The sequence below is a fragment of the Leptosomus discolor genome, chromosome 5 (assembly GCF_034619465.1).
Source record: "Leptosomus discolor isolate bLepDis1 chromosome 5, bLepDis1.hap2, whole genome shotgun sequence".
In the NCBI taxonomy this organism is placed as follows: Eukaryota; Metazoa; Chordata; class Aves; order Leptosomiformes; family Leptosomidae; genus Leptosomus; species Leptosomus discolor.
Window position 1 is genome coordinate 36937230 of NC_141395.1, and position 288358 is coordinate 37225587.

The 288358-nt window shown below is 37.9% G+C and overlaps 1 protein-coding gene across 1 annotated transcript; it reads right to left on the reverse strand.

Moving 5' to 3' along the window:
• Nucleotides 1-2175: 2175 nt before the first annotated feature.
• ZNF804A (zinc finger protein 804A) lies at nucleotides 2176-162223 on the reverse strand. Its single transcript, XM_086466119.1, has 4 exons — nucleotides 162113-162223; nucleotides 37050-37193; nucleotides 7885-8015; nucleotides 2176-5473 (listed from the first exon to the last, which is right to left on the reverse strand). The coding sequence occupies exons 1-4, from the start codon at nucleotides 162221-162223 to the stop codon at nucleotides 2176-2178; spliced, it is 3684 nt and encodes a 1227-aa protein (XP_086322245.1).
• Nucleotides 162224-288358: the final 126135 nt, after the last annotated feature.

Below are 288358 nucleotides of genomic sequence, written 5' to 3' on the forward strand. Positions count from 1 at the left end.
GATTTTGTCTTTGATAAGGCGTCAGAACCCAGGTGACCAGCCGTGCTGACAAAGCAGAGGGCAGAAATACAAAAGCCAGCACAAGTCAGATAAAATGGGAGATGAAGCGGCTAGCATGCATCTTCCACCTTCAAACAGTGCTTAGAGCCTGCTTTGCACCTGCATTTTACAGGAGGTACTGGAGACATATAGACTATGAAATGAAGGAGGAGTATAAAATCACTTATATGCTATATTTTTCAGGTACTAGATAAATAGAAACGGACATTCACCTGAAATTACAAATAGAGAAAATATACCTTCTTTATGGCATTACAGGGATAGATGCTCAGCAATATCCTGCTCCATGCCACAGCCTCAGGCAGGGGATCCAAGCCGTTCTCCAGATCCTGACCACTCATTCGCTCCTTCTTATCAACTTTTTGCTTATTAATGTAATTTAGCCCTTTGTAACTGCACAACACAGAAAACTCACATCTCTTGAGTAGCTGACACTGTAATCGTAGTGGAAAGATTCTATTTGCTACAGTTTTAATGTAATACTATAGTAAAATTTGCACTATTGATATAGGTAAGTTCTAATGCTATAGATGCAGAAAATAATCCCCAGATATATATGTTTTAGGATATAGTACTACTTTTCAAATGGATAATGTCTTTAACTATTAATATGCAATGCAGAATTACTATTCTTTCAGTTCCAACTGTATATACTTTTGTTCTACTATATAAAAAGGTGAAAAGAAGTAATTGATGAGCAGCACCTACCTTCAATTATGGAGGGCCTACTTCTAGCACTAACGGTCATGCTGCAAATCCTTAGCTTCACTCACATGATTAAGACTTCATTTTAACTCAAAGAGATGGCTCTATATCAGAATCACTTCTGGTTTTATTCTGGACCATCGCAGGTGAGGGCCTGATATATCTTATACTACAGCAAATGGGAAGATATACTTGGCTAAAGCCAGGTGAGGTTCGACAGCATTAAAAAAGGTTGCAGAGGTAGGGAGAATTCTCTGAAACACAGTTAGAAATAATGGCAGTACATGAGTATTATTACTAATTTCTATTCTATGTTATTCTATTTCTTTACCAAAATGCTGCAGGAAAGAGGAGGGGTGAAGTGAGGTAAGAATTTGGATCTGGTGGGTTCCCCATGTGAAGCTGTTCCTGACCTCCCCTTCATGCTCACATATTCTTGCTATCTTCACACATTGCACAGGCAGCGAGGGCCTTCGCTCTGACAGATCCGTCCCCCACCAAGGGCTGTGTGCAATCAGAGAAAGTATGCTTGGTGGAACCAAGACCTTCCCTATGTTCTACCTATTTGCTACAAGCAATATTCCCTTGAAGTCAAACTGCCATTGATATTTTCCTCCCCCCCCCAAGCACTGACGTTATTTTTGTTACATCAACTTTTTGTGGTTTAGTACAAAAGGGATTAGCTCCAATAGTCAGCAGTTTGTGCACATATTACAAGTAGGCAAAATTTGTCATGGTGACATCAAACCCGCTAACACAAACAGATCTATTACCCCTTCTCTCTTGCTCAGTAAGACAGCTGCCCTCAAGGTATTAGCCTCTCAGCCTCCCTGATAAATCACTGATGTATAGGAAACCTGATTATCCCAACATAGCAGGGGTAGAGGATGCTATTCAGCTGCAGAAGAACATGGAAGAACAACATCCATGAGGCTTATAATGAAAGATTTTTGATATACTTAAGTAGTTAACAAAAATTTATTGCAAGAGATAGTTTGTCACTAGATTTACAGTTTCAGAGAACATAGTACAAAACATAGTGCATCAGCTTTCTCTAAACATTAAATAGGTGCAAATACACAAAGATAAAAAACAAAAAGTGAATACTTTACAACATAAGTTATAGAACTATAAATATATTTTATATACATTATACATATTCTAAGACATAATTTTCACTTATATATAGAGAGAGTTCATATTGGTATCAGACTATTCAGTGCTTTAGTTATAGTATAGGTCTGAATTTTACATGAATGCTTGCATCATTATACTTACAGTAAATGCTTCCCAAGGACGCAGAATTTTAACCAGTTTATTTCACAAAACCATTTCGCAAAGCCAAGGGATCTGTAGAAACAGCAGCACTGCTTAGCTGAAGGCTCCTTCCCCCATCCCCGAGAACCTGTCCTAAAAGAGGGGCTGCAGGGGGATGACAGCCGGGTGAGGGGACAGCAGGGATGGGAAGACTGTGTGCGGCAGTGGGGGAAACGCCAGCTGGGTCGGGTGCAGCACTGAGGGTGGCAGCAGTGGCAAATGTGGTGGGGCGACGAAAGCTGCGTGGCCCCCTGGGCAAAGCCTTGGTCCTACTGGTACATGAGGTAAAGGTGCTCTGGAAAGAGCTGGGATCTGCGAGAGGAACTGCTGGTGGGGCTGGAGAACCTTCAATGTACTGGCAGCAGCGGCAGCATGCTGCTGTAGGATGGTGTGATGGATGGTGGTAACGGAGGTAGAACACAGCGGTGGCTGCAAGGGTAAGGGCTGCAGTGGGGAATTTGGGGGCTGGATCGCAGCAGGAGGGAAGATGAACTTCACTTTGTTGGCCAGCATGTTTTGTGGCACGAGCTGCTGATACGCCTCGGATGGGAGATCTTTGAATTTTTCGTGGTTATCTGGAGGGAGTATCAATGTCTGATCAGGCAGGGCAAAAGGGGCCATTAACTGCTCAGTAGTTAAAAAGGTATGACTGTTTACATGTGCTTCTTTGAACGGTAAAGGTGCTGGGCTGCTAAATATGCCAGGATTACACTGCACCCATTCTCTGGTCACCTCATTTATTTTCTCATGTGGCAGAGACTCAGCCAATTCATAATGACAAAGATAGGATTTAGGAGGAGCTTGTTCCAAATGTCTGTTGGGGAGGGGAACTTTGTAACGAGCTTGATTTTCATGACTGTTGACATTTTCTTTTTTCTTTTTATCTTGCAGAATGTCCTGTGTGCCAGCAGCTGCTGGAGCACCGTGCTCGGGAACAGAAGCAGAAGAATCTGCGACAACGTTAGAAAATGTACTCGGAGCACTCTCCATCACTGTGCATGCTGTCAGTTTGTCATTTTCTGCCACATGAGAACTATCAATTTCTAGAGATGACTTGATTTCTTCCAGCTGCATTGTTTCATCCATATCTTTTGCATGATCAGCTTTGGGATCCATATTAGTTTCCTCTAGGCTGTCTTGATTCAAGAAGTCCCCCAAAATATTAAACACAGAATTTGAAGAATTTTCTTTGGAAGGTCTGGAGGTCTCACCTCTTGCATTCCTGTCAAGGAATACGTGACGGATTCTAGTTTTCCTTCTCCTGTGTTTCCCCTTTGCCTTGTGATTTGTACCTAAAGTACTTGCTTGCCTTAGATATGCCTCTGCTGATAATGTCTGTTCGTATGAGCTTTCATCTGATGACGAGGAATAGGTATGCTGTCTCCGCTTGCGGCAGGATTTTTCAGGTTCCTCTGTCAGAATGTTGTAACCTCTTTTTATGGACTGGTTTTGACTTGGACTCTTCTCCTCACTGCAGTGTCCTAAACATTTATGCTCTGGGCTACAGCTTGATCTCCTAACTTTCCACCTACAACATGTTTTAGTGTACCTTAGGCTGTGCCTCCTGGAACTCGGAGCCAGCTGCTTTGCCTGTCTCTGAGATCTTGCTTTGCTCTTTCTGTGTGGTTGCTTATAACCATGGTGTTGGTCGCTATTTTTTGCCCTCCAAACGTCACACCCACCTCTGTCCCCATGTACATGATCTGATGCAGACATGACTCTCTTATGACCATTTTCAATGCCAAGTTTTTGATGTGAGTGCTGTATCTCACCTGTAGCTGACCAGATATTCCCTGCATCATGTTTGCGCTTCTCTGGATTATTTCGGAGGTGCTGATATTTATTTTCATCTCTGTAACTAATAATTTCTTTTTCAGTCACTGAGGACATCTCCATTTCTGCCACTGTTGTGTCCCCATAGTGATGATGATGACAATGACATAACTTTCTTCTCCTTTTCCGCTTTCTACTTTTGTGAAGCCATTTTTCATGGCTTTCTTTGATCCAGACTTTGTTATATTTCTCATCCATCACAGTGTTTTGTCGTAAGTGATTTTTAGGAATGTGATACTTTTCTATTTTTCTAATCCTGAATGATTCATCCAAGGACACTTTTTTTTGATTTTTTGCAAGATCACAATTTCTGATGAGGGATACATCACTTGTAAGGGGTATTGTATAGTTGCACACATTTTTATTCATTTCTGTTTCGTAATTGCCACGCTCTGAAGTAGGTTTATTTGTAAAATCCGAGACTAAGATACGGTTGGATTCAGTTTTATGGTTTAAATGAGGTATGTTTGGCTGATGCTTGGACTTTTCTTGGCTGTCAGTTGCTCTTGTTGTTGACTTGAAATCAAAATATAAAGGATTACAGCTATAAGAAATTGATGGGCCTGTACTTGTGTAAATTAACATTTCTGATGGCCACTGAAGAATATTTGATCCATGTTTGCTAAGAACAGGAACGAAGGGTTCGCAAGGTCTCTTGCGCATGTCTGGTTTGCTTTGTGGGGCTCCACTACTACCTTCTTCAGATGGAGAGAGAACTAAAGCATCTGCCCCCAGCTTTTTTATTTCAGTTTCAGTTGTGGATGAATCACTGTTCCTTTCTCTATCATCTTCTTCTGCAACATCCTGCAGAGATAAAGAATCCTCCACAACCGCCTGCGTAAGAGCCCTGTTTGCCCGCAGCCTGTAACTGCTGCAGTCCAGGGGCAGGACCTGAGCATTGTCTGCAACTGCCGGCAGCATTTGGTCCAGTAAGTCCACTGCACTTCTGTCAATACCATAGCCATCCATGTCGGAGGACACAAGTTGCTTTGAGTGGGACACAGCAGGAGTTAATACGGGACTCTCTAGCACCCTGCTTTCTTCACTGGCCAGCTCTTTTGACTCCTGAGCTTCAGGAGCTTCTGCTGTGTCTGTGCATTTTTCCACCAGTGGGTGAAAACAGTTATGTTTCTCCTCAGGGCACAGGACTATTTCTGCCACTGAAGGAGATTGAAGGTTACATGTTCCTGGAACAAACCTACTTCTTCTGCTAAATCCGTGCTCCATGGATGCTTCGTCATTATATTCATAGAAAACAGCAGCTGAAGACTCCAGTTTGATGGCTGCTTTCTTAGGAAAAGCAAAAGAGAACCCAACTCTATGTCCTTGAGCTCCTTGAGCCTGATCACATTTGTTAGCGTCAGATTTATTACTACATGCATTTCCAGGAGTGGAAGAAATAACAGAAGCGACGTCTTTACAATTCTGCGCATCGTGCATTAACGTACAGCTGAAATCCCGTTTGTTGGCAGAATCTAGGGCAGCACTTTGTGGGACATTGCAATGATCTCGCACAGTCACTGTAGTGGATTTGAACATAGGGCCGCTTCCAGGAGCACTAGGAAGGAAAACAAAACTCAGAGTCAGTGCCTTTCAGAGAACTGCAGACAGAAATAGGGTGTTACATTGATATCTAAGAGATTTTTTTTTTTCAAGGAAAGAGGAAGAGTCTGTGGACATGTAGATTTAGAATACGAAAAAATACCATCTTTTACAATAAGAGCAGTTTACTAGTGTGTGTATATATATATGTATATAAAAGAGTAAATATTGTGCCCCCAGTTCCTTCATATGAAGTTATGTGCTGAAGGGCTAATATTCCTACAAGGTAGTTCACTTTTGCTAGGCATACTGGCTGGCCTAATAAGAGACTGTGGATCTCCCTAGAAATCTTGACTCTCCTGCCAGTAGACCATCAAGGTCGCAGCACTATTACTACAAATAGCAGAGGTTTTACATTCCTTTGTGCTACAAAATATATTATAGCAGAGAGCGCCTCATAGGCCACTTCCCTCTTAGTCATCAATGGAGTGACTCCTGCTCTGCCCACAGGCAATCACCCAGCAGCTCCCATCCTATTTGGTGTTCACAGACCGAACCATTGCAATCTCAGCAATTTATTTCATGGAAAAATAATACTGGCAAGAGTATTTCAGCTGACAGTAGTGCAGTAAGTGATTCATCCTTCTTGAGAAAAAATTTATCACTGTCTACTTCTGTTCTTCATTTCATGTCCTCTTCCCATCTGTTCTATTTGACTTAATAAGAAAGCAAAGAGAAGAGCAAAAACTGTTTAAGCTGCTAATTTTCCAGGATCCAGAGGAACTGCTCAGCACTAGGAGTAACGGACCTATGTTAAACCAGTCTTTTTTTTTATTTTTACTGAATTATTCTATGTTACAGTGCAGAGCAATACTAGATGATGGGTCACTGGGAAAACTTGCAAATGTTGTTCAGGGCCTCAAGAAGTGCTGAAATAAAGAATGACAAATTTAATCTATTTGGTCTAGAAATTAAGGTAAAGGTTTTAAGAGAAAGGAATTCCTCATGAGACTTCCTGCCTTGTCCAGTTCTTCATAAACTGAAAATATGTATTAAAAAACCCACACAAATCCTTTCTTTAACAGAATAAAATGGTGACTTCTACAAAACCAACCTAGAAAATACCAGTTTAAAAAATCCTGTGTGTCTGTCTATGTCACACATACAAGGATGCAAAGTGGTAGTAAACAGCAATTCTTAAATGGAGAAATAAAGTTCAGAGATAAATTCTCCTTCAGGAACTAGAAGAAGGATATTTTTAAAAAAAAGCAAAGCAGAAACAACAAAACCCTGCAAAAATCTGTGCTTCACTAGCATGCAAAAACGGAAACAATAAGTTCCTCTTTCCTCTTTCTCCTGTAATATGTTAAATTCAGATTTTTGGAGTTTAGGGGGAATAATAGCTAAAACTGGGAACGTAAAACTCACGATCCTCAAGTAATAAATTTGGACAGTTAATACACTGACGGAGGAAAAAAAGTCTTTACATGAGTTATCATGAAAAGACAAAAAAATAAAATTAGGTGTTACTTTGCTCATGTTAAACAGACCTCACAACATTCATGTGACATGGATGTCATCCACCTGCTTAGAGAGACTTCGTTTCAGCTTGCTGCTCACCGTCCAAACTACGGAGAAAGAGACTATTACTGAACAAGAGTTACAACTTGCTTGAACTTCTCTATTAATTCATCTGGTAAGACGAAGGCTAAATAAAAAGAAAACATTTATATTTTTCTACTTTTTTTGCTTTTTGCCCCTGAGACTCCACCATGAAAAGCTGGCACATGTATTTTCAGTGGCATCCTCAGTGTCATAACTGTGTCATATTTAAGTAAGAATAGTCACAATTGGCAAGCTCAGTATTAATTTCAATACTATACCTAGATTCAATACTAAAAGGCATGAGTAACAAGGAGCCACTTTTGCAAGGAGAGGTAAACAGTGTTCAGCTGGGGAAAAGGAGCACTTACCTTTTAATATAAAAAATCCAGTTACTGAAATTTAAAACTAGATTTCTGGATGCTTTCCCAGGCGAGAAGTTTGAAAACTAAATCACAGAGATCTGTTACATCCTCGAAAGACAGATTGTATTTCTCACCTCATCAATGAAGTAGTGTCAGCCTTCAAATGCATGACCTAGTTCACTCAGCTTGTGCCTGGGTTTATGAAATATATATGAAACGCATCTTTTTTTAAACTAAAAATACATGTCATTTTAGCTTCACTGAAAAAGCAACGTTAAACATTCATTTCTTCACCTAGCGTGAATCAAATTACTGTACACATACTGCTTCAAAAATTCCATAAAAATGTGTATGTGAGGCTCCAGTTGAGGGACTTCACAGCCCTGCATCCCATAGCACCAGCTAACAGTGGAAGGCTTATTTTAAAGTATTTCTTATGTTTCAGCAGCTATGGACTTACCACGTTGTCTCTTTCCTTAGCTCAGCCAGCTTGTGCAAACGTTGAAGTGCTTTCTCCTGTTTCCTTTCATCTTTTCGTGACTTAGATGCTATGTTTCGAGCAAACTCCCTCTGCTTCAGTTCTTTCAGTCTCTGCAAGAGATAGCCATGTAACACACACAAAAAATCCAGGGATGATAAACATTTGTAATGACAGTTACTTTCTGATAAGCACTCATGGCATGAATTATTTTTGAACCTAACCAAAGTGACCCATTCAATAAATTTATACATTTCAAGTGAAAAATCAAAATACATAGAGATGCTAGAGACAGGTTAGCTAGGCTAGAGATAACCTAGAAAATTTTACTGTAGCTTTTGTGGTTAATGTAGACCAGCCTCAGTAGGACGAGGCAATGTTCATCTAGAATTTTGCTCATGGCTCTTTTCCCAAAAACCTTCCCCACAGCCTGATTACTCTTCAAGATAGTAATACTTGTTTTCGTAAAGATAGTATGATACTGACCCTGCTTCCCACCAGGCACTTGTGAAACCTGAAGTATTTCATTTCATAGGTGACTTCTGAGTACTCAGAACACCAGAGAAGGGATGAATTTTGCTGCTTCCCCTCCCTACCTCCAGCCCTTGGCATTTAAAGACAGGATTTCATTCTATTTTGGAGAGCTCAATAATTCTTCAGCTTTTTTTTCCCCTCCAATGTGTAAGGAAAGAAGTATGCAACAAAGCAAGAGAAGAAGAGAGAGATAAAAGAGGACTTTTTCACAAGGTTAAAAAGAAGCTGAGGTTTATACAAATCCATAATCAACCTCCATCAGCAGCACTTTACTGTAATCACTGGGATGATTATAATTAGTGATTTGATTCTGATCAGATTTTGATCCCTTTTCTTTTACTGCTGGAAGTTAGGAGGACTCCACGCCATCAAGAGTGCCAAAGTTAACACGACTCCATGTTTCAGGGTTTGAGTAGGGTCTTGCCCACAGTGAATAGGGACAATGGTGTTAAAGGAAGTTTTACATGATCTTGGAGGCACAGAAGATGCATTTCACACCTTTCATTGCCAAGCAAACACCATTCTACTGATCTGAGCCTCTCATCAGCCCAAGCAGTCATTATCTGTTTAGTGCTTACCAAATCTGGTACAGAAGAACCGTTAATAATTTTTAAGTAATTAAATTGTTCCCCTTGACTGCTACAAGTATGTGTCAATATATAAGACAGAGGAGTCTGGCAGAAGTTCTGTGTGCACAGCCTTTATGTCAGACTGTCTGCTCTTCTCTTCTGGAGAACTACTCGTTCCAGAGTTCCCCTTCTGTCAGACCTCCTGTCAAATACACCACCACTTTCCTGTACAGAAAACTAGTCTTAGCAGAATATGAAATAGTTACACAACGTGTTTTTTTTTTTTCCTTACAACTGGTATCTCAGTCTTTTTTGTGGAGAGCTGTAACGATCTATAAGGATTATACCTCAGTAACTCCTGAGGACTTCATTCAGCAAATACATACATGTATAAGTGGAACTTCTCTCAGTTGTAAACCACAAAGCATGCACCTGGTGCAAGCTGGTTTAAGGCTTGATCGGGCAGTTTCAAAAAAATATTGTTTTCTATACACAAAACTTCATCTCATTTTTTGATATTGTAGTTATTTTCCTTTGTCTTTATTTAGCCATCTGATAAACTATCATCAACTGCATACCCTCACTGCACTTAGTCATGCTAGTGATTGCTAGCACTGAATTTATACAGCCCTATATTTGTATTTCGTTGTTTTGCTTGTGTTATGCAAATGAAAATGAGGTATTAACCAATTATATGTAAAAATGCCATTAGTCCATGCATTCTGAGTATCACAAGGCCCCCACAAAACTTATTCAAAGTAGATCGCAGCAATAAAAACACAAGTGTGCCTTATTCCTAAAAAGTATCTTTGTCTTAACATTTTTATGTCTTTCCATGTAGCAGTGCGATTTACTAATGCTAACTTTAAGAGTCAGTTTAATACCCATTTATGTTTGTTTGCTTCCATGGATCAGTAAGCAAATAATTAGCAGGCAGTCATATAGTATTTATATACAATACCCTCCTGTATTTTGCTCTGCTTATGAACCAGCTCAAAATGTGTAAAGGGAATCTTTCTGCATGCCCATTACATCATGCTGAGCTGAGGTATGTGAGTCCACAGGAAAAGGAAGATTTATCAGCTCCTATGTACCTATGCATGGATGAAACTATATGTGAGAAGACCACATGAGGTCCAAACTCAGGTGTGGCTGCAGAGACATACAGCTCAGGTGTCCCCAGACTTGCTGTGGAAGATACCCACCAAAAAAAAAAAAAAAAAAAAAAAAAAAAAAAAAATCAAAGAAATCCTAAATGGACTTCCAACAGGACCCTGTTTCTGGTTCCTTCACCATTGTCTTCATTTTCCCGTTTACCACATTAGGCAGTTAATTTCAGTATGCCAGTTTTCAAAAAGCTCATGCTGAGTTTTCTGTTTCTCCCCTGCATTTTGTAATATAGGAATCACAAGCCTATATCCTGCTGCTGGAGTCAGGTGCCTGAAGACGTCCGTGGATCAAAGCCTCTTGAAAGCAAAGACACATTATGGCACTAAGTGCACTTATATCACTATTACAAGTATTCTGCCACCTTGCAAAGTGGTTGCTGGGGTTTTTTTAAACTCAAGATTTAAGCACTTGTAGTAATAGCATTTCAATCTAATAGGTCTTCAAAACATTGAGAAGATATTAATTAATAAATGTGCCCAGGACAGCGACACCATGTAAAAGCTGAATAGTGAAACACAATGTACGTGGATACTATGATACCAGGTGATAAAATGAGGGGAAAAAAAACCAACCAAAAAACAAACTAAAAAAACCCCCACCTCAAATAATTTCATACCTTGAAACACTAAATTTAATGTTATCAGACCTGACTCTGAAGAAAAGCGATGAAACTTTTAAACAAAGTTTATGAAACCAAAGGGGAAATCAGAAAAAGCATGAGGATTGATACAGGCTCTTTCTGTAGCGTTAATATTTCACATAAAACCTAGCTACCCCCCCAGCACAAAGGCATCATCTAAGGACTACTTATTCAGAGAGGCTCTCATAAACTACCCATGCAAAGCTTATCTCCCTAGTCTAGGAACAACTTTAATAGGGTCAAGAACCAACAGGAACAATTTTTATAACAGCAGGAGTCAAAAAGATGCCTATTGGGATTTCAGGGCAGTGCAGTTCAGATATTATTATGTTAATTTGTTTTTGACCTTAGATTAACAATTAAATTATGTGGACTTTTACAATGATGAAAATACATAGACCATAAATTCGTTTTCTGATCAATGGAAGTATAAAACTACAGAACTTAACAGCCATTACATATTTTTTTGCTGCTTTACTGTCTTTTTATTTTATCAGGAAAAATGATTGTATTCCCAGTAGTCACTGAATCACAAATTTATGCTATTGTTAGCTTTTAAAAATAACTCATCAAAATAAAACATCCTTTTCTTGCTCCCTAACTATGAAATACTCAAAGCTGGAGGCCAAACAGCATAAGCAGGTTTCTACAGCCCTTTTTATATTAAGCACTAAAATACCAAGTGTTTGTGTTACACCTTGAGATTTCTGTCATAGCTCTTTTTCAAGTTAGTCGCTTCTGAAAGATCAGATGTAGCAGAGTCATAGCTAATATGGGAACCTTTGAGAAAGTAGATGAGGGATCAAGGAAAGAGTCCAGTGCATAATTCATTCCTATAGCTTTACATTACATTGAGAACTGACATACTGTCATGTCTCTACCACACACACATAGAAAATGCAGCTGCTGCTTAACTGGCACAAGGACTTTGAAACTGAAAAGGGAGGTGAAGCTAAATCCAGTAATTGATGAAGAGTCAAATTCCTAAAATGCCCATGTCAGAAGAGTGAGGATGAGGAAACTGCAATGCTGCAGCCACAGGCATCAGTACTGGTTTTGGCGAACAGCCTGCCAGAGTGGGAAAGCAAGGCCTCCCAGACAGTGACAGCAGCACTTGGCCCACGCCATGAAGACTTTTCTTACATGTGCATCCTAAATCCAGCATGAGCTTCCCCAGCTCCTATACTAACTCCATTTTCACCCCAAAAGGAGCTGGAAATCCACTGCAGTCCCCTTCTGCCCTTCAAAAATTTGCTGATTACCTAAACATGGGGAACATGGGTTGGTGGTTCAGCACTGTTGTGGAGGTGACACAAAAGTGGCATTTGGACTTATTTAAAACAGATATTTCTTCCCTCTAAATCTGTATATGATATAAAACATATTTTTAATTTTTAATAAAGTGGGGGTTTTTGCTTGTATTCAGTTTGTTTATTTAAAATAAATCTGATTAAAACAGGGATTAAATATGAGTATTTCTTAGCATTCAGTGATTATTCTAGAAGCTATTCCCCTTTCTCTGAATACAACATGACTACTGTCAATACGCTCCCTGTTAATTGAGATGGTTTATTGCTTCTGTGAATTATGGCATAACAATCAGAGCGACAACGTATTCATTAGATAAAACACTGGTAACACCAAACCAGATTGATATCCTTTCTTAAAAAGGATTTAGTTTAATCAATTATAAATAATAACTGAATAGATCAGAGCTCCTATAACACCTGTAAACACTCAAATGGGGAATAAAACATGCCATTAAAGCAGAAAATACTGCTTACTAAGATGTAAAATACACATATTTTCCCTCTGTCTTTGGGTTTGTGTAGGCATATGTATTTTACTGTTCAGCAACTGGAGACCCCTTCACACAGCACGTCAGAGCACTATCTTTTCACTTGAGCTCTGGTCTGCAACTCTACATACTTTTCATGACCATACTTTTCATATTATTAAAAAAAATAATTCTCCCTTTGTAAAGATTATAGAAAAAATTACAAGCTCCAAGAAAAAAATACTGTAATACAAGAAGTATTTACCCTGTTAGTGCTATGGGCCTTCCCTAGCAGAAGGAAAGTTATTTCCACAGAAAGGAGAAATGTCAAGATTTCTCAAAGAAATTAGTAATTCAACCACCCAAATAAGTAGGCTAAGGAAGAAATAATAGATGATCAATTTTTTTTTCATGCTGTCATTATGGAATAAATTGCTATATGTTCCCACAATAGAGGAGGAACAGGGGGGGAATTTAAACAGCAGCCTACAACTGCTTGATGGGGAGTTACACAGGAGATGGAGTCACTTCTTGCTGGTGGCAGGGAAAGCTTCTCTGCTAGGGTGGTGCGGTGCTGGAACACATTATCAAGAGAGGCTGTGGCATCTCCAATATGGCAAAAATTCAAGACATGGCTGAAAAAAGTCCCATCTTACTCGATGATCTCGTGTTGGTTAGCAGAAGCAAGCGACTCCTTCTAACGATGATTTTTATGATTTCTGTCTTACGCAGTCGGTTATCTCATCTCACTTTATCAGTGTATGGACTATATTGGCCAGTCACTTTGTTTTTAAGAGGACTTTAATAAATAACATTGATCTATTGCTGGCTTGTAAATAACTTTCAGTTTGTTCAAGTTATTAGGCTGCTTCTAACTGCCTCTGCCTATAGCTGTATGCATTTCACTCAGACTGCAAAATTTAAACCTTTTCTTAAACACTGAAAATTCCACAAATTTGCAACAGAACCACATTTCACACAATCAGATAATAAGCTCTCCAGATGAAAAGAGATGTGCAGGTTGCGAATAATCTTTTTCCTCTTATACTTCTACGACAAATTGCAGCCATACCCTCCCAATGGCCTTTTAATATTAGAAGAAATCTAACACACAGGGATATAGATATATGCAGGATCGAAAAATAGTAAGTCCTTGGAGCCCACCCTATTGCTGAATAGGTAGATTCAGTTGAAGTGAAACCATGCTCTTTTTCTAGCACTCACAAGCATCATCCCAGACTGGAGAGAAAATGGGGATTAATTAAGGGGAAGGGAAGGTTGGGATTGTTTTACCTGCCCATCATGGGCCCGAAGGGAGGTGGGTGATGAGAAGATAAGATTCTTTATGATTCAGGATATTTTTATTAACATCAAATGAATTGATGTAATGCAAATGTTCACAAACAACTATAACTCTCTTATAAGCACGCTTAAGCAATACGCAGTAGTTTAGTTTGCTGTGTAGTCTGCGAAAAAGAACTGTTGAACCAGCTTTTACATTCAGATGCTACAAACATATTTAAATATATTTATGTTATACAACTAAAAATTCACATTGGTCTTCTCTACTTCTGTAATATAAAACCAAAATTATTTTATCATGACATATAATTAGGTTTTGAGACTACTTCACAGTCGTATACGAACCATCTTTCTTGTAAAGTGTCTGGAGTTCAGTTAAGATTTTCCTATGTAAGTTCATGAGGAAAAAATAAATTCAACTTGAGTTTAAAATTATGTGGTGGTTTGGCCCTGGCCAGATGCTGGGTGCCCACCAAAGCCACTCTATCACTCTCACCCCCTCAGCTGGATAGATTATATATATAAATATAACAACAGGCATGTGGGTCAGATAAAGACAGTTTAATGAAGCAAAAAGCCACGCATGGAAGCAAAAGCAAAACAAAAGATCTTATTCTCTACTTCCCATCAGCAGGCGACGTCCAGCCACTTTCTGGGAAGTAGGGCTCCGGTATGCATAGCGGTTGCTCGGGATGACAAACATGAAACGAACGTCCCCCCCCTTCTTCCTGTTTTCCCCAGCTTATCTTGCTGAGCAGAAGTCATGTGGTATGGAATATCCCTTTGGTCAGTGTGGGTCAGCTGTCCTGGCTATATCCCCTCCCAAGTTTTTACTCACCCCTAGCCTAATGGGGAAATGTTGGGGAAAAAGCCTTGGTGCTGTGTGAGCCCTGCTCAGCAGCAGTCAAAACACTGGTATGTTATCTAGCTACCACTGCACAGCCCAATGAGGGCTGCATCTCAGGCAGACTCACTACAATATCTACCCCTTACTCCATACCATTTGTGTCATGCTCAGGTAACAGAATTCAATGCACATCCTTCTTACCAATACTTACAACTTAAGCTATATACTTAAACCATCTTTATCCCCAACATAGAGATTTAACATTCTCACTAACTACTATCCCTTTGGTCAGTGTGGGTCAGGTGTCCCAGCTATATCCCCTTCCAAGTTTTTACTCACCCCTAGCCTACTGGGGAAATGTTGGGGAAACAGCCTTGGTGCTGTGTGAGCCCTGCTCAGCAGCAGTCAAAACACTGGTATTTTATCTAGCTACCACTGCACAGCCCAATGAGGGCTGCATCTCAGGCAGACCCATTACAAATGAAAACCCAAACCAAATGAAAACTTAGTTTTCAAAATCATGAGCAAAATCAGAACATTAAATAGTTTGCACACTTGCACATGTTATATACATGAAAGTTAGTTATCTTTGATGAAGGTCTTGATTAGGTACCTGCAAAAGATACATGCTGGAGGAATAGAAAGAAAAAGAAATCTTTGCTTTCTCTATTTTAACGCTTTTCCTTCAGAAATTATCTGCCAGAAACAAACCCATACTTCATTTTGTGATGATTAATGCCCTCCCCAGCACAGTAAGCCTCATGTTTCATTTGCTATCATTCTCATGACTGCACATCTTCTGCTCCTTTCCAGTATACCCTGCTGCAGGATTCAGATAGCATTATGGTATACAGTTGAATAAGGCTCCAGGACTTTGACAAATAACAGGTTATGGAGCATAAATTAAGACTTCTGTTGCTTTTGTTTTAAGATAACTATGTTTTCTAAAGTTGACTAAATGGCCACAGAGTTGCCATTGTGTATATACATTGTTTTAAGCCTGCAGAATTGCTGAGCGTTGCACACTGAATATTTCACTGCGATAGCTACTAACCACATGTATAATAACAGCCTGATCTTATTGCAAGCTGTAGGATATTTTCTGTTAGCTTCAGCAAAAATCAGCTGAATACTCCATAAATATTAAGACCAAGACTAAAGAAAACAGCATAGAAACACAAAATTAGCATCTTTCCTATCAAATTAATTTTACCAGATAATGAAAAGGACATAAAGCTGACACACACTTGTACATCTGCAAAGTGGTTACATATGCTAGTCTCTAATTTAAAGGTATTTATTGTAATGACTCTAGGCCTAATTCTACTTCTCTTGAAGTCAATGGAGAAACTCCTGCTGAGCTCAGGGAGAGCAGAGGTTTTAAATTCACCATGGAAATTTTCAGCAACACTTAAGGAAGCTTCTTCAGTCACAAAGATTAAAGACAAGGTCGGTACACATCACCTCCTTAAGGATCAGTTTACTTTTACACCCACTCCTGCACCATTTAGGATTCTAATTCAAAAAAAACTTATACAGCATTTTAAATCCTGTGAAGAAATGGTTATTCCTAGTGCTGTTAGAGAAAATGGCAATGCTGTAGAGAAAAGTGCTTGACTCCACACTTCTGGGAAGACACAGGTGGCCATAAGCATGGGGCTGCCCTCAGAGTCCGCAGCTCTTCTTTGCTGCTCCAGAGGTACAACCCAGCATGGATCGTTTCAGACATCGTTTGCCATTCCCTGATCCCACCGCATTATCTGCCACCTTCCTTTTGCTCCAGCAGTGAAGTTTAAGCATCCAGAATTCTCCTTCTGAGCTTGGCACATACAGTATTTTCAAGTTTCACAGTTCTGCTGCAAGCAAAATATTCATTCAGTGAGGGACTGCCTCCTGATATTTTCAGTCATTAAGTGCTAAATGTTGATGATTGCTTTATTCTCTGGCCAGTTACAATTTCCCATGCATAAATAATGAGAGCTCCACAACATGCCATCTAAATTCTACCCAGAAAGCTTTAAGCTATTGGAAAATTCCTCATTTGAGCAGCATTCATCTTCCAGAAATCATTTCACAGGAGCAATATTTCCTCACCAAGAACTCCTTTCAGAAAAAGGTCACCTCTACACCTCTCTGGAGAGGGAATTGGATTTCCTTTTAGAATGACTTTCTAGTGGGAGATGGTAAGGCCACAAAATGGATAGCTCCATCAACACACAAGCATTGGATGGCTCAGCTGTTAAAGCTGTCTTTTGCTCATTTTGGAGACTGTTTTGCTGTTTTCTGCATGAATAACATATTTGGCATCTCTGAGATCTTTGAGACTTCATCCAACAACTCTTCACTCCAGGGCCTCCAACACCTGCTGGTGTCTATTGTGACCCACCAACTTTTCACCTTGGTCAAAATGATTCACTGGGTCTCCAGCACTGAAGTTCTCTGTAGGATCACACTGTTATTCTGATTATTCCTCCTTCTATACTGAAGGAGGACGCAATACCCTTTATTCATTTATTGCATTTATTATAATCCAAGCACATTAAAAATTTTAAGCAAGAATTTTTAGACTATATTTTCAGCCTCTTTGGTCACTGACATTTTAGTAAAGACTGCCACGGAGACCCAAAATAAACCTACCAAATCTTAAATCTTTCCAGTCTCTACAATGTACACAATGACTGAACATGAGGAATTAATATTTACAGTCAGGTCCTCTAAAGGATATTTTCCATAATCCTTGAAGGATACTCTAAAAACTCTGATGGACTGAAGGATATACATGAAATCTCCTCAAAGTGAGCTCTTTATTTTAATTCTTTATGTCAGAGCTAAATCACAATCACTTTTTCGTATCAGTTTTATATTGGATCACTGAGCCGTTCAAAGCCTCTGTTCACAAATTGCTTCTCATCAGCAGGATCTGGTCCTTGCCAGAGATTATTCCAGGACCATGCCAAGCTTCTTCAAAGAATATATAAAATTTGACCAATGAAAATTGAGACAAGAACAGGCCTTTGCAAATTTTGACACATACCTTACAGCCACAGCTAACTGGCACAGACAAAAATCTTAGTTATCCTTAAGCCAAAATTTAATACTATTGACACAGACTCCTCTGAGAAAAACACAAGATTAAAGAAAAAATTATTGAATATGAAGACTGCATCTTGCAAGGCGAAATGAATGAATACTGTAATTTGACTTATGCTTTTATTTTAAACTGTGCAAATGAAATGTTTTGTAAAGTAACTTTGGTAACGTACCACTGACATTACTGTGAGTAGTAAATGTTGGCAGCAAGCGGTTATGAGAGAACATGTCTCTATTTATCCGTGTCTTCTACTGCACCATTGCTTTTGCAGACTGAAACATTAGTAATTGTAGAGCAAGGAGGTATGTGTTACCACACTGTTAATAAAGTATAAAGTTATCAGTAAACCACAGCTTGGAGGCTGCTGAGGGAAACCAGGACTGTAACGCAGACCCCCAAACGCACAACCACAAGGTCAGCAGAGCAGGGGCTGTGGAAGTGGAAGGAAGGGTCCCAGTTTAATAAACAACTCACTAGTGTTCAATTACTGCTTACAAAAGGAATGCAAAGGGGGGGATGAAAAGAAAATTAATCATCCAACATATGTAAACTGCACTATATATAGCAAATTTCACCACAATATGCAATTGGGAAGCACTGGAGCACAAAGTTGTGTTAGTAAATATAGTAAAATGACTCCAAATGGACAGTGGAATGAGGAGAAAGAAACCATCAGACTTCAACCTCTTCCTGGCAAAAAGGAGGAAGAAACCACCAATATCAACACTCTAGTGCCCACATGAAGAACTTGTCATGCTGACAATTTGTAATGACAGCTCCTTTTTCTTCTTGGCAGGACCATGACACCAAAAAAGGATGACACAAAAAAGGATCAGACGCCTGTATCATCATCAGGAATGAGCTCTTATAATTGGATAATTTGGGCTATAAGCACCAGTATCATTGTAACTGACCTAATACTAATTCTTTCAGTAGGCTGTTTGGGCTTTAGCTAAACTAACGACAAATTCTTGGCTTTGCGTGTCAGGTGTGTTTCTTTCACCCACATAACTGCAAAAGGTGTTTGGTTGAGTACCCCAGCCTCGAGAACTGGCTGAACACGTGACAGAGCTGGTGACTGGTACAGCAGGTACAGCTTTCTGTTTTAACGTAACCCAGAAGCAAGTCATGGCAATATTCCCCTGCCTCAATCAGATGTGAACCTTTCAGGAGATAATTTCCCCTTGATTAAGAATCACTAGGAAATTAATAAAACCAATAATTAACTAATAGCGTAAAGCTCATTACCAACTGCAAATGTACCCAAACCTTGTCCACATTCTTAAAGGTAGAAAGCAGTTCCTAAGGAAAACTGACAATATCCTTTTTTACCTTTTCTTTCCAATAACAACAACAGCCAGGACAGAAATACATCCAACTCTCACGAGTCAGGTTCTGATTAACAGGTGAGCATCGCATGAGGAAGGCAACACTACCTACAGCACTGAACTCTGAAATCTGGACTGCTATATGCTCAAGCTTTGATGAAAAGAAGAAAAAGAAGCCCATAAAAAGCTATCTAGCTGACACATAAATAACACGGGCAATTACCTAGGTGGACCTTCTGTATATCTCAGCAGAAGATAGATTTAAAATGTCTATACTCAATGTGAAGGTATTGCTGGATAAAACATTGCCACAGAAAATGGAAAATAAGAGCAAAAGCTTTATCATCTCAAGGTCAACATAACTGTATGTTTAGGGAAGTAAAAAAAAAAAAAAAAAAAAAAAAAGTGCCTTACTCTATTTCCCTACAGCAAACTCAAAGACACAAACAAAAGTACTCTGCAACTAATAACTACCAGTGTGAGCTATGAAACCCTTGCCCACTCTTCTTACAAAGACCAGAAAAAATAATCATATTCTGAGAACTCACAGCCCTGCAAACAAACCTCTTGCAAACCTCAAGCAGTACACAAGCATTGCTACAGCACTCCACAATTAATAGGTATTTTCAGCTCAGATTCTCTACTTTGCACAAGATTTACACTATTCAGTTGAAAAACAGGTATCTTTGCTGGTCTTTAATTCGGCAGGAGAACCCTCTGGGTGATTGCCATATTCTTCTGGTTCTGATTCACCATAGTTGTTGGTTTTTTAAATTTTGCCAACTACACAAATCTCTTTCTTTCTAGAAAATCTTAAGAGCATTTTTAATGAACACAGGAAAACCTTTTCACAAATTGGGGTTCAAATTTCTTCATATACTTCTCCGATGGATAGCTATAAAAAATACAAAAGCAAATAATGGTATTTCCTTCTATCCTAACAAAAATCTGGCTGTTTTCTCCACAAGTTCTCTTCCATGGAAACCTAGATATTTCAGATACCTGCTCTGAGTCTTCACAACATCCCTTAAAGTAGGCTGGTCTTAAAATGTTACTTCTGCCTTAAAGCTCCCACATTACTGCTCCAAGATTTCTTAGCAGTATGCCACAGTGCCCTCTAGGCTGGGACAGGAAAAAAATCTGTAAGACACTTGCCTTTCCCTGCCACATCCACTCCATTTTTGGAAAACTGACACAGAAGATATTTAGGGAATGTTAGAAGAACACAACTATGCACAAGCGACACCTTTTGTCCTCTGCAGATCTTGATTATATTGTTGGAATTCTCTCTCTTAATGGCATCAGAGTAATCCTTTATGAAAGCCTTGAATCCATTCATCGAATTGTCATTCCCAAAAACTGTTTCTTGCCTGCTTGTGTAGGATGCAACTACATAGGCACAGAAAGACTCAGAAAGGCTTAGAAAATTTCTCAAGTTCCAAAACTTAGTAAGTTTCCAAAAAAAACCTTACGGTTTTACCTCTAACACAAATATACACGCAGTAATATGTCTTCTAGTTCCATTAAAAACATGCAATTCAGCAGAGAATAGCATTATTGACATTATGCAGTATGTACACTGAAAGAACTACTGTCCTTACCAGTGTGCCACAAAACTAGGCTACATCAGCACATGAATGCATGGTACACTGGGTGGTGAGCACATTTGTAATTAAAGGAAAGCATGGCCAAACAGGCTTCAAATAAAGACAATCAGGAGACCCATACACCATTTCTGGCTCTGGCTCAGATTTATTGTACAGGCCCAGTTGCAAAACAAAATAGCCTGTCCTTCAAACTCTGCCTGCAAAATGGAGTTAGTGTGAAGCAGCTGCCATGAAAAACATTGCACAGTACTGATACTTGATCTGATTTCTGACGTGAGAATATTTAGAAGCAGCTACAATCCGCATGACCCATTTCGTGTTGTTTTGTCTTACTACAGGAGCACAGAAACCAGCAAAGTCATAGATTGTCGCTAACACAAGGCAGGAGAATGGTTCACAGTTTCATCATTCAAAACATTTCTTTAGATGGAGTGGCAGACAAACATGGGACTTCTTTCAGGACCATTTGCCATTTCACCATTCCACAAAGGCAGTGCCTATACAAAATGTAAGGACCAGTTAAGTCATTTTGCACAATTTTAAGTACCTCATGTATTAAAATATCAGTATTTTGCAATGTTAAAAGTTCAAGCTTTCATTCAATGGGTAAAAGATAGTGAACTGTAAGAACAAAATCACGGAAAACCTAAATTTGGATACTTGGCTTCCCACCAGAAATTCAAAGCCTTCCCTGAGACACTGGATATATATACAGCTGCAGCTAACACAACCACAAGGTGGGTCTATTCATCAAATGCATGTATGTTTAAGAAATAAAAGTCCCCAATACTTCTTACTACTGTAACTAGGCCTAGTGTCTTCCACAAGGCCATAAAGAGTTCTGATACAATTACAGGTAGCAGTCTCATACCCTTACAAGCAGATACATTAGCACAGCTTCGACTTGCTTTCCTCTTTTAACAGATGTTGTGGAACAAACCTCATGTGCCTACAAAGAGTACATGTCACTTTGATGCTGTGAACTCTCACTTCTGCCTGGGGCAGTATCACTAACAATAAATCATTCTGTTTGAAATTTCTGCTGACCCTCAGGACACCAGATGGCGTCCTGTATGCAGCACATCTGCAATCTGTGTCCAGATTTCTGCTTAGTGGCAGGGAAAGCATTGCCTCTCCCACTTCCACTCCAGAGAAAGCCATTGAGACTTTACAGAAGAGCTTAACTCTATCCACCAGCAGCAAATAAACAGACAATGGGATGTAAAATGTAGAAAAGACTAAGTCATGTCATTTTAATGTCCATTCACATTTAAATTAGTTGATGCTTCCTCTTGTACAGCTCCTCAACTATTTCTGGTCTTTTGTAATGGGCCTCTGAATTGGGTTTCTGATGGAAGTGTCTTCCATTTCCTCCTTCTTAATCCTAAAGGTAATGGGAGAACCTGGGGCAACAAAGATCTTTTTTAAGAACTAGTCTTTTCTATTTTTTAAGGACTAGTCTTTTCTAGTCCCTGGTCTTTGGGGATACAGAGTTGGCAGCTTGGTTTTCCTGGTTCAGCCCAACTGGATCATGAAAATGAAAAGCCATTTACTACCAATTTTGATAGTTTTGCCTTTCTCTTTTAAAGATCCCGAACGCAGTGAAACTGTTAATTACACTATCTAAACAGAGGTTATTATACTTCAGAGTCAATAACCTGAAGAAGAATTGGCCTTTCCCAGTTACTGTGTGTTCCCCACATCATTGTAACTTGACCATCTTACAGGTCAGAGGGAGAAAACCTCAGATTCTAGAACATGTCAGAGTAGTCATCAATAAAAAAACCCACACCAAAACACATCAAATTCTCACATGTAATACTCCGCTACTGCACTTTCAGCAAGTGGAAGCAAAAGCATCACATTTAACTTGCGTTCTCATCAATGTGATCTGATTAGCGCCAGGGAAATCCCACCATTCATCTGCTGGCATGTAACCCAAATGCAGAAACCAGTGACTTCTAGTGACTCAAGTACTAAAATACAGAGAGTAGTATTTTTGCTTACCCAAAACCTATCTTTCTGATAGCAATGAATTCTACAGTGTAACAATTGCTTTTTATTCTTTTCCAGGTGCTGGGGTTGAGTAGTACACCTGTACCACATCATTCATCAATGAAACACAACCACTCTTGACTTAGGCAGTGGCAGCTGTCTGATGGTGCACACCAATTACACTGAACAGCAAGGATGGGAAGACACAAAGCCATTATCATCAGCTGAAGCTGCAGGGAGGATTAATGTAACAGAATCTAATTACCTGCCTGGATTTTGGCCAGTGCACAACTGGAGTTACCACCCTCGCTTCTAAGAAAGCAGCCTGGTAACTTCAATTCTCGTGGTGATCAAGGTCTCAGTTTTGTATCTTGAAGGCTGCAACTCTGGCAACACCATCATATTGCTCCAATACTGACTCAAAGGAAAAAGTGCCACCTGTTGAAGTACCATCATGACCTGTAGCACATTAATGTTAATTAGCAGTGTTTTTTTAGAAATTATGAGACGCTCTAGTCCTGCACGGTGTGAGATTTGATGAGATAAGAGCACTGGGTGGTATAGCTAATAAATCAGTTTACTGCACAACCTCATTTCTTTAATGAAGAGCAAGTACCTGAGCCTTAGTAAAGCAGGAGCCCCAGGTGTACATTCGCAAGTCGCAACGCTGGATTTAATTTTTTTTGTGTTCTCTCCGAAACAGGGAGCACTGACCTACTGCTAGTCATTAGAGAACGCTCTCCTGTCAGGGGGCAACGCTAAGTGTAAACTTTGATGTCAGAATTAAAAAACACAGAAGAGATGAGTGGCAAGGCCATTATGGAAGAATAACCAATAGAGATATAGTTTTCATAAGGGAATAAGTTTTAAAAGCTGACAAGAGCTGTCAAGGTGTCAGGCCAGGAGAAGAGCCAGCACAATTAACATATACTAGGCTTCAATCTACTGGGAGGGAAAAAAGCAGGATTTATTTTGGACAATTACAAGTTAATAAATGGAAGTGTCAGTTTGCCTGTAGAGCACCCATTAAAGCACACTAAAGGTCAAAACCTCTTCAATTTCTGTCATGGTAGGCAACACACTACCATTATTCTATATTTCAAGCAATTTTATTGTCAATGACAGCAGTTATAAATGGACAAGAAAATATTTTCCTCAGCAGTATACCAGGCAGTTTACTTTTCAGAAATCATATGTGCTCCCAGTATTGACTAGTATTTTAGATTTTTATTATGAGCACTGTGTATTTTGTCTATTTATTTTTCATTTTCTGAAGTGCACACATGTGAATGAGTGCTCGAAGCAAAGTGCTCAGGAGGGCATGCCACACCACTTCTTTACATCCTCCAACTATGTACAATCTCTGCCCGGGGAGCGAGAGGCACCTATTCTGAGCACCTGTTGCTGCAGAAAGCCGAACAGTCTCCTGCACACCTGCAGCCACTTCTTGCAGGGAAGATGAGCTCTCCCCTCAGTAAGTGCAAGGGCAGGCAGGGTATTGCTCCTGCCTTGAACTCACCAGCTGCCCTCGTTTCCCTCACTCCAACTCGCCATTTAATTCAGACCTTGCACAGCATGCAGAGCCATTAGCTTGCTTGTGCAAGGCTCACCTCAAGAGTTAACCAAGATTGGAAACATGCTTCCTTCCACTTAAAAAGAGATCACAAGAAGAACTAGGTATGCTTCACCTGCAGAATCGCTCACCCTCTGCAGTAGACCAAGAAAAGGTATGTACGCTGCTTGAACCCTGTTATTCTCAGTTGCCTACTTACTAAATCACAGATCAGATATCTCCAATTCAGATGGCAACTTGAGGGATTTGCAAAAGAGTCAATCCTCTCTGTGCATACCCATATAGAAAGGCAAAGAAGCCCCTTTGTAGTGGTGAATCTCCATCGTACTCTAAGCAGGTAGAGAAGCTGTACTCAAATAGGGACATAAACCTGGAATTTTACGCATTTCTTACTCTGAGAGAATAAAAAGCTTCCAAACCCAGCACTTTTGAATACACAATATTTTCTCCTCATTATTGCTTAAGGAAAATGATACGACATTATTTTTGCCTTGTTGATCTTCCTGTTAATTGAGGGAGAGAGACGAGTCATTAGCTATTCTAGCTTCCCTTTGTTCATAGCCAGGCAGGTGTGCAGAGCCAAGGCAAAATACCTGAACAGTGCTTGAAAAGAAAATACACTACCTGCAGAGTAATTTGGAAAAGACTAGCTATCATTTAAGACATTATCAACCATTATTTAAGTAAAGTAACCCCCCCATCTCATCTTTATGAATGAGGCTATTCAACATCTACCATTTTAAGACCCCCAGATCTCACCATTGCAAACTCTATTGCTCAGCTGTTATGAGAGCTTTGCTTGGGCAGCCACTCCTCCTCACTCTGATTTTTTTTTTTTTTTTTTGAGTTAAGAAAAAAAATAAAATCCTAAAATAGGCTTGGGTATAGCACAGGCCTTGCAGGAATTTTGGCATGGGGTGGATGGACATCTGCTTGAGGCCTGACCTAATTCTAAGCATCTGAACACAAAAAAAATCTCCTTTCAAATATTCCCTGTATTTTTTTTTTTTTTTAGCTGTTATTCCCCCAGTGATTTCAGCTGCCCCTCAGAAACCTTCTTTGCTCTTTGAGATCCAAGTCGAACTCAGTTATATTGGGTCTGGCCATTTGAAGATGCTGTCAGTGTCGATCACTAAGGAGTAACTCAGACTAGAGCTTCCACTGCACAAAGCAAACACCAAGTGCTCAACGAAGAAGTTACAGCCTTTCTAGGCAAAGCAGATGTGAGACAGGTTAGGAGTCAATCTGCTCTTATTCACTGAGCGTATAATGCTCATGGGTAGACTATAATAATTTATCTTAGATGGTATTTTTAATATATTTCTCATTCTACAGTACATAATTTTCAACCAACCTTATTAACACATTAGGCTTGTGCCAAGAAAATATACTAATTGGGGTATTCCTTAGAAATACAAATTACATAACTAGGGGCAGAAAGGTGGGAAAAAAATGAAGTAACCCCCATCAGTAGCATGTGTTGTACTCATATCCAAGCAAAAGAAAAAGATTCATTAAGCAAGAAATCAGTCTTGAGATTGCATAGAAGAAAAGTCTCCTGCTGAGGCAGAGAAGTGGGATTATAAAGAGAGCCAAGACAGAGAGAGAGGTGGCAGCAGCCTCTGTCTCACAAAGCAGAAGAGAACCTTTCATGTCAGGTTAATGCTTGCTTAGCAAAAGAGAGTGAAAACAACTAAGGAAGAGTTTGACAAGCATAATTTTAATGCTTCATTATTTTACTTTTTTCTAATTTTTCCCATTTGTGAATTCATTTTCAAATCAATACAGCCTTTCATTTTTTATCATACCTAGTGACAGTAACGTCTCATACCACACCTTTTGTCCACGAGACAAAGACTACTGACAACCTTAAGTATCCTTAGACAAGTGCCCTGCTCTCACAAAGCTCACTGTAACCAGTGTGCCTTCAAGAAAAGCCCCCTTGGCCAGGGGGACAGCTGCTTTTCTTGCAGCCAGGAGAGGGACAACAATACTAGTAAGGGAGGAAGATACACAGAGGTGACACGGAGACGACCTGATCCTTAAGGGAGTCTGCAATAATGATCCCTAACCTCTGGTACTGTTGTAACCTGTCTCTTCTGTGCTATTGCTGTGAGTCTCTTGCTTTGTTTCTAGCTCTCATAACAAGTAATTTGTAGACAGATATGTCTCTCTGTAGTTATAAATCATGTAACACGATGAGATCCTGTACCAGATGTCAACATACAGATGCCAGTGCAAGCAAGCACTTAATAGCTATACAAAAAAGGTGATTAAAGATAAATAAATAAGATAAAAATAAAGAAAAATCAGCATTAAAGAAGGTGGAGGTTTTAATTTAATAGTTTGGGGTTTTTTAAAAATTTATTTTCTTGAATTTCTGTACTAGAAAAGGGAAGGTGGGTTACAGGTGCAGAGCTAACTTTTTGTGTTCTCTTGGTATCATTAGGTATATCAAGATTGCCTATCAAGACAACAGCAGTAAATCATATCAGAGGAGCCAGGCGTTTAAAAGTAGTAGTATTAATCATGCATGAACTTGAATTAATATTATTTATTGTTTATATTACAGTATACCATGGGTCTCTTGTCCTTTCTAATTTAAGAAAAGATGCAACATACCATTGGAATAGACAATTCAAGGAAAGTGACAGATGCCAGCAAGAAAGAGGCACAGTCAGGTAGACTGCTTGTATTTATATTGTCTTCTGTAGATTGAATATCTTAAAAAAAAAAATAAAAATCATTCAACCAAAAGACATCAATTCTTTTTTATTTTGAAAGACTTCAATTCTTTCAATTATTTGATGTTAAACCACTACTCTTCTGCCACACATGGAGACTTCACAAGAAATTGAAATGTCCTTTACAGAGTAATTCAGGTTTGTCATGAGGGTGTTTGTCATGAACATGCATACATGAAAGCACAGTGAGAAACCAGGAGGTATTACTGGAATAACAGTGTATGGTAATCCTTGAGATGAAGGAAAAGGCTCAGCTGAATCCAAAACACAAACAGTACTGAAGGCAGGGGCACAATTCTAGGTTTTCTTTCCACTGATGCTTGAAATCTTCTTAAATGAGGGCTATTGCCTACCTGCCAACAGACGTCAAAACAGATTGTGTTCCTGCTTGCCTAATCTGTCCCTTCAAATGCTCACAAAGCCCTTATTTCACTCATTTGCAGTGTGAGGGTGGGGAAAGTTTAAATCAGGGAGTCACTCTGATCTTTACTGGACAGCTGTAGTTGTAGTGCTAAACAAACCGAAACAAAAGTCAACCAGCTAACCACTGCAGCTCAAACCCAAAAAGCCAACCAGAAACATAGAAGAGGCTCTGCAGCTGAATTGTTTCAAGAGTGCATTGACTGCACTAGGAAAAAAGAAGAAAAATACAAGTTCATATTTTAGACTCCTGAACACTCCTAGAGCAGTTCAGGGACTTGAAGACATTTCTGTATAAGCTGCTACTGAGCTGCAATTAAAATATGTAATTATTGATCTAGAGTAGCATTAGTCTGCCTAAAGAAACCACAGTGCTAGTCGTCTGCTCAAGGCATACAACCTTTCCTTAGACATACCATAAGTCAACCCCTGGTTCTGTGGAGGTCCCAACGTCCTACTGCACTCCGCGTGCAGACTGAGCAGGAATCATCACTTGAGGGAAACCCACTATCACTTCCATATAGTTTGTATGTCTCGTCACATCTCTTCACAAAATGCAACGCTATGTTTCGTCAACAGGTCAGAACTACCACTAAAAAGAGAATAAGCTTTTTCTGAAATGAATGAAGGATTGATTTTGCATGGATCAGCAAAGACTGGGATAATTACCCTAAGATTTACTGTGGCTTGTATCGAAAAGGTTGTGCAGTTCTTCCCAATGAAGAATGAACTCTTACATGTAAACCAGCGTGCACAAGCTGTAGGGCATAAAATATAATTCTACCAGAGTTCCTAAGGAAAAAAACCAATATACTGAAACTTTTTTTTGGTAGCAAACAGGAAAGTATAAGGTGTTTTTTGCAGCCTCAGGCATGGAGTACTAACCATTCACACACACCACTTAATTATTTTAGCAAATTAAGCCATGTTAATGTCACAAAAAAATGATTCACCTTGAGAGGTCAGAATTTAATATATTACTAGCAACCTATTAGTTTCTCCTTCACTTAAGAAAATTTAGAACTTCACTGTAAATACCATTTCTCTCTATGATCACTGACAACTCAAAACCATGGAGCAATAAAACGCTTTTCATATTATTCATTACTTATGCTTAATCCATATTCTACTTAATTACTTTCAGGACAGCAATGGAACTGGATTCGGAATTTCTGAAAATTACAGAAAAGGTATTCAGTTAATTGGTTTGGACTTTGCAGCCATAAGAATACTTAAATTAACTTTGGGAGATTGATTCTGTTAAAGAATGAATGAAAATAAAAAAATAATATTTTTCTTCCAGGTAATTGCTTAGCTGATCTATAGCCCAATACAACAAAGCAAGTGATAGGTGAACGATCATCTGATCTCCAAGTTTGTATAACACAAGTTTTTAATAATTTCTCCCCATTAAAACACTGTATGCCAAAAGATGCATTACAATATGCATGATGCCTCAGGAATCATGTACTAGAACACTGTATTATTTCCTGTCTTCAAATCCTAATTATTGTGTCCATTCTCATCTTAGTGCTGAATGGAAAAAAGTATTTTCTTTTGCAATAAGTTAGATGTAGAAAGTTTCATGAACTGATTTAAAAAGGCAAAGCTGAACTGAAATTTATGAGTACGGTTTTAAATAAAAGAGTGAACCACACAACAGTAGAAATGCATGCCAGTGAGAAAAACATGCAGGATGTATGGAGAAAACCATGTTTACACTTGACGCTTATTCCTCTCTCCCTCTTTGCATTGACATGGTTTTTTTCCCCCCCACTGAAGTAAATTGCTCAACCCAGATTTGGAAAATAATAATAAATGAGCAGTGGGTGGTTGAATTAAATTTGTAATACTTTTGCATGGAAATATAACATTAGTGGTTTATCAGGTTATCAGACTGATCTGGATATTGAAAAGAACAGAAAGAAGAAGTCTGCAATAATTTGAAACAGAAAAAAAGTTAAAGAGCTGCGGATAAATACCAGGTTTCTAAACCGAGGAAGGGTTGCAGCTGGTTAAGGCTACTCCTATGTTAAAGAACAGGATCCTCATGGAATCAGAAGTGTCAGTGCATGGGGTTAATATTCTGTTTGCAGGCTATTAGTGGGGCAGAAGGGTATACACTTCTCTACTGTAATTATGTTTGTTCTAAAAACACTTCTTCAGAAAAAATAAGTCCATTAGTTAATCAAACATTATTACAGAAAAGAATTTCCCAAACATGAAAGCCAGAAAATGTTATGCAGTATCTTTTCTGTTATAATTACTAAGCCAGGAACTTAGTAATATGTCTTTTTTGGTAATGAGGAAACCAAATGTTTGTTGGCAACAAATTAGATTTTGCAGTATTCATATTTTACTCAAGAATATCCTCATCTAACCCATCAGTACAAGTTTTGAGCTAAAGACTGCCTAAATACTCTGTTACACTGATACGAACCAAGAACCCAATTTCTGGGATTAAATTTTATTGGTAACGTAAAAACTGGAAGAAAAATATTTATTTTTTTTCTTTTATGCAGGAAACGTTTCTCCCTAAATATACTGAAATATCGTAAAGAACAGAACTTAACTATTTAATTTTAAAATATATTCTGTAAAGCAGAATAAAGACTACCCTTGGCAGCTATCCAATGCATCCATGTTACTATCAGACCAGCAAAACTCTTTCCAAGTGGCTTTGTGCCCTAATGCAATGGGACTGTATTTCCCCTTTTCCGGAAGCCTTCCAGTTCCTGCTAATTATCTCCCCGCATTTCACCCTGTCTACATCAAAACCTACCCCAAACCACCACTCCAGGGAGGCAGGAGCAGCCCCAGAAGCAGCACTCTCAGCAGCCTGCCATCCAGGAACAGGCTCCCCCTTGGAAACTTCTCTCCAGCATTTGCTCTGGACATATCCTTTTACAGTAAAGGAGCAGAGATCCTCATTCTGCGGCCCAGTGTGGTCCTGTCATGTTGCCAATTCTGCCTTTCTCTTCAGACTAACAGCAAAAGGTGGGTTGTTTTTTTGTTTTTGTTTTTAAAGGAGCTGAGAAAGGAAGCATAAAGTCTATTGCAATACTCTGCTCCAATGCTACTAGCAGTGCTGAATTACAATTTATAGGCCTGGTGATGACCCTTATTAGCATTACTGTCAGTTTTAACTGTTTAAAACTTAAAAGGAAGCTTTTTATTAAACACCAATTAAATCACAAAAGACCATTAAATAATGCAATATTCATGGAGAAAAAAAAATTGAAATACAGCAATAGTGTGTGTTTGGAAGAGGAGGGGGTCATTTCATGGTTCTATGTGCATTACAAATATACATATGTATATGAACACACAGCTGAATATTTGTTCATGTTTCCTTAATATTTAAAAAGGCTGCAAAGATGACTATCTTTTCCCAAGGAAAAAAAAAGAAATATAGGAAGAGATGACAAGTTACATTCTGGGAAAGCAGTAATAACAGTTAAAATCCTCATCTAAGCTTGCTTAACATTCAGAAAGTTAAGACTGCCTGCCCATAAGGACCCACTGAGATGTTGCTCTTTTCTAACATGAGAAACAAACTCCAGTAAGCGAAGGAATATAAAATCTCTTCATTTCAGAAAATGCAGCTGTAAGAATCCTGACTATCTGATATTAGAAGTGATAAGCCACTTGGCTACAAAGAAGAGACAAATACAAAGAAAAAGAAATACTGAAATGCATTGCAAAGAACTACTTCCAGTCGCAAGGAATGGAAAAAATGATGCTGCAAGTACATCCGAGTCCCATGAGCTCCATCCAATGGCATGCACTGGGGTCATGCTTTCCCCACAAGGGCACAAAGCAGTTGGCATAGCACCTACGGTCCTGCTGCCCATCCCCACTCTGCCTGCAGAAATACAGCTGCCCCCTCAGCCAGGCAAGACACCATGGGCTTGGCAATGAGACATCATACCAGCATTCTTCTGATCCAAGAACAACCTAGGTGGTGCTTGAAGAAGTGATTTATTTTATCACTCTCAGGGATTTTCACAGCCATAAATTCTCACCATGGCCTTCTTGTCTATTGTGGCATCTTAAACATCCCTCTTGGCTGGGCTCTGTGGCAAGGTCCAGCAAAATACAATGCCATTTCAGGCTGCATTGAGCTGTACTGGGGCTGCCGACTGGTGGAAGTGGACAGGACCCAGCTGAGAGCAGCCAACCTCGGCCTCTGCCTCCATGTCTCACCAAGGAGAGCCCAGCAAAGCTGGACAGATATCATGAAATGAGTTCTGTCTTGCTCTGCATCGCTCCTTGTTGATCCCCTTCACCATTAATCTATCAGGTAACCAACTCCAGCTTTTCCACAGGAAAAGCTATGTTTAAAACTTGAGAAAAAGAAGTTTTCATATTCTTATTTTATGAAATCTCTTATTGGTGAACATCCCAAAAACTCTGACCCAAAATATATCACATTAATTTTGCTTATGAAGCAAATCTTCAGAACATTTTTGAAGCTCTTAAGGTCTCATCCTTTTATCCTGCAATAAAGCTTTTTATTGACCTACTGCTTTAGAAGATGACACTTTTTTTTGAGAATCATTATTTCTATGTTTCCAAGGTGGTATACAACATGTTGCCTCTGTCCTAGTCTGATTCCAATAGTTCCAGGGGAACCCAACCCACAAAAAGCAAGCCTGAAAAATACAACATAAAATACTGTTGGCTCCCAGTAAATAGTTAATTTCTTTCACTTTGTAATTCTCCCAGTATGTGTCGCATTTCCCTTCAGATATAAACTCTTTGGCTGTGCCAGAAGCTGCAGATGGCCTGTGAGCAGACCCACCGCAGTGTCCTGAGCTGACCTACCCATGCCCAGCAGATGCACTGCAGTGCACCCTCTGCAGGCACCAACCAGGTAGAAGAGATGCGATCTTTTCCTCTTATCCAAGGCAACAACTGTACGAGATTTTTTTAAAAAGCTGTAATTAAGGATTCACTACTTTGCTTTTAAATTGCAGAGTTAAACAACTGATAACAGCCCATTACCTTTGCTGAGAATACTGGCATCCCCAAATGGGCTATACTGCTCTTACCTTTATACCTTAGATGCTTTACACATCATAGCAGGTATACCTTTAGGAAAATTATGGTTTTATTATTATTGTTGTGCCTAACCACATCCTACTACTTCTGAATTTCTTTTTCTTCACCCATATTCCATGATTTATTCAAACACATAAAGGTGCTCAAAGTTTGGACTTCTGATTGGCTACAGATTGACATTCTCCAACCTATTTGGCATTGATCTCCCAACAAATCTGCAAAGAAGAAAAACAGGTAGAGAGGAGAAAAATGTAGACAGAATAAATCTGTGTCTGTAACAGGGAAAGAAGACACCTACTAATTTAGTCTTCCTGTATAATTTGTCTTAGTACTTCCATGCAATTTTAAATACATTTTTAGAGCAGGGAGATCATCTTCGTGCAGGGAGACATAGTTTGAGAAATGACCTCTGACTCTGTGGGGAAAAAATCCTACTTATAATTTACTTACTTGACTGTATTTGCATATCTAGATGCAAATACGTTAGGGCTATTAATTTTGTTTTTTATCACAGCTTTTGTTGTTGTTTGATATTTGGAAGAGCACTCCTGGGAGAGGAAACAGCACCAAGCTCAGGTGCGCTGCTGTGATATAAGGTGATTAATCAGAAGTTCTGGGATGGAGAGGAAGACTTTCAAATACAGGAATAAAACCACTTCATTCTTGTAGCAACAAAAGTCTCTTGAGGAATGACTGATGTAGGGGACCTAGCTGATCCAACCTTCTTCACCAACAAGACAAAACAACTCACTGACTCTGAACGGCTATGAGACGAAGGTCATTCAGAGCCTTACACTTAACGCTCAGCCACATTTATCAAAACCGCAGCATTTCGAGGAACACAGGCAGGATTTTTTTTTCACCCTGTATGAATACAGCACTTCAGAGAGCTTCTTGTGTACTTCCAAATACATAAGAAATGCTGCATAAAATCAAATCGATGTTTTTAAAGTGCTGGCATGGGTCTCAAAAGCTGCATTCCATGATATTAGACCATCATCATCAAATAGCAATTCTTTCATTACTGCATGAAATAATAGCAGTTCTTTCTTAGTTGTATTTCTCTCTATATGAAGCCCAGAACATTTTTGTTTTCAAAGAGACCTGCATTATATTTTGGGCTTTTTTCTTTTTTTTTTTTTTTTCCCTAGGCTTTCAAAGCAAACAAAAGAGTTAATTCTTCTCCATTACTGCTGACTGCTTGCAAGTTGCTTTTCCAGAGCAAGGAAGTAAAGCTACAGATATTGCTCTACAAACCATATTGTCAAAGGTAAGAACAAGAAAACACTAACAGACAGTGGAGATCTTGAGACACTGGTCTGAACTCCTTCAGATCCTAGGAGTTAGTTTTGCCCTATTTCTACCCTTTCTTTCTGGAACCATCAGGAGGACCTCATACTATCTCAGAGTGGGTGTTCAGAAGATATAAGACACAATAAATCAAAACACAACCAAACCCTGACAGTACAGAGACCCCCATCCAATGGGGGAAAACTACATAATTATAAAATCTTCTATTTCAAATCCTGTGAATTTTCTGTGCTAGCAACTTTTGAATCGAGGGAAAGAAAATCTTCTACAATAAAACTGAGGTACAGGAGCTTTTTGAACATTTTCTCTGACAAATCACCCCATGGCTTAGATGATATGATAACAGAGTGCTCAATTAGGATTAAATATGGCTTTTCAGAACAGCTGGGGTGAACTCAGGTTTAGGCAGAGCTTTCATCCATTTCATCATATAGAAACCACTGTCAGGTGCTAGGATCACTGAAACTGAACCGGCTGCATGTGCTTGCAACTACTGGATTTTGGGAAACTTTTTCTAGTAAGTGCCTCCCCTTACCTGTCCATTATTAGTAGAAAGGTGTGATTGAAGGGAGAAAGTTAGAGAAAAATATAAAACAAAATCCAAAGACAGATTATCTGTTCCTTTCACCCTTACTGAAGTGCTGGAAGACTTCTGCCATTGAGGCAGGAAGTTTCACGACAAAATCAGAGCACTCTGCAGTTAACACCTGCAAATGGCTCTAGCACACTCACTGGAATTAGGTTACTCAAAAAATCCATGTGGTATGAAGTTCCTTGCAAACTGAACAAATCTGAGTGAGCCTTCACTGCAGCACATGCTGTCTGCCCCCTTTTTCACCCGAAATATGGGAAGAGGAATGGGTTTTCTTTATAACATCAGTACCTACCACACAAAAACCACTTCAGAATAGTTAAACTTAACATTTTAATCTCAGGAATCAATAGTCTTATTTGTCAGTAATATTACAGAAAATTATTATTTTGCCCAAACAAGCATCCATACATTTCTTTTTACTGGAAAACTAGAAACTTTTGTATGATTTCCTACCAGAGAGATTAGAGTTGTGTAGGTCTTGCAGAAGAGGATGGCTTCCTGTGTTTGACCAAATACATCCACAAAGCCACACACAAACACAGACACACAGGCCTCCTACACAAAAGATGGAGAGACAGGATCCGCTGCGCTCCATCAGACACTAGTGCACCGCCCACCATCTCCTGTCTAAAGCCAGAAAACAAGAATAACTATGTGAACCACCGGAAACAAGTCCCTGTTCAGTCTCACACCTGACTTCAGTTTCAAAACCAATTTTTCATCAACGCTGAATGAACACCACAGCCTTCAGGTTCTCACTCTTTAAAATGGCTTTAGAGCACTTAAAAAAATAATAAATAAAAATCCTAAAGGAGATTAAGTGGGGAAGACTGTCCATTTCTTCTTTTTTCCTGCCTTCTATCAATGAGGTGCTGCTGAAAAATCAATTCCAGCTGTATTTTAACTAAAAATATTTGCAACTCATAATAAATATCTATAGGATGCAATGAAGCTACCTGCTAATTTCTTATCTAATATATCTTTCCCTCCAGCTTCTCATGGATTGCTATTGCTGCTGGGGTCCATATCTTTGTAGTTCTCAAAACTAAATCTAACATTCATGCTGACAGTGTAAATTATGGGCTAAATAAAAATACCAGTGAGAGAGAGAGAGAGAGAGAGAGAAGGAAGTGTTTCAGGGAGAAATGCTGAAGGAAAGAAAAGCAAATCATTGGCTTACATAATACAGATATAACACACATGTAGCAACTCATCTACATTCACCCTAAGCAGAATTACAGGACAAGGGGAGACTGAATTAGAATGAAAAGCAATCAATCCTGATCCACAACCATATGATTTCACCAGATAAAACCCAAAAAGATACAGAATAATTACCAGCTGAATGGACTAAGTAGACATTTCCTGTACAGTTATTACATATCTTTATATCACCATTACATACCACAGAATCACAGAATGGTAGGAGTTGGAAGGGACCTTGAAAGATCTTCTAGTCCAGCCCCCCTGCCAGAGCAGGACCACCTAGAGTAGATCACACAGGAACGCGTCCAGGTGGGTTTTGAATATCTCCAGAGAAGGAGACACCACAGCCTCTCTGGGCAGCCTGTTCCAGTGCTCTGTCACCCTCACAGTGAAAAAGTTTTTCCTTATCTTCATGTGGAACCTCCTATGCTCCAGCTTGCACCCGTTGCCCCTTGTCTTGTCATTGGACATCACCGAGAAGAGCCCAGCTCCATCCTCCTGACACTCGCCCTTTATGTATTTATAAACATTGATGAGGTCACCCTTCAGTCTCCTCTTCTCCAAGCTGAAGAAACCCAGCTCCCTCAGCCTTTTGTCATAAGGGGGATGTTCCACTCCCTTAATCATCACTGTGGCTCTGCGCTGGACTCTTTCAAGCACTTCCTTGTCTGATGGAGTCAAGGTGCATTGTATTGTCATCTGAATTACATAGCCCCGACCCCTCTGGATGTTGCGCTGGGATGCATTGCCTGTTTTGTTATGTGGAAGCACTGCTTTTATGTTACCAAAGTAGGACACACAACTTGGAGGTGTGGTGATAAAATGTGGTGGTAAAAATGTAAATACCAATGTTTTAAAGCTAACACATAACTTATTATGAGCTGAGCCAGAAGTTTTTCATTACTACATTTTTTTTTTAATATTCAATGCATTTAAGTAAAATCATAGCCCGTTTCAGAACTGTAACTGCACTAGAAGAAAGTTTACCAAAGGGTGTGTCAAGTTTTCTGTCCACATCTGTTGCAACAAATGCTCCCCGGTAAGTCACCTCTTACTTATACCACAATATTTATTTATATGCGAAATTATACTGATAACAAGGAAATTGTATATTTACACTTTTAATAATATTTTCCATCATTTCCTGTTCCTCTCCACAATTTAATTATTCACATTTCCCTTTCTTTCCATCTCAGAATTTCTGACTGTAAAATCTTCATGTTAAAATTTGTTTCTAAGAAAACAGTGTATTTTGCTTCCCAGAACCTTAAATTTGGGCACAACTCAACCATGCTTTCCAAGCCCACTTGAAGGACATCTCATTTCATTATTCTACCTGAAACTAAGTTGAAGTAGTGAGCAGATTCCTCTTACCTGTTTGTGAGCATGATCATAAGAGTTAATGTGATTGTCAAACTCCTGGTGTTTATAGTACTGCTTGTCACAGAGTTCACAGTAGAAGTTGGCTTTAAGATCTTCCAGAGCTTTTGCTATCGTGTTTCTCTTTTCAGCATAATCCTGGAGGGGGGTGGGAAAAAGTAATTTTAGTTTTGCCTTTGATGCTACGAATGGATTTCGTGCTCTGCAGTTAATCATATTTGTAAACAGTTACAGACTACATACTAAAAGCCTTCACATATTTGCTGTGTTACACTGCACATATTTACTGTTATCTGCTGCGAGGCTGAAGATTTGCACACTTCAATTTGCTATACAGTTGCCAGATCTGTCAGAGGCTAGAATGATTTCCCCAGGTTCTGTCTAAATACAAGTATTTATCATGCTGAAGGCTATTTTGGAGTTAATTTTGATCTAAGACTTGCTGCTCCAAAGATCTGGTAGGTAACACACTGAAATGGAAGAAGCATGAAAATACAAACTTGCAATAATTTAGTTATCAGGCTTTTACAAGAAAGTACGCTTACTAAAAAGACAAAAACATTAAAGAAACCCTACTGAGTCCTTCTTGAACGCGTGTACACAGGAAAACATGAGGAATACTTTCATAGCTAAGACATAATGAGTATCTTCCACAACTTTGTTATTTGTCATCTGATATTAGAAGGCCAGACGCACATCTCCGTTTACCATACATTAGCAGAAGCATTACAAACAACCTTGCTTATCATTTATGAGCAAATTATATACAAGTAATATTTATTAATTTCCTAAATACATTGATGATAACATGGCCTGTTCTGAAAGAGCGTGGAAATGGTCTGTCATCTCAAATTAGTTTGATACAGTTAAACATTGAACATGTGTAACTTCAGTGCAGTGATTCCTGCTTTTGACAAGTCTGAGATAGAAACACACCCTGAAATCCCAAATGCAGCAAACATTGTGTAAGAAAACACACCCTTTTGATTTGTTTCACAAAATTTCATTGCTGTGAGCTCTTTGGAACTGACCCTGAATTCCCCTTGTTTTCTGTCTTCCTCCTTGTTGGGTTAGATTGAGATAAAAGATGATTTCATAATCAGAACGCCCAAAACTCTAATTTGGGGAAAAAAGTCCCTATTTGCTAGCAGTTTTCACAGCTTAGGACTCATATACTTCCAACAGATTTTGAGGAGTTTAAAATCGGATTAGTATATTTTCATAACAATTATGTTTATCAAAAAAAAAGGAATAATATTCATACAGTTAGAATTATATCCACAAAGTACTTATTTAAAATAGTACTTTAAACATAATTCAGCATGATTGAACTGCTAGCAAACACCATTGATTCATATGCAAACTGAGGTACTCCCTCATCAAAATTTTGTCCATTAAAAGAATTGCAAAAGTCGCTTCAGAGTGGTGTTTTGACTATTGGCTGACACGTGAGGAATTCACACATTTCTAACACATTTCTAAAATGATGTTTCATAAAATCTAGGTTTTTTTCAAACCAAAGTCAAGTCAGTTTGTTTAAAACCATTTCATGTCAAGAAAGCAGTATTTTACACTTTGAAATACATTTATGCTGTATGGAAGCCTAGCCTGGAAACTCTGCACTTAGTTCATGGTATCAACTAGTAAGAAACTACACAACTATTACCAAGATACCTATGTTTAGAAAAGCAGTGGAGACAGCATATAGAGACCCTAAGGAGATATACTCCCTTGAAACACTTTAAAAGTAATTCTCATAGTCTACAAAGGGATGCCACCTAATTTTGCTTTTTCAAAACACAAAGAAGAAAATTCTGGATTTGGGGGAATTATCAGATATATATGACGTCTGTGAAGGATGGCAGCAAATGTAACAGATTCCAAGACAAGAACAGTAAATTGAATAATAATTTTTCTTTATATAAAGATCTCGCACCATGTTCTTGATTAACCCTCAAGCAAAATTTTGCAAGGATTAGTAATGTAGCATAATACCTTGAATAACGTTATTTAACTTCATTGGTGTTCCTCTTGGCATAAAGCACCATTTTTGAAACAATATACTTATTGTATAGGCAGAATCTAACCGGAATGCAATTACATTTGACATGCCAATGCATTCTAACGAAGCAGAGACACTGGAACCCCATGAACAACTTTGCAGTTAAGTAATAAAATCTCATCATGATCTCAGGGTTTTGACTACTAAATTCCTCCACCTAGGGTTCTTTTGGGAGTAGAGTTAATTTTATGTCATAATATTACATCACAGTTTCAGAAGCAAGTAAAAAATGTCATCACGTCATCTAAATCAGACACAAATAAGTAGATAGAATATAATAATGGAGTTTGATCATGCACAGGTGAAGGGAAAAACAGGACTTTTAAATAACAAGAACCAAAAGTATTTGACCTTAGGAACATATGAATGGCTGTATTGGATCAGGTCAACCTTTCAAACTTGTGTAAGATTTTATTCTGTACAACTAAGGAAAGTGACTCTTATCTAAGGCCTGTTCTCTTTGCTTTGCAGCTGTGTTCTGCTAGTTTCAGTTGTCACATATTGGAAAAGGTCACAAACACCCATTTTTTATTTTCTTTGACTAGGTCATACACCCCCTACCAGACTTTCAGACATCGCTCTCTGAATAATATATTCCTAGTTTATTCAGACATTCCTTATATCAAGGCCACTCATCACCTCTGCTTGTTCTTTTCACAGCCTTGAAAAGAAGACATGATAACACGATATACCATGGTGCCATGCAGTACTATATTAATATTCTCTACTTTCTACCCTATTAGTTTTTGTAGTAAGTCTTAACATACAAATTTTTTAAAATCACAATAAGAGCACTAAACCAACATTTTTGTAGAACTCCTATATCACCTACATCCTTTGCTGCTGTATAATATTTTGCTGGCAGGAGATATTTCTATCCAACTACCAAACTTTACCTGACTGCAGAAACTTCACATTTCTCCAGTGGCAGCAATGCCTGTTAACAAACCTCATGGTTGAGGTACTGGCTTTTGGATCTATGCATAGGCAATAGGATTAACTATTAATTGTGGGCAGTGAAGTATCTATTTCCAACAGGAAGGTATTTGCAGCCAAAAGTTCTAAAGAAATAGTAGCAGAAGTGTTTATCTTTACAAAATTTTACATTGTGTTGCACTTCAAACAATCATGAAACACACAAAAAAAGGTAGTTTCTTCATGTTAGCCCCAGCAGATGAGACTTCACAATTTTATTTTAATCTGGTGGGAAAAAGACATTGAATCACGTCTCCAAACATCTTTGATAGTCCTTTCCGAGACTTCAGCTTGTTGTATAGCACATGTACGCAAAAAAATGAAAAAACCCTTAATGGAGGGTGTTCAGAGGGTGTTCAGGCGATACCCTGTGGCTGTGGGATCTTCTGAGCAGTGTCCAGATTGAGGATAAGTTCCTGTCACTGGTTGGCACCAGGAACTGAGGAAAGTCCAATTTCAAGGATGAATGGGGAATGGAAACAGAACACAGGCTGCTGGTTTTCTGCCTATTAGGCTATTTCTATTGATTTTGCAAGGAGTACTACCTTGGAAGAGGCGGCTTTCGCTAGCTCTGTTGATTTTGATAAGGGATAATTGCCCAAAAACTGACAGTAAAAAATTAACAGTCCCTGGACCTTGATTTTACTGGGCAATGGATTGCAGACAGAAATGACCTGGAAACTTATTGGAGATGAATATTCCTGGAGTAAAGTAGCAGCCAAAAAACTCACTTAAACTGGTTAAATATGATCAAGCTTAATCTCAATTTCATCAAGATTTACAAACCGTTCTGGAAGTTTTAAAAGAACTTTGAATTATGATTCAGCTTGGTAATGAAACTCAGAACTGAGCGTCACTTACGTTTCATTATTTTCTTCCTGAAAGGCTTATTATCTGAAAGCCTACAGCTATTATTCACTGTAGCTATTTTTCATAATTTATATAAAAGATCTCTAATAAGTGATCACATCTATCAGCTGTCTTTATTTCTCTAAATCCATCTTCTCCATCCCCCAAAGCCTTAAGCCTGGCCAAATGCTACTGCAAATGTCTGATAAATTGGATTAACGGTGGGCTTCATCCACAGAGGGTCTACCTGTAACTACCTTGACTGGACTTTCTGCTCCTATTATACGAGAGAAAAAGAAATAAATCTACAGAAACAATAAATACTTTACATAGATAACTTTGGGGAGTTGAATGGATGCTTCAATCTAGTGGATATTTTTATGGAGCACACTTCAGGCTCATACTTCTACTGTCTGCAGAAAGGTCAGCTATAAAAAAAAAAAGTAAGAGTGTGAAATTATAATACATCATCTACCCCATGGTGATTGCCAGTGTGAATATTCTTACTTTACAATAAATGTGAGCTCCTTTTATTGCAGTAAGCTATTCTGCATTCACTATAGACTTAAAAGGGTCAGGCCTGCAGACACTGCAAAGTAAAATGTATTACAGAAATAAACCCCTTCTTCAGGATAATTTACTGGTATAGTCATCCAAGAGAGGATTAGACTGCTCTGGTCTGATCCTCTGGATTAGACCACATTAGACCTGACAGATGTTCCAGTGTAACCTTGTTTCACAAAAAATATTTAAAGAATTTTTTTTCTGTCCCAATAACTAAAAAAAAGTGAAATTGTATTTTGAACACTATCAAAAAACAACTCGAGCTAATACTCTTGATTTGGAGAAACTAATTATATTTTAGCTGTATTTATATAAAAGAACCTGCCTAAAAATATGCTGTTAACCAAAAAAAGAAAAAAAATATATCAAGGGAAAAATGACCCATAGCTTAAGAGCAAACTTCCCTATAGTCAATTAACTGTGATACCTGTGGACACAATTAACAATGGATTCCTTAATTTCTGGTATATTTACTAAGTATTATAAAGACAGTAGAAAGAAGCAGATTTCACTGGATAAAACTCTGCTATCAATCTTTGTATTACTTGCTACATATAATTTTTTTTAGTACCTTTGCATATCACTTTTTCCTCATGTAAGCAGTTTGTACATCATCCACTGATGCACTTGAAGGAATAAATAAAAAACAGAATAAATTAATAATATTAATGCAGCCTAGTATAAAATCTAATTATTTATAAAGTTCTAGTCCTTATCAAGGTAGTGAGACCAAAGCAAAAGGCAATTAGATGCATTGACCAAATCACTCAGTGATCTTAACAAATTCATTTCCAAGCAGTGTTTAGCGAGTTTCAGTTTGATACCAAGTTTACAAGGAGACCGGCTGGGAAAATAAACACCAAGAATATTGTTAGATCTTTTTGATTATCTTGCCTGAGACTTTCACGTTAGCTGTGAGATGTGATAGCAACCTAAAATTCACAAGGCCATAAAAATCAGATGCTATTTCCTTGATTTCCTTCTCCCTTCTGACATTCTGCTTTCAGGCAAAGGAGTTTCCACAAGCAATGACCCCACTGTTTCACTGCACTGGACAAGGACAGGCCCAAGGAAGAAGCAGTATCCTGAAGACCCCTACGCTAATGGACACCAGAGTCTGAAAAAGCCCCCACCTGTACTGTCTCTTCAAGATTACCTGCAGACAACCCATTCCAACCAAAACACTTACTACATATAAGAGAGCTAATCAGTATACTGCTATACGCATACTTGAAAATGCTGTTGAAGACATGTAAATAATTATAAAACTGCCTTCTCAGCTTCCTAATAAACACACAGACAGTATTTCACATTTAGATAAACACTCTAGCACTAAGATAAATAACACAGTGAAATTAGAAGAAAATAGCAAAATGTATTCCAATTACTGCTGTTTGCTTCCTAATGCCATCCCCATTTTTTCGAAACACCAAATTTGTTAATAATACACATACTAATGCAAACAGCTGAATTCCACACCCCTTGCGCTAAATGGAGTGAGACAGAGGGGAACAGGGACAAAGCCAGACTCAGTGGAGAGCACAGCAACGCAGAACAGTGTCCTGCAATGTTCAGATTGAATTAACTTGAAAGGAAGTTTATGATGAGACAGCAATTTGTTATCAGATTTGTCTGTCTCATTAACTTACTTAAAGCACTTACACTGTATAATTACTTCTAACTGGGACTCAGAAAATCACTTGATTGGGGTTTTTTTACCATTAAAACTAACTGTTGTGCATAGATCTGTAGAATTATTTATTTATCCCAGTGCTTTAAAACCCACTTCCAGGCAGAGCATGCACTTACAAAGTGAGAGTGCAGGCCACAAATCTTTGCTTGGATACTTGTAGTAAGAAGGAACTCTTCATTGGTGCTTATGAGAAAGCACGGGTCTAGTTATAATGGAGAAAAATTTATCTACCCCATCTCTACCACTAATCTTTTGAAGTCCATATAAAGCGGAACTGAAGAAGGCTCTGGTGTAGAATACAAAGGTTTAACTCTAGATAATATCTTCTTCACTGAATGTTCATCACTGTTTAATGATAAGCAAGGGAAGAAGGAGTCTGGTGTCAAACTCCTTTGCTCCTTTATGTTAAATAGTCGAGTCACACACTTTAATTGGAGGAGAATTTTGATTTTAAAACATCCTGGGGTTGATTTTTGGCATTTAATTTCCTTATGGCAGGCATGTAGACATCTAAAGATTTTCATAGCTACTCAATGTAATTTCATTGACAGGTAAGTGTCTAACGTAACTAGACTCTTTGGGAAAATCAAGTTCTGTGATCCTTCCAGTAACACACTACACTAAATGAAGTGCCTTTTAACCCTGCAGAACTTGCAGCCCTGGAGACGGACTGAAAAACCCCTCCTGAGCATGCAAACAGAGCACTGGAACAAATGTCAGCGTTCATGGCCAGCAGCCCTCAATCCAAGGGGTAGGACCACATCTTTTGTAAGGTGTTTCAGGACCCAAGGAAGGGCAAAGGACAGGTTGAGGTCGAGTTGTTAATTTATTTCACTTCAGGTTAACTGACTGTCAATTGACTGGCTGCTGTTAATTTGTATTAAAAAGTTGCTCTAGAGCTCTTCAAGCTTTAATTTGCTGCTGAAGTTAGTTTTTGGTCTAGTAATAATTGCCTTTAAAGTAGGCCGGGGCATCAGAGAAAGAGAAAATTGGATCCCATTTTATTACATATATTTAATTTTAAGCATGTGATTGATCTACGGGACAAGTTACACATGAAAATCTGCATACCTGTATTTTCAGGATTAGAGTTCTTGGTGATTATTGAATTCAGTTTTCCTAGCTTTGGCTGCTATGCTTGACTGTAATAAATCTTTTTCTGAAAGAGTTTTATCATGATCCTCCATGGTGATTTTGGTTTGGTAAGTTTTCAAAACACTCTTTTTCATGTATTTTCTCTTTTCTGCTTCTGCTTATATTTTTTTAAGTTTTGTTTTGTTTTTTTTTTTTTTTTAAGGAAGCAAAAAGGAATGTAATGATCTTTGAACTGAAATAAAGGTGTTTTGGTCCCATTTTGTTCCTCTTAAGAACACAACTTCTCCACAACTGGTTAAAACTGCAATTTGTTCTACTTTCAAAACAAATCGGAAACTCTGCTATTTAAATATAAATCAATGTCTCAAAAATGTAAGCATTATATTTGTCCTATTGAGAAAGTTTCAAACCTTATTTTAAATTCAATAAGTTCACTGTGTTTTCACAGCCAATGTGTTTGTTAGGAGCAGAGCACTACTGAATGGCACATGGTGCCCACTGAAGTGCTCCTGGAAATCCCCCCAGCAGGCTCAGTGATTTTTCTTTACAGACCCTTTTACTGATTCCATTTTACTATGGCTTTCCAGACAATTAAACCTTTTCATGCAAATTCACTATCTTTTTATAGCTTCAGGGACCCATCATGACTAGCCTTACATTATGTGCTTGGAAGTTATATGCCATGAGCACTTAAATACCCAGCCATTGGAAAGGAGACCTTAGAACTGGGCAAGGTTTGAAACACTCCCAGGCAGATTTGTGTGCCTGCCCAACAAGTCCTGGAGGCAGATAGGAAAGAATTCCAGCTACAAACCAGAAGGACAGTCTATTCTGATATATAGCCGATGGTCTGTATCAAGGTACCAAACTGGAAAGAAGCATCTCCTACACAGATATTTGGTTATTAAACTGAACACATCCTGTAAGCCTGGACCAATGTACTTTTAACTTCAGTTACAAAAACCCACCACCACAACAAACTCCAAAACCCACTAGGAATTACTCTCCTGAGCTCCTTCAGTTGCCTGCTTATGAATATGTATGAGCTTAAGATTTGCATTATGATGCAATATGATGCAGTAACTATTATTTTCCTAAAATTAATCATCAGTGTTATCACAGTCAGAAAAAGACTTCATCTGAAGACAAAAAAAGGGAGGGGAAAAAAGCACCATTGCTTTTGGCATCTTTAAATAACGCAAATAAATCTTTTTACTCAGAAGCCAAGAGAAAAAGTTTGTCCTAATGGGAAATGGAACTAAGTTTGAATTTGCCATAGAGAAAACTCCTTGAAAAAAATCCTTCTAAAGATTTCTAATTTTGGGTTGATTCAAAACACTCTTCACAAGCAGAAATAGAGTGTGATGAAGATGCTCCGTCTAAGTGAAAAGACAGTAACTCTACCTAGAGAAACAGAAATGAGGCTGTAAGAACAGAGCTTTGCAAACACACCAACAGGTTTTGAAGATCTTGTTCTTTCATTTCTGAGATTGTTTTGTTAAGTTTCCAGATCTACGCTAGCTAAATTGTTAAGTGACCTTACTGCAGCCTTAAACCCAGATATAGCATCTTTGAGATGAGATTGGCCTAGTCTTTTTTCTCTCTGAAAAGATAATAAAAATGTTACAACTTCTGAATGACCCTAGGTTAAAAAGAAAAGGGGGGGGGTGGGGGAGAAAATAAAGGAGATTGGAGTAAGTTTACCTGCCGCTGAAGCAGCAGTCTATATACTATATATAGTAACCAACAACCCATGGCAAATATCTTTTCCAATGACTTTTAATAAGTTTTTCATACTTTATTTGTGTGAGAAACAAATGGCAGATGGAGCATTTATCATTGCTATGACCCTTACACAAAAAGTCATTTGAATATATGCAACTCATGAAAATAGATACTTTATATGAGCGATACTACTTAATTTCTGAAGACTTTAGGCCATAAAAGTTGCATAGTTGGTAGTCAATAATGCCAATAAAAGGGAAAGACAGTGGAAGCTTAATAAAAATACTACTTAAGGCTCACAAGTGCATAAAAGCCTGATTTTCGCTCCACCTCCTGGCTAAAGGGGAGAAGGAAATATTTTACTTGTTCTGATACTTTTCACTCTTGTGTTGGAAAATTGGGACAAAACGAAGGACTGTGGTATGGCTATGTGTTGAGATATACTGTTGGGCAAACCCTTCTGAAGTTGAGTGTCAGAAAGGCGGAGAAAGCATTTTTATCAATCTCTTCACTGTCTACCTACGCAGGCAAACGTTCAATAATAGTCAGCCCTGCAACGAGGATAGCCAAACTCGGATGTCTTGTATCCAGTATCTGTACATGAGCTGATGGAAAGTACCTAAAAATGACTGGCCATTACCACCAATGACATTTCCAAGGAGACACTTAAAACAGCATCAGGACTGCAGCCATGCTCTGTACGACTTTGCTGCCAGCAGCGCTGGCACATTTCACTGGGAGATGAACACACAAAGATGAAGCACTTACCTGGAATTGCCCTTAATCATTAACTGCATTTAAAGAGATGCAGAGAAAACGACCCGTGTCCACAAAATGGTCAAAGCTTCCTCAAAAATATTATACTGAAACCCACATGTTCTCATAAACAATACATTTAGACTGATCCTTAGTCACACTATTCCATTTTCCTCCTTTTTCAGTCCTCTTTTCTGAATAGCAAATTTTCAAAAATCCCTGAAGTTGGGCAAAAATGCAGAGAATGACATGTTGTCATGCTGTCAGGTAAAGAAATGGATTTTAAATACATTTTCAATATACACTCACAAAAGCTCAGGACCAGATTAGAGACTGAGATCTGACTGAAGTTCGAGGGACTATTTCTGCCAATTTATCACACACTGCAGCGCTCAGACCAGCTATCAGAGAGAGAGATGGTAAACCACAAACCCTATGTGAGCAGCACTAATACACTTGCCATGACTTTTCCTAACAGAGACATTGCAAAAACCATTAGGTCCAGTTTGAAACTCTGGCATGAAGAGTATTCCATGTATCTTACTGACCATTTCTATTAGAGCAGTGCCTATAGGTTCCCATTGCTTTAGGGCTCTGAGCACAATATAAAAGACAGCTTTAGAGTCCCCAGAAGTTGAAGTGGTACCTTATAGGTACCTCCTCCTCAATAGCAAGGCTTCTCCTCTATGCCTAGCTACTCCTTGGTGCCACCACGCTTGTTTGCAGGAGCATGCATTTGTTCAGACCAGCAAGCTGATTTAGATTAAAAATACTTCTTCAGGAGAAAAAAAAAAAAAGTTTAATTAAAACCTGAATCAGTTCACATATCCAGCTAGGCAGTGTTTGGCTCTATTACCACCATACCAGAACAAACAAAAGGGTGGTTGCATGAGATGTGGAACAAGTGAGAGAGCTGGCCAAGACTAACCGACTCCATTACAGGGGGAATCAAAGCTAATAGCAAAAGCATAAGGTCCAAAAGAAATTACTGCAACAACTGAAACTAAATATGAAGCCTTCTAATATTAAGCGCTCTGATAAACGTGCACTTCTGGATTTCCATAAAACTATAGATCCAAAGCTTTTTATTTAGTCTTCACAAAGAAGGTTGTGAACTGTTCCACAGTTACAGAAGCAGCATGACCTTGAGGCTCAAGGATCCTCTGATACAACTAGAAAAAAAGATTGGGAGGGAGAAATGACAGCACAACATACTAGACAGAAATGTACATTGATGAGATGCCAGAATTAGTGGTGAGCTTAATGCATTCAGTAAAAGAAACAGATTTCTCGCATACAAGTGCTGATTTTTTTTCAAAGGCTTCGTATTCTTGGATTATTCAATTCTTTCTTAGCCCTGAGCCATCCCTGCCCAGCCAAAAGTTTTCCCTTTTTAGTTGAAAGGAACTCCAGCTGCCTTGAAGAAAAACAGCAGACAAATGCCCCACGCCACTGAAACTGCTGGATGCACAACAGGCTTTTCCAGCAGGAATCATCAGAGGAAAATACGCAAAATTAGCATTTCTGAACCCACTAATCGTTTTTGTTAAAAGGCAACAGTATCTGCAATATTGCTGATATAGGAGTCACATGAAAAGAATTCCAGCTTAGCTACAGTTAATAGTAAACCAACAAAATTTAATATTGATGTAATAATGGCTACTTATAAAGAAACTAAACCTGACATCCTGGATACAGAGCTTAGCAAAGCCTACTTCAAAAACTGATCCTTAAGTAGTAGTGAGCAGACAAAAAGACACATCTATTCCGAAGCCTGAAAGGTCTTTGGATCTTGGACTTTGTTCTTCAACAAAACACATCTTGGCCAGCAACTGCAGCAGGGTCTGATTTCCTCTGGACTGGAGTTTCAAGTGGGGATCCTACAACATTTATGAATAATACCCTCACACAGTGGTGCATTTTCCTCTTCCATCAGATCCTCTGTCACTGCAAAATACATAAACCTTCGAGATCTTTGCTTCTCTGTTAATTTAGGCTGAAATGATATTTCCAGTTCATGTATACACGTACATTAACATGTATACATACAGAGTATGCCAGGATAAACCTAACTTGGGAAACCAGACAGGTTTCTATGCTACCTAAAGTACAGACCTGTGGTAACCTAAATGGATTTGGGAAACTGTCAGGCCAGGTTCAATTTTACAAAGAAATGACCCATAAAAACCAGTGAAATTGTAAAAACAGTGTTAGAAAACAATATCAGCACAGTGGAGAGACTTAGCCTGAAGTCTAAACTCAAGGTGGTTTTAATCCTGACCTTATCAGAAATAAGAGTCAGGACTGTCTTTTCTGCTTTTGGCTTTTCTGTCAAATGCTGGGGAAAAAAAGAGCACAAAAGTGGTGAAAGCCAGAGGTGGTAATGCTGGTAGCAGCACATCTAGTGCTCTGTTCCTCCCCCAATATTGAGCCCTTCGCTGCCTCTCACAGTGAAGGCAAAGATAGGTCTTTTGGATCAATATTCCTGTGGAATTTTAAAACACATTAATATAGCCCAAGTTTATCACACAGAAAAAACTACACACTAACATCTTGTTTCTTAAAACTGTGCTAATGATTACAAGGAATTTTCCTATTTATTATTATTACATACTTACTACATGTATTCTGGGCATCCAGTCAAAATGTAACTATTTCTGCAAACTCAATTCCATCATATAGTAAAGTACCTCATGATGATTAAGTTAGATTAAATCCTTTTAACCACTCCAGACAAGCAATTTATTTCTTCCAAACAGGGTGGAAGGGTACTCAGCAGAGGACGCTCATGTTGAAATTTTGTGTCAAGATGCTGCCAGGAGATGTTAAATGAAGGCAAAGCACTTTCGGTTTTTTCTTCCAATTTCATCCACAGCAATGCAGATGAACTTTTTATAAATGCATTTTTTTGGTGGCTTCATTTTAAGCTATGTTTTATCAAAGTTTTTGGTGTATATTTTGATCCCTTTGCATGTCATAAATTTCATAAGCCAAAGCTTAAAATTATATGTTTAAATATACACATATGTATACATATATATGTGTACAAAAATAAAGTAGATGGTAACTTCATCTATCATCATTAACTTTGTTTTTATAAACAGCTTTTCAACCAGTTTTATCAACAGGAGCACATTAAATCAAGTAATGATGATGTCCCTGTGTACAATAAGGCTGTGCTGATAGCAAAGGAGCTCAGTGAGCTCTCATAATATGAGTCAGCAATTGTTCTGTGATATCTTTAATTTGTTACAAGCTAAATCCTCTCAAGAGTGCCTGCTGGAATCCAAAAGGTCAGACAGGAAAGTGGCAGAAAATCAATACTGACAGCTTCTGTCACCCTCCACAATCTATATAGCTCTTTCTAAGCTAAATTGCTTCTCTCTAATCTCTCTAATCTTTCTAATATTTGGCTGCTTGAGTCTTCCTTATGTAACACTAAAAAAAAAGAAAAAAAAAAAAAAAGGAAATAATTACTTTCCTAAAGAGAAAGTTGTTACTTTCAGCACTAAAAACCAGAGCAAAGCTGGTTCTTGGTTGGGGTTTGTGCAGATACTGTTGTGATCATTTTCATATAGAGACTGTCCAAAGCCACAACAAAATGACTGTCTGAACTCCTGTATCAACTAGAACACTTTTGAGGTGGGTTAGCCCATAATTTGAAAGTCAGATTAATACCAGTTGAGCCCATTTGATTTTCGTATAGCTCGTTAAAAAGTACAGCTCCTCTATTTACATGCTTGTAAGGGTTAATATGAAAATGCAGTGGAACAAAAATGCCAGAAGGCTTTAGATCAAGTGTTCAAAATAGTTTTCTTGCCTACTGTATTTTTAATTATGAATAAATACCAGCACTAATAATCAATACACGCAACATGGAGGACAATATTAATTTTTCAAGAAAGGGATTTTAACATGAAGCAAAGAAAAGGTCATTCTAACCTAAACCAGATTAAAAGCAAAGTAAATTAAACATCCCTTTAACTTTGATATGAGAACTTAACAGGTGCTGCAGCTGTTAGTAATCTTCTTTTTTAAAAATAAAATGCCTTAACAGCAATAATAGGAGAAAAAACCCCAGATTTTAGCAGACAGGGAATCACAATTTATGTCCTTGAAAAGAAAGTTGAAAATACATAGAAAAGAATCAATGCTCATCAGTATCCTGGTTTTATTTGGAGTCTTTACGTGAGAATGTTGAGTCATGTCTGTTGATTATATTATTTTTTACACATCCTGAATTTGTGGGGTTTTTCAAACATTTTTTTCAGGATTGTGCTCCTGTCATCTTAAAATTGGGGTTTATAGCTCAGTAATCACAAGTGAGCAAAAGGTGAAAGTAGAAAAGTTGCGATGGTGGCCATCACTTTGGATTTTTAAAATAATTCTGTTAAATGTTTTCAAACAAGCTACTGAAGTATTGATTTTTTGTTTTTATTAAAAGAAAACCTTTCTTTGGCCAACTCGATACAGCATCTATCTGCATGAAAACATAAGCCTTCAGCAACTGCAATTAGCACAAATGAAGATCAAGCCTACAATACAGACATCTCATCACATAAGAGACCCGCTCATGCCCAGAAGCAATGATGCTCCCCAATACTAGCTCCAGCCAACTAACCACCTACAGCTCCTGGCCCCCAGGTCACCTCCAAACCACCTGTTGATCAAACGTCTTTCCAACAGGAATGAAAGGTGAGATTCCTACCTGATAAAAAGCACACAAAGCCCTGTAACACAGCAAGACATAGATAAGTTATATATTTATCCCTGGCCAACTTCCTTTAGGAGTTATCAAGTATTCAAAACCATGAAGACTCATTAGGAGAATAACTTATATGTGACTGACCGAATCTGACACTAAGAGGTTAGTGCTGATGGTATATATACACATACTTTCTCTACATATAGACTATTTCCAGTTTGGAGGTGAATCTAAAATAACAAGTCCAGGAAAAGAGGTAGGAAGAAGTAGAAGTTTTCACTCCTTTCTCTTTCTTGAGCCCATGTGTTCGACCTCTGCTTTAAATGGCAATGCAGCAGCTGAACATAGGGCTTTTAATGTTGACCTTGCATGCTTAATTTTAAAGGCAATGAGAATAGAACAATTTCATAGAAGTTCATTGACCTTTTAAAAAGCTTTCCTACACCATTTTCTGACATAAATTGGTAAAATATTTAGTAGCATGAAGCTTTTACTTTTTCCATTAACAAATACTTTTTCCCTTGCCTACTTGGTTCTAGTCATAATATTCTTTATGATACGCCACACAAATAATTACAAAATAAACTATTTTTAAATTGCATTTAAATATAATAGAGTCACAAAAAGAAGTAGCAGGCAACATAGTTCAACAGTATGTAAGTGAAAATGAAAATTCTTTTAATGTATATTTAAATGTCTGTCTGCATAGTCTCCCTAGCTCTAGTATTGCTTGCTTCAGAAGGACGAGCAGAGAGAAAGACTGAGCTGACTCCCAACAGATGTCATCCCACATGCAAGTAACCAACCCCAAACAGCCCATCAACTCTACTCAAGCACCTAACCATTAATGAAAGAATATAGAATCACTTGCAATCAATTAGGTCACCACTTATGAGAAGACATCATAACTAGTCACATTAATGGGATTAACAGAACTTTCTACTGGTGGCAGGGAGCCAAAAAAGCCATGCTGGGAGAAGTTCCCAGCAGAAAGACAGGACCCATCTCATTCCCACAGGCCCACAGCTCATGCCCACAGCAAGTAAAAACTGACCTTAATGAAATAATTTTTTTTTCCTGTCCTTTTTTTTCCCCATATCTTCTGAAATAATGACACACAAGTTCAAGCACATGTCCCCAACACATTCTCCAATTTTAGGCAGTAGGACCCACATCATAATGTCCTTGAAGAAAGACTTAAATAACATTTGCTGTTCAACAAAACATGGCATTTTCTTCCTTTTACGTTGTTTTGTTTTTGTTTCCTATCTCTGGAACATTAAAAATAATCTTTCCAAACATCTCTGATTATATAACCCAATATGGTTACAATGACAAAATTTTAGACTTTCAAGTCTTGTTTCTTCTCCAAATGTGATGCAAATATACACTATTTTTTTATATAGATATATATTTGTACCTCTGGTTCTTCATTTCAGTGGTTCTCAGTCAAACAGGTTGGGTTTTGGTGAAGAATTTTTGAACAGAGGATCACAGCACATACATGGCACTTATTAATGCCAGAAGAGACCTTACAACTTTCCTGCAGCTCTCGCATATATTAATGCATAGCACACTAGCTCTACCATTTCACAGGAGGACCAGAAGGCAAAGCTGTCCTATTGTACTTATTTTTTGCATTGAGAAGGGAGTAGCTCTTAATCAACTGCTGAATGTATTGACTTTATGTGAACAGAAAGGTGACATCAGTACCATCAGTGAGCAGTCCAACAATTCCAAATACAAGATGACCACATTAAAGCCACTGTAAAATCAGATAACACTGATTTGACTGAACAGCACAGAGGAGAAAACGTGATGTAGTGGGCTAACACTTAACTTCATTAGCCAATTTAAAACTGTGATTTTCAGATTTGGTTATGAACGTAACTGTTTGGAAACACACTCCATCTCAAAAAGGGGCGTACAGGATCTCTCCAGCGCTATGTAATTAACAGGCAACATTGATCACTTGACTGTTGAAGCCAGAACCTCTGTCAAATATAACTTTCTTGAACAATAAATTCAATTTCAAATTTGCTTATTATTTTAAGGTTAAAGTGTGCTGTATTACACACACAGAGCTACATACGAACACAAGTGGAAAGTATTCATTACAAAAGCAGTCATGCTTCAGTGACAGCAATTATCATCTCGCACTTGTTAAATGCCATACAAAATGAGACTTGCTCCAGACGGTTTTATTTCAGCCCACCTGACCTGAATCAAACTAATGATGTAGTGCAAAAGCTACACTTATACAATAGCCAACACCACCAATCTTTTCATGGGTTTTAGAATGGAAACATCAGAGTGAATACAAATAACATCTTTGATTTTATCTTTATCTAAAAATAAATCATCCACGCTTGCCTCCATCGTAGAAAAGCAGTTTTATAGATTTCATTTCAACTGACGCAGCTTAGCACCATTTTAAAGACTCAGTTTCAGACTGGGCTTCCTCCAGATTTATAATATTGAGTTAAATATATTAACAAAGTTCATTATAAGTGATGTCTTCAGGATGAGAAAATTTCCTTATTTAAAAGGTGTAAATACCAATACCAATAGTACCTAGAAAAATGGTTTGAACCTGTGCAATAGTTGGACTCTATGATCTTAAAGGTCTTTTCCAACCTAAAAGAGTCTATGATTCTCTCTGTAAGGGCATTTAAATTAACATTTATCAAGCCTCTTCTATTGATGCTGAAGCAATGGTTCTCAGTAGATCCTTTCCATCTGATTTAGCTATTTATGTTACAGACTGCAAGAAAGCCTTTTCCAAAAACAGAGGAGGAGAGTTTGAGGACTGTCATGCTCAAGACATCTGTCACTTTTTCTGTCAAGGTTTTAAAAGAGCTCCAAACACGCTACAGTTCTCTTGAAAAATGACAAGAGAAAACAACATATGAATGAAAGACTGACTAGCTGCCAAACCCCACCTCCAAAACAGCACTAACCTTTCAACTAATTAAAGAACAAACTCTAGCTGCCTTCCCAGTCATCGGTGGGTTCTCAGGGAGCTTTTCCGAAATGCAAGCCAATTGAATGAAAGCGGTCTCTCTCCTGATAGTCTTTCTTCCCTCATTTCACATACGTTTCTAAAGCCCACCGAAGCTGATTCTTCCTTGCCATTTATATCCAGGTATAGGGGAGAACTAAGGGCTATTCTCTCAGCTGCTACCTATTTCAATTGTTTGGCAGAGCACAGGTTTCTATCAATTTTGAATAGCAAAGAAAAGCACCTCAATAGAAGTGAACAGACTGCATTAGAGGAGTAAAAGTGCTGATGACACTTACAACACTTTATTTAGCATATTATAACAGATTTGCTCAAGATTGATAAAATCTGTAATGCTTAAGCATAAACAAAAAAAACCCCTAACCTCTATATCAACAGGTTTTGTTGGATTACCAAACTTTTATAACATCTGCATTTTCTTCTCAGCTCTACATGTATGAAATCCTACTCAGGAGTTTATATAACATTTATGTTGGGAAGCAAATTCTCTCTAAAAGGCATCATCTAACCTAAAGAATCAGATCTCTTGGGTAAAGTTTGTTCTTTGAAAGTAAATACATATATTATTCCCATTTCACGTACAATTTGTGGCTCATTTCTTAGTCTCCATATGAAGGAAATATCTTGAGCAAAACATCCAATTTCTAAAAGACTGCCCAGCCCTAACATATAAACAGCATTTTGGCCAATAATACTCCACTGCAACATGATGCTCACAAAAACAGTACGCAGGTTAAGACTCTTATGTGAATTTAACTTTCTGAAGGCAACCTTAAGACCCAATACACAGCCCCTTACGTTGCTTACAATGTGATATTACAGATTTGGGAAAATAGCTGCAGTTTTGGGAGCTTTAAGATTACATACAAATATTGCATCAGGCTATACTCAGTCAAAAGTAACAACTGATTTTATTTCAGCAGATTTCTGCATAAGCTCCCACAGGATCATGGAACCCTTTCAATAGTCTATTTTAAAAGATGTGATTGTGTTGAAATGATGATATTTTTCTGAAATATTTCTGAAAGGGCATTTTGTGTTTCCATAAAAGTACTGAATGCTTGTAGTACTACTTCACTAATATTTCTTTCAAGAAACTTGTTAAATTAACTCTATTCTAAACCAGTAAATTCAGTCAATAAATGGTAGGGCTTTGCAATCCATGCCTCCACAGCTCTCCCTGGTCTGGAAGTTCAGATTAGTAATCATCTGGCTGCAAACTTAATTCTTCTCCATTTTTTTTTCTTCTGTTCCCCTGACACCATGTGTGTCTTTTATACCTTAACTGCAAGGAAATCAGGAGATTTGATATTAGACCAAATACAGCTAGAAATTGGTTCAGCAAGTAATTTAGATCTGATCATGCTGATGACCCACTCCATTTGACGTGTTTGACCTCAGTAAGAAACAAGCTGACAGGCCACTGTCTTTAACAATGGCACTGATCAAATAAGGAGGACCTGACTGCTCCAAAATGTGTCGGGGTCGAGTGGTGTGGAGGAGGGTGATACACATAATCAGCTTTGGGCTATTTGCCTCAGACAGCTACACTCAGGCTTCAGAAACTACCGCTCACCTGTGGTCGTTTATTCAATATTCATATTTCTAACCAAAGCTTAAGAGGGACCAAGCAAGCATCTTGAAATCAAAATCTAAATGAATAATTTACTATAAGAACACTTTTTGCTCCATGTTTTCGAGATGCTTCACGACTATCAAATTACAGCTAATACACAGTCAAACTTGAGAATGTAAAATTAACTGGCAAAAGGAAATGGAAAATTTGTTATCCCTTTTCCTTCTCCCTTCCCCAACATTTCTAAGAACTGCCATCACAAAGAGTAAAGGCAAAGAGAAGTGCAAGAGATCCCACATTCAAATATATCGTCCTTGCTGAGAATCGTAACGGCACTGAAAGTCAACAGTCTTTTCAAAGCGTGATTAGATTCCTACAAACGAGACTTAGAAAGGCACTGAGGAACTCAGAGACAGGTACCCCTCACATGCCCACCCATCAACGCACCATTCTCTTCTGAATATCAACTCAAAAGCAAATTTGAACTTTTTCTCAATAACCTCTAAAGTCATATAACCAAATATGCCATACAAAAAACCTACATCTTCTTTTGGCACCGTTGCACTATCTGTTGTTTCATGAACAATTTCCAACCTCCACAAATCAGCCATGCCCTTCAACTTTGCCTTTATTTAACAGAAACAAAAGGGTAACTCTGCTAGCTTTAACGTTTTATGTGATTTCCTAGGTACAAGCTGAACAACTAACAGAAATGTCATTTGAGTCTAATGAAAAAAACATTGTACATCTCCAAAACCTTAACTTTCTTTTTCCTTCCTTCCAAAAAGGATGGGCAAAATTTTTCAGTTATTTGCTTCTGTATAATTATAATCTTCACATGACTTTTGTATTAGAATGAATTTTCATATCAGCTGAGAGATAAAGGGAAAATTTTATCTCTGACAGCTACTCACAGAAAGCTGCAAATCAGCTTTCTTAAATGGATGTCATATGGCAAATGCTAAAATTCACTGTGGGCTCTATGTCTGCAATTTTACACAAGTCTGTTACTTCAGTCACTTTAATAATGACAATAATTTACATCTATATTGATGGAACAACACAAGGCCAGTATGGTCCATTCACTGGGATCAGGACTGTACACATATACAGAAAAGGACAGTTTGCCTTGAAGACAGATATCTAAACAAACCACAGAATTTCCAGTGAAAAAATGATACGAGTTTTCAGGTACATGGTGATGTAATAGTGAAGTAATCAACCAGAATACTTTCTCAAGAAATAAAAGACACAATCAACTAATATGCAATTTCTAGTTACATTTTAAAAATCTAGATAAAGACTTAACACTAGAAGAGGCCTGCTGTGCCACATTATTAGTGGGAGTTTTGTGACATCTCTCTTTTTTCAAGAGATCAGAGAACTTCTGAAGCATCTACAGGTGGCTCCCAAATAAGGGATTGTTACAGCTCTTCTTACATCATTGCTCACAACATCGTACAGCTGTTCTTACATCACCACTCTTACATCAGAGAGTAAAAGTGGAATACTTTGTATCAGAAATGCTAGTACTGTGGCCAGCTTCTAGCAGTCATCATTGCCTCCCACATTTAATCAAATTTTTTTTAAACATTTGTTTTAGCTCGTTTTTTAAATGGGAATATCTAAAACCCAATAGCAGTCTGCATCTAACAAAAGTAAACATCAGTTCTGGGTTGATCAGTATCTTACACTGTTTTTTTTTACCATGGCCCACAAACACTTCCTAGGCCAAAATACACAAGCAAGTTATGTGTATATCTATCTTCCTAAAGGTCACAAGTTTGGAATTTGAGTCAAAGTAGTTTCGTCCTCAGAAAAAAACAATCACAGATTCAACTTTTGTCTTTGTAGAAAATCTTCCTTTGTAGAAAATCAAGGAGCTTGTAAGCCCTCTCTCTGTCCAATTTAAATATCTATTCACAGACATAAAAGGTAATTATTAGAATTTCATCATTGCAATATATGATTTTGGTCAACACAGATTGAGTCTGACAGCCCCTTAATATAAAGTGAAAATTGCACACACATTTGTCACACACACCAGCAAAGTAAAAAACCTAAACCACCCAGGAGTCCTTCAATACATCTGGGTGGGATGGACCACATTCAGTCTTCCAAAAAGCAGTTAAAAAAGGGGTTAAGAAACCAGGACTGAAGACTCCTGTCCTGCACCCTAGGATATGTGTTGAAGGGATTTAAGTATGCTTTCCCTCTAGTGCTTGGGATTCTGACACCATGTGCAAAGTATCTTCAAGAAGATATTTTAAAAATATCTCCACAAAGGTAAGTGAAAAAGTCTTTCACTCTGAAAGTGTGAAGAACCTCATTTATACAGCTAATACTCATCACAATGTCCACTCTGCTCAATTCCACCTAATACTGCTTCTGAAACACACAAAGTGAATTCCCATCAGAGGAGATACCGAGATAAGCTTTCCCATCTAGCCATACGAGATGAACCCAGCCCTGCTCATCTGGCATACACAGAAAGAGGCAGTAATGTCATCCTTTTTCCCTGCTGTGTTCAGTTCAGAGGAACCTGACTATTAAAGATGCAGAGATTCACCTATGCTTCCCTAGGCATTTGTAAGAGTACAGTCAGTAGTTAATGAGGTACAATCAGAATACAGGCTATGCATGAAAAAATAAAAACGAGAAGTAGGTGTGTATGTCTGGACAAGGTCACTGAACTGACTATAAACTTAGGGCTTGACTGTTCTGCCTTTGTTAGGAAGAATTAGGGAAGAATAAAACCCAATTTCATTTAGTGGGCAAATGTATCAGCCTGGTGTTGAGGCTTGGGAGTTTGGGGGGAGGTGTGTGGCAAATATCTGATTTACTTTGAAAAAGAATATGATTTTTCTGAATATAAACATTTGCTTGAATTAATTATGGTAGTATATCACAGTAGGGAGAGTATCCAGGGTAAATTGTTTGGATGAATGGGTATATTAATAATTTCTATCCGTATGTATTAACTGGTTTTAAATAGATACCCCCAAACTTAAATCAAAGATTCATAGAAAGTTAAAATCTTCTATGCAAAAAGGGATGCGTGTTGGTACAACAAATTTCCGTGTAAGAAAAGTACAATTAATGATTACAACAGCTCTACTATAAAGTCTTACGAGAAAAATAAATGGTTTTGGTCAAAAGAATAGTAGCTCAATACAAAAAAAGACATGAAGTACAGAGAGAAGGAAGTAGATATTTCTTACTCTATAGGATCCCTAAGTTTTAATCTCCTCCCAGACCAACTTACTACCTGACAAGTAGGAAGACATGAAATAAATAACTATGATGCTACAGTAGCTAAACACTTCCCTGCTGGACAAAACAGTGTGTCTGAATTTCACAGTGCTCTTGTAACTCCATTACAATGTGTTAATGAACTCAGTATCAGCTTCTATTCTTCCAAACAAACACTTAACAAATCTATGGATATATCTAGAGCATGCAATGCCAGCAACTTCCATGGCCAGATGGAAGGAAGGGATACAAACTACACAGGGAGTTTCAAAGGATGAAAACTACATTATTTTTAATAAGTTATCCTCAGAAGAGGACATGATACACGTATTCTTTGACTCAGATATTTTATCAAAGAGCACACACATATCTCGATGAATCATATTATGATATGGCAAGAATTGCTAGTCAGAAGGAAAAAAACCAAAACAGCGAATGCTAACCTCCAGCCATATTTCCCCGGTGCTCTAATCTCCATAAAATTAGATTTGATAAAAAAGAGATCAAGTTTACATTTTTTTTATACATAGCAAAATTTGCAATGACCTCTACAGACTGCAGAAAGATATCCAACAAATGATTTCTGTATTTACAGCTTAGTTTTCTCATTTTTCTTATCTGGAAACATAACAGGTAAGCAAGAAAGACTGTCTGTCCTCCAGTTCTTAACCAAAACTGAATCTGAATGGTGAGTATTTGAAAGTAACAGAAACCAGGTTAATTTGTACAATACACCTGCAAAACTTAGTGATTGTGCTAGTTATTTAACAGCCTTAAATGTCCTGGAGAAACAAAAATGCAGTGTCATTAGTTGCTATTTGGTGAAGTCACTGTGTCCCAAACGAAGAAGGGTGCCACTGGTAGGTTCTGCATCAACAGCCTTATGTTATGCCAGGTGCAGGATAAGAAAAAAATATCCCAGCTTTCAAGAAACAAACAATGCAAAGAAATAAAGTAATTACAACTTTATGGTACTGGGAAAAAATATGGGTTTTCCTCTTTCTTCACTATTTTATGGGGACAACACACAATGTGGGGTAAATTTACTCTTCAAAATTAAATGGCTGAGGGTTTGGGGGGGTTTTGTTGTGGGGTTTTTTTCCCCAATTTTTACCTTGGAAATTATCCCCTCATTGGCTATGTTATTTATAGCAATGCAGTAAGTTACTGTTTCATCCTAGAATCACATTTCAGCCTTTTCACTGACGAGTCTTTAGTATGATAATCAAGAGTCAAGTTGTTCCTTACACAAATACAAACCTGAAGTAACCTCAGTTGAGTTTCTCCAGCTTTACTCCAATGGGAAATTACATTTTTCTACCTGATCCTAAGTGTTTTAGACACTGGTTTTGGCTCTATCAGTTCATTTTAATCATAGAATGGTTTGGGTTGGTAGGGACCTTAAAGACCACCTAGTTCCAGCCCCTCCTGCCATGGGCAGGGACACCTTCCACTAGATCAGGTTGCTCCAAGCCCCATCCAGCCTGGCCTTGAACACTGCCAGGGAGGGGGCAGCCACAGCTTCTCTGGGCAACCTGTGCCAGTGCCTCACCACCCTCACAGTGAAGAATTTCTTCCTAATATCTCATCTAAATCTCCCCTCTTTCCATTTGAAACTGTTACCCCTCATCCTGTCACTACCTTCCCTGATCAAGAGTCGCTGCCCACCTTTCCTACAGGCCTCCTTTAAGCACTGGAAGGCCGCTATAAGGTCTTCCCAGAGCCTTCTCTTCTCTGGGATGAACAACCCCATCTCTCTCAGCCTGTCCTCACAGAGGAGGTGCTCCAGCCCCTGATCATCTCCATGGCCTCCTCTGGACCTGCTCCAACAGGTCCATGTCTTCCTTGTGCTGGGGGCCCCAGAGCTGGACACAGCACTGCTGGTGGGGTCTCATCAGAGCAGAGTAGAGGGGGAGAATCACCTCCCTTGACCTGTTGGCCACGCTGCTTCTAACGCCACCCAGGATACGGTTGGCTTTCTGGGCTGCGATTCCCCAAGAGCAAAGCAGTGTCAATAACATGATGGAACTACAAAGTCATGTCAATATGCATTTGTAACGGGTCTGCATGGCAAGGTTTTGGTAGCGGGGGGGTTACAGGGGTGGCTTCTGTACGAAGCTGCTAGAAGTTTCCCCTATGTCAGATGCAGTCAATACCAGCTGGCTTTAAGATGGACCCGCCGCTGGCCAAGGCCGAGCCAATCAGCAACAGCGTTTTTCGCCTCTGTGATAACGTATTTAAGAGAGTGAAAAAAGTTGTTGCGCAGCAGTAATTGCTGCGAGTGAGAGGAGTGAGAATATGTGAGAGAAACATCCTGCAGACACCAAGGTCAGTGAAGAAGGAGGGGGAGGAGATGCTCCAGGCGCTGGAGCAGAGATTCCCCTGCGGCCTGTGGAGAAGACCATGGTGAGGCAGGCTGTTCCCCTGCAGCCCATGTGCAGTGGAGCAGATGACCGCCTACACCCCGTGGAGGGCCCCCAAGCCGGAGTAGGTGGATACCTGAAGGAAGCTGTGAACCCGTGGGAAGCCTGCACTGGAGCAGGCTCCTGGCAGGACCTGTGGCCCGTGGAGAGAGAGAAGCCCACGCTGGAGCGGGTTTGCTGCCAGAGACCCCATAAGGGGGGCTCACGCTGGAGCAGTCGGTTCCTGAAGGACTGCACACCATGGAGGAGACCCTCGTTGGAGCAGTTCATGAAGGACTGAACCCGTGGGAAGACTCACGTTGGAGAAGTCATGGAGGACTTTCTCCCGTGAGGGGGACACCACATAGGAGCAGGGGAAATGTGTGAGGAATCCTCCCCCTGAGGAAGAAGAAGCGGCAGAAAACAACAGAGTGATGAACTGACCCCAACCCCCATTCCCTGTTTTCCCCCTGTGCCGCTGCGGGGGAGGAGGGAGGAAAATCAGGATCAAGTTACGCCCGGGAAAGGAGGGAGGGGTGGGGGGAAGGCGTTTTAAGATTTGGTTTTATTTCTCATTACTCCTCTCTGAGTTAATTAGTAATAAATCACATTTCCTTTCAGTTGAGTCTGTTTTGCCCGTGACGGTAAATGCTGAGTGATCTCCCTGTCCTTATCTCAACCCCACAAGCCTGTTGTTATTTTTTTTTCCTCTCCTCTCTCCTGTCCATTTAAGGAGGGGGAGTGACAGAGTGGCTTTGGTGGGCACCTGGCATTTTGGCCAGGGTCAACCCACCACAGCATTGTGCTGCATTATTGGAAAATCTCAATAAAAACATTTCTAAACTATGTAGACAGACAGGCAGCTGCATTTCTAATAACATATTCTATATTCAGAGACTGAGGTCTTATTGAACAACACATGCTTAATTTACTCCACAGGAAAAAAGGCCTTTTAGGGTACCTTGAAAACATACCATTCTCTCCACTTCCACCTCCCCTTCTGCCTTTCTTTCACTCACTGCAAAATATTGAGCAATTAAGCAGGTTGCTATATTTGGTGTGCCTAAACTTCACAAGTTGATAGCATAATGATTTTAATAACTACTTTAAATGTAACACAGTGACAAGTTGACACCTGAGGTTTGCATCCTGCAATTTGATTTTTCCAGAATTCTTTTGTTATGCCTCAGGAATAGTAATACGATTAGGAATAATTTCTTGATAGTGCTTCTTAGTTTTAACTTTTTTTTCTCTTCTTTTTTTTTTTTTTTTCCCATTATAAACACTGCAAATCACCAAGTACAGACTCTTTGGTAGGTGTACAAAGTTGACTCTTCTACAAAGACTCTTGGTACTTGCTTTATCAAAAGGAATGAACTAACATTACTAGAGGCATACAAATTAGCAGATAGTCATTCCCTCTGTGAAAATATGACCAGTAATACAGGTTCAGAATAATGCTATTATGATATTTCAGTGCTATAACATCAATAAGTATCTCAAAAAGCACTTGCAGAATCACGAGCATCAGAGTCTGTCTCCATTCACAACAGCCAAGACCCACACTTCAGAGGAAAATGAATTACCATGTCGCTTTGCCCTCAGGAAAACATGAAGCAAAATATTCTTGAGTGCTTTAGCCAACATGAAAGCTAAAGTGTTCAGCAGACCCATATATAGCAACTGGACTCTGACTCACATATAAGATGGCCTCATTTCTTGGTCAAAAAAAAGGTAACACTAGTTTTTCCAGTTTTTTGATATAGCGTCCTATCTTGAAACTAGCTCTCAGAATTCTGTATGTGTACTGAAAATAACTAATTGGAAGTGCAGTCTTCAGCGATTTCCTATTTAGCACATTTCTGTAATCTGCAATGAAGTTTACAGACAAAGTGTGTTTCACTGCTGCATTTTAGATAATAATGAATGGACATAATAAGTTCCATATTTTAAGAGTGCAAGTAAAAAGAGAGAACCACTAAACAATATTCCCAATGCAAACTTTACATATACTGACACCTTGCTGCCTCTTAACAGTATTTTAAAAGTTTTTAAAGCCCAGACTCTTTACAGTGGCTAAGTCAGATGTGTAATTTTGTTTGCTCAAGTCAAGTCAAAGGAAGTTGAGTACTCTTGAGTCACTAAGCACCATTTAATGAAATGTCTGGTTTGCTATGATTTTATATAATATATTTATGACTAAGAATACTCATCTATTCTTCAGGATAGATAAACCTTCATTGAATTTACAATGTCAAACTTCCTCATGTACAAGATCACTATAACATCAGGATTGTATCATAAAAAATATAGCAAATTCTGAAGGAATACAAATGATATGCACTGAAAGCATCCTTCCATCACTCTGATTTTAATCATCCTTAATGAACTCAAAAATGTAGCTGAGCAATCCTTGGTAATGTATAAAAAGTAGTTTATGGAAAACATTTTAAGATCTTTAACTACAGAATATATATCAGTGTTTTTCTGTATCCGACCTTGAAAAAATTATGTCTCTGGTAATGTCAGAAGTTTTCTGGAAGATACATAAAAGTGATTAAAAGTACTTCGAAAGTACTTTTATGCCATTTTCATCTTCTAATGGTGATTAATCTGGGCTTTTTTATACACAGTATGTAATCTGAGAAATTAGTAAAACTCATTCATTCAAATTACATTGGCCAAAGCGCAGTCTCCAAAAAGTAGCATTTGCTAGTTGCATATGATGAAACAGTCCTCCAGTTTAAACTATCTGCTTTCTCACATATTTTTACATTTTCAAATATTCTTAATAGTTTTTCATTTCTGTATTGAAATAGTCAGTCAGGCACTAATTACTGCATTTAAACTGTGTTGTAACACACAGCTATAGAAAACAAAAGGTTTTCCACTTCGAGAAAAAACTTACTGTTTTTTAACACATGGTGGGATTCAGTTGCCTAAGCCTAGAGATGAGTCAGTACTTTTGATTCTCTCGAGTGTCTATAACATGACAGGACCTTCAATACAGCCGCACATTTCTGGAGCAGTAGCCGCCAGCCAGACAAAATATTTAGAGCACTGAATACGTTAGATTTTCTATTTATAGACAGCTAAATCCATTCATGTTTTTAATTTTCACCTTGGAATTCAGTTAAAAATATTCCTGAAAAAAAACCCATAAAGCTCTTCTTGACCTACCAACACTAAAAAAGTTGGAAGACAACATTTATCTCAAAAAAAGATTTGTTTCACAATGTCCTGAAATGCCTTGCAACTAGGGTTATTCTAAGAGCCTGCTGAGCCTAGATGAACTTTTCCTAAGACTCTAGTAAAGCCTCTAACTAGAAAATGCCCAGCCTTGCCAGGGGAAAATGCTTGATACATTATTTTAAATTTTTGCTTGAACACACTCTCCGCTTACCTTTTGCAATAAATATATTAATGCCCATATACAGCAAATTTTTGCAGGTGAACCTTCCAGAGATTTTCTGTATTTTATTTTGTATAATATTTATCTTGGCTTATAAATGCAATAATGACCACCTCCAATAACATATTTTTAACAGGTGAAGTCTCAAGTATAAACTCACCTCATGTTTTTATTCAGAACTGCAAATCTTGGCAGCGGGATGAATTTAGACTTTTTGCAGTAGTGTTTGTTTAAAAATGCATATGACTACTGGTTTAAAACAAGAGTTAGGCAACACTTAGATTGCTCAATGGTTTTACTCTGCAAAGACTTGACTAACTTCTCTCTCACTCCAATGCCCTCTGTTCCTCGGGTAGAAGGCTGGTGCTCCTCCCAATTGCATGGAAGAATACCCTTCCTAACTATCCTTCTGCACTCCAGAACATAAGGGTCAGGTAATATCCACATTTCAAATCACCATTTTTTGTCTCAATGGCAAGTTTTAACTACTTCCTATTCGGCCAGTTCCAGGCTAAAATTATCAGATCAAATGAAATTTTCTGTTAGCATAAATAATTCAACTAAACACTGAACATCGGTTTCTCACCTACTGTAGAAGTGCCACAGGAAAGAACTGCAGCGCATTCAATTGCTAAATTCTATCTATATCCATGCACTTCAATGATATCCACTCTATTATCCATATATTTAGTAAAATCTAACTGATCTCTCTAGCCTAAAATGCTGTCACCCCCTCCTCCCCTAAAAGAATATTGCAGGTCTACTATAAAAGTAGAGGTTTATATACAAAAAGCCTGCATGTATCAGAAAGAATTTGGGCTTGCAGTACAAGTGTGGATGGTAGTTCAGTCAAGAGAGTCGTGTTTCTGTCCTTTGTTAAACAGTGGAGACTGAATAGGAAACAATGATGTATCTCATAATCTAGTTACCACTGAGATTGTACCGTTTGTCTTGAAAAAAGTGCAACATACAAAAACTTTCAATTTCAAACACTAAAAGTAGATGTAAAAGTATTTAAAGGTATGGTTCTCTGACTGAAAACTGAAGACCTTTATTTCTGGCCAGCAAGGAACACACTTGTGTATCTTCTCTTGTTCACAGAACACCTGCAACTGCATTATAGCCTAATTGTTAGTCTGGTATACATGAAGGATGAAGTAGCCATTCAGGCCTCTAATGCTCAAAAACATTGAGATGGAATAAAATCAGAAGAGATACATAGTGAAACATTCAAAACACACAGATAAAAGCAGTATTTGGCAGTGCAAAGAATATGCAAAGCCTTGCAATTGATGTAAAATGTTACAGGCATCCAGAGTATAAATTAGAGCTCAGAAACGATACGATGGCTGAATTTCATCTAGGTAATCTAGATGCAGCACTCTGAATTAATTGCGACCTATTCAGACTAATATTGTTCTATTTAATAGCAAGAGATTGTGGCTATGGCAGAGGTATAGATCAGCATCAGACTGCCAACCATTGCAAGATCCCTGGGACTAATCCCCCCTGCAAACTCCTGAGCACCAGTCTTAGTGATGTTATTCATGGGGGTAACACCGTTTACCAGATCAGATCCATAGAGGCTCTAAGAATAGTCTGTGTCTAAAAAGAAACGTAATAACAACACAATTTAAAATACTCTAAGATGCACATCTAATTTTTACTTTAAAAGGTTACAAAAAGAAATATATTTTGCATTACATAGCAGGTAGCTTGCAGTCCATCCTCTTGCAGCTATGGATGAACACATTCTGCATATCTGGCTGCGACCGTCTATCAAATCAGCAGATATAATGTTTCTGTACAAGTAAAAGAAATTACTATACAGAGGAAAGAAATCATTACAAGTAAAAGGTCCACCAATTAATTTGCTTCCATCAATAAGACCTTGCTTATCTGAGTGCAGTGCAGGGAAATGTCTGTGAGTCATGGAAGCTTGAGCTTCAGCTGCTGGGAGAACACAGAGATAAAAAAAAATTTATATATAAAAAAATAACCAACAAGAAATAAAGGCTGCACATTTTTCACAGGCATTTATTTTCACCTGTGTGTCAATAAGTCTCCAAGCTACACCACAATGTACAACTCCAGAGCAGCATGACGGAAAGCCTTTTGTTTGTACTACCTTAGCACAGACTAATAGGGAGGTAGGAAAACACTATGCATTGCAACATTTCTTGTTCTGCTGTACACCTTTCTTTTCGAGGATTCAAAATTATGCAGGAATTAATAAAAGCCATCGTCACCAAAGACTGGGCCCTCCCCCCAAGCCTGGATTACTTAAAATATGCGAGGGAAGAAATTGTGTTTGCTTTGCTGCAAAAAGCTGATTAATTTCTTAAAAATTCAGGCCTTAAAACTCAACCTCACAAAGAAACTGTATGGATAAAAAGAAGAGTACTTACACAGTTTATTAAATATTTTAATTATAATGCTATGCCAAGCAACTAATCATATTAGGCATTTTAAAATAAAGATACATTATCTAGATGACAATTTGAAATTATGACTCTCTGAAGTTGAGAGCTACATCAAGGGCTTAAATAAACTTTGCAGGAAAATTCCAAGGATTTTATTTAGCCAAGATTACAGTGTGTATAAGCTTCACAGCAGAAAACTTTTTTCTTGTTGTAACAACTTCTGCCTTCTAGTCTGTAACACATTTTCACTAGATGCTTTCTTTTAACAAAACATCAATATCCACATAATAAACATGAAAGAGTTGTTCAATGTCCAACTCTTGTCCAAAATTGTATTTCACTGAATCACACACAGATTTATCACTGGATCTTAGTGTTACTTACAGACACAAAAAAGACTGCAAACTGAAACTAAGAAAAACAGACTATCACTCAGGATCAACATTAAAAAATGGATTTAAGTTCTAAAGGTAGTTGACAACAATATTTTCTACCTTCAGAAAAACTTCCTGGGAGGTAGGACAAGTAGATGATATTTTAAAAAAAAAAAAGAAGTTTCTTCCACAGATGAGTTAAAGATGACATTCCATCCTCTTACTGGCTACAATGGCCCACTTCAGCTACATGTAATATGCTGAGTGTGCAGGCACACATCAAGCCTGTTCAGCTCCTAAGCACTAGGATAACACATATCATGGCAAGCATAGCATTGGCCAAATAAAATCTAAATGCCAGAAAATGGTAGAGAGAAAATACATCATTTGTCATATGGAACTTTCCTTAAAAGATTTTAACAGGCTCGTATATAAAGTATACATTTACATAGACTATATTTATACATAGTCATATTTAAACTATTTTACATGAGCTACCGCACCTGCAGACAAGATCAATCTAAGCCGGCAGCTATCCGTTCAATGTTTAGGCACTTTGTAAGAGGAAAAAGACTATTCACAGAACAAATGCAGCCTCATATTTTATCACATCTTGTCAACTGCAGTTATCTCCCAAGACAAAAACTTCTCCAGCAAAATAATGCTGCTGTGGTGGCTTGCTTTATATATATGAATTTGGGTTAGGGACTGGAGAGTCACTACTTTAAAAGCCACAGACAATAGTTGGGGAACAGAAAAAATTAACACCACTCAGTTAGACCCTATTTATTCCCTTTACAAACTAGGAAACTCATATAGCAACACCCCCAGAAACTCACTGGGGAGCCCTTTCTTTCCTCCAGCTGAGCAAGAGTAGAGGGAAAAAACAGACTGGATGGGACCCAGAATTCAGTCCTGTGCTACGTCAAAACCAAACCAATCCACACAGCAATAAAATGAGAGCTACTAAGATGGCAAATACATGTTTAGTTTCAAAACTTTCAGGCACAATGAAATAGAAGAGCCTAACAGGAATAGGCAGACAAAAAAGAATTACAGAAATGGAGAAGAGGTGGAACAACTCACAGCAGGAGCACGGCAAAACAGATGATGCCATATTTCACAAGGAAGAGGCAGCAGCATGGTAATCCTCCTGCTCAGCATCGAAACAGCAAAGGGATTCTCGGGGTAAGGACCACTGGCCATTCAATGTATGCCAAGTCACCACAGTGCAACATCCTGTATTCTGCATTGGCATTCCTACGTTATATTTTTGAAAGTGTTCTTCCTTCTTCCCTTATATAAAAGTTGAAAGAACAAAGGTCTTCAGTCCTCTACAAACAGAAAATGAAGGCATCTTCTCTGTTAACTTCATTCTATTCCAACTAGTCTCACAAATTGACCTGGCTTCTCTGCTTTTCTTCCTAACAATATAGAGAAACCTAGGAAACTTTCCTGAGCTGAGTTAATGCCTGGGGAATTAGTATATTTAATATGAACAGTTCAGTGAGTTTAGCAATTCTCTAGATAATTGCCTCCAGAAATGCTTCTAACTCCCAAGTCTCTAACATTAAGAGCATAATTCTGTATTTTGGTTTCTAAAACACTACATTCCTTTATTCCCACAGCTTCCAGACACTCATACACAATCTCTATATTCTGCTGAAACAGATCCCAAAATTATAATGCCGGGTTTGCCTTTTTTAAAAAAAATCCAGTCAGCTATAAAAAAATATATTGAAAGAACACAGAGAAGAAAAAGGTTATATCTCCAAACTTTGAGAACTGCATTTTTTGTATGTAAGAGCACTTTATTCACTTTACAAACACCTGCAATATCCTTCGTTATATGTTGCGCTTACACATACTAAACCTCATCATTTAACATGATTACAATGTATTGCTGATTACAACCTAGTTGATTGCTAAATCAACTTAGAACATTATGTTGTTTTGACAAAAGCAGTTGCCTTTCTTTGCATGAGCATCCTCTGATGTATTTATTTTTGGAAACGCTTTTGAAAACAATTTTCTGAAAAACTGTAGGCTATTTTAAGCCACATTGTCTTGTAGAATAGCTCCCTATCTGGCTACCAAATTTTCTGCAAGTGAAACCCAGAAAAATATCACTGTATTACATTTAGGATTGCATCTTAGAAATATCTGGGTTTGATCAGATTAAGACAGTACCGCAATTACATAAAGCTTGGAATTTTTAAACTGTTTATTTGGAGATGCATTCCAAGATTCTGTTTCATGATCAAGGTTTTAGGAGGCACTCTAAAAGCTGCACATGTATTATATCTAGTTTATATGGCAATAATCTATATCGGCATTGAGAAGTAGTTACCACAAACCGCAAAGTTAAATGCAAGTATCCAGTTTTTCTTGGTTGTAATTGCAAATTCTGTGGGTTTATACTCTTTTTGAAAATCCTCTACTTATCCCCCAATTAAATTAAGGGAGAGAAGAATAATCACATCAGGACAGACCAAAGACACCTCTAATTTAAGACCTTGCCACCAATCCTAGGAGATTTTTTCAAGGTCATTAAAACCATTTCATGAAAGTTGCTGGGAAAAAAAAAATTCCTTAAAAAAAATTTCTTTCTCCTCCTACCGCCCTTTTTTTTTGTTGTAAATTTAATGAGGGGTTTTTACTGCTTCCATTTTCATATTTCGTCTCTTATAATTGCAGATCTAAAGAAAGAGATGCTCTGATTTTCCTTTAATCATGCTCTTGGCCTCAGTGGTATTCTGTCATACTGAATTATCAATGACTTCAAGCTCCATTTCTTGGTTTTAGATGTCATGTCCTTCAGTTTCAATGACTGTTCATTCATTGCTGGATCTGAACAATTTTTAAAAATGTCTAATTGCTGTAACTTGGGGTGTGAGGAAGGGAGTAGGAGCCCTCATGACTTATGGGGAAGGGAACAGACTCTTTCGTCCCCTCTGCCTTTAATAAAAATCACACAAAAACCTTTTCACATCTAAAACTACTTTCAGACTTTTCTCACCTGGCACACATTTTTTACGGACTCAAAAACTGTTACTGAAAGCCTTTTAGATAAACCAGGACCAAAAATATAATTAATATATCTACATAAATGAGTAATGGTATCAAACAGTACACACTTAAAGTTGGTACTGGAGTTTTTACAGTAGTTCCTTCAGTACTGTAAATTTTAAATTTTATAGAATTTTAAAATCTAGTGTACTTCTGTTCATTTTAAACAGAGAATTACTATGTTTTCAATGAAAGTGTATCACCTTTTTGTACTTCCTTCGCTTACTTGTTCTCAAAAAGAAATTTATGAAGTTATAAAAACATTTTCAATGCCATGAACTTCCACAAGGATATGTAAAACTTTTCTACCCATTGCCTGTTTATGCATGTATATATGCTCATCATACTGTCTGAGGACAAGATACTGATCAGATAACTAATTTGTCCTGGATGGATTTTATCACGTAATTTTTATTTACTTGGACCAAAAAATCTGCATGTCAATAGATTAGCATAAATTAAAAGAGGGAAACAAATCTGAAAAACACATAAAGCGAAATCAATTCTTCGAAATTAATTATTCAAGCAATTACAATGTGTTTAGATAAAAACTATTTACAGCTCTTTAAGACCTGAACCAACTTCAGAAATACTTCTTCTGTTTTCCATTTTTTGCATAAAACATTGGCAAAACCTGATCGAGATCACGATGAGAAACGAACTGTCCAAAGTGGTCTTTAGGTCGTTTTTCTAACTGAGAACATCACCTTATTCATATGAAAGTTCTTGAGTGGAACAAAGTTGGTCTTCCCATAAAAACTTGTGGGCAAGACAAATGTATGAAAATTTCTTGCAGCATTGCTCAGTAAGCTCTTCATCAACCAAGGTCAATGGAAATTTGGAAGTTTTAATTCTATTCTCTGCTTTGTCAACAAGATCTTAATTCTCATAAGAACAGAACTTAATGTTTCCAGGAAGCTTTACAAACAACCAGTATAAAACAAAAAAAAAACTCTGATTATATTTAATTCCTAAAATAGGAAACAAAACCAATAATTTACATAAGAAGAAGAGATTGAGAGAATTGTAGTAGAACTCAGTAAAAATGGTTAATTTTTATCTCCATATATTTTATCTCCATATATGCTGTTATATTTTAGACTTTGTACATTTTTTCTGATAGTAGAGGCTGAAAGAAGAAAACTATTTCAACACGCCTTTTTTTTTTTTTAAATGACAAAATTCCCACTTCTGGGAAGTATGATGTACCACTTGACTGTGCTAGGTGCTGTACATGTACTTTAACTGACATACCCAAAGAAATCAGCAAAAGGACACAACTTGTCAATCAAGCAAAGAGGAACGTAGGCTGAGGTAAGAATAGAAACATGATTTTGTTGTCACCTACCATCCTTACACCCCTTAAATCTTCACCTATCACACTTCTCATGCTTAGCTACCTTCACCTTTCCTTCTACCTGTAATCTTGATATCACACAGCATTCAAACACACTGCTCATAATTCACCGTCTGAACCAGAATGGTGTTTACCAGTAATTGATATCTTCATTATTTTTAGCAGAATACTGGGATACATGATGCTCTAGGGAGACAGCACTGTATAGTAAGTGAGTCTCTAACTCAGTGGAAAATAAACCAGTGTCTGTTTTCAAGCTACATCATTCTCCATTGTAAGCAGTACAAAAATAATTATTATGCTGTTAACCATAAAGGTCTGAACTTACTCATCTTCCTTCTACAATGCAAAATAACCACCTAGGTTTTTCCAGCTTTTCATCAATACTTTGTACCAAGTCAGTGCCCTACAGAACTTCATTACATCAGCCAAATTTGTAATATCATAAAAATGATACCAAGCTAATTTGACAAGGTCTGTTTTCCATAAACCCATGCTGATTAGCAACAATTACATTACCCTTGTTTAATTCTTTATTAATTGAGTCCTTTAGAAACCATTCCATTATTTTGCCTGAGATCAATGTCAGGCTGACAGACTTATAACTATCTGGGTCGTCTCATTTAGCCTTTTATTGGCACAACATTAGATTTCTTCCCGTCTGGAACTTCCCCAATATTCTATGACTTACTACAAATCAACAGTAATGACTCAGAGAATGACTTGAGCAGATTCTTTAAAACTCTCAGAGACTTGTAATTCAAACCTGTTGATTGTAAAATGTTCATTATTAAGCATCCTTAGCTACTGTTGTAATGAAATTTTGTCACGCTCTTCTGCTTTCTTTTCCAAACACATAACATCAATACTTACCCAGAATTTCTGAAATTTCTGCATTATCATTTCAAACTCCTCTAGTTTTAATTTCTATGGTATTATTTAAAACCTTTCAGTTTTCATTACTAATGAAGTAATCATACTTTAAAGTTAAGTTTACTTATTTTTATATATATATCTCATACAGTATTCTAGTACAATTGAAAAAATAATATTTTACAATGTTGATTCTACCTCACCATTGACTTATTTAGGGGTATATTTACATACATATACAATACATGTGATATATATGTATTATATATCTGTATTATCTATACATATATTTGTGTGTATATATATGAAGGAGGCTTTTAAGGAGCTGGCCATGTTGCTCTCTGCTGGTGGCCTACTGCACATGGTGAATTGGTGCCCATGAAAAAAATCTCTATTTTGCATGTTAGAAAGTGGAGCTGGGAGTTATTCAAGAAAATGACTTCATAAATTATTATGAACACATATGTATACACACACACACACACACACATTCCTCAATAGCTTTCTACAATTTCTAGATTCTGATTCATAATCACTAGCATCAACTTCCCTTTCACTTTTTTTTTTTGTTTATTTATTTTAGCTACTCTCCCCTGCCCTCAGTGAGTTCTCTTTTTAATCAGAAGTGTCACAATTATTCTCAAAAGCTGGCCTCTTCAGTGCACCAAGCACACACATATATGTATATATGCATACATGCACACACACACACACGCACAGGTTTTCTAAAGTCATTCTTGCCACTCAGAATGCAGCTAACTGATGTTCTTTTGTACTTTGGTTAATTAGATCCTTCGGCAGTTAAGCCATCACTAATTTTGTCTTCATCTCTGAAGATGAGGTCTAATATAGAATTCTCTCAAAATTAGATTTTGCAGAAGGAAATTAATCATCTACAGTTATGTACATTAGATATATGTATATCTGAAGAAATTCAAACAATGCTGTTAGAAGGCAGTGTTACTCCAGTAACATCATACAAATTGAAGCCTCCTACAATAGTGATTTTTCTTCCTACACAACAAAGGAGGCTTTTAAGGAGCCGGCCATGTTGCTCTCTGCTGGTGGCCTACTGCACACAGTGAATTAGATCTCCATTTTTAAAATTATATGTTAGAAAGTGGAGCTGGGAGTTATACAAGAGAATTACTTCATAAATTATTATGAACATAGAAAAATTCCACATATTTGAGCCACCACTTCTGCTCTTCTTCCCTCTCAGTACTATTTGAATATGTTTTCAGCCTTTCAATCATTTGAATTTTCCCATTAGGCTACATTATTAGCAACCTGTTCAAATTTATTACAAATGAGGGATTTAATTACTTTTTATTTATTGCAACCACTTAACATTTGCACAAAGGCAAAGCATTCCTCCTTTTCATCTTATTTGATGTATTGATTAATGTTGTTTTCCAGTATCTTGATTTTGTGCTAAATTAACGTTTTTTCTGACTTTGTATCCATTCTTTTCACTGCCCCTTGGCTATGTTCTCCCTTTTAGAAGACCAGCTCCTGTTACAATAATATGCAGTAAACCTCCTTCCACCAGAGACCAGCCCTACAACACACCTCAAATCCCATATCTTAAAACATTGTCCTGGATTACAGTTCATGTCAAGAATTTCTCTTTAATCATAGGACAACAGGTCAGTTGGATGCTGCTTTCCTTTGTTCTTTTTCCAGTTCTATTGTTGATTTGCTTAAGTGAATAATTTGCCAATATGGTAGGATAAAGAGGGAACAATCTTGGTAGCCTAAAAGCCCAGGGAAGACAGAGGTTTAGGAAACTATCGGTTAATAGTTTTGAATGTGACTAAGCAAGCAAGACAGATGAGGAGGACAAAGCAGATATAAACAAATTGCTAAAAGCAGATCATTAAAAATTTCAGTAACAGCTGCTACAAAAGGTGCAAGAAACGTGTTACAGGTGAAAAAACCTAAAGATCAGTTAGTCATATGCAAAGTAGTTCATGGATATGAAGTAGAAGGGGAAACTGAATTTAGATGGAAAAGAGATTTATTATCCGTTTTTAATTTTTTTTTTAAGATGATGGGATAGTTGCTTGTAACTTCTTTTATGAAAAAAAGCAAAAAGCTAGTGAACAGCTAAATACATGTGTGAGACTGGAAGGTGGTGAAGGGGGACAAGGTAACAGCTTGGGCAAACAAAAAGATTAAATAAATTCAGAAGGAACATTAGTTAAACTTGGCCTATGCCTGCATTAGTAAATCATGTGGTGCAATGGGAGCAGATTTCAGGAGGCCTACCTTGGGGTTAAAAGTAGTCTTCTCTCAGCCAGCGAGGAATGCAGCGGTGGCAACAGTAAGTTCTGTGGCTGGGCACTAGACTGAGGCAGACATGGAGGTTCCCGGGGCCAGGGAAACCCGAGGAAGAGCAGAGATCCCTGCCAGGAGTTGGCAGCTCTCGTGGGCATGACTGAAGCAGCTTGGGCATGGCCAGGAGCAACTGCAGGAGACCACAACAGCCCCGGGGAGTGCTGCAGCCAGAAGCGATGCGACCAGGGAAGGCAAACAGGGCGCAGCACGTTACTTCTGGCGGAAAGGTGCGCAGGAAGGGCCCTGCACCCTCTTTGTAGGCCCACAGCCCAGGGAAGTGCTCTAGGACTCTGCCAAAATGGTGGGCACTCGCCAGTGTTCCTACAGAGAAAACCTGTGTTGTCTGACGCATCCACTCAGATGAAACTGGAAAAGGGAGACTTCAGTACAGGCCGTAGGCTGCAGCAAGTGCCCAGACCCTTCTTCTGGTGAAAAGGTAAGTACCTGCAAAAGGTTGAGGATCTGTTACATCAGGTGTCTGAGCTGCAAGAAGCAGTTAAAAACTGTGCAGTATTAGAGGAACAGAGACAGACAGGTAGTTTCATAACCATGTCCCTGTAGCAGACACCACTGACAATGAGGCACCTTGGACCCTGCTGACCCACAGAAGCAGGACTCTGCTCCAGTCTCCGCACTTCAGCATCATGACTAAAACCAGATATGAAGCTTTAACAGCTAAAGACACCCGAGAGCAAGGTCTGAATAGAAAAAAATGTATCAGCAGCACATGGTGGATACCGTAAAAACAGACAAGTGCTCATAGCGGGTGACTCTCTGTTAAAGGGTACTGAGGAGCTCATCTGCCGACCTGACAGGAAGTCACAATTGGTATGCTGCCATCCGGGAGCTGAGATCCGAGTCACTGCTGAGAGGGTGCCTCAACTTGTCAAGAGCACAGACTACTATCCACTGTTATTCTTTCATGTGGGCATGAATGACATCGCAAGCCAGAATCTGGGCAGAATCAAGGAAGACTACAAAACTCTGGGGGTGAAAGTGAAAAATATTGGTGCCCAAGTTATCTTTTTCTCAATTTTACCAGTTGGAGGAAGGAGGCAGCCAGAAATAGATGTATAATGCATATCAACTTCTGGCTTCATGGCTGGTGCTGTCACAAGCGTTTTGGCTTTTATGACAATGAGACATTTTTTGATGACTATAACCTGTGAGAGAGCACCTGGAATGTATTGAGCTCTGCCTAGGGGGTGATGAAGAACAAGTCCAGAGCTTATGGGTAAGAACTAAGGAGCAGGCTACTATGGCTGACACTGTTGTGGGTGTGTACTACAGGCCACCTAATCAGGAGGAGGAAGTCAGTGAGGCCTTCTACAGACAGCTGGAAGTAGTCTCATGTTCACAGGCCCTGGTTCTCATGGGAGACTTCAACAACCCTGATATTTGCTGGAAAGGCAACACAGTTAGGCACACACAGTCCAGGAGGTTCCTGCAGACCACTGATAATAACTTTTTGACAAAGGTGGTGGAGGAGCCAATGATGAGAGGTGGGCTGCTGGACCCTGTGCTAACAAACGAAGAACGGGTGAGGGATGTGAAGGCTGGGGGCAGACTTGGCTACAGTGACCATGAGATGATGGCATTCAGTATCCTGCATGGGAGAAGCAGGGCAACCAGTAGGATTACAACCCTGGACTCCAAGAGAGATAACTTCGGCCTCTTCAAAGACCTGCCGGGAGGAATCCCTTGGATTAGGGTTCTAGAAGGTAGGGGGTCCAAGGGAACTGGTTAATATTCAACCAATGTTTCTTCCAAGCTCAAGACTGGTGCATACCTACAAGTAACAAATCAAGCAAAGCAGGCAGCAGACCTGAGTGGAAAAGCAAGGACCTTCTGGAAAAACTCAAATGGAAAAGGAAGTTTACGGAATGTGGAAAAAGGGACTGGCTGCTTGCGAGGAATACAGGAAGATGCTTAGGGGACTGGAGCATCTCTCCTATGAGGAAGGGCTGAGACCTGGGGCTGTTCAGCTGGAGAAGACTGAGAGGGGACCTCATCAATGCTGATAAATATCTAAAGGCTGGGTGTCAAGAATATGGGGCCAGGCTCTTTTCAGTGGTGCCCAGCGACAGGACAAGGAGCAACAGACACAAACTGGAACCTAGGAAGTTACATCTAAACATGAGGAAAAACTTCTTTACTTTGAGGGTGGCAGAGCACTGGAATAGGCTGCCCAGGGAGGTTATAGAGTCTCCTCCCCCAGAGATATTCAAAGCCTGCCTGGATGCAGTCCTGTGCAACCTGCTCTAGGTGAACCTGCTTTAGCAGGGAGGTTGGACTAGATATTCTCCGGAGGTCCCTTCCAATCCCTAACATTCTGTGATTCTGTCTGATTCTCCCACCACCAAAGGCTGCATGGTCCATTGGAGCAGGCTAGGATGCACCTAAAGGTAGGTCACTTGAAAACTGCTCTGTAATGTGAATGTGTGGCAAGTGGGGATGACCCAGCAACCGACTTCAAAACTGCACCTTGACCCACACTAAAATGCTTGATTATGCTGATCAAGCTAAAAGCTTGATAAGCCCTGTGGCACATTGCCAAAATACTCCAAACTTGTTGTAGTCTGAAGTGTTTAATGCCATGACAACAGCATCAGCTTAAATCAATTTGTACTTCATAGATTTTAATTGTATGAAGCCTTTGAAAAATATAATTTGCATTCAAAGGGATGCTGACATTTTCAGTCCACTCCTAAGTCTTCTGTTCTGACAGTGCAGTCAAGTGAATGATTGGTATTTGTAAGCAAGATACAAATGCCACAAAGCTGTTACAGTGCCAGAAAACACATTAGTTGTACAACACAAATTAAGATGGATAAATCCACAACAGCTCCTCGTACACAGTGCTCCTAATGAATACCTTAATGCTTCCCTATGCTACCTTCACCATCAACAGATAAATACCTTAAGGGTCTCCGTCCCACCTACTTCAAAGATGGCTTCTTTAGGACTAGAAAAATATATAATGGTTGGAAGAGAAAGAGCTTAAATTTTCTTTCGTACTTTTACAAAATAAATTTTGTGATGTATGCAGAGATCAACACATGAAGACAGTTTCTCTAGAAATTTCAGATGCTATTACACGGTTCTCTGTCCAGCAAAATCATTGCTTATTAAGAAGCACTACCAAATACTGTTCACCACATTAGCTATGCCTGCTAAGGTTTTGTACTCACCAACTGCATCAATTGAAACACAGCAACTTTTTGTGAAACATTACACCTTTAGTATTTGATATTGCTAGACAAATTCCATGTCATGACATTTTAAAAAAGCAAATGCCTTTTACACCTTCCTTTACTACTTTTTCTTGTAACTTTGACCTCTTCTGTAATTTTCTACAGTTCCATCAAGAACTGTGATAGAGCCTCATAGGACTTTTGTATTTCTTCAATCACGCTAAATCATAGTGTTGTAAAAATACAGTTATCAAAATACCATGAAAGCAACAGCTACCATTCTTGCTTTTCCATGCAAAGCACTTCTGTCGAAAACAGTTATTGCACACCGTACATTAAGGCAGCATGGGAAACTTCAGCCATAGACACTATTGTATTATAGGACCACTCCAACTGACAACAAAACCAGGACAAAGATTACAAAACCAGCTCCAAACACAGCCTGCATTAAGTAAATTAAAATACAGTTCGTGATTTGAGAAAGTCTTTGTGATACAGTGTCACAGGTGGCTTTATGCCATGGATTTCATATTTTCCCTGGAAACGAAAAGGATAATGCCTGCATGTAAATTATTCTATTTTGATATCAATAAATTAGTTCTGACGGCCAGTAGAAAAACATTATTTGGACATTAGCATACAGGCACTACTCTTCTCTCTTGTTATTAGTGTAGCTGCATCAAGCTTTCTCTAGGTATTCAAAACTGCTCAGTAAGCGTTCAGATACCACAAAATTCCATGTTGTATGAGGATAACAAGGCAAAAAAAATGCTTGGGAAAAAAAAATGCGCTCTCATTAGACCACAGATAACCAAAGATAAAGCAATTTGCACGCTTTAGAGAAAAGCTATAGCACGCTGTAACTTATCACATATCCCATCATGATGTTACCAAACAATTTTTAATTTAGAATATAGCCAGCATAATTTATTTAGATAAACCCTAAGGCAGGAAAACTGTATTATAAAAATTGTACTCCTGGGAAATTGGGGAGTTTATTATTAACATATAGAGAGAGTTAGTCTTCAAGGTGCTGCAAAAATTCTTTTTCTTCTTATATTGCTTTTTTGAGTGCTAGCTAAGGGTTCACTTTGCTTTTCAATAGTAATTTTCTTTGAAGAATACTAGGCTTACTTTATAGTTTATTTGAGAAACTGATCTTTAAAACAAGCAAAATATCAACCTAATTCTGGATGGCAGATCCTACATACACCAAGAGGAAAAAACCACTAACTCATATACAGGCAAGACTTTCATTACAGACATTGCATAAATGTGCTTGTTTATCCCCTGTAAATAAACAGGCTATGAAATCCAATCATTATTTAACTGCAGAAACAGTCTATTTGGCCTCTGGGCTATACAGATGTATTTCAAATGTTTCTGTCCTGGACTCAACACATTCCATACATACCTTAAATTCTGCTGTTTTCCCATAAAAGTTATGTGTCTAAAAATTATTGTTCATCCTGAATGTTCTTATTTTTGCCTTTTCAACCGTAAAATATTTACAGATCTTTATTCCCCACTGTTGAGAAGGTCTGTTGTGGGAGGATATTTATGAAATAAGGGACATGTGAACAATCCAGCCTTTCCAGAGAACCTGAGCTGGGACGTACCGGAACTGCTGAAAGCATAAACAACTTCCGGTGCAGGGGACATGAACATCTTACAGGTGCAGGAGAAGAGACAGCTGCCATTAATGACGCAGTTTTAGTTCTTGAAGAAGATGGGTGTGAACATTTGTGAACATGACTTGAACGTGACTCACAATGTGGCCAATCAGGTTGGACTATGGGCTGTTATTTGCAATGAAGCCAATCAATATTTATTGGGTGTGGTCGAGGGTTATAAATTGCACTGGAAACACGGAAATAAAGGTTCACTTGTTAGATTACATTGATCGTGTCAGTGTCCTCACGCAGCTCCCGCAAGTGGCGCCCGAACAGGCACCCTCAGATTCCTCAGAACAAAGTTGCAAGACTTGGAGAGGAAGAGTGAAAGAGATCCGCTGCCCCAGTGGAGTAATTAGAAAAAAAAAAAAAAAAAAAAAAAGAGTAACAGCGATCCGCCCAGTCGCTCAGCGGTGACTCACATAGTTACCAGGAAGAAGGAGCGAAAAGGAAGGTGCGCACCTCGTTGTGAAACGACTACGGAATCTCACCCTGATCAGGTGAGCGGTCGGGGAGACAGATGGGGTTGGACAAGCAACAGGAGGCTGTCCTAAATCTGCTCCAACACATACTCTCAGTGAGAGGACTTAAGTATGAATCCTCAGCTCTTAAAGGGCTGTTATTATGGGCATGGAATAGAAGTTTAATCCCTTCTGTGGGAGTTGCTTTTGAACTCGCTATGTGGGACGCCATAGGTAAAGAGTTATGGGAAGATATAAGCTCAGGGGGAGCGAGAGCAAAAGAAGCAGGCAAGTACGCCACGTTATGGAAATTGCTTATGGAGATGTTGCGTAGTATGAAAGCTGAAAGAGCTGCTACAGCTTCTGCCTTTGCTGCCTTTATCCCCTCTTCTGGCGGTTCTTCGCCAACAACTACTACTTCTATTTTTTCTACGCGAATTTCTGTTCCTGTTCCACCTCCCTTGACCCTTGCTAACAAGACACAGACCGTGAGTTCGGAGGCTGATGGGGCCTCCGCGGGGACCGCACCCTCGGAGGAGGAGGTGCGCCATAATGGCATCAACCCGATCGCAGTAACAAGGGACTTGGAAGAGAACACGGAAAAACTACAAGAGGGCGTGGGCAAAGAAAAGGGGAAAGTACGCGAACCAGCAGACCCACCCAAATCCCACCCCTATCCTGACAACACAGCGACCCAGCCAACATCCTGCCCTTATTGCGACGTCACAGCGACCCGCCTAGAATCCTGCCCTTATTTCGACATCACAACGACCCGCCCAGAATCCCGCCCTTATCACACTGTCACAACGACCCGCCCAGAATCCCGCCCTTATCCTGCCATCACAACGGCCCGCCTACAGGAAGACTCTCTTTCTCCGGGGATCATGTCGAAACAAAAGCAGAAAAAGGAACTGCTTGATGAAGTCCTACAGCAACTCATAAACAAACTATCGGAACTCAATACCGCAGTGGATAGCAACAAGAAGAATCCAGAAAACGCTGCGACTCATAATTCTTTTGCTGTACCATCATCACTACCAGTGCCTTTGTCACAAATGCCTGTGCCAACTACTTCATTTTCAAACACACTATTAAATGAACAAGAAGCAGGATGAAGATGGAAAGGAGTTATTCGTGATGCCCTAATTGAAGGAAATTTTCTTCCTTCTGCCTTTCCTATCGTTACAGATCAGGCAGGAGGTTGAAAATGGGAACCGTTTGATTGGAAAACCCTTGAAAAAGCACGTTTAGCAGTATCACAATATGGGCTTCAATCTAGTTATACTCAGCAATTATTACAATTTATTTTTACAGCAGATATTTTGTTACCACTTGATTCACAACAGATTGCTAACATTCGTTTGTCCCCTTCTCAACAGCTTATGTTTACCAAGGCATGGCAGCAACTCTGCGACCGTGAAGCTGCACGACCTCGGCAGCAGGGAGATCCATTGTATGGTATACAAGCCCAAATGTTAATGGGCCAAGGTCCTTTTGCAAATATGGGCTTACAACACGGTTTTATAGGAGAGGTATTACAGTTGTCACAGCAGTTAGCTTACCAAGCAACAATTTCCATCAGGGAACCAGGAGAGGTATATTCCTTTGCCAACATTCAGCAGGATCCACAAGAAAGTTTTCCTTCTTTTATTGATCGTTTAGATCAGGTTATTAGAAGTCATCCAGATTTGGATGAGGGAATGAAGGAAAAGGTTTTTAAAATGTTTGCCTTTGAGAATGCTAATGATACAACAAAAAGAGCTTTAAGTACCCTACCCAGAGATGCACAAGTAGCTGATATGCTTGAAGTTATAGAACGCACCAATGGTACCGCGTCCTTACTTGCTGCTGCTGTATACAGTGCTGTTCGACCCCTCATAGACAGAAAGGAGGGAGGCAAGCAAAAGAGATACTTCAATTGCGGGACAATAGGTCACCTTATGAGCCAATGTAAACTCATTTCAGTCCCTCTGTAAATCAAACTTTCGCAGTTACACGGTGTACCAAATTCTAATCGCACTGTAGGTTTGTGCTTGCCAGGCAGGTTTAAAAAGTGCTTAATTTTTCAGTCATTGCAATAGGGTCAAAGCAGGTCCTTGTTCTAAAACTATTTTTTTTTAAACTGTCTTATGATCTGTATGTGTCTGGTCAAAGATAAAGCTTCAAAATGCTATTTTTATTCACGATGTTAACTGGCTGTAAAATATGACACATTTTATCAAAAGCAGGCAAAGAAATTCAGGATTCATTTACAGGTTGCCTATAAAGTTATGTAATTTAAAAAGCAGTGTTCCTTATGAAACAGCTCAAGTTGCTTGTAAAGATAATCTAATTAAAAAAGATGATGGAAAAAGGGGGATCTGCATAAAACATATAAAAGCCTTTGACAGATTTCTTGAAGTGCAATGGAGAATGGAAAATACCTGCTTGATAACACGTAGTTGTTATTGAGTTTTCTCAGATTCAGTTGACAACCCAGATGCAACAATCTCTGTCTGGCTGCAGGAGCCAATGAGGACTGGGACTCCCTAGGTGCGCCCCGGGACCCTTTCTTGGAGGGGCTCCCTGACTCATCTGGCTTGCTGCAGGGGCAGACACGGTCCATCTACGGAAAAAGGTATTCTTTCTGGTCTGTTTCTGTAATTTGCTAAATGTTCACACTGTGCACTGATCGGCATTGATGTCAACGTGTATTTTCACCACTCGCACTGATAACTACGTGAATGGGGTTAGTCTGCTTAATGCTATAGTTGCTATTGTAGTAATCATATTTGTAAGCGTCTTCTTATGTCTTTTGTGTGGATGGTGTAAAGGAGCTCCTTGTGTGATAGTGTAAAAACTGGTCATCAATATTTGAATGCGTGAATGAGACAGAGTGTTATTGTTATCATTATATAGAAGATATTTTCTTAACCGCACTTTGCCGCTTCTCAAAAAAAAAAAAAACAAAACCAACAACAAAAAAAAAAGACACATGGGACAGCTACCGCACAGACTGATGAAAATACATGACATGTTGAGCGACAGCTTTATGCATGCTTTGCTGTTTTAGGCATTCCACTTGAAATTAAGACAAACAACGCACCTGCTTATGCTTCGCTTTGCTTTGCACGTTTTTGCAATCTTTGGGGTACTAACCATCGTACAGGTATGCCTCACTCTCCTACCGGTCAGGCAATTGTTGAGTGCTCTCACCAGACACTAAAAGCAAAGTTGTTAAAGCAAAAAGGGGGAACCCAGGGTTGGTTGCCTAATGATCAACTGATGAAAGCATTGTATGTTTTGAATTTTTTAAGTCTAGAAGGTAACAGTAAGGAGCCACCAATGTTAATACACAGCAAAGGAATGGGTTCATTCTGGGAAGGGCTTCTAGAATTGCTTTATCATTATTTTTGCCAGGAGCTGCTGGAGGCAATGCCTTGCGAGAACTATCGCATTTAGCATGCTGGACTGCTAAGCAAATTAATCTGACCTCAAGCATACTAACAGAATTGCTGGAAGATGTAGATAGTGTTAGACATGCAGTATTACAGAATAGAGCTGCTATAGATTTTTTGCTATTGGCATTAGGTCCTGGGTGTGAAGATTTTGAGGGATTGTGTTGCATGAATCTTTCTGATCATTTCACAAGCATATACAAAATCTGCAAAAGAATATTAAAAAGATTGGCATTGATCGTTCTCCGCTGGACACGTGGTTGAGATCTTGGGGTATAAGTGGATGGTTACTACACTGGGTAAAGTATGGTATCCTTATTGTTATCATGATATTAATTGTACTGCTGATGCTACCTTGTATCCTACGGTACATAAGCTCAATGATCGAGCAGGCTGTAAAACAAGTCTGGATTGTTCAAAAAAAAAGAAGGGGGATGTGTGGGAGGATATTTATGAAATAAGGGACATGTGAACAATCCAGCCTTTCCAGAGAACCTGAGCTGGGACGTACCGGAACTGCTGAAAGCATAAACAACTTCCGGTGCAGGGGGCATGAACATCTTACAGGTGCAGGAGAAGAGACAGCCGCCATTAATGACGCAGTTTTAATTCTTGAAGAAGATGGGTGTGAACATTTGTGAACGTGACTTGAACATGACTCGTAATGTGGCCAATCAGGTTGGACTATGGGCTGTTATTTGCGATGAAGCCAATCAGTATTTATTGGGTGTGGTTGAGGGTTATAAATTGCACTGGAAACACAGAAATAAAGGTTCACTTGTTAGATCACATTGATCGTGTCAGTGTCCTCACGCAGCTCCCGCAGTCTGTACAAACACAAAAGCCACATACACGTCTTGATCACTTCCACTTTAAACCTGCCATTTTTACCCATGTAAACACTACCTTATTCAGCAGAGGTAGAATCAGAACTACTCAGTCAAAATTAAGAAAATCCAAACTTAACAGTTTTACTGGATAAAAAAGTATATGGCTATATATATATCACAGGATATGGAACAAGACCTTAAGATACATAAATCCTGTATATCTGTGCTGTAGTCACTCTAACTATAATCAGGGTGTAAGTGTTTTAAAAACAAAAATGACGTGGAGAGGTTGAACAGGAAGCAGTTACTCGTTATTCTAACAGAAGAACCAGTCATCAATCAATGACATTAGCATTAGACCAGCTGAAGACCCCAAAAAAGGGAGGTAGTTCACCACACAAGGTGTAGTTAAACCATGAACTTCCTGCTACAGGATGTTGTAGGTGCTACAAATTATGTAGGGCAGATTAGAAAAATTACTATAAAAGAAATCTGCTAAGGTTTAAAAATTTGGATGAACCATCCCTGACTTTGGGAAGCAACCAAGTTGCAAAGGATTAGAGGCTGGACTTCAGAAATAGTCCTTGGCCACTGCCAGAGACAGAATATTGTGCTGTGGTAGGGCCCAGAGTAGTCTTCCCAGGTTTTCCATGTTTATCCTTCTCATAAAGCACTTGAGAAAGTTTAAATCAAAACAGTTATGTATATACAAAGTACTATTATTATTACCCATAAACAATGAATAACAGCACACCACAAAGTTTTTTCTGACGATGCGTCAAAGATCTATCTTGCTCAAAAAGACAAGCTGTAACAAAGGCAAAGAGCTCTCCCTCTTTTCTGATACCAGTGTAGCGCTCATCACCTGGGACTTCGACAGAAATACATGACAGCAACTGACCCCCTAAGACACAAAATCCTTCTCACTTCAGTCCAAGCAGACATGAGGCTTCATAAACTTCCACTAACATAGCTGACAAATTGCAACACTGGTCAGAAAAAAACCCTAATTTCTTATTTATTCAGACTTTTGGAACTAAGTTATTTTAATTTAAATTTAATACATTAATAAAATCTGAATTTCAGCTAAATGCCAAGCTGAGACTGATCATCCAAACCCAGAAACCAGTATGAAAATGGGTTAATGTGCACTTGAGCAATCACAGAATTGCTCTATATCATACACCATATATCATATGCTCTGCTTTGAATAAAACTGATATAACATTAAGGTTACTTTGAAAAATAACTTAAAAAAAAAGTCAAAGTCAAAAATTAATCCAGCTTTAAATAAAAACAGTAGGCAAAATTTTACCTGCTCGCACTAAAAAATTAAAATTATTTTTTGACTTTTACTTCATTCTTCTAATGATTTATTTTAGAAAATTATTTTTAAGCAAGCTGTTTCTTCCGTATCAGTAATGAACTTCACTTTTAGAGAGTGCTGCTACCTAAACCTCTCCTCCTTCATTGCTCACGTACAAAAAGTCTAACAGGATTTAGTTAATACACTTCCGTGTACCTGCTACATAGTCTGACTGAATACAGTTCAGTGTGGAAATGAAGAGTGGCAGTCACCAGGGAAGATGACAAACCTCATAAGATACCCATTTCCAATAAATCTAGCTTCCCCCTTTACTGTTACAAGCCTGACAGCCTGCAAATATTGAGTTGTTTCTTTGCATCACGCACGTTACTTCTGATGCCATTTTTACATTTGGCAAAGTTCCTATAGCAATCATATTTGACTTTCACAGGTATTGAAAACTTTTACATTTCCAGGTTAATGCTGTCTGATTAGAAAGCAAGCTTCTACATGACTGTTTTCATCCAAAACCAAACAGGTTTCTTACCCTTCCCATTTCTGTGCCTTCCACTGCAGTTAATGAAAAAATTATGACAGTGCCAGCAGTCTGAATTTATTCCTTTAAATTGCAGATGGCTAAAATGGAGGGCTGCAGTGTTCACTGAAAGCACATGAAATGGAGCCAAAACCATCTTCAGTTTGTAGATGGCTGAAGTTAATTTTGATGAATCTAACCCCCTCTCTGCAGAGCCATACATTCGTAACACTACATTTTTGCCTTCAGACATGTTTGTGAGTTAATTTCAGCCAATTTTATCTATTACTGGGAAGCAAACAGAACTAAGTTTTGTTAAGGAAAATCTAATTCAAAGATTTATAAAAATCATCTCAGCTTCACTTCTGAATTCAAATTAATTTGGATTTATTCAGAATGGCACAAAATACCAAAGTTAACAAGTATAAACAGCCTATTATGGTCTTACAAAATGCAGCTCCACGGTTTCTGTGGGAGTTGGAGTTGCATTTGGCTCAACACGTGCTGTGTTGCTCCTCTTTTCCTAAATAATGTGGTGAGTAGTGCTCCGATTCCTTTTTGAATTGGTCTAGTGATAGTCCAGTACTTTCATAGGTGATCCTGGCAATTTGGGAACTCATAGGTAGATATCAAAATGGCAACTCCAACTGAAACTAAGTGAAATACAAACAGGGACAAAACCAGAACTGGCATAATGTTGCAAGGGCAAGAAAATACCATCCAAAATTAGATTTTTGTAAAATTCAAAGTTTAAAAGCTTTTAGCATTAGGTTTCTATTATTATCTATTGCACCCCTGCCAACTTTGAAGAAGGTAAAGCAAAATTGGATGCAATATCTTTAGTTTTTCCATTGACCCATACAGACACCCATCATTAACTAAATTCCCTATAGTGGAACTTTTTCCTTTATAACTCTCCTGTACAAATCCTTCAACTCAGTGTCAGTCCTGGACAGATTTTATCTTTGCTTTTTTTCATCCTCTTTGACAGCTGTACCCTTTAAGCTAGCCTGAATGCTTCCAGCTTCTTGGAGACACTGAGTTTTCAAAGCATTTGGCCCCATAGCTGCTAATATTTCCTTACACTCCCTAACCCTAAAGAGTTATTGACAGTTTTCTCACAGTATATCCTTTTTGTTCCTGTGCTGGCTGGCAGAAGTTCTGAAAACACCTAACAGCTCAGTCTCGCCAAAGTCTGGGATGTCAATTGTTAATCAGGGTGAAGATAGGAAGATGCTCAGTGGGGAGTGCTCTTCACAAAGTCCTTCAGTTCCTATCATCTTCCCAAGAGGAGCTGGTGAAGATCCAACTGCCACGTTGCAACCTTCCCTCAGACACAGAGGCAAGACAGCACAGTCACAAGGCCATACTCCACACTCAAGGTCTTCATTATCCTCAGCAAGGCACATTATTTGGCCTCAAGTGAGGATGTGCTACATAGCCCCTTCAGACTACCTTTTTTTTTTTTTTTTTTTTTTTTTTTCCAGTGAAGGGCAAAATAAGGCATCTTCTTGAAATTTTTTCAAGTGGATTGACATTTTTCAGCTGAAGACTGCTAGTTTCACAGCAGGCCTAATTTTTAAATGTAATGTTCTAGCGCATATAAAAAGGAAAGCATCCTAGGGGGATAATAACTTTTAGCAATCAATTGATTGCATATAGCTGCTGGTTTTGCAGGTATAATCTCTTTAAGGAGGCTGTAAACCAGGAAAATTGTAGCCTTCAGATGTATGGATGACCTCAGTTTGCAAGAAAACACTCATGTCAGGACTATTTGCTGGTATGTTTTAGGTATTTTTTTTCTTTCATAATAAATATGTCAGAGTAAAAGCAGCAAATGGTCATCAGGTCAGAATGCATCACCTATTTTACACTGTCACTCTCTATCAACAGGATTCTGTTGGAGGTTTTTGTCTTTTTTTTTTTTTTTTTTTGTCTCTGGAGCAACTTCTGAAGAAAACTTCTTTGTAATTTTACTCAGAGAAAAAAGAAAGATTAACCTAGACTATTTTAACTACATAGCTTTACTCAGTCAACTGGAATAATTTAATAGCATATTAATACTACAGCAGTGAACACATCCCCATACCAACACTTTTTCAGTTTTCATTAAGTCCCTTACTTTTGCCATCTTTTTCCTGAACACATATATTTATGTTATACACACACAGTAGTACACAGAGGACAAGATATTATCAACATTTAATAGCAGTGTGTAATAAAACGCTGTATCCCATTTTTCATACAAAAATATCCTCTCAGGTGGAAAAGGCTCTCCTGAAACCCACCTTCAGGTTTCTTTTTACATTAAATGAATATGGTTTAAATAGTAAAGAGAAATTGAATGGATCAAAGGCACTACTATTAACTTATGCTACCGTGTAGTTGTTAAATATACCTTGTTATATGCAATGTATGAAAATTGGCCATTAGAAAAAAAAATTTGTTTTCAAATGCAGGTGTGTTACATTCAAAAAATTTTATCATTGGTGAAAAATCCATTTTCCCCATATGAAAAGACGATGTGGTCATACAACCCTCCTGACTTTTGCGTAAACTGAGTTTAGTACTTTTTCCAGGCACTTCTAGGTTCAAATTAGAATCAGTAAGAGCTAGTCAAAACCAAGGAACACAGAAATACGGAAGTCATCAGTGATGGATCTAAAATGAAGCCTGCCCTTGTGTCTTGCATCAGAGAAATAGGAAAACATGGGTACCTGCTGTATGCCACAGATACTGTGAGAGATAATGCTTTAGCAATACAGTTACTCTCACTTCTGAAAAGTGGCTTTCAAGATAAATTCATACTTGTAAACTAGATATTGCAAAGCATATTAGCCTGAAAGCAAGACTTACCTTTAAATTTGTATTTATACAGACAGTGGCTTATACAATATAGGCAATATACAGTTTTGGGAGTGGCTAATTTCACACAATCTAGAAGCACATTGCAAATCCAAGATTTGCAAGTTTATACCAGTCTCTTCCTCTTTATCTCCTAGTATTCGGCCAGGCTTATAAATAAAAAAAATAGGTGATACCATACTTCCACATGAACTGAACTCCCTAAGAAGTATTAAAGTTGCTCTAGCAGTACCCCTGACATAAGACTGCCAAGCAGACTTCTAGATAGAAAACAATACATGCACAGGAAGATCTCAACCCAGACTCTAATCACAATCAATCAGGGAGATAAGTCTATGCTATTAAAAATATATTGCATCTTGTTATTCAATTACTTTATCACAAATACACAACATAAGAGATGAACTTGCATTTAAAAACTCAGGATTCTGGACCGTTTGAGCTTAATAAGGACAAAATAATCAGCTGCAGATGCTTTCACTTAACATTCAGAAAGATCCCATGGGACAGAAAGATTTAATTTTATGGTCATCTGCCATTTTAATGATGTGCTTGTTACAATGCAGAACATCTCTGTCTTACTTGCCTGGTTACAGAAAACACACTAAACTAAATTGAGAATGCATTTAGCTGCACTGTTGCTACCTTGTATCATTAACAAATTATATATGTCCTTGGAATATGAATTACTAATATATCTGCTCTATTTTTTATTTAAAGGAAAAAACTAATCTTTGCTATTAAAGCAACATTTAAGTCTGTCTGTTGCTCTTATTTAATTTTTTTTTTTCTTCCAATCTTGAATTTCATACAACTTAAACCATCTTACACATCTTCAATTTTTACCTTTCTGGTGCATTTCCTTCTATTTGGGATATGATGTAATACAGAAACGCTCAGACAGTACATGTGTTTTGTCTGGAAGAGCATAAACTATTTCATTTTCAGTGAGCACACTTAGAAAGAAGGTGAGCTTTTTACCTACCATTACCTACAAGGAAACCTGTGGATCTTAAGTATCTCTAAAAGAAGCCATAAAAAATTGTAAATCATTTGCACAGTATGTTACAGGTCAGACTCTCTACAGTCCTTATATATAAAACTCCTAACGTCTGCTGAAGGTGGTAGCATAACCAAAGTGAATGAGCCAAAAAGATCCCTCCTACGGGTCAAACATATGTTCATGGACTGTTTTCTGTTCCCTTGCAAAAACAAACATAAGACAAGATTAAGTTTTTATTGTAATGTGTGTAACAGTAAGACTATAGACAAAAAGACTTTTGTGAGAAGAAGGGAAAAACTGCCACACAGCTGTATAAATGTATTTTTTGTTAAGAACTAAATAATACCTATCATATAATAACACTTAATTTGAAACTAAATAGTGGTAGCTCCCCATATTTTTGTCCAGGAAGAAATTAACATAGGAATGGAAAAGACAATCTATGTGTAGAAAAGGTGTTTCCTTCAGGTTTCAAAAGCCCAGCTGGAATTACTGCTCTGAGTGGAATCCAGCCAAAGGAATGCAAAGACAAATCAGTTTACCATCAGAAGCACCAACATTAATATCTATGATTACTATATTTAAAATTTAGATCATTTAAGACTCATTATATCATTGTAAGTACCTTGTATTCTTCTTGTTTTGCTTAACTTTCCACAAAGAAGTTATTTCTATGATGATTAAAACTCTTTCCTTAACAGACTTTCACAGATAAGAAAGAAACAACCAATGCTCCCAGAAAACTAAAAGTGAATTCTTACTTTTCTGTTTCCTTCTGTGTTAGAAATTGACCTTTAGGATCCAGAGCATAAAGCCGTTATGGAGCAGTTAGAAGAAGATCTAGACTAAGTAGAAGGGTGTCCATGTTCTCCAAATGCTTAGCAGCTTTTAGGAACTTGATGCCACCTACAAATACTCAAGTGCATTTGAGTAGACAAAAGATTACTACAGCTGATACTGTTATTCCTGGTATCATTGTGTCACTTTTCCACGTACTAAGAAACAAATGTTCAAAGAGACATCCCCAAATTCACGGACCAAGCCAGCAGGGACAGCACGGCACTCAAGTCCCAATCCTTAGGTCCCTGTTCCAAAGGAATAACTTAAGCAAATATTTCCTTGCAATACCTCCTCTTCCCACTGAGGTAAAGGTGGTATAGCCATTAACACTTCACAGATGTGTCTGCATTACTTTTATAGAGCCTTTTATGACAAACTGCTGCCTCCAAATCCAATTTAACCATACAAACAGAACTTGATTTCCTCATAGATGAATAACAATAGAGAATCCCACATACTACAACTCGTCATGAGGAACTGCCTCAAATCAGTATCAGTCTGGCACAAGCCGCAGCAGCAGCAGCAATATCAACAAGATGTGAATGTGGGACAGAAAGCAGAGACAGAGTCAGGCACTCAGTCCCGAAGCAGAGTTATCCCCATGGGCAGTCTAGGGGTTGCACACTTCCCTCTTTGCTTCCACTGAACTTTAATATTCAAGTTCATATTTTTCTACTGGAATTAAATTTTAATTTATCTGCTCCTAGATAGTAAGACTTTAATATAAACCTGTCTTTCTAACTAACGTTTCTATTCCATCCACATTAAAGAATCCAGCTCAGTTTTACGCCAGCAGCTTCAAACAAACTCACTCTGTGTAAAAAGTGGTAGCAAGTATTATTTACTCTACTACAGCATGTTGTTGCTCCTGAGTTCTCTTTCCACTAGACCTGATGGTAGGCACAACAGAGAATATTTCAACATTGCCATCTGTTACCTTGGCACTTCATACCAAGTGAGTCACTCCCACTTTGATGGCAAATTAGAATTTCCCAGATATATTAAGGCAGAGGATCCTGACGGGTTGCCCTATCTCCCTCAATGCCTTCTTCCCTTAAATCTATTTTTGATATTGAACAATATGAGCACCTTAAGAACAAGTTTCTACATGACATGTATTAAATTGTAGGAATCATCAATAAAGAAATAATATATGGTGTGAAAAAAATCCTTTTATAAAAGACTTTTAAAGCGTCATTAAATTTATTACAATACTTCTAGTATAACTTAGGCATTCTCATGAGAGATGATCACAAAAAGGTTAACAGTAATGCTTGGGAGGGAGAAGATGGATGTGGTGATCAGATATACCAACTTTCAGAGAAGCTGGAAACAGTAAAGTGAGGATCAGCCCATGACTGCTGCTAAAACAGCAATACTGCGTTTCAGCGTGTTCTCTTAAATCTACCTCCTTTCCAAGATAAATTACTAGAGCTATGTTAAGAAAGTTATAGTCCCAGTTTCTCACCATCGATTATGCTCTTGCCTGAGACAATCTAATTCTTTATTTCAACTTCAATTTTTGTAGTTTAAGATGTATGACTCTACTTGACAGCTGAGCTCAGAGGAGAACTTCAGACCTTCTACTTCAGTGCTGCAGTGAATGTATGAGTAGGTACCTTGAGGGACCAGAAAACGTTGCGGATACATTTTTTTGCTGTTATTATAAGGCGAGCAACAGAATATCATCCTGAAGGTCTATCCTGTTTAATACAAAGAAAAACATATTTACCTACACCTTTGGGAACAAAACACATCTCCCAACATTTTTCCAAACATGAAAGCCAGGCTTTTCAGGTCAAATATGTTACTTAAAAAAATAAGCCCATTTTAACTCCAAACAAAATATTGTGTAAGTTTCCAAGTTACTTCAGGGGGAGGTAGGCTATGTTTAGGACAAGTGATCAAGAAGTGATTTAAAAAAAAAACCAACAAACTATTCAGAACAAGTAGCCAAGTAGACAAAACGGCATATTGGAAGTACAAGGATACACTCTCCAGTGAAGTCCCTCAGAATAGCAGTGCCAGACCTTGCAGAGCAAAATGACAGAATTCATACAGAAGTGAACTACAAAATAACATTTATTATGTAATTGAAACTACTTGAAAAGAAAACAGGACACAACAACAATTTCTAGCCTGATGCTGAGAAAAATGCAATGGAAGGATCAAACTAATGCTATTATCAAAGGATTCTGTTCTGGACAAAACACATAAATGAAAATTTTATAGCGTTTAACTGAAATACTATATTCAGTCTTTCACTATATTTTCATGACCATTTTATATTCCTTACATTAAAAGACTCAGGCATATAAAAGTGTAATAATTCTTGTTTTGAAAAATGACAGGGACATATCTTAGCATCATTTTATTTAACTGATCCTGAATGAAGAATTCAGGGCACTGACAGATTTTCTTAGTGAACTGAAAATTTTAAAAAATTACAAATTTCTCACCTGATTTCCTCTTGATACAGAGGATACTCAGGCCAGGTAAACACATTCAGTAGATGTAGCTGCCTGATCCTAGGCAGGTAAATAACTCTACGCACATAAGTTAAAAAACCCAAACAAAACCAAACACAAAACCACTGGTAAGTTTGCCATATGTGGGCTGTCAGGGAGGCAGTTGTCTCCAAAATACATCTCTCCCCTGGCAGATACTCACTGCAATGATCAGTGCTAGTATGAAGCAATGTTTACATTAAAACAGATTATAATACTAACAGCTTTATAGAGTAAACAGCCTATGTAGTTGCTGATTTGCCGTGGACTGTTATTTACACAGGCTTCTTCCTATTCTGAAACGGTTAACAGCTGCTCTGGAAGATGCTGAAGTGGAAGCTGTGGATTTACCTGGACACCAGAGACCACCTTTGCCCATCAACTCAATCTAGTCTGATACCTATTTAAGCCTGTTTGGCACACTATACAAGACAACCTGTTATTCAACATACCTGTACAGCGGAGGATTTATTTTTCTGTGTTTGCTACTTATCATTCAGATAAGAAACTTAAATAGGTAGCCTAATTATTACACTCAGATACAAACTGCTGCAATACAGCCTTGCCAGTGCTGGAAGGAAGGGAGGGCAGCTCTCCCCTGGGATCTAAAGCAGTGTATTAATGTTTGTCCTTACGTCCTTGGGGCATAAGTTCCTCTCTGGCCACTTACCTAGACTTCCTCATCCCAATGACAGGGCATTCTTTACACCTTCTCCCTAAAAAAACTCTGCACAGATTTAAAAAACAAAAACAAAAACAAAAAAAAACTACACGGCTCAAATTTTGGCATTTATATTCCAAGTTTCTATCACCAAATTTAATAAACATGCTGCCTTTGAAGATTAATTGTTTGACATTAGGGAGGGGTTAAGAAATGAATTATTATAAACTATTATCTCTATCCTGTAAGTATCAGGAGGTCTAAGTCATTAACTTACCTAATTAAACATAGAGAAGCACTGCTTGTCAAAGACAAATGCAAAGTAAGTTTAACTTTCTGATAGACATATTCCTTCCTTCATCAGGTCTAAACTCTGGACACTTTAATTTCCCCTCAGCTGCTACAGTCTTCCTTAGCACATCCCATTATCCACCAACACCTCTGGCCAGGAGACACATGACTCCAGAAACGTAGCTCATCTATGTCACGGGCTAAAATCACACAAGAAAATACAGGCAAAATACTGGCATCTTCTTTTACAAGATTTTCTTCCTTCTGGTTTACCTCATTCATAAACTGAAAACATGAACTGTTCCTCATAAGAATTTCATAAGATGAAAAGGTTTTACAGTAAGTTGGGTCAAATTTGCACCTGAAGCTGAACTGAAGCAATTTGATAATTAGGAACCTTGGGTTTGTCTTCCAATACATTGGATTTCAGTTAGTCTTTTAACACTCAAAAGAAAGCAAGAAAATGCTGAGCTGCTAAAGGAGACAGGAAACAACTCTAAAAGGGAGAGAGAAAAATAGAGAGGAGAAACTTCACAATTCTTTTAAACAACAACAAGATAATGTTAAAACAATGTTTATTATAATTCTTCATTGAAAACATTTTTTTTCCTCTTTCAATGAGAATATTTTTATTTATAATTAAGGTAAATAACAGTGGTGTTTGAATCAGCATGATTTCCATAGTTTATAACAACTGCAGATTGAATGAATATGATTATTTCCATCTTCATTGCTTTTAGTGTTTTGAAATGTGCTTGCATTTTCCAGTTCTCACTCTATCTTTATTCCCGACAACTCACAAAAGTACTTCTTTGTTACTACATGCTATATGCTTACACATACAAATGGAAAAATCGAGGTTTTTACTAATAGAGAGGCAGATGAAAATAACTATGAAAACCCTTTTTCAGCTAAAAATCAGGGATTCGAAAGAACATAGAGCACTAGGTATTCCAGATGTTTAAGACTGGCAATCTGATGGCTCGTTCATCGTTTTAAAGTCATTTTAATCGGTATCTGAAACCTCAACATGGCTTGGTGTTCTAGGAGCAAAATCATGTATTTTTAATTTTTCAGTATTTATTGATCAAAAAAGCACCCAATACAACCTGGTTACCATATACAGTAGAAGTCATTCAAATCTATTATTGAGTGATTAAAACTACTCCACAGTTATATTTGGGTAAGCCTATTTCCTCAACTGGTCACGTCCATGTTACAAATTTACAAAGTTCAATGCCATGAATATTCATGCCCATGAATATGAATTAATATATCCTGTCCTTTACTCTCTGCTTACAAATGTCCTGTGTCCTACACTGATTCTGTCTCAATCAGGAACTCTGAGAGAGTAACAATTCACTAATACAGGGCATACATGGACATACAGAAGAAACAGTAGCATTTTACTGTGAAATTACTTTTTCCAGACTGTCTGTCTTATTATGATGCCTTCATACTCTTGATATTCTCAACCAGTATTGCTATTGACAGCCACTAATACTCGTATTTCTCTTGAAGTAAGAATTTTTTTAAGAAAGCATCTTAACAAAATCACAAAGGTCTCTCATTCTCATTCCTTGTTTCTTAAAAATCAAACAAAAACCCCCTTCTATTGTCCTACTGCCAGCCACATGCATCATGCCCATCAGCAGAAAGAGGATTCAGGGGTTTGCACCCATCTAAGCAAAGCCTCTTTGATAAGCTAGCTGAGATGCAATGTGGGGAAGCATTTACCACAGTAAATGTGAAACACCCCAAAGTCACTAACATTCAGAGAGCATTTATAATTATCTTGCAATTGCTCTGAGCATATTTTAGTGTCCAAGGAACGACCTCCTTCATCTGCTGCTGCTTATCCTTCTCGAGCAGAATAGCACCGCATTTGCTCTAAATTGATGCCCCTTCTGTTTACCCTTCCTGTCCTCTGACAGCATTAACATCTCTCAGTTGGATTACAACTCTTGCCCTATGTCAGGATAAAAGGAAAACTGTGACAACGAACATATGAAATAGCAACTATTTGTGGTTGAAAACCATCTATCAAATTTGATTTTTTTCCGCCCTAAATGGAAGGTTGTGAATACTTTCATTTATTTATTTTCTAAAAATAAACTAATCTCAGAACAAAACAGATGCTCCCCAAATTTAGAGTTTTGATTCAGACATAGCATCATGAAGCATGTGCAGAAATCAGTTGGATTATTTACGGACTCTACAGAGCAATCTCCAAGCCAGGTTCTCTTAAACTGTGTTACACCAAATCGTGACACCTAATTACTGCATTTCCCCCTTGTAACCAGGATGAAGTCTAAGACTGAATGAGGGCAAAATTTCCACAAGGAAGCCAACCTGTTCACCAAAACCACATTGTGGGAGGCAGGGTGGGGAGGTGTATGGGGAAGTATCTCAAAAAAAACCCCTAGCAAACAAAAAAGACCCACTTGACTTTTTCTGACTAACAATAATGTTAACTCATTTAATAAGGCTCTGACATTTGCTTTCAGAACCACCTGGGACCTGGAAATAAAGTTTAGCATCTAGCCTGCAGTCAGACCTATTATTACAAAAACCAGATCCCATTTCTATATGTCATAGCAGAGGTTTTATATTCAGAGTCCCTCAGTAATCTGTTTTCTCCAGCATGCTGTTCAATACATGTGACATCCTGGCAAAATCTTTTCTAAACCACAGTAGATCATTGTTGATACGTCTTCAGATGAGATACAATTATATCCCACAGAAAACAGGAACAGGCAAATGCCTCTGAGCTACATAACAGCACCATGAAACTGGACAAAGGTGAAAAAGTGGATCTGCTACCTTTGCTGATTAGAAATAGAAATAGTCAGGATGCAAAGATTTAGATTAAGTTACTTCCTTGGATTGAAACCAACTTGTTTCACAGCATCCTTTTGACCCGAGGTGACATAAAGACTAGGATTTAATTTCAATAAATGTAAATGTTGCTCATTTTGACAGGCTTCTTCCTGACCATAACCACTGGAATTTGGATAGAGAGTTACAGTACTGCTTACTTAAGCAGAAATTAAAATGTAGACTAGTAATTTCAATGTAAAAATTAGATTATACATTTGCCTTATCTTACATGACATGAAATACGACATGAAAAAAGAACCACAGGGTTCAGAAACATTAACTTGGCAAATTTTTAAAGCTCCACTTTAAAAATCATGTTTATCCCTTATTTTATCTACTTTACATATTGTTTCCCAAATATTTTTCAGCAATGCATTCAGTTTAGAATAAATCCTGCTAATTTACTTTTTTTTTTTTTTAGCATAAAACCCACTGCATCTATGAGTCTCTTTCCCCCTTGTCTCTAAATTAATTTTTGTCATGCAATTATAACAATAAAGGTTGATTGCTGGATTTTTATTCTCTGGATGTATTAGAACATTTGCTGCCTGGTGAACTAAACACCCGTGTAAGTGGCTGGATTTTATGAATCACTGTACAGTTCCAATTAGAGGCACATATGAAAAAGTCACTGATCACCATCAGATAGTCATTAGCATTTGAAACTGGTTGCAACAAATTAAAAATGCAGAAACTTTAAAAGACCTCATATAAGGAGTGAAAGGCAACAACAGGGTAAGCCTTCTCTGAATTTCCACCAGCAATTTCCATCTGACCTTCAGCCACCCAAGTCTGCTCTGAAACCCAGAGCAGTGGAGCCTGCTCCAGGTGACTCAGTGCCTGAACTCATAACCTCTGCTTAGAGGATTTGCAGCTGAAAGGCAGCACGACACTGATGCAATGGTACTGCTTTTGGGACCTGACCTAGAATTTCAACATTTAAATACTTCAACGTCTAAAACTCTGTGTGGATATACCAACTCCAGATACCTTTCATCACTTTGGCACATGCTCCCATAAAGTTGGAACTACTCCTCGTACTAAAATCTTTACTTACACCATGTAACACATTTAGATTATGCAAAGATTGAATATACTTTGACAATTTCTGGTACCACCTTTTAAATAGCTATAAAAGTACATGAAGTAATACAAAAAATGAATATTCTGTAGTTATCAGATTCAACATGCAGCTACTGACATTTTAGGACAACTTTTGCCCTCAATTAATTCTATTACCTTGCTGATGGCAAAGCAGGACATCGCACGCTCACACACCAAAACCATCTGTCATGATTAAGTGTTTGGTGAGAAGTCTTGCATGTGAACATTTTTCTTTTCTTCCCACAACCATCCTTTAGGTTTTGGCTGGCTCTTTGAACTCAACACCAAGATGTCTACAAAACTGTGGGAAGTCAAGAGCAGCAGACACTGCCTGTTCAGTTCAATGTTTGAAGATGTGACTGTTTTCTTCCTGAAGGAAATCTCAAGTTTATTTCAATAATTATTTGCTGTACCCTGAAACTATTAATACATACAACCACGATTGTCTTGATTGAGTTTTGGTGTTCAGACAATTTTTTCATACAATCTATACCACTTATTTAATGAATAGCATATTATTCCATAAAAAGTATTTTCTGTGTAACACATAAATGTGTTAGAAAGGTTAATATGGCATTTTATAAGACACAGGCTGACGACAGAAAGTAAAAATGCTATTCTGAAGAGCAGAAATGTCAACACATCTCTAAAGACATAAAATGACACAAAATTAAATGCTACCAACTGCTGAGACTGAAGAAAGCCTTCTTGAAGTTAAGGCATGAAATTAAAAAAAGGCACAAATCATATTTTAAAAGCATAATAATCTACTTAATGAAATCTTATAGAATGCTTTTCATACACATAAGCTTCTAGAAATTCTGTCCATTTCCTTTCTATTGCAGTAATTTCAAAGGATCCAAAAATAGAGAGGTCCACAAACGCCGATCATTAATAACTCATTAACTTGTTGTAGCAAGTAGTATCTGAGCTTCCATATCTTTTGGCAAATTATATTTCATTCAACAGAACTTAATTTTTTGGAAGGACACTTTGTAAAAAGAATCATGACTTTATATTTAATTTCATAAATAGGGACGCATGTGTATATATGCAGACACACACACATTCGTGTCTACACTGTGTCACACTATACATAAACACATACATATTTATAGAGACTATACATCAACATCACCATGTCTGAGTATACATCTGTGAACACAACAGATTTGCAAATATGTACTACCAGACATTCAAAACAAATTACATCCATTAAGTTTGCCTGATGCAATCCTCAAAGCTTCAGGAGGACAGGGTTATTCTGGAAGGTGGAAAGGAATGTGGGGAAAGTGTTACAGTATCCCTTACCTACTAGGATGCAGGAATGAAAAATATTTGTTTAAAGGAATCACTTCAAAAAAATTAAACATCACCAACCTTTAATTAGCCCAAGCAAAAGCATGCATAAAATATAAAATGAGGAAACTTGTTAATATCCTGAATCCCCCCCGTCTAGATTTCAAATCCAGTCTGTTAGGAAGGTTTTGCAAAGATATGAAGCCACAAGGGAAACACAGCGTCTATACTTTATCAATATCAGTAACCCGCAGCTGCAGTAACACAGTTATCCTTACCACCCTACTGATTTCTCAATTATCAGCATTAAATCTGGAGCTCCTCAGGTTTTTCACTCAATGCTTTTAAACTAAGATGTCCAAGCGCTAACATCTGCAGACAACAGCATAGCCCAAGGTGTAAGCTTGTAAGGAAATGTAAAATGGTAGCATATATTCCCAAATATTCAGACAAAACCCCACTGGGTGCAGAAGCACAGCAATCAGCTTTCAGTCGAAGCTGTAGTACACCTCTATTATTGGCTCAGCACTGCATCTGTAAGATGCCAAACTAGCCCTAGGGAAAAGTCAGCAGTGGAGCTCTGTATGGGTACCCAAGAGGCAGGAGGGCAGCACCAGCAGACTGGGTTTAGAAAGGGAATTTTAACACTGCAGAGTCTTGAAGCCCTGGGCCACTTTCAGATGCCAACTTTGAACCACACTTGCCCAAGAAAAGTTAAGCCCTGGTTAATTTTATTCATAATACAGACTTTATTTTCTTCAAATTGCATGCACCTAGGTGGTCAGTGGCACTTAGCAAGCCAGCTTTGCAAATTTTTTTTTTTGAGAAACTTCAAGTGAAACACAGGCATGAAAAGGACAAGATGAGCACAGTCTCAATTCTTTCAACGCAGTTCCTATAGAAAGTACAAAATAGGCTCTTTTGTGCTATAATTATGACACTATAATGACTACATTCCTAGCAGACATCCAGGAAACATTGAAGCCAATTTGGCCCTCTTCCTTTACGACTTTAAGTTAATCAAACCAAAAATCTCAGCCAAAAGAAACAGTCTGTGAAGAAAGCTCATCTACCTCACTCTGGAAGAGCTTGACTTGAAATTCATACTCACTTGCCCATTTCAAAGCTCCAGTAACGAGCATGGATATGTTTATCATACTGTGACAGAAATGGAAGCAGAAAGGAGAGGAAAAAGAGAGACAAATTATGAAAGTAATGTCTCCACCTGATGATACTAGTCATTATAATAGAAAATGATGGCAAAACATTTGAAAGATAAATCCATCCTAAGATATTTAATCCAATTTTTCATTATGTTGGACATTAGATAAAATTTCATTTCTACATGACAAATACGGTACGTGATAGTATTTTTAGAGGCAGACAGAATCAATTTGAAGGGATACGGATGTGTACAAACACTGACGACTGTGCAGGTTCCAGCACAGGAAGGGTATTTTAATCTCCCCTATTTCCTATCAACAGCCATGATACTCAACAGCTCCACAGAGTACTAATTTTCTTTCTCCTTCTAGAAAAGCATGATGACATGGTCCACTAAAGCACTGATAGACTTTATAAAAGAAAATAATAAAAATTATTTTTTGCTTCTGTATGTTTCTTCCGTCAATAGTGGCTGGGTCAGACCCTGGGAGAGGGATGCTCGCAGGATTCCAGGCTAATTGTTACTGCCATGGACAATGTTCACATCTAGTTATTATTTTTAACTTAGATTTTTCATGACGACAGTTTTTTCTTCCTGTAAAAGCAAATTCCAAGTGTTCAAATCACACAGCCCAACAGCAAATTGTAAAGGATCACAAAGACCAGCAGTCATTCAATACTGCTGGTCTAGTCGCTTCCCATAACATGAAGCCAGGAGGGACTATACATACACAGCTACCTTTCTACAAAAAATATAATGAAAACTTACTTCAAAATTCTCTACTTAGTCAGAGATATTGTACACACATGTTTACACGTGTTGCTAAGACTAATGCTTTCCTATTTGGGAGTGCATTCATATAACGATTAGCTTTAAACATTTGCCTTGTAAGTCATTAAATTTAAGGAAAAGGAAACCAGAAGTATACTACTAACAATCCAAAAAGTTTCGAGAAAAATATTTCCAAATACGGAAGAAGTAGGATAAACTAGTTATTTTTTGGGGAAAAAAAAACCCACCACAAATGTGAAGCACATACAGAGCATGGTCCTCAGGTCACAGATATGCTTCCTGGAAGGCTCAGTGAATAAATGGATTTATTTTACTAAAAATGTCCATTGTGAATGCACCTACGATCCTGTCATTGCTCAAGATTAACTGATCAATCTAATACTATTACGCTGGCTTCATACAGAAGTCTCCATGAGTTATGTGGGTGGACTTCTATTGCAATCTCTGAACTGTTTACAAGTACGTGCATAGGTTTACAAAACAAAGTTAACAGTTGTAGATCATATGCAGCCACCACTATTTTCTGTAGGGAAGATGAGTCTTAATTCTTCACAGTCTTCTAGTGCACAGGGATATTCACTTAGGTCATAGGAAGTACTTCTGGAATATATCATGGCTTCAGTGTCTGATTCTGACGTTAACAGAACTTTCATGACCTCCAACAGATTAAAGCACTATGGTCTTTAAATGTCAAAGTGAGTCATATCGCTCATATAATGTGGAGATGCCCACAAATTCATTCTTAGTGCAGACTCCAATAATCTCAAAGCAGCCATAGTAACACCAAAAACTACTCCATCTTTTCCAGTATTTAGATGCTTCTTCATAGTCTTCAGCACCCGCACAATCTCCTTGTTTACTGGACACATTCCTGCTAAACTCAGGTTAATTCTTCAAGGACTACACTTTCTATCTATATGCACTGGCTATGCGCAAGTCCAGTCACAGGCAAATCCCTGTTTATCACATTAACACCGGGTTCGGAAATTCCAGCACAGCCGTAACAGTTCCTAAGAACAGCCCATGGTCATTCTCCAACTTCCAACATGGGTGCAACAGCTGGGGAAGGCACGGACTGAACATATTAAAGCTCAAATCAACATCTATTTTCTAAGTCCCTTGTAGTCTTTCCAATTCCTTCAGAGTCAAGAGATCTTCCACATCTACTCACCAAAGCAGTGGATAAGCAACTGCAACAAAATTATTAATATTCTAATTAACAGAAAATAAAAGCTATACTTTCCTTCCTGCCAAAGATCTCTTGTAATAAAACAACTGACTCTGCCCTATAAATTCATCTTTCACTGGGTTTTTTCCTATCTCTGTGCTATGCCAGCTGGTTTGCTTAGAGCAATGAGCTGTTTAATTAGATAACATGTTTTTAATAAGTCAGTCTAGTACAGCATTTTTGAATGGCTTCACAATGCACAGATGTCTAAATTATCTGTAGAGTAATATTAATACTAAGTGGTAAAAACAGGGACTTACAATTCTGTTGAATCCACAAGTGACAAATACACATTTTCTCAGCACAGCTATCAGCTTTTAATTAGTCCTAAATAAAATTGCGCATTTGGATAGCATTAGGAATTATTTTAGACAAATTACAGGTTCATAGGAATAAAGCATCCACCTGAACTCAGAGGTAAACTGAACGCAAAAAGGGATATGCAATCCCTAGCTAGTGGTGAATAAGAAGAATTTGTGCTACACAAGAGAAAGTGTCCTAAACTTTCTACTCAGACTTTTACTGATCCCCAGAAAAGAATCCATGAAGTTGTAACCCTGCAGCACCAGGTAAGCTCAGAGTCCCACGTGCTCCAGGACATCTCTCCAAGAGCCCTACTAGTAAGACAACAAGACCTAAGGAGGGAGGAGAGGCTTTACAGATAAACAGAGGATTTTATTGCTGCTAGTGCAGCAGGTGCCTACAATATAAAGCTACAGTGATATTCAGGGCTACTGCGGAACTGACTGAACTGTTATTCAGGACTTGGAAAAGAAAGATGCTCGGCAAGCTCTGAGGGACTGGTGTGGCCTCATCATGTCCCCAAAGCAAAGGGTCTTGGCTACTCCATCTGGCAGCCCTCATGCAGACTTACTGGCACAGAAACGCAGCAAACCTGAGTCAAAAGGTTTTCCTGAAAGCAACCAGAGATGCTGCAACTGACATGGATGCTCTCAAAACACAACAGCATATCAAAATTATTTATAAAATAGTAAAGAAAAACATTTTGACATTTTCCTTGTAGCTCTTCATAAAGTTTTCATTATTTTTTAGGGCAGAGTGCTAGTTAAATTCTATTTATGACTAAAAAATGTACTTTGGATTTATATAAAGAAGCACTTCCAGGGAAGTCAAGGTCACTTTAAAAGTTGCAAGTGCTTTGTACTATGTAATGTATTATAAAAAATAAATAACTATGAAAAAAACCCACCTCAATGAAAATCCGATAAAGAAAAAAGCTTTGTTTTCAGAAGCCAAGAAAATATGCATGACTTAAAAATCAATGAAGTATTTATTCACTAAAGTGAGATTTCTTTTATAGCACAGTACTTAAATGTAAAGCTTAACTAACAAAACACACACCAAAATACCACAAACTATATCTTTAGATAAATCTATTACATCTACATTATGTTTTACAGTTCAATAAAGTTTAACAAAACCCAACTTGTTTCCAACAACTAGGCAGGTTTATGACATTTGCTAACCTGTACAATCAATGCCATTTGAATACTTTAATTAAAAAAAAAGAAAACATTATCAAGTCTTGCTAGGTATGACACAGTATGCATTTGGATTACTCACTAGCTCATCACATCATCTAACCACAACAAAAAACATATCCACGAAGCCAATCCTCTTTGCATCTCTCTTTGTTCTCTCAGCTTCACCAAATCGTGCAATTCCTAAAGTATTTCTGCATGTCATCTGTGCAAGCAATCCTCATCTATTTATGTCAGCTGGCTCCAGAGAAGATCTCCAGATGTCTGCAAGTTGTGTTACTCCCCAGCCATGCAGTATGATACGCTTTGATAAGTGCATTCTTATTACCCAAAACTTGACTCTACCTTTATTCTGCAGTGTTTCAGTGAATCGAGCTGTTCTTGCTTTCTACTACTGTTTCACGACCGTAAACAGAGCACTGGGTATGCTCCAACATATGGTCTTAATAAAGTCAATGGGAAAATCCTTACGACTTGCCACAAGGGAAGGACCGCGGGATCCTGGTGGACACCAAGCCAGTAACCCTCACAGGAAAGGCAGCCACTGCAGCATCCTGGGCTGCATTAGGCAGGAAGTCAAGAGATGATCGCATGAGGTCCCTGCCACCCTCAGACATCCTGTGATTCACTGCTAGGAATGGTCAGACTCCAAAAGAACAATTTTTTTAAAACTCAGTGTGATAGCTGTAAACTCCAAAATGAATTAATCTATTTTTAACTTTAATGGTTAAGTAATTGAAATCAAAATCTAGTCCATCAGCTTCTGTAAGGGGAAAATTCTGTTCTGATTTACAGTCTACAATGTGTGAATGTTAAATGAGTACAACAGACAGCTTCACCTCAGGGACTTCAGGTGACAGATACTGAAAACAGAGAAGACAAAAATATTTATACAGAAAAAGCGAAAGAAAAAATGATTAAGAGTATTGAACTCTGGTTAGAAGGCAAATCCTTGTCTTCCTAGATTTGATGGAAGGATTAAAACCAAAGGAGGTTATTTGGCTTGCAAATGTAAGTTCCTCGAGAAAATTTAATATAAAAATACCCTGAGGTATACGATCCATCTGGAGCAAATTCCAAGTGCACCAAAACAATTTCAAAGGATTACAAAAGCCCAAGTACTATGACCTACCACGTTCTCTAAATACTCTTCCTTCTATTGCGTCTAAGAATTTCAGTATTGTTGATGAAGTTTAGACCGTAATACAAAAAAAAAGCTGCCAAAAGATTAAAATAACTCTAAAATATTTAATGTATGTTAAAAGTATCAAATGTAATAATCAAGGTAGAAATCACAAATTTTCTTTAAAGTAGGTTTTATGTCAAGTAACAACGTTAACAAGTTCAGTCAAGACACATTTATTTATTTATTTCTCTCAGACTACTAAATCTTAAGACCGGCTTCTAAGGGAGCCTGGAATTGAACAAAGGGGAGATGAAGCAATAAACCCATGGCTGAAAGAATAGTAACAGAAAGAGAGAAACAACCTATATTTCCTGTACCTAATAAAAACTCAAATAGAGAATAAACATAACTTCACAGCAACACAGACCTATTGATCAAACCAAAACATTGTTGAATGGGGCTAAAGGACTGTCTCAGAATGTGCTAGAATAGCATAGAAAGTCATGAAACTTCCAAAAGACAAATAAATTGTTTTTTAAGAGAAGATGGTCTTGGAGAAATAGTGGCTTACTAAATCACAGTCCTTGGATTTGGCTCACACTGATGGCTCTTAGCTCCAAAGCTACCTAAAATTCAAATACTATTAGGAAGTATTTGTCCTGTGTGATATTTTTCCCCCATCTCGGATACTATTTAGCAGACATGACTTTGAAGATGCTCAGAACTTTAAATACTGTTATTAGTAAATTTGACATTTATCAAACTTTTATCAACTGATCCTCCAACAACTAAAAGATCACTGAAAGTTTAAATCACCATCCTTAGCCATTACAGCTTACCTAAACCTCATTCATATTCTATTCTAAGCTGTAAAAACATTCAGGTACATCCAGAAGCATCTGGATCTCAAACTTGTTACAGAAATTGAACCAAATCCATAGGGATTCTCCACTTCACTAAAAATTGACATTCTATGTGTATTAGGGCAAAAAAAGGAATTTTATATGCACTGCTTACAACAGTTTACCCCTACAAATGAGCTTGCAAAGTAATGTCATTAAGTATGTTAGAATAAGAACTCTCATAGACATTTTCAAGCCTAGCTCCTAAATCACCCTCACGAATTTCCATGGATATCAGCTCCAGCAAAGCAATGTAGATGAAGAGAAAGAATTCTCAAAGAATAAAACAATCTTTAGTCTGGTGTCAACTTCTGCCACATCTTTAGAAATGCAGATTCGCGTACAAGGCGATACAACATTCATTTTTGTACTGGCTTATCACTTACTTTTAAAGCACACTGTCTAGCAGTTCCATATTATAAATAATTCAAGAGAAGTTAAGTTTCAAAAACGCTTGTGTTTTGAGTTCAAAATAGCAGAGTCCAAAATTAGGCTTGCTTTTTAATACAGCCAAGTCCTTACACACAAACACCCCCCCCCCCCCCCCCGTATTCTCACAGTTCTGCTGGCAAAAAACAACACGCAGCATCCCTAGGTGTGCTATGTATGTGCAGACAATATTACAGAAGCACTTTGAAATGCATCCAATTGAATAAAATCTTAAGAGTTTTAACTGTACTTTCAGCTTTGAACTATTTTACAATTAATTATGCTTCCCCTTAAGAGATTTCCATAGGTATTTTAATGTTATGGAGTGATATAAATCTATCAATATCATAATCTGTTTTAAATTTCTATTGAAACCTGTTCCACAATAGAAATTGCAACGGAAAACATCCAAGCTTAAAAAACACTGTAATCCCTAAAAACTACCAAGGGTGTTGCAATACTACTGGTAATTTTGTTTTCGAAGGATGTCGATGAGCAAGAAACATTTTGGTAATAATTGTTTCTTGGCAATAGGAGTGCAGTCATCCAAACTAAAAATCATGTCTGGCATTTTCATGCAGAAAGACTAACACTGAATGCTGTTGAACAAGAACCTAACATGGAAAAGAGAAAAATACTTCTCTCTTCCCATAGACCCTTGTGGTACATTCTATTGAATAAAAACAAACAAAACACATCTCTTAACTAATGCTTTCTTTGCAGATTTTACATATTACAATTATTAACTGGTATATAAATATTTAATATATATAAAATATTATTTTTAATCTTTGCATGACACCCAAGAGCAAGACACACATCCTGTTTCACTGTTAGTTTTGGTGTTTGTGGCAACTGACCTCACTAGACAGAGAGATTTGGTCCATGGGATGCAGTCACAAAGCACAGCCATAGACAGCTGAGCCCAAAAGAAATCCTACCCAGATCAAGTCATGCTTGCAGACAGGAAACTCTCAACAAGGAAAAACTTACTCTAGCTTTATTAGTGGAGGTTGCCTGTCACATTAGGAAGAGTTTAGCCTTTAAAGTTAGAAAGGAGGTAAACAGTGTGCAGAATTTGGGTAAGACATTATTTTAAAAAATTATCAGTAAATTTGATATTTTTTGCACTTGAGTGAACCAGATATAAGATGATAAGTAAAGTCTGAGTCATCTCCTCAGTCACCCCAATGTTGGGGTTTTTTATGATTTCAAATTTCATTTCAAGCTATAAAGAGATCTGGGAAACTTAAACAGAAGAAATAGTTCAATTACATGCAATTAAAATAGCGATAACAAAAGTCTGCTTATTTTGTGGGACTTGGATGATATATTTATCACTTCATAGAGTTTATATTTCCACTAGCATTTAGTGTGCTACTCAAACATGTAATTATACACCAGAACTATAATTTGCAGATGTCCTTACTTCATTGAGCACAAAGAAATTAATTGCTCTTTTTCTAAAGAGGATAAAAACTTTGCATATAGGTCTTTGAGCAACTCTCAGAATGCTAATAATGTTACCAATATAATACAATATTACACAAAATTATACTAGCGGTAAACTTTCCACTTCACACTCATAATTAATCAGAAGACTGCCAGTGCAATTGAGTAGTCTCATATATTCAGACACAGTCAGTGTCTTTCCAATATAAACTAAAACTACTAAAAATACTCAGAATACAGAATTAATTTTTGCAGAGGGTACGAGCAATACTCTAACTCTTTCTACAATGTAATATGAACTTCATACTGTTCAGAAACTGACTTTAAGGTGTGGCTGACTAAGCAAAATCCTCTGATGGGTAGATTCTGACATCTGAGGCTTTACTTGCAGTATACCAGAATCCAGGATTTGCCTAGTTTTTGAAAAAGAAAAATGGGCCTCCTCTGGCTCCCCATATTTCAAACTATCCCATCACACCTCATTCATACAGGCTCATCATTAAGCATGATGAAGTTACCTGAAAGTCTGGCTTCAGCGTGGAACATCAACACCTTCATTTCAGGATATGACATACACTGACTCTTGGAGGAGCCATCCCTCCATCAAGTCTCCTTTCCTTATGGTTATTTCAGGCACTTAGCAATTGGCTCACTTTTGGGTTTGCAAAATGAAGTGCACAGTTAGCAGTTTCTCTTTGGCTGCAGCGGATCACTTGTGGAGTAGTTCCCTGAGAAATAACAGATTAGAGTGCTTACAACTTTTCTGCACTGCCCCTGAGTTTTCCTTACATTTCTTGAGTCCCTTACAGAATTTATCTCCTTCCTAGATTCACAGAAAAACCCTGCCATGGTAGTTCCAGAAAAACCCTGCCGTGGTAGTCTCTCCAGTCTTGGTGCTGACTCCCCGTTTCAGTCATGTTACACAATTCACCTTAATTTCACTTACACAATCATAACACCTGACCCTCTAACTTGTCAAATATCATTGCAAATCATGTTACAGCCATAAACTGGGGTTGTAGCAACTTTATTTGATTCCATTTCTATTTCTGAATCACAAAGGACAAAGCAATTTTAGCTTCTTTTACACAAGTGATGTTCCTAATTTTTTTATGTCATCTTAATTAGTCCATCATACACTAAGTAGTTAAGAAAATAGCTATTTAGGGTTTCTTGTTTCTTAAACTTAAGCTATAGCTAGCTACCAAAAACTATAAACAGGTTGTGAGACGTTTAATACATATATCTACACATACAAGGAAGGCCAACAGATCTCTACGTGACAGTGGGACATAGTGACAGGTAGCAATGGTTACACTTGGGCATTTTTGCTATGGCCCAGGTTAAAAATAGACTGATTATTTGGCTCACAAGGACTAACGCGGCAGTAATTAGGGTTTTTTCTAAAATACGTCATTTATCTTTAGTTTATGTTGCCGTTCGGAGAAACTAACACTGACTCTGCACAAATGATGAGATCAAACGGGAAACACAAACAACCACCAGCAAACATTAAAGGCCACTTCCCAGTTTCTGTCAGTAATGCTTCCCAGGTGCCTCAGGTTCAGTCTCTGGGCACAATTATTTAATCATTATTCAGTCCTGATAGCATTGCACAACCTCTTTTCTCTATTATGCTGAAACTGTTCAAGAATTAACAAACTCCACTCACCTTTGCCATCTCACTGCCAAGACTTAACACTGGTAGGTGTTTTGGCCAGGACATGGTCACATCCAAGCTGTCACAAACTGCTGCTCATACGATGCACCAGGACATGAGAGTCTTTAGATCATCTTTACTCTTCCTCCTGGAGGGGACCTGAATCTAAACCCCCTGGTCTCAATGCTTCACAAGGACTCACTCGGGCATTCCTCTGGCTTGTCGGGATGCTGCTCTGAGGAACCTCATTCTCCCTATTTATGAAGTTGGAGGCTCCTGGACCACCTCAGATTACAGGCAAACAGATGAGAAAGCACCAGAAAATTAGTGTCTGCAATGCTGTTTGTGATACTGGCCACATTTGCTCTGGGATTTAACCTTTGTACCTCCGCTCCCCACTGTAAGAGGTGAGTTACTTCCACACTTCCCAACCACGCTGTAAAATCGATGCTTTGCAGAGCACAGCACTGCAGCACCAGGCTACATAAGAACATACCAAATTCCAGTTCCTTAACACAAACAAAGTGATTCCTTATCCCAAAATAAGTTACTACTAATACATGAGCAGAAGTACCAGAATCTCCTGGCCAGGTTCACAGCCTGCCAGCACAATTCCTCTCGGGAGGAACAATTATTCATCCCAGCTGAGGACATATTGACTTAAACAGCTATGACAATTACTTCAGCAGTTCATACCACATAAGGAAATGCTTTCAAATACAGATTTGTGGTGGCAGGAAGGTTGTTACAGACATTTTCCTTTTTACCATTCTGCTGTAGTGAGCTGAGACTGCAGATGTAGCATTGCAAAGAGAGAAAAAAAAAAAAAAGCCTTATGCAACATATATTAGTTTTGTGTTTTATACTTTCATCCTCACTCCTTTAAAGCTTTAGCTCCATTTTTCTAGAAGGAGGTTATAAACACAGTCCCTTACACTGAGCTATAGAAAAACACTGGAGATTAACCTCGCTTCATTCCAGTGACTTATAGTTTCCAAATAACTTTCCAGTAGCTGTGGACAGCAGCATAAACACAAGAACAATGTAACTTGAAAGCACAAAAGTATTTAGCAGGAAATGAGAACTGAACACATTGAGGAGGAAAAAAAAATAATTAAAAAAAAAATCACAGTACAAAACTCCACTTAGAAATCTCCATTTCCATATAGCAGAACACTTCCTTTCAGAAAAATTATTTCCCCAAAAATGCATCTTGAGCGAGAAATATCTTGTCACTCTTGATATTTAGGCTCTGTATATGTGAATCTAGCTGATTGCCAGGTAAGCAAACCACCTAGCCAACTGAAAACCAGCAAAATTGCTAATAGGAAAAGCTGGCTGCAAACTATTGTTTAGTTCCCCAAACACATGCCGTTATTTGACATCACTCAACTTTGCAAAGCCTCACTCTTAGGATTATCCCGCAAACACATACCTTTTCCTGCTATTGCTTAGGACAGAGGAAATCATACAGAAACTTCATCAAAAATGGTTTTGAGACCTGTATAGAAATATTTTTCCAAACAAAGGGAAATAAGTTATTTTGTCCATATCAACATAACAATTACATTTCTTTCACTGGGAAACTGCAGTCAGTTTACAGTTTAGGATGAAACTTTACAAGGAATTCACTCTGGTGTTAAGATGCACTTTTTGCCATCCCATGAAATTTAAAGAAATTAGAAGCCACACAATAATCAAACCAAAATAAAAAAGCACATTACACATATGTTTTTCACACGATCATTGGTATCAGCAGCTAATTCTCTGAAAATCCCTTTTACAGTGCATATATAGAGATAGCAAGATCAAGGGAAAATATTTTTATTTGAAAAAGAACATTAAAGAGAAAATGAAAATGGCAAGGAGGAACTCAATTAACAACTTAGCTCTTAATTCCCACAACAAAGCAACATACTGCTAAAGAACTTATTCAAGAATGACTGATTGCAATCCTTCTCACTGCAGTGTCTGAGCAGGGGGTGGGAAGAAACATTTCTTCACAAGCACCATGGTCCAGCAGAAAGCTCACAGGCTTAAACAAGATATCTGAGCCCAACATTCAAGTGAGGTCTGAGGTTACCTCAGGTACGTTTAGCCTGGAAGGTACTGTCAATACTTCAGGTTTATTTGTCTTACACTTGAAAGCAATGATCTCATGCAACAGATGGGGCTAATCATAGAAGAGGATGCTGATAAAAAGGACTCAGGTTTGTAAAAGAATCTCTCCTGTGATCACGCAAGGCAGCATGGCTTTTCCTGTGCATCCAGAGCCATAGGAAGAAAGAGGCCTTTGTACTTCTGGATGATAAGAAAGGCTGTGCTGCAAATCTGATTCTGCTAACCTCCGCTTTCAGGCTAATGGAGTATAGTTAATTCTCTTGGCACAAAAATGGAGAGTAAGAAATTAGCCTTTAGAGCTCATTCGAGCACATTCTTTTAACACAACAAGTTTAAAAACTTTATAAGACTTTGTTTTTATGTCAATTTATTGCTGTAAAATTTGCCCAGCCCCATAATCAAGTTTTTCCAAAAACAAAGTACTGAGATGTAGAAGACATCCTAGTAGACAGATCTTCAATTACTACTGCGGCAGCAGAGTACAGCAACTAAAGGTTGCTAGCCCTTAGTCAGCACCGAGCTGCTGTGAAATCCAAAGATAATACTGACAGTGCTTTAAGAATATCTAAAGGCAACACAGCATCTCACAACATTTATATTCATTAGTTTTAGCATGCTCCTAATTGGTCAAAGCAGAGGTGATTGTTCGGTGGATTCATCACTGATCTGCGTAGATGTGCATAGTGAAACACACCTCTGGGAAATTCAGTAAAACTGACATTTGGTGCCAGCAATGCAGACAGAAGTCAGAAGCTGTGAATTGTCTAAATTTACTGCAAGACATAAAGGGGAGATCAGGTAGTGCTGATAAATCTCGAGGGCTGCCACAAAACCCCAGTCGGATGTCACAAGCTATAAACTTACAGAGAAGGAGACTCAGAATAATTCTTTCTTCTTTCTGGGGTTAGTTGCACTGTCGTGAATTATTTCTGCTGCAGAGTTTCACCTCCCTGCAGACACAGCAGGACTGAGCAGATCCTCATGGACAGGCAGGAGTTGGCTTGCATCTGGGATGAAGCTCTCCAGGTATCCGCTGCAAGGCTGCAGCGCATTCTAACACATGGTGCTAGTCCTAAGGATGCTACAAGGTTCACCATAGCAAAAGGCCAAATGTTTCTCAAACAAAAATGAAGCGCTGACTTGGTACCTGTAAAGTCCAGCTACAACTAATTGCCATGCACAAAATAAAATCATTAATTCAGTGCTTTTCAGCAGTTCTCGCAGGATAACAGTTATTCCCCTTTACATTCTCTCTGCTGCCTTTTTAAACCACATTTTCCTATCCAATTTTATTTTCAAAAAGGAGGAAATTAATTACATCTGAAGTAATTAGAAATTTAAAATCCTTTAATTCAGTTCTCTCAGACACACAGCTTTAGAATATATTAAGATGATGTTAGGTCTAATACTCCCCTCAGAAGCCTGAGAGACTAATTTATTTAGATGGAAGGCACACACGCCTCTGAAAGCAAATATAGACATTAACTCCTTTAATCCCTCACCATCACAAATGATCTATTTTGTTATTTAACTACTGAATCGTTAAAATGTTGAGTAAGAAAGGTTCTAACATACCCAGACCCATGGATGCAAGAGATGCAGTCTAAAAGCCACCCGGCCTTAATGTGCCCCTTGTGCCCTGGCAGGCAGCAGCAAAGCACGATGCAATGTTTACAATGCTGCCTGGAAAGTCCTCTGTAGTCTGATTGAGTGCTGTCCCAACAGACTGAACTCTTCCCTAGCATAAACGTTAGCAGAGATCTTTAAATCAGTGCACCAAGAGAAATTTGGTACAATGTATGAAAAAACAATAGGCTTGAAGCATTTAATTGACCGTGAGTTTCCTGAATTACCTCTCTTTACAGAAATATACAGAAATTAAATGTAATTTATGTACGTACTTCTGAAAGAAAGGCACATTGCAATATGATGCACTTATTTTTGAATTGTAAGAACATTAATGCATTTGACAAAACAAACAGCAAGCACACTGAGATAATTTTATACCACACTGCTGAAGTAAATTGGTATTAAATTCCAGCTTCAGCACAAAAGGGCAAATTAACACAATGAACAGCCTGAATTTCTGATTGTGTCCCAAGAAGACATACTGGCAATACACAGCACAGAACTCGGAGGAAGGCACTAGTAATATATGATTTTACACTACAGCCTTTCACACCAGACCCATCCTTTGTGCAATCTGGCTGCATTAGATGGTTTGGCCTGATGGCTATACACAGTCCACAGTCACAATCTGTTCTCCTCCTCTAGCAGATTAAAAATATATCCCAATGATTAAGGCAGCATAATAATTTTTTTTTCTAATATCGTAAGTGCTGTCTGACATAAAAGCCTACAGTAGGTAACTTGACATCTAGAAGACTACCTATGTAAACATTAAATAACACAGAAATCTATGTTTTTGTCCAAATACACAGGCTGCAAAACAAACAAAGAGTTGGACAGGTCACAAAAAGTATTTTAGAGAGGAAATGTTGGTATATTAGTAAAACTATCTGTGGAAAGAACAGTAACATTCCCATACCCAAACAATGAATTTCTAAGTAGCACTCACAGTGTGTTAAAATGGATCAACCCTCAGTAAATATTTATTTCACAAGTCACCTGCAAAAGGCCTACAAGGATCTTTCTCTGGAGCGTTAACAAAGCAAAGTGTTTAAATTCTTTTTTTAAGGCAATGCAAGTAAGCAAAGCAGCCTAAAGATGATGAAAATCTGAAGGCATGAGAGGACACTTTTACAAGCCTGAAGATTAAGGGCTTGTTATGTTGCAGAGCAGTTAACACACTTGAACTTAAGCAGGGGATAATTTTTTCCAGATGAGGATGCGAGGTGGACAGAGGACTCATGATTAATAATTATCCTAATCTACTTTCACCATTCCTGCGCTGAGGTTTTTAACAGAATGGGATTTAGCAGCAAAGCAGAATAATTTGAGTCTGTGTGCAGGGGATGATGGTAAAGAGGTATTCACTGTATGCACTCAGTCAGGGCTGTCTCGTTAAAGCTCCGAGGCCCTTTCCATATGCAGTCTTCATCACCCCACTAAGAGATTTGCTGGCACCCATCTGCATGGCAGACACACGCTAGGCTCTGAGACCATTTGGCAAAACATTAGAGGATGATTCTTAATGTTACATCAAATCCATGACACCCTGTGCTAGATAGACACTAGTAGCTTACCTTGAAAAGGCTGTAAAACTTGAACTGTTTCAAAAGCATTTCAGAAAAAGGGATGGTATTCATTTACAGTAAAAAATGCAAGAACTATTTTGGAGACAAGCTTGGGGAGCTCTCTCCCAACTAATGAGCACAATGAGCAGAACAACAGAACGTGTGTACTAAAAGTGGATGTATAAGGTGTATCCCCTTTTGGGACTCTCTGTCCTGAAGGCAGCATCCTGTAGAGTAGGATTAGGGGCATGGGTTTTGTTGCCTGAATTTCTATATTACATTAAAATAACATATTTGTAATCATTCAACGCAAACAGCATCGCTGCAGCACATTAACCACCAGAGCCATCGTAGTGGCAGCAGCCTATGCCAGTAACTTGGGAAATGCTTGCAGTCTGTTTTGGAGGATTGAGTGGTAGAACAGTCACACTGGCATAGCTTGTGATGCTGTTAAAGACCCAAACACATCTTCAGAAAATTGTAACAAAGACCTGTATTGGTATTCTAAAGGAAAAAATAAAAATGCCCTAAGAGATAAGTACTCTCTGTATGCCATAAGCAGCGTAATCCCATGACAGATGTAGCAGCAATCCCCTCAGGAATCCATACACACTGACTGTATAAAAGATATGCCAAAAGCTACGAAGGGATGCTGAAAAATAATTTTTCACAGTTGGTCGCGGCTGGGGGATGGAAGTCAAATTATGGAAGTCAAATTATAAAATTCATGCCTGTCACAAAAAAACAGGAAGAAATGAAAAATTACAAAACTGAACAAATGGCATCTTCCCAAAAGACTTCAAGTAGTATTTGAAAATAATCCAAATGTAAATATTTGATATAAAGAGAGATCCATTTTCAGAAAATAAATCCATATGAGAATGGCTATTTTGAAAGTTTAGTACTTAAATGCCAGCAATAACATCCTTGCCTTTCCCATGGCATAGCTCAGAACAGGGGCTGACATGCAACCGAGTGACTTTGCTTTTGCAGCTGTAATGCAAGCCAGACCCACAGCATAGTGAAGCAGTGAAGAGGGAACTCAGCAAATGAGTTAGATTACAGCAACAAAAACTTCATTTTCCTATTTTCATGCCCTTGGATAGATAAAAAATATTCAGGAAAAACTTAGCCATGATCTTTTTGGTGGATTCTCTACACTCTACTTTCTACTTTTATACCTACATATAAAAAATCCTACAGCTAAACCAGAATTCCATATGTGAAGTACAGGAAACCAAAAAATCCAAATATCCCAAGCATATAGCATATAGCATTTTTTTATCCAAGCATAAAAAAACCCCACCAGAATCAAACCTCTAAAAGATACACTGTATGAATTATCTTCTTTCTGTGAGCTGCCTTACTATCATTCCTATCAGCATTTACATCTTGGTATTTAACATTCACAGCAGCTGACAAATTCGCAAATTCTTTGGGCTCTGCACAGTCATCTGCCAGGAAAACCAGCTTGCAAATACCTGACATAATTAGTATCTAGAAGGATCTCCATACTTAAATGTGTGAAATCCAGAAGAAATACAGAAACATAACAAGGATAACCAAATACATAACAAGGTCAAGTCAAAATGTGCTACTTCTGTGAAGGCTTTCTGATGCTTCATAATGCTTGTCTTTCATTAGTTGCTAAAGAGATGTTTTTAACATAACAGGGGATGTTAGAGGTAGCACTATATCATAATAAAACAGGGAATAGTGAATGTACAGATAGGAAATTAGGGTTAAAATTGTTCTGGAAATGCAGAATTCATACGTCTATCATAAAAAGGAAAAGAAGCAACAGATGAAAATAAGAAGGTGACTCCATCTCTTTGTAAGAGTAGAGAAACCTGAGTAGCAAAATTATGCCAGAGATTTTCAGGGATACAGACAGAGGACTCCTCAATTAGATTTTCTTTTCATGTGAAGTCACACAGAAGAACAGGGACTGCCTTTCTCCCTCTTGTTATGAATATAATTTTTGGGCATCACAACAGTTACAATGCTCACAGGAAAGCACAGAGTATGTTTACAACAGTCAAAAAATCAGCAGCTAGCTCGTGACTTATGCAATGTGAATATACCAGGTTGAAAGACAAAAATCCTCCATTGTGAAGTAGCTTGGGTTGAAACTCATGCACAGATCAGGTACCTGCAATAAGCTGAAACATGTGAGAACGTGCATGACAATATATATACTGTAAATAACAGCAGCTATGTAACCACCACAGCCTCCGTTTTCCAGCATTACAAAAATCCATGTAACTTCTTTTCTGCACGCAATACTTTATAACAATCTGCCCACTAAATGCCGTTGATCACAAACATACACTCCTTGTATTACTATTAATAATTTGGTAAAAGTGTGGGCAGAAACACCATTAAAAAATAAACAAATAATAATACCCAATTAAGTACCCAAGGAGCTCATGAACCAGAATGAAGAAGAGTCACCTGAGACACACGTGGGGAAGGCCCAGAAATAGGACTGGAAAAGAATTTGACATGGTCCCTGCTAGTAAAAAAACTTGCAGATCATTAACTTGAGAATAATGAAGCAGATCCAAGCCAAAATAATGAAGTTGATCCATGAGAAATAAAACACATATGCAAGAGCTTCAAAAGAGTCTTCTCTTCCCCCCCCCTTTTTTTTTTCTTTTTTTTAAGTACTGGGATTTTGTTTCTCTATTTGTTTAGGAAGCTCTAATGCAATCTATAAACAAGCACGTACCGAAATAAAAAATTATGAGTACTTCATATACTAAATTCAATTTTTAAACTACATAGTAGAAGAATCACTGTGATAAAATACATGGACAAGAGGTAAGCTGGAATCTGCAGTCAACGTCTATTTGATTAACACAATACCTCGAACTATGCTGATGTCTCTAAAATATCAAAAAATGGATTAAATTTTACTTATGAAAATTGACTTGTTAGGTCAACAAAACTGCATATGCAGGCAAAATCTTCACATGTAAACAGTGTGAGACTTGTAACCCAGACTTCAAGTAAGCTGTGGCAAAAAAGGAAGTAAAATAAAATTAGAATTGCAAACAAAGTAAACTGAGAATTGAGCAGAGTGTCATGAATTTCTCAAAGGCTTTTCTATAGCACTTAATGCTAATACATGAACGATCATATCATTTCTCAAAGGTGTTCCTTTAATCCCAGTTTGCTGACAAGAAACTGAAGTACAGAAAGATTTAAGACCAACAGTGTAAAAACAAAACAAAAAACAGAGACAAAACCCCACAAATAAACAAACAAACAGAAAAAGGGTACTGGTTGTTTAAGGACCCAAACACAGATGCTTAGATGTTGATTTTCATTTTTTACCCCTTGGAAGCATAATCTGCTTATGGCAGACATGACTACCTCATGACTGTAAGTATTTTTTGTACATATTTATGTAGTAAATACAAGCATATTCCTACAGAAATGTTTGTTGCCCTTCTTTTTTGATTAAAAATGCTGTTTGCTTTGATGCACAGACACCATTCACTGCAGTCACTGAATTCTTGCTGCAGTTATTCACACACCATGTCAGCAAAGCCAGGATTCTCTCTAACATGAGGTAATTACTGAAACAAAAAGCCAAAGTTCCATGCAGTACACGAGGAACAGGCTGTATGTATACAGTCCCCAGTACTACACTTCCAATTCATTTGCAAAACTCCTTGCTGAAACTAAGAATTCACCATCAGAAAAATAAACAAACAAACTAACAAAATGTCATTGCTAAATATAACTTACTCCAAAAGTTTGGTCTTTTGTACTACTTTACAAAGACTCTTGGCAATAAAATCTGCAAGAAGTTCATATACAAAGATCAAGATGTTCAAGATGCCGTCTCTGAATTTTTAATTAAAAATCCATCTCAGTAATCCCAAGTATCTGCAGGGATTTTCTTTATGATTTTGCATATTATGAAATGACATAGAGAAGGTGAAAAGGAAACGACTGTTTAGTTTCTTCCACTATGAAAAATTAGTAAGCATGTAATAAAATTGGAGGCCTGAGGCAGCTGTTTTCAGACTATATGCAAGTATGTGTAGGGCCATTTGTCACAGAACTTTTTGGCTACTACAAGTGACATAAGTTTAAAAGCAGCTAGAAAATAAAGGGGCTAGAGGGAAGAAAATAAATCAATTTGGGCTGCTGAATGAAGATCAGTCATGCTCTGAAAGGAAGAGTTAGGTAGAGATTACCTATCCAAAGAGAATATATTGGAGACTCAGAATATCTTCACGACAAATAACAAATACTACATTCAGAATGTATGCACATAAACCAATACAGTTACTGAAGACAACAGGAGTGAACACCGAACCATCTGAACCATCATTTTTCCCCAAATAAATTTACTCATCCTAAAACTAATCCAAGCAGAACCCAGCTTGCTGAAAAAACTCCCGTTATCCTTCCTAGTCTAAGCCATGTGTCAACAATGCTGAAATATCTTCACCAGGCACTAGGAGTTAGACTGCCCAAACAATTTGGAGATTTCAGTTCTTCAGACCAAAAGCCTTCTCCTGGCACTCTCCATACAGGCAGCTATTAACATTCCTCAGCAAATGAGTCCTCCAGACTGGACTGATTACAACATCTAAACCATCCAGGAGAAAGGAACAAGCTCAAAAATTTGAGTCTTGGTCCTGTTGTTACACCATTCATCCTCCACAGTTTTAGATTTTTTTACATGTACAGAGTTCATTAAGTTAATCTTGTTCTGTTTAGGTCAGGTTAGAATCAAACCGTGAAACCTTGCTATCTTTTTCCAAGCCTCTCCAGTACACACACAGCAATCTAATTGTAAAAACATCCTCATTAATTTAAACCTTCATAAAGGCATATATTCTCTGCATAATATAATTATAGCACTTGACACTGAACTCCCACTAAGACAACAAGGTCAGCTCCCCACTGAGGGCTATTAGACACAAACATCTGTCATTTAAACAAATGTCACCGAGTAGATCAACCTGAAGACTTCACTTATCCACACAGAATGGTGGGGGGGACACACCAAAACAAATAAACAAACAGAGTTATTTTGGGGTTTATGGGGTGACATGCCTGTGCACAGAGTGCTGCATACTGCTAAATATTGTTTTATTGAGAGAGTAATCACCTCTAAAAGACTTTATCCAGTACAATAAACTAAGTGTTCTTTCTTTTATGATAAGCTCTTTTCATACTTCTAAAATCCCATTTATCAGGGATTGAAGTTGCAAAATTTAAAAGAGCTGCGTATGTTAAAGGAAGGCAGCCTAAAGCATTTAGAGACACTGCACTATCTGTGCCTAAGCCTAAATCCTGCTATTTAGATCTCATTATCTTGGTTTGACCATGAGACTGCAAACAGGTCATGCAAATCTGTAAAATATTCAGCATAATTCATATTAGAATTAAACACTGCTTTGGGTATGTACAGGTTTGGAATATTTCTTTTTACTGCTGAATGCTACACTAATCTGCAACTGAATTGATCACTGTATCGAATTAGCTATTATTTGATGATTATCTCAAGCAGAACAGAACAACCCCAAACTAGTAAGGAGTCTTTATCTAAAAACAAAATCACACAGATTAAAACTGTGAAAACACAGCTTATAATTTAGTAATTAATACTTTTCAGTTTGTTTATGAAAAGTTAAACACATGTTGGGGAGGCTGTTCATTATTGGCAGGATGTTGTAATCCCTGTGAAATATTCAATGAAGGATTTTGTTCTTCATTAAATTATTTGGATTGCTTGAACAAGGGTCTACAACAATCTGTAGTGCCTTTGCTATTACAGAGGATTTTTATAGGACAGATATGTCTGACAGATGCACTCGACTCCCCTTAACCAGCCTCGCAGTAGTTTGGAATAGGCTCCAAGGGAGGTAAAGGCCTGAGCCATAGCTGGGCCAAGAACTCCTCTAGAAAACCCACGAAGGAGGAGAGTGACGCAGTGAGCACCACTGCATGTGAGCTTGGAACACCAATAAGTTGTGGGTACAAGGAGTCTCATGCATACCTTTGCCATTCTATGCAATTTGACTACAAGCCAACCCCTTTATCCCATAAATATGACAGCCTAAGTGAGCCACCTTTGAGCTCTCCCTGCTAGGCAGCATGGCAGTGATCTCCCCTTCACCTGGGACGGCTGTCAAGATTAAGAGATATTAGTTATTTATCTTAAATAAGTAAGTTTTAAATAAAATTAATCACTTAGAGTTATTACATTATAACTGTTTGCTTAGCTTTACTTAGCATGAGTAGCTAGATTTGCTGAAGCCTTAGGCCACAAGCTGTAAACTTGCACTTAGATTTACTGAACTTGCACCTGCTTAAGCAAAACAGGGCCTCCAGAGCCAACACAAACCAGCAGATAAGGTAGCTTCAAGGCTACAACCATCAACAGCAGTTGCAACTACAGAAGATAATGGCCTGTCTGGAGACAGTGAAGGACCTCAATAATGAGTCAGAAGATGCCAGACCAGAATCACTACTGGACTAAAGGGCACATGGAAGGCGCATGAAGAGACCATGGAGTGTGCGAGGGGCAGGTGAATAGCATATAGGGGTATAGTTGCCCAGGGATTTCTTTGTTTGGATCCGTTCCTCCCCAGAGGCACCCAGCTTGAGCTGGTCCTGCTGCTGTACCACTCTATTAAATTATTTGGTTTAGTAAGATTTGATGCCCGAGACTCTGCTTTGGGAAACCTAGGGTCTGAAATTTGGAGCAAACTGACACAAGATGCCTGGATGGAAGGTAAGTGATTAACAGCAAGCTACTTTGAAATCCTAACTGATATAAAGGATTGCTTGTGCGCATATAATCCTTTAGACATAAACCATTGACCAAGTCTGGGACTAAGTCTGGATCCACCTGCACCTAGACTCCTCTCTGAGAAGGAGTTTAGAAAGCAGAGGGGTCCTTTCTGAACCTCATGACTCAATGGAAGGGTCTCCCTTACCCTTTCGCATCTCCAGTCTTTGTGTAAATCATTCAAAATCGATTTTAACTCAATTTTCCTTTGTACGTTTCTTCCATGTAGTAAGTAATAGAGTGAACTTGCCATTGAATTCTGTTAAGTTGCACTTTTACAAATTCATGTTAAAATAATTTTTGCCAATACATTTGACAGTGATTCTTTAGGTGATCTAAAACACTCATCCACAACAATACGTAAGTAAATTTTTTATTCTGTTATTGAAACAATCATTAAAAAAAAAAAGCGCCACAGCCTGAGAAGAAAGCTCAGGAGATTTGGCAAAATACAAACTAAAGCTCTCTAGGCAAAGTACCTGTTGGATAGTTGAGTCAAATCCAGGTTCTCTCTTAGGACATACAGCAAAGCTATTAGTGACTTCTCCATCAGATCAAGTCTTCTGGCAGAAATGAACTCTCTGTAATATCTGTCAGATAATCCAAAGCATAATATTTTATGTCCTTTCTATTGATCTGAAATACCTAGAAAAAGAATTATTGCATTTGATTTTAAAATTATTTAGCAAAACATTGCAAAGCACCTTCTTGTCTTCCAACACCTTCCAGTCCTATCCTCTTCTGTGCGTAGGTCTCTCCAGAGAAATGGTGCTGCCATTAGACAGCTCCATCATCTCTCTTAGTTATACGATACATCAGATGGATTATATGCAGAGGAGCTGCAGGTCTGGATACATTACTGGAAAAGAAGTTTACCCAGATGGGAAGCTGGTCATTTGGGACTGATGGGGGAAATACACCTGCGCGGGGAAAGCGCAGCTCATTACAAATCATTTTAGCAGTTGTTTTGCAACTCCAGTAAAACGTTTCTGTTTTGAAAACATCAGAATACTTAATCCCTACCCCAAACAGCCTCATCAAAGCTATGTTTGGTTTATTTTGTTTTAAAAAGTCATTTGGAGAAAGGGAAAAAACCTGAAATTTCAAACTTCTCTGGTGTCTGGGAGAAAAAAAGTCATGCCAATACACATACATTTGTCCAACGTAATTTATGAATTCTCCTTAGCTCTACAGCCTCACAGAAATCCAATAGATTTGCCACGACTTGTGAACCTTAACCTCAGGAAAGCTGGTTGGTTTTCCATCTTCCCTGGACAGCCAGGGCCATCCACACCCTGGTCCCACCTTCACGAGAAAGGTGAGGGGACACCTCGGAACACCAGGATGGGCAAGGGAAACCCTGCTGCCCAGTAGCTCTGCAGTGACGGAGAGCCTGCTGGAAAAGAGTAGGTGGACAAAAAAGATGACAAATTTGCAAAGAGTAGGGTGAATGGCACCTCTTGCCTGGGGTAAGCAACTGGCTACTGCAGAAAGCTGGAGCCAGGAGGTAGAAGGGATAAGGGATAATAAATAGGTTGCAGAAATGAAGCCCTCTACTCAGGCTCCACAGGAGAGACTCCTCTGTGACAGTATTTTCTCCAAAACAAATTTAGTGCCACAACACTAGGAAAATGCATTTAAAGCAAAACCAGTAACAGCTGCCTATATTTCAGCTCATTTCCACTCAAAAATTTTTCAGATGCTTACAATTTAAGTCTTGTTTTTTAAGATAAATTTAGCACATTTATTCTTACTTTGTAAATAATTTTTTAAAGCTTTGAAATAAAAATGATTAGAGGGAAAAAATGCTTCATGCTTATCGGTATATATTTATGTGCAATCACAGATTTTTTTATGATAGATGCTCAAAATATGAAAACTAACAGAAGTCATCTTTCGAATTACAGCTAAGTCTTCTGGCTGACAAAAAATAGCTATAGAACTTCCTAATTTCTTCTTCAGTTATTTTACAGTATACTTAATATTTTTAAAAATATGTATAACTATGAAAAATTTTATAATTGTAGTATGATGTTTAGCATACACAGCAGATAGGATACAACTAGCTCCTTAAGTGAACAGACAAAACTTGTGGTCCTGTTCCATTAACCTTTTCATCAATGTGCCACAAACAGTTTACTTTCCCAAACATGTAAGGCAAAACAAAAATGTGTTAAACAAACAAATAAATATGTTTCTCTTCATCTTTTTTCCACAGATAACTGAAGCCAGCACAGCCCAGAATTTTTGATAGCCATTAATTGTGGTCACTTCTAAATGTTTTTGAACTTCCCTGCTCAAGGTCAAGGATAAATTCATGAGCTGTATCCAGATCTCCTGCATCCAGGTTAAGTCACTAAGCCACAGAAAACAAAGTCAAAATCCTCACTGAAGCACAAAGTAGCCTGACATGGCCAAGAGCCCTAGGGAGCTGTTAAAATATTAGCACGTTCTTTCATTCTGGGCTATTACAACACAGTCCCCATATGGAACTGTCCTGTTAAAGACTAGTGTCAGAAGAATGATACCAGAATAAAACTTGACCATATGCCTTAATGACCAAGTAAAGTATTTTAATTTAAAGTCAGAATACTAAAGCATAAAAGACGTGATAAGAAGTTCAGTAGCATCTTGTCATGAAATCAGCATTACAGCTATTATAGGTGCTTTTGATATTGTTAAGGCTATCATAACTTATGAACACTGAAAAAAGTATTTTTCTTAATCTCCAACTTTCAACTATCACCTTATAGACTAAACTGACATATGGGTAAAAAGGGATTTAAATATCTATGTAGCCCTAAACCACTTGGAAGATCTTGAGACCGAAAGAAATGTTTTTCACTACAAATACTTAAGATTAACTTCAAGTAACTTCTCTGCTTTATAGTTAAATCAGTTCAAACTATTATGGTTAGAAGAGTTAACTATTTTAAGTATTTGTTACATAAGTAATAATTTTTCCCAAAAAATTCCTCTGCCCTTCTCATTGTTTTCACATTATTTCAAGTTTTTCTGTCATGCATGACTTGCATTCTTTCTCAAGTATTGTGACACTAAAGTAACAACTTCTACTTCAAAGTTTTTTAATTACGAGTGTACAAAAATAAATTAAGGCCATCAGCTTATTACTATAAAAAGAAACCAGAACTCAAGGCAAACTAAATTAAATTAAATTAAATTCAGATTAAAGTAATGGATTTTTAAAAGGCATATTTCACGTTAATGATTTTTATTTATTCATACTGGCTAAAGACATCTCAAATACCATACGACTTGTTAACACCATACCTCACAAAAATAAATTTAACAGATCAAAACTTCACAAGTGAGATTTCAAGGATTCTTACTAAAATGTGTCAATATACCCTAAAACAGCCAGGCCACAGCTGTATTTTGCCAGAGAGCATCCTGCCTCAACCATCTGCCAGCAGACTGCATCACATGGTACACTCTAAGCACTGAGACCAAGAAGATTGTCCTAGCTTCAGGTATTTGCCTTCTTTCTCTAACCCTGGGCATCCTTCTGCCTTGGCCAACAACAAAGTTCACACAATGACAGCCATTAAGTGGCTCACCTTGCAAGCATCTTACTGTTGTACTCTTTTCATTAAAAATAGAGGGAAATTAGTACTTTTCCCCTTGCAAAAGTTATTTTATATGATTTCTCTGCTTCCTTTCTATGCACTGTTCCTCCTCTTTTCTTCCTTGTAAGACAGGTCCCTTTTTTGTTTTGCAATGAGAATTCGGTGTCGTTCAAGCCCATATTGGTTCTCATCTGCTTTGCATATAAAGCTCAGCCCATGAAAGGTCACTGCTTGATATTGGGTTTAGTCTTGTACAGAACAAACTGTGATGTGACGATCTCTCTCCTAACCCTTTTAACATTTGTCACAAAATACCACACGTAGCAGTTTTGCACGTTCAACTCATTGGCATGCTCAATCACCAAAGTCTTTGCCAACTTAAAAAGAGCATGTCAGGAGCTGTAAGGACTAGCTAACATTCACAAAGATTTCCAATAAATATAAAGCAAAAGCAGACCTACTTTGTCCAAGTGTGGTACTAAAACTATTTTCCTTTTATCATTCAGCGGTGACTTTTCGTTAACCAAAGGGATATTAAAAACAAAAGTGGTCATTCCAAAACTTACAGGATTTTTAATGCCTGTAAGAAAAATAATATAGCACCAGATACTTTATTATTATTTTGTTCTCTTTGCATAATACTTGAAAACTTCTAGCTGGCAAGAGTAGGTATTGGGATACGAACCACTTTGTGGGAAAAACACTTCTAAAGAAAAATTTTTTTACATTATCTTAAACTATTAAACTAATGCATTGTGGGTGCACAAGAACTGACATAGAGTTCCAAGAGTTATCAGCTCAAATTGTCTAAATGTTAAACCACCTCAGAATTTACGAAAATAATGCAATATTTACTGAGGCACTGGTCTAAAAATCAAGAATGTTGGTATTAGGAGAATTCGAAAAGTATTGTTGAACTAAACTGACAGCATACTAATGTTTTGAATACTAAAATTATTCTGCAGAGAAAGAAATGTTAGTACCCAGCACAAGAGCACAAAAGGAAAATGGGTGGGAAGATTTTTTTGTGTGTGACAAGTGATACACTACGAAAAAAACATACATACAAAAGATACAATCATTTTTCATTTAAAATAAAAGACATTTTTCCCATTCCTCCCACCACTGCTCCAACAACTTTTGGGTAAACTCCCAAGGTTCAGCTCGCCTTTTTATTGAGAAAACTTTTGTTCATGGTGAAGAAATACAAGACTACTGCTTTTCTTATTAAATATCCTGATAAAACTAGGCTGGACTGCTAAGTTTTCCTGAGCATTTTGCAAAGTACACTCCTCCACAGAATTTTTTTTTTTCGTTCTGTTTACTGTAGAGGTTTTGTACTCACATGTTGAGCTTACAGTTCTTTTCTTTTTTCTTTTTTTAATTATTTAAAACATTTGTGTACTATGTTCATAAAATTCAAACTATTTTGTCCCATATTCTAAACGGAAAACCAGTATTTCAGTCTACCCATGGCAGATTAATGCCTTTAGCAGGAAACCTGGGATTTAACACTTCATTTGGCTCGCAGAGTAAAACCTCCAATGTGAGTATTGAGATTATCCAGCTCCGTGAAGCCACACCAAACGATTCATTCCTGAGGTGTTGCAAAAGATATACGTATAGTTATACAGTACAAACTATTATATTTAACACACACCAGTAGAAAAAGGTGAAAACTGTCTTCAACAGCTCTGTGCTCATAACGACGGTGCTACAAGACTGACCATAGTTTGGTCCCCACCATCCAACACGTCAGGGTACAACACCAGAGGGGTTAGGGCTGACGGAAGACAAAGACAGGGAAAGAGAGAGAACAGACAGTTGCTTTATAACCCCCCTTTGCAGAAGTCTCAAGAGGATTTCAAGTGAATTACAGACCATGTTAATCCCAGCTACCTGCCTGACTGCTTGACTGATCACCACAATGGATAAGAATAAATTTATAAGGTGTCTGCTGTCATCAGACCTGAGCACGGAGCAGGTGCCTCCAGCCCCACTGACACTTAATGGTATGCAGAAATGGCACGAACCTCTTATTTCTCTGTCTCTTGATGCTCCATGTACGTGGCCAAGGATTTGACCCTAAACAAATAAAAAAAAGTGAATGCTGTAGTACACACCGATAAAAGTCAAACACCCGCCAAAAAAAAAGAATAAAAAAAAAAAGAAATCACAAAATAAATAAAAAGCCCTCCCCATGGGGAAAAAAAAAAATAGTAGTAGTAGTAGTAAAAAAAAAAAGTTGTTATTAAGGAAAAAGAGAACTGAAATCCAGACAGTGAAGTCAGTTCAACGTAAATATAGACAAAATAAGCTGCTGAGTTTACACAAAGTATCCAAGCTCTGAGATTGTCTTCTACGTACTTAAAAAAAAAACATTATATTTTCAAAGGATCCACATGGATATAGTTATAGACACTTCCTTTGTCCAATAATTATAATGTTTAATCCCACCAGGAGTATAGCGTGGTTTACAACAAAAAAGAGCTTAGTAAAGAAGTTGGGAAATCATTTGCAACAAAACTAGTTCACCAAACTAAAATTTTCCTGATTTGGCATCAATTTTATTCACTTCTATTTCTATTAATAATACCAAGTTCACCTATATGACATACCAGAAAGACAAATTAAAGTCTGTTCCAGAAAATGTCACCTTGAACTGATCAGCCTTACCCGATTCATTCTTTCACCACTCTTGAGATGGGGCTGAAGGAATGTAGCGCACCCCACGGCACCACGCATTTTAAAGAAAAGAGACTTTCATTTTACTTCTCTACCCTTGCTATGGCTTCTAAAGGAAGCCAAGAAACAGACAAGTTTCTAAAGGGTATGTAATGACCTCAATTATATATTATTATTATTTTAAATAAATAGCAACTAGAACATTACTCCTTAGGTCACTGAGCAGAGGCAATGCAAAACAAGCATGGGAAGATAATACTATAGGTCCGCCAATGCTAAAAATCATAAGTGTAAGGAAGAAGAGATGGGGGAAAAAAACACAAGCATCAAGAGTCTGGCCAACCACTTTTACAAAGCAACATTGTTTAATGTATTTAGAGTCACTCTTGGATAGAAATAGCTAAACATTGCTGCACTGAGAGAGGCAGGAGATGCCATTAATGAGGTCATTGTCTACCAGAGAACTCCTGGCAGGAACCAAGGCTGAGGTTCCTGGCAGGAGAACTCAGGACCTGCCAGAAGCTGCAGGAGTCAAATGAATCAGACAATCACACAAACATCCAAGTGCGGAGGGAAAAAAAAGAAAAAAAAAAAGAAAAGAAAAACCCTGCAATGTGAAAGCCACCCTGGTTATGTGATTAACTACTATTAAACTAAATTTTAATAGCCAGTGCCACAGGACATTTTAGTTGTATTTTTTTAAAGCAGCTTAGAAGAGCAACATCTGCTTCCTAAAAATGCAGTCCAGCTCTTCAGCAGAGCTCTCCGCCACTAGATCATAAATCACTATGCAGACAGCCAATATCCATCTCTGAGATGAAGAGACTGGTAACAGAAGGAGACTTGTGGGAGGGTAAGACTTGCCTAATACCAAACAGAATGACATGAAAAGGATACAAAACAAAGACACATGGGAAGATACTACAAGTTAAAAAATTTTCTTGGTGGTGAAAATAATACATTTTCTTCCATAATGGAGCACAGTGGTCCTCTTAATTTGCTAGTCTCAAACTTGATAGCCTCATCTTTTTTAATTCCAACCCTTCCTACAACGGAAATGTCTAAACCTAATCAATGCAATTATGTGATTAAGGAAAACACCAAGTTTTCTTGCAAAAAACCTACATTTTTATTACTAATGCACTAATGTCACAGACCTTGTCTACTTCCTTGAAAAAAACAAACAAATTGATATAGAGAAATATAGTGTTTCCCTGCTTAGTCAGAATAAGAAGAAACAACCCTCCTGGACATGAACATTGCAACCATTGCATCTGTGAAGGTGCTACTGGCACATATTCAGACTATGAGGCACTGAGACAAGACTAAATCATGTCCACATAAAACTGGAGTTTTAGGTCTTCAGACTTAAAAAAAAAAAAGAAATCTTACAATAAAAGGTGTATTTCGTAACACAAAATTACAATCATTAGGTGAGTTAGCCTACTATAAAATAATTTTAATATAATGTTTAGCTCCTTGAAATTGTCTTTGTAGATAGTCTCCTAGTAAAGTATGTTTTGTAATAAAGCAATTTACCAAGAGCCAAATTGCTTTGCTCCTATTAGAGTTTCTCCTTCACCTATTTTTTTTTTGCCTGACAATGTATTTTAAAGGCACTAAAGCAGAAAGCAGTAAAAGAAGCAATAACGAAGGAAGAGACACAGAAAGTGATCCTTAATGGATTATCAGCTCATGGGCAATTCACAAGCTGGAGCAAAATGAGTTCTATGCACAAAAGAAATCAATACTCATTGTAACATCCTTCCTGCTACACTGCAATTTATCAGCTAAGCAGAATAATGTCACATTTCATAGGTCTCAGAAAACTCCTTGCTCTCAGAAGCAATATCTATTCTCTCAGAAGCAATATCTATTCTCTGTGGGTTTCACCCCAGCTGAATCGAATCCATGTATAGCACCCATTTGCTGACTCACAGAAGACTGGAACAAGGCAGCTTCTTGAGCAACCAGGACCAAGGAGGTGCCTCTATAACATAAGCTCAAGAAGCATACATGACACAAGACATCCCTGGTGTACTGTCTATCGCTCTTATTGCTGCTAATGTCTGTTCAGTTACCAAATTGGTAAATATATCATAACATTTATTATTTAACTTAAAATCAGGTACATGTTCAAACTACCTGAAGTTTGCGTCATGCAATGTGTTTTCAAGACAGCCAGTAAAACAGGAAACAGTGTCTTAAAAAATAATAAATAAAAATGAACAAGACACCACTACATCTAACCTTGAAATAAGTAAATACTTCCCAAGTCCTAAATTTGGCCTCACTTATTCACAAGCCCAATTTATTAACACAAAAATTTTCAAATGCAATTCAAATTCAGAGCCTAATTAACATACAGCCCTGCAAGCCTATTAACATGGCTGGAATAAATAAGACTACAGAAGCAAGCGACACAGGCACTGAATTTCAAAAACAGACAGTGAAGATCCTCTAACAAAACCCCCCAAAAATAAAGGAACTTTGTAAAGTTGCTTTGGATTTATTTTTAAGACACTTATCTTAAGAGTAAGGCAATGAACAGGAGGACATTCAGTAAGAATATTCTTTTACTGGTTTAAATAACAGCCTTTGCTTTTGGTCTTAGAAACAGTTGGACTTTGAAATATTTCTCTGTACATGTCAAATTTCTACAGGATCCTCCAATTCCAGAGCACTAGGTGAGGGTGTGCAACAGGAGCTGGGTAGAAGGCTTTGGCCAGAGCCCTACTCAGTCATAACTGCCTGTAAACTTATTTTGATGAGGGTGTGTTCATTATTAGGCACTTCCCACCTACTGCTGGTAAATCTCTACCTACTGCTGGCAAATCTCCACACAAACAATGAAAACAATTAATTGGCAGATTAGGGAAATAAAAGACTTTCCCTTCACGAGTCAGTAGTTTTAAAAATAACATTAAACCATCCATGCACCTCTTCATCCTTTCCTCACTAATCTCTACCAACTCCCTCCTGTAAACCACCGCATCCTGAAAATATACCAGACCCTTCACACACAACCCCACTTCCAATATATAAATCTCAAAGTAAAAAAAAATTATGCAGTACGCGCACTATTTCTTTCTATGCCCTTTTCATAGTTCATCAGACACACTGTACGTCACCGCCTAAGACCTAAAGCAGAAGAAAATTAAAGATTAAAATGTTGTATAATCAGATATTTTTCTGTCTGATTTCTTCTCATCAGAAAAAAAAAAGTTACATTTAGCAGGAAGAATTTGCTTTTAAACCAGTGAGGAAGATTTCCTCCCAGCATTACTGTAACATTTTTTTTTTTAAGGGCTTGGTACATACAAAACAAAGCAAGTTGATATGTAGGTAAACTTATAAAAATAAATATATTCGTGCATAGTTCAGCCTGGAGAAGAGAAGGCCCTGGGGAGACCTTACAGCGGCCTTCCAGTACTTAAAGGGGGAATATAAGAAAGATGGGGGCAATCTTTTTAGCAGGGCCTGTTGTGATAGGACAAGGAGTAATGGTTTCAAACTAAGGGAGGATAGATTTATACTGGATATAAGGAAGAAAATCTTTACCATGGGTGTGGTGAAACATTGGCACAGGCTGCCCAGAGAGGTGGTAGAAGCCCCATCCCTGGAAACATTCAAGGTCAGGTTGGACGGGGCTCTGAGCAACCTGATCCAGCTAAAGATGTCCCTGCTTACTGCAGGGTAGTTGGACCAGATGACCTTTAAAGGTCCCTTCCTGCCCAAACTATCTTATGAGTCTATATTTAAAAAACAGACATACGCATACATATGCACCTATATACATTTTGTGTACGCACAGGCACACACAGTACATACAGATGAATGACAATCAATGGCAAATGTATGTAGTCACTGGACTGAAAGAATATGCTTAAATTCTCTCCATAGTTACTCCAGAAGCAAAACCAAATAATAATGATAACGCATCCATACTTATTACAAGATTCTCATTAGTCACTTAGAGGATAATATATTTAAACATTTTTTAAGAGAGAGAACTAGCTGCATCATCTACTAGTAGCCAATTATGTTACATACTTTTAGATAAAATACTAACCCTACTAATGTGTATATATATTTTTTTTACTGACTTCAGTATAACCATTATTCCATCTTCAGCACAAAGTCTGGTAAAACCACTATATATTCTCAATTTGAGACCAAAGCCTATTTAATACACCAATTCAGCACATAGGTTTTGTCAGACATATGTAAAAGCTGACAGTTCAAAAGAACTTCCACCTCGAAAACATTTATTACAAATAAGTTGGGCCTCTTACCAAGACATGCATAGATTAATTAGTTTGTCTGTATTACTACAGGTTTTGCATGTTTGCACTACATTTTAATCAATAACATTATAGCCAGATGCTTCAGCTCTACTAGGTCAGGCTTCTTACTGGCTCCTTGCCACGTACACAACATGTATGTACAAAAATGAACACTTTATATATGGAAGTATGAAATTGTCTGTCTTCTCAACACGACAGGCCTGGACCAGAAGTCAGCACTTCAGGTCAGTGATATACAGCACCATGCACATCAGAAGAATGTGTATGGGTACCAAAACCAGGGCCCCAGACAGCAAACGTAGCGCTGCCTTTCTGAAATGGGAAAAGAGGACTAAGTTATTTTCCTTCTGGTTATCAGCAGACTCAATACACTTTCATCACTCAAAAGATAACAGTATTCCTTCTTCAGACACTCCAAGCATACTTAACATCGCACATGAATTTTCAGATTCTTACTCTTCTTCACTCCTTTACCAGATTTATTTACTTCCAATGCACAACTGAATCTAATGGCTGAGAAAACATTAGGAATAATCACGAAGTTTCCAAAAGGTATTACCACAGATTATAAAAAAATTGTCACCTTAATGAGATTTGTCACACACTATTTTAAATTAACTCATTAGCTATACAGAGGATAGCAACTATGTTAAAATGTAAGGACCCAAATCTCAATCAGTCATCAGGTACACAATAACTCTCTCAATTCACAAGTAAAGCCCAGGCAGCACGCTCAGCCTGGGTTTGAACGTTTAAGCCAGAAAGCACATGTTGCAAAATACTTCATCTAAGCCTTTTAGTTTTCTTAGGCAATTATTTATTTTAATAATATTTAAATAATATTATAGAAATCTCTCTTTTATTAAGGTATCTACTACACCGTGAAGAATTGTAATCTGCTGGTGGTTCTTTTTTGTGAAACATCATCTCCTTCACTCCATTAAAATCAGTTCTATAAAGATCAAAATAATTAATTAATCTTAAATAACTAAACACTTTATCAGTTAGGCTAGCAGAATGTTAACACAGTTTAAAAATAATAAAAACTAATACATGCAACACTCTTGCTAATACCCTGGCCCTTTCTCAGTGAGGTTTGGGACTTGATGAAGAGCAAGAGGGATGGAAGGAGCCTCTGGATAGCTTTGGAGTATGCAGTGCATCTACTAGGTTCCTACTACATTTGCTCTAAACATTGTAACAGAAGCCCACAGCTGTTACCAACAGAAAAATTTTGCATTCATGAAAGCAGTATGAAACTTGGGGTGGTCAAAATAAATGTAGCCTGTAATGCCTTTAGCCCCCTTCTAACTACAGGTTACAGTGAGAAAATCACCTTTTTTACATCAGAAATCCAAAGAGGTGAGGGGAAATGGAGAACTTAAAACGTAGAAGCGTCATCAGTAGATAAGCTAATTTATTACGTGCATATTCAGAAAATGCTTTTCAAAATGTGTATGAGAACACTAGAGGCAGAGATGCTGAAAGGAGCATCAGTTGGTAACACGTTTCTACTTTAACCTTGTTTCCTCTTCATGCACACCAGCCCAAGCAGTTAGCAACTGCTCCTCTATCCAAATCAGAAGATGCATACAACTGAGTTTGTCTCAAAAGCAACCACACAAAAGGCAGTCAAAATCAATTGCCAGTCTCCTTGAGAATGCCAAATACCTAACACCCGTGACTTGAGACTGGAGCTCAGACAACCTATGCTTGCTAACTGCTGCCCCAGTGTGGTGTATGTTTTAACAGACATAAGTATCTGGATTACAAAAAAAAAAAATCATCCTGCTTCATAATTTTCTCATATTCCTTCATTCTTTCGGGTTTTCCTTTAAATATCTACGTAAATAATAGGGAATAGTGTGCTTACTGAAGATTGTTAAATGTCAGATTTCCCCTGTACTGGAAAAGAAAAAGAACCACCTGAATATACATTTCTTTTATCGTCCAATTCAACTGTTCATTAATTTTACCTTAGTTTTGTCAAGCCAGATACATAGCCAGCATTACATCCCTACCTATCCCCTCAAATCAAGGATTTGGCAAAAGCCAACTTACACAACAGAAGAAAAAAGGTTAAAAGTAGAAAGATCAAGGGAACAAATAAACACTGGAGAGGAAAAGAGAACATGGATCTAAGGCAAAGCCCAAAACACCTTCATCATCACAGAGATGAAGCAGTATCTAACACCCATAAGAACAGACACCTGAGCCCAAGATGAAGTAGGAACTAAGAGCCTCCTGTTGATCTGCATCCTATTTTACATGTCGGTTTCTACTTTAAATAAGAGACTAAATCAAGTACACTAAACTTTAAATAATAAATTAAATCAAATATACTAAACTATAGTATAAAATAATCAGTCTAGGCAGCTCCAAATTATGGCAACAAAAAATTAAGTACAGTGGAAATTAAATTCCTCAGGAATTAAAGTGTGAGCCCATTGCTATGTTGTAATAATAGCAGCCAGTTAAGTTGTTGGGGCTGCTCTCCGGTGCAGTTCCCTCTCCTGGGAAAGCATCCCTCTGGCTAAAGCTATGACCAGACCTTTACCTCCCTTCATGTGCTGTAACTATACTTAATCCTTAGCTAGCTCACAGCCAGCTCTTTCCTGGCATCTCCACATTCTTCTCTGTAAAACTAAATGGTGTGGCAGACTCAGTCTTTTTAATTCCCCTTTTCAACAGCCCTAAAGAATAGTGTCCCTTTCCTATTCCAATGGAACAATAATAATGACCAAAAAAATATACAAATGGTTGTAAGTTTTCTTTTAAGTCCCCAACTTGCTGATGACAGTTACCATCGTCAAGTCCCCAAATCCATTTACACCTACCCTGTTTTATCTCACTAGCTAACATTAATAATAATGATTAGTTTCCATTACACTTGTCTCTAACCCAACTGCCTCACAGTACTCAAAGCCTTCATAAGAACTCATTGATGAAGCCTGCAAAAATTATTAAAATTGAAAGCATATAAGATATGGACATAAAACCAGAGTAATTATGGATCTCTAACACAAAAATCTTTCCCACCTCCCAGAAAAACCCACTCTTATTATTTCATCACATTGGATAGCTGACCATAGTACAGATGAACGTGAACTACAGTTCACGAGGACAAAAACCCTCAAGGACAAAGTTCATATTTCCAACCTTCCTCTGCTTCTCAGAAATCAACCCTCTAACTTTACTCTGTAAACCAAGGATGGCACCACAGATCCCATCCAAAACAGGTAGCCAAGGTTACATTCACACATGTTTATGGACGCTGAACGCATGTTCTACCAGATGACTGCTGGAGCTCAAGCCTGGGTTAGTCCAGACAAAAAGACAGTCATGAAATGGATTTTATGCTGGATTCATGCTGTTGTCTGTCCTGTCAACAGCTGCTCTAGTTTAACGTTAACAGAGACAAGCTATGTGTGATTCAGTGTAAAGTCTACTGGCCAAAGCTACCCTTTCACATTCAAATAAAGAGCAAGATCTGTGCCACATCCAAACATCTTTCTAAGTTTGGCAGCAAATCCAAAGGAAGGATACTAAATGAGAGAGAACTGTGCCATCCTCCACCTAACAGCAAAATTCTGTTCTCTGTTTAAGTGCCCAAAGGTAACTAATTCCTATCTTCTCCTGGCCTGCAAATGTCTATCATCAAGTCCAGTATTCATCCCCACTGTGCTCCAAAAATATTGCATTTGAATAGACATGTCAACACTCAAAAACTCTACGTGTGTAGTCCAACACGAATGGTTAGTGATTCTCTACAGCCTCCAAAAATCTTCATATGAGATGCATTGTGTCTATGCATTAATTACTTAGTAATAAAAGACGGGAATGTAAACCACAAGCATCTAGTTTACAGTTCTGTGTTGTGGATGTGTGGAACTGTGCTCACATAGCAGGTTTCCTGGAATACTTACTTTAAACTTGCTAAATAGACTTCTAAGATTACCTTACTTCCAGGCTGATTTCTTTGTAAATTGTCAATAAGGCATGTAAATTAAAATATTCACTATTATATTAACAATAATTAATGATTAAACTCTTCTATCTGTAGTGGACCTCCACAAAATCGTTGTGATTTTTTTTTTATATTTCTCTTATTAGGCTAATTCCCAAGGGAATATATGATGTTAAAAATTGCAAAACCAGATTTTTGAATAGGAGCAAAGTGATGACCTTCTTGACTAAATTACTGTCTGGAAAAGCTCTAGATAAAATAATCTATCTTTCTTAAAATTACTGAGGGATCTGGAGAGAGAGGAAAAAAGAAAGTGCTGTAATTTTAAACTAACTTATAAATCCTACACACCTTAAACTCCACAAGTAGATTTTGAATTAAAAGCATACACCAATTAAAGCAGAACAAAAACCAAAATCAACCAACCAACCAAGGCCATGGGAGCAACCTGCAAACAGCAGCACTGGCAAAACCAAGAGAAAGTCCCTCGCAGAAGGGGAAAGTAGGGCTCACACTCAGTCAAGCCTCCTTGTGCTCACAGGGAAAAAGGAAAATTATCCCCATCTCCTTCCCAACCAGACAAGAATAAAGGAGCTGATGAGCTCTCATGCTTCTCGCTGCTTTCCTATGTAAACATCTTATACCATGTAATGAATGGTCCTGTCGGGTTTTGGGGGGTTTTGTTTGTTGGTTTGTTTTTTGTTTGGAGATTTTTTGGGTTTGGGGTTTTTTTTTGTTTTTTGGTGTTTTTTTTTTTTTTTGGGGGGGGGCGGGTGTATTATTATTACTTTTCTTCTCCTACCCCTAAAAACCACTGAGACCTGTGTTCCCATGGGACTACAGATGTGAGCACCTAGGCTGGAGATGCGTCAAGAGTTTGGGACCAAATCAGTAGGGAACAAGAATATTTGCCCTTTCAAGTCTAACGAACAGTGAAACCACAGTTTAGACACAAAGTCCAGCAATAATGATTTTATCACAGCTTTGCAGATTTTAAATCATCATGGAAAACAGCAAATTTCTCCACATTTGTTTTTCATACTGAACTGCCTGCTTGGTACTCTGCTGCTCTTCCAGGAGGCCAAAAAGACACAAGCGCTTCGCAGCACTTCACAGAGCAAGAGGAATCTGTGTCTCCTTTGCCGTCCACTTGCTGCCTAAACCCCAGGCACCAGGCTGCAAAGTGTGTACCCAGAGCTGCTGCTGAGGTACTGGGAAGTTCCATTCTCTCAGATACATTCCTTTAAAAGATACTGGAAATTTGTAAGAGGGGGAGATGCAAAGAAAATAAAGCCAGGGTCTGTTGCTTATATACATCCTGTGCCTTTCGTATTAGGGCATATCTATATGCCCTGATTAAAACATGTATTAAAAAAGATTAGAGTCCAGTCAGTTGGTAGAAAAGATGAATTATTCAGAATCATCTCAAAGTATTAAAAAAAAAAATCCCCCTCTTAAAATACTTGCGTATTTGAGATAAAATAGAGGAGGACAGGAGAGAAGAGGGCAGCAGGGAAGTGTATTTATTATACACTTTTTTCAAAGTAAAATCATCAAAAAATACAAAGCAACAAACTTAATCAGTTCTCCTCTCATTATTTCTCCTACCATCCACCCCCCTCCCCTTTTTTTTTTTTCAAACTGAATATCAAAAACATGTATTCAGGATACAGACCAAAGCTACTTCATTTCAGTTACAGGACTTTTCTAGATGAATCACAAGAAACTGCATTACAAAAATACAAAAAATATCATACTTTCAATAAACCACTTTTTGGCAAAGAAAATTAGATCATCTCAAGGTTTCTCCAATGTCATGCAACAAAGATGCTGCAGCACCCTCCCACTCTGCCTGGGAGTCATCTGATTCACGCTCTTGCCTGCCAGGACATGGCTAATGGCTATTTCCAGGCTTTGGCTTCCCACTCTCGTACCCAGCTGTGCTGAACTGCTCTTGTCCTTATGTTCTCTTTGAGTAAGAGCCAACTAATCTTGCTCAGATGTACCTGGCAAAAGCAAGTCTAGTCACAAGTATTTTTCCATCAAAATCTAAAACTAGAAAAGTGAAAAAAACCCTCAAACCCAGGTTTTCAGAACACCTATACCAAGTGGCAGATAATGGGATGAGAGATCATACTTTTACCAAAATATTCTGAAATATTCAGCATTACCCATGGCTTTGCACTGGAAATGTGCATTTACACCCCACACAATATTTACTGAAGCCAAAAGGAATTTGTTTGGTTGTTCCAAAAAGAATTCATTTGGGTTTGTTTTTTTTTTTTTTAAGAATGACCAAGACCTGCAATTACAGCGCATGTGACATTCTCAAAACTCAGTATTTCCCCCCCCCCCCATACATTATTGGTTCGTAAATTACTGTTTCCAGCTACGCCACTATTAAACTTCAAGTTCAGGTCAAAACTAGTATATTTTTCTTTTACCTTACACGTCTATTTGAAAATTAGCTTGAACACACTTCTTTACAAAAAGTCCATTAATTTTATTTTCCTTAACTTCAACTTCACAGATAATAATATTGAGCCAATGAACAAAAGTAAATGTTGGAGGTAAAATAAGAAAGGTAGTTGGTAGGGATTTTAAAAAGATCACTATGTGCCCATATATTTTACTCAATTTTTATTAGGCAATTTCTAGGTGGGCAAAATGCCAGCTGAACAGAAGGACCCAGCACAGGCAGATAGCAGTCACCCCATTTAGGACTATTATGTCCAGTGGTTAAGGGAAGCTGTCAGCTCAGGTTATACATCAGTAACAACAGGAAAATGCATCACTACCAACCTAGCTACCTTGTAATTTAAAATACAAACAAGTGAAAATGCAATGTCATTCTATACAAAAATGGTATCATTTAGACTCTGTGCAAAGCACTTTGATACACAAAACATGCTTGGCCACTTATTGTTTTCCTTTGAAAAAGTCAGGAGTCTACAGAGATATTAGTCTTCCTTAATTTCACAAATACAAATCTCTTAATGCATAAAAATGTGAATATTCTAACAATTATTGTAGCCTTTTATGCACACCTCAGCATTTTGCTGCAGCAATAGCGAGCAATAATGTCCCAAAAGTTCATGTAGTACACATCTAATCACCAACTGCAAACATTTGCACATATTTTACATTATCAGGGAAAAAAGTCTCATATAAACAGTCAACACTATGAGAAGAGTGCTCCAACATTAAACCCAACAGGCATTTTGCCACTAACTTCAATGAGAAACCTTTGCCATTCAGGTTACCAAAGTGATAAGGAGACTCTCAGAAACAAGAGTGACACTCATTCCTTTGGCCACCTAAGGAGCTCTGCAGACAAGAGAAGTCTTGGCCATGTCCCACTGCAGAAGAGTGCTGTATAACTGGCACAAGACAGAACAAGAGCAAACGAACCTTTCAGACATCTTGAGCTGTCCACCAGAGTCCCTGTCTCAGAGAGACAGAGCAGAATTGTCTCCAATTCTTATTTTTATTTTTTAATCTTTAAGCTAAATCAGTTTTTCCCCATGCTCCTTCACATGTCTGGATCTAAGTGAGGTGATTACAGAAAGCTGAACAGAAGCACTGTTATTTTGACACAGTGAAATGCAAGAGGGCAGCTGTGTTGGTGCCAAGCTACTCTTCTGTATGTGTCGCACAGCACCTGATTTGACTTAATGACTGAACTTCTACAACAAATTCTGCCTAGTGTCCGATGAAAAACTATTTAAAGTTTTAATCATATTGAAATAACTTTTCCAAATATTGTGCCTTGTTTTTCTGGCCCAGTTCATACAATCCTAAATTGAAGGAGATTAGGAATTAAACATATGCAGTACAAGAATCACATGTTTTGTTTTGTGAACGTAGCTCAATAAAGTGAAATAGAAAGGATAAACTACTTAAAGATGCAATCATTGAGAGAAAAACTGGAGAATACAGGGGCAGACAGCAAAGACATAGTTCTTCCTACTGCTATTACTCCTAATGAAGCCAGAAAGACACAACTGAAGGGAAACATGGACAGACAGACATGGCACTGGTTCTGCCCTTGAACACTCAAGAAGAGCTTGAACTTTTCTTGCAAGCTTAGTTCTTGGGTGTTTACTTAAATGATATCTCCACTGATTTTAATGATGAGCAGACCAATTAATTTCAAAGGACACATGAATATTCTGCGGCAGAAAAAGAAAACCCAAGAGCAAATATGAATTAATGTAATAAAAGCATTATGAGCTTTCATAAACATAGCATCAACCTCTTCCATACTTTCATCTCTCACCTGAAAAAACAAACCTGCTTCTAATAAATGTTGTCTGGCAGAAATGAGCACAGGAGCAGTTGCGCCTGCATTAGTACTTTAGTTCCCAAAGTGTGCGGCTCTGGACTTCCCAACCACTCTCATTTACTGCATTTTGATTCACACCATGGAGAAGTCCTGGAGCACACAAGTGAAACTGGAAGATGTACTCCAGGGTTCTCCTAATTCACTCCACCTGCTAATATCCTTCCATTCCACTGGAGCAGATTAGAGCTAGCAGGAAGGAAAAGCTCTCAAGTCCATCCCCTGCACGCACTGGGGTTTTGGTGCTCTTGCTCTACAGACTTGCTTCCCTTGTGCCTCCTTGGTAAAACAGACAGTGCCAAGCACATGGGGAAGAAATTTTGTGTGCATCTGTGCAAGAGGGAGTGTTAGTACACAAGCACAGAATACAAAAATTACTATATATGAAAAAATTATTTTATTCTTGTCTTGCTTTATCACCTCATACACTGCAAAGGAAACAGCATAATTTTTATAATATCTAAGTGCACTTTCATATCACAGAGTAAAATGCTGACTCTGGAAATAGCTCAGTCTACATTATATGCAGACATATGGCCGTGTTTACACTACAAAGAAACTGTACAAGAGGATGGATCTAGATTGATGCAGCTAATGTAAATAAGCGTGTACCACAAGCAGATCAGTGACAGTAGACTTCAAACTAGATTTATTCCAATTCCCTGGACCCAACACATGTGTTTTAAAGCTATCTGAAGGCCAGTCACCAGTTTGGACCCTTACTGGTGCCTTAACATATGTTTTGGTAGACTCATGGAGAGGAGTTTCATTTTCTCCAAAAGCAATCTAGTTCACCTGTCCCAGCACTGCTGTGCAAATCACATCAACGCATGGTAAAGGGGGAAAGGCGATTCACTTCAAAACTACAGTATCTCTCTGAAATGAATTATGATGTAGATGTTGGCAAAAATAATTTTACAGAACTTAAGCCACCTCAGTGCAGACCCTAGGGCTCAAAGGGGCAACTCCAGCTTCTCACAAGGTTGCATACACCAGCTGTCCTCATTCTGCCCTTAACCGTAAGCAATGTAAGGTGATTCAAATTAGCTTGGCCTAGGAGGAAAGCAAGCTAAGCTGAATTGATTTACTCATCGTTTCTCAAGCTAAAAGCATGCTCAGATAACACAGGGTAACATTTCTAAGCCAAGGTAATACAATCATTCCTACATCCCCGTGATTGACTTGAACATTCTCCAATTATTGCTATAGGAGGCATAAGTAGCTCTCTTCCATTCCCGCTCATTGGCATGCATCAGGGAAGGCCATGTGGAGACGGGTAGAAATCTAAGCGATCTTCAGGCTATTCAACAGGTCAGATATACATAAAGTATGCAAAGGCATGTATATGTTAAACACTAACATCAGAATAAACATGTGATTCGGTCACCACTGCCCACTTAGAGCTGACCGCACAAGATATCTCATTTACAGTGTATTTTACTAGTGAAAAAGCAAGACATGACCTTATTTTGAAAGCTGCCACTTACTACCAACTTGTAATACATTATTACAAACACCAAAGGTGAGTGAGATAAATGCTTCGCTTCATGAAGAATGAGATGGGAACCACTGGTACATGTCTTGGTCTCACATAAGAATTAACAAATCTGATCATGAACAAATGTTTCCAACACTAACAACAAAAGCTTGACAGTTAGAGGATTGTGTGTGTGTGAATTTACCATGGGACTAATTTAATTTACCTCTCAAATGCAGGCAACGTTAATGGAAACAGAAAATCTGTTGCATAACATTAAATGTAACACTGAAAACTAACATTTAATATGGCTTAAGCAAGCAAAACATACATGACATAAGCAGGAATCTTCCTGAAAAACCCACTTCTTGTCCATGTGAAGACAGTCAGGAAGGCTATGTTAAAGTGCTAGAAAGGCTCATGAACCCTGCCTGCCTAGTGGGTCGAACACACTAAACTATTATTCTAACATGCTCAATACAGTGTAATGAAACCAGTTCTCTTCTGCCATCTAACATCTTTAAACAATTAATATATTTAAGTACAAGCTGTATTTCCAGGTAGTGAGCAGATATAAGTATAAAATAATTAAGATATGTTTCTCCTATCAGTTGAGCGATTGTAACATTAAAAGTTAGTAACGTTATTGTGCAAGAATCGCTCAGCTTTCCCCTGAAAGATGCTTGACTTTAAACATTTCAAAAATCTGCTTTTACAGGCTTCAAGAGGCACTAAATATTTTTAAAGATGTTACTTCCTCCCTGAATGTCTTGTTAAGTGGCTTTTTTGAACAAGATAGCTGCTTTCCAGCCGTTTAGCTTTTCTACACACTCCAAACATCAGCTTGATGAACGGCGTGTACAGGCGCCTAGCTCCTTACAGCTGACCATTTTCCATGGACATACACAGACCAGCAAGCACATGTGTGTGTATGCACAGGCAGCACTGAATTACCATACATGTGTCTATTAGAGTATTAGATTATTTGATCTGGAGAGGCTGTTCTTGTGGGAGATGAGCTGGAGAAAGCAGAAGGGAAACTGTTCAAGAAAGCTTCAATGAGGTTTCACAGTTAGGAGGAGACAAAGGTTCACAATCTTGTTTTAAACATTGCTCTATGCCTTTCAGAAAACACAAAGTCTAAGGAACATAAATTTTCAGTATATACTTTTTTAGTATCTTCTTGACTTTTCGACTTTATGTAGATCACAACTACAACAGAAGGACAAATCCCCAACATAGCTCATTACACACCTGAGCAAAGTTACATGCTGCCACAGGTCCTTGAGATCTGCTCAAGAAATGGCCAGAGTGTCACAGACTTCTCCGGAAGGTCCATTCTTCTGCCCTCTTCCAGCTACCAGCAGTTGAGCCCACTTCAGCATTTCTAGCAATGCTGTTGAATCAATCCAGATGTTTTGTTACCAGCCAAGTCCTCCTCCTCCGCTTCCTCACCCCCTCCCCATTTCTTAAAATAACTTTTTCATTACTTCTTTACATCTTTTTGTTATGAACAGCAGATTGGGTCTTTATCTTAGTGACCTAAAGGTGAATTCATATCAGATTAAGTGTTCACCATCATATGACAGCTTAAAATGACAGAGTTCAGTTTTGCCATTGTCTCCTTGTCTGAGAAAACAAAAAAATATTATTGCAAGAAAATTTTACGAGATCTCTTTCAGGTGATCACACCCTGCTTACTCAGGTCTACCTGAAACAGCCTTCATCACACTGTTCATATTATAAAATGAATGGTGACTCTGAAAACACATTTTATATATGTATACGTATGTGTGCACATGCACACACTCATGCTGGTATCCTAGTCCGTTTTTACCAAAAAGAAATAATAGTATAACCACATGCTCATTTAGAAACACAAACTTCTGAGTTCTGTCTAGTCAGGCTTTATGAGGATTTTTCTCACTTTTAACTGCTCACAAGAACAAACATGGAGTATTACAAGCAGTAAAATAGAGTAGCATAAACCAGTTTTACCATTCTCTCATTTGCAATATCTAAATACAAAAATTGTCTTGTTTTTCCAATCAGCTACATGCCAGCTGCAACAATATCATTAAATCTGTACCATATCTAACAAATTAATGAGCAAAGCAATTAAGACTGTATTAGAGACCTTATTCTTTCAACATAATCAAAAATGCTTCTTTACTTCTAACAAAAAAAAAGATGTCAAAACAAAAGCTCAGAGCTTGAATTCTCATTTTCTGATTGATCAAAGGCAGTTAACACAGCTCTAAAATGGCATCTGGTTTTGAGGAATAACTTGCAAAGATTTGGGATATGAAATGGAACATAGCTCAAAAAATACAAAAAAGAAAGCAGGCAGCATTCGGGATGTATAGGCAGAAAGGAAAAATATACAAAAAAGAGGACATGAGAAAGAAAAGCAGAAGCACAGGACAGACAGACATTAAAAAGGACTGAGACTGTAACAGAGAATTGCATTTAGAAAACCATCTTTTCAATTGCAATTAATGTAGTCATAGGCAGCCCCCACCCCTCCAAATGATGGATATAAAAGAACTGGAAAAGGCAGCAAGAAATATAAAATACTAAAGCTTACTGTAAGGTTTAAAAGAAAATAGTGTTGGGTGATGTTAAGGAAAGTAATGACTAAATCTGTTTATTTTCTTCAAGTATTTCTCAAATCCAGAGCTTTGCCATGAAAATGATTCTCACCAGACAATCCTGGCATCCCAGGATTTGATTTCATTTTAAGTGTTCAAGCATGTGTGTTAACTTGTCAGCATTGTATTTGAAAAGTTTTATGATGTTTTCCTTCCTTCCTTTCATTGCCAACTTCAGTACTTTAACCAAAGTGAAAGCATGGTAGCCATGCCACCCCAAATGGCAGGTGAGTTCCCGTCCTACAGGCACCTGCTCCCCAGTACAGAGGAGGAGGAGGAGACAGAAGAAAACAGCACAGTTGCCCCAAAGCAAAATAACATGAAATCTCAGCAAGTTACGGCCTGTATGTCTCTGTAGTGATGAAGGGTGAAAGAGAACAGACAGATGTAAGAGCTAATCCTGTTATGAAAAAGTTGACAAGAAAGGGTATTTCTGCAGCCTGGCAATCTACAGCATCACAGGGAAATTGATGTCACAAAAGTAATATTCTTCTTCAGATCAAATAAACACACATTTTGATGGCTCTCATCTTTCGTTACAAGTAAAAATTAACTTAGGGGTATTGGTGACTAGCATTTGTCTGCTGTGAAGCTCAACTTCATTCAATTTATGTCTGTCATTTTAAAAGTTCAGTCTACGAGGAAATTATGGAAGAACCTGAAGTTGCGGTAGATTGTAAGTGATGAGAATGCCAATCTAGTCAGGATGGTAAAATTGAGAAAATTGAATTGTACAACTGTATAAGAATCAACAGTGAGATCTAAGCTCAACGCAATGCAGGCATTTCCAAATATTTGCAGTGAAAGGAGCAAATTTGACATTTGTTTCAAAAGAAACTTGGATTCAGATCATCCCACTAACAGAAAAAGCACGTAAGGAGGGTCACCTGGAGTGGACTGGAAGGTCAAAGAGCCATGACAGAAAATGGATGTATCCACTGAGGTGACTAACCAAGCTAGGTAGATTTTCCACAGGAAAAAAAAAAAAAAAACCAACCACTCACATGGGGAAAATAAGGCAAAGATTAGAAGACAAAGGTCAGAAATAGAACAGAGTATGTCTCTCTGTAGAAATACTTCCTATTTATTTCTTTATATTCTTTCATGAGGTAAAGAACAAATACATATGCACACATACAAGTTTAAGCAATTAATAGTTCAGAAGGAAATAAATCTGTCAGCTCCTGGCAATGACCACATTATCCTTACAAATACAAACAAGTCTATCTTACAAGTGTTATAATCAGGGATTATCAAAGCACTTCCCTGAGAAGTCAAAAACGATATCTGATACATCAAAGGCAACAGAGAGGTCACAGCACAACTAAAGACTACACAAAACTAAAAACTACACATTGCCAAATGCTGCATTTGTGGCAAGAAATCTGAGGAGTGGAGGAGGGAATTAGGGAAGTGATAAGAACAGGATGAAGTGAGCGGTCCCAATGATGCTAGTGAGACTATGTATAGAATAAGCACATGCCACTATAAAGACAGACTACACGATCCACCCCCAAGTATCTATAGATTATCTAGTAACTAGTAACATCCAGGGAATTCTTCTGATTTCACCTTTTATATGGACTACTGGGAACCATTTTGATAGATTTTTGTTGAAATCCTGGAGCAAGTTCAAAACAAAAAAAAAAAGCACAGCATAATCAAGACTAGAGGAATTGATGTATGAAGAAAGAGGAAAACAGCCAAGCATGCCAAGCTTGGAAAAGATGCAAGTAATGAGGATTCTTACAGCTTACAAATATCTAAAGGATGTAACCATCGAGGAGGGACAGTAATTAGTCAGGAAAACGGGCTCAACTTCAAACAACACACAGGAAACACAGTTGCAAAATAATAATAGTATCAGGAAATGCCTCCCGACAGAAAAGTGCAACAACAGTTATTTTAAAGCACAGAGCGTCCTATATAGATGTGCACATTAGATCATCTTACAGGGAGTGAGTCATAATCTATACCTCCATGAAAGTATAGTCATGATCCTACTAGATGGCTGCAGACACAGAAGTCAGTTAAAAAGTCTTTTACCATTCTATTTTTGATGTGAATGATGATGCCTTCTATTCCGAACCAAACCGCACAAAAGGTTTGTCTGGAAATATAACTATATTCAGTACTTACGGCTATCCATTCAAATGAAAATTTTGGAGTGATTACAGCTAATAACCACGCTATTGTTAAACCTCTGAAGTGATATATTATGATTCTGATAGAACATATGGTTTCAGTGTATTTATACTGCAGTGAGCTCCTTGGAGCCTTTTTGCAGGTCAGCTGTGACCGAGGAGGTGTACTGGGGGCATAGAGCAGGTCTGGGTGGCGGGGGGCTGCAGAGGGACCTGCAGTGGGCCTTGTGGTGGACCCCACATCCATCACGGTCGGTTGGGACACTGCTGTGAGACTCCTGCCCCCCACCAAGCTTCACCACTGCCAAATTTAAGGAAGCGTTTCCTCAATCTCCTGACTTTGCAAAGTCTTCTTTCCAAACTCCCACAGCCAAATCTGTAACCAAAAGTTGTGTTAATTGACGACGAATTAAATTAAGCAAAATTCCCTGTGTTGAGACTGCTTTGCCAGGAACAGGAGCAGATGCTTTTCTAGAGGTCAGTATTTAATTTACTAAGACCCCACTTACTTGCTAACAGCACTAAGCTCAATCAAGACCTCCTGTGTCATCGGAAAAGTCATAGCTGCTCTAAGACTCCTCAAAAAGTAAACAAGAAATATTAATGAATAATACAAAACATCACTGACTTCTTGCAACATTAGTCCTGTTCTTTAGATGGACAATAGGAGAACCTCTGAAAAGAGGAGCACTAAGTATTTCTTCTTTATAGGTCACAGAGATATTAATATTTTTTTACTTCTCTTCACTCTGTTCCCATAGAGTTATGTCATCAGACAGAAGTACAGCCACATTAACCCTATTGTAATCCTGCCATTTGGTTGAAAACGTGGCCTATTAATAATTAATCTTAGAACTGGAGGTAATAATAATGCTCTCCACTTCATCAATAGCACTGCTCATCCTGCATTTACAGCTTGTACAAAGACCCTTGACAGGGGACAGAGAATCAGAATGTGTTAGCTACCGCGAAAATGAGATAGAAGCTACTGACTGCAACCTGTAATTCACCAAAAGCTTTTTTTTCATTTTTTTCTGCAGTTAAACACATTCTTTAAGAGACAAAAGGTCCTTTATTTTCCCTCTCGATGCACACATGTGAGACTCATTAATATTAATTGGATTTATGAACGCCTGTTGAAAAGAGAAGAAACCGTAAAGAGTTCACATTTAGAGGAAAACAATCAAAGGAACAATTTCTTGTACGTCTCGCTGATGAAAAAGATGAGGAAATAATGGATGAGTCACTTTACATTATGATTCAAAATTCTTAAAATAGAAGAGATGAAAACACCCATTTCTGTATGGGTCATATTCATGTAAGTGACTCTTTCTAAGAATCCAATTTGAACCTTGAAGTGTAGTCCTGCTTCTAATCACCTAACTCTGAGAATAAATCATGATCTCTGAATTGTAATTATACAGATTTGTTGCTGTAATTCAATTTGGCAGGTGTAAAATACAAGTGTAATTTCCTCTACCCCCCTGTAGTCTTCAAAAAGACACTGAACTTGAGCCATTTGATAATTTATTCCATATTGCAGCTTTCACACTTACTATGCATCAAATTTCTGACAAATTATTTTAGAAGGCAATTATATATGGCTGTGGTTACTCTACTAACTGATTTGCAAATAAAGACAATATTCATCTCTTGACTACAACATGGTCAGCGTTAGCCACCACCTGGCCTGCAGTGATCAGAGCACTTCAAGGCAAGCTCAAAATTTCTGCTACCTGTGATGGGGACAAGGGAGAATATACACAGTCTCTCATGCAGAGATTTGATCTACAGAGACGTCTCCAAGGTTGGTCTTCTGCTCAGTCCCATTTAATTATTTAGAAACAGTCTGTATGAAATGGCCCCCTCTTACAGAAAAGTAAGATTTGTCACTGCCTTCCCTCAGAATCTTATTTGCTCTATGTAAATCATAAACTATAAGAAATGAGTATGATGCCACACTGCTATGCTAAACAATAGGTCTGAATATACAGACTATGTATTAAGAATATAACATATTGTCTTGGTTTAAACCCAGCCCGCAGCCAAACACCATGCAGCCCCTCGCTTACCCTCCCCCACCCCAGGGAATGTGGGAGAAAATTGGAGGGGTAGAGATAAGGAGACTCGTAGGTGGAGATAAAAACAATTCAATAATTGAAATAAAATAAAATAAAAATAATAATGATAATAATAGTAATAATAGAATATACAAACCAGTGATGCACAATGCAATTGCTCACCAGCCACCAACTGAGGTCCAGCCCATTCCCAGCTAGAGATCCTGGAGGAGAAAATTCCAAAACCACAATCCCAGAAGACAGTGTATCCCAGCTTCCCACCCAACCCTCATCTATGTACTGAGCACGACGTGTATGATATGGAATATTCCATTGGCCAGCTTGGGTCCATTCCCCTGGCCATGGTCCCTCACAGCTTCTTGTGCACCTACACGCTAGCAAGACATGGGAAGTCGAAAAGTCCTTGATTTCTTAGCAACAACTAAAAGCATCAGTATATTACCAGCATTCTTCTCATATCAAATCCCATACTGAATCCAAAACACAGCACTATTCTGGCTAAGAAAAAAAATTAGGTCTATCCAAGCCAAAACCAGGACGTATACAAAAATATTTTATATAATATATATTACATAAAATATTATATATATATATACATAAAAACTTAAACTAAATACATAAAAGACAAACAAAATCAATCCACAAGCACACCATACCCACTGTATGAAAAGATGCAAAATACTGACCAATTTCCTGGAAATATTCAAATTATGGAAGTATACACTGTCCATCCCACAGTTCAAGAGTTCTGTGGGATGAAGAAGATAAGCTTTATGGCTTGTTCCTTATTTTTCCACTCTTTGCAACAATCTGCATCTCCAGTAATGCAGGAGGGTAACATACAATGCCTTTAGAAAACGCTCACCTTGAGTTTTTCTTGCTTTTGCGTAATGCTGTTGTACTGACAACAAATCAATTCCTCTATCAGCAGTGCTCCTGAGTACCTTTTAAAAGCCTTTCCAAAATTAAGATTACATACTCCAGCAATTTTTAATATGAAAAAGTGTAATCAATGAAATACTGCTGATAACGCATATGATTTGTGGAGAGTGAAAGCTAAATATGAATTAGTTTTGGACAAGTTCAGAGTCCATCATCTTTCTTAATCACAAGTTGGGTCACTGACTATGAATTGCATGACTCAGCTCAGGAATCCCTAAAAAGAAATCATAAGCAGATTGAACAGTTGCATTTGATTTATTTGTTACTCAGAACTGAAACAAGCACTGTATTTCGGACCTCTGACAGATTAGGAGATCCCGAGAGAAAGTCAGCGGAGACACTACTCATGCCAGCCAGCCAGCCATCACCTGGGAAAGATGAGCCATGAGCACTCAGTGGTACTGAAAGGCCATGAGCAGGACGTGACAGTGATGTGCCTTGCTCCTCAGGGAACCTCATTACAGAAAATTAAATTAAAAGTCACTCTCCTACAGATCAAACATGGAATTATAATGTTGACTGAGGATGGAAGAGGCATTTTTAGTACTACAGCTTGCTTAAAAGCACAGCCAAATACATTAAGGCTTCTCAGTCAAGTTTTGAGCATCTCCAAAGACGGAGATCCCATAGTCTCTCTAGTAACCTCTTCCAGCACTTGATCATCCTCAAAACTTATTCTTTGTCCTTGTACCTGATCAGGTTTCTCGTGTACCAGCTTGTGCCCCTTGCGTCCCGCCACGCACCTGCAAGAGGAGTCAGAGCAAAACTTTTTCGAGTCTGTCCAATTTCTCAATGGAAGAACCTGAACAAACAAGGCAGATACTGCCACCATGAATATGCTGACAGTGACAGGCAAACCTTTGTCCCCAAGCTATAATTATTCCCCTTCTTCAGTTCCATCTTATCATTGTTCCCTGTAACTCTTTGCCATTGTTTGGTAACTTTTCCTTTCACTGTAAGAAATAGACTGGGTATTTTTGTTTCCTTTGCGTACCTAGATGCACTTTCCCCTCAAATACAAAAGCACACTGAAAAGCTCCATTTCTTTACTTCCCAGTTATTTATAAAGCAGGTCCACTCTGGGCACACTCTATCACCACCTGCAGTTGACATCATAATGCTACAGCTACCAGGTTTCGGTAGAGTTTTTCTAATTACATTGCCTTGACACTTCCATACCCACGAGCACTCAGAGGTGTTTCATAAAGAAATTCTCAAGTATCTTTGACATTCTGTTCATAGCAAGCTCTTCTCTCTGCTCAACAGGCTGCTAGGATTACACCTCCATAAACCTTCGGAAGTGGTCCTTTAAAACTGTTTTAATCTCTTTCTAACTCTTAATTCTACCTGCTAGCTCACTCATATTTGCTATTTGCCAAACAGGTGTCAGATGATTTAGTGGCTCATTTGCATAGCAGAAGGACAAGCAAATATTATCTTGATTTCTCTCCCTCATAAGAGAGAATTTGCCTTAATGCTATCAGAAAATCAGCATTACTGTTAGAAAAAACGATGCAAAGAACCAGCAAACCACAAACCTATTCAGCAGTATATTCTACTGCTAACCTGAGAGTATCCTAAAGCATCAAGTAATTATATTTTAAGCTGTAACAGCCAAAGACACGCTTACTCCTTGCCCGCCGGGAGTGGAAAGGCAGAGTGTTGTCCTCCAGCTGGTGCCCATGTGCTGCACAGGTCACCTCCCCATCCTCCCTGTCCCCATCTCCCCAGCACTCTTTATTGCCAACACTCCACTCCTTCCCAGCACAGCCAGCAGTTACCTGGGAAGGAGAAGTGAGCTGGACATGACATTAGAAGACTACACATCTTTTTTTTTCTAGCACAGAGAAATGGTGCTGCTGAAAAGGGCAGAAAGCAAACCTGCAAACTGGGAATATCTACATGCCTAGCCTGGGACAGGCAGGTTTAGAGACCAGCAAGGCTTTAAGGGAACAACTTTGTCTACACTATTCTCTCTCACAACAAAGCCAACTGTTTCCAACAGAACAAGACCAAACATCTTTTTAAACATTTTTAAGCAAACTTCCCTAAATAATTATATGTTTCAATAACAACTAGTTTAAAAAAAGACACAAAAAAGCATTTTGCTTTACAGATTTAGGCTCAGGTTATTTCATGGACAGCTCAGCTAGACCCCTGTATGCATCATAACTCTACACAGACGCAAGAGTATCCCAGTTTTAACTTCAGACATTTTATCAAAATCCATTTTATGAAGTAGTAGCTGATACACTATTCTGTAATGGGTTTTGTGGTCTCCTGTTAAAAACACTTTCAGCAAAAATTATATACTTAGAAATGGCAGCTATTTAAACAGATACTGTAAAAGAACAAATACATTCTGCCACACAAATCAAGTTGTAATTGTATTTATTGAAAAAAAAAATCACAAACTTTATGACACCTACACACAGAAAAGACTTCTTTTTTTTTCTTTTAATTACAGTCTCACAGGTCTCGGATATATTGATTTGTACTTGCTGTAGAAGTATGTTACCGGTAAGTTGGAAAAGAAGCAGTTTTCTTAGACCAGAAAGTTTTATTTCTATAAGGTGAAGAGGCAAATTCTACCAGACATTTTGCACTATGAAGTTTTAATCTGACCAAGACTTGGCCAACATAAGTAATACGGCTATACGCTAGCTGTGAGAAAACTAGCAACATCAATATTTGAGTTAAGGTGGGTCCCAAAGGAGGTAGCCTGATCACTTGCTATTTGGGGAAAGGAGTCTCTCTAAAAATATCATTTTCACACAAAGTAAATAATTTTCTAGAAATGCGAATCAGCAGTCAGACAAAAAGCCTGACAAGTGCTAAATCATTTGTACAAACAACGAATATCGACAAGATACTGAAAAAAAAAAAATCTCTCTCAGTTCCTCAATCCAAATCTAAACATTTTCCAATATGTTTCAAGAATTTTAAGTCAAACCCCTGTTTTTTATTGTATGCAATGAGGAGAGCAATGCCAGGCAGAAGATCTGACTTTCCAGGCCTTATTTGAGGATTTGCTCCTAGAGCTGGGGGGGAAGAACTTGCATTTCCTTTCTTACGAGATTACCTGTACAACTACCACCATTTAAAATTCCATACTGAAAATATTTGGAAATTTACTATCGGAACTAATTAAAAAAAAAAAAAAAAAAAAAAAGGGTTCCACAGAAATCCAAGTTCACACACAATTCAGAAGGTTTAGAACAAACATCCTCTGCCAAGGGAAAAATGAAACCCTCTGCCCAATCTGTACCCCTGCCACAGGTAGTCCTCAGAGAAAGGGAATTATAAACATATTTTAACAAAATAAATCAATTACACTGTGAGTTTAAAATTCCAGTTTCCTGATGCCTTCAGGCAGTTTCTTATCTCTATTGAAAAAACAAGGTTAAACATGACAAATATTGTGCCTCCTTGTGAGTAAATGTTGTTTTGTTTACTTTGGGGGTTTTTAAACAGCATTAAGTCACAGCTTATCATATAACAGTCTCTCAAGTATGCTGGAGGACAAGCATTTGTTCTCACTCGAAAATGTGTGGAAAAATAAAAGGGTCTGACTAGTATTTGTTTATAAGGGATTGGCCAGATACAACTAAATAAAGAAGGCTCACTCCCTCTCCCTTGTTTACACTTGAATCACAAGTGAGCAAACAAAAAAATCAACTCACTTTCCACCACTACCAGGCAGTGCTAAAGAATCTATGCTATAAGGCCACCATCATTACTAACTGTATTAAGATATCAATAATAGAAAATGCTCTGGATTGATTTTGTGCGATTATCTTAGTCCATCCCTACATCTCAAGATGCATCTATTCATAGCTTTGATTTTTGCAGAGATTAATTGTTCCTCTTGGCAAGCCTAAGTGCCATTGAAAAAATGAAATACTGTAATTGTCACCAGCTAGGGGCATCCAAGATCTTGCAGCTACTTAGTCAAGTCCTACTCGAAATGCCAATGCGCTACACGAAAAGGCTACTACTCAGTGTCCTCTAGACATGCTCCTCATAGTCAACCATTTTTTTCAACTGTGTGAATCCCTGCTGATAGGAGGGTCAGGAAACCTGTATGTTCCCACAGCCTACAGGAAAGGTGAGACTTTTAAATTGCAACCTGAGCTGTGAGAAGGTTCAGTAAGTTTAATGAATCCAAAAATATTTGTGGTTTTGAAGCTACAGAAGCCAACCTGACATGTTAAAACAGTGTGTTAGCAACACTGTTTTCCAGTTTGAGCAACACGTTAAAATTAGCGTTATGTATCTCTGAGCTAAGAGATTACTACAGATATTTGCATCAGAAAATATTCAAGGCAAAGGCTCTCCTCAGACTTAGTCTTTAAGGCCTTGACCTGAAAAAACTAAACAAGTGTACTAATTTAACCATGGTAATAGCCTAATTACATTCAACAGAATACCGATGTGTTTGAAGCCTATCATGCAATTAATAAGCTTTTACAGTACAAAAGTCTGCATCAGTCGTAGGTCTGAATCAGAAGCTGTCCCAGTTTAAATCCGCTGCACATTGGACTCTGGGTGCTACTATTTTTTGGGCCAGACAATGCACTCATATGGAGTCCAATGGACATGCATGTCTCACTGCACGAGACTTGCAACCTCTAAGAGTTGCTTTGAAAATGCACATATAAACATATTATGATAGCCTCCTGTTCACTCAAACTGTCCTGAACGACCCTGTTGATGATGCTTTGAATCCATACTAGCACCGATAGCCTAAAAAAAAAAAAAAAAAAAAAAAAGCTGCTTGCATTCATACAGATGAAATGAACTCTAGAAGTAGAATACAGGTACGATTTTATTATTACTTCCATTTCACCAAATTATTTTGTTATCTTCTGAGTAGTTGGTTTTCAATCACGATTTAAGTGACATCAATTAACTATTCAAATTAAATTAGGTAGAATTTGATTTGTCATTTCAGTATTTTAATGAGTTACAGCTGTTCAGCTTCTCTCATGGAAAAGATGTGAACATTTTCAAGTTCCAAACTCAGGTCATGAGCGCACTGAAACGTCAAAGACTTTAGCAGATCCTCAGGGGACAAACCACTGATGAAAGTAACAGGTGATTCTTCTCCCTTAACCAATATAACCCTAGCCTAACAACTCTACCCTACAAACTCTGCAATGCTAAAGATGAAAAAAACCACACTGCAATAGTTTTATTAAATTCTGCATGTATAATTTAAAATTTACCCTCAGCTACTGGCAATATACAATATGGCAAACAGAATTCCAAGGCCTGTTTTTACCGGTATTGAAAATAAACCTATGGTAAGTATTGTTTATTTTAGCTATGCATTAGACAAGCTTAAAATCAGCAGATATTTCCACCTGATCACACAGAAGTACAACAGCTACAGAATTCTTCATCAGGAAAGCTTTTACAGGTAGTTTTCCACTTTCTTACTGTAGTGAGGTACTATTCCTAAGGTTTCTATTTGTAACAGAAATTCTCATAAAATAGATTTTTATGCCTACCAGAACATATTTACTTTAGCTGATCTGGAAATACAAAAATATTCTACAAAAGGTAAAAGAACTAAAGACAATAGACAGCCTGAACAACAGATGCCATTTTCAGAAGACGCTAGTATATCAGCATCTGAAATCCACAGAGTTTTTACAAAAGCAGAACTAAGCTCTACAACTTCTAGAAGAAATTGTAAGTATTTATATATATAGATACACACACACACACCCCATACAAGTGTATATAAATAAAAATTCAAAGCCATTTAGTTCAATAAACCTAAGAGGCAAGACAGCTGATGGTACAAACAATTGGATTAATAAAAGATGGTCTAAATGGACACCTAACAGCTTTTTAGTCAGACCTGAACCTACACTGTATTTTAAAGGTCAACATGCACTCCCCGCACCCACATCCAAGCCAACTGGGAGGCATGAAGCTGTGCTACGTGGTAGCCACACAAAGTTCATGTCACCCTCCTCTCCACAAAGCTTACCATGTTGAGTTCAGAGTATGATTCCAGTCTGAGATAATTTATGTCTGCCTCCCTTGGAGCTAGGCACAGCTATTTCAATTCTACCCCTGAAGTCCCCTGTGTACATATTTATAACCAAAGTATAAACATATATATATGCATAAATAGATATTATTGTCATACACAATAATAGATTTCTGTGTTCAGTACATTTCAAACTACAGTCCTTTAACTAACTACTTACCAGGGAATTTTTGATCTTATCTACTTTCTATAAGTATCAAGACACTTAAAATTAGAATTACAGTAGCAATTTATACCATATAAAGGTCTAAACTTTTCACTTCCCTCCTTGGGCAAGTAATAGGGCCTTACTCATGCTGATCACCAACAGAGCAAATTCATTTGTACAATTAAAAGAAGTGAACGAGCCCTGCACAGCTAGTTCTCCATCACTGTAAATCTCGATGAAACAGATACAGAGCCATTTACACGAGTGGAATACCTTAGGGTGAAATAGCAGATATTCAGTCACCACCCATGTACCAGCTACTCAGAAGACCAAGAAAAGAGTCGGTTCTCCTGCTGACCATCCAGAAATCATACACATAACTAGAATAATGCTTTAAAACCAGTTCAGGTTATATTCTGAAAGACATCTTAAGGATTTAGCAAATCACCTGTGGCTGTGACTCTGAACAACTGATTTCTCCCTCCAGAGAGCTTTTTTTTCATACAAGTTTCAATATTTCTTGAGATTATAAGCCGCAAGACAGCAGCCACAGCAAGGAAGATGAATTACAAAGAAAGACTAGTGTAATTCGACATCAATAACATAAGACATAAAAAAAGAACACAGTAAGTCCACGAAAACTTCAGGAGATCCACAGACAAAAGAGACTTTGTGTAGCAAACAAATCTCTATAAACTGCTACTGCTAAAAGGAACAGCCTTAGGAAAAGCTTCAAAGTCACCAAGTATGAACCTGACAAGAAATGGCCAAGCAATCAGGCCTTTATTAATTGATTAGAACATCAAGGCATAAGCAGCATTGCAGAAAAATGCAGAAAGAGCATCAGAAATTTGCAACATTGCTGTGTATTACTGACCCACATAGAAGTTTTGAGTTTCTTGTTGAAAAACCACCTGCGACGCAAAGACCAGACAGCAGCTGGCTCACTTGGACAGTGCTCCACCAACAAAAAATCCCTTCCAAATTGCTGCCACAGAGCACTCCAGTAGTAGATTAGCTATCATTATGAGACTGGACATATACAAAGAATATTTCAGACAGTAGAAACTGTAGGGGGAGAGGATAAACCCTTATCCAACAGCTTCAACACCAGCAATTTCTTTTAACCAAACTGCTGCATTTTCTGCAGGAATTTTAAGAGTTGGGATGCTATTCTTCCACAAGTGCTGAGCCCGCTTCCCATCAATTCATAATTCTGATTTATTTTCCTGATAAGGAGCAGCAGTCTACCATTGGCTAAGCAGCCCTGAAAAATTGCCCAGTGGGCCTGGGGTAGCACACGTACCATGTATTGCGCAAAGCTCTGCCATCAGATACCCAAAACTGCACACAGAGACACGTTCCTTCGTTTTCCCCCACCATCTCACTAAAGGTTCATTCACAGGCATTTTTTTTCTTGTTTTATTTAATTCAGAAAGTGTGGGTTTTTACAATAGCCTCTTTTCTCAGTTTGCGCAAATCCACCCTTTGCTTTGCTCCTGCTTGTGCCTTTCACTTCTCTCCAAGCTCAGGTCTTCCCTGTACGTCTTCCCTTGAGGAACGGAACCGTTGGCTTCCCTTCCTTCTCCTATATTGAATCTTCATCCCTCACCCACTTCTCCACACCTCCCAAATAACCCCTTCTCAAAGCCCTGCACTCAGTAGGCATTACAGGTAGATAGGACTTAGAGAAAGGCCATGCCTGAGAACTAGGCAATAGAAACACTGCTATTCCATCTTTTTTACCAAAAAGTAACTCTCTGATGCTCTCCACTGAGAGAGATGTTTTTTGAAGGACAAAGCTTTGTGCTTCATGTTCCCTACTAGGTGAGCAAGGGTTTGTAGCTCTTTCTTCCTGTTACCCTCTGGGAGCTTTGAACCAAAACTTCATAAAGCTTTAAGTGACTAATTCTGTGCGAAACACGACACGGTCAGAGAATGAACACCTAAGGATCACCTGCAGGGACAAACAATCAGAGAAATGTGCTTCTCGGTGACCTCTCTTGGAGAGTAGGGCAAAAAAAGATGAGTTGCAGGTGAATACCAGGTCACTCTGGAGTGGGACAGTAGCCAAAAGCTCTAAGGACCTTCCCCCCCTGAAACCTAACCAGCTTCAGGTTTGAAGATACACTACATGAAATCATCTTGAAACCACAACTTCATCATTTGACTAGGACCAGCACTTTCCTACCTGCTGTGAAATCCTACCGTAGCACATCTAGGGGTCTTTCTTTCTAGATAGAGTATGGTGGCAGAAGTCTTCAGGAGAAGCAAAACTTAACAAATACCCTAAGTTTTGCACAGAAGCAACTTTATGCTGTACACGCAGAAGCTGTTTTCAGATTCTCTTCAGTTTACAAGGAAGCAGTGATTTTAGAAAGCTTGGAGCATAGACAGAAGACAGGCTGAATGCTTTACAGCAAAACGGGAAGATACATCCAAGTCAAAGCGGCTCCAAAATATTTCTCATTTTTAGATTTACAAATTGCTGTTTCTCCTAGTCTCACTCTAGGATGGAAGACATCGAGAGCACATTAAAAGGCTGCATTCTTATCAGAACTTCTAAAGACATATTCTATTTTGTATTAATAGAAATTTTCATCTTTTAAGTGTGAAAGCCTGTTTACAGTGAAAGTGACTGATCCTCTGTGAAATAATGTAACACTTGATTTTCCCATAGAAGCTGGCTGAAATGTACTTCAGCACCTCAGAACTACTAGTGTGAACTACCCAACTGCCTTATATCACAACCCAACAGTATCTTTACCTCCTTTAAATTAAAAATCAGTCAAACATAAATAAAAGTCTTGGTGTCTGCATATGTACCACTTATTTCATAGTGAAGGACATTATTTTGCTGTCCACAGAGCCAAATCAAGAACTCTATCTTTTTAACCCAGCAAAAACTTTGACAGTTACATTGCTCACTGCCAACAACAAAAGCTTTTAACAGTAAGGTTTCTTACAGCAAATCCACAACCAACACTATCTTTTCTTCCCTCACATCTACTCTATCTCATGGAAAAGCAGGGTTGAGTTACATTTCTTTCCAGAGTAAGAAATTAAAAGCTTACACAATATATTTATTTGAATTTTACGTTAACATCAGTCTTCCCCAACATAGTTTTGTCACAAGTGTTTTTACCAGCAAATAAATCAACCAGGAACATTGAGAATACAGGGCTGCTTTTTTGCCAATAGAAGGAAAAAAAAAAAAAAAAAAGGAATAAAATGCTCTTGAAGCTGAATCAATTACGAATTGAAAGATATTACACAGTCCAAAAGTTACATCAGAGTATTCTCAGTCCTGCCAAATACATCTTCACTGAAATTGTTCAGTAGAAAGAAGGCAATGTATTGTGCAATTATTTAAAGTGTACCAAATATTTCTACATTAGGTCTTGGTTTTGCAGCTATAATGGTGAAATATTACATGCATATTGCCATCTCTTGGATACTACAAATACTCATTTAAAATTCCAAGAACATAATCCGTAACAAAAAAAAAAAAAATATGCAGAATCCACAACAAATAAAATTGTGGTAAGATTTACAAGGCAAAAGCAGGAACTTTACATTTGAAACAGTTCAAAAATCTGCCTCAGATTCTCTCATAGTAGTTACTATTTTTATGACTTGGCTCAGACTTGCTTTAATCTCTTTATTTAGGGAGAAATTGCAAGCTTGCCAACTCTAGCAAACGTTAAGTACTTTAGTAAATTCCCCATCAATATAGGTCGTGCATTCGAGGGAACGAGAACGTGCTAAGTTCTGCTCCATCTCCTCCAAAGGGGATTTCAGAATAAGACGGTGATGGGAGAGAGGGATAAACAACGTGGCTAAGCCCCTCTTTCAGCTCCATCCTACTCTCCAGACATCTGTCCACACTTTGTTGTGCTGTGATTTAGATGCTACGTGATGCAGCTCACCCAGCCCGCTGCTACCCAACGTCCCTTTTATCTGAACAGGCAGGAGAGCACGTGTATTGCCAATACTATCGTGTCATAACTCTTCCATTAAAGTTCAGTAATAGTAGTGAAGCAAGTCCAATACAAGTCAGCAAAAACCACAGGAAACCAAATAGATGTAAAGATATCAAAGTATGGCATATGTACACAGAAGCAGTTTTAATAGCTATGCAAACTTTCCAGAGAATCTAGCCAAATTGCTTAAACCCATCAATTCCTTTCAGACCCAGAGTTTTGCTTCTAAAATACTTGGCAATCAACAAAAAAAAACCCGTGTGTCGTTTCTGAAGCTATTCTCGAGAAAGTGAACCTCTTTGCCCAAACGGCTCAGACCTCAAGTAGGCAAGTTTGGGGTCCTTTCTTCACCCTACCAAGCAGGACCTCCAGCTGTCCCCAGCACAGGGGGCGGGGGGAGCCACGAGGGTAGCCGGACCGATCCCTCCCTCGCCGGGGAAAGCCCACCAGCCGCCTCCTCTCCCCGACCTCACCCCGGGCTGAGGGCAGTGGAGCCCCGGCCCTGCAGCTCCCCGCCGAAAAGGGTCCCTAGGCTTTCCCGCCCGCAGCCCCTCCACAACCATCAGCCGCTCGGAAAGGACGTGCGAGCACCTGCCCTCCCGCTGCCCCAGGAAACGCGCGGAGCCGGGGACAGCGCCCCGGCAAGGCGGGCAGCCCGGCAGGCGCGAGCTGGGGGCACCGCATCCCCGCGGCGGTAACGGCACCATCGACCACGCACAAAAAAAAAAAAAAAAAAAAAAAAAAAAAAGAACCAGCCGGCAGCCCGGCCGCCTGCATCGCTGGAGATGCACACGCAGCGCCTTGCAGTTCGCCGGAGACACTGCTGCGAAGAGGAGGGAAGCGGGGGGGGGGAAGGCAAGAGAAGAAGCCATTACCAGAGTTTTGTTCCCATTCTTGCTGAGGGGGCCTCGGAAAACTCCCTTGATGTTGCGAAAGTGCCCGTTGCTGAGGTGCGCGGAGCTGATGACAATGTAGTAGCACTCCATGGGGACGGGGACGGGGCCGCCTCCCCGCCAGCGGTGGGGCGCTCAGGCCGGCCTGGGCTCGGCGGGGAGGGTCGGGGCCGGCGCAGCCCCGTGGCATGCGCGGCGCCGCGGGCCGGCTGAGGGGCGGGGGGGTGGCGGGAAGCGGCCCCTCAGGCTCGGCACGGCGCTGGCTGCCGGGGGAGGAGCGGCGGCACGGCCGCGGCGGAGCCGTCTGAGCTGCCGCCTCTGGCAGGCATAGTGTTATTATAGCGAGCAGCCTTGCCGGTCGGCTGCACTGAGCCAATGGCAGGGAGCCACTGGGCTGATACCGAGAACTGTCAGAGGAGGACATCTGTCACACGCCGCCTTCACCGCCACCCACAGCCCCCACGCCCCGCCGCGGACGGGCCGACACCCCCTCCGGGGCGGCGGCAGGTAAAGGGCAAGGGGTGGGGGGGCAGGCCCGTCACCTCACCCGCAGCGAGCGCCGGAGCTCCGCATGTAGGGTCTGGGGTCTGCCCCACGGAGGGGCTCCCCTTTTCTATTTGGGGGGGGCACCACCGCGGGCGGCCGAGTGTGGGTCCTCCGGGATTGGGGGGGGGGGGGGGGGGAAGCAGTGATGCCGCCCCCAGCCCAAAGCTCCTGCCCCTCCTCCGAGCAGCCACCGCGCCCTTTTTTATTATATATAATTTTTGATGCCTAACACAGCAGGCACCTTCACCTTTCCAGGGCAGAGCAGCCCCCTCGCCACCCCCGCTCCCCGGGCCGCGTCCGACCGCCGCCGCTGCCGTGCACGCCCGGGCAGCCCCCTCCCTGCCGCTTTCGGCTGTTCTGCCCTGTGACGGCATTAATGGAGTGAAATCGGTCATTTCTCATCCCCGTTTAGGTCAAGTTACATCCCGCCTTTCGCTAGACTGCAGCCCGCGCAGCAGCTCTTCCTACCCGCACGGGGCTGGCCGGCAACCTTAGGTAAAAATGCGGAGCGTGCTGGCAAAACTTCTGGGTCACGGCGTGTTTTGGGCGAGGGGGGAAGGAAGCGCGGGGAAAGGCTGCGGCTGCATCCCCTCCGGGGCGCCCGCCGCCCCTCACCCACCCTCCCGCTGTTACTCACGGCTCTCCCGGCGCGGCCGCTGCCCGCCCCGGCCCGGCCTGGCCCCGGGGAGCCTGCGGAGGCGGCCCAGCCCGGGCCTCGGCGGCTGCGGGGAGAGCGAGAACAGCCACGGTCTGATGCAGGCTGAGGCGCTGCCTCTGCGATCCGCACACCCTGAGCCTCAGCGTACCTACCGTAATGTACTCGGCTCCGTTCTATAATGCCCCCGGCAAACTATGCATTAAACACCATTAGGTACAGCAGCATGAGGTAACGGTAACATACACCGTACGCCTTCACCATCATGTTTCTTTCTTTTCACAGCAGACAAATCTTGCTGCTAGGACCAGAATTTGTCATAGTATAAGACCTGTGTTTAATAAAGATGCTCAAGTCCTCCACCACCCCCACCCCCCAAAGATATCTGCCATTCCAACACTCTTAGCTGGCTCATCTTCCAACCTGCTTTAACCTTCATTCTGTATTGCAAAAAGCAAGATTTATGGGGGGAAATTCCAGTGCCAAAAGAAGGAACACCTTAGAAACTAAGCCCAGAACCATGATGTAACATCTGAAAATGTCCCTTAGTCAGCATTTACTGCTGGCAACATAATACCACCATCCTATCATCTTGTCCTTCAAAATAAAGGAACTGCTTCCAGAAAATGGAGGGTCGGGGGCAAACACTTCCCTGGCAGAAATTCCCGTCTTTGCGGTTTGTATCCTTGGTGAAGGAAGCCCCAGTTTATACGAGGTGCCTTCCTCCAATAAGTGTTTTCCATTGTTACTTCCTTTTGCACACAGTGACTAGTAAATTTTGACAGCTGTCATTCATCCTTCAGCATCTTCAATACTTAGGAAGGAATCACAGAAATCGCAAAAGTAAAACATTACGACAGCTGAGGCACAGGTGAGAGATCAGAATTCACTACTTCTTGTTACAGCCAGTAAAGAGAGTGAAAATGTACACACAATGTACATAGAAAATGTACACAGAATAACACTATTTTTCTGCTTAGGAGGATGTATGTGTACATCCAGAAATAACCAGCAAGTTTATTACAGTGTAAAAATAAAGTTGATATTATAAATATTTGATAGATTTAACAAACACAGCACAGTTAAGGCCCAGTTCCCACCTTCAGACAGGATCACGGGTACAATTCTCTTTCAAAGAATGTCAGAAGTTTAGGTAGGGCAGAGTAATGAAAAGACATAAAATTATGCAAGAAAGAAAATTATGAAACCTCTTTTCTGGAAATAAATAGATCCCAACTTGGACTAGAACAACAATTTTTTCCACCTTCTAAATATAACATTGCTGATGTGTCAGGACCTCTCTGCCCAGGAGTGAAACTCTTCACAGATAGCCTGCTCCACACATCCACCATTTCAAAGAGTTGGAACATTTTTCTCTGAAATCCTTGCACTGATCATTTCATTATCCATTGCTGACACCTTTAATGACACCTGCTACAACCATACAAGGGCCCTTTCAGGGTTGAACAGCTGCTCTCTGGCCTTCCAGAGTTAAGAGTCCAAGGACTTGGGAAACATCTTGTTTCTTGTTGTAGCAACAGAGAAACAATCCGAGCTACTCCTGTAGCTCAAGTCTGAAAGGATCAACGTGCTTTGTAACAAATGAAAAGTGCCTGCAACAGGCTACTGCTATAACTTCTGCTAATGAAGATTGTTGTCCTCCTCTATTAAGGGGGGGGGGGGGGGGGGGAAACACAAACAAGAGGAAAGGGGGGGGGAGATGGGGACGGGGACACACAGACACGACCAACCACTTGATTCCTCCCAAAGCACTCCCAAAGAAATGACAAGTTGTACTAAATAGCACCTAATAAACAAAATACACATTTTCTAACTCCTACTTATTCTGGTTGGCCTCTTTTGTTTGTGTGGGTTTTTTTGGCTGCTTCTCTGATACTTTGCTATCTGCAGGTTTCCTTGTGTCTTCCTTTAATCCTTCACTCTAATTTTCCTGCCTCGTTCTTTTTCTCTATTGTGATCACATAGGCTCAAGATGCTGCTTCCTTCCCAGATTTTTTTTTTTTTTTTTAAATCTTTATAAATTGGCAATTTCATCAGTCCCTACCCCATGGCTCCGACCTACCATCAGTCTTACCTATTTCTGTCTCTCTACTGTTCCCCTGGGTAAGGATCTGGGTTTTGAGCTGTGTATACTGCTATTTATTCAAATCTCTGCCATATAATAACCACCAGTGCTGCTGATACCTCCATTCTCTTATTCTCCCTGATACTTTCTCTTTGGAAAAATCTTCCAGGAGTGGTTCCTGCACTCAAGAAACATGCTATGGATTTGAGAGACTTTCTGGAAAACATGTGAACTAGAAGCCAGTGAACAAGTTACACACAATTCATGTACATTGTACTGGTTTTCTGCCTGTGACAATACTCAGCATTCTACATTTTAATATTTAATAATATTCATCATTCAAGAAATAGTCCTGGTGTAATCCAGAAAAAATAGTCAACAATAGATAAACAATCCCCTTTTTATTAACAGTCTTTAAAGCATGTAACACAGAGTATGTGTTTCCAAGTGAATATATCCTGAGAAATCATTCATTCACTACTGAAACTTATCCATCAAGGACAGAAAGAAGTATCTGTGCTGTAAGTCACACAAAACTCAATTCAGCTCCCATAGCAATTCTTACTGAATGCAATAAAATTCAGTTTATCCTAAGAATATCTCCCTATAAGTAATCTGCTGTCTAAGACACACCTTTTTACCATCTCCTGCACTTTCAGTCTCCTTTTATTGCTCTTTTGGGTTTGTTTTTTTTTTCTTTTCACTTAGCCTTGGATGTTTTTCCCTGTTTCAGAAGTCTTCATCCCTGCATTAAGCTGAGGGAAAAATGGGAGTATCCTGTGTACCTTTTAAAGGCCATGTGGTGTAATACATGTTATACACTGTATTACACTGTGTTACAACTGCATTCATTCATCAGCTGTGGGGGTGGTACAGCTAGAAAAAGAGAAACTGGGACGCTCTTGTAGCCTAGTTCCTCAGCACATCCTTCACCGTATGTGAAGAGTATCAGAGTGGGTTCCCCATTTTAGCGCATGAGCTAAGTGGAGCGCTTGTATCACAAAAGCTGAGGAAAGGCAATGGTGACTTAAAGTCCCATAGCATACTGTCAAACCATGGGTTGTAGCCTGCAGCCCCCAAAAGTCATAGGAAGAGGGCTGCGAAGGCTTATTTCTGCTTGATCCCGAAAGCAGCAACAAAGATTTATTAAAACACACTGCGGTTTTTTCTTTTCTTTGCTCCTTCAGTCCTCCAAAGCACCTAATTTTATACCACAGGAAGAAGCAGTCTGGCAGGAATTGCCCCCTCCCTCTTTTCACATATCCACATAGCATCTATATCTAGCCCAGAACAAATTCATGTGGGTAAGAGATGCAAATGCTTTTCTGCCCCTTCTCTTCAAAATTACCAATACTACCACTGTCTGCTTTAGGATACTATTGGGAAAAAATCTTGCTGCTGTTGTAGGATCAAATACACTGTTCTCTGTGTCTTCCCTTCTTAATGTTTATGCTGCAGAATTTCTCCAACAGCTCATGCATGCTCCTTTTTTTCTTCCCTAATCCCTCCCTAACAAAAAAAAAAAAAAAAAAAAAAAAAAAAATTGCAAATGGCACTCTGAATATGACATGATATCAACAAGTAACCAATGTACAACAAAAGCATTAAATAGCAAGAGACTTTTACAAGGGCCAGAAAACACCTGATGGTCTAGCCAAGGTAAAAGAACTCTCTGCAAAAGCAACTGTTGCTCCTTTCTAACACTGAAAATGCAATTCACTCTACTATGATAAACACCATCTTACAAGCAAACCCTCCATCACGTATACTTGAAGAGCAGCTCTATGTTAAAATCAAATGGAGCCAGCAACTGGTAGATGAATCCTGAGAACAATCTGTAATGGAATTAGTTTCTCAACATCCACTCAACCCAAACATCCAAGTCAAAACCAAACAGAACAAATGAAATCAAATTATGAAAAACCGTATGACAAAAATTGAGTCGTATGATGTCACCAATGGCAATACCTCCCTTTTTCACAACTGACTGCTATATAAAATCCTCTTCAGCTCTGCTTCTACAACAAGCTAGCACAACAGTGCAAGCAACAAACTTTCAGGTACAGCATAGGAAAACTCAGCAAAAAAATATACTCCATACATCAAAAAAAAAAAAAAAATGCAGTAAGAGCACAGAATGGGTGCACTTCCACAGCATCACCAGCCAAAAGTCCCTAAAATCAAGCAAATAGGTTACATAGCTATCAAAATGTTAAAGCCAATGAGACATTAACTCCATAAGTAACATCCAAAGAGGTTTCAAGCAGTTCTTGTACTTTTCTGAAAAGGGAGCTGACTACTTAATGAGCACCAAGTCTTAATTTTTACCAATTAAAATTTTCACTCAATTTTAACCAGTTAAAACTTGCTTTGTTGAAGAATACAACACCTCAAAGATACTTAAGAAATGAAAGACTTTTAAGCAAAATAAACGAGGCATCAAGAGAAAACCTGGTAAACAAAAGCAAATTAGTGAATAAAAAGCAAAACGGTACATTTTGAGATCTAGGGTAGCAGATGGGTTGTGGCCATTTATCAGAAGCAGATTATTTTCCTTGCCAACATCCACACAACTGTTTCCAGAGTTAAAAGATCTGGAGTCTAAAGAACTGATCAAAAGCTTCCACAGTCAATAGGAAACTTCATCTTCAGTGAGCTTCAGCTCGCTTACTGAAATCGTAGGTGTTTCCAGAGGAAGTCCTAAAGTTCACCTCAGGTCTTGGCATTAGCTACAAGCTTTTCCACTGGGTGGTGGTAATGAGATCAGACAGTTCAGGAGAACTGATAATCGAACTCAGAACGCAACCAGTACTCATTCATTCATGTATTCATTCATTCTGTCTGTATATAGACATACATATTTTTCTGTGTGTGGACATGTATACCTCCTAGGTCTACATAAGCAACACTAGAAATTTATATATTCATTAGTCTTTATGCCACAGAAATGAAAGGATGAATAAAACAGTTTCTAAAAAAATCTTTCAAAGTATGAAAGAAAAAATTCTAAACATTTTGGGAAGGCCCACTGTACTAACTCTAAAATTAATCTTAAACACTGTTTGCTTCTTTAGCATACAGTTCAACCACATAATTTTCTCAGTGCAAAAGCTGAAGAGAACTGGGGTGACACTGATGACAGGTCAGTGTCAGAAAGTAGCACTACATTCCTGAGTAAGTCAACATAAATTAGAGACCCACTTGGGAAAAAAACTCCAGTGATTAATATTTTAATACATTTCATTGAGTTCAATATATGACACACTATTATGGCTTCCTTTTTCATGTGATCTGTAATAGTCACAGAAAAGAGTGGAAATGAAATTAAAAATGATGTGTTTACTTTCCTAATATTACACATTTCAGTGAGATCCAATTTTTAGAATAGGAATGTTTGTCATCATCTGAAAAATCAAACCCCTTTACAATATTTATGGTTACAACCTCCCAATTTACGACACCATAAATCACATCAGGCATTAATTGGTTCAGTTTCACAGGGCACTTGTTCTAACAATACCAAAACACAGCAGAATATTAAGTACATGCTGGGGAAGGATAGTTCTAATATTGTATAATACGATGAATTGCGATGTACAATTTAGATTGTACTGCTTTACACGACAGGTTGTATGTGGAGCAGGTAATAGTTATATATACGTATATAATCAAAAGGGGTTTTTAGACTTCAGCAGCAGCGAGGTTGCTGATGATAATTAAGGCAATCTTAGTTTACCTCATGGATCCTGGGCATTAGAGCACACAACATGCATTGTCAATAGCGCTACAAGGCTTGCTTGGGAAAATGAAGCAAGATGCAGAGGCTGTCAGAGCCTTATGTCTACATTGGTTTACTGTTCTGAACCAAAGCTTCGTCTCCTGATTTTATCTGACTTTTATGGTTAATTTACCTTTCTTACTGTACAGCTTAAAATAGCTGTAGAACTCTCGCAGGAATATGTATGAGCTGCATGATACATGATAATAAAAATTTTAAAACTACACAATTTTCATCACTTACAATTTAAATATAGATAGATACATACAGTATAGTAATAGTCTTGAAGCACTTGTTATGGTCCTCCTAAGTGGTGCTTAACACTTCAACTTACTGTGTGAAAGGCCCTGTTTACTCATTAGAACAATTATATTTTTTTTCCTTAATAACTACTGACTTACCAATATGTCTGCTGTAGCGAAAGAATATAATTACAAATAAGCATGTTAAAAATGCTACAAAATAATTTAATCCAACTTCAAAAATACTAATAGCTAACTTGCTTAATTAAAGATAGCCATATGAAAATAGCTTTCAGCATATTATGGATTACTAGTCTGAAAAGATTTCATAATAAGAAACAAAGTCAGTATTGTTCTAAAAATAGATAGCATTTCTAAAGCGCAGTATATCAGTTTTGGCATTTTGACAATTAAAAAATGTCTATCTAATTCATTTAATTAAGTAAAAACTTACTCATTAGCTCAAACTATATAAATCATGCTAAGTTTTATCTAAATGTACATGTTCATGGGTATCTGTAAAACCTGTATAATCAAAAGACAAGGCAGAATACTATCAATAGTAATATCAAGAAAACTGCCATGGGTAAGATGAAAATCTGTGCCCCAGCAGCAACATGAGCAGTTGTTTTTTTACTCAGTTTTTGAGTTGCCTTGGAGTTATGTTGCCCTTGTATTGCTGAACCCTGGATTAACAGTCCTTGTCTCCAAGATATGAGGATGAAGTACTGCTTCTTTTAATGACTACACATTAATTTTATTAAAATAATAAGCATTCTGAACTCATTTATTTATTATTTGAGGGAAAAAAGAATTAGGTAGTTTCAGGATTTTTCTACTCTACAGCTATGTTCACATGGCCATTTAAACCAACAGTTCCTAGTGGTAACTATGTGGACAGGGCCACTGAAAATAAACCTTCTCCAGTTTTAAAAGACCATCTTCCACTTCTTTGCATAACTGTGACACCATGTATGCATATATATATATATATATACACACACGCATGCAGTTAGGAGCTTCATTTTCCACTTTCATAATTGCTGTGTACACTCCAATGTCACTTGACATACTCCCATAATTGTATATTACGCTTTCTCCACACAAACCTGAATTTAACACAGGATATCTATTATCTATATTTACAAACGCTCAAAATAATGCATATTTGCTTTAGCAGAATTTCAACACTGATACCTCCTAAATGTATTAGTTACCCTTGAACTGACCTTGTCATTGGTATTGCCGTTAGAACCAATGAACCTAATGTATTTGGAATGCAAGAAGTAAGAGGAAAAGAAAGTATAAAAGTCAAAACAAAAGTTAAAACTAAGCTATTCCCTGGGAACTAGTGCGCTGTATATTTTTTACAGGAAAATATGGTTCCTGTAAAACAAAAACATTAAAACAAAACATGTAGAAAACACAAAGGGAAAAAACAACCAACCAAACAAAACAAATCTGCACTCAAATTATTCTCTAGAAGAATTAAGATATGTTTAAACCCACTGATCTGGGGTTAGTTTGAAAACAAGCAAAAAACCTCAAAAAAAACCCAACAAAGAAACCCCAGCCTTACTTCTTTTGAAGAAGATCTTGAGATTTGTTCCTTGTATTTATTAAGACTGAGCCTGGCAGACTCAGCCACTGCCGGGATGGTCCCTCACCCCCTTACGTTGAAATGTCTTCATTGCTACACTTGTGTCGGCTTGAAATCCCCATCAATTAGGTGACTTTACATCAAAAGCGAATAATCTTCAAGCTTTTCTCTTCCTCTTTACAAATACTTATGCATTACAGCAAGATGCTGAAGCCCCTGTATCCCTGCAGCTTCTGTTGGCAAAGCTTTATTATCATTACTTTCATTCTCAAACATAAGTTGATTCCATGAGCTTCCTAGTCATTTTTTGTACATCTTCTCTAAATTCCCTCTGCTCACTTTCCAGAGTGAAAGTTTCTCTTATAAAAAGTGTATTTATACCCAAATGACAGAAAGTGTAATCTACTTGCAGGCAGATTATATTTAAAGATAATCTCTTAAAGACAGCAATTTAAATTCTTTGAATATTCATCTCCATTACGTCCTCCACGTTATTTTCAGAAAGAAAAACATGGATTAGTTTTGTAGTAACACCATACAGGTTGAAAAGCAGAAGTTGTAACAAAATCATCTCATTGAGAAACTCTGAGAATAAAAGTAACATTCAAGGAATGCCACTGCAAAATGAGACTGAATATAAACATGTGGGGCACATGTCTACCTCTACATCACTGCTCCTTGGTAGTCTCCATCTTTCTTCCTTTATACTTGTGGAGGTTCTCTGGTAAGGGCTGACACTGATAATCCAGCCTGCCCTTGTGCTCTTCCTCCAGGGCTGGCAAGACCATACTGTCTTTCATATCAGCATCGCAGACTCCTCACATCCAGAATTTGGTTTTCACGTTGCTTAATTTTCAGTAGTCAATTCTTTGACTGTAACTGGTGCTTCTTTTTGCAAAATATGTTTTCTTATCATTTCTCATCTGCAGTTTACTCACCCTTCATATAATGAACAAATGAGAAAGCTGAGAGAAAACCAAATATGATTTGTATTCATTTATTGGCAGAAAGCAAATTTTTGCTCAATATTGCAACTGTCTATTTCGGATTTAACAGAACATTCCTTGAACTGAATGAAGGCTAGCAGCGAAATAAGTGAATTTTGGACAAAACGGTTTCTGACCTCACGAAAACAGCAGCAGGAAACCAACTCCAGTGGTCAAATTTGGATCATAAAGATGAAAAAACGTATGTGTTTCTGGTCTTGAAATTGCTATTCTATAGAGTGATAAGAGACATCATAAAGAATCTTATCAGGATTTAATTTCCTAACAGAAATGAGAAAGGAATGTGCAAACCCCCTCTTACATGATCTAACATTAGATTGCAGTACACGATAAGAATATCTTAACAACAGGCATGTACCTAAGGAAGATAAAATTCCACCCCTTCTTCCTGAAGATGCTTTCTATATACAACTCCATTTAAAAATAGTATATTTCTGATTTGCTGTGCATGACTGTTCTTCAGGAAACGTTTTTTGGCAAAACCTGCTTGCAGTTACTGTATCTTCTTAGTGCTTCTGTAATGATATCTCATAAAATGCTCTTAGTATACGAGATTTATGAATGAAACCTGTCAAAGTATATGTAGTACAAAAACATCACTGACAAATTTCTTTGTAATTTAATTAACTCTAGTCTAACTGTATCATAGAGGGTCTATACTACAAGCAACCACCACTACATGAAATATCTCTGTTTTGTATGTATTTGTATTTTGCACATGCATATTTCCATGTCATTCTCCATCTCCTCACTGGCTCTTTTATCCTAAATTATAGTAAAAAAATCCCCCACATTTTATTACATTTCTAAGCTCTACCAACTACAAGGTTATTTCCAGATCAATTTGGATTTCAAAAGGGTTCACCATGAGCAATGTTGTACTTTTCATCAAGAAAAGGATAAGTTTTACCACAAATTTTATACGTTTCATATTGCAATATATTTACTGCAGGGACCATACAAAAAGCATTTTAAAATGATGCAGGTATGTTCGGCACCCATGCATGGCCTCTGGGAATGGTAGAGACAAGCAGCACTCTGAATTTGAGAGTACTTCCTCTGCTGTGTAATGGGCAGCATTTTAAGATGAGTGGCTGTAGGAAATGAGGGCTCCCTCTCTCACCTTCAACTTTTTTTTAGCTCTGCAGATTTTGCAGCTTCACCTCCCAGTGTTTCTAATCTAACCTAACTCTGAGATTAAAATCTAAAATAATTGTTACAACAGTCAGGACAGGATTATTTACTACTGTAACTATGCCATACTCTAACGTGTGCTGTTCTCATTTTACAGCACTGCTAGTACCGTTAAAAGGAACAGTTTTCTACGGTCATCTTATGGTTTTGGTAGGTAAGTTAAAAAAAGGTAATTATTAATAAAATGCAGTAACATGTATTCCTGAACACACTAAGGCTGTGTCTATCCTATCTTGTTTTAACAATGTCTAAGTCCCACCTGCCATACTTCCAAAAAAAAAAAAAAAGGCACAAAAAGCATCTCTAGTCCGTATCCATCACACCACTTCCTAAAAATATCTCAGAGAAGGTTTTGGGTTTTTTTTTGTCTTTTTCCCCCTCTCCACATCTATTGGATAATGAAGCAGATAGGATTTCCCACACTTACCTACAGAATATCTTCTGCGTCAGCCTGTTATGTGACTCTGCAAAGCATAGTATGTATCCTGGTTGGGTGCCAAGTCTGCTTGGGAAGCCGGACTTTCAACCAGCTCTTCATGCCACAACCAAAATCGTCTGACCTTACAAAAATACACAGCAGACTGTACTATTAAATATATTTTGGCGTGAAAAAGCTTCAGCTAAGAAAGTTTCAGCAAAGCCTAACCTTTCCTTGGACATACATCAAGATTTACCATAACTTTATGCTCCAATAATACAAACCCTCCAAATGAATAAGTAAATATTTAAATTTTATAGATATCACCCTAAGGAAAATTTTTAGTTAAACATAAATGGCATGATTACCTAATGGGCACAAGCAAAATGTTAGGATAGCAGAGTGTTTGGATAAAACAGCTACAATTAATTTTTCATTTAATTTTTTTCTCAAATATAACATGCTTCTGGAGATCATACTTATTGAACATACTTGTGGTTCCAGGCCCACATGGTATTTTAAGTCCATAAGGTGCGTGGGAGGCTTTTTTAAATCCACACAATTTTATATTTATTTTTTTTACATGTTAAATGATTATTATCAGATGGAGGGGAAATTAAACATTCTGAATGTGTTAAAAGCCTTGGTCTTCTTGACTCCTATTACCAACTGCTAACTACTGCTAAAACTCATCCATTTTTGGAACACGAACAACCCTGATAACATCAGATGAAGACAAAATAAAAATAGAGCTTTGGCAAAGCCTGTGAATTGAATTCCGGTATTTCAGAACACTGTGTAAAGCTCTTGATTGCCTTTGCAAATGTAACTCACTACATTAATATTGAAGATAACTCATTTCCTAACTTTCCTAAGAGCAGCCAGAACTATAGTCATGCTGGAAGAGAGGGAAACTAAATAAAATCAGGCTATATAAATAGCTGTGATTTGGTTTTTTCCTGATGGATAACAAGGAAGACTAGAAGATGACATGAAAGGTTTTATGAAAGTTATTCCTAAACAACCTTATATCTAGGTTGTGTTTCTTTTTGGCACATTGTATATGTTAAGTTTCCTCTTCTTTCCTTTTTCTGAGGATGGTAAAAGCAATTTTCCTCATTGCTTTAATTATTTGGCTTTTAAGATGACTGGAATTGGAACATATCCTCTATGATTTCTTTCTTCACATAGTCCTCATTTTGACATATAGTCCCATATACAGCATTCACTATTCAGACATGTGATAATAGAGATGCTTAACAAGCAGCAAGATCAGTTTTTGCTGTCTGGGTCCTGTTTACATGACATGACCATGCATCGAGAAGAGGTCCCTAGAGCACAGCCCTATGCAGCAGCGGAAGTTCTGGGTTGTTGAATAGGACGGTGCTGTCTTGACCCTGCAAGTCTCTGCAGGACGTGTTGATACATAAAAGGTGGCAACAGTGTTTTTCGCAATCCTTGCAGCAGTGTTCAGAGAGAACGTGTTCAGCACAGACCTTCAGTAGGACGATGTGACTCCCATCACCTTCACGTCACAAAGCACAAGGCTGAAAAACTCCACAAATATGTCTGGCTGAGCTCAAAACCCCTCCACTCCAGCTATTCCAGTTCGTGTCCTCAACGCCTGCATCTGCCTCTCTGCTTGCTCTTACGCAACACACTGATAAAGCCTCTGCCAGACCACGAGCTCATAAGGATGCTCCGGTAAGGCAAGTATGTAGGTGCTCTATGGCACCACACCAAGGTGCGACGTCATGGGGGTGATGACATGAGAAGGCAGATTCTTACATACGCAGTGTGTATATGACCACTTTTTCCCCCCTTTCACATATGAAGAGTTGCTGGATGTCAGGCAAACTAACTGGGAAGGCTGCAGGAGGTGCTTCTGTTTCCAGACCATGCTGGGTGGTGGGAAGAGTGATGTCCCTTGGAGGAGTCATGCCGGGTCAGCGCTGCAGGCTCCAGCCAGCAAGCAGCACTGCCCAAAGCAGCACAAGCATCTCCATCACACAACCAAGGCAGTCTGTCCTGCTCCCCAAGATCCAGCTGAAAAACAACCACAGACACCTGGGCTGCCCTCAGGTTCTGGCTGGCTCTTCATAGCCTGACAGGAGGCACATGACAGCTCAGCCCACCAAAGCTTTTCAGCTGCCTTCTTATAGACAAACATGTTAAAAACAACGAACATCAGGAAGAGTAGCGACAGCACTGGGGACAGGCAGATGTAGATTTATATGTAAAGAAGAGTAACTTGTGCTGATGCAGGTACAATTAAAAACCATTCTGCTACATCTTATGTAAAATCCTTTACAAGCCAAAATCCTATCAGGCCTAGAAAAGCATGTACATGTTGTCATAGAACCATTAGGTTGGAATAGACCTTTGAGATCATCAAGTCCAACCGCTGACCTAACACCACCATGCCCACTAAACCATGTCCCAAAGTGCCATATCTACACATTTTTTGAACACCTCCAGGGATAGTGACTCCACCACTTCCCTGGGCAACCTGTTCCAATGTTTGACCACTCTTTCAGTAAAGAAATTCTTCCTAATGTCCAATCTAAACCTTCCCTGGTGCAACTTGAGGCCATTTCCTCTTGTCCTATCACTTGTTACTTGGGAGAAGAGACTGACCCCCACCTCACTGCAACCTCCTTCCCGGTACTTATAGAGAGTGATGAGGTCTCCCCTCAGCCTCCTCTTCGCCAGACTAAACAACCCCAGTTCCCTCAGCCGCTCCTCATAAAACCTGTTCTTCAGGCCCTTCACCAGCTGTGTTGCCCTTCTCTGGACATGCTTCAGCACCTCAATGTCCTTCTTGTAGTGAGGGGCCCAAAACTGCACACAGTATTCAAGGTGTGGCCTCACCAGTGCCGAGTGCAGGAGCACGATCGCTTCCCTAAATGTCGAGATCACTTCCTTAAATGTCGAGAGCGTCCATTGTTCAGACGTGGTTCTTCCTGGGGTGAAGCTACAGCCACAGTCCACAGTGAGGGTGGAAAGATAGAAAGCAAAATTCTGCTTTCTGCTGATATGGAAAATGGGGCAGGGATCCAAAGAGGCATTTACTATTTCTTCCTTCTCTCTGCATTAATTTTGGTGATTTATTCTCTCTCTCCATGGGGTATGGATGTACTGAAGCCATTCTGCTGATGGAGGGAGCTATGCAACTGCTGTCTGTGGCAACTGCAAGCACAATCATTGCAGGACAAAGAACCGTAGTGGCTGGGGCTCCATATGGAGAACATACAGGAATGGGCACTGGTGCATGTGTAAGGCAGATCAGATGCGACAATGTGTCCAGTGCATGGTTGCAGTCAATACATGCTACAGCGGACCAAGCATGGATACAACTGGGAAATGCCGCTTGGCCTGGGCCCCCAGGAGCTCAGGTCAAATGGTATGTAAGAGCCCCGCAAGCTAAAAAAAGGTGAGAGTGAGGGGCCATTTTAACAATCAAAAATGCATCTGAATTCCAATTGGATATAACACAGGCCCTTGACCAGCAGCACAGTTTTGGTTTTCCTGCCTTTAAATTTCTAGATCACGCTCATTTATGACGCTGAACCTCACACCTTGAGAGGAGTCCCTTAGAGAGCAGTTGTTCAGTCTAGCTGTAAATTAGTAAAAATACCAACAGAAATCAAACTCATACCACAACTTACATATTTCTAAAAACAAAATTGTTGCATCATCAGTGTCATTTAGGGTACTTTACTAACAGATTTTATTTGCTAGAGCTTTACGTTTCTTTTTGCTACAACGTGAGAGGAGAAAGTAGATGTTTTAAAAAGACCCTGGATTAATTAAATTTCAGATTAAAAAAACAGTCCCAAATGTCAAGTGGTCTCACTGCAGTTATAAATATCTGGAAGTTGTGTAATTATTTAATGCTTTCCTCTGTTCATAAGCCTCTTACAACAGAAGCACATTCTCCAGAGATCATAGACTTACTGTATACCTAAGGAAATTAAGCTACAGTTAAATTATGGTAAATATATTTAATTCCCCCTAGGAGTGGGTAGGTGAAAGTGCTTAAGTTCAAATGGAAGCTAAACTAAAAATAATAAGGTTTTTAACCCCTAACATATACAGTAAGGTCCTTACACAGCTTTGCAGGAACACATCCCCACAACCAGTGCAGAAAACGAAGTGTAAACAGGATGTGTGTTTGGTTTTCATTACAGATTTTAAATCCATTTTCAAATCCCACCATTGAGCTATCATATTCTATTCAATAGCCATGTATTCTCTGAAGTTCTTGAAATAATAGATTTAAGAACTAAAATAAGCAATATGCAGCATTTATTGATATCCATCTCTATCTTATATTACCGCACAAAGCATAGGGTGCAACTCAGCAACAGAAGAGATCTTTCCATTGGGACTGGGTAAAGACACAGTGCTTTGGCTACAGCCTTTACCTTCCCTTTGCCAATTTAATTTCACCATAATTTTGATGTAGTTCCCAGATGTGGGCAGTTTTGTTGGTTTGGGTTTTTTATCCTATAAGGTATTGCTACCCTGTTAGCAGGAATCAAAATTTTCACATTTCTTTTAAACCTCTACAACGCAGAGTATTACATCAGGAATAGTTTTGCTGTTGCTAGTTTTGCCTTCAACTATGTGGCCATTTAATGATCCATAAAGATGCTGAGGCCATACTTCTGGAAAGGGCTCTCACATCCCTAAATGCACACCACTGAGTGGCCTTAATGAACTCAACGAGACTACCAATCTACTCCAGTTGAGGTAAGTCAGTCTTAAAACCTTGAAAAGGAGTTTGCTGAAACAGAGATACATAAATGCAAATCTATTGGTAATGAACAGAATCAGAAACCAGAGAGCTGAATAGCTTTGCTGACTGCTTTAAAATCAAGATTAAATAAGAGGTTGTCTAAACAAGGATACCTCCTTCATTGACAAGAGTATGGTACATGGGAAAGCAATTAAATCAAAGGCCTTAACGTTCATTTTTGTTTAAACTGCAGTCAGTACCAGCCATTAACCAGTAACAGTATTTAAATAGCAAGCAAGCAGTGTCACTGTTGTGCAAGAAAAACAACCCAGCAAAGATTAGGAAATACACTGTTGTGAGAGGACAGATAAGCAGAGACATCAGTTCTTTAGGGATTCTGTCATGCCTGCTACCCGCAACAAAAAACCCAAAACCTATCCACTGTATTTTCAGAAATGAGCTATCTGTCAACAATATCACAGTAGTTTCAATCTTTGCTAAAGATTTCAGCTTAGTTACTATGATATTTCTCCAAGCCTTGCTAAGCACTAACCTTACAACAAAGGACTGATCCATGGCACTGTAACAGCATGTCCAGCATCCTTGCTTCTCTCTAACAAGAGAGCTTAGATGTGAAAATCTCCATTCAAGCAGCTGAAATGCTTGAAAGCACCATCACTGTTATTCAATCTCCTTCCAGCTCAGATACTCTTGTAGGCCGCAGACAAAACATATTATTTCTTACAGCTTGTGCTGGGATTCTACAAGTCGGTAAAAAGCCTCTTGCTCAAGCAGTGCCACACGTTTGTTGCATCCTCTTGCTCTTGGAGTTGCAGGACTACAGCATATGTTTCTACAAGAAGGGAGCCTCCATTATTTAGCTAAGGTAAACATGTATAGACATACATATGTACTTTATACTTACACATGATAGATACACAGATATAGATATCTATCGCAGAACTTTCACCCCAAGGTAACGCATAAAATATTAATACTTTTATAATGTATCATTGGATTGTAATGCATAATTTTATAAAGTATGGTATTATGATAATCATACTAAAAAGTTATAGACAACAGAATCTCAGGCATATAAAAATCATAGTCATTCATTCTTATGGAAGAGCTCTCATTTTACACCTCAAACCAGATCCAAAATAATACAGGGGCCACTTCTCAAACATGAGCAGCGAAAGAGCAAGGCACTTTTGATCGGCATGGGGATAAGCTGCTGCTTAAGGAACACCCTGCTCATGTTGGTAATTTCCCCTGCCATGTTCCCCATGATTGTTTTTCACAAGTAGAAGTAAAACAAAATCATGCAAGCTGTGACACTGCCTAAGAAAATAAATCTTTGAATTCAATTGACAAAATGAGTCAAACAGCAATATCATCAGGACCACAATACAGCTTAGGTCTTCTCACCAAAGAGCGGAACCACCTACTCAGGAACCACGCTCTTAAAAGAAAAGCAGTTACTGTTGGCAAAATGTGTTTTTAATGGCAAACAGTGACAGGTTGGGTGCGCTGGTACAGCCTCAATGACTTAAACTCCATGAGGCTGTGGAACAATAGCTCTGAGTGACACAAAAGTCACTATTGAAATCAAGTGAAAGGAAAAAAGGAAAGGAAAGGCAAATAGGTTACAAACACATCTGGAAAGGAAATTTAACGGATGAAATTCACTATTCCTTTTCCTTTCACCAGTTCTTGCCAGTTCATTGTTCACATCTTGCTCAGGGTTACCTTTTCCCTACCAGAAATGGCCTTGGTCTTTTACACCCTCTGAGTAAACCCTTTCTAGCTGCCACTTACTGTTCTCTGTTGAGTTATTTTAATAAGAATCTTCTTAGTTATCACAAGTCTATTTTCCATAGAAAATTAAACTGACTGAGTAGTCAATACTTAGAAGTAGCAGAACAACTCTGTGTGCAATGAGCAAGGTATTGTTCTGGCTTCGGTTGTCCACCACTCTGTTTTTACTAAACAGTGATAGCTTGCACTGCTGTCCTGAAGGATACTTATAAACAAGCAAAACCCCTCCAAGATCACCTCCTGATGTTTTAGTATAGGAAGTTTGCTAATCGTAAATAGTTAGACTTAATGGAGAATGGATGAGCAATATCCCAGTGGACAACAAAATGTGACACTTCATTCCCAGTTCTCATTGTTATTGCAATAATTGTCATTGCAATTATAGAGTTATAAACGTATTTGCAAGCAAACATGTTCCAACAGGTCACACTGATGATACATGGTGCTATTAGGGTAATATAACGTATAGGGAAAGCTAAAAACTAAAAACAAACTACCACACACCTAAAAAGTCATATAATGCTAATGCAGAAGTAGACATCCCACTTTCTCCCCCCTTTTTGCATTATGTACTGTTAACAATTCCTTTCTCTGGTCTTTCTAACATACAAACATGTATTTCTCAATCTCACAGCATTGGTTTTTTCATCCCTTGCTGGTCCACACATTGCAGAAGAGATTACGACCTGTGCACACTAAATTTGCATCACAATGCTTATATGCATGAGTTATTTAGGGAGAGAAGAGAGATAGCTGAAGCAGCAAATGTGCAGTCTTTGCCTCAGTTTCATACACTCTGGATGAAATTACTATAGAGTAGAGAAACTACTGAAAATGCCATCTGAGGAAAAGGATGAGAAACAAGGTGGGGGTGGGGGTAAATGGGTTTTGTTTGTTGCATATCCAGGTGAACACTTTAAAAAAAGGCAATTGTAAAAGCCGAACCCATAGCTACAATTTTTCCAGGCAATTCGTTCTCAAATCTGCCTTCATTCTTTTCCAGTAATTTCACAGAAAAAGTTATGTGCATCCAGAATGAATAATCAAAAGTTACAAATGGGGTACGGAGTCAGACAAGGCACTTTTTTTGCAAGAATTAGAGCCACATAAAGGAGCCACAGAAGCACTCCAAGCAATCAAGTCTCCAAATTCTTACTTGGAAACCCGCGACTCAAATCTTTCTCCTCCTTTCATTGTAAAAAAAAAAACAAACTAGTGAAAATGGAGACCTTTTACTGACACTTCCAGGCTTTCTCTCGAGCAGGGAAATCTGAACAGCTCAAACACCATGTAAGAGGTTTGACATACAGAGAGTTGCTGTTAGGTCCATATACAGGAAGCCCTGTTGTATAGTCCTCGGGATCAACTGGTGACTTTGGATGAGCGTATACATTTTTGTACATTGTCTCTCCTAACAAGACAGTCAGCATTGACAGGCCTAGCCTAAACTCATCCACTCTTAGTGCCAGAGGGCCCACAGAGCAGCTAACCTGTTAGCTGATGGACAGACAGTCAAATTTCTATGAAACGTGCTTTTCTCCTTGAGGGGTTTTGTATTTTGCTATATATACTTACCCTTTGTCTGTATCTTTATTTTCTTCATCTGATCAAGGCTGTCTTTACCAAAATAGGCATCCTCTCTATCACTTTCAATAAAACAATATTCAGTAATAATGTACAAAGCAAGGCTTATAAAGTGATCACTTTAGCTATACAAACTCTAATATCAGAAGTTACATCAATTTCCTCTTCCCATTCCCTTTCTCCTCACTATAGAAGTCAAAATTTAAAACCTTTACAAAAAGAGATTCTCCTGCAGGATTATCCAGGAAGAGAGAGAGATTCTCCGCAGAGAGTTTCCTTCTTGCTGGTAGCTGCTCTAACGTCCAAGACTTGCTATTGCCCAACCTCTGCAAAATCTCATTTCTATTGCTGTCACAGACACCCTTTGTTATACATGAGGTATCTGTTTATTTTTTCACTCTTTGCTTGTCCAAAATAGACTTCAAGTAATGTAGATGCACACAGTAACTACTAATACCTGAATTTCATGTTTATGCAGTGCAGTCCTCTGATATCATCTGGGAGCACTGCCCCACTGCAAAGAACTTCAAGATTCAATCCAAATGGAAAATATAGGGTTTTTTTTCAGTAATGATCAATAGCTTCTTCTTTTCATTTGCATCAAAAGCACATACACTGTATTTCATGTTGAACATAACAGTTTTTCCTTCTGCTCAGTGAATGGATCATAACAAATCAGCTGTAAGCCTTTACAGCTAGCAGATGTAAGTATGCTTTCTCTCCAATTGAGCCGTATCTGTTTGCCATGAAAGTACAACCTGTTCTCCTCCTGTCTTTCACAAATCTTGAAAATAAAGTTGTATCAGCTGCTTCGGAACAACTGACAACAACATCAATTTTTCCTCAGACAAATATAACTTGTACACTGCTAACAATGTTTTCCCACTTTTTTTATCCTGTTGTCATCTCTCAGCGTAAAAGAACCTCAAGTGTGATATGGATAATGTAGGAGGGAAGAAGTATCCATCACCACTTAACAGTGATAAGGAGCCAAGGAGAAGAGGCTAAGTAATTGAGAACATCACAAATCAAGCTACACTTAGGTTAAAAAAAAAAAAAATCAACCACTTGAAATCCCTTCTTAGACTAAATTCTTTCCATCCATTTGTCTACTACATATGCCCACGCAAACCCTCAGAAGCTAAAATCTTCTGCTATTCCCTTTCTGTCACTGCTTACTGGATTAAAGTCAGCACCATCCTAACAGCTCCCCACAGCCAGGCTGACTCCAGGACAGGCAGCAGCCAGCACTTGGCATCATATTCTGCAGCTGTTAGCACATCCCAAGAATAAAAGTGGAAGAATGAATCAGCTATTTTAGAGTTACAGTGTATCTTGGCCATTAGCAGAATAAAACTGAGATAGTGCTGATTAATACGATCCTCCTTTTCCTGCTTCTCAGTTAAGCTTATAAAACTTTGCCTGTTAACTCCTGTTCTTTTAAATCCCAGCATATGTGGGGTTTCCTATGATATAATTATCAAAATGCAATTTTAAAAAAAGTTTCATTGGTCTTCAACATCAACTGTATTTGTAGAGGACATTACAGATCAGGGAAGAGGGAAAATAATAGATCTGTGACAGCAAGGCCAGCGTTCAAGTAACAGCGTTTTCATAAGCAGTAACAGTTTTATTTTCCTTTCTAAGGAAGATACAAATTTGTACCATAGGTATTCAAAGGAGCTTGAAGAAGGGGGATCAAAATGTTTCTTCCCCCTCTCTTAAAAAGATAAAAGTTGTCTCTGGTTTTAGCGGAAGAGTGTGGATTGCAGCATGACTACTACTCACCCAGTCCCAGCTCTGAAATGGAAAGCACTAAAATACCCATTTATTTCCCCTCCAGGTACATCACCTGGAAGCTGGAAAGGTGTTACATGCTGTGACCTCTCCTTGTCTTTTCAGGCATGGCTGAGGCTGTCGGCAACCCTCAGAGCAACCAGAGGTTAGGTAGACTTTGAGAGGGTTTAGAGAGAAGCAGGTTCAGTGACAGGGTGGATAAGGCACTAAGCTCTGCTGGCTCAAAGTGTATCATTAGGCTGACTCATGCTGAGGAAGGACTGTGGTTTCTGGTGACTCACATGATGGCTAGTTTGGAGCTTAAGCTCTGTGTTCAATCCTTAGCTTGCAATCCCTTAAATAATCTTTTAATATGAAGTTTAGTTCATATAGAGGGCCAGCAGAGCTCCCTTTGCTAAAATTAACTGGAAATGGATTGTGAAAAGCCACTCACGTTAATCACCATGAATGGTAAAAAGAAACTATACTGCTTGGAGTGTTTTCTTTTCATTTTATCTTTCTAAAGCATATCAGAAGGCCTGTTACCCAAAGTTGGCGCGATCCTGTCAGAACAAGCAAAGGCTTTTCAGAAATCTTTGTAAGCACACAGCATCCCTGCATCAGCAGAGGTAACAAATATCCCTACTCAGGCTCAGTCAGAAAACGTCCCCTTGTCCCCGACCCTGGCCCCACCCTTCTCCCTCCATGCAACACAGCCAGATGGCTTCAAAAAATGTGTGGAATATGACATTTTAATTACAGATCACCTGCAGGTAGACCACAAGAAGCCTCTCCGAAGAACAGAGAAGAACAATTTTAAAAAAATTATAGGCTGGTTTCTAATTTTCTGTCTCCTCAGATGGCACAGTGAGAAACAGGAACAGACCGAACAACAGACCTATTAAAGTCATTTTTCTGGCCAGGGTGGTGCTGGCACTGAGCCCAGTTCTTATGCTCCTGGCATCTCCTTCACGTCTTACAGCACCCTCCATCCGAGGAAAAGCATCTCCTACATCCCACAGAGCCAGCTTCGGTGCTCCAGCCATCTTCAAGTTTGGCATTTGCTTCAGTGCCTTGCTGGACTCCAAATCATCCTCTATTATGACCGAGAAAAAGATTTCGGTGCAAAGGAACTGGCTTGAAAGGTGCATCCTGAAAGGATCCCCAGTGCACTAGTAGAACTGATAAGATTTTGGAGCTTTCGGTGGCTGCAGCTGACCTTAGTTATAACAAACAGATAAAAGCTGTCCATCCACAGAGGCTGATAGACCATATCAGATTAAAAGTTTGAGCTTTGCAATAGATCGTTGCTGTCCAGTTTTAGTTAAATTGTCATTATCTTATTATTTCAATCCATACATTTTTTGATATTGTCAGTAAATGGTTTCATTCTTTGTATGACACGGTTATTTCAATTCTGAATTGCTCGCGATCAGTCAGCTTAATTCCATCAATAATGACCTAATAAACAAACTTTAATCTTGTAGTGATGACTACTACTGGCAGCTTACTCTGGAGCAGCCTTTAATTAAAGCAATTTAGCCTCAGTACTGGTCACGGCCGAATGATAGCCTGCACCTCTGCAGTTTTATGCTTGAGATCCTGTAGCTCAAGCTTTCAGAGCAAGCCATGTAAGTGGAAATAAACTGTATTTGTGGACTGAAGTGGGAAACTACTCCCAAAGGTTTATGCATGCCACCTTGCTCCAGATTACAGCAAAAGCTGGAGAACATTAACGAGTAAAGTCAGATTTGGGGCTGCCCTGTGGCATTGGCAGTTTTGCTTTCAAGCAAGTGTCGGATCCTTGGCTGTCCATCTCTCTCTTCTCTGTCCTGCCTTAAAGTCCCTGCTGCTGAGGGGCTTTTTCTCCTCATTATTGGATGACACTAAGGAGTCAATGTATGACTTTCAAAGGTTCCTGAAAGATTTCTTTAGCCCTCAGCAGTAAAAATGCTCCTCACTTTTCAATACGGAGCTTGTTTTAAAGAATTAACTTTTTTTTTTTTTTTTTAAGTGAGGTTTGGGGATCAGAAAGGAAAACAGTTCTGTATCACAAACACCAGTCAGGTTTAAGAAATAGCACAAAGGGACAAAATGTTTCTGTTCGCTGAATATTTCCCCTGGATTCACCTGTTCACCAAGAGAGATGATGCTTTCAAACAGGTCTGATTTCAAATAGCCTCAAGAATTAAATAGTCCCCCTTTTTTTCTGCCCTTTCTCAAGAATTCTCTGTATAACAGATGATGTCACAGTTTATCACTGTTGCCTCTTAAGGTCCAAGATTTTTTGCTCCCTCATCTTCAAAGCGATTAATTTATCTTTTTATATTACCTATTTTAAAGATCGTTAATATTACACTGAAAAAGAAGAGTGCAGATTGCAGTGGTTGTCTGGGCAGCCTTCCGTAGCCTAAACAATGACTGCTCTAAGACAACTCCAATGCTGCCAGCACAAACGCTGCACAAGCCTGGGAAAAGACAGATGCTGTCATTTTATTAATATCTTCTATAAATGAGGCTTGTTATTAAATCCAGGAAGGAAAACCAAGGGCTGGTACAACATGAAAAAGGGAGAGACAAAGTCTTTTGGGGAAAGCAATTCACAATGAAAGTAGAGTTGTTGTAAATCTGAAGGTAAGGTAAAACTACAGTTAGACTTAAGATGATGTAGAGAAAAAACTTAAGGTTTTCCTCAAAGACATGCATACCAAACTTTTCTTGACGATGCCATATTTAATCAATGTTAGGCAATCAGACTGTAAAATATTTAATCAATTAAATATTGAAACATTTCCTAGCCAGAGAAAAGCAATGCTGAGCTGTAGTAATGGCTATCATGTTTTTAAACAGATAAATTGAATTAAATATTGTAGACATTTAAATTTCATAGCATAAGAACAGAAATGTTAACATCCAGATACTTCTATGACCAAAGTGCTGAATTTTTCAAATCAATATTCCCATGGCAACTTTGTTACTGTCAAACAATGAATAGGAGACAATGGCACACAAAGTGTGTAAGATGTGAGAAAGAGAGTACCTAAATGTTCACAATTTAACTCACAGAATGTCAGAAAATAATAGATGTACCACTACAGCAAAGAAAACTCACGCTGTATAACAGGAACTCCTTTGCATCCATTGACATACCCAGGAAAAGGTCACTCAGAGGTTATGGAATAATTACTTCCATTAGATTTCTAAATTTGAGAAGATACCCATCTATCTGGAATTGTCTAGGAACAGGCTAATCTCACATGACACTAGCGTACAGGCTAGACAATGCATCTCCTCCAATTTTAGGATGCTAAATTACTTGGACCTCTTGCCCTCTTATTATTCCCACTGACAGAGTCCTGCCTGTGCCTATAGACTTTAAAATGGAAAAATAATATAACAAGTAACTCAATGCATTACTCAACTTTCTTCATGTGTAAGTTTTACGGATTTAGAAAACTTGCAAGAACATTTTAGGAAATATTAGAAAATAATAATTATAATTATATTAACAGGCATTTTCAGAATTTGTCTTTTGCTCTAAGATTTCCATTTCTCCCAGTTTTCTAGTCCAAGACATTGCCAAACAGCCAGCAACTTTCTTCTGTAAGAGTCTTATGACCTTCTGCCCAATAATCAAATTAACTTTCTCACATTACTATAAATCCATTCCCCTAGAGAGTCAAATATCATTACCTCATGCTGTAAACTCGAGACATTTCAGCAACAAAATAGTTATGTCAATTCATTGTCTGGGAATAGATGCGTGCATCTACTTCAAAAATTTTAGTACTTTAGCAAATGCATACATGGGACAGATCATAAAAATTGCAGCACTTCTTCTTTGTCTTTGGGCATCAGCTTACGTCTCTATACACAACAGGTAATTTGTTGGTCCATTCTCAGCCTTAGTTGCCAGATTTGATGTTATTAGTCAAGATCTGCGTGGCTAAGAATCACAGCTATTTTCAGCAGCTTTCAACTCCTGGCATATTTGGGTTGTTTCATTGCCAGGTACCACTCTTCAGCAAGTGACTACAAAGGTCTAGGTGGTTTCAGTCAGAGCGAGGAACTGCTTCAAGAGCATCCTAGCCTCCCTGCCCAAACCTTAGCAGCTCTGTGTGCTGCTAACACAGCATTGGGTTTTCAGCATCCCACCAGCAACGCCCACGCAGGGCATGGTCCAGAGGTTTAGTGGCTCAGGAGGTGGCACTCTTCGCCATTTGCAAAGCTATTCTGCAAGCGAGTAGCATGCACTCAGCCCTACCTGCAGCCTAGACCATTAACCAGGATAGGCAAACAGCCCATGAGACTTTCAAGGTTTTAGCCATCCCAGCATGTTCTTGACGTGGCACTGAGGTTTATGTCAACAGCTACCAGAGGATGACATCAATGTTAGCCTTAGTGGCCTTACTCTTCACTTACAATTTGTTTCCTCTAAAAAAAACCCCACAAAGTAGTAACGAAATTTGTACAGAAGTGTTAAGAAAAGCACAAAGATCGTTTTAAGCCAAAATGTATTTTACATATACAAATTTTGGAATGATATCTATATAATGTGCATATACATACACACATATATACACACTTTTTTTGCCTGGCTTTGGAGAGAAGGGGAAGGAAAGAAACTGGAAGATGGCTCTTCCTCTAGTTAGTGAGCCTTTATAATAATCTTTGATCTTTTATATAACACTGTAACAGCACTAAGCTCGAGGTACTCAGAGGTAAGGTAGGTGTAATTACAGGCACAAAGGAAAAAAGATTCAGCTAATTGTTTTCTTCTGACCCTTTTCCCCAACAACATAAAAGAGTTTTATTAGACCTTTTTTTCCACTAGTAATATCTTTGGTTCTACATGGCAACACAGAGTTTGAAATAAAAGATTATCCCATAGCACACTTCTGGGTCATTACTTGACCCTCAGATGACTGCACAGACAAACCAGAACAGCCCCAGGCAGTGGTACCTCTGTTCCCACAGTGCCCTGAACATCCTCAATGTCTTGCTGCTGTGCAGAACTCTCTCTTTCCATTCCTGTTTGCTCTGGCACCATGATACCCATTTCCAAGCAATTTTGAGTGACTTCTCCAAGTGGCAGCTGAAGCAGAGGAGAGACACTGTAGTTTATTCAATATTACCACAACAAAAATTAAACAGAGGACAAAGTCCACAGACACAATAGACCTCCAACAGAACGCAGCCTCTCATGCAGAGGGATGACAATGTGGCCAAATCCGAGCCCCACTGCTGCTCGCCTTGAAACCAGAGCACCTTTTTCAGCATCTGTCTGTTCTAAAGGGGGCAGGTTATTTTCCCAAAGGCTTTAGGTCTTCTGAAGCTGTAGCGGTGGTGCTGAGAATCTGACAATTTTACTGAAGTATCTCATCTTCCACTTCAGAAAGTAGGTTGAATGTTCAGGACAGACTATTAAGAGTTAAAGCTACTATGACTAAAGCAGTTTTATAACCAGTAAGACTGCTAGCTGTTGTTGATTTGCCAGGTATCTTTGCTACAGTACTTTCCAGTTTCTTTCTCTGTCAGATACAAGGGGGGAAAAATATAGCAAGTTCAGTTGCACTTGTAATAATAGATATTGTCCTTCTCACTTTATTTTCTGGGTATCCTTTTCCTTTTCTCCTAGACTGAAAGAAATTATATTTGAGTTCTTTTCTCATAGCTTATTCAGTGTTTTGAATCCTGATACAAAGGGAGAGTATCATTATGCACCATTGTTGTGGGGACAATGGAAGTAGTTCCAACACTGTGCAGCTTACCTGTGATGGTTTTATATTAATGCATTGGTCAGAGCACATTGCATTGTCAAGAAAGGAAGTAATTCCTTATTGTGAAATATTACATTCAATAACTTCATGAAATTTCACCCTTCCAATGAAAACCCCGCCAAATTATTTTTATACTAAAAATACCCCAAATAGTTATTATCCATTTACAAAGATAGTTAATCCCCACTCCCCAAAACATTGTGTCCTTTATTTGTTCATTCCCACCCCCGACAATTAAATATCATTGCATTTCCATATGCAAAAGCTCTACTTTATAGTATCCCAGTGGCCTATGAAACTAAAATTTAAGCCAGAAAAAGTTTCATATTTATATAGTATTGCACTCCATTGAGAATCTAAGTATTTTGTATTTTAAAATATGATATAGGCAGATTATTGCTTTATGAACCAGCTGTTCCCAAAGTTGATAACACCCCTTCGCATTCCCTAGATTACTCCTCACTTTTCCTTACTGAAAAGCCAGCTCTGCACACTTTGCAACTTCTGCAGTTGTTTCTGTAGCTATTGGCAGGGTGAAGTGTTGTGCGCATCATCCAGTATTATGCTTTCACCAAGTGAAGCAAATGTTTTTTGGGCAGCGTATCTGTGAGAGGGTATCCTCTAGGACATCTCTGTCTCTGCTAACAATTTTTAACAGAGATCAGACTACAGAAGGGTTGAAGCAGTATTGCCTCCCCCCCTCCCCAATATTCACATGCCCACATTATTATTCTTAGACATCAATGTAAAAATTACTGAAAGGTTTTTTTGGTCAATATTTTGCTTTTTTGTTTTCCGTGGTTTCGAGATATTTATCCAAAGTGGTACACTTCACGCATGTCTCCAGGGTCTTTAATAATCAGGAATTTACAAAGAAAATGTAAGCAGAAACAGGGAAAAATACTCTTGGAGGCAACAATTCCAATGTTATGGACCAGATGAAGCTAACGGTGACAGCAGCTTTCACGTTATCCATGAGGACAGAATTTGTAATGTTTTTCAGAATTCTGCTATAATTTAAATGCTTACTTTTCTGTACCAAATACACCCAACAGTTTCTGATACCAACAGAAGAGGGTGTCTATCCTCTGTGATTCACAAAAATCAGCAAAACAGCAAGTGATCATCTGAACTGCCTTATTTCTTTGTGATACAGCTTTGGTGAAAAAGAAATCTTTAAAGGCGGAAGGTAATAAGCACACCATATAGGCAGAAATATTTTGCATATTTTTGCATTGTGTAGCTTTTTCTTTAATGCAGGAATTAAGTAGGTCAAATTAGTGTTAAAATGTCTTATTTGTAGTGATGATTTTGCTAATAACTTCCAAGATTATTTTAATCACTTTCACATCCTCTATATTTGATTTCAGACTTTTTCCATTTATATATTTACCTGTTTTTGCACTTAGGCAGACCTTCTTAATAAGAGGAAAGTTTCAGTTCGACGACTCCTACATTCCTACTTAAAAAAACCCAAACAAACACCTTTAACATTTAGATTATCTATACCATAAAACAAAAATTCAAATTACTGTCACAAAATCTAATGGGATCATATAATTTAAGTTCTTTAAAAATTCATTAAATCACTTTAAAACTTTATTGGCTGAGCAGTATCACGTTAGTTTTCCAGTAAAAACTTCAGTAAAAACTAAGATCATACCGCTCAGCCAATAAAGCTTTAAAGTAGGAATATTAAAAGAAATAAACTAAAATGGAAATTGGCAGTAAAACATTCTGAGGAGAAACATGGATTGTTTTCTTTTTTTTTTTTTTTTTTTTTTTCTCTCATTTAGAAGATACAGGTGGCTCAGCATGGGAATAACTCCAGGGAGTTTCTATTGGCTTCAGCAGAAGGAAATTAAGGTAATGTTGAATGAAAAAAAACTTCATCAATACATAAGAGATGCCTTTATGTCCCAACTTCCCTTTGGGCTAAGAAGGTTAAGTGGGGAAAAAAAACATAGAAAAGGAAAATGGGGAAAAAAAACCCAAAAATGGGGGAAAAACCCCAAAAATGGGGGAAAAACCCCAAAAATGGAAAAAAGGAAAATGGAAAAAAAGGAAAAAGACTGTACTCCCACTAAGACAACAGTCCGTTCTAAATGGCTCAGACATGAACTCCTCCTTAAAAACTTTTCTTCTAGAAACGTTGATTTTGCTCTCCAAGACAAGTAACACCCATCAACACTGGTGGATGCGTAAAATATTCAGGCTATGTCCATCGAGTCTGATTTAAGTATTAGGACCATCCTAAGCACCATAGGTCTGGATCATCACTTCTGCAACAGCCTGGAAGATCGTTAGCTACTGCCCCATTGCTGCTGGCCTAAGCCCAGGATCCTCAATCCCCTCAAGGTCAGGAAATCAAGTAGTGCATTTGACATCCTTGTTTTAATAACCATCAGGATGGCACAGGGTCTCCCCAAGTAGCACTCCAATTCAAGCCTGTCAGTTCTCTGCCAGTGCTTACTCACAGCAAAAAGCAGCATTGCATTGTTTGTAAATGATGAAAGATTGCCTAATTCTTTGCTAGTTCGTTCACATACATCTGCAGGATGCAATACCTGGGTGAAAAGTGAAAAAGAATCAAAATGTTTCGAAGTAATAGTTCATCCTGCAGGAAACAGAGCTTCACCTGCTTGTCTTGGGGCTAAAGGAATATGCTCCAGAGCACAGAAATAAATTAGAATTATCAACATCCTGGCAGAAATGGGGTTCAACAGAAATAATAGTTTCGGTCTTTCCTTAAATTAGAATCAGCAATAATATTATCGCGTACCTTTCCCAAACAGTTACAGTTCTTCCTTTACAAAGACACCTAAGGGCTCATTCCATTTTAAATGTATTTTATTAATGAGTTATTGCACTGAACAACTTGATAATATCTACTTCTTCCTGTGCTTTCAAAGGAAGAGCTATCAAGCTATTTTACAAAGCAACCACAGTCAATATCCTTCCAAGGGTTTTTTAATGTGTCATGTCAGACAATAAATATCTCTAACTCCTCTAAGTCAGAAAAGAAGCCAAATACTTACAAGGAGACTGTTTGATATTTGCAAACTTTGAAAAATAAATGACAACACACAAATTGTACCTAAATAGAAGAATACAGCTATGCAAATAGAAAAGATTGTTTTCAAGATATTACAGTTAAAAATGCCAAACTTTTATTTCCTGGAAAAAATAAAGCTTTTTCCGTTCCTAATTATCTTGGGTCATTTTTAGATGGAAAGCATTTTGTGTACTGTGGTAGACTGTAAACAAATATGAACAGAATTTTTCAGATGACAATTTCCCTTTTCCTATTAACAAAATAAAATACAAGAGACATTAGCAAATCAAGAACATTAGCAAAGAAAATCTTACAGTAGCTGGGGTACGTCTGTGTAATGTAACAATAAAATTGATGGAGTGTTGTATTTTTCACACAGTCTGCATGGTCTTGTACAATAATGAATTCTTTAGATACTCTGATTAATGCATGGATATAGCTGAGGAATCGACAAAAATAATTTAAAAGGGGAGGGGAGGAAAAGGGAGGAGAGTATTCATTCAAGCTTAAAAATAAATTTCTCCCGAGCCATGTTTACTTCCCATATTAATTTTTTTGTGTCCTATTATAATCAACCCTTAAAAAGCATATATTAATTTTAAATGCAAGAAGGCTGATGAATTTCAAATATTATGTTTAACAATAGTATGTGAACAATCTAAACTACCAAGCCAGTGCATCTAGGGCAGGATAAAGCTAAATCTGCTTACGAACTTCAGTACATTCCTACTGTTATCCCTATCAGGATTTCATGTTACACTTTAGGCTTCAGCAGGGGTTAAGAGTTGTTACTGGTTCCTCTACAATAGTTGAGCTGAACTGTAAATGTAAAGCTGGACCATTATTTCTTCAGCTCTCCAATAATGACCCATATGTGTTTATCACAATCATCATCCACAGAGAAAAGCCTTTCAAATACACCATACTTAAAATCTATGTGGGCTGTTTATTCTGGGTTTTAGTGTGACCTACCATGATTGTTCGGTTTCAGTGCATCACTGGCTGCCTACTTTCATTACTATGGCTTTCAATAAACACAGCATCACAAAGTACAGTAACAGCATTTCTTGAAAACACACTCCATAATTTATAGACTTGGGAATTTTTTTTTATTTTTTTTTTTTTAATTTTGCAAAGCTCACCTTCAGACTTCCCTCTTTCTGTAGTATTCCACACCTTGTTTGCTTTTAAACCATTAGTTCATGTGTCCTGTAACCTACAGATAAATTATAGGCCTGGAATGATCAGAGCAGCCTAGATTTACTCAGATTGTATCAAGAGTAGTCAGAAAAGCTGAACAATTTTTCATTAAAAAGTTTTTGCGATTGTTTAAGAAATTGGTAGGACTAATTAAAATCAATATTTTACTGATCCTTCCCCACAGACCTCCTATTCTTATTCAAGCATTCATGTCTCATTGCCAATGCTGTTTCTCTGCTACAGTTACAGGCTGCATTGGATGGATCTGCACTGATCCCTCAGACAAATTCACTGCCTGTTTCCACTAACAGAAGTAATGTGTGTCTTTGTCAGACATAAAATAAAAATGAAATGCTGGCAGGAATCTAAACAGCTGCACTTCATCTTTAAATACTTCTGTTTATTAAGAAGTGTGCAGAGAGTGCCCTGAACTCCAAACCAATAAAATTCATATGTGGTCTTACCAGTCTGGGAACAGGAAAAACATAACCATAACATGCACCCTCTCATGTAAACTAATTATACCTTCTGCAACTGATTGAATTTGGTGCACTGGAACTGAAACCAGACATACAGCTTCCAGACTTGAGCTGAAGGAGACAGAGTTGGAGTGGGAGTGGGGTAGGAGGCAGCATCCTCTTACCTGTCTGGCAGCTGTACTACACACAGTTTAAATATAAAGGCATAGGATCTTATATTAAAAGGAAAGTAGCTCATTAACTAGTTATCTTATTTTACAAAGGCAACCAGACTTGGGAATTCAAATATGGGAGATGTAAACTCGAAGGTCCTATCTGGAGTTCCCATCACTTAGAATCTGAAAATAGCTTAGTTTATAGTGTGGTAAGAAGTTTCAGACAGAAGTGAGCAAATAACTATGTCAAGAAAGAAACAAGGGACAAATAAGAAACAGCTAGTAATAGAAAACATTAGTCACCAGAACTGAAATGCAAGTCATATAAGTCATGCCTTGCAGGGATAACAGATAAATGCATAGAGTCACACTGAGCTGGATGGATGGTGTAAAGAAAGGAAAAGGGAGGGAAAAAAGGCTCTTCAGCTGAGTATTTCTTTAAGACAGACATCAAAGAAAGAAGCAGCTTTTCCTTCCTATTAGGCATAGGACAAATCATGTCATGAAAATAAGACAAGTAATTTGCTCCACATTTCAATAGGATCAAGATGATCTCAGGAAAAAAAGCAGGTGAAATAATGGAAATGCAGGACAAACAGAAAAGGGTATTATTACAACTGAAGGACGAAAAAAATTCAGAGCATGATAAATCCAAGAATCTAGGCATAAGTAGTAAGGGTTTTTAACAAATTATCAAAATCATGGATAGTTTTGTGTGTAGAGTAACAATGTAAGCACTTATATTTAGGTGGGAAGAGGGACAGGAGAGTGATCTGAACGTTTATATATGGCTGCTCAACTGATCGCTTTAGTATTTCAGAACAGCTTTTAATTTCTCAAAGAAAAGGATGCAGGTTTCCATCCTATCAAGCAGAACTTAACTCATAAACACTGCACCAAGTACCATGTGTTTACATTACAACTGTCACTGGGTGCCAACATCACAAAATAATTTTACATCACCAGTTAAGATTTTATCTTCCATAAGCCAATTAAATTGACATATAAAAGGTAAACTGGCAAAAGTAGATGTTGGTATGTTAAGAAAGCTGCACTGGCAAACATTTATAGCTGTGGTCAAAATATTGATCACAGGTTTTAGGAAGAAAGTCAGACATCAAGTTATCAAGTCAGGCTGTTCTGTAATCTGTATGTAATCCTGGGGTATAATTTTTTTGAAGTTGTTTGAGGATTTTTTTAAATTTATTTTTAATAAGGTGTTAAGACCAGGCAAAACCGGGTGTTTGTGGTATTAAAGCAGGGCACATATTTTTATGCCAGTCAACTTTCATTCCAGAAGGTCACTTCTATCAAAAAAAGCATAAGGAAACCAAGGAGGTATGAAGTCATCAACCAAAACTGTATTTGAAGACAATATCGAGGTTCCTCCAAATCATTCCATTCCTCAGAGCTTTCTTATTTTCCTATTTGAGCAAGGTAAAATAGATGTGGTTGCTGGCGCTCGCAGTGCTGCTGCCCTCCACCACCCCAAATGAAATGCACTTAAGTAACAGAAGAAGTGTATATTCACATGAAATTTTATAGGCATAAACTATTTTTGACTCAGATATGAATGATCCTGTGGTAGATATAATAAACGGTGATTTTTCCAGTCAATCAGGAAGGTAGTTTTAGTAGCCGTCATATATTTAGCGTTAAGTATTTTGTATAACTTCTGTAAAAAACTAGAAGAATACTGTAGATTTGAAATTTCAATGTAGATGGATAACAAAAGTAGCCATGGGCTTTTGTATTGTCTTGAACATAAGTTGTCACCTAAAGTTCATGAAAAATGTGACAGATCTGCACATTGATATTCAACTGCTGTACTTCATAGATACTTTTTTTTTTTTAGTGGAATGAAAATACATACACTCGTGTGGTTTTGTACTCAAATATGAGATGTTGCTTACTATATATTTTTATTATGATAAATTAAAGCTAAAAAATAATTACCCTGACTTAATCAAAAAAACAAATTAGACTGTCTGTGCTGCACATCTCAAGTAAGCTTTCCCCGCACCCCAGCCTGAATAAGCAGTGGTGACAGGTTTGCTACAGCGGCATTCGTAACTGGCTTCAGGCACTAAGTTTTTTTGATCACTGCAACTGATGTGGTAGATTTAACCTGAGATATGATAAGTTCAAATATACAGGGTGTGATGGAGCTGACAAAATGGGCATCTGGAAAAAACACTAAGATCATCATAAAAAAGGATGTTATCCAATACAAACCTTCAAAAACACTGTGTTTTTCAAAAAAAAAAAAATGTATTGATAGATTTTCATTTTACTGGCTAAACTAACTTACTGGTATTGAAACAGAGTTTCAACATTTATAATTAGATTTAGCTATGACTGGTACTCTCTGAATACAGCCATTCCTACCAACGTTTGCTCTGCAGAGTATATAACTAAAAGTCAAAAGTACACTATTCAAACAATCAGAATTTCTTAGAAATAGTTAAGTCTTAACTCTGCTTTCTTCCAAGTCAGTGCAAAGTCTTTCTAAATGCAACTAGGAAAAGTAGTGGTGCTTGGTTAATTTTTACCAGTTATGTCAATGTTGCTGACAGGGTAAAATTTTCAATTGCATTGATCAGCATAAGCAGGGGAATTGCCAAAGAACCTGGTTATATGGCCCTACAAGTTATGAAAGAACCTGCATTTGTCGGTGCAAGAAGCAGGACATCAATGTGGGCACATCAGCTCCGTTTGGGCTTTAGCCACACAGTGTTGTCAATTTCTGGATTTTGCCTGTCTTAAAACTTGTATTTCACCAAGCATCCATAAAACTTAGAATTTGTGTAGAATCTCAGTCAAAAGGATCACAGATGAGAAATAACTCACTGCTATTTCCAGCTTAAGAATCTTAAGACGAGAATCACAGTCTTTTTAATGAGATTATCATTGTCACTCTTTTGGAGTTTTCGTGGAAAAGCTGTTTCTAAAAAGCATCGTTTCTGCAAAACCATTAATGTGGGACAATGTATACTGCAGCATGGACAGATCAGGACCAGCTGATGCTCTTCTACTCAATTTGCATTTTCCTAGCTCAAGGTGATGCTTTGTTGATGGCATTGATGACTCAAATATCAGATGTATTGTGAAAACTGTGTATTCATGAGATCAAGGGCACAAGATCTAAGAAGAAAAATAAGTAAATAAATCTATGAAAATAATATTCAAAGATACACAGTTACAATCACAGATACTTTTCCATTAATGCTTCTTTTATTCCGGTTGGCCATGTTGTTAAATAAAACTGTGCATAAAGATCAGTTATGAAGCATGCTACAGATGAACAGTATCAGCTCAGCAACAGAATCTTATTAAATTGCAAATGCAATTTATTTTATATTAAAATTTAATCAGATTAGTCTATTTCTAATACTGTATGCTAACAACCTGGGCCCATAGTCCCTCCCATTATATTGCTACCACTGTCATAATGCTACTTGATTTAAACAATATTAAGCAGCAGTCGAAAGACAGGCACATTAGAATGCAACTGTCTCTAATAAGAATTATAAGGGAACTGAATCTTTTTTTCAATTGCATTGTAACATTTCTATCAGATCTTTTACAGTTGAAGTCTTAGAGCTATAACACAAACAGTAGATTCTTTAGTTGCTTGCTTCATCTGTTGTAGTAAAGGAAGCAATGAAAATAGCAGGGACATGGATAAATCCACTATCTTTCAATATTTGTTTGAGTTTATTTGACATCACCTCTTTAATACCAGATTGAGTTTGGCCTTATAACCATTTAAGATAAGAAAGAAAAAGAACTTCCCATCGTGCAGGCACATGGCGGTCTCCAGAGCTATAGCTCCAGGCTCACAAGGAAGGTCAGGCTGGAGAGGGACTGGGCTTTTGCACAGCGAGCAAGTGCTGAAAGGAGAGAAACTGCTGGAGGGTAAGTTTCTGCAAAAGGAAACATCAAGAATCCTTTTACTTCTCAAATGCTGGCACAGGGCAATCAGCCACCATCCAGACTTTCGATCTTACTTTAGATAAATCTTGATTTTGGTGTTGGAATTAATTCCCAAGCCACATGCCTTCCGTGTAAATTCTTTGACAATATCCCATATCACAGCAGCAGGGTTTAATGCCAACACAAGCACACAAGTAATTATAACAGGATCCACGCTGGAAGGAAGAGAGCCTGTCCTTCCAGACAGATTCAAATGGACACAAGCACTGCTGGCCAACACCATACATGCACGCCCACAAGTATGGGCGCATGTGCTCCACATGCTACACTACAGTCAAAAAAGAGCAGATTACTCCCTGAACTGGAAATGTCAAGGACTTTCTCCAGATTTTCTGCCTGTTCTTCCCAGTCTAACTTTGTGCCATCCAGGCACCAAATGTGTACCAGCACATGGCAGCTCATCCTCATGAGCCAGCTGGACATCTTCACTGTGAGGGTGGTGAGACATTGGCGCAGGTTGCCCAGAGAAGCTGTGGCTGCCCCCTCCCTGACAGTGCTCAAGGCCAAGCTGGATGAGGCTTTGAGCAACCTGGTCTAGTGAAAGGTGTCCCTGCCTATGGTGGGCGGGTTAGAACTAGATAAGCTTTAAGGTCCCTTCCAACCCAAACCATTCTATGATCATCAGGAGCAGAAATGCACCACAGCCCCATTAATGCTTCCACTGGTCTCCTACAAATTTGAGCAAGAGCAGTCCCCAGCTGGAGAGAATTCGTTGCTCAAAACTCAGAGGAAAATGTTCAGAAGGAGCAGTGCCTGTATGCGTGTGTCCCCCAAAGAATCTCATCGATCTTCAGTGCAGATTAAACTGCCCTCTACAGATTTTCACTGGCCAATGTTACCACTATAGTTTGCAAATGAACTGTGGGACTGCATGCATGTTAATTGCACAACTGCCAATACTAAAAACACAAAAATTTTTTTATAATTGTAAGAAATGCTACATTCTTCTTACTTTTCAGCAACTCCTGTTGCCTGTCCTTAACCAGCTACAGAGGTCTGCAGTGGCACATCCACGTTGCATGTGGAAATATTACTACTATGCATAGCTTCAGCAGAGAGAAGATTTAGGTCTTGTTTTGGATGAAGGTACTAATCTACTTCAGCACTAACAAACAGCCTGCTTAGGCCTGAGCCACGGGCTAACAACACAATTCTTCATTGTAAAAACTCTGTTTGCAAATGAGAGGAGAAAATACAGATTAATTATCCTATTAATAACCCAGAACAACTCTGGCAAATGAAATTTGTGCATGTGTTGTGGTGAGTAAGTGAAGAACCCCTCTCAGCATTGCTGGCACTTCTATCCCCAAACACTCTAGAGCACCTGCCAGGACAAAAGCACAGCTACGAGAGAGACATCTCTCCATGTCTCAACCGTTTATCACAAGTCATCTATAAAATAACTTGACACAGAAGAATGAAGCCAGAGAGGGCATTTAGACCTCCCTTATATTGATAGATGAAGATAAGATATTATTCAAATGGCCTAACAGATATTTAGCACAGCCAGACACTTTGATGGTGTCGTTAGCTGAGGCCGCTTCTACCTGCCCTTCAGATCCCACTACCACCAAAAGCACTTGACATCAGTTGTTACAATTTGCTCATATTTAGTCCTAAATCAAAAGGCTTTAAAATAAAACCTTCAAGAAAAAAAAAAAAAAAAAAGCAGAAAGGAAAACTTTAAACACTAAGAATTACACTTATAGTCACAATAACTTCCTTCCTACCCCCAAGGCACAAAACACTTCTGCTTTCCCTTTTCCCTCTCCCCAACTCAAGGGTCAGTTCACTGATTTCACAACACCTTTAATTTAACATGCCTTTAAAAGCAAGCTCATTTCCTCCACTGATGCTATGTGCTTTCACTATACAATCGTGTGGCTGTATTTCAGCTTTGGGAGAGGTTAAGCTCTTCATTCCCTAAAGCCATCATATGGCTGTAACAGTGTAAACACTCCCTGTCACATCTCTCCACATAGGTTGCCACCCCAGATTAAAGAGACTATGTTCAGCTTTCTAGTTAAGAGTATTCATTTTCTGTGTACGGCAGAGAATGCCAAAATTTGTATTTCCCCATGCGGGTTGTTGTTACAGTATCTGTACATACAGAAGGATGTCTCAACACCTATGCCTTCCAGTTCTGATTTTCACCCCTAAATCTCAAAGCACCTATAAGGGACATCATTACTGCCATTTTTCCCCCCTGTTCTATCCACCAGAAAAGCTGTCACTCAGGCAGGAAAGTGACCCATTCAACAGTTTAAAGGCTGATCTGGAAACACAACTCAGATCTCCATAAGACGGATGCTCTACCCACATTTCAACAGAGAAGAAAAGGGAGCAGGGGATTTTTCAGGTGTCCCTTTCATCACACCATATGGATTCAGTGGGGATTTGGCAGATAAATTTGGTAAAAGTGGCCCTTGCCTCCCAACCCCAGCCATCAGCACAGACCTTTTCACTTCAGTGGAACTTCATCAAATGCAGAGAAATTTCATGAAGGCATCATATGATAAAAACATGGGTGTTAATAAAAGTAAGTGAATTTCTCTGAGAGTAAGCACATTTTATGACAACACAGCACTATTTAAAGAACATTTTTTTCTTTGCTCTTTCAGAAGAGGAGTATTTTGTTTTATAATGTAGCGCAAAATACCTCTTTAAAATCCATAAGAAAGTATGGAAGCTGACGTGTTCACGATGAATAGCTTGTTCAGATTAATTTCTGGTTTAGTCTCTGAGTGTAGCATACAGCAGCAAACTATACAAAAGCGAGTTAAAAGTAGATGCTTTCAAAATGAGGATTGTTGTCTTGCACAGTTCTGAAGGAATTGTAAGTTTACTTTCTACATATAGATAAGCAGCATTAAAAAGAAAAACAACCCACAACTGTGATGTATCAGGAATATTTATGAAGGAAAAGGACTGTAGTTAGTACATAGTGTATATGTAGTTAAATAGGTGAGTGACATTCCTCCCAAAACAAAATAGCAGAAGCAATTATGTCAGGTTTTTGAGTTATATTCACGGTCTTGAATATTTTTTTAATGAAGGCTGGTTTAAAGTCATAATTAGTTAAACATTTTAAAACATAATGATAAAATGGCCATATCACACTTTATAAACTGTGTTTAAAAAGACTATTTATCCCCCTTGACAGCCGTGTTTTAATAATTGGAACAGAGAAACCATACCTTTAACTCACAGTGAATTTTTGCCATTGAGTATCACAAAGCTCCTGAAACATACATTCTAAGGAGAAGTGCTGACACCAACATCAGAGAGTTTTGTACAGTATATAATACAGCTTTATTTACCCAGGTTGCCAAAGCCTGAGAAGATGGACTTCAGGACATCTTTAGAAACTTAGATGTGTTTGTGTCCAAAGTAACTATTTTTAAAGATATCTTTATTTTGACGATCAAGTGCTCATTATTTTTATTAAACTTATTGTTAACAACATTATCAATCTTTATCAAGGCTTATTATTACTGCATCAATAAGATATTCTTAATCTTTATCATTAATTTTAAAGGGATAATGAGGTCTCTAACAAGCTTCATGGATGAAGAGGAACTCCCTGAAAAGTCCTTCTCTGAAAAGGTCATTCTTATCAGCAACTCTTCTATATACTTAAAACTGATTGTGGCATTCAGCAAGTTTCATTTTTCATCTAAATTATACAACGCCTGTAGAAAGCCATTTGAAAGCTTTTTTCACAGCAGCAGGCAAAATATAAGTGGTACATGGATGAATATTTGAGATACAAAAGTTACTAGGCATCTGAACATCCAGCCAAAATTAGTGCCAAAAAGAAAAACAGCTGGCTAAACTCAAGGAAAAGTCAAGAAAAGCAGGATAGTTAGAAGATAAATAGACTTCAAGAAACGTACCAACCGTAGGATTTTCAAGGGCACCTCTCCTCACACTGATAAATCACTTCATAGATTTTTGCCCCGTTTGCTGCTTATTTTATGCCTACGTATAAAAGTGTGCAGCCTTTCAGATACTGACGTCCTTTAAGCAACCCACCCTCTTTGGTCCTGCAGTAGTTATTGCTACTTCCTCACCTCTATGAATAAGGTTACACGTTCAAAAAAGTTTCACAGGTAACTCAGCAGCCCATGGGTCTATGCAAGCCCAAGTTTGATCTACTATTCAGTATTCACTAGATGCTGGCTTCTATGTGCCCAATAGTTGATTTCTCTTTGCACAACTCTGCTTTCTAAGGGCAGTTATCACCTAGTAAAAGATTGCAACTAATACCATAAGTGCCATGGGAGCTAGTGACAGTGACCTAGCAGCAGTTTTGTAGCTAGAGCATGAGAACTGCTTCAGGGAAAGAAAATATCAGCAGAGAACTAGACCATCAGAAACAGAGACTACCAAATCCCTGCATGGGTCTAAATCCCCTACACCCCATTTCAGACAGCACGCATGCTCTGGGAGTCACTCCCTTTTCTCTCAGGCACTGATGCTATGAAGTGACATGTTGAGCAAGTCCCATAAGCTCAAAAGGAGAAAGAATGAGACCAAGCAATTAGTCACATCATTTACAGCATTTCTTGGAGGCTTTCAGACATGCCAGTGGAGGATGAACACCTGAGAGAAGAAATATTCCCTGTCACCTTAATGGGAATTTGGCTCAGAATGGAAATTGCCTTAAGAAATAAGAGGTATGGCCCAAAGAAGTAAACTAGAAATATGTCTAATAGAATATTTCTTACTGAAATGATGTACATGTAGCATTGTTAATAAATGTGAACTCAAATAGAGTCTTAGATATTTGCCATAATAAAACAAAATTGCTCTTCATGGCAGAAGCGATAATATGAACAAATTGGATGGGATCCTTTTGCCAAGAAAAAATTTATCTAATATTCATTATTAATAGTTCAGTTTCCTTTACATTAGATTTTTAACTAAAGCAATAGCACAAAAAAGGCCCCCACAAACCCAAACTAAAAAACACAGCCACAAGTGACGGGTATATACAAACACAAAATCAAACTCCGTGCCAGCTTATGTTGTATTATCTCAACAAGGGAGAAAAAAAAAAAAAATATGCCTAGACATATTAAATCTTCAAATCTCACTAAGCAAGCACAAGAGATTTCTACAGCATTTCAATGTTGCTGTCGTATTTGCACTGACTTCCTTTTTAAGTTCCCATGAGAAAATGCAGAGATAAAAGATCAACTTTGTTCTTGTACAAATCACTCTTGTGCAGATAGGTGAGGATTATCGGACTCACATTTGGCTTTGCAGGAAATAATAGTACATGAAACTTTTAAAAATACCTGTTAACTTGTAAAAGGCAGGACTATAAATATTCTAGTCAGACTTTTAAGGAGTTATCTGATAAAAACATACCACAATAAAATGAAATACACTAACAAAATTAACTTCAATATATATGTCTAAAAAAAACCCCAAAAAACTCCCAAAAATTTGGGTTTGTATCCTAAATCATAGGTATTGTGGCTTAAAAAAAAAAAGAGGGGGAAAAAGCCATTTTACCCAAATGAATTACAAACTTTCCTAAGAAAAAAAGCAGCACATTGGTTTTCTTATCGGCTGACCTCTATAAAACCTTCCTATACTCCATAATACAACTAAAGCTTCCACAGTAGATGTAGAAAGATCATCGAATGATTTAACCTTCCAGAAATGACAAAATAACTTTTTTTTTATTAAAAATAGAACCTGATCACCTCTAATTATTTCATTTTTACATCAAGTACCATCTTGCATTCTGTCCCAATGATATTTTCCTTTACAACCTATGCTTAATATTTTTATGCAATATACTGTATCAGTACATAATTAACTGAATCAAAAACATGCAAAGTATTAGCAAATTTTCAAGTGTAAAAATATAAATCATTTTACTTTCCTCAGTGTAAGAAATGCAGTCCAGAAATAATTCTGCATTTTGTTTTATTTTAAAAAGTTATAAATAGTAATTATGACTAAAAGTTATGCTTTAAAGGACAAAAAAACACACATTAAACAGGGAAATATTTGAATTCATTTAGACAACTGAGTAAACTTGTAAAATTTTAGCTTATATGTAAAAAAAATAATTTTGTACTAAAGGTTCAGCTGCGGAAAAAGGAAAATAAAGAATTTCTCTTTATTTTTAAAATTGATTTTATAGTCTTTAATTTAAAAGACTTAAAAAAGGTTATGGTGTATGTTGAATGCGTACATTGACTTTTCATGCACTGACACACATATGAACACTTCTGTATTTCAGCTTTCATGGGGACTAGAGCTGTGGGAGGCAAAATATGCTGGAGGAGGACAGCTTGAGGTATTTATGGCACAACCTGAAGCAGAAGGTACTGAGAGGCTCATTGGAAGTTGCATCCTTGTGAGATTTCTTATAACATTTTGGAGACTTAAGACTGTTAAATACTTCAAAAGTTTTGCCACCATTTTGGCTTCTTGCAAAACGGGTGACACATCTAGGTATTTTAAGTGTGTTTTGGTACTTTGTCAGGGGTGTCGTAATGATGCTTGACAGCAAAAGCTGCAAAGGATCCCAATGGTTTTGCCAGATCTAAACCACATTAATTCGTCAGCACAAATTCTGTGCAATGCCTTACTGGATCAAATCCCTCAGAGCAGTGCATAAGTACATTGCAAGGAAATAAACAGGACAAACACTAGTACATCAACAAATCCTACCCTGTTTTCTGTGACTTTCCTGTCCTACCAGCTGTCCTGCTTCTCTCGAAGTTCAGCCCTTAAAAACACACAGGAGTGATCGCACCACCTCTTCTTCCCATCATTTGCTACATCCCTAAATTTGTTCCTCTGTCATCTGTGACTAGCAGTGTCACTGGGCTATCCTTGCTACCTGCACAGCTTTCCTAACAGAAGGAATATATCACTCAGACACAACACCCCTTCTTTCTCCTTGCCAGGTTACCCCATCTTTACGCTGAAATAGGTCAATCATCTCTTGTGTGACTGCATTGCACTTTCCTGTGTCCTGTGCTTTTTCCACTCAGTAGCTTCAGCTTTAGTGTTCTCTTTGGTGTTCAAACAAGGACACAAGTGTGTCCTGTATTAAATCACCGCTTCCCAGTTCCACTGAACTCATTAGATCCAGGTTTCAGAGCTATATTTCTGTTCAGACCACACAGGTCTTCCAAAACTGGCACTCAGCTGAGAGCACTGCTGCACTGCCTTGACTCAAGACAGAGCTACTAAGCCACCTCATCTGAAAATTTACTGCTGTGATAACTGGTTGTTCCTTACTTATTCTTTTCAACAACTCTCTTGGCAAGAGACTTAAAGTAGCTGTAAAACCCGCCTGCAGAGAATATGCCCTGGGCACTGGCTCACTCCCTCATCGCTCTCTTGTCCCAGGGTCTAACTGCAAGCATAAGGACAGCAGCCTGCAAACACCAAGTCTCAGCCCAATGCTATTAACATATACTCCCCTAATGTCTCTACAGGAAAAATAAGGGGAAAAAAAAAAAAAAAAAAGGAATAAAACCAACATCTATATACCGCTACCATGTGGCCAGAAAGCTAATAAGCATCACTACAAGGAAAAGCAAGGGGGTTGAACCAAGCAGACAAAACACGGAAAGTATTCATTGACCATCTTTTCTCTGTGACAAGAAATACTTTATTATTGAAATATTTATAATCAAACAGAGGCTTTTAGAAAATTAGCGTCTTTTAGCAAAATACTGTCCTGTCCTCTCAGGCATAACTCGACATCAATTGTCAAACTTTAAAGCAACTTGTAGTAAGGTAAGATTGAGGATGCTAACACACCTAGCTTACAATTCCCATGTTTTATGTGATTTATTCTGCTTCACTACAGGCTTAGACACAATTTTACATTGCAGGTTACATCTCTGCCTTATTTGGAATAAGGTGTAACCAGCATGAGTATTTGGAAGCAGATGCTTTTCTAAACTTCAGCACAATGTGACCACTGAAACACAGAGCAGTACCACAGTGTATGGGACTTTCTAGTTACTTAACATGTGTAAGCAGCACCTGCAACAGGCTGGTCCAATCCTAACAGGTAATAAAAAGAAGCTGCCATTCTACACAATTGTTACAGTAGTATCCAAACATGTTGTCAACACAGTAAAGAAATATTTTGGATGAGTTATTTCTCAAGGCCATTGAATCTGAAATGATCCAGTATGCTTAAAAGGAGCCCCAAATTTAACCTATCCTCTTCATTATTCTTGTGAGAAGTCAGGACAATATTTCCAGTGCTCAGGTATTGTCCTAGGCCTCCCCTTGGTTAGCATAACAAGTCTGCAAGGCACAGGGCAGCATTATGGTGAAGTCGCAGTCCCTTTGGGCAGGTGGAACAGAGCTTTACTGAGAGAGAAGGAAAGCCCAGCCTACCATCGCAGCCTCCAAGAGAGCTTGTCTCTCCTAGAAGACATCCCAGTCACAGGACAGCATGATTAGGAGTCAGATAGAGGACTTAGAAATTGGTCTTTTGCCTCCAATTCTAGCCAGCAAGATAAGAAGGGGGACGCCAGTGGCTCAAACTATGCCATTTTCTTTTCTTTCATCAAGCTGTCAAACGCCAATTGTAATCTATCAGCTAGTGTTATTTTGGGATAATCTTTCTCTGACATTTTCAGTGAGAGACTTTATCTGTGGTTATTGCAGATTCTTACGATTTTAAAATATCATTTTAGGTTAATCTTTCCTTTGTCATGTTTATGAAAATGTTGGATGCTTATATTCCCTCTTTCCTCTCAATGCCACCTTCAAAGAATAAAGAAAGGCAAAGGTACGAACCACAAGCACAATTCTAGTTTCCTTCATTTAAAACTATAAAAGACAAGGAAATTCAGAATTTCCAAGTCCCTTTAAATGTGCTCCTATTTCTGCATTGAAACAGAACTGCCTGTTAGGGACATCAACACATGACATTTACAGGTATAATCTGAAAGTCCCATACATTTTTTTCATAAAATTTTAAACATCAAATGATACACTGCAGCAAAAATGCTTTTATAGATAGTTTCCTGTATATAAAAGCAATTTGCGGCCAATATTAATGGTATTACCCGATCCTGTAACAGAGAACTTGATCTCACTGCATTAAATACCTACACACAACTTAAGAAGAATTAAAGTCATGCCGGGAGTTTAATCTTGGCACCTCTAACATTTAGAGATTCTGCTACAGCAATTACTGTATTCATTATTTCCTAAGGTTTTTGAAGTAGTGATGTTGACATTTCTATATTAAAACATTTAAATATTAAAACCCACTTTCCATGTATAATTAGAGAAGGTGGACATATACAAATTAAAGTTATTGAGAATAAAAAAATGTGTCAACTTCAGAAACGTCTGTCCTGTTCACTAAAGGAAGCCAAGTCATCTGGCATCAGGTAGAAATGGATAAACTAAGCGTACAGGGTTCAAAGCACAACAATATTATTAAATACTTAGATCTGAAAAGACAATGGTCTTTTTCAAAGTGCTTTCTGGAAGCTAAATGTGTATTTTCTCTGCTTTCTTTTTCTAAAAATATTTCCCATTATTCTTACAATAAGAGAATAATGACAGTGAGAACAGTATTCTCAGAGGGAGAATAATGTTTAAGTTTCTAAGTAGTTTGAATCTATGTATTAATAAAAATAGATTTTTTTCCAAAGTGTTTTAATATCAAGATAATGAAGGAATTAAGAAATTCTCTCATTCTATCCAAATTTAGCCACAGAAATTAAGCATTTCATTTATCCCTTAGAAAACTACTAAAAGCTGCTTTTACTATTTTACTGTTGGTACACTGAAGAAAAGGAGGTTAAAGTGTATGCCACACTGCCCGAGATGCATTTATTCAGGAAGCATTTACTGCTATATCCAACAGAGATATTCACATCATCATAGGTATCTCATCTGAGAAGCACCTAGTGCTTAAACCCATGCTCTAGTAGTCACTACAGTGCCGAGTATAGCATTTCCCCGATAAATTCAAGACTACCATCAGAATTCGCACCTTGACCAATACTCAGGGAGACAAGGCTGAAGATCACAATGATTCACAAGTTCAATATTTCTGTTTTATTTGAGAAAAAAAATCTCAAGAACCCTAAAATATGTGTAACCTGATGTCCTCAAAAACACTCCACCCAGTGGAATAAAACCATATTAACAAGAAAAATATCCAAAAACTACTACCTTTCATTGAGGACTATTTTCTATCAGTTAAGCTACAAAGCAGAAACTTTGTTGCTTGCTCTTTCTTTAGCCTCACAGATCTTGCATTGCTAAAAGAACACATATTCAACAAGAAGGATGGAGGGCTCTACAGTCTGCAGACCAAAGAAACATCACCAGAAGGAATAGGTATAGAGTCAGACACGCTCAGGCTAACAAGAAACAAGTATCCAAGGAAGCAGTGCTTTGCACAAGTACTCTACCATCAAGCCAAGGTACAAAAGGTAGCTGCTAACCTCCATTACTAGGTAGAGAGATTCTAAATGCTGACTAGATGCAGGTTTTATTCAGGTATTTTAAGGAGCTTTTCAGGCAAAAGACGAGAACATTGTTTGTCAGTGATACTACACTGAATTTAGGTTTGCATTCAGAGACAAGTGACTCAAGTGAGTTGTAGCTCTGCTTTCAGCAGGGCAAGATTTAGAGTGAAACCATCTTGCCTTGCATCTTCTCTGTGAACCAACCAACCAACTCAGCCCAAGTTAGTCACAGTCAATGCATAAATCAAGGAGTCTGGGCTTTGCAAGAGATTTTGCAAGAACAGACATGACTGACCTGCTCCGAATCACCCAAGTGAGCCTTGCACCTCCAGGTAGCTCCAGCAGTAGATAGGACAGGCACTTGCAGCAAGTAACTGGTACAGTTCCTCATGTCTTATGGGAAAGGTAATGCAAAAAGTGCACAGCCCTGGCATCAAACAATCTCATCCCTGCAAAAAGAAGGTGGTTGTTTCTTTTTCCTTCCTTTAAGTAGCTAGAAATACATCAGCAATTTACTCCCGGTTAATGAACCAGCTCCATGCATACTTACAGCAGCTCTCTAGGAAATACCACAAACACAACAGCAGCCAGTGTAACCACACCATGAATACAAGTTGAAGATTATGGCTAAGATCCAAAACAGCAGTGAAGAAATGTTAATCCCCAAGCAGCACCAAAATACTACTTCTGCACTCGCTCAATCACAGAGCAGCTTCTACTGTTGCTCAGGTAAGTGAGAACTATTACAAGGTGGCTCCAATCTAAATAGGATGTCAGTGACCTCCAGAGGTTGGTGTAATCACTGAAGACAGATGGGTAAGAGGGTGTGAGCAGGCACACAAAGCTTGTTTTAGGAGCTTCTCATCACGTTAAGATTTTGAGACTTTAAAGCACATCTGCTTGGCTGTCTCACTAGTTTTTAATAGCTTTATTGTAAGATCACACAGAAGCTATTAGCAATCAAGGGATTAATAGGGGCATTTTAAAGCTATTATTAGGATTGAGATGTTTGGTATAATGGTGTGTGTTATTAGGATACAATTTAAGAATTTTCTATGTCCTGCATAAATTCAGATATACCTGTATCATATTCACAGTAAGAATTTTGACTCTAAAAAAGATAGCATTTTCATCCTGGTGAGCAATACACAAATCTCCTGTATTTTAGGAGGGGCAGCTGATTCCATGCCAATATCACACTCCCGTGACTCTCCTCCCACCCATTTTAGCACTGCCATTTGCTTTAGGGCTGATGACAGACTGAATGGCCATTATCAGTGAAAGTACAGCCAAAGGCACAGTAACATCAGCATACCAAAGCTGCCCTCGGAAATCATTACACAATCCCTGTTGTTATTCTTTCTTTATTTTGCAGATCATCTCGTGTGGAGATACTCAAGTAATACTGTAAAATTCAAGGAGGGGATTTAAAATGTTTTTCTTCACAGGTTTCTGTCTCTTTATAAGATGCACAACTTTCCTATGTCGTTACTCAATAATGCAAACAGTCAAATACAGTTTTCTTCTGAGGAAAAGGGAGGTGGATGGATTTTTTTTGACAACTACAGGGACCACTCCAACAGCTTCTGAAAAGCTAAAATTTCTTCACAGCATGCAATTTCTAGATAATATGCTTAAGGAGCATGTAGCACCTGGCATTTAAATCTTGCTTTGGGAAAGAGGTATTGAAAAAAAATAACAAATCGCAACTTCCTGGTATTTTGATTCTATTTAACCATAAAGATTTTCCTTAAAAAAAAACCAAAAAACCAAAAAACAAACAAACAAACAAAAAACAGACAAACAAACAAAAATCTCACCACCACAAAACACAACACAAAACCCCCAAACCCCACACATTTTGAAACAAAATAAATAAAACTTATCCTTGGTGAAACTGTAGTTTAGCTTTTTATTAGCATATTCAGAGCCTCAAGATTTATAACACCACTTTCTTCAGTAGGCAGGCTCTGCTCACCTAAGCTAGGTAAATCAGACACTCAGGCCAACTGGAGAGTGTGCTGAGTGAGGACAGCAGGATATGCACCCTGTGATCTAAAATCAAATAGATTATATTTATTAAGTCCCTAAACATGTCAATATAAATATATCTAACTAGTCACTTGCGTTTCTTGACCAAACTTACTGAAAAGCTTTCTCCTCTCCACATAAAACTCTGGTATGCCTCCTCCCGTCCTCCTCCCTGGCCCCAAGCTGAAGCATTTCAGCACGGGAATACTGTCATGTGTCTAATGGGAGCTGCAAGTTCCAGCTTGCTTGAAAAATAAATCCTAACATTTCAGAATACTGAAATTAGATGTACACACTGAATAAAATTCTTCTTTCGCTAAGCTCAGCAATGAACCCTGCATTGTCTTTTCCTACAGCACATAAAAGACTTCACATTTCATGCAATTCCATGAAAACATTAAGAACTTTTTGTCTTTGTGTTGATAAAAACACAGGCAATAAAGCATCAGAAAACCAATATTATATTTCTGCAAGAATGCTCAGAGTAATCCAAATTTAAATTTCTTCAGTAGTTAAAATATATATTCGATCTGACTAAAAGCTCAAAGTTTATGTTCAGATAAGTAAGTTTGATGGTAGTTAGGTTTAGGTTTTTTTACTAGTGTGTGTGTGAAAAAGATCTTAAAATACTTTTTCTATGTTTTTAGTTTTAAGATACAGGCACAAACATACAGACGTAGTCATCTATAAAACAAAGGTGACAGTTTTACACAAGATATTAAAATTACATCTCATTAGAAGTATCATAGAATATCTAGAGTAGAGTTTATTATGCTATGTAAGTGTGCTTAGGATAGAAAATTTGCCTGAGGAAGACGTACAGGTGGAATTTCTGGATTGGGTGGAAATAGGCAATAGAGCCCTGGAACAAATCTTGATCTCTTCAGATTTATACCTCTATCTCTGTATCAAATTAGTATAAATAAGTATCCACGCTTCTGAAGCAGTAGTTTTTTTGAAGCTGCTTTACCCTCTGAAAACTTCTTTGTAACTTTTTCTCTATTAAATGTATTATATCAGAAATATATTTCCTGCCAGGCCAGCATTCTCCAGTTCTGAAGGTAAAAGCAAAGGCTTCACACAATATGGTCAGTATTTTAAAAGCTATTAAGATTCTATCCACTATCTTTATAAGAATGCAGTGTTGATAAGAGGGCTTCATTTTTCACAGCCTTCCCCCGGCCCTCTTCCCTGGGACAAGAGATATCATCAAGATGAGGTTCTGGGGAATAATTTAATGACTTAAAGTAAGAAGATTCAAAGATAAACATCCAAAGATGTGGACACTTCCTAAAATACTGTACTGATTTCAAAAAACAAATAGGAAAGCAAAGAAAGTAAATAAGGTGGAGGAGGCAGGGCAGGAACCGAACATGGCAAGATGCTGAAAAACAACAAAAGGCAACAAAAGATGCAAATTCCACTTGCTGCAACTTCACAGCATGGTACAGTTTACTTTCATCCTCTGAAAGACCCGAGACAAACCCCAGTGAAGCAAGGTCAATCTGGATCTGAATTCCTATGGCATATAATCATACAAAAGCTTATACTATCAGGAAGATGCTTATCATAACAACTCTGAGCACCAGTATACACGAAACACTTAAGTCTATACTTTCTATTAAACACTATAAAATTTTAAACAGGCTACCATTAGCACAGGAAGTCTTTGAGCCATGCCTTGCTGTAGGCCAGAGTATAGAGGTACCTCTGACAGAACAGCAATGCTTGTCTCAAGCTTCTCTCTTTCCTCTAGCATCCATTACTGGAGAGTGCTAGAAACAGGGTATTGAGCTAAACAGGTCTTTGGTCTGACATGATACAACTTGTCTCCTGTTCCTAGTATGTACATAGTAAATGCCACAAAGAAAAAGAGCATATGAAAAAGTCAGAAGAACACAATAACATATCATCATAACATTCAAAAAACCCCTATTTACTGTTTTTAGATATTTTCTTATAAGTCAACATGATAGAACAGTAGCTCAGTGTACTATAAATACACATATAATTGTGTATTTCTGTGTAATTTATGGAGTCTACAGTATCAGCCTTTAGTATAAAGACTGAAAATTTCCTCCTGAAGTAATATAACATCATCTACCTGTTGTACAACCACGAAAGTCTGAAGATTTGACTAAGGTTTTGCTAAGCACAGATACGAGCTCATAGCCAGCAAGCAAAGTAAGCTTAGCCTTCCGTACAGCATCTGGAGAGATGAGGCCTCAGACACTTCCTTCACTCTAAAGTTTATCAGTCCTTTCTCCTTGCTGTTATAAACATGCATTTCAGAGCATGGGCAAGGTACTGCATCTCTCTGATGGAGATACCATTTCATACCCAAAAGGAACCGCACAATTATAAAATGTAGGTAAGGCCAACAGGGATGAGCACTGTGCAGGGAAGCACAACACCGAGTAGACAAGCAAAGTAAGATATTTTATTCTCTAGCCATGATAGAATTTGAGTTTTAACATGAGGTAGACCTCTGAGACTTCTTGTATTTAATTCTTTTTTCCCCTACATAATTATCTTTTGAACAAAATTTATTTTACATTTATTCCTTTTTTACTTATACATATATGCTCCCCCTTGATGGGAAAGCATTATTGAGCTGTAAATCAACTGTAGACAATGGAAGAAGGAAGCTAAATAAATAGGAAAAATATGAACCCTGATGAAGTAACATTCTAAATTTTAGCGTGTCTTCATGGCCAGCATGATCCAAAATATAACACAAGTACCTACAAAACATCTGCTTTAAAGAACTTTAACTCTTCGGTGACTGCAAGTTTTCTTAAAAAAGAAATTGAAATAATGTTCATTACTATAAATTTGAGATACAGTTGAGTAGATAGAAGTATTCCACAGAAATTAGGTTTCTTAAACACAGGAAACTGGAGAACTAACAGCAATTTTCGCTGCACAGCTGCAACCACTGACTTGCTGGGAAGAACTGTGAGAATAAATCCTTTAAAAGATGGTGATATTGCTTTAATCCATTAGAGTCATTAAAATAAACATATTCCCATTCTTCAGACACTTGAGCGATCTCACTGGATGCTTATACAAGCTTGAAGTTAGGAGATGCATAAATACTCATCTTTCATTCAATGTTATATCTGTTTTTTATTATACCAGAGGTAGTTTTAAGCTCCTTGTGCTAAAGTTGGACCACATCAGAAAGACATTTAACTGTTTTTACTTTTACTATCAACATTTAACTATTGCTATGACCATTGAGCTTCTAATGAGTAAAATAAAATAAACCTTAGCCACCAGGTACCAGCCACTAGACTCTCCCAAGTGCTAGAATACATTCAAAGAGGCATTTCTATTTTTCAGCATCTATGCTCTGATCTTCAGTTATAAAGCAATCTAATATTCACTAGAAAAAAGTTTGTATTTTCTGTTATTATTGTACTAGCAGGTATTGTACTCCAGGTGAAGGGATTGCATTTCACTCTAAACCCCCTTTACCCTTATTAGTGCTTCATGGAGCTTGAAAGCCAGATGGGATAACAAAAAAGTCAATGAAATAGACTAGTACATATTTTTCTGGCTTTCTGAAGCAACGGGAAATCATAACCGTCGAGTTTAAAGATTAATTTGGAATGAAATGCTTACAAGCAAATAGATATGATAATTGCATTAAATCATACACTGCTTGTTTTTAAAGGGGACATGAAATCTTATAATTAAATCAATTTCTAGATCATATTTTAGTCATATAATTTTAATTAATCTATTAAAAAAGGAGTTTGCAAATAATAAGGCAGAAATTACATATTGCAGTTTAATCAGTATTTCATTTTGATGTTAAAAAAAGTAGATAAAGTCTTAAAAATACGATTTTTAGACATTCATAGACCAATAAAATATCCATACATATTATGATTGTGAAGATTTTCATACCTACATAGCAAAGGAACTACCTACTGTATTTTGTCATACTAAGTTTAGGGATCTTCATTTAGTTTATACATCGTGTAGTTGTACCAAGGAAATAAGTTTTAAATGTACAGGTAGCATTGTGCGCCTGGAACGACTGACTAAAACCCTGTATGATTAAAGTAGTATCTATACTGGCATTTTACTTCATACCCCATTCTGATATCCCCTTTCTACTTATACGGCACTGCACTTCGCATGTAATTAACCCAGTGGCATAAAAATTAATTTTTGCCCCGGATTTGAATTAACATAGGACACATCTGGAAATCATAACAACAAACTAAAAGACTTCCTGAACTTGATGAGGAAAAAGAGGAAGAGGACAATTTCCATGACTAGTACCAAATCCATTTTGAACTACTGGTAGGATCAGGAGACATTTTTATCAAACTCATACTTTCTACCTAGAAAATTTAAACTTTTATTATGCAATTCTAAAAACAACACACCATTTCAAATATCCACTTTCAGTGAAACTCAAACACAACTTACATACATAATTGTTTAAGGAGAGTAATTATATCTAGTCGGTGCTAACTTCTTGTACCAATGTTTCCTGGACCACAACAACTCTACTGCTTGGAAAAAATTCCCATCCTATTAGTTCAGCGGATCACTTGTCCTAAGCCCACAAAATGCACTGCTTTCCTGGGCTTTCTAAAGAGAATATGGAAAGTTCCTGTGGTTAAAATTCAAACCCAAATGACTCTCTTTTTTCCCTAAGGCCTATTTCCAAGTAGGATTACAAGTTATTTTACAGGAATCTTTTAATATAACCACAGTCTGGCTAGTACTAACTACCCATTAAACATTCCCTGCATTAAAAGGCATAACCTGCTACAAGCTCTTGACTGCTTTTCAGTAATAAAGATATTAGGAGAATATTAACATTTTTCCTTGACCGACTTTGGGAAGTCAAAATTAAATCACTCTGCTATTATTTTAAAGCCATGTAAATAAAGAAAAATATGTTTGCTAAAGTTAAATTCATTTAAAATGTTTAAAGAGGAATTTTTAAATACTTTTTTCAAGCTTATCTAATGCATCTTTTTTATACTAAGCTAGCCAAGTTGTTAATACTCAGAAATAGACATTAACTCATAGCTTTATTTAACAACTATAATATGTATTAAACTAATTCTCCATGCTTCCGCTTGGCTGCAACAGTTTTTTAGAATTGTTACGAACTGTTTTAATATATGCCTTATATCTCTGTTTTAGATATTTCTGTGATATGCACTAAACATTTCTGTTAAGAACTGCAAGCAACAGTTCACAAGGTAGTGCACAGAAGTCCAAGTTTTAATTTGGAATTCTAAAGAACATAATCTTTAAAGTTCTTTGGACTTCCAAAAGGACAGGTGTGTCCTTTTGAGGTTATTTAGTCCCAAACCATAGCTTTTCTTTAACTAGTACAAAGATACATTATCTGGGGTGGTATTACAATGGAAAAATTGAGTTCAAAATTCGTAATTTGTACTAAATTCACAATTTAATCTGCATTTTTACTTTGGTTCAGGCTAGGAAAAATTGCATGTAAAAAAGAGTGTTGAAAGAATGGCAGAAATGGTCTTTGATTTTCATGTGTATCGGGGGAATAACAGCACCCAATTTAAAAACTACATATGTGTATATACAAATACGATAAATTATATTTTTACTTGCAAAAGTAGTGATTTACAAAGGACCATGTTCTATCGACTTCTACATAAAACTCCATAAAGGCAAGATCACTTCTTATTAATTTCTAACTTTTTGACATTAATTTTTTTTTATTATTATTGGTCTGGTTAGATATGCTAGTATATGCATGCAGAATAGCAGAAATTTGCATACAAATAAAAGCTGTGTAGTCATAATTTGCTCTAATTTCCCATACATGTCCCTAAACAGCCTAGGATATATAAATTACAGTATCATTTAGCTAACAATCTTTGATGGCTATGTGTATAATATAACCTTCCCAGGATTTAATTAAGCAAGTTCAGAACACGGAAATTATAAGTAAGGAGCCACTAGAGAAGGATAAATTTAAAGAGTTGCCCTCAGTTTTTCAGCTTTTATGATTTTATTACCTTTACTAAGAATGAAGGGAAAATGCAAACAGAGAGGATAAACAGTTACTCTTTATTTTAGTTGTTTTCTTTCCTAGACAGAGAAAAAGACTTTGCTTTTAGTGTCCCAACCTTTACAGTGCTTTTGGATATGTCTTGAATTTTTCATTCCACCACTTTCATGGATAAAATCTGTCTAGAAAGAGCAATGTTAAAATTTTCCTTCCTCTCTCATGGTGAGTGGGGTTTTGAGTATGTACATACATAGCACGATGATGCCATCTGACAGCGGATGAGATTCTATAGACTTTGTAAACGTCACAAAATTGGTACTATACATGTAGAGTATTTTCTTCTGCTCACATTTATGTAGCACAAGCTCAGCAGAAAAGGTCCCTTTAACAGTAAACAGTGCTTTTCAGTGTCTTTATTCCATTTATCTATATAAAGTATTAAAACAAAAATTAACTTTACTTTTAAAAGTATATCCTTTTATTGGAGTAAACCCCATGTTTTTTGGGACTTGAATTGCCAAAGATGAATCTTTTGTTCCAATTTTACATGTGATGTTTTTGATGCTTATTATGTCAGTTCATGTTAGCAAGCCACAGGTGACACAGTAAAATCTACCTGTAATGTGTTCCACAGTAAGACACCTATTTTGGAAACTTAGAGGTAAAACGGAAAGAAAATTATTTTACCCATACTACCACCTTTTTATTTTGGTACTAAAAAAAAAAAAAAATCTTTACACATACTCCATTTAATGAGCTTTCCTCACCAGTTGAATTTTTCTTTTCGTTACCAATTCATTTATTGGCTGTTTTTTTCAATTATGTAGTATTTTGGAGTTTGGGGTTTCCTCCCCACTGTATTTAAAATAGGATTGCTAGGAAAATTGGTATTATGGGGTAATCTTCCTTTAAGTGTTGTACAAGCAAGTGATCAAGGACAACCTACTTTGAAATTCTTGTCACACAGCTAGGACTACTCATCCGTGGTGTTACAGATATTTAGTTCCCTTTCACTGTTAGATCAGTTTTCACGAGTTTATACATCTACTACACACTGATAAGTACTTGATGCAAGGTAGATCAAGACTCATCTTGCATGGGATTTTGCTACAGTGGATAAAGCCATTGATTTTTATGATGAGTGTCTGTCAATCATTTTGACAGTGAACCTTTCTTAATGCATTGCAACAAAATAAAATTCTGGAACCATGTCCCAAAAGAGGCCATATAATGCTTTGGCAGTTTTGGTGTTTTTTTTACAGTGAACTAAGTTAGATGGATGCAGTTTTGAGGTTACTAAAAAGCCAAAAGACTTTCTTGGAAATCATGCCTAGGAAAAGGTTCTGCAGTCATTTTCATGTAATTTAGTAGTCTTTCTCTTTTAACTCTCGAATAAAAAGGATTTGTCACCATTGTTTAGACCATCAAAATGAGATTAAGGAGGGAACAGTGAGAGGGGGAAAAAAACCTCACAAAAATACCATTAAGAAAGTAAATGATCTTCCATAGCTTCATATTAATCTAGATTAATCTAATTAAACTAGAGATCAAGGACTCCATAGGTCTGCAAGTTTGTGCATGTGTCATCTTGTGTGCTTTCCAAACGTCATGGTTTTCTATTAGTACTCTATTTCATTATGCCTTTTTTAATGAGTATTGCTAGGAGGCTGGAGTAACTGCAATTGGGAAGACAGCCTTCTTCTCGGGTACTTTCGGAATCTATTTCCACAAATCTGGGGTATCCCTTGTATTACATACCAATTTCTAGGTATAGATGCATCATTTACAGCTTATAGGCCTTTAATATGTGCAAAACCAGTGGGTTTATAGGTTGTATCTCTGTTAATCTCTCAAGATACCAGCTTCAGACTGAGCCTGCTGAACAGATACTAATTCATACTTCAAGCAAAGTGGCTTTGTTATATAAATTAGTCAGCCCTTTTTTAAATTCAGAAAACCATTATGATGCAAAATACTGTCCATCACAGAGACTGACACTGATGATGAAATGTTCTATAAACTTATTGAGTAAGGACAGTGTAACTCTTCCAAGAAGTTACATCAGTATTGAGGTTTGACTGATAAGACTGTAAAATGATGAAAGAACCCAGAGCAAATAGTTCTGGGCAAATGCTGTGTAAAAGTGCATACAAATCTCTGGAGGCAAATTTTATGTATTGGCTTTAAATTTTTTCTTCCATATCTTATTTATTATCCCATGTTCTATCTCTATAATACAATAACACAAATAACACAAGACTCCTCTCCCAGACAGTATTTCTGATGATGGGAGGAGATAAGGCTATCTGTAGAAAGAAAAAAAAAAAAAAAAAAAAATCTTTCAAACTTGAGTAATCTGCATTCATTTTTACATAAGCATACTAAAAAGGCCTTCATAAAAACAAATTGCAGAACAATAAGTCTGAAAAGAAAAATCTAGATAGCCATAAACAACATCCTAGTATTCCAGTATTAACATACAAAGATCTTTTCAATATTCTCTGCAATTCATGAGTTTCCTATCCCATTAGAAAGAATCTTCATTGTTATTTATTATTTTGAAAATAAACAGAAATACTGCAACTTCAGGAGCATGTACAAATGGCTGAGACTACTGTGCATTTTCATCACTTCAATTTTGCTCCACAAAGGGGAAAAACCCCATCATTTATTTAAACCCTTCAGCATCCGTTTATTGAGTCAGAATTTACTAAAATAACTGTCTTCTGATCAATTTGCAATTTTAACACATATCTTAAAGAAAATATATGAATAAGACACCTGGCACTTTCACGATGTTGATTTAATTTAATCTAAGTTAAATTTTTGTCTGGACCAAAATAATCTGATACTTCCAACAATAATCTGAGATCAAAGAATTTAATTTTTTTTTAGATATAATAACATATGTTTAGTTAATAAGAATATTTCTATATTTATAGCCTTTCTGTCTGTATGTTCTTAAAAGGAAATAATCTCAATAATTCTACTGAAAGGTCAAGGAAAGGTAGGTATTTCTTCTACCACAGTTTAGCTTAAATAGCGGAAATGCTAACCTTAGAGTTTATAATGCAAGACAGAATTGCAAGCCAACAAACTGGTTCAGGTTTATCCAAAATTCTGGTTTTCCCCATTACAAACACAGAGATAGTCCTTCTGGTTTTTCCCTACTATATCAAATGCCATCTTTGAAAGCATAAAGGGTGGCCTTAGGGCACACAGTAGAGCAGAGACTGAACTCAGTAACTATTCTGCATACCCACGCTCCCTTTCTGAGCACCAAATTCACTCAGGTTTCGTGTTCACCCTGATAAACATTGACAATGGAGATAATCCTATTTGCATTGTTATTTCCCATTACTTAATAATAAAAGTCTCATTCCATAACTGAAACAGGACTCTATTGATTCCCTTGTTGTTCCGTTGTTTGTGCATCCACTCTAAGCACTAAATTATATTCGTATTCACACAGCTTCACTATTTGTGTATTCCGTGACTTACATGAAATTAAATCAAAGATGTTCCCAGAAAAATAGGATCCACCAGTTTGGCTAATAGTAGCTAATGCTCACCAGAAAGACAGCAGACCAAGAGGACATGCAGCCCTTTTTCACCAGCAAGGCTCTACCCAGCACTCACAACATAGCCCTTCGCTGCTTCCCTTCTCTCTTTCTGTTTTGTCTTAAGGCTAGAGCAGGCACCTTCTAATGGCAGGTAACTGCTCCTGAGGTTAAGGATAAGGCAACATTGGAAAACATCAGGGAAGCAGCCCATATTGATGTCAAAAAGCACCACAGCCTTGGGCAGAAGGCCTACAGAGCAAACCTGGACTTGCCTCACATTTAGCTGCTCTTGCCACTTAATTTGGAGAGGAACTGCAGGTTTGAAAGCAATAGATCAGAAAAGCAGAGACACTGGTCTGGGAGTTGAATGCTTTAAATAAAATACATGCTAGGGATCGCAGACATAGGATGTGACTCAAACTGCATAATGTCAAAATCATGTGTATACGCCCAAGTGCTAGAAGAGCACTGACCCTTACTTGGCTGACACATGTCTGTGTTTTAGAAATTCAGGAAAGAGTATTAGAAGTAAGTGATCAATCACCATTATTTCTCCAGCTTGTCTTGCTCTTACCTGAAGTATTTTAGCCACATTCTTATCCTAGCCATATTGTTACCTTGCCAGCATGTAAACTCCAGTGCTCCCCCATATCATGTGTATTGATAACAGGGCTGTCTATCCCCCTTGTTTGGGAAGACAGAGTTGTTCATGACTTAGATATTTGCTCTTTTGCTCCGTATTTTTAACTCTTTTTAAAAGAGAAAGAAGTGTGAATATTGTTCCCAAAATCATACAGTGACAAGAACCACCACACAGTATCCAAAGATGTTCACTTAAACGACTTCTGTATCTCCAACAATGGCCAGTGGATGCTGAGGAAAAGAGTACGAGAGAAAAAGCGGTGTGATCTGCTTTCTTGCTTAATGCACTCACCTTCTTCTGAGTATCAGCAGTTACAGACTTAAACTTTATCAGTCCTGCAATGTAGTATCTGCTCTCATATCAATGCTCTTCACATGGAATTGTAACTGCTTGGATCCATTCCATAAATCCTATGTTACTTATAATGTCTAGAGATTTGTTTTGGATTAAATGGCAGCAATCAGGGTTTTTCAGCAGAAAGATATGACCCTGTTTTTGTTAACATAAACCAGCAACAATCCAGTAATCTGATACAGCAAGATGTATTTCATAAATCAAGAGCAAAATGCCTTCATTCCCTGCTGCATGCCAAACTTCTGGTGCCTGAACTCAAGGTGAAATCCTGGTCGTATTGAATTTAATAACACTACTCCCATTGACTTCAGCGGGTCCAGGTTTTCACTCCCTGAAGCCACAGGGATTTTGAAACGCTGTTTTTGGCACACAGAGAAAAGCAGTAACAACTTCATATATTTAGCTTTTCTTTTACAGTAATTCTGCGCACAGTTATATATACATTTCCTTATAATCAATTATAGTCTCTTCTGCTTCCCTTAACTATTGGCTATTATGTGATAGATGTATTATTTCAAGTAATATATAAAAATCTCATACCTACTTATTGATAACATGCTAAATTAGGTACCTTTTAGGCAGTTCTCCAGCTCAAAACACCAAGTGTTCACAGAGTGAACTCCAGACATCTCAATACCACAGGCTGTTATTTTGAGCATAAACGTACATATTAATCAGCTAATCACTAATCCCTGAACCCCCCCCCTAACTGCAATATTGGCAGGTCTTCTTAAAAAGTATTTCCAAGCTTGCATGACTGTCATCCTTCACATAAATGGCTAGTTAGTAAAAGGAACTAATTAACAGAGAAGTTAAATGGAGAAATAAATCTCAAGCTCAAGACTATTGAAATGTTGTCATCCTTTCCCATTCAAAGCCACTAGAGAGGTTTACACTTAGAAATATTGCTGAATTTTGAAAGCCTTTTACATATATGAAGTGTGTACCATTTCATCCATTTCCTGTTATACCATACTGAACAATGGTTTCATTAATTATATCAAAATAATGCAGTACATTACAAAATACAGTTGTCGAAGTCTGAAACCCATTTTCTGTTTTGCTTTCTGCTACTTGAAACACTTGGTTTGCTCTTTAAGAACACTTTGAGAAGTATTCTTGTGCGTGCTTTTGAACTATTTTATTAATTTATTATTGATCTGTGCCTTTGGGATTACAGATCTTTAGATCTGTGTTTAATTTCTCTTAATGTTTGTTCTAACTATTCTGTGATATCTAATATCAGTGGACATCCAGTGGGTATATACACATTTTAAACTCCCTCAATATTTTGACCGATATCATTCTATAGAACACTTGAAATCAGTTTAACTTCTTAAGCTAAAACTAGCACTGCAATTGCTTCCATTTCCTCTTATGTTAATCAATCAGAGTATCTTCTTGAAAGAAGAAGGAAATAGATGCACAATTTGTCAAAGTGTTATCACTGAAATTATTGAGCTTCACGTGTGTGTACATATCTAGATCTATCTGAATAATAACATTTTTAACCTCTAATACTTCAACCACTTTATGTAGTAATTGTTTGGGTTTTTTTCTGTTCCACATGTAAAAAATGTAGACTTATTGGAGGGAAAAAAATACTGACAAGCTCACTCACTAGGCTTATGGCAGAACCCAGAACTAAACCCTTTTCTCTCAGGTTTCAGACGAAACCTCTGTTATCTAGAAAGCCAGGCAAGAAGATTGAGTACTGGTACTGAAAATCTCCCTCCCCGTCCCGAAACTCTATAAAAGCATAAAAGATAAATTTATCATCTTAGACATGAGCAGTTTATCTCTGATTTACCTCATAATGCATCAAACATATTAACGGTGTTTTAACTGACATGATGTGGGAGTTAGAATAACACTACCCAGCATTTACACCACTAATGGCTTCTTAATTACAAAACTGTTGTAGGCTGCATGAGTAGCTGCACCGTAATGCTCATGGCCCCTTTTATCCCACTTTAGCTTTTGAGTATTAACGACTGTTTTAATCTCATCAAAATTTTGTTCAGCTCTTTCTCTGACAATTTCTTGGTTACTTATTTTGAGTATCTCAGTTGCAGTGTGGATATTTATACTGATCGGTCTCTTCTGGCATCTGCAGTTTCAGTTTGGAGCCGATTCAGGAAAAGGCCACAAAATCATAACACTACTGTTTCTACTATTTTCTGCTATTTAGGATGCATATAACTCAACTCCTGAGCTTTTAAAGATGCATCTGTAAAGTCTCTCACTGTCATTTTGAGGAAAAAAAATAGAAATCTCGTACCACATTTGCGTTCATGATATACCAACAATTCTATTTCTTTCCTCTCTTTCCATGAGTATACAGTGTTTCCATGAGTATACACTATTTCCTCCTCATAACTGTGACAAAAGAAAGCTTCAAAGTTCAAAAGAAATAAAACTGAGGTATTGGTTCCTCTGATTTAATATCTCATATCTGTCCAGTTTGTTTTGTGGACCACTATCATCTGATACAGATAACATGCTTAAAACACCATAGCATGCTTAACTCTCTCTCAATCTCTCCTTTTTCCATTATGTCAATCAGAAACATCTCAACCCAAGTCAAGTGAGTTACTCTTCTATAACAGTATGACAAGAAACACAAAATACAATAACCACCACAAATATCTATTTCTTCTATTCAGGAAACAGGCAAGATTGCAGCTTATACAATATACCAAATATTGGTAATTTGGCTAATAGCAGCATATTCAAATGCTAGAAACAAATAAGAGAAGCAAAATCAAGAGACAGTTTACCTTTTGTCTTCTACACCAGAAGTATTCAGGAATAGGAACCAGCAATAAAAATCTTGGCTGTCATACATCTGAAAAGGAGCAGAAAAAGGGCACAAATAAAAAAAGACTTTTTTACTTAGCAAGGCCCAGACTATCAATAAAAATCAATGCTTTGCTTCCCAATAAGAAATGGGTTGAAAACCATGGCAATGCAAGCACTGGCTCAAGGTATGTAGCTGTTTCCATACATAAAGTTGAGCATGCTGTAGATATCCAGCCCAACTTTGAAAGTCTGCATATCTGCACGTGGGTCAAAATATACTTAATATATAGTTCCCTTAGCAGGCACTGGTTTTCAACTTTTGTCATATCTCATCGCTATTATTTTGTTCTGTAATTATGTCAACTATGCATCAGACAAAGCAAACTCACTGCTCACCCTAAGAGATACAAACCAAATTGTTTCCATTATTTGTACTTCTCCACAGGGTTCTGAGTCTGCTTTTTGTGCTGCTGTGGCAAAGGTTATGGTATTCTGCAGTCCCTCACTCGTATGATATAATCAAGGAGATTATACAAGGCAATAATATACTGTTCTGATCCTTCATGCCCACCAATCGATGCCTGAAAGGATGGAAAGTTCTCTGCTGTTGAATTCCAGATCAAACCTATTGCAGGTGAAATTCAGATCTTGCTCATTATCAGTGCTGATTGCAAAATTTACTTGTGGGTGTGTTTCCACCACGCCATTGAATTCTGATAGATGGCAACTTTGCATTTAAGTCTAACCTTTTGTGCACATCCTGCTAGTGCGAACTGAGACAATACGAGTAACAGCTCCCAACTGAAAGCAGCTGTAGGGTAGTTTTAATGCTTAATGATTTCCTTAGTATAACAATAGAGATGGCATGGAAAAAGTCAACTCAAAGGAAACTATACAAATGCCAATGCTATCTAAACAAAGAAGTTTTGATAAGAGTAAGTCACACCCGAATAAGCCAAATCAGGTTCCTGGAGGGCCAGAATGCATACTGGAGATTTTGTTATTTTGCCTATAAGGTGTATAAGTTTGAGGATCAAGTGCATGTGTTTTGATACTTAAGATTTCTGATATCACTTAACTAACTTTCTCATACAAAATAGGCTGCCTACATGACTGGGAGGTTGTTTAGATTTAAACTAAGAGGGTAACAATTCATTATCACAAAGCCTGAACAGAAACCTTCACTGCTAATTTGGTAGATTTTTTTAAACATGTGTGAACTAAATGCCAAAGCAAGAAGCACTCATCTGGGTCTGGTTTCAGCAGCAGAATTTGATGCTAACAGCAAAGTATTCTTACGGGGAAAGGAACTGTCTTTCTGTTTTCTGCAGAGCTAAGGTAGGCCTTGCTATTTTAGAAGTCTTGGATAAAAAGACCAAGATATTTTTTCCTATTCTATTAAAGCAAATTCATGTTAGTAGCACTAAAAACTACATTACGTTTATGTTAACCTTGCTGACTTAGGATAAAGAAATTAGCTGTTTCTAATGCCTTGACATAGTTAAAGTCAGTGTAACAAAGAATTGCATTCTCTCTGGCAGCTGCATCATTCCTTGAGCAGTTTTGAAAATACTATTTTAATCATAGGTGTAGAAATTTGCACCCTGTCCAGAAGAGTTAGAAAGAGTAAAAAAGAATATGGTTCCCCCAGGGCTTCCTAGACAGGAATTTTTCAGTATCTGTACTCTGCTGATTCATCGATGATTGTATTTACCCACACATTTTTACTTCTTTCAGGTACCACTACACAAAATGCAAGAAACGTCAGAGAGGATATTATAGCACATTTACTTCATTCAATTGAATCCAATACTCCTTTAGTGTTCCTTAATAGAAATCAATCTGCTTTGCTGACACCTGACTGCTATGAACAATATAACATGTTATTGTGGCTGTCGTTTAACCATTCTCCTACTTACAATGCTGCATGTCAAATGCTAAAAAATGCAGGGCTTCTTACAGAGATGGCATAACCTTCATGCAGGCTTCCCATTTAATTAAATGCAAAACTTGCACCCAGCTCTGTGTATGCACTCCCCTCTCCTATCAGCCCGACAGCACCTTGCTGAATATAAAAATCTCCCCCCAGTTGTTTTTCTTCAAATTTGTATCCATGTAAAACAGTCGTTCTTTGTAAATGTTGAAATTCCAGTTCCAGGGCACAAAGATCTTTTTGGGTCTATTACATGCTTCACAAATGCTCCTTCCACCATCCCTTCTAAGTTAATTTAGTGCCCCTTAAATGTGCCAGATTGACCGAGACTTACAGTTGCTCTTTATTCCTCAGAAGCACCAGAAGAGGTAATGGCATTGCAAACTCCTACCTACAGGTGCTGAACTGTGTCCATCCTGGTGGAAACTAAAGAAGTCGCTAGGTGTGGTTTATGTGGCATGAACATAGGATCATTAGTCTTCCTGCGGCTACAGCTATGATGTGTCAGCTGTACTGCAGACTGGAGTAAAGCAACAATTTTTAGCACACAGACCACACAAACATAACTTTCTGTCATTTTGGACTGTGATGGGCAACCCAGGAGCGAAAGGCTTTGTATTCTGCTATGAACTCTCTGAACTACCCTGGTCCCTGGGAGCAACCTTTGGCTCAGCTTTCCTGAATCACACAGCTTGGGAGAAGTGGTCAGCTGGGTCATTTATTGTAATGTAAGTTAGCTTTAACTAGGCTTCAGACATGTAAAAAAGTTAACAGGCACTGCTTCACTCAAGGGATTCACAGTTTATCCACAAGCTATCACCTTATACACACACAGAAGGGGCTGCAAACAGCTATTGCTGCAGTGAAAAATATGCATACAGCAAATTGCTGTTACAGCCTGTACTGCAGAGAGATCTTTTGCAATCATAGTGAATAAAACAAGCTTTTCTTAATGCAGGCTACTTCATCGTGTGTTTTACACCAAAGCCTTCACACTTCACAGTTTTCCCCTCTTGCTGACAAAGAGAAACAGAGGAGATGATTGTGAAGAGATACTGCAATGGAACCAGATGGTCTGACTCTCCCAGGCCTTGGCATTGTGTCTCTTTCTATAACTTTGATATTCTTGTCTTCCCCCACCCCTTCGGTCCCATCTGTGCCCTACTCCTCTGTCTTTGTCTGCCACATTATGTTTTAGTTCAGCTTCCCCAGGAAGAGATACTTATGTTTTCACATTCATTACATTGAACTGAATGCACTGGACAATGCAGCCATGTTTGGTAAAGGGATGGGACTCCTCTGAATTTTGTGACAATATGCCTGAGCAGAGCAGAGATGCCCCATGACTGCTTTCTACTAAGGGAAAGGCTCTGTGCTAAGCCCCCTTGTGAGCCCCCATGGGAGGGGGCCAGGCAGAGGGCCACCCAGGGCTGTTCACAGGCACTCAAGGTGTGTGGAAATACCCCTAAAGGAGTGCACATGCTGTTGCTGCTGTGATGAGGACTCAGCTACAAACCATAGGAAACCAGACTCTAGCAGTCCTTGTGATCATCTCCCACATGCTTTGAAAATGTTTTTACACAGCTTTTACCAACCACATGTTCCCTATTGCTGCATCGCTGGCCATTGTTATGTGTTTACCTGTCCATCACCCAGCCAGGCTAGACCTCATCTCTCGTGTAGCTGTTGATCCCCCCACTACAACACATCTGTCAAGGACAAGAGACAGGTGAAAAAATTAACATGAGGCAAAGGGAATTTCTTTCTCTTTTCTCTTATCCAGCATTTATCATGAAAAAGAAACCCCACATAAAGCTCTTACTCCATTGCTTTAACTGCCAGCCAGCACTGACTTCGATGGGCAAGTGCCTTTTTGCTTCAGTTGATGATCTGCTAGTCAGACTAACGGCCGTAAAAAAACTCAACTTTATTCTCGATTTCAGTTGCAAAGAATGTTTTAAAAGCAAAGCAATGAAAGTATGTTGGGTTTAGCTGCATGAAAATCACTAGATTAATTTCCAACATTCAAAGTGCATTGCATTTAAATATAATTTATTGAGAAGTTTGTTCATATATTCAAATATATACTCTATACTTAAATTTAATTTCTACAAAGTTCTGCCTTTATACGAATATTACTTTATACCAAGGATAGACTCTTTTTGAGCTCTCTAGCCCTTACACTCAGATTTAAATTAGTGTTTTATTTTTAATTCTCTGTCTCCTTTAACAGCTTTCAGGGAACAATAGGGAAGCTCTCTTGTAGGTAATTTACCACCTGAAGACACTAAATAAAAGTTGCAGGGCCTCACTTATTAAATCTCTTAGTAAGATTGGAAACATTAGGCATCCAGTCAAGGTTGTGTTTTTATTAAATATTTTCATCAGTGAAATAAGAGCATTTATCCAGACAAACATAAGAGAATCCAACATAAAACAGCTTATTTATTGGTGATTGTTTTAAGTGGGGTTGGTAGTGCTGACCTCCTATGCTTGTCCAAAGCACCTTATTATATTATTTCCATTTTCAATACTCGTTATTGTACCAGGTTTTCTGGTGAGTTACCTGTTGTGTGTTATTTCCTTTATTTTCTACCTTTTAATAAAGCATTTTGACACCCTCGGACTAAAGCTAGGGGAAGAAAACAAACTTGCCCAAAGGGAAGTATCCTACACTCTGAGTGCTCCAGTTTGCTCCAGGCTCTGCCGCTGACCCAAGACCGTTTCCTACGGTAACCTCCACACTCAGCTTATGAGGTCAGATGCTGTTTCAGGTGCATTTTTTGTCTTTCTGGGCAGACCGGTCTCTTTGTTACCATGAAGAACAGAGACAATACATCAAGCAGAAACTACATCAGCTGGAAGTTCTCTATTTACACAAAATGTGAAGTTTATACTTAATCCCCAGCACAGGATTTTTACATTCAGAAGTGTCTGCAGGTGTCACTATTGTGGTTTTTAAGCGCATGATCACTCCTGTCTCTTACCTTGTCAGCTCCTGCCTGCCACTGATGACAAGTGGCATGTTTGCATGAGAACTTGGGATTGCGATAAAGGCTCTTTAGCTGAAAAAAAAGTCAGAAGATATGTACTGAACAGAGCTGACAGACTGAGAATTTTTGGTCTACGTGAGATTCTGACATTTTAAAATTTGGTTCTCTTCTAATTCATAATATATAATATTTTTAGATGTCCCACAAAACAGGCAATCTGTACAACATTCCTTTTGGAAACAAATTAACACACAGTTTCCAAAATGAATTTGTTCCCTCAAAGCTCAGCAGCTGCTGATTGAAACAAAAATACTTTATAGTCAGTTTGAGTATAACCTTCACGTACAGAGAAACAAGCACAACAAAGAGATCGAGATAATAAAACTATGTTTACTTAAAAGGCTTTCTTCCTTAAAATATGATTTGGCATAACATAACCTAACAGCATAATATAGACTATTATTATGGTTGAATTGTCAAATGAATTGTGTCAATGTAAATTAAATACTGGGTTTACATTTTTATTTTTTTCCCCTTAGAAGAAATTTCCACTCCTCTTCAAACTTTCCCATGAATTCAGAAGAGACATTTTTCAAAGACATGGTTGTTATTGTTTATGGAACGCCAAAGTTTCCTGCAAAACACTTTTCCCAACATCTCTTTTTTTCAAGCTGAGCACAAGAAATATTGCGAAGTTCCTAGTTCTATCATCTCAGATTCATCTCTCTGACAGTGTGGAGAATGGCTCCATAAGATACCAGTGTTCTCCTAGCTCACCAGATATACAGCAAATACCAAAGATCAAGTGGGCAGTAACATGCCCATCACTCCCAAGGTATATTTTTAATAGCATTGGCAATTAAACATTGGTACATATGAAAATTTCTGCCAGGCTAAGGATAACTTGAGATAAATGAGAGTAAGGAGTTACCCCTTTGACTGAAGGTCAGTATAATGCAACCATATTATTCTGCATCTCTCATGGGGATGAACAACATCTCCAGAAAACCCAGCCTGGATCAGATTTGTTTGCTACATGTCCAGTGACCTAGAACAAGCGTTATGTTTGCTTTCACAAGAGCACTCATCCGTGAGAACGGTAGTACAGGAGTGAACGCTCCAGGTGTCATGATATTGATTTGACCGAGTCTCTGAAAGCAGAGTTAGGCCTTGCTCACACTCTCCTGGTAGATGAATAAATGCAGTAAGCAGTGAAAGAAAGCCTACAAGGAGGACAGTCAGACTCTACCGCTCATTTTAGTTATTAATGGGTCACCATTTTGCAGATGTGCTGAATGTGCACTTGCATATAGCTAAGGGGCATGTGACAAAGGAGATTTTATACCACATAAATATACAAAAACAGTGTTTAAAACAACCTTTTTCACATGGAGAAAAATATGCAGAAAAAATTCACTAATGTGACATCTCTTCTTCATCGGCTTGGCTATCTTTCATGGCTTGGTCTTACATAAAAGATTTTTTTCAACTTTATCTTTCTGACTGATAAATTAGGTGGCTAGGCTGAAAGCCAGCATTTTCTCTACTTCTGTGTTATAAAACCAGATGTTACGTATACATCAACACATATATATGTATACACATAAGCATATTCCTATATATTTGTGCCATAAAAAAAAAAAAAACCTTTAAAATTTTAACACTAACTATAGGAACATTACAGTGAAAATTGTTGAAAGAAAACCAGTCACATATAAACAATGGTATTTGAGCAAACTCACATAAGATAACAAACTGATATTAATACAAACCTATATATTGTTTGCATCAAAGCCCCGCCAATACAGCATCTACAATGGAAACAAACAAACAAACAAAAGAAACATTTAGTAGAAGAATTGATAGTAGTTATAGTAGGTGACCAGCTTAGCATTAGTTTTGTTAATACCAAAATTGTTAATATCCTCAATACAATCTCATTAGAAAGGAGTCTAATTTACCAACATACTCTTATTACAGTTAGCATATATTTTTTCTTTACAGTTATAGCTAATATATTATCAAACCTGTCCTTCTACATTTGGGTTTGTGTATTTAGGGCCACTGTTTGTTGTGAGTTTAAAACATAACCCTAAATCAACTGTGATAGTAACTATTTTCATAGAAGTCTAGTAGCATTGTTTACTAGCTTAAACATATACTAGATAAGTGCTCAATACCTTATGCTCTTCAGATCAAAGACCAATGTTTTTTCTTGTTTCTATGGAGCCTTCACACATATTGCATATAATAATTGCAGAAATAATAAAAAAGAATAAAATAAAAAAACAACATGACTTTGCCTTTTTACTGTCTGGAATGAACAGTAATTAAACTAAGGATTATTTAATTAGAATACAGTCTCCCATATGTTTTTGAAAACTAAACAAGCGCACATTATTTATATCCATTTTTACTACTAGTAATAATAAATTTCTAAACTATTTTAATAAATTAATGTTAATTTGGCTTTCCCAAATGTGTGCAAAAAAGAAAAATTATCTTCATGAGAACAGAAGCATCACTATCCAATTCAGTAATACCAACAATTTCATACTGATATGAATTTGTTTAAAAGGTGACCTAGACAGTGAAGCAAGAATAATTAAATTAGAAAACACAAATTCAATAAAGTACTGATGTCAAAAATCATAATTAGAGGAAATTTTAGTGTAACATCTGCAGAAAGGATCATTTTAGAATAAGGTTATACTTAGGTAAAGAAATTTAAAATATAACGTGTCTGACAATGGTTGATTGAAAACTAGTACAAAAAGTGGCTGTAATATATTACAAAACAAGTAAAAAAAAGAAAAAATTGCTATCATTAGTATGACACTACTAGTTTCAATAGAACAAAGTAAGCCTATGGAATTTGATAAAAATATATATTCTGCCTTGAAATGGTTAAGTACAATTAAGTTTCACACAACTTGAGCATTAAAAAGAGTGTTCATGTTAAATTCATGTTGTATTTCCAGATGGCAACTGTCACTGCTTAGGCATGCAGTGAAGAGTATCAACCATTCCCACTGCACATGAGAAGGGGAAGAACTCAGCTAGTGCATAAAGCAACAGAGGTTAAGACTCCCAACACATCTTTCACTTGTTTCTTTAGAAAATCAAGACTAGTTTAGTATTAATTTGGTATCTTGATCTTCTGGTCTAGCACACTTCTTGAGCTGAGGTCAGTATGGACAAAATATCCAGTAAAGCTTTGCAGCAAAGGTCGTGCAACTCTGCCCACTTTTAACTATACAGGTGAAGTTCACCCATCCAGCACACAGTGCCATTTTCAGTCAACTTTCAACTGATCCAAGACAAGGGAACAAGCTCCTACTTGACCTTCACAAATCTCAGGCAATTCAAGTCCAAATGTAAGGCCCGTGGCCTAAATATATATTTTTATAAAAAATGGTAAGATACTTCAAAATACAAACAAAATTAAAACCATAAAAATAAATTGCTGTCCTGCATAAACAGTTCTCCCAGAGGGAAAAATGCGAGAAAGCACATGAACAAACCAACCAGACTTTTGTACTTTTGCTTATTGAGCAGCTGTCCCACTCCTGAAGTTTATCCAATTTTGAAACACTACCAACAGTTTTCACTAAAAAAAAAAAAAAAAAAAGTAATTTTCTCATATGTGAGCTCCTACATATTTACACACACAAAGAAATAGTCCTCTAACACTGTCCATTCTTCTGGGTAAGCTCTGTTCCCAGCACTTCGCATTTGCTGCAAAAGCATCTGGCTTTCCAACCACAAGCACTGCCCAGAGAGCCATCCCCCTATTCTGCTCCCAGCGTGGGGTTTCAGGCTGGAGGGAAGCATCCCGTGGACAGATTCAGCCTCCTGGCTGCCACCTGGACCAGAAGGCTTCAATGCAGTTCCGGGTAGCGGTCAGATATCGCAGCAGTAGCACCACAAAGTGTTACGAGGAGGAGACTATATCGTAACACATTATTCTCCTTCAGTCTTTGACCTTAAGGAACAAGCCACTCTGCTAACCTGGGAGCTTGGCCCTCCTCTGGATCTGTAACAGATTTCATCCCTAAACCCATTCTTAGTTTTCTCTCTGGCTTACTAAACCAGCTCCTTGACAGTGCTTATTCTTAGATGACATTTCTGTATCTTCTTAGTCAAAAACCTGAACAGATTTCTCAGCAGATTCCTGCTCTCTACACCTTATTGTCTGCTCCGTTTCTAGTCACCCTCTGCCTTTATAACAGGAAAGTAGGGAAAAGGGGTGAAAAAGCAGCAAACATTGAAAAAGTTATTTAAAATTCAGTAGCTAAACTATCTGTCAAGAAAGACGTTACAAACATGACCTGTTCTAAGTTTGAAACTTTATCATAAAGTTGTGGGCCCAGAAGATGAAAACAAATGCACATTCTAATCAAGGATTAGTATAAATTAGGGCAGGTAGATGAAGACTGGCATAAACTATAGAGGGTCCACAAACAAGCAGGTATTGTTTCCCTGTTTATAAAAACAGGGAAACACAGCTGGATTTTACCTTGCACATCATGGCTAATACTATCTTGGGTCCGATGGATGACGATGCCAGCAATGCAATAAGAGGAAGAAATAGTGCAGCTTGATTTTCAGTTTCCATGCTGAGCTGAAACACTGGCAGTTAGAAAAATCACTGACTGCCTTGTCAGCTGAGCCAATTTGATCTGGAAGGCCCAGAGAAAGAAAAATATGTAAGCCCACTATGTCATTTTTCCAGAGTCACTTTTTCTGATTATAATCACACTTTAATTTGTCACAGTCTCTCAGTCCCACATAGATCTTGTTTCCCTGGAGACAAGTCTTTTAAATAGCAGTTCAAAACACCAACCAGATTGGAAGAGGAATTCAATTAAAGAAAAAAATATCTTGTTGCATTGGGGGTCTGTCCTAGTAAAAGCTTATGGAATATATATTTCTGGTTTCCCTAGGTGCATGTCTGGGATTTTTAATTGTTATTTTTACCCACTTACTTCTCTATTATAGGTATGGATAAACAAAGTAAGATTTTTAGGTGGCAATTTGATTATACTGATGTTTTCTATTTTTTATTATTGGCTAATAATTTGGATTAGTACTATTTTTCAACCTTTATGTAATTTAAAATATTCAGTTATTTATTGATAACTTCTTGACAGTGGTTTTATTCGTATAATGTTGTTTCTGCCAGTTAAATAAGAAATTTTTAGAAGACAACAAAATTAAGGAATAGTTAATCTCAATGACATGCTTTTCATACTAAACCCAGCTGAAGAATACTGTTAGACTGGAATCATCTAGTCCAAGACCAAAAATGTTGGATCAAGAGAATTCCAACCCCCATGATTCACTCAGAAATACTCCAAAGTACGAATTTTGGGAAAACCAGAGATTTCTTATGTGATGCAAATCAAGTATAATTCTTTGTATGCAAGCATATGATTTCCATACATAGATACCACTCCCAATGACACCTTTGAAGAGAATTTTTTTTTATGAAGGACGAGATGGATATGTTCATGTTTGAAATACAACTCTTTGGAATTTGAACCCACAATAACAAAAACCTCAATTTTTCACTTCAAGTCTGCTGTGCAGCAGTAACGGGTGGAAAGAAAACAGTAAATCACTTCCAGGCACTATTACTTGGAGCAATGATAGGCTGTTTCTAAAAGCTAAACTCCAATAGCCGTAAAAGCAAGTATAATTAAACATCCATTTTCTTCACATGTCCAAGCACAATTTTCTCCTCTTAACTGTAATGCTGGCAAACAAAATTTGATGCCAATTTCGCAAACAGATTTACAATAAACATACCTTACCCATCCCAAAAGATAGTAAATTAGAAAAGAACTTAAAAAAAACCATCAAGCAAACACCACCCCCCCCCCAAAAAAAAAAAAAAAAAAAAGATAAATTGAAAGCCTAACAACTTGCTTTTCTTGCCATAACATTTGATAAGATGCAGAATGTTCTTCACTGCTGCACTGGGCAACAAGTGCAGTCTCTTGTGAGTGCTCACATCATGGCATAAAATTGGGTCTCCATATTGCCAAATGAAGACTTACTTGCACAGAGTAGACTGGGGACTGGAGACCAATTTTCCTTATGCCAATCAGTCATGTAATCTACTTCATACTTCTCTTTAAAGTCTTGCCAAATCTACCATGTCTTAACATTACAAAGGATCAGTGTTGTTTGCTGTGACATTTTATTGCACATTTGGTGGCCAACACTAATTCTCACTGTCGAGAAATGGGTCTAAAGATATACCAAATTCTCCCCTTCCTTGCACCAGACTAAAATCAAGAAATAACTTCACCTTTGGGCTGACAGCCACAGCAGATACTGATAAATATGGAACCAGTGAAATGTCAACTATTTCTTCTACATTGCACCACAGCAGATTACACACAGTGAGGAAACACACTGTTTCATTGGCTTTTAAATAGTAGAAAGAAATAGTATTACATGGCTTTGTTAATGGCAGTATTTATGAGAAGATGAGACAGAAGCATCTACAAGGAGTGGCTTCCTTCAAAGATACCATCAAGACAACAGAAAAAAATTAATACCTAATCTTGCCCAAAAAAATTATATTTAATGCCATCTGAATAACTTCTTTACATGACTGGCCTACAGGTTTTCAAAGAAAATTTAGAGCATTGAAAAGTTAAAACTTTGTACAGTGCCTAGCACACAGCTAACTACAGATACAGGTAAGGATTTATGTATTGTTCAGTTTGAATTGCTGAAATTAAGTGTTTGGTCTCCTGAAGTTAAGAGCATTTGGTATTACTTAAATAATATTGAGAAAAGGGTAGAATTATGACAAGTCTTGAGCTAGACATTTAGTAGAGAATAACTTATATAATGCAAGTAATTTCTGTCTGGTAACTGTAATACCATTATTATGTTCATCACTCCAACACAAGTAGCATAAGTTCACCCACATGTTGTATCTAAAAGTTTATTAAATGTAAGATCAATACATTAATAGGACCTGACTTCACCATATAAAAATAACCTAATTATTCCTCATATGAATGCTGATCTCCAGAAACAGCCAGCATTTTTATGATGAAATCAGTTCTAATATTTTTCTCATACAAAAGTATGTTAAATTATTCTTGAAAACATTAAACTTACTTCAAAATATTAAGGTGGGGGATTGTGCTTTGTTTTTAACTGAACATAAAGGATTTAACATATCCTTTATGGTTAAGACCTTACAGATTTTTCAACAAGAGTAGCAGTGAGCAATACAGTAAATAATGAAGATGACTAAGACTGGTGGGATCTGATCTAATAACTGGAAGCTATGACAGATCTCTCCAGTGAACATAACCGGGTTTCCAGAAAGCCTTCTCCAGCAAAACTGGTCTGAATCCCCATCTACATTGGTTTGATTCTTTATCATGTCTGTTTATTCCTATTTCTTCTAACAACAAAAGCATGAGAACATACCACGTCCTTGCTAGAAGGGCCTAGAAATAAAGAGATTGAACACCTTAAAATCAGTAAGTGAAACCAGCACTTATTTCCCAAGACTCTCCCTGGCTGGATTCACTCCCTTCCTGTAGACTTTGCATTATCTAGTAAAGGAGACTGTGACATAGCAATGTAGTCAAAAGCAGTCCCTGTCTCTAAAGTGATCTGCTAGGTTTAAGGCAAATGAACACAAGTTCAAATATTCCCAGGTTTGAAGTGGAACAGCAATGCTGGGAAATTCTGCTACTGCCCACTTTTCTCATCTGGCATGGTCCCAGGGAAACATGCAAAAACAAAAGCAAGAGATTAAGCTGGAATTCCCCCATTTAGATCTGCAGCTACTTGCTTGGACATTGCTACCTTCCACATGTAGAAGATACATAGCTTCCATTATGCCACTAGGAAAGCAGAAATGTGGTTAAGCATCAACACATTGATACTTGGGTCCAGAAATCCAGGCTCACCTCTGGTAGTTTTACATAAGGTTATAATTAATAAAACCAGCTGTAAGTTATTCTTTGAAGCATGCTGGTTGACATAGTAGGATGTTGCTTTGTAATGCACTGGACACAGAAACAAGGAATTAGGCATAACAGAAAATATTTTCAGACCAACGACCAATTGAAGAACAGTATAATTTTTTTTTAAGTCATATACATATATGTATAATCATAAAATGGAATTTAAAAGTGTGCTCTTCTAATATAAAACAATTTAAGCATATTATTTCAATTATACAGATTTATTATAGACTTAGGGTCCACCCTGTTCAGCTGAGAGAACAGTGCTGAAAAACAAGATAGTGCATCGCCAAGTAGGGTGACCTGAATCAGTGGATAGCCTGGAAACAGAACTGGAATTCTTAAGCATATGATTCTCATGTGAGGTTTCCTGTACAATCTTCAACTCACTAAGTTTTGATGCATAAATCTATTCCTTTGGCCTTTATTCTCAGAAAATTCACGTGGGTCTTGAAACTCAGTCATAGCTCACTGAACCTTGTGAGCTGAGTTAGCATCAGGATCAGCAGCTTTCCTCCAGTTGATTGCATAAGAAGCAGTCTCCCTTCTGGCAGTAATTCCTTTTGGAGTGCATTTATTCTTTCAAGGAAGACACCAAAGAGACAGCCAGTGTATTACAGAGCTACAAAAAGAAGCAACCTGTCTTAATAGCTAGGAAAGTTGTGATGAAAGCAAAAGCATGATTTTTGAACCCTCCTCCAAGATCGTTTCTGTTATCTAACAGTACAGGACAACCAAAATAGGTAATCTTATGCATTATTCCAACTTCATTTACAATACAAATTTTTTTAAAATCATGCTACCAGAAGAGGAAAAAAAATGAAAGGAGAGAGGATTGCATTGCATAAAACCTGAAGACAAAAATCTCTCTATATCATTACCTAAGCAGGTGAGTTTTCCTGACTGGAAGATGAAAATCCCAACATTCATAGATTTTGATCATCCGCTAGTATTTTATGTTCTATTGTAACATTTTAAATTTCTAGACTTGTGATTTATACATCCTGACTGCAGTCAAATTGCTAGATACAGCAATGTACAGATTTTATATATATATATTAAAATAATAATTTTTTGACCCAGAGAGTTTAAACAAATGCTACACTCCATTTGGAAAGAAATGCTTAGTTATTTGTATCTTTCAAATAAATGTAAAACATTTAGTTTTAGTAACAATGTTGACCATTTAGAATTGTAAAAAAACCCACTAAGTACCGCCACAAAAGAGTGCAAAAAAGAATCTTTCTTGCAGTAGTCTTTGGAAACAAGAAAAAGTTCCTCCTAATATATACAGGTTGAGGATCCATTGGGTGAACAATAGTGCTATTTAATATTTACAATTTTGGATGATCTTTACCAACCTGTACAGCAAGATTCAGTTGTCACCTCCGCTGACATCTAAAATTCATGCTGGCAACATTCTGGCATAATCTTTAAGCTGTTGAACAACATGCCCCAAGACAAGTTTGAGACACGTCTATTCAGGAAAGAATAATCTTTCTTTCATCAAAAGATTACTACAATGGGTTTGGTGAAAGGGGTCTTTCTTATCATTGCCCCTACTCTCTTCTCACATAGTCCTTTTTTGAAGGATAAACCTGAATCTTAACTTATGTGCTTGACTCATAAGTTAGCAGATTTGAGGGAAGACCTTACCTCCCCTTGGACCTGCCTGTTATTTTCCCACATCACTAAATCTTTACTTTCTTCCACACTAAGACTGATCAACATCATAAAAAGATAAAAAATAAAAGACAATCAATTTCAATATGCCTCGGCTAAAGCCGAGAAGCAGCAGCTTGCTTACTGGCCTATCAAGCCCAGAATTCTCTTTTATGCCCTTGGCAGAAATTTCTCTCTCCTATCTGCACTATTTACTTCGTCACCTTCCAAAAACTGATTTAATTCTCAAATTTGGCCCAAGCACAGCCTACCCTCACTTTTTCAGCCCTTTGAAAGCATACTGTCAGATATACGGTGAATTACACAGATCTTGGGGGAGTCTCTAACTTCTTGAATTGCGTTGGCAGAGCCTTCTGCAATATATTTTGAATGCACAGATCAGGATATCTATAAGGAAAAAAAAACCCACACCAAACCAAATAAAAAATCTCAATCCCAACACAAAAGGACAAAAAAAAAAATTTTTGAAGAAAAGGTACTCAGTCATTTATTTCCAATAGGGAACTGAGACATGTTCTTGTACTGACAAGGGATACAGTCCTGTTTCTCTGAAGAGAAATTCAGAGCAGAACACCCACTTAGGTACCAGGGATCATCCTCCAGGGAAACCTTTCTCACTTCATTGAACCTAAAAGTGTCTAGACAGATTGTTTCAGGAGACTAGCCTAAAATGAGGCAGAAAGAATACCACCCTTAGGGAACAGGTTGCAAAAAAAAAAAAAGCTCAGAAAACTTTGCATTCGGTAGAATAATCAAAATGAATTTATTTTGGATTTACTGTCCCCAAAGAAAAGGAAAAAAGATACATTTATGTCACAGCACTTTAAAGACTGGATTTTTTTTTCCATATATAGAGTGAAAATCAGAGGGATAAAACACTTAAGAATTGTTTAGTAGAAACTTTTTGTCTTAGAAATTGAGATCAACTATTGCTAGGAAGAAAAATTCTCAAGCGATTAGATGAAAAATGGCAAAAATAACATTCTTGTGTCTCCACAGAATTGTATCCTCCTTTAAAATACATATGCAAAGAGGACTAGCATTATTACCATTATTATTGGATAAAGAGAGTGACGATAATATAGAGAATGGTATTCCCTCTGCGAGTAATAAGGAGCAAAAAAAAGGTTCCCTATGTGTATTACGGGTTTGGGGGGGGGGGGTGCATCTGAAACATGGTGAAGAAAGGGAAGGGTTGCATCTAGTCTGATTTATGTCTGCTCTTCTTTTTATGTGTAGCCTGGGGAGCCTCATGATGATATGTAATGAGTCAGGGTGAAATGCGCATAAATAAATGCACTGCCAACTTGTGAAGGCTCTTTAAAGCATCTGTTTTATACACTCCATTCCAGATTGCATTTTCTGGGGGAGAAATGGGAGACATCAAGAAAAGATGGAGTTGATATAGTAAGAAAAATCTCCACTTTTATTCCATTTATTTTCTTGCCTTTGCTTTTTCCTTTTTTTTTTTTTTTTTTTAAAGGAAAACTATTCTCCTATATTTCATCCTGATGCAATAACCACCAGGTGGACAAATTTCAAGATGAATACCTTTGACAAATCTCTGTATACAAACAAGTTGCATGAAGAAAGAAGTAGCATGTCTTCTCCTCCCTGGAGCTAGGGAACTCCATGTGACAAATGGAGTGTGAGTTTCACTGGTGAAGGACCTTTCCCTCTTCCTTTTCCCCCTCTCCCTAGCCCCTCCAATTTGTGATTCACTTATTTTTCCTAGAATGGTTGTTGTGAAGGTTCAAACAGCTCTTTCACTGGCCAAAGAAAATACATAATATCCTAAACAATCATTTTTATTTATGGAAAAGGGGAGGAAAAAAAACCACCCACCCACCTGCAGTTCCAAAACCTAACTTGCTACCCAAGAAACAGAATGATCCTGAATCCTTGCTACATCTTCAAGTGCCCTTAATTGCGAAGCGTAGCAGAACTGCAGGTTTCCTGGGTTATGGTAAATTTTTGTTCAATCATAGTCAGCTAAGGTAGCCAATCCAACATTTTTTTACTAAGACAAATTAATAATTTCACTAACAAAAATCAAGAAATATTCATCCTTCCTTATTTTTAATTTTATATTTTCCCTCCCCCTATCCTCACTCACCTAAAAATAAGAAAATGTCTGGAAGATCTTACAGTACCAACCTGAATTACAGTGTGCTATAATTCAGTCCCCAGAAAAAAAAAACGAAACAATCCTTTCTCCTTTACAATGTTGAGATTTAAAATGTGTTCTTTACGTTTATTTATTCTATTCTCACAGATTTGCTTTCCAAATGCATTCATTCCAATCATGAGGAATTTTTTAGTAATTTACAAGACTCAAAGAATAGTGGTTTTAAGAACCAAAAGCAATATTGTGAATTGAAAATAAAATTACAAATGCTGTTACTCACACACAGAAAGGTGTGTGTATATAGATGAAATATGAAGTTTTACAAATGACTAATAATTTTCAGTTTGTGATGGAAAAAATTACTAAAATCAGTTATGACCTTCAATAACTGGTGAGAGTACAGTGTCACAAATTCCCTAGGAATTCAGTAGCTCCTTTATTAGAAATTAGTTCCAAATTACCAGTTTACAGATTTATCACTCTAGGGCTTCCTCACGCAAATTCTAGCCTTCGCTCACTACCTGGTGAAGCTCAAAATGAATTAATGCAAGGTAACATTCTACCATGACTTTGTTGCAATTGTTGCTATTCACTGGAGATAACACACCTGAAATACTTGCTAGTTCTGCCTGAACTTACTTGCATTTGCTTACAAAGTCACTAGGAGTTGCTTGAAAAGAAAATCTAAGTCAACTATATTTTTATGAATCAATGTGTTGCCTACCTCAGAAATCATCATTATCTAAGGGAATGAGATCAAGTAGCCTTCTTACTTGGTAAGTACAGCTCTGCTAATGTAGTGGAGAAGCTATTGATTTTAATTGATAAAAGTCATCATCCAAAAGTAAAAGGCACCTCCCTCTATGAAAATAAATACCTTTGTGTAAGCTTATTGTTTATGTTTTGATAAATGTCTCTGCTGTTGGTCCTGTATTTATCACCCAAGGAAGAAGAAACCATTATCTGCAATAGCATTAGATGCCCCTGACATTATTATCACTTGCATCACCTCTGTCTTACACCTCTTGACTCTTTCACCACCTTCATGTTTGGAGTAGTATTTATCAAAGGAAGTTGGAAATTACCAGTGTCTCAATTTTGCTTTTTATCTGATTCATGAAGCACTTCTCATAATGTGAAACGCAGTTCATGAAGTACTGGAGAGCCAGCAAAAGAATAGCAGTGCATTTATTTCCATATAAATGGCCTCATTACTATGCAGACTTGGGATAATTTATAAGAAGGGATTCTTGAGTGAAAACAGGGGTCCTGCTGGCAATGCCCTTCTGTTTATACACAAAGAAATACAATTTCAAAACTATTTAAGAAATATAACTTTTAAATCGGTAAGGTGCACCTCACTTTGACCCACAACAAAAGCACTGATTAGGCATGGAGCTTTGGCAGACAACCAGGGGCATTTTAATACTAGCCTGCAGTTTTTTCACCGCTTTCTAAAGCAGTGAAACAATACCATGAAGAAAGATGTAAAAGGCAGTTTTAAGAGTATCATAACATGTTTAAAATACATAGAGATAAGACAAAGCTAAAACATAGTTAAAATAAAGATTTCTATAATTACGTTTAAAATCAACATATTGACTAATAGCTTTTTTCTTGTAATCATCTCCATTTATAGGGTTTTGTCTGCCTGTTAATGTTTGCTGGTTTTGTTCAATCACCTATTATTTAGAAAGGTTTTATCCAGAGGTTACACAGATCACTAAGTTTAAGTTTCCTTTAGATAAAAAGAAAATTGATTGTATGTTCTCCAAAAGTTTCTGGTGTATAGCCTCTGTCTTACAAAAGTACATCACAAATATCAAAGAAACATGTTTGCATGAGATTTTGTTGCAATTTTCCTATCCTGGTCAAACAACAAAACTGTTCATAGTATTTTGCTGATATTAGTTATTTACTGCATTTTAATTTCACAGGTGAAATATTCTGAATTGTTGTCCTAGTACAGTTATACCAAAAAAGAAAAAAATCTCCTCATTTTTGAAATGGTTCTGAAAGAGGAACAAAGATTTGAGAAAGTGATCTTTTATAGATACATCCAACTGACTCTCTTACAGGGAACAAAGAAGGTCCTTGTCAAAGTTTTACTCAGCAAATAGATAAAATCTCAGTTGCAGAAGAAAGCAACATTTCAGTGAAAGAAACACCTATTTCTTTTTAGCTTACTTGAGTAAAACTATTTATAATTATAAGTGCTGTGAGGACACAGTATGTCAAAGCTGCTCCTGCTTAGCTACTTCACTTAGTGTGCATGATACTTAATTTTGAATGGAATTGTAATTTGACTGATGATTTAAGCAGATGGAGAAAACGTGAGTGCTATGTGGGATAAGCAAAATGTTCAGAGACCACATAGGAGAGCAGCACCAGCATAGAAGGGAAGAAACACAGATCCCTTGCCCTTATCCTTTTCCTGTGTCAAGTTTCTCTAGAACATTAAGTATTCTTCATTAACAACTACTGTAACACCAACATAACTTCCTTGGATGTACTGTTAACTTCCCAGGGATGGTTCACCCTGCCCCATCCTTTGGGCTATTGCTGTCTGAAGCCCCCAGAACTGCAGGGGACCAACCCCACTCCACAAGGCTGAAACTTATTTACAAGGACCATACTGAAACACTGACTTAACACCAGTTGTTTTTTCTGTAAACTTTGGCTTTTCACATTAACAAGTTTCCTGCCTGTTAACGATAGCTATTTCCAATTCTGGTGCTGAATAAATTAACAGAATTATGTATTCAGCTACAAATAACTTGTACCGGCTGAAGAGTAAAATTCATTATGAACATTCCTACTCACAGCATAAGTTCTTTAAACTGAATAGAAAAAGTACAAACAGTTTAATTTTATAATTTTATAATATGGAAGCTGTTTTTTTCCTATGATTCTGCTATTGAGTAAACTTACATTCTTTATTCTATTTTCAATTTTAATTTCTTCTTCACTGGTAGCTTCTCAAATGGCAATTTTCTGACATTTTTACAGCAAGGTTTATTTATTAATTATAAATTTACAGGTAGATATATATACACAACCTATTAAAAAAAAAAATTCCTTAACTGTCTGGGAAGGTCCACCAAAACAGAACAAATCTCATTGCTCACATTAGCAGCAAAATGTTGGGAATGACAGACTTTAAGCTATTGACTCTATTTTAAGGCGACAACAAAGAAAACCTTTGTTTCAAAATTCAGTTCCCCTCAGCACCACTTAAAAGCAGCACACTATAGCCTAAGTTTGCAGGTATTTTCTAACTGTAATGAACTGAAGATACTATATAATCAAAAAAGGAAATGGCAAGGCTGTTTGGACATCCGGACTTCTCTGAAAATATCTACTTAAAGTTGCACATAGGAGGGGATAAGAGACTGTTTCTATGAAAGCTAAGCAGGGATGGGAATGTTGAGAAGAAATTATTAAAAACATAAGTCCCAAAATACCAAGTTTAGAATAACAAGCTGGTTCCAACTTTAACCACTAATCTGCTACCATAGAACAATACTTCACATTTACACCTCACGATGAAAGCATAACCTTACCAGAATAGTTAACCAAATAACAAACCTCAATGCAGTGGGCTGACCCTGGCCAGATGCCAGGTGCCCACCAAAGCCACTTTATCACTCACCCTCCTCAACTGGGCAGGGGAGAGGGAAAAAAAAAATAACAACAGGCTTGTGGGGTTGAGATAAGGACGGGGAGATCACTCAACATTTACCGTCACGGGCAAAACAGACTCAACTGAAGGGAAATGTAATTTATTAGCAATCAACTCAGAGAGGAGTAATGAGAAATAAAACCAAATCTTAAAACCCCTTGCCCCTAGCCCTCCCTTCTTTCCTGGGCTTAACTTTGATCCTGATTTTCCTCCCTCCTCCCCCCCAGCAGCACAGGGGGGAAAACAGGGAATGGGGGTTGGGGTCAGTTCATCACTCTGTTGTTTTCTGCCACTTCTTCCTCCTCAGGGGGAGGATTCCTCACACATTTCCCCTGCTCCTATGTGGGGTCCCCCTCACAGGAGAAAGTCCTTCATGACTTCTCTAACGTGAGTCTTCCAACGGGTTCAGTCCTTCATGAACTGCTCCAGCGTGGGTCTCCTCCATGGTGTGCAGTCCTTCAGGAACCGACTGCTCCAGCGTGGGTCCCCCTCATGGGGTCACTAGCAGCAAACCCGCTCCAGCGTGGGCTTCTCTCTCTCCATGGGGCACAGGTCCTGCCAGGAGCCTGCTCCAGTACAGGCTTCCCACGGGTTCACAGCTTCCTTCATATATCCACCTACTCCGGCGTGGGGGCCCTCCACGGAGTGTAGGCAGTCATCTGCTCCACCACCCATGGGCTGCAGGGGGACAGCCTGCCTCACCATGGTCTTCTCCACAGGCCGCAGGGGAATCGCTGCTCTGGTGCCTGGAGCACCTCCTCCCTCTCCTTCCTCACTGACCTTGGTGTCTGCAGAATGTTTCTCTCACATATTCTCACTCCTCTCACTCGCTGCAATTACTGCTGCGCAGTAACTTTTTCCCTTTCTTAGATACATTATCACAGAGGCAAAAACCACTGTCGCTGATTGGCTCGGCCTTGGCCAGTGGCGGGTCAATCTTAAAGCCAGCTGTCATCAGCTATATCCAACATAAGGGAAACTTCTAGCAGCTTTGTACAGAAGTCACCCCTATAACACCCCACGCTACCAAAACCTTGCCACGCACACACAAACCCGTTACACCCAAACAGCAATCAGTTTCAGTCAATGGCAGTATCGAGTAGCAACTGGAAATCCTGATCTCAGGCTCATGTCCTAGGCATAAATATTTTCCTCTTTTATTAACTTTTCAAAACATTCAACACTCACTGTATTTGCCCTCATTCTAAATTTCAGTACTAAAGGTGCTGAAGTCAGTCACTAAAGGTATCGTTACAAAAGTATGCATGACCCACAAACTGGGACATTCGTGAGGAAGACAGCAGCAGGGAAGGTACCTGTGCGCACAGCTTGGACCACTGACATCCTGGTATGGTTCTGACATGTTAAAAAACTGAAATGAAGCTAAGCATTTAAAAGTTTAAATGTAATTTAAGAAGGTCATGATTCTATCATTAAATTTAGCTTAATTGTAAAAAATACATGCCTGTGAGGATTGTAAGCAGTGCTGCTAACTGAAGAACCATCGAAATATTGAGATAATTTTTACTCTGAGAGATGCTGGGAAACATAAATGCACACAATTTATAAATGCTCCCAATAGCTGAGTCTGCAGAATTGTTATAGCTGAGCATATACTATCAAGAAATGAAAGAAAACAGATTGTATTTATAGACAGAGCAGCCTCCAAATACTTCTCTTGAAACTACTTGTTCATGGCCTAGAAGCCTTTGTAAATGTTGTGATAAAGTAAGTGCCAGAATAGGGAGCAGTCATGCATGTAATAGGAAAATTCAGTAGCATGGCAGGGGAATATATATGAATACTTGCATTTGTTTGTTTGCTTGTTCATATTTTTTTACAGCAGAAAGACTTATTATATTGGATGCTCTTAAACACTTCTAAAATATTCAGGATTTTACAAAATATCTTTGTAATTATAAGGAAGAAACGTTCTGCTTTATTTTAAGAATGATTACAGGAAATCGGTCATGGCAATTTAATATCCTGTGTTATGTGGTTTCATCTCTCCCCATTCTCTGCTAACCTGCTGGAAAAGGTTGCTGTTGATTTATGCTTTTGTTTGTGGATTACGCTGTAGAGCATCAGAAGCAACAAGAGCTGGAAAATTGCTTCTTACAGTCAATGACCTCTTTGTAGTTTACTTCCTTATTTTATCATAATGGAGACATATTCACATGATTGAGATTTCCCTACCAAAGAGAAGGCTCTGATCCTTGACCTTAATGACAATGTTTTTCTACCTGCTCAAAGCATTACTAGTATTTTAGTGACAGCCAACTTCGAGCAGAGATTTAAATAGGGTTTGTTACTTGGCGATAAAAGTGCAGTCTATTGAAATAACTACTGCTGCTATGAAAACAATGGTTTATCCTTTAGACTACAATACCTCCCATTTAAGCTTCCATTTCTCTTCACTGGCTGATTCATCTTCTAAACAGGACCAGCATTGCTTGATCACTGCTGTTAAGGCTATTTATTTGTACCTCAAAATAAAACAGAAGTCTCTGAGATAAGGGCCCAAAGACTCCCGAGATCAGTGGGAGGATTTTCCTCAACTCCAGGAGAATCTGATCAATCTCTACATGCACAGGGTAATTACATTTTTCAGATGAGATACAGAGCGCCGCCTTCTTCTGTCACCAATGATCATTTAAATGAGAATTAACATCATCAAAGTTGAGCTAATGGAATTACATTGCTATATGTGACAACCAAATCAGGCACTCGACAGGGACACTTTCTGTGTAAAGGCTGAAAGTCAGTCTGTGAAAAGAAGACGTACAGATGCCTAACATCACATCATCTCTGAGCGTAAGCACTTGCTTCTAATGTCAGACTAAGAGCTGTAATGCACACAGAGATGCAGTCAGCTAGTTAGGATCAAATTCGGCGTCCTGAATGTGGCTCAGTCATTTAGCATTACTAATTGATTGTTCAAAAGTACAGTATTTCTAGAAAACAGCATGAACTTATTACAGAAGTAAGCTTCCTTTCCTAAGCCCAGCTCAGTATTCCCTCCTTACTAAGGAAATAGAACTTATAAATTCCCATTAACCACCATTCTCCACCCTGTAATTCTCCAAACACCAAACTTCTCATCCATGCTTAGGATCCAAGGTCAACCCTATTTGACACTTAGAAGTACCAAAGACATTAAGCTCCCAGGTTTGGCAGAAGAGGTGGCATGAAACGACCAAGGAGAGAGACAGATTCATACTCCCACTGAAGAAGTGTTTACAGGGCAGATTCAACAATTATTAGAGATTTCACACGACAGATGGCACTGGAGAAAATCAAGCGTCATGCGTTCTGCCACTTACAGAAATACTTGTTAAATAGGATGCAGAATAGTTGCTAATGAAGATAAAACATAAGAGAGTATTATTCTTCTCCAAGGCTTGATTTGACTCAGAGGGAGTATTTCCATCTATCCCAGGCTGCCATTTCTTTTTACAGAATTTCTTCGATGCTTTTTTCTTTTAGCACATTTTGTTCTGTTACCTTGATGATATGGCAGTAAACAGTGGAATGAGATTTCTCCTAGGTTTCTTGACAAATTTCATTCCCTAAAAAAAAACCAACTGAGGTTGAAAAGTCAGTTTTCTTTGTCTTTCTTACTGTGCAACTCCAATTACAGCCTACCTCTGTTGAAGAGTTCTTGCTTGTCTCGTCTTGTTAGATGTTGTAGTCTTCACGCTAAACATTTTTATATGCAGATTTTTGATGTTTCCTTAATTGAAATACCTATTGTCTTCCTGCAAATTTAATAATCTATTATTCAGTCATGTTCATGCTTGTTTTGTTCAAATTGTTGTATCTTTGTTTACAGATAATGTCAGGTAGCATAGAAAGATAGACTACAGTAAAAGCAAATGCTCAGGGTTGGGTTTTTTTTTTTTCAATTAAAATAATAAGCATAAAATTGCTGTATACAAAAGTAAAAAAAAAAAAAAAACCACATCAGAAGCTCAGCTCCTACCCCAACCTAGGTCACCAGGCAAATCTGATAAACGTGTACTAATTACTGTATAGAAAAAAATATATATGCACAGGGCTGATGAATTTACTCTGTCCTTTTGGCTCTTCAGCTTCAATTACTAGCTAATCCCTATAAGACCAGAATGACTGAAAAATAGCAGTGACCCAGTAAAACCCCAATTTTAGAAATTACTTTCAAAAAGTTTCAATAGAAGGGAAGAAAAAGTCATTTATATCCTGGATGTTCAGAATATGTCTTGGGAGATGCAGGTTGTAATTCTTAGAATTTAAATAGGAGCAGAAGTCAGGTGCCCCACTCCAAAAGCACATGCCCACCATGAAACACCTACGGCTCAACAAGATGGGGATCCCTCACAGAGGTTTCATGCACTGAGATTGCTCACTGAATTGAGCTCTTTCTCCAAGGGTCACCAACATTTCCAGATCCCACCTGGATCTGGGCTTCCAGAGAGAACATGAAGATATGGGAAGGAGCAATTCCAGATCACTGTATTACAGTAATATTAAAGTGCCTTTGCCATGAAAACAGTAACAAACTGAGGCTTTTCTTTGACATGAAATAAAATTCTTCTGACTTACGTCTTTACCTCCTACTCAGTCTCCCTTCAGATATTAAGGTTTCCTGTTGGACCCAGGCAAAGATTACTGTTCTTTCAGGACCGATGCTCCAAATGAGAAGAGAATCTCAACGAGATCAAAGACATTGAAAAAGGATAAAAAATTTCTGAATCTTATTTCCCTTTTCCACCTTTATCAAGAATTCTGCTACACTGCTCTAGAGAGGAACGGAAAGAGCTAAAAGACTGAAAAATTGAAGCTGAGAGGAATGTACAATCACAAGAGCATTTATGTCATTACTGAGATAGAACTAGATCACCACCATCACACCCACAGCAATAGACCGAAAGGCACTAACATGCCAGTTCTACCGGACTATTTTTCCAATGATTAAGTTTCCTGTTATAAAGCAGAGGAAATTATGTTTACACTATCAATAATGTAATCAATCACAGTGAGCAATTGCAACATGTTAGATTAGAATTTCTTTCAGGACTTACTGCTAATTACCATCCAGAAGCTTGATCATTCAGCTTAACTCAAAGGAATTCATTGCATTTATCACAGGGCAGAGGTGAAACTTACAGCTGTGTCCATGGCAATAACCAGAAATTAAATTAATTCAGTCTTCAAGTTCTCTTTCTGAAACAATACTACTATTGTCTGTCTGTTATCTCTTTCTTTCATCTCCTAGCAGCTGTTTTTTACAGACACTTCCATTGTATAAATACGAGTATTTCTTGCTTGCTCTTATTATAATTATTTTTTCTCTATACTCCTGTAAACTCTTTAATAGTCCAGCAATAAAGAATATTTCATTTACAGTTTTTCTGAACAGAATAAAGCCATTCTTGAGACTTATCGCTTCTTATTTAAAGCAAGATCTAACTACGTACATCCAAAAAGACTATCTATTGACCTCCTTCTGTAATGCATAGTTGTCCAAGTCAATTAAGTGGCATCATATGATCTTGCAATTGATATGATCTTGAAATTTTTCTGCCACTAAAAGGGATAACAAGTTTTTTATTAAGTTTCTTTCGCTGCTCTTTGCGCCTTTATTGAGCTAAATATTAGGATAAATAGAAGCATTTTATGTTCTCATCATAAACCTTCCTTTATTCTAATGAGGCAGTCCCTTTTCCAAGGAAAGGAAATTCACATTTCTGTGAGATATTACAGCCAGCCAAGCTCCTACAATGTAAAATATTAGGACATTCACAACATTTTCTGAAATACGGCATACATTTCTGTTTCTCATAAACAGACTCTAATTCAGCTCGCTCTCTTACCAATGGACAGTACGTGTCTGGGCTTTCAGGAAAAACAAGAAAAATGCAATCTGGATAGGTTTTTAAAATAATTTGTTTTAGTTCTATCAAAAGCAGCCTGGAAGGAAAGAGGCTGAACAACATTCAGGAAGACAGTCTACTTCTAAAATTTTTTTGCTGAACACAAAAGACAAGGAAGCTCTTGTGCGAAGCAGACAGAAACCAGAAATTTTCCCCTGCAGCAGACCTTCCTACAGAGATATGTATACATCTGACAGGTTTTGGCAAACTGTTGAGAACCCCGTTGCTCTCTAGGAAAGGTCATCTCCTACAAGTATGATCGCCACTGCTTTCAGCTTTCTGCTGCATGCTACTATTGTTGTGAGGGACCATAACCTGAACTTTCATTGCACACCGTAAGCATAACTCTCACATCTCATCAGTCTATTTCATTCCTCATCCAGGGGATGGGTGAAACAAAGACATACATCTTTGCTTTAAAAATTATTATAATTACATTTATTTCATTAATGACACGTCAATGTGCCGTCAGTGATTCATCAACCACCTCTGACAAGTCTTGATTTATTCGTAATATCTTTTTTTTCCAGTCTTGTCTCTTTAACTGTTCTCCTCTACTTAGAGGGGGATTTCCTGCCCTAAAGGGTAAATTCCACTTAATAATAGAGAGTTCACTGCTGCTTGGGTCACTGCAAGCAGGAGCAGATGGAGCATGCTGTGCCCTGGCTTCCCACCAATACAGATTTAGGTCTCGCATCTGCCATCTCCTCCTCAACTCTGACAACATCTGCTTCAATCCTCCTTCCCAGCTTCTCCAACCCAATGACTGATTCTTCTTTCTTATCTCTGAAATGACAGAATAATGGGGACTGCCGTAGCAAAGTATAAAGATATTTTGCCAGCTTTATGCCAAGAGAAAGATTCCCCAGTCAGCAGTTTTGCCTGCTGCAGAGTCATTTTATGCCGTTCCAAGAGCATAAAGAGGTCACAGAAAATCAGAAATTCAGGCTTTCCATGGATGCATGACAGCAGGAATTTAGAAGGTTGTATTGAATTTACTGTAACTTGCATACGTTATGACATTAAATAAACTTCTCCACACTTTATGACATTAAATAAACTTCTACACATAAAAGTATTCAGGAACATGAACTTCAGCTTAGCTCTCTCAGTCTACATTCCCTCTCAAGACAACAGAGAGCAATGAGTTCCTCAGGGAAGGGGTTCAGAGTCAGGTTTTAGTTGAAGCTACTCTGATAGCTCTTAACTTTAGCTACCCTCTTCTAATTCAATGAGCAAGAAAATCCAGGGAGAGCAGTTTTCTCAAAGTTAGCTGCTGAGAATAACCTCAGCCACCTCCACCTCTAAACCAAAGCATGATGGGATTTATGTTCCAAAACATCTTTGGAAACTATGCCTTTAATTTCAGTATTATCTAATACAATTTTACAACACTATATGAATATCACTAAAAGATGCAATTCCTCTTGGATTTTTCTTGGTCTTCTTAAGTTCAACTGTTGTCAGACATGTTAAGCAGAAGATTTTTTTAATATTACCAGTAACTGTTGAATATAAATCCTATTTTATCCATATGTAAATCTATGCAAATACCAGTTTAAGGACTGTGCATTGTGTATGCTGTGATGGGCTGATTAAAGGGACAATGGCTGTTGACCTGCAAGCATATCCCCAGCCTAGGGACCTCAAGAAAACCTAGGGGTTTTTTTCACCATCATTCTGATGGTAAAAAAGAGTCCTTTGAGACTTACCTTTCTAATTTTGGAAAATGTTTATTGTTATAAGACTTCTTGGAACCCATTGTATCATGCAAGTTCAGGGAATTGAGTTTTTTCTTTGTGTTTCAGCTTTCTTTTCTGTAAAATGGCGTAATAATTATAGTCATACCATTTTGCACTTTCCTTACACAGGAAAGAAGAACCTTGGCAATTACTATGTGAAATTATTAAATTGATACCAGTATTACTGAATGAAAGCAGTACTAAAAAGGTCATTTACATTTTTAGAGATTAATGGGATTTCTTGATGCATATCTAGTTTTTGCCATCATAGCCTGTAATAAGTAACATATTGTGCTTTGTTCATTAAACCTGTATGGGAAGGTACGGATGGAAGATTTATGTGCCCGCAAGGCTTGATAGCCCAACCGAAGGACATTCTTGCATAAGTCAACAGGACCCGTAGCTGAGGGGGTTGAGTAGTCACATTCTTGCATAAGTCCACCCACAGGGCAACGAGGAAGACCTTCAGCCTTCATCCTTACGATCACCAGGAGGCAGAGAAAGACCCCCCCAGCAACAGAAGGAACATGCACAGAGTACCGACCTGATTGCGACATCACGAATGCAGGAAATGAGACTGTATATAATGTGCTTACACGAGGCGGGAAGTCGCGAGCCGTTGGCGGAGCGCAGACTCCCTGGCCGCCCAGCGCTGCCTTTGCTCTTGTTCACTTGCCAATATAATAAAATTTGCATTGGATTTTGACACTTTAAATTGTCCGTGTCTCTACCTATCACATAGCCCAATTACCAAAACTTCATTTTATTTTTGAACAGCACAGAAATGTTCAAAAATAAACCTTTTTATCTCACTTCAAGACTAGAAGAGATAAACAGCTAGGAGACTTTGTGTGGGGCCTGGTATAGCTTTTAAAAATTATATTCTTATTATACACATATATAATAGTATATATTATTATCTATATATATAAATATTATACATTTATTAAGCTATTTTATATTCACAGAAATTTTTTCTTCCTGAGAACATAAAGCTTCCCTTTTTAAGGAGGAAAAAAGCCACATGGTGAAAAGGTTAATCTAAAAGGAATAACGTATCTGGTGGGTTCAGTTGAGTGGCATAGTTGTCTCTAGCCTGTGTTTCCAGTTGGACAGATATGATCTGGTGCCCCTATCATAATAACATCATGGGGAAGAAACTTAACCTGGTAGACCAATCCTACCATCAATTTTTAGAAGACCAAGCTACTCCTGCTGCTAAAATTGTGTTCAGAGACACTGTCCACCTATATGGGAGACTTGTCCAGCTGTAGTGACTGCCCAGGAGACAGGTAAGTGAATTTTCTCCTGGGACAAAAGCAGCTGGATGTTAAAATTCATAAGTCAGGCTATGACTTACAAGGCAACAAACTGTGCCTGGCAAACTGCTCCTTCCTGTGAGCAGAAAACTATTTAAGTAACAAATTTCAATCCCAGTTCCCAATATGCCTCCTTCTCAAAGGTGTAACACTCCACAGCACAGTGGAATTAAATCAAAACTATTACAGGGTCTTATAACAATAAACATTTTCCAAAATTAGAAAGGTAAGTCTCAAAGGACTCTTTTTTACCATCAGAATGATGGTGAAAAAAACCCCTAGGTTTTCTTGAGGTCCCTAGGCTGGGGATATGCTTGCAGGTCAACAACACCACTGAGCTCTTCAGGGAAAAAAACAAAACAAAACAAAACCACCAAAACAAAAAAACCAAACCACAACTATATTAAACTAGAAACTTCATGAAAACCATAGACAATGAGGAGGAAAAAATAATTCAGAATGATAAACAACGGTGATACTCCTGCTGAAATTCGCCATTGCTGCTGAGGGACTTTACAAACACTGCACACGAGTTGGAATTCAAGATCTGAACTCCAGGGGCCTCATGCTTTTTTCAAAACGTGCTTGAAAACCATTTTAAAGCAGCTTATCTCTTGTCCACATAGAGATATTCATGTCTCATGTCTAACAGAAAATGCTTTAAATATGAAAGACTTCTTTGAATGTCTCTAAGCAGTTTAGGTAATTGCTTCAAACAGCATTCCCTGCTTGAGAAATGCAGTGCACACCTCCCCGCCCACTGTAGCAGCCTACAAATTTTGATTTAAAGCAATTAAAAGTAAGTGGCATCTTGTCTTACTCATCACCATTTTGCTCTCAAAAAAAGTTATATAATATAATGTCAAAAAGTGATGCAATTATATGTAATATTACAATGAGAACCCAGTCTTCAGAAAACCAGTATAAATCCAACGCCCTAAATATCAGCTTTTAGGAATTTTCTTTGCTACTTATAAATCCCTTACAAACAGTCCTTTGATTCAAAAAGTTCAGCTTGAGACAATGTTGTAGGTCCATGTATCATAAGAAGCTATTTAACAGTATTTCAAAAACAAGAAGTAAGCAATCTTCTTATCTGTTGTGTGGCGACATGGTAAAAAAAATTAAATGTAAAGTTTGCTGGAATAATGAACTGTGCTTACATTCAAATATAAATCTGAATAATGGAAAGCTGTCCAAAGCCTGGATTAGTGCTCAGACTGAAGCCTAATTGGTCTTTAATCCTCTATCATTGCAGAAAACAGGAAAATTACAGATTGCAAATGACAGTGTTGCTAAACCCCAGGAGCATGGAAGCTTCTCAAAAAATCCACTGAAGGGATGTTTATTATGCCAGTTTTGTTATTAATTTGCCTATCCTAATTTCTTCTGAAGAATCTTCACACAAAGCTAAACAAGGAATAAGTTTTAATGCAGAACATACCAGCTTTTGGGTTTGCAGATTTCCTACCATATATGCAGTTCACATGCAAATCTAGTTACACATAATCAACGAGGTACCAGGTTTTGTATACTATAAAACCTTAAAATGGAACAGAAGTATAGTCAGACACCCTGACTACAAAATTCACTATTCTGTAGGATACAGAATCGCATCTGGTACTGGACCCAGGGGAAAAAAATACTTCCAACATCACAGGAAAATACTGACACCTATTTTTAGTTGCTGGGCTGGGGATAGGGGGGGGTTGTGTCTGCCTCTTATATAAAATGGGTGCGTTTTACAACAATTTTACTAAGACCATGTGTTTATTGCTTGCTTTTGTAAACGCTAGAGAGGGCTATGTACACATCTTCACCAAAGTTTTATTACATATGCTACTTTACCCTAACCTCACATCCTTTTTCATTTAAGCATGTTATGAGCAAAGAGGCACAATTTATTCTTGACAGTCCACTGACAGTCCAGCTTATTCTCACTTTCTACATATCTACATATGGATAAATTAATTTTACAGTATCATCTTTGCTTGTAATTAGGCTGCCTGCTTACTGTTTCCTGAAACTCTGTGTATTCCATCTGTCTTTGGAAGTAACACTTATTTTGGGCGTTCTCTAGTTCTCCGGGATTTTACCCAATTTTAAGTACAGACATTGCTTTAGTTAGTTCTGAAATGCCTTAGTGTAAAATTAATCAGATCCTGTTGAGCTGAAAGCATCTAATTCATGTAAGAGTTGACCCGTTCTTTATTCTGTTCCTGTCCCCTGTTGTGTTCTAATAACCGTATTAAAATAATTAACCTTTTATGGGAAAACTGAAACAGAATAGGCAGTTAATATTCTGTATCTTCTGCTATTTGCTCACCTTTCTCATGAAGTCATTTTGTACTCATTCAACAGTAATTTACCTTAAATCCTTCCTTAAATTAAACAGCCACAGATTTTCATATAGACAGTTTCTGTTCTACAACGCAATGGAACCTCTATTTCTAAATGTTCAGGTTCAGAGATAACCACTTTAAAATAAATTGCAGTAGCATTCAATAGAAAATGGAAACCTTTGCTGCCGTTAAACTGTACAACACCAAATATAGCCAGTAAGATGAAAACTGTCAATCCTACGAGTTTTTCCACAGTACTGATCTATATTGAAAAGACTGACACACACACCATCACATTAAGTCTGTATGTCTCAATTAACACCAGCAAGTCTAGGTCATGAATATAAGTTAAGGAGATAATTCTTAACTAAAAATAATTTATTTCAAATAAAACACTAGCAGTTATTTTTGTGTTAAGACTGCAGTTTTACCAACAGTGATGACTAATACTGCAGGCAAAAAACAGAAGCTTTTTTTTTTCCCCCCAAATTCAGCCACTGAATCATCTGTAAACAACGCAGCAATCCTTTTATAGTGGCTTGTGCATGAAAACTAATTTTGTTGTTGATTAAGCAGGAATACTCCTCAATGGCTACTTTTCCATCTCTTAAAATAATGGAATGTCAACTGCTAAAAACCTTTGTTGGATACCAGCTATTGCCTCCTGATAATCATCATGCATCTCTTTTACAGTGCCTAAGACAGATCCATAACATTACCATTACTCTCAGAAGCAGACCTGGCTGTCTCTGTATTTATATATAAAGTACCAAAATCTCAAAATTTGCTAGGACACCATTTCAGGTGATACCACTTCCATTCACAGTTCCTCACTGATGACTCAATAATCCATCTTACCACATATGACTGTAGAGAATATCTCCAGTTACATATTTAAATTTACTTCCCTTTGTGCTGTAGTTTGCATGTATGACCATGTTCTCCAATATCTATGCCCCAAAACATCTCTTAAACGGAGGATGGAAGACAGAGTATTTCATTATTAGCATCAGATAAGAAAAATGTATAATTATAAGAAGTCAGTCTTCAGTACAAAATGAATGTTTAATTTTGATGGAGAAAAAGTCCCTGCCTATAGTCATCACAAGATGTTTTCAGGAAGCACCCTGTTCAAATAGCTATTTCTCCAGCTTTCTTTTGCAGGGATCTCTTCATCCAGCAAAAATCAACAAAATCAACACAGATCTACTGATTTCTGGTTTCAAAAGTATTTCAGCAGGCATTATACTTTGTCTGAAAGAATGATTAAACATCTTTCCTCTAGTCTTGCAAAGGATGAAGGGTTCAAAGCTCTATGTTTCACTTCTTCTTAACCTCACAGTTGTATAGTAAAATATTTAGTGATTTTAAAACATGTTTAGGACAACTTTTCCAAACTCAGTTCTTAAAATTAATACAAGGGATGGAAACACGAATATTTCCTTTGTGGCCAGAAGGAGGCAGAAAACAGTCATGGTGAGAGGTTACTTCCCATTCAGCAAGGAAATGTCCCTATCTCCCTACTACACAATCTTACCAGAGGGATTATTAGTGTTTGTAGTATACTGGCCTAATCTACAGTCTGAATCACATCAGTGCCATGGAAAGAAGTAATGTAACAACTTCCTAGATTATACAGTGGAGTGATTAGCCCTAAAGCAGATCAATAGCATCAATGGTTTGAGCTTGAGGATAAATAAAACCTGATACTGGTAACAGGTTAGTTGTGTTTCAGGCTGCTCATATCAGTGATAAAAACTTGGTAAGACTGAAGATTTCAAAGGCTTGTTGTGTTGGTTTTTTGTTTTGTTTTGTTATGGCTAAACTAGAGGTCTAAGAGGACCATAATTCAATTATGCTGAGAGATATATATGAACAAGAAGATAACACCAAGGAATTTAATCTTATGAAGTATGATCCTAACACTGCTATAATAGCAACCCAATGTGTCATTCTGCAAGTATGAGATTGACAGCAGGAGGCGGTTCTGCTTTGTCAGTTTAATTTAATGGAAGCTTTTCAGTTTAAACCAGAGTTTCCTTAGAAGATAACAGGGGCCAGGATCTGACCTCAGCTAAGCTGATTCTGTACCTTAGTAATCTTCAGCACCTAACAGGAGATTGTTTGATGTTTTCTAACTACAAGAAATCCTGCAAATATATGGAATGTGGCTTCTTTTTCCCCCAAGCTATACTAAACCGCTCAGAAGTAAAATTGTACATTATTGAATGATCAAGCCTAAAAAGCAATATAGGTGTAACCAAGAGAGGCAATTATATGGTTCCTTTAACCCAGTATATTGACATTAACATTTTGTCTCTCAGATATGCCTGCATTACAGAAAGCCTCCTAAACAAATAAGCTTAGAATATAAATACTCAACTTTTTGCATAGTTAAGTAAAAGTAATAAAATCTCATTTACAGTCGAACTCCTATATATTTTCCAACAGTTTGAAATGGTTTCTGGTAGCAGCGTGTTAACGGAAAGAGGCATATTATAAATGAGTTACATGGAGTAAAAATTATTATTTTAACCTTGAATAGGATTTTTCTCATTTAAATATCATCGGATTCAAGGTAACTCAATGATGTGCTGAATCCAGGGTAGTTCAGGAGTGAAATTTAATCATAGAAAGTATCTCCTTAGAAACTAAACATAATCTTATTGTGGCAATATGGAAGCAGTCACCTACAGAAACATCTCTCATTTCAGCTTTAATTCCTCTCACAGTTTTCTTTTTTTGCACAAAACTCTGCTTGCTATCTGGAACTACCATTTCTGTGTTGCTCTTGCTGACCAGAATATGAGAGTTACATCTGTATGTGACTGTAGTTAGCTACTTACACAAATTCACCCCATCTCTCTTCTGTTTTCCCATTTACTGATTAAGTCTAGGGAGGAAATTTTCAGAGGCATCTCTGAAGATTACATGCTCAACTTCCACTGATTTCCAGAACTATCTCCCCTCCCCCCCACCCCGCCTCCCTGGCCCAGAAATTAACTAGCTAACATTTGCACATTTGAAAAAACTTTGTTCATCACCACCAATGGCTTTACTGAATTTCTATAGTTTCACAGTTCTAGTAATCACATGTATCACTGTACAATCTTTATGGGGTTTTTTGGAAGACAGTTGTGTTATATAATTGTGTGCACACAGTTAGGTTTGAGAATTTGATAAACATGAAAAAAAGATGTTTTCCAATTAATATTTTTTATACACTTGCCATTTTCTCTACTTTTTTTCTTTAAACCACCTTCTGATTCAATCTAAATAGATGCCCAAGAAATTATTTCAATAGTAGTTAAGAAGCCTCCTGGTAAAACTCACTGTAAAAGAAAAAAAAAAAAAGGCAAACCAAACCAACAACAGCAAGCCTTCTATAGTACCATGTTTCCTAAATAAGAAATAAGGCTAATTAAAATTCTACCCCATTTCAAAGGGAGAACAGCACCTTGTTATAATTCAGTTTTCCTACTCTCTGTGTAAACAATTATAAAATGCAAATATTTGCCCATTTATGCATAAAGCAATCACTGTTTTTCTTTTCAAAATAAATCTGTGTGGAAGTCACTTTTAGCCATAGTCCCTGGTCTCTGCAAGAGCCACTATCTGATCAGACTGGCAGACATAGTGCCAGAAGCATCAGAGATCTGGAGTTCACCTGCTGCCAATTATAAACAGTTTCCGCAACGTTCTTATTCCTTAAATACTGGTCAGAGTTGGAAGTCTTTCACCACATAATTTTTATTTATTTCTAGGATAGAGCTTGTGCTTTAAATATATAACACTGGGGTACCCTTCCAGCAACCTATACCTTGTACTGTTTAATGTCACTAAGACTTTGCAGCTACTGGGGAATAGTATTTCAAAACAGGTGATCTGACCTTTAGAGTCTTTCTGGGGATTCCAGTCTTATTCATCTCAGACAGAAATTGTATTCTGTTCTGGATTTTATTTGATAATGGAAGGTTAGGCAAATACAAACAGCCACAGCAACAATCGCTTGCTCATGTACAGATACAAGTACTGAATGTCCCAGACGTACCTAATATTTCCGCATATGCTGACTTGTAGCTTGTCTCTTACCTATTTAAGTTTTCACATTTACAGAATGTGATTGTTGCTGCTTTGTACCTATATTTTCCCACTCGTGGAAAAAAATAGGCCAAGAAGTGGCACTAAAATTGAAACAGACTATAGAGCAGATTGCCTCATCCTAATGCTGCATATTATTTGCAATGGTTTTAATCACGAAGACAGCAGAAGGTCACTTCTCTTAATAAAAAACACAATTTAAAAAAAAAAAGATTTGTTACATTTAGGTCCTTCCACACTGCCAGAGCAGGGCCTTATGGAAATGTATGCTAGGCTGTTTTAATTAATTATGCAAGTAATCACTTTACAGGAAGAGAAACAGAAACCTTAGTATCCTTCAAGTACAAGTTCGGATCCTACCCAGCAAAGGCAGTGAAACCTTCAAGTAGCAGCTTGTATTTCAGAGTCATATGCAAATACAGATGTAGATTAAAACTGATGAATCTCAGTAGTAAGAGAAGGATGAAAGGACTTCCAGCAAGATGGAGAAAGACTAGGACATGAATCAATAAACCAAGTACTCTAAATGGACTGAGCTATTTGCAGGGAATATTTCAGAGGAATGAAACGTTATTAGTTATTAACCAACACATTTACCAAGCAATTGTAAGTCATTATTTGTCTAGATAGGAAGCATTTAAAAATCGATACCTAGTTACATTTTCTGCTGAAACTGGTCGTGAGGAGAGGTCCTTGCTTTCCAAGAGATAGTGCACCAAAACTTACCTCCTGATCTTGTGGAGTACCTAGCAACCAATATTACATGTTTACTGCTGGTCAGAAAAAAGTTAATGTTTCAGGACTTACATACTCATAAAACTTGAATACACATGCTGTGTTGAGATTGAGCCTGGAAGAATCTCATCTCAAAAACCTCTACCACATCTTACTCATTCACTTAAAATATATACTTGGATTTTCACTTAGAGAAAAAAAAAAAAAAAATAATATATATATATATATATACACCAATTGCAACTATGCTTCACATATTTTATGCAGTCTCTCTCCAAGAACAAACAATTCTTTAAGGGTTTTAAAAAAAAAAGTTATGTTGGTTAACTAGCAACAGGACCAATCAATAGCAGGAGAAAGTAAGGGAAAGTAAGAATTAAGAAAAGCCACCAAGTAGTAGGTTTTCTATAAGTCTATTTATAAAAGTTTTTCAAGAATATACAAGGAACTTAAGAAAGGTCAAATATAGACTGAACATTGAGAAGTGTTCCTGCCAGTAAAAATGCAGGCTAAACAGCAAGAATTATTCTTGACAGAGAAATTTTGCAGTTGGTGAATCAACCTTCCAAAGGAAGTGCTTGGTGACCTCTTCATCTGGAGCCCTGAGAACTAAACAAAGCAAGATGGGATATACAAAATTTTCAGAACGTGGGGGTTTACATTAACTGTCCAGGCACAAATTGGCAGGACGTACTCTGGATGACGTAAGAAAACCTGTTTCTTTCTTGCTTTGCTAGTTCATGGTCAGACACATCTAAAGCTACCAGTGTTACTTTATGTACTTGTCTAGATGATTTTTTTTCCTTAACATTTATTTCTATTACAGAAAAAGTTTTATTTCCAATTACTGTACAATCCATATAAAGGCAGAATAAAAGGCATTTATAAAAGTAACAAATGGGAATTTCTAACAACGCCATGAGTAAAGTAGTATGTATTTCTCTATAATTAAAATTTCTGCCCTCATCACAGAAGTCACTACCTTTATACAAATCTCATCAGAATAGTCATCTTGTATGCACCTAGCTGTGAGACAGAAAGCATTTGCAGTAAAAGCATTATTATTAAAAGCATCCTTTAAAAGAAATCCTACTGTTCTTTTTTTTTCTGCTTCAGCTCAGATATTATTATTATAATGGTTTCTAGCAGTACCTAACAGATGTAGAATTAAAAACTCAGATTGCAAAAAAAAAAAATCTTAAATGTGTTATTTTTTTAAAAAAGCATGTGACTCCTGGCTACCATTGCCCGAAGAGTTATTGGTATAGCATGGAGTGGGTAAGTGGAGCAGACAGCCCAGCTGCATGGAGAACAGCAAAGTGTACAGATTGGCTGCCCCTCGAGTATCTATCCCAGCTGTATGGCAAAATAGCCATTTAGTGAATAAACGAAGCGGCGAAATTATGAGAACAGGGCGGAAGTCCCTGAAGGATGCTAATCTGCATGGACTCTGTAGGGCACTTTAGTTTGTACTTTATGTGGGAACATGTTTAATACAGTACACACAAGTCAGCACTTACACCAGTGCAACGCCAAACTCACCCCAGTAGCAAAATGAGCCCAGTATGCATTTATATCGGTACAAACCTAGAGTTGAATTTAGCCTTCTAATTATAACAGTTGGTTCATACTTTCTCCCTTTTTTCTCTCCATCTCACTCATTTAAAGTGGCAACAAAAACAACAAAAAGTGCCTACTACAGCTGTTACCTCTTCATTATTGACTTGGGGCATGTCAACCTGCAATGCTTACTGTAGGAGTAACTGTGGGTGAAAACTTTCTGAATGCCTTTGTTTTGGCTCAGTGCAGCATATAAATCAAAAATTGGTATGTACAGCTTGCATGTTGTTTACTCTTCAGCATTATTCTAGCTGCATTTTTACAACCTTAAGCTCAAAACAGGCATTCAGGGGATTTTAGTCATTTCAGGCCCCATCATTTTCACTAATGGGAAATAAATGTCTATACAGACCTGTGAACTGAAAATTATTCTAGGTCTCATCTGTACCAATGACGCAGAGATAGCAAGAAGATTAACTTATCCTACAACACAAATACCATTGTAGCACATCGTAATACAGTTGGGGATGAACTATTTTCAAACTGCTGAGGTATCTGAATTCTGACAGGACTTCCTTAAGGAGGAAAGCGCAGAACAGTGATTTCTCCCAGAAGAATCTGAGATGCTACCTATTTAGAGATCTGCAGAGTATCTTTCAGGATAGGGCACAGACCATTTTAAACAGGCGTTAAAAAACAATGGCTACAGAAGCCTCCTTGCTTAGAAAAGCCACTGTTCTTCAGGGATGAAAACCTAGCACTGAGTTTCGATTCCATGTTTGCACATCCTCTTCACCCTTTCTCTGCGTTAATCTAAAGCAACACTGGGAAGACAATTGTTTACTGTTTTCTCTGCTAATTGCAATTTTGCTGAAGACTTTCTACATATACTGACAATAACGATTCTCTCCTACAGCACGTCATCCGTGTGTAATCAGAGGTCACAATCTTCCAGGAGGGTTTTGCTTTCCATGTTGTGAAATACATAGGAATTAAATGCCATCAGAATATTGTGGACTACTCCACAACTCCTGCATTTCACTCCCAGTGCAACACCATTGCATTATGCACATGCTCTTTAGACAAGACTGATTCATTTTTACCAGTCTTCCTATTAAGCAGCTTACTTCTGACAATGTTTTTCTCTTCACACTATTTAAATGTCTATGGTTTTAAGTTCTGCCTGATATAGCTGCATAACATTCTTACAGTACATGAGAGATAGAAACTCCTACTGAAAAATGACCCTAAGTGATCAGGAGTGAGGATTTGTGAATTATACCCATGCTTTAAATAGCTTTAATAAATTCAGCCACTTTTTTTTTTTTTTTCCTCTAAAAGTAACACGTTTGCATGAAATTTTCCTAAGGACTATTTCACTGTAACATTGATGTGAAATAGGCTGAAAATAATGTGGCATTTTCTGGTTCACCTGTTATGTATTTCTAATTTTCTATCCAACATACGTGAAGAATTAGTACTCACTTGCACACAGAAATCATTTCAGTTCAACAAGTGATGGAAAAACTGGAGGAACAGAGTGGCTCCTACTCAGAACCTATGGGAAAAAAAAAGAACAAAGAATTAATTTGCTATTTACGTGGAATTCCAATCAGTTGACATTTCTGCCTCAGTTCTTCAGCAACAGGAAATAGTTTCTTCTTGCTGATTTTCTGAAGATTTTGTGCTCCTGACTGCTTCCATCAGCAGACAGCTGTCTGTCCAGCTACAGCTCTCTTAACACTATTAGGCTTAATTAAGCTGCATAGTCTCCAAGTGGCTCTTAAATTTATTCCTACCATAAATGCAATGGAGCGTTCTGGTTCCTACTATCTCTTACCAGTTCTTCCTGGCTTCCTCTTTTCTATTTTGTATTATTTTAATTATGTCTTCCTTTGTCGTATTACGCATCTCACAATCACATCCCTGAGCTGTCATGCTAAAATCTCAGCATTCCTACATACAGTAAGTTTGAATCCAACTTTCCAGGCGATTACCCTCTAGTTCTGAGAGACAGCGTTTTCCTGAACTGTATTACAGTGACTGCCAGCAGCAGATGGCTCTGAATATAAATTTAAAGTAGTACTTCTGCTTTCAGCTTTTTACATATGACTTCTTGAAAGGATCTATAGACCAAAATAATTAGTGGCAGAGAGCTGAAGAGCCAGCAGGGAATTGTGATAGCTCTATTAGGAGAGCAATCAATACTTCAGTGATAGTCAATAACTACCTGAAATAATTACTTTCAGTCAAATTGGAATCACACAGTGTGCATGATTGACCTAGGGTATGATTTCATAGCAAAAATTACAAACGCAGCACAAGGGGTAAGCAAAGGATCACTTTAAACAGCTTGCAAGCCCTCCAGTGGCACGTATCACGTTACACACTGCAAAAGCACCCAGTGAACTTCTAAAATAGCCATATACGTACACCTGTGTAGGTGCACATCTCGGTTGTCAGATGATTTAGCAAATAGCTTGTTGCCAGTGCTGTACGCACATACTGATTTTGCTCTAAAATGTTTCAGAAATCGCATGTGAAGAAAGATTAAGTTATCCTGGTAAACACTTCGTAGCAGAAAAGAAAATCCAGAGCTAGCTGGACTAGTCAACTGCTAAACTGATTTTTTTCTGAAAACAATGAAAGCCTCAAAACAGGTGACATTTGGGTAAAAAACAAAACAAAACAAACTTTACTGCATTTTTGAAATTATGAACAGCAAAATTTACCAAATGTTTAAGCTCCACTGAAAGCTTAAATCAGATTGGACTGCTAGAGACCATAAAGTACCTTAGCTTTGAACTGAACATGAAGGCTAAGTGGGGATGTCAGTAGAGTCAAAATAACCAAATGTGGGCAGGACCAGTCATACAGTGCCGTGCAGAAACAGGTGAGTCAAAGATCCTACTTTTTATGGACAGGAGACCATCTCTAGTGACACTTACTCTTCCTTTATAAAAAGTAGTTGGAAACTGGTAAGTTCTAGCAAACTTCATGAGTTCATTCTGCTTCAAGTATTTCTAATTATTTAATTTCTGTCCTTAATTTTTAACTAGTGCCATAACACGGAGCCAAACGAACATCAGCTTTCCTCTCTCACTGTGGTTTCATTATCCAGCAAATGTTCTTTGTTACAAAGGAGTAAAGGTAGGAGTAAGTAGAAGCATGCAAATAATATCTCAGGATAGATAATTAAAGACTAGCAAGATGTTTTTCTCATAATTTGTCACTATACATGCGGTATTCTCTCCATGTTGCAAAACGTGCTGCTGCTAATGAGTTTTACTGCATAAGGTAGAATTGGAGGTGGCTGGCAATGGCACGTGGCTACTATCATATGGTCTGTAAAGGCAAGCTTCCCTGACTGGAGCCCTCTAAACCATCACATTTATCGTAAATTTCAACAGGAAAAAAAAAAAAAATCAACATACTCAAATTGTAATTGCTTGTCTTGCTCTGCAACTGGCAGGATCACCAGAGAGAAACAGAATCCGATCAGGGAAAGAGAGAAAAATAACTCATTGTAATTCCACCTTCCCCATTGCTTCATTTCTTAAACTGGCTTTTCACAAAAAATGTCCTTCACAAACGCTGCCAGGGGAGATCTCACTACAAGCACAAGGACAAAACAGATCCAGGAGAGAATGCAAAGTGTTCTTGCACAGCCCTCTACCTATTATTTGTCTTTCCTTTTTTGTCAGAAAAAATAATTCAATTTTTTACCCTTTCGTCATTTTCTTGGCAGCTTACATCAGCTCACATTAGTTACATAGCTTTTTCTTTTCTTCTTTGCAGTACGTCTTGGGGATTGCCATTGGTTTTACACAGCACCATACATTTGCCAGTGGGGAAATCCAGAAAGAAATAATCCCAAATAAACATTCAAAAGTTCAAATGTTCGAATGTCCTAGGAGCTGTGGTCTAGAAACAGATTTGGACGTCTCTCCAAAAGCAGCTCTAATGTAACCTCATGAAGAAGTCTGTGCCTTCACAAATACAAAAAGGAGATAGGGGAAGAAAATAGCCACAATTGCCATTTGTCCAGACACCTCTATGATGATAGACAAAAGTTGGGACATGTTACTGTGATTTCATTCTCAAAGTTTTTTCATCTGATGCTAAACAGCACACTTTTTATGAAACCCCACATTGGAAAAAGTGCTTTAAAAAAGTTCAAAACCTCAAATAAATTTAATGCAATTCAGCTGATTCAATACTCCCAAAGGTGCAGAAAAAGACAGAAAAAAAACCCAAAAGATAGCACTGTTGGACCTTGTGACAAGTAGTTGGTGTGAAGGGGAGGTGGCAGTCATATGACACCAGACACTGGACAACCCAACCTTCTGTCAAACCACTGGCCTGGATCGTATCTACAGGGTTGCCTCAAAAGAAACAAGTGTTAATATCACAGGCAGCCAATCTGGCCGGTTTATCACTCAGAGAGCTCAGAAAGGTGCATCTGTTTAAAAAGGAGTATAGAGCCTTCAAGTCCCAGCAGATGATGAGAGAGGCTTTACATATTAAAATTATCTACTAGAAGGTGTAGGTAGAGTTTGACTTTCACATTTGAAGGGGACATAAGTTGACACAGCAAAAATCTACTTTTACAGACTTCCCAGTTGCCACTGAGTGGTGGATGAAGGGAGTTGGGACAAGACCACATGCTTTTCTGCCCTTCCTTCCTCCCATCCTGCAAAGAGTGATCAGAGATCTTTTTCTATTTAGTTCCTTTGTGCAGGGAAAACCAAACTCCAAAGAGAAGCTGAAAGCATGCTGCTGCTCTCCCCTGACCCCAGTTATCCCATCCCTGCTGTAAATAAAGCAAGCTTATATTCATCTAGCTAAATATCCCAGCCTCAAAGTTTTCCCTTCAATATAAAGACAATTTAAGCAGTGAAGATTTTGTTTTAAGCAAACGTTAATAAGCAAGGCTTCATGTTAATGAACAAGACAAATGAAAATACCTGTAGTTCCAACACAATAAAACAGGGGCTATTTAACAAAATAGGCTCTGAAAGGTTGTTGGTAAGACAAAAAGTTAAAATATTTATGAAGGAAGTAAAATGATGTAACAGCAGGCAGTGCCACAGCTGCCTGACGGTCAGTGGGTACTACAGGTTGTATCTGAGGTGGCTTTACCCAGGTCTCACAGTCATACTTCCCCTTAGGCTTAAGGTTTTACAAGCAACTAAATCACATAGTCTGGTTTTCCATTGCCCCTTCACTTGATTCAAGCAGTTCCTGCTCTCTGCAGCACCTCGTGAAGAGTGCGCGATGGGAAAAAAAAAAAATAATCTGGAGAACATGATGTTTATTTAACAACCTGACATCTCAGAAATGTGGGAGGCTGAAAAGACAGGACAACCCAGACTAAATAGGAACATTTCCCAGTTAAAATACTCTTTCATTGCTTTGCTATAAATACCATAGCCTCTATTACATATTTCAAAGCTTTTCACGCAAATTTTTGAAATTATGAATCCAACAGGCAAAAAAAAAAAATCAAGCAGAAGCCAAATTTTAGGCAGAAACCCATGAAAATTAAAAATAAAAGTATGACAAAAACCTTTGTGTTGAATTTTTGATCCTTAAGTTCAGAGCCTCTTGACACAATGCAATAACATCCTTGACATTAGTGCTACCAGAAAGGCTTCTATACTAGCCAATATCAGTTCTTCAGCATCTTCATTCTGGCAGCAGACAGCCCTGATCATTGCCGCACCCTGCATTTCCATAATTTGGAGTAACAACCAAAGATTATATTTACCTCAACATTTTCTTCCTCCAATGTTTGTCTACTCTCCCTTACATCTTCCTGCAGCTGCTTCTGCTACATATGATTTGTGGCTAATAGGGAAAGCAAAGCATTTTCTTTGCAGCATATATAAATGTAAACAAATACAGCAGCTGGAAGTATGGCTGGGTTTCTCTTTCGCACTGACTCATGCTGTTATATCATGCACAGAGTTGATCACCATGGCAATGAGGTGCCACAAACCATTTCCAAACTTTTCTGAATATTCAAGCATAGGCAGAAAATTTCAAAACAAAATACTTCTGTAATAATGTTTTGCTTGTTTTTCAACTCATGAACTGTTACAAACACCATCACGATTTTTAGTCGTTCATTAGTCACAATTATTTTCAGATTAATTTTGACAAATAGTTGTTATTGTTATTAATGCACTTTAATTACAGCCACAATGTGGAGTTCAGCACTGTGGTACAAGGTCACATTGCACTAGATACTGAAAAAATATAGAACAGTAAGATGGTTATGACCCCAGTAAACTGGCAAGTATCACAAGTTATTCATCAAAAGTGTTATTGGAGGACACCACACATTCAGAAGTGATTCAGTGTAATTGGAACTGGAGGTCACAATTCAGTCCCCCCTCTGAAGAAACAGGGGCATATTTTCTGTCCGGACCTGTTGTAACTATTCTGTAATTTTAGTCTAAAACTCCCATTCAGCAAAAGGGAAAACAATTTTCCAGAATTACTACCATAAGCCAATAGGTATATAAGCAGCTAAAAAACACTTTATTTAACAGTCTGATAACTAGATTACACAATAGCAAATGAGTTATGATGCCATGATAACTCAGCAAAATCACAGCTTTGTAAATGAAAGTACTTTGATTATGACCCTGCTAATGTCTTCTCTAAAAGGTGTAAGATTATTTTAAATTTGTACAAATTACAAGTATTAACAGATACAAACTTTTATTATAAAGTTTTTCCTTCTATGACTAAACACCAGGATACTACTTCTCCATCACTCCAAATTTAAAGCAAATAACATTACCTACTTTCAATATTTGCTGTTAAAGCAAATGTAAAAAACCCAAAGTGTATGAACTTGCTCCAAAAGATGATATTGTAACCTTTACCAAAGAACTACAAAAGTAAAGAAAGTAAATTATGTTTCAGCCATCATATGCTTCTGCATTATTAAATGCATAATCAGTTTCCAACTAGTCCTGAAAGAAAAATCCAAATGGTAAATTCAATTTTATTCTGCCTTTTAGCCTGAATCCTTACATTTACTGCATCTAAGTACAGAAGACATCCTCAAGCTGAAATTCTGTCCCAAATAAGCCAGCACATTGCCCAAGGGCTGATACATCTTTTTATAAAGCTTGCTACAAGCTGCCATCAAAAATTCTTCTGCAGCACTAAAGCCAACAGAACACCAAGTTTTCCACCCCATCACAGACTGCCCATCCTTCCACACTCCCACTTTCATGGTTCTGTAACATTTCAAGCCACATCTGTAACAAGAGGAACCTCCTTCTCCCCTAAGCTTGTCCAATAGTTAGAAGTGCCAAGTTAGATATGTCATTGCATTGCAGGCTTTGCGTTGATCCAGATGTGTATTTATAGTCTCTATACGTGACATGTATGTGCGTATATATATTACCCAGACTTCAAACAAACGCCGTTTCTCACTGGGCAGTTTGCAACCAGACACATACACACCAAAAGTACCAGCAGTGTTTTATCCAGGATGATTTAAGGATATGAATGAGACAAGGATTGGACGGAGATGCAATATTTTTGACTACTGTTTTTGGAAAGAAACAGATCATCTCTTGGATACTAGACCTTTCTTTGATCTGAGCAAGAAAGAGAAACCTTTAAAGCTTAAAAAGATGGAGAACAATTGCTCAGACTTTAAAACTGATTATACTAATCAATGAAAGTCTAAAAAGAGATTGCTCCTTCCTACAGATATTGCCGCATTGGCATGGAAGCCAGCAGTGTGTAATATCCCAGGTCCCATGAGGACACTTCAAGGGCAGGAGCATTCCAGCTACAACCTTTTCAACAAACAGCACTAAAAAAAGAGTGCAGAGACAGCTCTATACCATGTTTCTCTAATTAATCTTAATTTAAGTTCTGAATCTGTTTTGTGCCACAATCTGCATTAATGTGCAGGTGTTCAAATCCAGAAAGCATCAATTGTAAAGGCAGTATTTGTCTTACAGGAAAAAAAAGATAGATAATTTCTTTAAATAATAACATTTGATTTAGTTTAGATCAAGTTTTATTGCAGTAAAAAAAAAAAAAATTACCTCTATCAGAAGTTTTCTAACTGCTTCTCTGTTGTCTACATTACCTCTTGACAAGATAATTGTTGGCAAGACATGAGCAAGTAGAAAACAAGGCATCAGACAGACAACGTATTTTTTACCAAATTAAATCAGTGTCTCTTTTCAGCTGGGTTTGTCCAGAGGAAAACAGTAAATTAAGGTGGATACAGCTCATTTTGGCCAGAATGTTTGGATACATTCTCAATTACTGGGGGGAGCAGCAGGAGGATGCACATACTCCACCCCCCAGTATCAACTCTTCGTGAGCATTTTTGTACTTCTGTTTTGATTGTTATAGTCCAGATATTAGTAATAATAATAATAATAATAAATGTTGATACAATTCAGATCCATTCTGAACTGACTAAAAATTTCTTGAACAACTGCAAAGTCATTAAGAGACACAATCTGTTTCTTTCCCCAGGAAGTGAAAATTTATTTTCCCATCTCTTAGTATAACCTATTCTTTTGCTCTTCTGAAAATTGAAGTTTCAGCTCTAGGTTATTTATTAACGGTAGAAACAAACTTATAAAGGGTAATTTTCCCTACAGAAAATCAAGCCCAGAACAATTTGAAACACCTACTGCTATAAACCTTTTAGTTTTTTGAAAAAAACTTTTGCTCAAAACTCATGTGGTTTTGCATATTTCATAGATCATAATTAAGTAATTGCAAATTTAACCTCTTCAGGTTTTGAAACAAGGAGGTTGATTTTCATTAATTCTAAATTCTGCATTTGGATGCTTAAATTAAGTCATAAAAGAATTTTTCTGGAGGGAAACATATCACTAAGCTGTGTGCGAAGCTTGAATACAACAGCCTAACTTTCTCCAATGTTTGACAGAGGTGAATATCAAAGGATCTCATTCCATTTAAAGAAAGCAGCCAGTTACCACAGATTGTAATAAATATTTGGATGTTCTCTCAACTTATACAATTCACCAAATTAAATATGTAGTTAGAGATGGATGGCTTGCCTGCCAACTGCCTCATCTACTTTTAAGTTAAGAGGGTTTGGTGTTTAAGACAGACTTTGGATCTCAGATGAGAAAGTAATTCCAGAAGGAGATAGAGTTGGTCAGGTGTTTTGGGTTCCCCCCCTTTCTTCTTTTTCTTCCCCCCACTCACACTCTTCTTTTAACTTTACAGAAACCCTAAGTAATATCCTTCATGTCACATCAGAGACTGTTATGCATTTGAGGGGCTTATATGACATGTAGAGGAAACTGTTCTCTTTCTGTCCAATAAATAAAATCTTTATTTTTGCAATAAAGTTTTGGTCAGGATCAGTTGATCAGGACTTGGCAATAAGCATTTAAGCAATGTGCATCTCAGCACTCTTTGACACGTAAAGCTGGGTAAATGATTCAAAACTGCTGTCTTACGTTCAATTAATATATTTGCAATTGCTTTAAAATTTAATGTGAATATCTAGGTTAACCTGAACATTTTTCTTTAATCAAGTTAGTTACTTCAACTGGGACTTCAGTACTCAGCAATTTGAGTATATGACTGATCATGGGCGTCACATGAAATTGTTTTGGCAGCTTGTCTGGATGAGCTTCTGTTGTCCTGTATGAGCCTCTGTTCTCCTGTACAGGACCGGTGGTTTTGGGAACAGGAATTATGGACAACTGCATGGAGGGTAAAGGCAACAAGATTCATTTGTCTCTTTCACAAAATATATTCTGACCTTTTATTTTCCACAGCTTTTCATTTTCAGAATAAAGTTTAAGTTTACAGGAACAACTGTATAAGGAAAACACATGGATACTTTGATCCTTTCACTTTTAAGAATTATGTATTTTCTTGGTCTACATCTATTCATTTCTGCTCTGTTGCAGTTGCCCCAGATCCTTCTGTATAAGGAGTAAGTGGAGCTGAATTTTTAAGCAGGCATATTAACGAAAAAAGCTACCTGAAACATTATACAACAGCAGCGTCCTGCCTCTCAAGCCTGTATCACCATCAGCTCAAAGACACAGACGTGGATTTAAGAGAGTAGTTCACAGTACGAACAGACCAGGGTGTTCAGAGTGCTATTCTGTACTTGCGGCTGGCTGCCACTCGTGCTAGTCCTCAACTGCCAACAGTCCTAAATAAGAACCTTAGCCAGTTAGAAACTTGGTAAAGCATTCTTAATGTGGCACTGTCCAGCATCCCAATAGCTAACCAGTTATAACATCTCACAGGTCAGAAGACTGAAACCAGACCCTCCCCTCCTATTTCTCACTCCAAAGGAAGGTCTCAAAATTTTCTGCTGAACTTGCACATCATTGCCCTTTCAGCTAGATCCATCATTGAAACATAATCACATACTGAATATATACCATTTGGCCTTACTGTTTTGTTGAAGCTTAAATCTAATTTCTACATTTGAATATATTTCGCATGGGCATTAAGGCAGCTCTCTAGAGCTTCCAAAGCTGTTCTTATAAACTCCTTAAGGGCCGAAATTTAAATCGGTTAGGACAGTAATTAAATCACCATATGATAATTCTGTTTATATTTCCTCTTTTGCACATCTTAGACTTTTTAGGTGTTATTATAGATTGGCTTTTATTTTTTATACATTCATTACAAGCGCTTCATCACAGATTCGACAAAGGAAAAAATCACCAATAATTTGTCCTAAATTTTCTTCAGTCTAAATGTATTCAAAGTACTTCCAGTACACAGTGCACTTAATTCAGTCACAGAAAACAAGGAGCAATCACTTACAGTGAATAAAAACCAAAACCTGTTTCAGAATAGCACACTGCATTCTGAGATGAGCTCATTTTCAGCAGAAACTACGTATTTCAGGAGAAATCTACCCTGTATATTTATCATGTTCCGTCCTTACGGCTACTGCTGTTCTCATGACTCCAGCACATCCAGTTTGCTTTGTTTTCAGTGTGTACAGCAGACAATTCTTTACATCATTTGGCAGCTTACATATTACAGTCTTCAGACTAAATTAATATGTGTAGGATATATTTAAAAGTTTTTCTCTGGCACTGAGTTGTACATTTGCAGGTACAGTTTCACATACAATTCCACACATCTGTGGGTGGGGTTTTCAATATAATTTACAGATCATGCTACAAGTATTTTTATAGCTATAATCAGCATCACTCAGAATGGTTGTTACCGATCACTCCTTTTTACATATATAGCAACACTGGATTTAATAGATCTTCTGCAGGACCCTTAAGACAATTTTTCTGCAAGCCCAAACTGTATTTTGTTCTGCTGCTAAATATTTTGTACCATAAAAGAGACATCTGACATGCTGTGGATTGAGAGAAAAACATTATTCTGATCTTTATTTTTGCCTTGGAGCTCAGGAAAACTTTTACACTGGGCACTGTAGGAGCACAGAACAGATCCGTTTCTGCCAGAGGTTTACATGGTTGAAACAATAAAGAAGATATGAATATGTTTGTGACTTAACAAGTCATTATCTATATCCTTTTTGTAAATAGCACATTTCCCTACTAAATACTTCTCCACTTTTTTTTCCACCATTCATTACTATATTCTTACTTATTTTTCCCCACTCTGCAGTTCTGAGAATACACTGGATTGCAGCATAGTGGGAAAACTTGTATTTCGCTTGAACCTCTGAGAAAACACATAAGAAAAACTGCATATTACTAGAAATATCAGACCCTTCATTTGGCAAAAGAAAGTGGTATAGCAGACATTTTGAAATGTTTGTTTTATGCAGGACAGGCAAAGATAATTTGTGCAGAGATATGGAAAGGGACCTGGATCAGACATCACAAAAGATGCAAGCAGTATTTTTATGCCATCTGTAATTTTCACCCAATTAGAAAAGTCATATCCATTTTCCCCCACCCCTGACAGGATGAAAGAAACCATGTAAAGTCCTTAAATTAAGGTCATCTGTTTAAATATGATGGTTTGAAAGGTCATTTAGGAATCTTATTTCTTGGTATGACTGACTGTTTTCCCTGTAAATAGGAATATTACATTTAGGTAAAAATAGTACCATGAAAACTATAATTGCCTGTCTTTGCTGGTTTGAAGCTATGTCTAATGTATCTAGGATGTGGAAACTGAAAGCACTTCCAAGGTTCTAGACCCTGACTTAGGTCCAAACAAGAACTAGGCACACATTTTCTTTCCCCTGCTTCCTTTTCCTCTCCCCAGTTCGCCCATCTCTACAGAAAGGGACCCCAGCAGCCAGGCTGCAGACCCCAGGCGCAGGATAGCTAAAGACAAAAGGTGCTGGGACACCCCTGGGAGGATGTTTCTTTCAGAACAGTTTGCATTTTTTTTACCTGCTGGCCTCAATATCTTAATAATCTTAAAAACTAGGCTTAAAATAACATCAAAAATTTTATCTAAGAGTTCATTTTCAAAACAGTAAACATCTTTGTTGAACCTGTACAAGGACTATTACTTTCAGTGCTTATGTTTGTTGTTAACAGACTAATTCCTTCAAAGCTGCTCTCTAAGCATAAATTTTCTATGAATGCCGAGTTCCATGGTACTGCAAATAATTTTAACACACTAAAATCTACTCTTCATACATAAACATTTTTGAACTATTAAACTTTATGCTGTAACTGCATTTATATGATCGTAAGATTCACACAACTTGTTTTTGTGAAAGCTCATAGGACAGTAGATAGTTACCTATACATTGTGCACGTCTACCTATGAACAAACATCGACAAGGGGATAAAGAGGAGATCTCACTGGAACAAAGTAACAGAGTGTCTGAAAGAGGGAATAAATAGCAATATGCCCAGCAAGAAAAAGGAGGTCTGGAGAAAGAGTGACAAGGAGCCTTAAGGGCTTTCTGAGAGAGAACCGGAGCAAAAGCATCAGTGCATACACTAACCCAGCCTGCCCCAGCAAAAGGTTATGAAACTGGTAAACATGGCCCACGCGAGATACATTTTTCACACCAAAGATGCTGTCAGGCATTTGTACATGCTAGTTTGGGCAACTTCAGCACCACTTTAGCAGATGTCTCTGTAGGAAAGGTTTCTCCTTCCTCCTTCACTTTTTGGATATAATTGTTTAAAATGATGAAAGACATAAAAGGGGTTGCAGGGAAAGCTGCAGGTCACAGGGAACATCTCATGTACTCAGGTGTGACTTGGATTTGTCTATACTAACGACTTTTTGCCTGTGAGACATTTTTAAGCTAAGGATGCATAAAGGTTCTTCTTTTACAAGAGTAACATTTCCTGAAACCAAATCCTTGATATAAACCTGCAAGAGTCATCCAAGAACATGGTATGAGAGAGTCAGAAGGAAAAAGAGACACAAAAATATTCTTGTGTTTGGCTAACTTAATTTGGTTTTCATTTGCATTAGAACAGAATTTAGTCTGTTGAAAGAATAGATCAGATACTTAACAAGTAAAGTGTCAGATACAAAATTAATTTGACAGTTCTACAACTGGGCTTAAAGTACCCCAAACAGTTCCCTTATTATTCCTCTCTTGTTTAAAACAGAAGTATGGATGGTATTTAGACAACTTTAAGCTACACTGAAATCTAACAGCTGATTGTACATTGCCTGGGGCATGCTGCTCCTCCTTCTCTAACCACAACATGTTAGTATCTTCAGTTATCTTACTGCAGGCAAAGTGTTTGTTCAGTAGGGCAAGTACATAGCAGCTGAATAACTGTGCCTTTCCAACCACAATGTACACCTACACTCCTACACCAGAAATGGTGGTGCATTCATGAGGTACGTCCAACGAAAGAGAGCTCTAAAAGTGACCTTTCAGATACAGACACACATTAATATTTTTATTCTCAAGCATAAAGTGTACATTTTAATTTGTCAGTAAAGAGCTTACCCACTTTCTTTATGCACACAAAACCAGAAAATTTACTCACTTTTCCCTCCATACCACACAACTTGGGTATGTAACACTTTTTTTTATTTTTAACTCAATCACAAATAGTCGTAGCATATTGGAGCAGAGAGTTAAGTGCAACCAGAGACTCAACCAGAACATATGGGATGCAGTATTGTTACCCACACTATTTACCGTCTATTGTGTCTTAAAAATGGAAAAAAACTCTTTTTGAGCACACCACCACAAACAATAAGATTACTTGATAGGATTCTCTAGTACGTAGCTTCAGCACTTAGAGAAGCCTAGCTCTTTTGAAAGCACGATATCCAAGAAACATTTTAAGGAATTGAGAAGGAAATGTTGGAAACCTGCACTAATGTCACAAATTGTGACACTGATATCATGGTCTCAAATCCCTGTCACTGCACACAGCAGTGGTACCAACCTATCCTCAGGGAGAAATGCAAGTAGATTTTGTTAAAGCACCTGAATTCTCTCCAAGGAACACAAAACTTAGCCTGACTTTTTTTGACCAATAGTAGAAATGCTTTACCTTAAATAAAATAAACATGAGATTCCATAAGATAATGCTTCCAAGGTATTAATTACTTTTATGTCCTAGTAGGCTACCTGGTACCAGAGGAAGAGAGACATTAATTGCCTTCTAGAAGACAAATGGGAATAACATTTACATGCACATTTTTTCAGTAAGTTAATGTATACATTCTATAAAGCCTTTACCTTATTGGCTAGATGATGCGTAATAAATTAGGAAAGGATCTGTTCATAGAATAACAAGGTTTGTAAGTGTTTGATTTAGGATACGTACTCAAACTGTATACTTCCTAAGGCAGATATTGTGAGAAAACCAAAATACATTATGCATCACAGTGTTTAGTCATCATGCTTACACTGAAAGAACAGTTTCCCTAGATGTAAATTCACATAGGACATGCAGCTGCGCTACCTTAGTATCAAACTGAACAGATGATTTGCCAAGCCATATGGGGACAATAATGAATTAAACAAACATTTCACTTTCTACACCTTTATGGTCAATGCAAGCAGAACAAGGTTCACCTGCCTCCTAAGGCTGAGCCACTGTTAAGAAATCTCAAAGTCTGAAAAAGAGCATCAGTGGAAGCACGAGCTGCTCTTGCCATTGTGACACACACCTGAGACTCAGCACAGCTTTGTATTGATCCTTGCTCCCAGGACAGAGCATTCCAAGACAGTCTCTATCCACCTGCATTCACGAACGGATACAAACTACTGTCTGGTGACAAGTGTGAATAAAATTACTTTTTTTCATTTTGCCTTGGGAGATTCCTAGAGACATTTATTTTCATATCTCCTGTCATTACCAAATATTCTTGAATTAGTCTTCTCTAGGGCTTACATTTGCTAATTCAAGATACACCACAGCACCAAGCTCTGCTGGCAATTTTGAAAGAGCTTTTGACATTTCCTTCAATAGCAAATGATTTCCTTAATCCAGTTCTTCAGTGTATACATTGCAGATGCAGTTTCGCAAAGAAAACCAAGCTACCTTTAAACTTAACTGTTTAGGGCCATAGTTAAAGCTGCACAACTAAAAATCTGTGCATACTTCCCCCAAACTTCCAGCTAAATTTTTCATAGTCCACAGTAGTGCAGCAATCAACTGCAATGACAGCTCACTGTATGTCCTGACTCCTGTGGTGAGAAGTGATAGCAGGACAGGAAACAAAGTGCCAACTTGTATCACGTTATGCAGACATTAATGAATGCTCACTGTCATTAATAAGCTGAAGCTCTTAGTAGATTTTGAGCAAAGACAAACATCTATCACTAGCTTCAGTATTTGAATGGAAACAAACCACTAAAGTATGTAAACATAAATTAAGGTGGTTCAGTTTCAAGAACAACTTAGCCTCTATTTTCAGCTAGTATTTAGTAATGTACATGATGGCTAAGGAAATAACTTAACAAATGTTCATCTACGTAAAGTTGTGTATGTATTTTTCTCATGATTTTGCAGTCTGGTTGTTTCAGGGGAAGGAAAATGAGTACCACCGCAGATAGCGTTCCTTCAGTGCAAGAGAGGGGAAGCTGTCTGACAGCAGCAAGAACTCTGGGACTCTCACACACCTATTAGCATCTATTTTATTCTGCATAAATTCAGTCCACCGCATTAACGACCATCAGTACTGGCAAAGAAAGCTTAGCATACAGCCCCTGAGGGGTCAAGAAACACAGATGAGAACTAGCAATATTGAAAAGTAAAATGAAGAGGAAATTGTCCTAGATCTGAGAGAAAAAAATCATTATGAGAATTATCTTTCCAACCTTGAGGTTGTGAAGAGAAGGGAAAAGAATGAAACAGTATGAGGAAAGAAAAAATTTTTCCATGATGTATCTTCAGAAGAAAAGAAATCTTTAAGGTAACACCCTTTTTTAAACATGTAAGTGAAAAATTAAAAACATTTCTGATTTAAAAAAATACTAAGAATTGCTTGTGACACGGTATGCATATTTAATATGATATTGTACCTCATCAGAACAACAGGAAAAAAGGAAAACAAATGTTGAATAGACTTCATTCAAGAAGTTTTTTTTACAGGTTAGCTGTGGAATAAGAAGAAAACGGGAAAGGAAACTTGAGAGGAAACTTGGGCTTTTTATTAGTAAAAAGATGAACTAAAACTTCGTATGCAAAGCAACAGAGAAATAACACATACACTGACTTGTGCATTACATTGGTCATTACAGGGCAATACCATCATTAATATGTTTTGGTCACATCAACATCTTTGGATTGTCTTGCCCTGCCTACTTCTAAATCTATAAAAAACTAAGGCAGTAGATTTCAAGGACAGTAGTGATATAGTGATTTGTATAGGGGGGCATAAAAGTGCACAGAATCTCAGCAAACAAAATCCTTTCTGGAAAGAAACCATATCAATACTATGATATTCAGTGTCAACACAGAAGAGACTATGAGAAGTGAACCTCAATATGCAATGCAATACTTTCAGCAGGAGTAGATTTACTTATGCACATAATTAAATTGTGGCAGTCTGACTTTTAAAACTTGAAATGCTCGGTATTTTCTCGTGGCAATCTGTATTGGCATCTGAATGCCTTTAATGAATACTAAACAATTAACAATCTGAAACAAGAGTTTGAGAGTCAAATACCTGACTAAATTTCTCTGTAAAACCACAAGGAGTTCAATAAAAGTTGTTGGCATTGCTAATGATTACTGTGTCACTTGACACTTGAGCTGGTCTTCCTAAAGCTCCATTATCGAAAGATACAACAGTAAACACACAATGAGAAATGGTTCCAAAGTTTTGTGTAGGCATACTTTATGAAGCATTTTGGTAATATTGTTATTTGTCTTTACTACTTGGGTTTTTTCTGAGGAGAATCAGAAAGTCTACAACCAAAATGTACTCTAAGCATTGGGTAACCACATATAATCGAAAACTACACATGAATTAAAAATAATAAAAAATAAAATAAAAAGAACAGTGATTTCGCATGAGGAGGCTCTGTCATTTCACATCTGTGCACATGTGGTAACTAAGTGCTCTTAATTTCTATCTATTCATGTTACAAATTTAAGATCTTAGCTAACACACTTTGATTATTTTTATAACTTTTTGAAGAGCAGAAGACAGAAATTAGTAATATATTTAAATTACCTACTTAGGCACATGGTATCTCTCTTGGGCATGACAAGCCCACAGCAAAATGGACTACCATGATGTAACAGGAGTTGGTTGAAAAACGAATTTGTTATTTCTTCAGAGATCTTTCATCATTAAGTTTTCATAAAACTAGAATTGGACATAAGTCAAAGAATAAAGCATTACTATTTATCACGTAAATTCAAAGATTTTTCTTTTCTTCAAAATTTTCCAATAAAGTACCTTGATTTTGAAAAATATCTTTTAAATAAGACTGGGGGGGGGGGCTGAAAAAACTATGTACTTTCCACCATATTTTTCTATACCTCCACATATCTAAAAATAACACCTGGATAAGTCTTTTTTTTAAAAGAAAATTAAAAAAAAAAAAAAAAGAAAAAACATTTCTATTGAAGACTGACAGAAAGCAATTGCTCAACATTTCCTGTCAACCAGCTTCAGAGGTATTTGGGACTTGGAAAAGATGACAAGTCAGGCAGTTTTTTCCCCTCTAACATAAGGCTTTTGCAAATGGCTTTCATTTTCAGAACTGTTGTGACACATCTCAGCTATTTGGGAATCCAGTCTGTTTAGCCAAAGAAAACACTATGATTTTTACATATATACAGACATATATACATGCACACACACCCCCCTTCTGACTTAAATGTTCAGCATATCTTTTTCTTAAAACTCTTATTGACAGCAACCACTAAGTTGAAGTGAAGAGAGAGAGTATACTTACAGTATACTCACAAGTCCTGTTCTCCTGGGACCCTGGTGAAACATACTATAATAAATTCACATCCAGATTTTCTTCTGAGAAGAAACACGGGAATTTTTTTTTCTATCATGGATCCAGATGTAGCAAGATGTGCCCCTGTAGACTGAACCATAAGGCACATCTTACCCAAAAGAAGTCATTTTCTTCTCCAAGCTCTTCTCCTCCTGACATTTCATACCATTCTTTTTCTCTTTTCAGTAACTAGATGAACTCTTCCTACCTGGCCCTGCCTTGCTAAGTGTTTCCTCATTTGTAAGAGACCTACACATGGTAAATGAACTCCTAATTTCAGGATTAGGTCATGTAGCTATTTCAAAAACAAACCAAATAATCTCATACCCTTCAACTGCAGTTAACAGATTACATGGTGTCTTGATTTTGTTTTAGAAAGCCAGTAAAAGGAGATCTGTGATTTGAACTCACTAGAAATGGTTGTGCTTTGGCTGACAATAAAGCAGAAGCAATAAGAAATGCTTAGTAAAAGTGATAGACAAAATTTTCAAGGGCCTGTAGCACAACTGCGCAGCAAGATGAACACAATTACATCAACATCAAAGATACAATCACTTGAAAAAGTGAAAAAAAAATCATTCCACTAGAAGTATTAAAATAGGCAGCGCATTGAAATATCCTGAGCACACAAAAATTACTGTTGCTCCAGTGTCTTCAACTTATACCATCATCAGCAATAGCTCAGAGACAGCGGTGCCTCCCTTTATCTCCCCATTGTACAGCACCTAGCCATGATACAGAGCATAGTCATACCTTGAAACAGATTATTTTTATGGAGCAGACCATTAGCTGGAGTAAATCAGTATGTGGCTCTAAAGTTTCTCTATAGTCTACCAATAATTTAAGAGAACTCGTTATATTATAAGAAGAATGAGCACTGAAAAAATAGTGTTTCTGAAGATCATGATACACAGTGCATTCTGCAGGACTCATGCTAATGGGGCACATCCTTAATTGTACAAATAATTCAAACTCAGCATCAGTAATCAAGATTTCAGCTTTGTATGATTATTAGAGACAGTGTCTTCAGTGAGTATCTCTGCTTCTGTATCTTCTCATTTATGCTTTTAAATGAATGCAGTGCTACTATATTCTAGAAAAGCCATAAGCACACAATTCCTTTCTTGTTAAAACATCTTTACTAACAAGTTGCCTGTTTCACTTGTTTCAGCAAGATGGAAATAAACATATTTTCATTTGTGTTTCATTAAATTATTCTGCAACGCATATGCAGTGTCTTGATGCAGTTTGAAAGGTGAACAGATGGGATTTTATTTTTAGCTCATGTTAACACAGCCCATCAAACACTCATTTGCCTGATATACTATCATAACATAGCTTACTATTCAGCCTTTAAAGTATATCTTTGCCTGCCTTGTAACATCCAAATGACAAAAGAGAACTATGCAATAAATATTTAATTACAACCATGATGATTGCTTTGTCACTGAAAACTAGCAATTGTAAGTGAATGGAAGAACTGGTTTTAAAGAGGAACATTTAGCAACTACATGCTATTGAAATCAAAGCATGGGGTTTAATTATGTTATTTCAAATACAGGCTTTTTCAAGATTGGACGAGAGTGCTTGCAGGGAAAAAACATGTGCTTTTATATTGATATATAAGGCATTTGCAACACCTATTAGCTATAGGCAGATGTAGGACAAAACTTTCTTTCAATAGTTAACTATATATGCCTTTAAATGTTTTTTGGATACAACATAGTACTGCATATAATAAAATACTATCTACAAAAGCATATGATAGAATGATAAAGTAGATCTAAGTGCTAAAACTGACTTGTGCTTCCTCACTCAAATAATTCAAGAAATAAAATTTAGTGTAGCCTCCATACCTCTAGGATATTTTGTAGTTATCCGAAGGAAAAGGTACAAATGGCTCACCAGAGCATGTCCTGTCCTAATGACCATCTCGCACATTTTAGGAAAATCGTGGCAAACATGGAGGAAAAAAGAATCATGACTCTGCAACAGAGCTGCAGCAAGGTATACTATGTCCTGGAGAAACTGCCACCAGCTTTCTAATGCTGCATCTTTGACAGCACTGAAGCATGCAGCGAAAGCATGCATGCACTGCAAGTTTTATTTGAATCATGAAAGAACACAATAGTCTAAACCCATGAAAACTAGGAACAAATTTGTTTGAATCTGGTCCGGCTCTCTTGGCCCTACTACATCAGGTCTATGTCTTTCAGTATCTATTTCAAGTGCACAAACCTTCTGCACCAGCACCTTCAAGGGCAACACAGCCTATTATTGTCAGCTGTTGTTAGAGTCAACATAGCAGCATCTCTCTAAATAAAAGATAGTTTTCTGCAGAGAAATGGCTCATAATTTTCACGTGACAGAAAAGGTGAAAAGTTTTCACACAACCCAAACACTGCCTTTCATTTTCACATAGGATTTCTGCTATGAGGAGCAAAATACCATTTAGAAATATGATCACAAGAAACAGAGAGGATTTATATTAAAATAGAGCTATACCTTTAGTATTCAATGCTGTTAATTTGGAAATGTTGGACAAACACGGAAAGATAGCAGGCTGAAACCTGAAAGGAAAAAGTAAGGTGCCAGTGTTTCATAGATCTTGATTTTCATATTCGATGGGAAAGACTAAACATGCTTACATACCACTTACTGCTAAATTAATTGACGATAAGCAGATGTTACCCTCTCCCTCAAATCTTTGCTCGTGCTCTGTGCTTCTATCCGTATTACGAATGTGAGAGACAATAGTGATAATAAAGTACCCAGAAATAGTACAAAATCCCATGTGAAGAAGATAAATCAAATGAGACAAGTCAGCTATATATAAAGGCCCTAAATTATTCAAGCTGCTTAAACACCCAGAAGTGCACTCACAGCTTTATACTAATGATTGCAAATTCCATACAGCATCACTGTATTTTTTTCTATTTTCTTTTTTTTCTGCCAAACAGTTAGGCACATAGGAATTAAGTCTTTAAATCCTTATTTAGTCAGCAGACACTCTGTACTAATTAATATGGAAAACAATGACCATAGGAAAGGAGCAGATGATTCGAAGACAGAAGATAAGCCAAGGGAGATCTGTGTGAAGATACCAAGTGCATACTCTAGTGTTTCTTAAACACTGATAACCTACAATATAGCTCTAATAGATAGATTTGATTTGAAATAACATTTTAAGCAGAAAGGTCAGGTAAGTCCCCACATTTAGTCATCAGTAAAACTTTTTTCCAAGCTCTTTTTTAATCAAATCACATGAGAGAGAGATAAGCTTATTTCCCACAGGATGCTGATCATTGTGACGTTTGAAATACTCTCATCATACACTAATAGCTAGGAACAATTCTTCACCCTTTGTTAGTAACTTTTCTAATGCAGGAATTAAATCAGAAACAGGGATAGGAAGAAGAAATGAGAGTAGCAATTTTGCACTATTAATACGAAATTATTTTTTTTTCTGGATCATGTTTCTGATACATGGATTCCAAAGACAAAAGAAGGAAGACAATGTTTTGATAATTTTAGATATGAAAAGAGTATTATTCTCCCACATGAAAACTGACTCTTCAATCAGAAGATAGGTATGGGATCCTCAGAAAATTTTAACAGAAGAATCCCAATTCCAAATTATTTCAACTTTTATGTTATTCTTGGTAGGATCACTGCAGCCTGGAGCCCTAGAATAACACTGTAAAGCATTTGTATTCCTATTTATAATTTCAAAAACCAAGGAAAAACAGCTGCAGACACTTACTGTTCATAACTATTAATCAAGGAACCAACTACACCAGCTGATGGGAAGCATCAGATTTTAGCTGTACTGGGGTTCTCCACCTTGGGCTCATTAGCCAAGAGAAGAAAGGGAAGGACAGATGCCTAGAAATGCCCATCAGCTGCTACTGAAGCAGTATTACATCAAGGACATAACACAGGGCTGAAAGTGTACAAGAATATTTCAGAAGACAGTTTGGCTGAAGGGATTCTTCCAAGGGCAAGAATGTCGGGATGAACAGATCCTGCTTTTTCAGGTAGGAGCAGTGAGCTCCCAAAGAAGTACCTCTGTGATTGGGAGGAATAATACATGAGAACAGAAAACACAGATACATAACCTCAGACCTCAAGAGCAGAACACCTGTGTGGAATCCAGCCATTCCTTATTATTTCACTGATTCACGCCCTTCTCAATGTGCCATAGATCTGTGACAAACTAAATCACCTAAATTATTCAGGTTAAAAATCCTCCAACTCCCCAACCTTGCATAACTACAGCGTTTCATCCTAAGCCCCAGTTATGGTACTAGCATTAAAAAGATAAGTTGGTCTAACAAAATTTTATATCTGTGAAAACATCAAAGCAGCGTGTTTTAAACATCCAAAATGAAACAATTCATAACCATAAAATAAAGCAGGGAAAAACTTAATGAATAAAAAACCCCACACAATGTTACAAAGAAAAAAACATTTTGCAGAGTCTCATGTTTTGTTTTTGCAGATATTGAGTAAAACACACAATATATTTCAAGCAACATTTCCTGGCACAAATTTCAAAATGTTGAGAAAATCGGTAGCAGACATCTCAGGTGTTGCATGTTTCACACCAAGGTTTAAACCTCTGACTGAACAGTCCTATTTGAATTGAAGCAGCGCTCTCATCTAGGTACTGACACTAACTTTCTTTGGTTTTCTTTTTGGATGCAGTAACACAAATTTTAATCGACCTTGCCTCTGTGCCTCTGTACCCTTTCTGTAAATACTGTCATACTTGTACCCAACCAGCAATAACGTTAATTCTGCATTGTTAGTTCTTTTTTGTCCATTAGTCATCCCTGCCCTTCTGTATTTGCAACATCTACTAGGGGACCTGGAAGTTTAAATCTCTCCATGGGATTCTAGGGCAAAATACTTCAAAAAATTCTTCAAATTGCTAATTTTATGCTGCATTAAATCTTCAAATCTTTGCTAGTTCACATTTTTATACTGTGATAATCAATTGATCTTTGCCCCATTTTTAGCATGACCAACAGAAATTACTCTAACGCAAGTTAGGAGCTTCTCCAAGAAGCAAAATGGGATTTTTTTTCATCACTGCATTTCCAAAATGACAATGACATTACAAATGGTAATTTAACAGGTTTTTAACTAAGGGTGTTTGTCTAGTTTAACTTCAAGAAACTTTCACATTAACCTTTGTGCAGCTTTCCTATGAAGACTTAATCCATGGGTAAGGTCATGCCACACTAGAGGAAAGTAAGGAGGAAGACAGTACAGATTTGGGAAGAAGTTTTATTCTTGACCAAGGAAAGAAAACTTTTGTTTGACCTAGTGGTATGTGTCACTGCATGTAACTGATAGGCAAATATAGTCAATTCTATTAATCAATATAATTCCCTCAAATTATCCAAAAATTCTTTCCCTGTAGACTTTTTTTTTCCCCTTTAGACTACTTTTCTTGTAGATATAATAAAACCATGATTTTTCTCAGTGCTTACCTTTACCACACCATAATGAGTTCTATATCCCCAGAGTCATTTTCAAATGAGTTTACTTCTTATTTATGATTTTTCCATCAGCTTTAAGCATAATTTTAAAATGCTGTTTTAATTGATTGCCAGGTTTTGTGGTTTTACAGACATATTTCCTTACTAAAACAATCAAACCCAGGAAATTACATAACAGCAAGGTTTTTGTGGGCATAAATGCTGCAGTGCAATAATGAATGTACACATAACCTGCACCCAAAAAGTAGTCTTAAAAGCATTTTACTCAGTCTCATTAAACTTCAATTTATTTCTATCATGTTTCTGTGTCCCAATATATAACTTTAACCTTTCACCTTCCAAAGACATAAAATTAACAATACTGACATTTACAGGATATTGGTTTAAAAATGTCAGTAGGGGAAAATGAAAAACTAGAAACAGAACAATATTTATCGGTTGCAAAGATTTGACCATGATAAATGCTAACACTACTGTTGACAAAATTATACACCTGAAAGTATTTTTCTCCTCAAAGCAGAAGTTTCTATATTTCTGGCAGGTGACATTTCTATAAAATGTAAGACAAGAATTACTATGGTAACAAAAATAAAGGATTATTTTTCTATTTGTCTTCCACTTTTCTTTCAGAACGGGTTATCTCAGAGCACTACAAAATCTTTATAATCTTTTTCCTCAACTCTGCTGTTGAGCTCTCTTAATTGTTAACCTTTGGCCAGAGACCTTCGGCTGTACACAAGTCTCAGTACCAAGAGGTGTTATGCTGCTTTGCATTTCAGACACTAAGGTGTGTGGCAAATCACAACTGTAATACTAAAATGATTCCACCACAGAGAGACACTTTTTTAAATTGCATATAAAAAATAATAGGTACATTACAAGGCCCATCTCTTGGGATATTTAAATTAGATTGAGAAAAAAATCCTAGTAGTAAACATACCATCCAGTAGAGAACAATCCCAAAGGAGACGGAAAGCACCTATTAGCATTACTTCTATTTCTCTATAACTTAGAGTATTCTGTGCTAACAGACTTACAGCTCCATTCCACTGAAGTAAGAATATTTTATTGATTTCAAACTCTCTCATAAACTTGAAATATTTTAATTACCAAGTAATCCATTTTGCATTTCACAGATAGCAATTTGCTGAGCAACATAAACCTAACAAAACAATGTCTGATTGAAAAAGTGAAATATATTCATGTGAAAGTACCTCATGTGTCCTTGAAGTCTATTGTTTTGGGAAGGTGCCAGAGAAAAATATTAAAATCCATAATGCACAAGAGGACTGTTTTGCTTTTAATAAGTCAACTTTTGAAATCCCTATAAATTAACATAAGCCAGAAACTCACCAACATCTGCACTTCAAAAATGCTCAGAAAATTGGGTAGGGAGATAAAGGGCGAGCACCTGCTATAGAGCCCACTCCGAAGAGAAAGTTGGTAAGGATCTCCGTTCATTGATGTTAAAAAAAATAATTGTTCTCAGTCTAACGTTACGTAATTCGCAGCAAATTAGTATCAGCCAAAAACTTCCTTCCACGTTCAATACTCTTCTTAATAGCAGTACAGTGGCTTCAAAGCAGCATTTAGCAGCATTGTATCTTACATTGAAAAGCAAATTAAAATCTCTGCTCTCCTCACCTCAGCTTTGCTGACTGCCATGCTGCAGCCCAGGCTGCCAATACCTGCTCCAAGCTTTCACACAGCAAGTTCTCCTTTGCAGTTCTTGAAGGCAGTGTAATCAGAAGAAAGTATTGCTATCGCTACTTTACAGATAAAGATACAGATAAACAAAGAGATCATTACATATCTGCAAAAAGTATGAAATATTCCAATCTTTGTCCCAAAGACCATATCGATATTCTTCAGCGTCTGTTGTATTTATCCTTCATTTACATAAATATTTCTTGGTCATGTCAATCACTATGGGTGCAAATGCATTTGAAAACTTCTGAGGCTTGCACGTGGTCCAGAGTTACAGCTGAACGTGCAAGACTACTACATTTCTTAAAGCTAGGCCAAAATCAAAAAGAGTAGATATGAATGTAATATCTCTCCTCACACTACAGAGCTCTACAGACTCTGTAATTTTGCTTGAAAATCTACATTTCATGTAATAAAAAGACATGGATTCAAAATGTAAATCATTGCTTAATGTAAATACATA

What these genes read in the sequence shown, in the direction of transcription:
- ZNF804A (XM_086466119.1), bottom strand. Translation starts at nt 162,223, where the DNA reads ATGGAGTGCTACTACATTGTCATCAGCTCCGCGCACCTCAGCAACGGG. An exon ending in ATGATCATGCTCACAAACAG is followed by an intron (nt 8,016 to 37,049) that starts GTAAGAGGAATC and finishes TATCTCTTGCAG; the next exon opens with AGACTGAAAGAACTGAAGCA. An exon ending in CTAAGGAAAGAGACAACGTG is followed by an intron (nt 5,474 to 7,884) that starts GTAAGTCCATAG and finishes TTTCCTTCCTAG; the next exon opens with TGCTCCTGGAAGCGGCCCTA.